Here is a 250,286-nt window from a genome sequence, read left to right as displayed (position 1 = left end):
TAGTCTTATGGGAATCCCCCTGTAGATAAGTACTTTTCTCTTGCTGCTGTTTAGATCTTCTTTATCTTTATTTTTTTTTTCAGATTTTATTTATTTATTTTGAGACACAGGAGAAGGAAAGGAGAGATACAGACATGTTCCCTGAGTGGGAATTGAACCGGCGACCTTTTGGTTTGCAGGTCTGTGCTCAATCCACTGAGCTACAGCAGCCAGGGCCAAGATCTTCTTTATCTTTAACTGTTGGCATTTTAATTATGATATGTCTTGGAGTGGGCCTTTGGCATCCATCATAACTGGGATTCTCTGTGCTTGCTGGACTTGCATGTCTATTTTCTTCACAAAATTAAGGAAGTTCTCTTTCATTATTTTTTCAAATAGATTTCCAATTTCTTGCTCTTTCTCTTATTTTGGCTTCCCTAGGATGTGAATGTTGGACTTCTTGAAGTTGATTCAGAGGCTGCTTACATTATCCTCATTTTTTTGGATTCTTTTTCTCTCTTGTCCTTTTTTTTTTTTTTGTTAAGATTGTATTTGTTTTTGGAGAGGGGAAATGGAGGGAGAAAGAGAGGGAAAGAAATATCAATGTGTGGTTGCCTCTTGTGCCCTCCCACTGGGGAGCTGGCCCACAACCCAGGCATGTGCCCTGACTGGGAATTGACTGGTGACCCTTGGATTCACAGACCAGCACTCAATCCACTAAGCCACACCAGCTAAGGCCCCTCTTATTGTTTCAATTGGTTGTTTTTTTGGTTCCTTATATTCCAATTTATTTATTTGATTCTTGGCTTCATTCACTCTACTGTTGTTTCCCTGTAAATAGTTATTTCAATTAGTGTATCGGTTGTTTCTGACTGGGTCCTTTTTATGCTATTGAGGTCCTCACTAAGTTCCTTGAGCATCCTTATAAACAATGTTTTGAACTCTGTATCTAGTAGATTGCTTATCTCCATTTTGTTTAGCTCTTTTTCTAGAGTGTTGACCTGGTTTTTCATTTGGGCCATGTTTCTTTGTCTCCTCATTTTGGCAGACTCCTTGTATTTGTTTCTACATATCAGGTAGAGCTGCTATGACTTCCTGTCTTGGTAGCATAGCCTAATGCTACCAAGGGTCTAGCAGCACGTCCTCCCCTATCACCCAAGCTGGGTACTTGAGGTGCACCCTTCATGTGGGCTTAGTACACCCTCCTCTTGTAGTTGAGTCTTAGTTGCTGTTGGCAGATCAATGGGAGGGATTTACCCAGGCCAGTCAGCTGCAAGGATTGGCTATGACCACTTACCACCAACCTTCACTATCCGTGGAGGATCAGCTGTGCAGGAGCAGGGGGGTGGTGCTGCAATGTGGTCTGTAGCTGTCCAATAGTTGCATTGGCCCTGGGGTTTCCCAGGTGGTGCAGGCCAAGGTCAGCCCCGACCTGTGTTTTGCCTAGGACCACTCTGCCTGAGCCATAAAGCTATCTGAGATGACTGCTACTTGTGTGGGGCTTGGAATTTCCCAGGCAAAGCCAAGCTGCAAATCTAGACCAGCTGCTGCTACTGCTGGGCCTGGGGCGGGGGCTGGAGGGTGGGGGGGAACTGAAGCCAGCTGTTGCCTGTTTGAGAAAATTTAGGAAGTTGTGAAGCATGAGCCAAGATAAGCCATTCATATGGAAAAGCAGTTTAGGCAGGCCTGTAAATTGGGTGGTGCAGATTCTGTGGGGATTTCTAGGGCAATGAAAACAGTGTTAGCCAGATTGATGGAGTTTCTGATGTGGCACCAGCCTGCTGGCTCTGTAGCTCTGTGGGGAGAGGGTTTAAAAAAGAGACAATGGCTTCTGCTTGCCTTGCTGCCATACACTTTAGTTTCTCCTTGTGTACCACTGGTGCCTTTCAGCTGCTACCCTGGTGCTGGAGCTCAGAGGGAGCAAGTCTGAGTTGGTGCATGAATTCTTTTTTTAAAAAATATGTTTTATTGATTATGCCATTACAGTTGTCCCATTTTCCCCCCTTCATTCCTCTCCACCGTGCACACTCCTCCCCCACCATTTCCCCCTTTTGTTCATGTCCATGTGTCACAAGTTCTTCAGATTCTATATTTTCCATAGTATTCTTGCCCTCCCCCCTATTTTCTACCTAGTGTCTATGCTACTTATTCTCTGTACCTTCTCCCCTCTTCTCCTCCTCCCACTCCCCTGTTGCTAACCCTCCATGTGATCTCCATTTCTATGGTTCCACTCCTGATCTAGCTGTCCTCTTAGTTTGCTTTTGTTTTAGGTGTGGTTGTTAATAACGGTGAGTTTGCTGTCCTTTCACTGTTCATATTTTTTATCTTCTTTTTCTTAGATAAGTCCCTTTAACATTTCTTATAATAAGGACTTGGTGATGATGAACTCCTTGAATTTGACCTTATCTGAGAAGCACTTTATCTGTCCTTCCATTCTAAATGAAAGCTTTGCTGGATAGAGCAATCTTGGATGTAGGTAATTGGATTTCATGAGTTGGAATTCTTCTTTCCAGCACCTTCTTGCCTGTAAGGTCTCTTTTGAGAAATCAGCTGATAGTGTGATGGGAACTCCTTTGTAGGTGACTGTCTCCTTATCTCTTGCTGCTTCTGGGATTCTCTTCTTCATTTTAATCTTGGCTAATGAAATTATAATGTGCCTTGGTGTGTTCCTTCTTGGGTCCAACTTCTTTGGGACTCTCTGAGCTTCCTGGATTTCCTGGAAGTCTATTTCCTTTGTCATACTGGGGAAGTTCTCCTTTATTATTTGTTCAAATAAGTTTTCCACTTGTCGCATCCTCTTCCACTTCTGGTACCCCTATAATTAGGATGTTGGAATGTTTAAAGATATCCTGGAGGTTCCTAAGCTTCGCCTCAGTTTTTTGAATTCTTGTTTCTTCATTCTTTTCTGTTTGGTCATTTTTTTCTTCCTTTTGGTCCACTCAATTGATTTGAATCCCAGTTTCCTTCCCATCACCTTTGGTTTCCTGTGCATTTCCCTTCATTTCAACTAGTTTAGCCTTCATTTGTTCCTTTAATTTGCGACTAAAATCAACCAGTTCTGTGAGCATCCTGATCACCAGTATTTTGAAGTGTGCATCTGATAGGTAGGCTATTTCTTGGTTGCTTAGAATTATTGGCTCTGAGGCTTTGAGCTGTTCTTGAACCATAATGTTTTATGGTTCTCTGTTCAGACCTATTACCTATGAGGGGCAGAGCCCTAGGTGTTCACCAGGGAGGGGTGACCCAGTTGCTGGGCTGTGACAGTGTATGTGGGGCAGGGTCAGAGAGGGGTAATGGCGGTCCCCTCTGCTGCTTCCTGCAAGCCCCTGGGGCCTGTGCAGTCTCACTGCTCGCTCTTTCACTTGGTTTATCTGAGTGTGAATGTGTCACCACAGTCAGCCAGTCACCCCATAGCCTCACTGGGTCTGCCCATTGCCATCCCATGCCTGGGATCTGCCAACTGTCACCTGCATGTCTGGATTGGTCTGGCCGATTTTTCCTGCCCAGTCCCCACTCTGCAAGCCGCTGGCTTTGCCCCCCTACCAGTCTGGCTGAACGGTTCGTTGTTGTTGGACTTCTGTACAGTTCAATTTTTTCTGTGTTTTGGTTGCATTTTTGTTACTAAAACTCTGTTGTCTTTAAACTTAGGTGTGCGAGGAGGCACAGTGTTTCTACCTACAGCTCCATCTTGGCCGAAGTCTCTCCCGGTACATAAATTCTTTAAGAGGAACTGCATGGGGCTCCAGCAGGTTCTTCCACTAACTCAATTCCCGCTGGTTTTTGTAGCCAAAAATTATAGGGATTTATCTTTCTGACACTGGAACCCTGGGTTGGGGGGCTGGGACTCTTCACTCCCAAGTTATTCCTCCTGAATTTTTTCTACCACATGCAGCTGTAGGACCAGCCTGTTCCATGTCTGTGCTTCTCTTACTGGTCTGGATGAATGTGGTTTCTTTAATTCCGTAGTTGTCAGACTTCCATTCAACTCTATTTCTGCTGGTTCTGAGTGATGGCTGTTCTAGATTTTAGTTGTAATTTTGATGTGGTTGTGTGAGGAGGTGAGCCACATCTACCTATTCTGCCATCTTCACTGGTAGTCAATTTGACTATTTGAGGTATATGTTGTAAAAATATTTTGTAAATGTAGTTAACATCTACCATCAGCTGACTTTAAGAAAAGGACATCTTTAATAATCGAAGTGGGCCTCACCCAATGAGTTGAAAGGCCTTGAGCCAAACCAAGGTTTTCCTGTGGAAGAAATTCCATCTGTGTGTGGCAACTGGAGCCGGAGCCTGAGAGTTTATAGCCAGCTAAGCTGCTCTATGGATTTTGAATTTTCTACTTCCCACAATCATATAAGCCAATTCCTTGAAATAAATACCATATCTAAATGAATACATCTATATGTCTCTTACTGGTTCTGTTTTCGAGATAGAAACCTGACTCATTTAGCTGTTAGGTACATCACCAATAAATGAAAGAAAGAGTTAACACCTAGGCATTGACAGAGGCATTTGATTTATTTAGTTTGTTGAATTTGGCATTTGTTATTAACAAAGTTCTTATCATTTGGTTTTGTTAGTTTTTCTTGATCTTTAAAAACACATTAGCCCTGACTGGTGTGGTTCAGTTGGTGGGCATCCTTCTGCAAAGGGAAAGGTCATTAGTTTCATTCCCGGTCAGGACGGGTGCCCAGGTTGATGGTTCAGTCCCCAGTGTTTCTCTCTCACATTGATGATTCTCTGTTTCTCTTTCTCCCTTCCTGGCCCTTTCTCTAAAAATAAATAATAAAATCTTTTTTTTATATAGATTTTATTTATTTATCTTTAGAGAGGAAGGGAAGGAGAGAAGGAGAGAAATGTCAATGTATGGTTGCCTCTCGTGAGTCCCCTTTTGGGACCTGGCCTGCAACCCAGGCATGTGCCCTGACCGGGAATCGAACTGTGATCGTGTGGTTCGCAGGCCTGTGCTCAATCCACTGAGCTACACCAGCCAGGGCTAAATAATAAAATCTTAAAAAAATACATTAGAAACTTATTCATCTTTGATGTTATTTAATATTAGTAAATACTATTCTAGATCTATCTTATTTATTTATTTATTGGTAATTTAAAAAAATAACTGTTTTCAGAATAGTTTAAGATTTACAGAAAGTCCTGGCTGGTGTGGCTTGGTGGACTGATCGCTGGCCTGCAGACTGAAGGGTCGCCGGTGTGGTTCCTGGTCATGGCACATACCTGAGTTGTGGGCCAGGTCCCCACTGGGGCATGTGAGAGGCAACAAATCTATATGTCTCTCTCACACGTTTCTCTCCTCCTCTTTCTCCCTCCTTTTCCTTCTGTCTAAAAAAAAAAAATAAATAATTTTAAAAAGATTTACAGAAAAAATGAAAAGATAGTACACAGAGTCTCATATACTCCACACCTAGTTCCCCTTATTGTTAACATCTTACATTAGTATGGCACAACTGTCGCAATTAAAAACCGATATAGAGCCCTGGCTGGTGTAGCTCAGTGGATTGAGCTCGGGCTTATGAACCAGATAATCGTGGTTTGATTCCCAGTCAGGGCACATGCCTGGGTTGCAGGCCAGTTCCCAGCAGAGGACCCATGAGAGGCAACCATACATTGATATTTCTCTCCCTCTCTCCTCCCCTTTCCCTCTAAAGATAAATAAATAAAATCTTTAAAAAAACAAACAAACCAATATTGATACACTGTTACTAATAAAAATCCATACTTTATTCTTTTTTTAAGATTTTATTTATTTATTTATATTTAGAGGGGAAGGAGAGAGGGAGAGAAACATCAATGTATGGTTGCCTTTTGTGCATCCCCTGCTGGTAGTTGGCCTGCAAGGAACTGGCCTGCAACCCAGGCATGTGCCCTGACTGGGAATCGAACCACGATTGTCTGGTTCATAGGCCCGAGCTCAATCCACTGAGCTATGCCAGCCAGGGCTTCTATACTTTATTCATATTTTCTTTTTCTTTTTCTTCTTTTTATTTATTTTATTTATTTATTTATCTTTAGAAAGGAAGAGAAGGAGAAAGGGAGAGAAATATCAATGTATGGTTGCCTCTCGTGAGTCCCCTGCTGGGAACTGGCCTGCAACCCAGGCATGGGCCCTGACTGGGAATCGAACTGTGGTCATTTGGTTCTTAGGCCTGCACTCAATCCACTGAGCTACACCAGCCAGGGCCTTATTCATATTTTCTAAGTTTTTATCCATTTTTAAATGTTAAAACTTTTTATTATAAGAATAAGAGGACAAGTGTAATAGCATAATCAATCCAATATAATTAAATAAACAATAATATGAAGAAACACTGAAATATTGAAGAAAGACAAAGTCATCTGTTCACTGCCATGACAATGTCCCCCATGCCTCTCTTGCGATATTCTAGCAATGGCATAATAAGGATGGTGGTATATGAATGGGAAGGAAGGCCCAGTACTCTTGTAGGTAGCTCTTCTTCATTCCTTATTAATCTAGACATGTAAGTTTATGCTGTGGATGCGCATATGTTGTTTTGATTTAAAGTCAACCATAGAGAGATGTAACAACAATTGCAGCATGAAAACCAATGGAAAGAAAACCTTTACTTTTTACTGGGGATGAAATACCAGTTGATTCTCCAGATGTCAAGGTATACAGTATACCATTCCAGGCCAGCTCTGGTGGCCAAAAGGCCTTGGAGGGTTGGGTAAGGGAAAGAGATGGTGGTCTCGACAATGAGCTAACAGTGGCAGCAATGAACAAAGAGGCAGCGCATGTGTGTTGACAGAAGACAAACACGCATTCCACCCCTTTACACACACCTAGGGTGGGTGGGTGCCCATCCTAGCATCCTTGGGGCCCAGAAGCAGGCGCTGTAGTCACGTAGCCTCAAATGTGGCCTTCAGGCCATTGCAGCCCAGGTTGGCTCAGGGGCTGGACAGTCCCCCCTCTCAGTATGCCCCCCACCCCCGTGGGCAGGACCCGCTGGGCAGGGCACCTCTGAGGGTGTGCTGAGACCTGTACCCGGTGGCCCGAAAGCAGGGGCAAGTGAGTGTCTGAGTTCCACTTGCCTGCTGCCTGCTGCCTCTGGTTAGGAAGGCTCACAGCTCTAGTTTCCCCTTTCTGTTCCAGAATCCCATTGAGGATGCCACCATGTGTTTTAGTCATCGAGTCTCCTAAAGCCCTGGCCCCTGGCTGGGGTACCACATGTCTTCATCTGTTCTAGCATTCTATCTCCCTTTCCCCACCACTTTTTCCTTGACTTGTATCTATTGCCTACTCCATTTATTTTTATTTTTTTAATTTTATTTGTTTATCTTTAGAAGGGAAGGGAAGGACAGAGGGAGAGAAACATCAATGTATGATTGCCTCTTGTGTGTCCCCTGCTGGGAACTGGCCTGCAACCCAGGCATGTGCCCTGACTGGGAATCGAACTATGGTTGTTTGGTTCATAGGCCACGCTCAATCCACTGAGCTATGCCAGCCAGGGCTTTATTTTATTTTTTAAAAGATTTTATTTATTTATTTTTAGAGAGAGAGGAAGGGAAGGAGAAAAAGAGGGAAAGAAAGGGAAGAAGAGAGAGAGGGAGAGAAACATCAATGTGTGGTTGCTGGTTGACTCTGGTGTGCCCCCTGCTGAGGACCTGGCCCGAAACTCAGGCATGTGCCCTGACAGGAAATCAAACCTGTGACCCTAGCCCTGGCTGGTGTAGCTCAGGGGATTGAGCACGGGCCTGCGAACCAGAGGATCGCGGTTCGATTCCCAGTCAGGGCACATGCCTAGGTTGCAGGCCAGTTCCTGGCAGGGGACACAGGATACATTGTGTGTCCTCGGCAGAGGCAACCATACATTGATATTTCTCTCCCTCTCTCCTTCCCTTCCCCTCTAAAGATAAATAAATAAAATATTTTTTAAAAAAGTTAAAAAAATATAAAAAAAAACAAGCCTGTGACCCTTTGGTTCTCAGCCCACAGTAAATCCACTGAGCTACACCAGTGAAGGCCTCACTATTTTTAAAGAAATTATTCTTTTCTTAAGATCTTTACCTCTCTTTTGGTTGGTGACTGCCCTCCAAAATGTCAAAGATTATAGATAAAACGTATCCTGTGGTCACAGTAGACATCTCGATTTTTTAGGATTCTGTGTTCCTCTTACAATTTCTTTAGATTAATCCCATTCTTTCACCCTCATTCCTACAAATTTAGGTAGTGTCATATGGTTTTGCGTTACCTGGAAAGGCATGTATTAGCTTTGAGGTTACTCAGACCTGAGTTTGAATTTGAGATCTACTGTTATTTTAGTTATTAGGTGGAAGATCTTTCAAGAAGCTCACCTAATATTGTCAATGATTACTAAAATTATAGTACAATTTGCTCTGGCTGGTGTAGCTCAGTGGATTGAGTGCGGGCCTGTGAACTAAGGGATAGCAGTTCAATTCCCAGTCAGGGCACATGCCTGGGTTGCAGGCTAGTTCCCAGCAGTGGGCGCACGAGAGGCAACCATACATTGATATTTCTCTCCCTCTCTCCTTCCCTTTCCCTTTAAAGATAAATGAATAAAATCTTTAAAGAAAATTGTAGTACAACTTAAAAAAATCCTGAGTTTATACATTGCTAGTTAGAGAATAAACTTTTAAATACTTTCCATAGAACTATATGAAAAATAATTTCAAAAATGTTATGCTAATCAGTACTCTTACATCTAGAGCTTTAAATTGATAAGTGTAAAAATTATACCTTTACAGATGATATATTCTGCAGTCATTAAAGTGTTTTTTTAAGCGCTACATGATTTGAAATGTCCTACATTTATAATTTATTTTAAAGGAAAGAAACAGGGGTGCTCTTCCTTTCGGGATTTCGCTCGTACCTTTTTCCCCTCTCAGGCTACCAGGTGTACATCTCCTAAACTCTGAGGGACCCCACACACTTGCAACCCGGGGAACAGTAGGCAGTGGCGGCTCATCCCAGGATGACCCCGGAACCTGCCTCCAAGTCCCCCTTTCTCTGACTTCCCAGTGAGCTGACAGCAGCCCTTCCCCACTCATTTGTTTTCCATGACGTTTCTCCAGAGCCAAAGCAGCCCCACCCAGGCTCTCTTCCGTAGCTTCTTCTATCCTAAGCCCTTCCCTCTTTCACTATCCCCAGCTTTTTTTAAAAAATATTTTATTTATTTATTTTTAGAGAGAGGGGACGGGAAGGAGATAGAGAGGGAGAGAAACATCGATGTATGGTTGCCCCGACGTGTCCCCCACCGGGGACCTGGTCTGCAACCCAGGCATGTGCCCTGACTGGGAATCGAACCAGTGACCCTTTGCTTCACAGGCCCGAGCTCAATCCACTGAGCTACACCAGCCAGGGCCCCAGCTTTAATAAATGTACTCTCAAAAGGAAAAAAAAAGAAGAAAAGAGAAACAAATGATTCAGATAGTATTAATCTAATTTGTTCTAAATCTGCCCTAAAAGTAGCCTAGAAGGAATGCAACCAAACTAATAGGATCGTCCCTTGGTGATAAACTAATAGGTGGGTTTTATTGACTTTCAGGATTTTTAATTCCCCGAAGGACAGTGTCTTCCTTTTATATTTAGGAAACAAAAAGATAAAAAGGAAAAGATTATATGAGAATGGAAGAAGTTAGAGTTGGAGAAACTCATTGAGAGGACCCTCGAGCTGGACCTGGGGAATCAGAGGTTCCTCACGTCCTCCCCTGTCCAGGGAATGTACCACTGTTCCCAGAGGGGGGGCCATTTTCAAGGATGCAACCTTGAAACGGCAATGCATTACTGAGACCATTTTACAGTATATGTGACTGAACCCAGTTAAAGTTTCTATATAAACTTTTAAGATTCTGGCAGATGAATATAGAGATCTACGTATCTTGTTGCCACTTAAGACAAGGCTTGTATGTAAATTCCCTTGCTTATTAAAGCTGCCACCTACCAATCTGGAGTGGTATGCCTCTTTCTTGGGTTTTTTTTTTAACCTCCATGGATGGGGGCCAGTTTCAGATTTATTGGGGGAAATTACCAAATTTGAGTAGTAACAGTTGGCTAGCTGGCCAAGAGATCAAAAAAATGAGTCTTGGACTTATCTAAGAAAAAGAAGATAAAAAATATGAACAGGGAAAGGACAGCAAACTCACAGTTATTAACAACCACACCTAAAACAAGAGCAAACTAAGAGGACAGCTAGATCAGGAGTGGAACTATAGAAATGGAGATCACATGGAGGGTTAGCAACAGGGGAGTGGGAGGAGGAGAAGGGGGGAGAAGGTACAGAGAATAAGTAGCATAGATGGTGGGTAGAAAATAGATGGGAGAGTAAGAATAGTATGGGAAATGTAGAAGCTAAAGAACTTAGGACACATGGGCATGAACTAAAGGGGGGGGATGTGGGTGGGAGAGGGTGTGCAGGGTGGAGGGGAGTGAAGGGGGGAAAATGGGACAACTGTAATAGTATAATCAATGAAATATATTTTTAAAAGTGAGTCTTGGGAAGGAGGTTAAGTGGGGTAAATCCAAACCTGGTCACGGACCTCTCTGTGGGAAGGAGTGGCCCCCGTGCTACACGCTATGGGCTGCCTCCCGACTAAGGGAGTGCGCTGAAAAGGCTGGCTGGTCTACTACGCTTGCTTGAAGAACAGCGCACAGTGCACTGGGACTGAAAGGGAGAGGAATGGCTGCTGCAGTGGGCTGGCCACTGTGGCGATCAGTTCAGTTGTCCACTGACGCTCTACTAGATGCTGAAGCTTGAATTAGAAAGTTGGAAAATGCCCCGGCTGGTGTGGCTCAGTGAACTGAGCACGGGCCAGTGAACCAAAGGGTCGCTGGTTTGATTCCCAGTCAGGGCACATGCCTGGGTTGCAGACAAGGCCACCAGTGGGGGGGCATGTGAGAGGCAACCACACATTGATGTTTCTCTCCCTTTCTTCATCCCTTACCCTCTCTCTAAAAACAAATAAATAAAATATTTAGGGAAAAAAAGAAAGTTGGAAGAAGAGCTGAGGTTAGAGAAGGATATGCGGTTGCCCATTATGCAGCTCCAGTTCGCTTTGGGTCTGGCAGACAAGATTGGAGAACAAGGAAATAAGTGGGAGACCTTAGTGTCCCATTTTACAAAGCGAGGAGGGCACAGTATGCTTTGAATTAAGTTCTGAGCTTGCAAAAAAGCCTAATTTGGGCTCTAAGAGGAAGATTTCTTGGGAAAGTGAGGAAAGCAAAGCAAAGGATATTATGGTGATTGACAGTGAAACAGAGGAGATGCCCCCTGACCTTTGACGCTAACACAAAGAAAAGCAAAAGCACAGTAACAATGACCCCAGCCAGTCGGGCAGCAACCCAGTCCAGGTAACATTCATGATGAGAGAATACACTCCTACTAAGCTAATCGATATAGCCTCCAAATTCCGGCAAAAGACCAGGGCAAGTATCCAGGCATGGTTAGTGCAGTGATGGGATTTGGGGGAAAGGATGTCAATAGCATTTCTTTGACTGGGCAGGAGGCAAAGAAAATGAGCAACATTGCTACGCAGATTGCCCTCTGGCAGTAACTGCATGGGGCTCTGGGGCTCAAGGTACTCCCTTCTTATAGATTGGATTATTCTAGCCTGTAGGAAGGCTTGGCCCAGTGCAGGTGCTCCCTCTGGACAAGTGGGATGCTGGGAATCTATAGAGGATGAGACAGGTCATCTACACCTCTGTCTCTGAAGGCCCTTATTAAACCACGTTCACTGCAGGAATAAGAGCCAAGATATAGCTCTGGCTGGTGTGGCTCAGTGGACTGAGTGCCAGTCTGCAAAACACAAGGGTCACTGGTTCAATTCCCAGTCAGGGCACATGCCTGGGTTGCAGGCCTGGTCCCCAGTTGGGGACGTGCTAGAGGCAATCCATGTATCTCTCACACATTGATGTTTTTCTCCCTTTCCTTTTCCCTCTCTTCCCCTCTATCTAAAAATAAAGAAATAAAATCTTCTTTAAAAAAAGGCAAGATATTCAAATCTGCCCCCAGCATCTATGGGACACCAATATCTATATGAGTCCAGCTATGGGATAAGACATTTGTGAGTTGGCCCTACCATCACTGATGCCCTGCCTGCTCCAGCAGAGGCCTCAGGGATACAGTCCTATTTGGGTTGGGTGCCTTCCACACCCCAGGTGTAAGACGCAGGCCAAAAATACCTCCAGGTGAGGGCCACTGGAGGTGATCAGAGGCCTCACGTTGAGAGCACTGCTCGATGGTCTCCCAGAAATGAAAGGTGATACTCTAGTGAGGCTGGAGCCAAATGCTCTCTAACGCTTGATTACCCTGAGAAGTTTTCTGGTCCCCTGAGTGCCGTTGCTGGTTACAGAGTGCAGAAGTTATAATCAGGAAGGTTCCTTTAACACTGAAATTTGGGCATTCACTCCTGCTCTCTGAGAGTATGAGGTTCTGAGCTCTCCAGAACCAGAGAACATATTGGGCATTAACATCCTATGAAGTCAAACTCTGCAAACCTCTAACAGTGAATTCCACCTATGAGTTAGAATAATCAAATCAGTGCTAAGGGGAAACACCAACTGAGAACCAGTAAGTCTACTGCCCCCAAAACAGTGGTTTGTCAAATTATATAAATTGCCTGGGGGGAAGTAAGTGGAAATCAAAATAAAAAAAAACGAAATGAAACAAAACAGGGAAAATTAAAAAAAATAAATAAATCAGCAAACAGGTAAATAAAAATATTGCCGGCGGGGGNAGCAGAGGCCTCAGGGATACAGTCCTATTTGGGTTGGGTGCCTTCCACACCCCAGGTGTAAGATGCAGGCCAAAAATACCTCCAGGTGAGGGCCACTGGAGGTGATCAGAGGCCTCACGTTGAGAGCACTGCTCGCTGGTCTCCCAGAAATGAAAGGTGATACTCTCTAGTGAGGCTGGAGCCAAATGCTCTCTAACGCTTGATTATCCTGAGAAGTTTTCTGGTCCCCTGAGTGCCGTTGCTGGTTACAGAGTGCAGAAGTTATAATCAGGAAGGTTCCTTTAACACTGAAATTTGGGCATTCACTCCTGCTCTCTGAGAGTATGAGGTTCTGAGCTCTCCAGAACCAGAGAACATATTGGGCATTAACATCCTATGAAGTCAAACTCTGCAAACCTCTAACAGTGAATTCCACCTATGAGTTAGAATAATCAAATCAGTGCTAAGGGGAAACACCAACTGAGAACCAGGAAGTCTACTGCCCCCAAAACAGTGGTTTGTCAAATTATATAAATTGCCTGGGGGGACGTAAGTGGAAAACAAAATAAAAAAAAACGAAATGAAACAAAACAGGGAAAATTTAAAAAAATAAATAAATCAGCAAACAGATAAATAAAAATATAAAAATATTGCCGGTGGGGGGGGGGTATGCATAAGGAAATGTGAGAAACTATCCAAGAACTACATTGAATGGGTACTGTACACCCTGCCGACAGTGCTTCCAACAACGCAGTATGCCTAGAAAAAATGCAGATAGCTCATGGCAGGTGACCACAGACTACCGAGAACTGAACAAGGTGGCACTCCCATCCGTATGGCTGCGTCTGACATTGCCACCATTTTAGATAGCTTGGCCATGGTCCTAAAGTGTACCATATTGTACTAGACTTAGCAAATGCTTATTTTAGTATACTCCTGGCCACTGAGTCACAAGACCGATTTGGCTTCGCATGAGAGGGGCATAAGGCAATAATGAATTTTCCGAGTCCTCCTGCGAGGCTACCTACACAGCTCTACAATACGTCACGAAACGCCAACCTGAGACCTGTTTCTGCTGTCCTTCCCCGCATCAGTAAAACAGGCCATTGCATCGATGACCTGATGTTAACATGTGAAGACTCGCTTCCACAGCAGGATACTCTGTAGACTATGCTGGAACATCTGCGAAGGATACAATGAGAGATGAACCCACAGAAAATTTAAGGCCCGGGCACTGTCATAAAGTTTTTAGGAGTCCTATGGTCAGATAAGGCGCATGCTGTCCCGGAAGCCGTGATTGATCAAGTGCAAGCCTAAACAACCCCTAAGAACATGGAAGTGGTGTGAGCCATTATAGGGACTTGGGGATTTGGGAGGAGTTCTGTTCCCCACCTGGCACAGTACCTCTGTCCCGTATGCCTCCTCGTTGAAAAAAAGGTTGGGGGGGGGAGGGGCACAGTGGGACTGGGGAGCAGAGCAGCAAGCTGCCTCTGAGAAGACGAAAGTACCAGTGGAGCAGGTTAAAGCTCTGGGCATCTCCCAAGCAGGGCTGCCATTTGAGTTAGCTGTGTTTGTGACTCCGGAAGGTATGAGTCAGGCACTGTGGCAGAGACAACAAATGGGGAGACTGCCCCTAGGACTTTTGTCCCAGCTCTGGAAGGGGACAGAAACCCCAATATACCTGCACAGAGTAACAGCTCCTAGCAGTGTACACAGGACTCCTCCAGGTAGACACTCTCCCGAAGGAACAGCATATCATGGTAAAGAATTGCCCTTCCTATCAAGGGGTGGGCTTGGAATGTTTTCCTGGACCCACCTCTGCCATGGCTTGAACTCCCACTTTGACCAAATGGCATGACTATTTGCGGCAGAGGATCACCTTGTCTGCCAACCACTGCCTCTAAAGATGTGACTGCCCCTGCTCGCTGCGGAGTATCCGCTGGCAGCCCCTCCAGTCTGTGGAATGAGGAGGAAAATCCCCACTGATGCTTGGTGTACAGATGGGTCTAGTTGCTGCAATCCATCCACTAGGACTGCAGTCACTATTCAGCCCAACACTGACACCATCTGGATGGAAACAGTAATACGCCACAGCTGAACTCAGAGTGATTTGGCTAGTGATCACTCCTGAGCTGGGTCTATTAAATTTTGCGCTCACCGTTGGGTGGATTTAAAGGGATTAATTCAATTGCTTAGACAACGGGAAGCCCAGGAGTGGAGGATCCCGAGTGAGCCCTTGTGTGATCAGGATGTGTGGAGGGGTATTTGGGGTTACCTGCAAGAGCCTGAGGTGCTCCTCACCGGTCTCCACATTCCAGCACTGACACCGCCTGGCAAGCAGAAAGCTATGCGGCTGACAACACTGGGCCCCATCGCCTGGGAAAGATGTTGTCTACTGGGATTTGCAATGGGACATCGCCCAAAATGGGTGGGTTACTTTGCAGGTCTGGGATTCCATGGTCCATTGCCCTGCGGTAAGCTGGACCTGTGGAACCGAACTATACCTGGAGCGGAACACGTGTCATTGAAAAAGGGTGCTCTCACTCCGTCACAGACACAGACAAAAATCACCTTTCAGGAGCCCAGTCATTTTGTAGACAAAAGGCAGAGGGGCAGTTAGAGATGTACCGACAGACGGAAGGATGCGCTAAACCCATTATATTCTACAGTAGATTTCCCTTTTATTCTCTAACATTTCCACAGAGGTTAGTAACTTCTTCACTGATTTTTTAATTAAATGAAATTGATGCACTTACATTATAAAGCTTCAAATATACAGTAGTGTAAAAATAGAATGTTTAGAAACTTTTTTGTACTCCCCTCACCCAGTTCTCTGCAGAATTAAAAATTACTAATATTTTCTTGTTTAGCTTTGACTGGTACGGCTCAGTCGGTTGGCGAGGTCACGCAAAGCAAAAAGTCGCCAGTTCAATTCCTGGTCGGGATACACGCCTGGGTTTCAGGTTCCCGGGTGGATCACATGGGGCAGGCAACTGACTGATGTTTCCCTCTCACGCTGATGTTTCTCTTCCTCGCTTTCGCTCATGCCCCTCTCTCTAAAAATAAATAAATAAAATCTTTAAAAACACACATTTTCTTGTTTATCCTCCCAGAACTTCACTTATACATAAGAATGGTGTCATACGAAATGTTCCACAGAACAGTTCATATACTTAACATGCAAAAAATGTTAAATTTGGAAAACCATTCCCACTAAAAAACAAGGGGAATCTTCCAAAAACACATTTAAAATTTTCAAATTTTCAGAGTCAAAGAAGTTATAAAAGTGGAAAGGTAAAAGAAATTGGAAATATGGTCACATGAGAATTCTAAGGGAGAAAATCAGGAATATATATATATATATATAAACATTACATGAGAATTTTAATAGAGAAAATAGGAATATATAAACATTACAGATAAGATAGGAATTGACATAACCTAGAATGAAAACACCTGAGAGATAAAAGTACAGATTCAAGCTTAGACATTTAGGAGCTTGTACTTGTTGGTGAAAGCACATTATTTCCCAGCAATTCAGTTTCTTTTTTACGGTTTAGAGTGATGACCAAGTGAGGTAATAAAGAAGTATATGTATATGAAGATATATAAATAATATGTAGAAATTTTATATACAGCCTAGTGCTATTAAAAATGCTGATGTTTGCCCTGGCTGGTGTGGCTCAGTGGATTGAGTGCTGGCCTGTTGACCAAAAAGTCACTGGTTCAGTGACTTCTCCCAGTCAGGGCGCATGCCTGGGTTGCAGGCCAGGTTCCCAGTAGGGGGCACATGAGAGGCAACCACACATGGATATTCCTCTCCCTCTTTCTCCCTCCCTTCCCTTCTCTCTACAAATAAATAAATACAATCTTTTAAAAAACATTGATGTTCTTTTCTTAACATCTTTCAATCATGTGAGTTTCTGCCAACAGAAAGAAAAGGCAAGCCTCAAACATATTTAATATCTAAATAAACAAAATAAAATTATTCATTCTATACTGTGATGGGATGGCTGTCGTTGCGTATGTGGTAATATGACAGCATGGTAAATGGCGGCATGCCGATGTTCACACACACACTTCTGTGTGTTGGGACAAGTAAAAGAGAGGACAGGAAATCGTTCTTTGCCACTGGCTAGACACATGAAAGTGTTTCTGGGCTACCCGATGACTATGTGAATACAAAGTGTCCCAAAGGTCAGTATGGAGGGTGGGGCAAGAGCAGGTTTACAGTTGTTCACATGGAAGACAATGCAATAATTAATAAATAATAATACCATAATAAGCTCTGCTTTACAGACTCATTACTATAAACCTACTTTTGCTCCATCCCATATTCCTTTTCTACTTCCTTACAACTTAACGTTCTGCATATAAAACATTCTTACCTCTTGAGCTGTCTCTTACGTTTCCACTTATATATTTCTTTATGGAATTCTTCCCTTTTTTTAAAAAACCACTGATTTACCTGCAAAAAAATGGGGTGGGGAGGTGATTAGTCCAAGAATGAAAGTGTTGGTCTGCATGGGTGATACTACTGTACAAGTGACTCTGTCAGGAAAGAAACACGCTGTTCTACCTGTTTTTCTGTCATGTTAAATTCAAACGCAAGCAGCAGACTCTGTCCTTTGCTGGGGCGTTGGTTTAGCTTAAACTTCGCCCAGAGAGTGTCCATGAGGGGTTTCCCGACTAGTTTTTTCTCCAGGGGTCCTTCCTCCTTTTCCGTTTTTCCTTCTTTTTTCACTTCCTCCTGTTCCTCTCCCAGTTTGTCTTTTGTATCCTTTTCTTCTTCATCTGCTTCTCTCCACTCATCATTTCTCCTTATTTCATCCTCACTGTGATTCGTATTTGATTGCTCTGGACTTTGACCAGGAAGCAAAGCTGATTGTTTCTGTGCGACAAGATCTGTGGGAGGAAAAACAAATGGCAGCTAAATTGAACTTTCAGAACTTACCATATTCTTCAGGTGTGAGGATATATGTGATTTTCATTAAGTAGCAATGTTGCGCCCTGGTGGAAAGCAGAGGAGAAAGAATAAGTACTGTCGGCCAAAATCCATGAAGATTTTCATGAAAAGAACAATTTAAAAATAATTTATGTTTGGATTTAAATACATACTAAAGAAACGGGCTATGTATTAAATCAATACATCCTTGTAACGTTAATTAGTAAAAAGAAGTTAGTGTGAAATGATTAAGTTATAAGTGACTAGTTAAAGGATTTTTTAGACTTTCTATTTGTTCTTGAGAGTTTTAGTAAAATATACAGTTTTTAGAAATTTGTTAACGTGTTTCAGTTTTCCCAGGATCAAACATATTTAATATCTAAATAAACATAAGATATGTGCCCCTGTCCCGGCATAACCAGTAATATAAATACCACCGTCTTTTACTCTGAAGCGCTCTGGTGCTATCCTCCCCCTTTTCAAGATTTTAGTGCTTAAAACTGATGTTCCTTCGTAGATATATGCATTTTCCTTATATAGATAATAGGAGGACAAGTTTCTTCCCTTCATAATTGATGTAATTATGCCATGATTTCAGGCATGTCCTAGAGGTGACTTTATTGCCTAATTGAGATTGGCTTGTTTATAATAATCATATAGTAAATTTATATCAGATTTGAAAAATGTATTGTTATTTTAAAAAGGAAGTCACAGAAAAACTTTTTCTTCAGAAAATGAGTATATTCTCTCAATGTGTCCTTTTAACTTGAGCAGTCAGGAGACCTAAATCAGTAATTCTGAATCAAATTTTGACCCCAAATTAGTAACTAAAGTAAGAAACTTGCATTTTCTTTCCTTGGTTTTATATATTTTCTTTATTATATGTATTTATTAATTTAACTATCATTTGAGCAGATACATTTGCCAGGAAATTCTCTATGCAGTTAAAAAATTTGGTCTTTTAACTAAGGACAATGGTAAGTAAGTCTTTGCAAGGTTTTAAGCAGAGGAAGTAACAAATAAATTTGTATTTTAAGGAGATTCTGGCTGCCAAGAGAGAGAATAGCTGAGACGGGAGCGACAGTGGATCAAGGGGGCGTTGGTTGGAAGGGTGATGGACTTAGGCTTAAGGGAGAAGATGGAGGGTGATAGAGAAAATGGGAAAGTAAGTGGCACCGAGAGATCATGAGTTTACGCCTGAAAATTGGGGGACAGTTGTGAGGGGCAGGGAAGTGTAACTAATGACTGCCAGGCTTCTGACTCTGTCCACGGGAAAGAAGAGCAGAGCCTGACAAAGGCAGTGAACACTAGATTTACTGAGTCTGATTGTGGGTGGAAAACACTGACTCCACCTTTGGAGGCCGTATAGGCCAGGAGAGGTGGCAAAATGGTAGCCGTGGGTGGAATGCAACAACACACGTGTTTTCTTTATATTGTGAAGTTTTCTACAGCAACAATTCATATGTATGGCCAATATTTAAGAATCAAGGTGGAGGAGGGTTTATAAGGGCACTAAATAGTAATGGAAAAAATACAATAAAGATTAAATAAAAAAAGAATCAAGAGAGTCAACACGAAAATTCAAATTTTCAAATAAAAAAGCTCATGACATTTTGGTGATCCAAAAATCCCACGTAATCAACAGTTGGCTGCCTCTGTCTTCTTTGTATGGAATCTGCTTTCTCTAATTATTTAAGTCTGCGTACACAGTCTGCTTAATTTCTCTGGTAGGCAGAAAAAAAATGAACACATACCCACTTTCATTCTCCACTTCTGACTCAGAAGATTACATATTTTTGTACAATAAACCCTTCTTCTCATTTAGCTGTTTAATCTGCTGTGGCTAAACCTATACTGCTATCACTGAAAGCTCTTAACTGTTAGCACAAAAAACCCCTAATTTTTATTGGATCTAGGACTACAAATGATTGCAATAAGGCAGAATGTGGTCAGACTACTAAAATCATGGAGATTCGTGTTTCGTTTTGTGTGTTTCCTTTTTCAACACAATTTTAAAGATAAAGGTTTATCTAAGGGGGGCAGAACAAAGAAAGCAAAACCTGTCAGACTCGAAAACGTTCAGGGGGATACAGACGGGCTGTTGGTGAGCAGGGAGCACCAGAGAAAAGGGCATAGCCCAGAAATCGTAGGTTTTATCCGCAGTACTATTCAAGTCCCTCAGACAGAGAAACAAGCAGACAAACTAGCCCAAACTCCCAAACCTCCACTGCTAGTGAGATCTGTAGCTGGGATTTAAGCTGAGAGCAGCCACACACATACACACAAAGCTCGCATTATACTATGGAATACAATGCAGCAATTTTTTAAAATAAAAGTATAAAATAGGTCAATAAACACAAACACAAAAAGATATCCCAGATATATTTGAGATAGAAGAACTTCAAATTAACCCTGGCTAGTGTGGCTCAGTGAATAGAGCACTGGACTGAGAACTAAAGGGTCGCCGGATCAATTCCCAGTTACTGCACATGCCTGGGTTGTGGGCCAGTTCCCTGGTTGGGGGTGTGTGAGAGGCAACCTGTTGATATCTCTCATACATCAGTGTTTTTCTCCCTCTCTTTCTCCCTCCCTTCCCATCTCTCTCGAATTAAAAAAAAAATGTTGTGGCACATTTACACAATGGAATGCTATGCAGCTGTAAAAAAAGAAGGAACTCACCTTTTGCAATGCATGGGTGGACCTGGAGATTATTATACCAAGTGAAATAAGCCAATCAGAGAAAGATAAATACCACATGATTTCATTTATATGTGGGATCTAATGAACAAAATTAAATGAGGAACAGATGATAGCTCTGAGAGGGGAGGGGGATGGAAGGGACTGGATGAAAGAAAGATTATCCAAAGAACATATATTCATAACCCACAGACACAGACAACAGTGTAGTGATGGCCAGAGGGAAAGCCGGTGTGAGCTGGGTAGAGGTGGACAAAAGAGGGGGAAAAGGGAACATCTGTAATAGTTTCAACAACAGAAATACAGTTAAAAATAAATAACTAGCAATTAAACCCTTCAGAAAGTGTTCCAAAAAACAGAGAGAAGGGAACATTTCCTAGTTTTGTAAGGCCAGTATTAACTACCCTATGTTATATGTTAGAGTTCAGCTAGAAAAACAGAACCAGCAAGTGATACATATTGAGAGACTTACTGCTAAGAATTGTCTTACACGATTGTGGAAATTGGCTAGACGAGTCCGAAATCCTCGAAATCTTTAAGGTAGCCATTGGGAGGAAGGCTGGAACTCCTCCTCATGGGTTCAAGTTGCTCTCTAAGGCAGAATCTGTCCTCTTCAGGGAAGCCTCAGCTCACCTCTTAAAGCCTTGAGTGATTAGATTAGGTTTACTCCAGCTATCTAGGATAATCTCTTTTACCATGCATTAAAACTGAAGCGGATTTAAAGTACATCTGAAAAATACCTTTAAAATACCAATGGCATCTACATTAGTGTTTGATTGAATAACGGGGGGTCTATATAGCCAAGTTGCACACAAAACTGACCATCACACCCTGACACCCAAACCAGACAGAGATACTCCAGGAAAACTATGGATTAATATCTTTTGTGGATATAGAGGCAAAAATCTTCAAGTAGTACCAATCCAGATATAGCAACATATAAAGAGGAGTATATACCATGATCATGTGAGGTTTATCCCAGGAAGAAAGTTAGTTAAATATATGAAACTCAATTAATGTAATATATCAATTGAATTGAAGGACAGTCCCTGGCCAGTGTGGCTCAGTTGGATGGACATCATTCAGCCGACTGAAAGGTTGCCAGTTCGATTCTCCGTCAGGGCACTTGCCTGGGTTGTGGGTTTAGTTCCCAGTTGGGGTTCGTATGGAAGGTAGCCAGTTGTTTTTCTCTCACATAGATGTTTCTCTCCCTCCCTTTCCTGCTCTCTAAAAACTAAAAAAATATAAAATTTTAAAATAAGGGACAAAACCATGTGATCATCTCAACAGAGGCAGAAAATATTACTTCTTAAAAAGTTAAACACAGAGTTAATTGCTTTTGTAGGTACTATGTACGAGAGACGTCTACACAAACATATGTCTACACAAAAACTTATTTTGTAAACGTTCATAGCAACATTACTGATACCAAAGAGTGAAAACAACCCAAACATTTATCAGTTGACTAATGTATAAAAGCATGACTAATGACTAAAGCATAGTATATTCACACAATGAAATATTATCTAGCTTCAGAAAGGGAATAAAGTCCTAATTCATGTTCAACATAAACCTAGAAAACATGCTACGAGAAAAAAGCCAGACACAAAAGTTCATACACTGAATGATTCCATTTATGAAATGTCCCGTCTTTGTAAAGCTGTAGCAACAGAAAATAGTGGGTGTCAGGGACAGGGGCAGGGCAGAATGGGCAGTGTCTGCTAATAGCTTTCTTCTTAGGGTGATGAAAATGTTCCAGAATTAGCCCTGGCTGGTGTAGCTCAGTGGATTGAGCTCGGGCCTGCGAACCACACGATCGCAGTTCAATTCCCAGTCAGGGCACATGCCTGGGTTGCAGGCCAGTTCCCAGCAGGGGACACATGAGAAGCAACCATACATTGATATTTCTCTCCTTCTCTCCTTCCCTTCCCTTCTAAAGATAAATAAATAAAATTTTAAAAAATGTTCCAGAATTAAACAGTGCTAATGGTTGTACAGCATTGTGAATACGAAAAAAAAAAAGAGAAAATTTACACTTGAAAAGAGTGAACTTTTTATGGTTTCTACATTATATCTCAATTTTAAAAAGTGCTCACGGGCCCCAGGGTTATATACCACAGTACTTAAATTGCTTAGGCACATTAGAAAACTATTCACTTAAATTCAAGTTTACTAAACTCTACTGTAAAACTCTTTTGAATTCTAATCCCTCGACTGTTACCACCCCATGTCTTCATTTTCTTTCATAGCAAAATTCTTTTAAAGCATTCTCTATATTTGCTATTTGCATACTGATGATTCTTTTTCTGCTCATTCTTTCTTGAATTTACTTCAACTCAGCTTTCACAGACAAACTCTGTGGACACTTGTCTTATCCAAGTCACTTAATTAACTTCACATTGTAAAACCTAACATTCGATACCCAATTCCCCTCCTACTTGAAGTATCAAGAGCTCTCTTCATCTTGAACAAGTTTCTCTTTTTTTCCAATTTTTTTATTTAATTATTTTTCAAGTACAGTTTTCTGTCTATTACTCCCATCCCATCCCACCCCCCATTGAACAAGTTTCTTCTCACGGCTTCCCAGACGTGAGTTTCCTTTCCTGCGTTTCCATCTACACCAATGGCTGCACCAATGTGCTTCTTTCTTCTTCTCCTTCCCTCTCCCCAACCTCGCTTCTACTGAGTCACTCAAGACTAAATCCCTAGATTTCTTCTTCTATATATACCACTTCTACGTAGTCCTGGCCTCAGTAATTCAGTCTCAAGGTTTTTCATACCACTCAAGTGGTGATTAGTCCCAGAATTATATCTCTACCTTTGTATATCAGTTCCTACTTCAGTATCTCTGCTTGGATGTCTAATGGGTAATTTAAGCCAAAAGTAAAATTCCCAGACAGAGTCATGATCCCCTTCAGTAACTGGCCCACTCTCTGTTCTCCCCTAGAAGCCAGCTTCATTAGTGCAGTTCATTGAGTCAAAAACCTTGGCAGCATCTTGGACCCCTCTCCTTGTCTCATAGTCCAAACTCAATTTGTCAGAAAATCTTGTTTGTTTTGTCTTCAGAATAAACCCAGAATACTACCCCTTCATACCACCATCATCTTTAAATTACATAGGTTTAATAAATCTCTCTGCTTTTGCCTTTGTCTTTCCTACCCCAGTCTCTTTCCAGCATAGTGACAGAGCAGTCCTGCTAAAACGTAAATTAGTTAATATCACCTCATAGCTCAAAACTTGACAGTGGCTTTTCATTTCTTTCAAAGGGCAAGACTTTACAATGGCTTACAAAGTTCTACAGGACAGGGTCCCTTGGTACCTTTCCAATTGCTACTAATACTTCCCTTCACTCATTCTGCTCCAGACCTCCTGGTCACCTTGTATTTTAGCAAACAGGCTGAACATGGTCCCATTTTAGGTGTTTTTTAAAACTATTTTCCTTCTTTTTTTTATTTTTAGAGAGAGGGGAAGGGAAGGAAAAAGAGAGGGAGAGAAACATCAATGTGTGGGTGCCTCTCACATGGCCCCCACTGGGGACCTGGCCTGCAACTCAGGCATGTGCCCTGACGGGGAATCGAACTGCGACCCTTGGTTCACAGTCTGTGCTCAATCCACTGAGCTACACCAGCCAGGGCCCATTTTAGGTCTTTACACTTCCTATTTGCTTTTTCCCAGAAAGTTATTTCTCCAGCTAAAAGCACAACTTATCTTACCTTGAGGCTACACTACAAATGTATGTATTGGTTGGGCGGTGACCAGAAATGAGACCCGAGTCAGTATTTGAGATGATTAGGGTTTGGGGGTTAAAGTCTGAGGGTAAATAGAAGCTACAGGGGAGTTTTAACCTGGGTTGTTATCTGGTAAGATTTAAATGGGAGAATTGATGAGAGCTGTTCTAACCTGGAAGTCTTTTCCAACCCAGGCGAAGGGTTTGGTCCTAAATATTTAAGACTCTTAGACTCCACTGAAGGGTTTTAAGTGATGAGATAAACTGTAGGATAAGAAATAAATTGGATTAAAGACATTTAGAGACAGACCAGTTATTCCCTGGTAGAGGTTACCAAGATGGTGGTGACAAAAATTAAGGTGGGTACCGTCTGTCTTGGCTGTCAGTGAGCCACAAAAGTGAGCACCCAGAGGTAGGGTGGACAAAGGAAACACATAATAACTTCACAGAAAGAACACAGTTCCAAAAGTTATCTGAAAAATGTTCAATTGGATTAAAAGGCAGGGAAACTAAATCTTTTTTTGGGGGGGGTGGGGGTTGTTCATTTCCTTTTTAAAAAAAAATATGTTTTATTGATTATACCATTACAGTTTTGTTCTATTAGGAAACTAAATCTTAAATATCTATGATATTTAAGTAATTTTATGATTTACAATGAGAAATAGGTAATTGGTCTGTGTGCCCTTCCTGGCCCAGAGCTCCTAAAATTCTTGGAATTTCCCAAGTAAGGAGAGCGTTAAGTATATCTTTTGTTATATTAATGAGGTGACTGGAATGTTCCTAGGCAATCTGAAGGTGGGCTGGTTGCCAGGGAAACCAACCCCAAGATTAGAAGGTTGGAATTTTCAGTCCCACCTTCTCACTGACTTCCCGGAGGGGAGAGGGGTTGAAGATTGAGTTCAATCACCAATAACCAATGATCAAATCCAGGGGCCCCCAACCCCCCTTACCTGTCTAGGCCTGTGAGGAACTGAGCTGCTCAGCAGGAGGTGAGCTTGAATGTAATGTGCTTGAATCATCCTGAAACCATCCTCCTCCCCGCCTACCCGTGGAAAAATGATCTTCCATGAAACAGGCCCCTGGTTCCCAAGAAGGTTGGGGACCGCTGATACAATCAAATATGCCTACGTGACTGATGCCTCCATAGAAACCAAAGGCTGACTTTCAGAGAGCTTCCAGGTTAGGGAACCAGAAGTATCCACGCCACACGGGGCCCTAAACTCCACAGGGACAGAAGCCTGTTTGATCTGGAGCTCTTCCTAAGCATCTGTTCATCTGCTTGTAATAAACTAGCAATCCGGTAAGTAAACTGATATCCCGAGTCCTCTGAGCCACTCTAGCAAACCAATCGAACCCAAGGAGGGGGTCACAGAAACCTCTGGTTTGTTGCTGGTTCATGAGAAGCACAGCTCATTACCTGGATTTATGATTGACATCAGAATTTGTGGTCAGTCTTATAGGAGTGAGGCCTTAACCTATGGAGTCTGATGCTATTTCTGGGTTGACAGTGTCAGAATTGAGTTGAACTGTATGTAGGACGCCTGGCAGGTGTCAGAGAACTGCTTGATGGGAAAAAAAGCCAGGCATCGGAATTGGTGTCACATTGCACTATGTGTGCGTTTTTAGTGTTGATGGTTAATTCTATCTACTCATTTACACATGTGTAATTAGAGGGAAATCAAACTTGTGGAATGTGAAGCAGAGTTTGGGAGTACATTTTCAGGTGGTAAGTTTAATGTACCTTGTAAAAATACATACAATGTATTTTGGCATAACCCCAAATACATTGTAATCAAATGCAGGTTTAACCTATATATTTGTTTTGGAGTTTTATTGGAAGCCCCCAAAACACTGAACAGAATGGTATAGATGCTCTATGTAAGTTGTATTAGGAGATTATAAAGCAGGTTTTGTTGTTATTAGCTTACCACCCACCTGAAGTGTTTACCAGCGGCAAAGAGAGTAATCAAGAAGGGAAAGAGATTTTCTTTAAATGAGGCCGTCTGTGGGCTCTGCTTTCTTCCCCTGTCATAGCCACTAGCTTCACTCTGGTGGGAGGAAGAGTTGCCACACTGTCAATGTCAGCCAAGGGCAGAGTTTCCCAGTCACTCATAGAGTTTGACTTTTGTGTTTAGGGAGATGCAGGGACCGGCACAGGGCTCAAGCTTGACAACGGTTAACCTGGGAGACAGTTGGGAGCTGTCCATGGTAGTTGACTGTGGACGGAAGGTCTTCCTGGTTGTGGCCCACTAGCAAGCTGATCCGGGTAGGTAAATCAGTTGGAAGGCCATTGAACAGGGGCTGGATTTGGTCTAACATGTCAGCATGCTACTTATGGCCCAGATTATCCATCCTAACAGCTTTTCTTGAAAGGGACACTGACTACCAGAAGACTGGTACCAAGGAAGGAGTCCCACAGGGCAGGTGTAAGAGGTATAGATCTCATATAAAAAAGGCACTCATAGGGGACAGATCTTAACAACCAACAGAAAATGCCCCGGGAAAACAATCCAGAGTCACAGTCTCCGCCTTGCCCAGAAGGCATTCTTGGCAGTTACAATAATACAAGAAAAATAGTACTTTGTCCTGTTTTTTGTTTGTTTTAAAGATTTAATTTACTTATTTTCAAGGAAAGGGGAAGAAAAGGAGAAAGAGAGGGACAGAAATATTTGATGTGTTTGTTTCTCTCCCTCCTAAGAGACGTACAAGAGAAATATCTAACAGCTGCCTCCTGCACACGCCCCCACCAGGGACCTGGCCTGCAACCAGGCATGTGCCCTGACTGGGAATTGAACCAGGGACCCCTTGTTTCACAGACAGGCACTCAATCCACTGAAGCACACCAGCCAGGGCTGTCCTTCTTCTTTTTAAAAATATTTTATTTATTTATTTTTAGAGAGAGGAAAAGGGAAGGAGAAAGAGTGGGAGAGAAACATCAATGTGTGGTTGCCTCTCATGTGTCCCCCACTGAGGAGCTGGCCCGAAACCCAGGCATGTGCCCTGACTGGGAATTGAACCAGTGACCCTTTGCTTCACAGGCCCATGCTCAATCCACTGAGCTACACCAGCCAGGGCAGAGCTGTCCTTCTTTAATCTGCTTATCATCTCCCTGAATCAGACCTTGTCAGGATGGGAGATACCAGTGCTCTCATAATTATTAATGCATTTTCTGTGATATTTTTGAAATTGCTGATTAGAAAAGGAATTTCCATGGCTGACTCTTATATGAAGAATATGTTATACCTTAGACAAAGAACTCTCTGACAATCTTAACAAGCCACAGATTTAAGTGGAAAATTACACGAAAGTCCAAACTTTTGCCCTGGCTGGTGTAGCTCAGTGGATTGAGCTACAGGCCTGCAAACCAAAGGATTGAGGTTTGATTCCCAGTCAGGGCACATGCCTGGGTTGCAGGCCAGTTTCCAGCAGGGCATGCATGAGAGGCAACCATACATTGATATTTGTCTCCCTCTCTCCTCTAAAGATATATAAATAAAATCTTGTTTTAAAAAAAGCCCAAACTTTGAAGTCCAACATCCTTGGGAACACAAGCAGACAGCATATTCAGGCCCCTGCCCACACCAGAGGAAAATGCCAACTTCTCTGTTCATCTAAAACCAGGAGACAAATCTCCATCTGACAGGTGCTCCTCCTAGGGGCTGAGAGACAACCTTATCACCAGAATGAAAAGAATCCAAAGACAAAGCATATGTAAAGACGCCTTGTGAACCTTCGCTAGTTTATCACCCGAGCCCAAACTTGGCTTAGATTCCTGTTAAAGAGCACTGCTTTTGCTGTTGGTCTGGGGTTGCTTGGTGGTCTGTAAATTTCACAAAAATGTATTGTTTCTTTGTCTAAAAAGCATAAAAAGTGCCTGGTTTGATCATTTCTTTAAGCCTCATTTTGGAATCTATCATTGTGGTTCTCCTGTGCACACATATTAAATTCCTTTTTCTCCTGTTAATCGAGTCTTGTGTCAATTTTATCATGTTATTACTAACCCAGCCTTAAGAGTGAAAGAAGGGTGTGGGGGCTGAATTTTTCTCCTTATTCAAAGGGCCAATTTACATGAGTTAATATGTATTTTAACGCCTTTTGTTCTTCTCAAATATGACTGCATATCAAATATAAATGATAGTGCAAAAGTGACTGTACAGTAAACTCCACAGAGCTATTACTCTGAGACATTTTCTTCTGCCCCAGGCATGAAAACAGTCAGCCCCCAGCAAGAAATTACGAGGCTATTTCTCTTTAACTACAGTTATCAGCTCCCCCATATCGGCTGTCTTGTTTTCTGTGGTTTCAGTTATCTGAGGTCAACCACAGCCTGAAAATATTCAAGGGAAATTCCAGAAATAGACAATAGATCAGTTAAATTGTGCACATTCTGTGTAGCATGATGAACTCTCTTTTTTAAAATATTATTTTAAGATTTCATTTATTTATCTTTAGAGGGGAAGGGAAGGAGACAGGGAGAGAGATATCAATGCATGGTTGCTTCTCATGTGTCCTCAGCTGGGAACTGGCCTGCAACCCAGGCATGTGCCCTGACTGGGAATCGAACCGGGATCGTCTGGTTCATAGGCTCGCACTCAATCCACTGAGCTTCACCAGCCAGGGAACATGACAAACTCTCTTGCTGTCTGACAAACTCTCTTGCTGTCCCTAGACGTCCTGCCCTGGGGTGGATCGTTTCTTTCATCCCGCACATCCACTGCTGTATAGGGTCCCCGCCCGTTAGTCACATGCAAGTGTTGGTTTACTGTCCAACTGTGCCTTTATTAGTTAAATAGAAAATTATCCCTACTTTTAAAAGCCAATTAAGGACATAAAAAACTGTAATAAATTTAGGCTTGTATCAATTTTATTATTTTATTACTAAAAAAATAATAAAGAAAAACAAGGGCAAATGGAGGGAACACCTAAAAAAAATCTTAGTATTCAAAATTAATGCACTAACCAGTGTCACTCCAATAAATTCAAGGCTTGTTTAAGCCTTAAGAACAAAAGAAGGGTGTTGGGGTTGAATTTGCCTTACCCAAAGGACCAATTTACATGTGTTAATACATATTTTAGCTATTTGGCTTTTTATTTTTTTTAAAGATTTTATTTGTTCATTTTTAGATAGAGGGGAAGGGAGCAAGAAAGACAGGGAGAGATATCAATGCGTGGTTGTCTCTCGCGGGCCCCCTAGTGGGGCCTAGTCTGCAACGCAGGCGTTGCCCTGATTGGGAAGCAAACCAGTGACCCTTTACTTCGCAGGCTGTTGCTCAATCCACTGAGCACTCCATCCAGGGCCAATTATTTTCAATTGACTACCAGATAGTGTGTATAAAAACTTAAGATAAAAACACACAACCCCCTCCCAAAAACCTTTAGGTGGTGCAGAACCCTGCTCTTTAAATGTGGGCTGTGCATAGTGACTTCCCTCCAAAGAGAACAGTGTGAACAAGGAAAAAAGAGTAACTTGACGGTGGAGAAACCTGACAGATCTTCGCTCAGCAAGAGGATCAAGGTCGACATTTACAGCAGTGAGCACGTTGACTGTATGCACTCTAATATCACGTGATGAAAATGGCACTTTATCTTGTTTTCCTCCCCAAAATCCATAATCAGATTTATCATGAGAAAAAAAAATCAAACAAAATTTCAATAGAGGGACATTCTATTTACTCCTCAACATTTAACTTTATTTACAAATGTAATGAATTAAACTTCTTTAAATAAAGACGGGATCAGTATTTCTGATGTTTTCCTTTTGCCTCAGTTCCCAACGTGGCTCTGGTCAGCATTGTTATTGATCGTCTCTTTAATTAAATTGTAAAATTTTGTCTGTCATAAATTTTTTGCATTAATTTAAAAATACTTCTTAATTGGGGGTGGCGGCGGGCCTGGTCCTCGGGGCCGGCGCCTGCTATTGCATTTACAGGCTGGTGCGGGGCCAGCGGCCTGGAGGCCAGAGGCTTCGGCTGCGTTCCTCCCGGTCCGAAGAAGACTTAACCAACAGTTCATATGATGATGTCCTAAATGCTGAACAACTTCAGAAACTCCTTTATCTGCTTGAGTCAACTGAGGATCCTGTAATTATTGAAAAAGCTTTGGTCACTCTGGGTAACAATGCAGCCTTTTCAACTAACCAGGTCATTATTCGTGAATTGGGTGGTATTCCAATTGTTGGAAGCAAAATCAATGATCCCAACTACAGTATTAAAGAGGCTTTAAATGCACTGAGTAACCTGAGTGTAAATGTTGAAAACCAAATCAAGATAAAGGTATACGTCAGTCAAGTCTGTGAGGATGTCCTCTCTGGTCCCCTGAACTCCCCCGTGCAGCTGGCAGGACTGAGATTGTTAACAAACATGACAGTTACCAATGACCACCAGCACCTGCTTAGCCATTACATCACAGACCTGTTCCAAGTGTTGCTTGCAGGAAATGGAAGCACCAAGGTTCAAGTTTTGAAACTGCTGTTGAATTTGTCTGAAAATCCAGCCATGACAGAAGGACTACTTGGTGCCCAAGTGGATTCATCATTCCTGTCCCTTTATGATGGCCACGTGGCAAAGGAGATTCTTCTTCGAGTTCTTACACTATTTCAGAATATAAATAACTGCCTCAAAAAGGAAGGCCATTTAGCTAAGCCTGCTTTCACTAAAGGTTCATTGTTTTTCCATTTATATGGAGAAGAATGTGCCCAGAAAATGCAAGCATTAGTTAATCACCCTGATGCGGATGTGAAAGAAAAGGTAACAATAATCCCCAAGTTCTAACTCTTATGTCATACTTCTCCGAAGAGTAATGCAGTCTGGAAGTAATGCATGTAAAACTCCCTTCTCATCTTCTTTACAAAGGGATTCTTTCAGCCACTGAATTTAAACAAAGTATCAGAATTCACCATTTACACAGTGTAACAGATTGTTCTAAAACATTTTTTATTTTGCTATTTGCTGAGCTACTTCATTTCCTTGACATGAAGTAACGGTGACCTTTTTATGTGTAAGCTACTCTTCTGTGTTTGCTGTGATTTATAGTCACTCATTTGAGACAGCATTATTAGTACATGTATGTATGTGATTGTTTCAGAACAAATGACCTTGTTCTTCTAGTAGCAATGAGATCCTAAGCTCAAGTCCACCTGCCATCCTAACCATACTGCTTTCAAAATTCTATTCCAATCATTAGACTCTATTCTAGTCCATGAATATTGTAAACTTTTAGGAGAAATGTTTCCTAGCACCCACTCCCATTCAATACGCCAGTACATAAAGATGCTGTGTATAAAATACTGGGAACAATCAAAATGTCCGCCTATATAGGCAACTGGTTAAGTCAGTTATCTAGTCTTAAAGGAACTAAGCAGGTCTAAATGTGCTGATGTGGAACCACACCCATGAAATACAGACGTGTTTTTTAAATGAAAAGTGCATGTACATATGGACAGCGCACACACTTCTTAGATGATGCTCAGACTCCTGGGAGTGGGATTTTGGAGTGCGGAAATGACTTTTCTATGTACATCTTCTACTGTATGAGTTTTTTTTACTATGGCATAACTTATGCAATAATTTTTAAATAAAAAGAAAAAATAACTCAAAAAAAACTTCTTAATTGAATTTATTGGAGTGACACTGGTTAGTGCATTCATGTTGAATACTAAGATTTTTTTTAGGTGTTCCCTCCATTTGCCCTTGTTTTTCTTGCCCCACCCTAGTCCCTGTCCTTTCTCTACCTGCCAGTAACACCCCCCCCCAAACAGGAAATGTCCCCAGACATTGCCAAATGTCCCCAGGGGCAAAACTACTCCTGGCTGAGAGTCCCAGCTCTAATGGTTTTAACATTACTTTCCTGGCTCCTGCTGTACTGGCCCCTGTGTGGAATTTTGATTCCCTCACTGTTTCCTCTGCTTCCTTTCAATCCAGATCAATTAGGTTTTTAACGTTTATAAGCTGCTTCTGTTTGGTACCAGTTAGAAAAGGTGGAGACTTTTTTTTTTCCAGCTGGTGGAAGGTGGCAGCTGAAGAACAGGAAACCCTTTTAATCTCTACAAGGGAGGGTTCTTCCACATCCTGATCTTCGTAGGACCCACTGAGATGCAATCTTGTGGTATCAGCACATGTGTCCTCTAGAAAAGATAGCGGCCACGGCCACACACCCTGCCTCCTGACTTTGAAACACGCACTTCAGAAGCTGGCACAATGTTTTAACGGATCTGGTTTTAGTTTTCTCACTTCCTAGGTATGTGACTCAAATATTTTTGTTTTTCTAAGACTTCAATTCCACATCTGTGTGACGGACATGACAATATTTAATGCACAGAGTGTTACTCGTGAAAAGCTCATCTACTTAGAAAACAAACAAACAAAACTTCCTTGGAATCACCAGTAGACAATGCTCAATAGCAAGTGACTCCTCTACTTAAAAAACAAAATGCTATGGATTTGGATGCTGTTCTTTCAGACAGGCAGAGAGTCATGGCTACTGTGCTCATCACTTTGATTAGTGTGTGTGTGTGTGTGTGTGTGTGTGAGTGAGGGTGTTCCTGAAATCAGATCACACACCACTCTTCTGTTAGTAATGAAGTGGCAAAATGGTACACGAAAAGAAAACAAAAAACAACAAAGCCAAAACAAACCTGAATATTTCCTTTAGACACACATACTGGGGTAGGCAAAAGTAGCTTTATAGTTGTAATACAGATAAGTAACACAATCATTTATAAATAATAATACAATAATGAACTGTTTCTCATACTCACAATTGTAAACCTACTTTTGCCAGCCCTGTATCTGAATCCTTACTCCGCTCAGACGCAGGTGTATTGATCAGAAGCTTATTTTCCTTTTCTGGAAGCAAATATTTCCATTCTCTTCTGCACGGCTTAGCCCTCATCCCCTGAGTGGTTTGCAGCACTGGTGGAGGCAGTCGTGGGAACCTTTCTCTTTAAAAACTGTATTTTCATCTTGAGCCTCTCGTCTTTCCCTTTATGTTACTCCTCGATAGGAGTGAAAGATGGTCTCTGATCACAGATGTCACAGGAATGAAGGAAGCTCCACTTTTGAGTTTTTTCTGGGTTTGGATCCTGAAATCTACATGAAATTCCTGCTTCTCCCCAGTGTGTACAAGGTCCCCCTAAGCTTTCGTTTCCCTGGGAGCTCCACTTACCAGGGCTTCTATCAGGTTAGATTCACTGCAGTCAGGAACGCCGCCAGTTTCTATCGGGAAGGACCCCTTGCATTGTCTTTCAAATTAATCATAGCCCTGACCGGCCTGGCTCACTTGACCTAGGGTCCCGCACACTGAAGGGTGGTTAGTTCAATTCTGGGTCAGGACACATGCCTGGATTGCAGTTCATCATCTCTGCTCCCCTCCCGGTCCCCACGACTTTGGGGCTTGCGAGAGACAACCGATGGATGCTTCTCTCACACATCTGCTTCTCTTACACGCTGATGTTTGCCTCCCTTTTTCCCTTCCTTCCCCGTCTCCAAAAATAAATACAATTAAAAAACCAAATCGATCAAAGGAGCTCAAGACGCATTCTTCCTCTGGTAAGTTGCGTGTGCCAATGGCACCATCTGCCGTCTGGAAGAGGAACAGCACTCCCCCTCCCTGTTTCAGTAAGAGCAGCGGTAACGGCGGCCCTTCTGCTGCTGCTTTTTAATCGGCATCCTCCTCTTTTGAGGTTTATAGTTTAAGCCTGCAGCTGCTACTATACTAATAATATCCCAAACTGTTTTTCCTTTGAGGCAACATTTTACTTAGAGTCATTTAAAAATACTATGTAACTCACTTTTTCCTTCTTCAGTCAGTATTGGTATGTTCTGCTTTCCTAGGAATTTTGTTTTTGAAGTTATCGAGGTAAGGATTTACATGCTCTTTTTTTCAGCTTTATTGAGCTATAACTGACTTACAACATTGTGTAAGTTATAGAATGATTTGATACATGTATATGCCACAAAATGTTTACCACAGTAAGGTCAGTTACATCCTTTACTTCACATAATTACCATTTTGTTGCTGTTACAGAGAGAATAAAGTTCTCCTCTTAGTAACTTTGAAAGGATTGTTATTTTTAGAGAGGGGGGGAAAGAGGGAGAGAAACCATCAATCAATTGCCTCTCAGACACCCTTAAGTGGGGACCTGGCCCTCACCCCAGGTGTGTGCCCTGACTGGGAGTCTGACCTTCGACCTTTGGGTCTGTGGGATGACGCCCAACCCACTGAACCACACCAGTCAGGGCTCTTAGCAACTTCTAAATGACAAGACAGCATTGTCAACTGTAGTCAGTGTGTTGTACATTTCTCCTACCTCCCAACTGCCTGGCAACAACCACTCTTCTGTTTCTATTGGTTCTGTGTTGTTAGATTCCACCTAGAAGTGAGATCATACAGCATTTGTTCTCTTTTTCTACTTAACATCATGCCCTCAAGCTCTATCCGGAACCTAACTGGTTCTTTTTGATAGCTGAACACTCTATATAACATTTTCCTTATCCATCTATTAATGGACAAGTTGTTTTCATGTCTTGGTTATTGCAAATAATGCTGCATTTATTATGGAGTGCAGTTATCTTTCAGAGGTAGTGATTTCATTTCCTTTGGATATATACCCAGAAGTGGGACTTCTGGATCACATAGTTGGTTTTTTTTTCTTTTTTATGTATTTAGAGGGGAAGGGAGGTTAAAGAGGAGAAACATTCCAAGTAAAAAACATTGATGGGTTGTGACCTTTGGATTCTCAGACCAGTGCTCAGTCCACGGAGCCAAAACCAGCCAGGGCACCAGCTTGATTAAGTATTCAGCTCAGTTCAGTAGCATTAAGTACTTCCACATTATTGTGACTCCAGCTTAATTTTATGGCTTTGAAACATTAGGCAGGCTCCCTGTGGCTCCCTGAGGGGAGCTGACGGTCAGCTCTCCTAAGTAGAGCCTTCCAAACAAAGCATGACCCGCTCTCCCGAGACAATCAGCCCAACCATTAGTAACTCTTACTGGCCATGCAAAGTGAAGAAGGGCTGGAAAAGCGGATTACCAGGGGGCATGTTAGCATGTTCTCATACATGCTAACAGAAGTGAAGGAACATATTCCTAAAAAGCCCGTCTTTCTACCCATTAACCTGACACGCTTGCTGGATTGGTACTGAGCACTTTAGTTTTCTGAATCAATGTGCTTCTGAGAAAATTTAGAAAATCGGGTATTAGCATTTTTTGCAATATTTTCCTTTGATGTTAAAGAGGTTCAGATACCTCTTCTTCGTATTACTCATAAGTCTTTTTAAAATTTATGTTTACTGCTTCTAAGACTCTCAGCCAAACCCCAAATCTATTTCTCTTTCACATGTAAATAGCTGTCATCTGTAAATATTCGACTGGTGTGCCTAAGTGGATTGAGTGCTGGCCTGTCAACCAAAGGGTCACCAGTTTGATTCCCAGTCAGGGCACATGCCTGGGTTGTGGGCCAGGTCCCCAGCTGGGGGCGCACCAGAGGCAACCACACACTGATGCTTCTCTCCCTTTCTCCCTCCCCTCTAAAAATGAATAAGTAAATAAATGCGCACTTGCACAGATGAGCACTTTAGGAGTCCTGGCACCCCAGGGCTGAACTCCTGAATTGAGCCACCTCCAAATTCACGTTGAGTGAACCTTAGCTGTCACCCACAATCTCATACATTCTTTATTTCCTTATCACCTTTTGTCCCAGCCTCTCTTTCCTTAACTGGTCTGGATCCCAGAGTTGAACAGCAGCTGAACATTTTACCGGTAGAATCTGCTTCTCCATCTCACCTGCTGAGCAAACCTCACACCCTGGACACACGAATGCTACAATCTACAGTGTCTGCTACTATTCTTGGTTAGAACTGATAGAGAAAATCATGTCACATTGAAGAATTATTTTACTATTAATTCATGGCTTTCGACTAGATTCTGCCCCTCTAGTCCAACTCTGTCCAATATGATAGCTGTTAGCCACATGTGGCTCCTGAGCACTTGAGATGTGACTCACCCAAGGTATACAGTAAGGACTTCTGGCCAAGATAGAATAACAGGGACCAGATTTAGCCTCTTACCTGAAACAATAAGACAGCACAAAATGTATGCAATAATGTATCTGAACACACTAGGTATCAGGCAATGAAAGACAGAGATTCCTGACATGTGGGAAACAAATGAGGCAAGCCCTGCAATTGTCCCAGCCTGTGATCTGAGTGGTTTCCAAGCCACAACACAGAGAAGAGAAACCCAGCAAAGCCTAGCAGTCTCTGAGATGGGAGATGTTGCTGGGAGTCCAGGGAGACCAAGATAGGTAGAATTTTCAGGGCAGAATGCTAGAGCAGATGGAGCCAGAGAGAAGAGCTCTGGAAACCTGCAGAGGGTCCTCCTGGAGTCTTCAGCTGCGCAATCAGTTCGTGTCGGGGACTGGAGAAAGGACTCCTACCAAGGACTGGAGAAAGGACCTCCCTGGCTTAGCATGAGAGGGAACAGTACACAGTTCCCGCGAGGCCAGAAATAGGGCCTGTTTCCACCAGCCAGAATGGAAAACCATATAATAATTCATGGGTGGAGTACTCAGAAGGGCTTTGTCTGTTGTTGGGGAAAAATTAGCCTGACTAGAAGCTGCTCTGACCCTACCTAAAAAGCCTTCAGAATCAAACTGTTTGCAGGTAACTGCGTCCTCTAAGCTCAAAAATCTTTATAGGAATATGAAAGCAGATTATCTGAGAAGGAAAGTGATTTGCCCAAGGTCACACAACTAGTAAACAGAGCCCAGGTGTGCACATTCTTAGCTAACACCAAATGCACCAATGACAATGTTTAAGTAAGGGAAGAATGAATAACACTAAAAAAAGTGTCATAAAAAATTGTACAAAACTATGAAGGACCCCTAAGTCTAAAGAAATCAAATGCAGGAACCAGGAGGAGAGACTACAAGACCACAGGAGCTAAGAGATGTGAGCTGGCCAAACTCAGTCAAAATGGCAAAAATGGGAGGGACAGGGAGAAAGTATGGAAAACTCAATAGGAGACAGGAAGTAGAACGAGGAAAATTAAGGGAAAACAATGAAAGGATTAGAAAAGAAATACAAAGACAGCCCTGGCTGGTGTGTGACCCAAAGGGTCTGTGGTGGGACTCCCAGTTGGGGCATGTGCCTGGGTTTGGGGGCCAGGTCCCCAGTAGGGGGCACACATGACACAAACACACATGGATGTTCCTCTTTCTCCCTCCTTTCCCCTCTGTCTAAAAATAAAATTTTTTAGAAAGTGTTCAAGTGAATGTGGCTAATATTAACAATCGGTTCATCTAGCTGAGGTGTGTACAGCTCATTGGGCCTAATCTTAAAAATTACATGGCCCTGGTCACCGCAGTTGGTTCGGGTTGTCTCCATGCACCACAGGTGTGCACTCGCTCCCTGGTCAGGGCACATACAAGAACCAACCAGTGAAACAAACAAAAACAAAAACAAAAACACAAAAAAAACCCACCAATGACTTTTAGAAAGAAAACACTTAAAAATTATATGCAGTTTAAAATTTTCCAAAAAACCCCCACAAAAATAGAAACTAATACCTTTCACACATTGCAACCTGTTCAAAAAAATAATAGGAATACCTTAAAACACCTAAAGAACTAAAGATATGAATTATGAAGTGGACAGTGTGGGCTTTAAGTACTGACTTAACTCAGCTTCCATTCACATGCGCCGCTTACTATGCAGCCTTGCACACACGATCTTCTGCTTGATTTCTGTAAAATGGGCATACTGAAAGAAGCATGCTGGCCCTGGCTGGCATGGCTCAGTGGATTGAATGTTGGTCTGTGAACTAAAGGGTTGCGGGCCAGGTCCCTGGTGAGGGGGGCGCATGAGAAGCAATCCCACGTTGATGTTTCTTTCCTTCTCTCTCCCTGTCTAAAAATAAAATCTTAAAAAAATAAAAAATAAAAAAATAAAAATAAAATCTTAAAAAAAAAATAAAAGCATGCTTCATAAATTTGAAGATTTGAGTGAGGTAATGCATGTAAAAATCCTAGCATTGCATAAAGAAAAAAAATTTTAAATACATCTGGAAGGCCAGGTAGTGTGTTTTGTTCAGCCACATTCTAAGATTATTAAGTCCCATTAGTTTATGAATTTAACATTACTGCATATAAACAAGTCGGCTTTTTACAAAAACTAGTGATTTTAATTCACACAGAAAAGTAGTCAAGATGGCTGTCCTACTAGAGATTTGTTTAGTGGAACCAAACCTCAAGACTGTCACATTTATCCATGCTGGTAGAATCATGGTTTGAGTAGTTTTTAAGGAGAATAAATAACTTCTGAAGACCTAACGTGGCAGGACATGTTACTATTTAACATCCCTTTAAATCCCACTCTTTCACTTGCTATTTTGGTTGTACCCGGGCTTGCAGGTTGGTTCAGTTTGTTTCCACTCCATTCTGAATACCAGCGAGCTATTGTTCTTACCTATCGGGCATTACCAATAGAGCATGTATTTCTTCTATTTCCCCAGTTGTTTTTCTCTTTAAGAAAAAAAAAAAAAAGCCCTGGCTGGTGTGGCTCAGTGGATTGAGCACGGGCCTGAGAACCAGACAATTGTGGTTTGATTCCCAGTCAGGGCACATGCCTGGGTTGTGGGCTGGTTCCCTGTGGGGGCCGCATGAGAGGCAACCATGCATTGATGTTTCTCTCCCTCTCCTTCCCCTCTAAAGATAAATATTAAAACAAAAAAACAAAAAAAACAATAACCAAAGAACTGGGTCTGTAAATGAACAAAACACACCACTGTGGTACCTCGGTACTCATTTTGTAACATTCTGAGTTCCAAAACTGACCAGTCAGTACTGAGGAAGTGATGAAGCATTTTCTCGTGTGGGGCAGCACTTAATTCAAATCCTAGCAAATGTGATGAGTCCCAAAGCAAGTACCAAGCGCTAAAAAATTTTTTCTTGTCAAAATGTGACAAGTTCTGAAACTGACGAGTACTGAGGTATGAATGTCTACCTTTTCTATCCCAAAGAAATTTAGGCCTGTGTAGGTAAGGGGTCATGAGAAAAAGAAAGTAACCCAAGTAAAATACAAAATACCATCAGATGGCATCTTCCCTTAATCCATGTCACTACCGTATGTATTCCTTTTTCAACAAAACCTTCTACTTCCCCATTTTTTACATCTCTTCTAGGAACCTGACATGTGCCAATATCTGTGCCCTTGTTTTCTAACCTCACCCAAGTGTCAAGTTCCTTCCCCAGAGGAAAAAGTCCCAAAATATTAGAATTCCAGAGATTTATACCATAGGAATGTGATGAAGAGAATGACTTCAGTAAAAAGTATTAAATAAGAACCAAGAACACGAATAAAAAGGGTCTCAAATATGCCTCAAATTTTAATAAGATGCCTTATGTGCACATTTGTTTGCCACTAAATTGAAACAGCACACAGAAACACTTGTTCCAATTCAAATTTTTGAAAACAAGAGAAATCTACTTAATACGCCCCACACCAATCATGCTGGAGCTAAACCACCCTTATTTATTTTTTTTAGCATTTCTTCTGCAGAAGTTAACTTGCTTGTAATTCTTGGTGTTGGGTTTCATCTCACCAACTTCAGGCTTCTAAAACACAATCACACGCAAGACCTATTAGTACTTTCTTGAGTCAAATAAAAAAGGAACCGAAGTGTATTGAAGCCATTCAAATGCAAACTACCCATACATAGATTCCCCTCAAGTTAGTGGCATCAAGGTGGACACGAAAAGGACATCACAGAACTTCTATCGTAGGCTATCAAAATATTGGTCTACAGTCTACCCTAGCACAGAGTAACTTTCTTAAGCTGCTACCTAATGACCTTAAAATTACCGGCCAAAAACCCCAAATTACAATAAGGTTTGTGGCTACATCGACTCCATGTCAAAATTATTCTCCAAGTAAATGTCATCAGAAGGATCTCCGTGATCCAGGCAGTAGCGGCAGGAACATCTAAATTTTCTGGTTCTTTCTTCAATCTGAAAAATAGAAATGCATTAACTGGAGTAATAAAAACGGACACATATTAATTGGCACCCTCAAATTTAATATCATTAGAATAGCCTTTGGAATATGGTAAACTTAAAAAATCCAACCATATTAATTTCCCCTTCCCTCGTTATAACAAAACAAAACAAAAAACAAGCAAGCAAACAAAAACATCAAAAGCCATGTAACCATGTATAGTAAGAAAATTTCTATTTACCTCAAGTTTCCTCTCCTCTGGGCTTTTTTTAAGCTTCATGGGAAAGAAAAAAAATACATGTATTAAAAACTATCAAGAAAAGGCTGGATTATCAATGTTAAATATCTTCCATAGCAGAGAAGCTGGGGAAAGAGGCTATTCACACCCTGCACTCCTGAGTAGTTTGATGAGTGATTGGTAATCATATTTACATCTTCATGTATGAGCGTGTCCCCCCACCTCACCCCCCGTTGGGTCGAGCTGTCTGCCCAGATCACAGAAACTCACCAGAGACATGGTGCGTAATCTAACCTCTTGTAACATCCTCCGCATCCTTAACTTCCGAACACTCGCCACTGTCCTCACTCCACGCCTTCTTAGGATGAGCCTGCTTGGACCCGGACCCACGCTCAGTCCAAGGCCCTGTGAGCCTCTCTCCTGCTTTTTGGGTGAACTTTCTGGTGGCAGGGGAGACAGTTTGATGCCAGGGTTGAGAGTCAAGTTACGAAGGTTCTTTGCTAGTACTTCCGAGACAACTTGAGTGTCACCTGAAATAAAAGAGAAATTTAAGACCCGTTAGGGTAAACTGTATTATCCCAAAACCTCTGGTCTCAGGCTCAAACTGGGTCTGCTCTTAAACAGGTGGACATGGATGTGGGGGGGCCGGTTCCTCGGGGTGGAGGATCCTGTGGACCCCTGCTGGTCTAGCAGGCCGTACAGTTCAAACCCTACATTGAGAAGATGCTTATAAGAATCCACTACAGGAAACATTTTGTCCTCAAAACTTTTCTCACTTTCCTGTTATTGGTAGTTCTGAATGTCTTTTTTTCCCCCAGGAGGTAAAAAATCACCAAGTATTATGTATGTATGATTCCAAGTGGAAAAATATGGGACAGAAACCAGGTACTGGCAGTTATTCCATTTTCTGTGTGAATTTTTAGTATAAACAAGGGACATAAAGTATTAATACATGTCAAAATGTTTCAGTGAATAAGTTTTGGCAATTCAACTTTATAAGAATTTCTGGAAAAAGAACCACACCGGTGAAATAGCCAAAGAAATCCCAATTAAAAGGTCTCTCCCATCCTCTCAAGCTGAGTGAGGAAGTTGAAACAGCTGTACCCCTTCCCGTTACACCCGCTTTTTCACGGTAGTTAAGTCTACTCAAGTCCAATATTACGAAAAAGCAAGCACGGAGCTCTTGCCTCTTTCACCCAAACCAGTATGTATACTCATGCCACCCAATGAGGCAGCTAGTGAATGTACTGTATAATATAAATCAGGACTTTCTGAGAAGCAGTGCTCCAGGGATATTGCTAATCAGGTCCCCACCCTCCCGCCTTCTTTCTTGGTGAGATTTTTCTCGGAGCCACACCCAATCCCAGCCAACCACTCCTTAGAAATCTCATTATTCGGACTAACAGGGTTGAGCGTTTTAGGTCGCAGTGGATGACCTGGAGCACATCCACTGGCTTTTATAAAACTGTTCCTTTCTTCTTTCCCGAAAAGCTATTTCCCTGTTGTTAATATTCCTAAAGGATAGACTTAGCTAGAAAGCCAATCCCTAAAATGTTGGTAAAATTAAGAAAACCTTGAGGTTAAATTGAAGTTTAGGTTGCATGTCTTGTGTTTCTCTTTTACCACTCTTGAACCTGTATTGCTGATGGAAAGACTGATTTCAAGATGTTATGAGAGCCAGGTTCTAGCAGAATTCCAGTTGCTGTTCCCCAGAAACTGGACTTAAAAAGATTCGAGTATTCCTGCCCTGGCTGGTGTAGCTCAGTGGATTGAGCGTGGGCCTGGGAACCACACGATCGCGGTTCGATTCCCAGTCAGGGCACATGCCTGGGTTGCAGGCCAGGTCCCCAGTAGGGGACACATGAGAGGCAACCACACACTGATGTTTCTCTCCCATTCTTTCTCCTTCCCTTCCCCTCTCTCTAAAAGTAAATAAAATATAACAAGCAAACAAAAAAGAAAATGAAGGCAGCCTCTTAACTTCCCCAACTCGCTGTAGTCAAGAAAGGCATCACCTTGCTTACCTGAATAGCCTTCATCAGGCACCTGAGGAGACTCCAGGGTCCAGGTTGGGTTAAACTTCGGTGAGTCCATTAGATATCTAGTCACAGCCTGACGCTCCTAAGATATCCCCAAAGAGCTGAGTAGCTGGTGATACTCAAAACTCTCGAACTGCTACAAAGTAGCTTGGAGAGAACCCTATCGCGTAGACAGAGTGAGAGAAAGCCCAGACTCCAACACAAGGTGCAAGAGCCCGCTGAAAGTTTGACTCCAGTTTCCTTTTAAAACATGGGTAAGCCAATCAGCCCGCCTAGTTTTATGTAAATGATGCTGGTTAAAGGGATTTCAGTGGGTGGGAGTAGGCCTGTGGGACTGATAGATAATTCTTTATCCACCCCCCTTTTAGTTATCATAATCACGCCATCTATCAAATAGGGTGGAAAATTTATCTAGTGCCTCTGGGGTTGTGTCTCCCTCACGTTGCCTTAAAATGGAGTTTAGTTTTGGTTTTTCAAAATTTAGTTCTGGAGATGTCTACTGGTTTGTGAACTGTGCTTTAAATATTGTAGAGCAGAGAAGAACAGGGCAGTTTTCTCCCAGTTTTGGATTAACTCCCAATTAAGTTAACCGAGGAAGTTTCTTTTAAATTTTTCTTGCCTGCCTCATCTTAAATCATTGGATGCTTATAAGGGGAAGTCTGCTGGTGAGGGAAAAGTAGGAGAGAAACAGGTGCCTATGATAAACAGCTTATTAGCTTGATGTTTGATGGATGTGTATTTTAGATTTGTAATTTTAGTTTGTTTTACAAACTATGCATATAAAAGCATTCAACATTTGTAAGCCACTAAAATGAATCAATTCATAAATCTCTCTCTCCCACCCTGCCTAAGTCTCCTGTTGAATTCTAACAAAAAGCTCCCACATTAACTGCTGCTTTTCTACAGGGGATAGAACAAGTCCCCACCTGTCCCAATCTTCTTTGTCCCATCTCCTATTCACTGTGCAACCTCCCTCACTCCCAGTTTAGCTAGAAACTAGGAGAAAATACGCATTAGCAATCTTGTCCATTTATAGTAAAAAGCAAGAGTTGAAATTATGGTCAAGAAATATTTTCGTAGGGGATGAGGAGTAGCCATAAACATGTTGTGTTGCAACAAAAAATAAAGAATAAAAATGAAAAGAATAACATAAAACATTGTGACTTCATTCAAAGTGATTCTCAAAAGTGTGGCCTCCAGGCCGGCAGCATCCGCGGCAGCTGGTGGCTTGTTAGATGTGATTATAAAGTATCAAACTCCAACCCACACCTACTGAATCAAAGACTCAGGCTGCTAAGCAATCAATCAATCGTCATTTTAACGTTCTCTGGTGATTTCAATGTGTTCCCTGGTGATTCCAATGTGTCTCAAAGTTTAAGAAGCAAGATTTTATGGTGCTCTTAACTTTCTACTCCTGTTGTTCATCTCTCAGCTGTTCTCCCCTTTGCCCTGGGACCCTCTCTTACAACCATCTCAGAGACGTCCATTGGAGAAGTGAGGGCAAAACTCTCATTGCAGGAGATGGAAGACTGAGAGGGGAGACAGTGAAAAGGACTGACATAAAGACTCTCGCTGAAGAAACCAGATTTAAGAAAAAGGTGAGGGAAACAGCGACAGGAAGGTGTGGGATGTAGACGGCGGAGTTTGGGCTCACTTACACATGGCAGAAGCCGAGCAAAAAGGAAATACTGAGAGGATTGCTCAGAAACACAATCCCTAAATATGCTTCAAGAGCGTATTTAACAATTTTAAAAACGTACACCTTTCTGGTTAACATGTGTTTTCCCTTCTAGTTTGTAAGATGAGATAAAAAAGGCAAACAGCCCGGACTGGTGTGGCTCAGTGGATTGGGCATCGCCCCACAAACCTAAGGGTCTCTGGTTTGATTACCTGTCAGGGTACACGCCTGCCTGGGTTGCAGGCCGGGTCCCTGGTTGGGAGCATTGGAGAGGCAGCTAATCTTTCTCTTCCCCTTCCCCCTCGCTCTACAAAGAAATAAATAAAATCTTTTTAAAAAGAATCAAACAGAATGGGGAGGAAGTGGGTAAAATGGATGAAAAAATGGTAAAAGGATTAACCAAAGAACACTTTGCATGGCCCAAGGACATAGACAAAATATGGGGATTAACTGAGGGAGGGGAAAGGGTGAGGCTGGGCGGAGGCAGGAAAAGGGAAAAAAAGTAGGAACAGATGTAATGGTATAAATAATAAATGAACAAAAGAAGCCAAATAGAATAAAGCAACTTGAAAAAAAAAAGACTATAGAGAACATGTCAATAAAACTATTTCTCAAAAAATTAAAAACATAATATTTTTGAAATAAACAGGATATTCTTTTTCCCCTCTTTGTATTGATTTTATTGGGGTAATACTGGTTAACAAAATTATATAGGTTTCAGGTGCACATTTCTACAGTCCATCATCTGTACACGGTATTGTGTGTTCGCCACCCCACAGGATGCTCTTTTTAAAAAATTAAAAAAATTGCCCTGGCTAGTGTGGCTCAGTGGATTGGGTACCAGCCTGTAAACCGAAAGGTCACCGGTTCAGTTCCAAGTCAGGGCACATGCCTGGGTTGCAGGCCAGGTCCCCAGCTAAGGGTGTGCAAGAGGCAACCAATCTATGTATCTCCCACACACCGGTGTTTCTCTCCCTCTCTTTCTCCTTCCCTGACTTTGTCTCTAAAAATAAACAAATAAAATCTTTTTTAAAAAAAGGAAAAAACCCAAAGGCATTCCCTTAATAAGTAAAGCAAAACCATAAAAAAATGTAAAATAGGAGAAAAAATATAAGAAAATGAGAATCTAAGATCGGGAAATATAATGGCTTCCAATGCCCTAGCAACAACACTGGGTACTAGAAGATAATGGAGAAATAAACACCTTCCAATTTCTGAAAGGAAATTATTTCTAACCTAGAATTCTGGGCTCAGACAAACAGTTGAGCAAGCATGGAACATTTTTAGACATTGTTTCGAAAAAATGCCACCGCCTACATTAGACCTTTGTCTTGAGAGAAATTAACTTGCTACAAAACACTACCGGCTAAGCCATTCCGAAGGTCACGCAACAGAAGGGCTCACAGACCATATTAAAAGGTGGTTTCTTCAGGGGCACGGCTGGAAAAGGGGCCGTCCCCTTGCCTGACACGCACCGCAGGCTCGTGCTAAACCATTTGTGAAAGACCTGCCTCTGGGTCGGGGGTTTCCTCCACATTAGAGCAGCTTCCTCACTGCGATCAATTGAATGTCAGCCCTGGACAGAAAGGTTTGAAAAAAGAAAAAAGACAAACAAAACAAAACAAAACAAACAAACAAAAGGTTGCTTTTGTTTTTTAAAAGTTTCCTAAGAGTTGATTTGAGCCAAACTGATGAGATAGGCTGGGGAGCAAGATCTCAAATGATCTTCACGTAAAAAAGTTTTTAATGTCAATGTAAAACAGCATATAAAGCAAGGTGAAAGGAATGAGGTAAGCAAACAGATTTAGAATGCTAAAAACAAAACAACAGGCCCCAAACAGAGTAGTTTATGCTGAGCCCCATATCACCAAACTTAGACTACTGACAGTTAAAGCTTGCTCAGAAATAGAATTTGTATTTTATTTTATTAAAAAATATTTATTGAAGAAAATTTATTGATTGATTTGAGAGAGGAAAAACACCCACTTATTTATGCATTCATTTGGTTGATCCTCGTAAGTGCCCTGACTGGGGATCAAACCTACAACTTGGTGTAGTGGGACAATGCTCTAACCAACGGACCTATCTGGTCAGGGTTCAGAAGTGCAATTTTAAACCAGTTAATTAGGAATGTTGTGATGAGCTCTAGTTAGGTAACCTGCCCTGCAGACCCGAGCCATGCCATAAAGTAACTTTGGAATAAACAATCTACTTTTTGGGTCTAGTACAACTTCCTTATATCTACTCCCATCTGCCTATAAAATCTCTTTCCTTTATAGCGCTTTGCAATTCCTTTCTATCTGCTATATTGGATGCTGCCCAATTCATGAATCATTGAATAAAACCAATAAAGTTTTTTTTAATTTAGTCAGTCAAAATTTTTATTTTACTCTAACAATTTTATTGATTGATTTTAGAGAGAGGAAGAGAGATGGAAGGAGAGAGATATCAATTTGTTGTTCTCCTATTTATGCATTCATTGGTTGATTCTTTTTCTTTCTTTTTTAAAGATTTTATTTATTATTTATTTTTTAGAGAGAGGAAGGGAAGGAGAAAGAGAGGGAGATAAACATTGATGCACATGCATGAGAGATACATTGATTGTTTGTCTCTCGCCCTGACTGGGGACCTGGCCCACAACCCAGGCATGTGCTCTGACCAAGAATGGAACCAGCCCCCTTTTGGCACTCAATCCACTGAGCCACACCAGCCAAGGCCGTTGGTTGATTCTTGTATGAGTCATGACTGGTGATCAAACCTACAACCTTGGTGAATTGGACAAAGCTCTAACCAACTGAGCTACCCAGCTAGGGCCTTAATTTTGTTTTTAAGAATAGGAAAGAAGCTAAGGGGAAGGGTTTTACTTTCCAAGTTAAGGGATAGATTGATATGGTTCCAGACCTGCCAGCCTAAAATATAATACATGGCACAATTGAATATTTTAAGCTGAAGGAGTTTGAGAAAACAGCTGAAATAGGAAAGTCTCTCTCATCTTCCTCTCACCTCCTCTCCTGAGGCAGGTCATAAGATCCTCCTGTGAGAGAGGCCTGCTCCATACCTGAAGGGCAGAAACACCCCTACCTTCACCATAGGGGCTACTGAGAAGATGCCGGACGAACAGGACTTGCTCGGTTTCCTAGCTTTCTATACTCTTTGTTCTATCACATTTTCCCATGACTTCCCAGTCATCACACCTGGCATACAAACACTCAGGTTAACCATTTTTTTTTCAGGTCTTCATTCCTTAAGAAGACTCCTGTGCCATGTAAAACTTACATTAAATAAATGTATATGTTTTTCTCCTGCTAACCTGCCTCTGTCTGTTTAATTTTCAGACCCTGCCAGGAAGGAAACTTAACAGTGTCAAGAAAAATGTTTTCCTTACCTACACAGTCTTCATATGTCCTGTCTCTCCATTTTCCCATCAATGGGGTAGTTACAGAACCAAAACTGAAGTTTGAGGAAGGGGCCCCCAGACAGAAAGCACAGGTACCAATGACTGATTCTGCCAGGGAAATGGGCTTGGTTTTAGCTGCAGCTTGTCAGTTGGCCTGGAGAACGGCATAAATTTTATTTGCATTTCTGAGGGAGAGCATGCGGGACCAGAATGGGATAATAGTGAGTGCCACGCATAGGTGACTGATTTAGGAGTCAAGGAGTTGTCATTCTACAAAGTGATAGGATTATGGCTTGTTCTTTCCATTTTCTTTCTGTACCTAATAACTGTTTTTTTCCTATCTTACAGGTGACTGTTTTATTTACTGTCTGTTTAGACACATGTTATGAATCTTGCGTGTCTCACTTGCTACTTGTTTACTCAACAACCACAATTCTGTGAGTTTCACCTCTGTCTCATAAGCTACGAGTTTATGTCTATGCTTAACACTGAAGACTTTCACCCACCCAACTTCTTTTTTCCCTCTGCTACAGAATTGAATACGCCTCCCCCCCCCCCCAAACTGCAAATGCACATTAAACCCATTACCAGGAACGCGGATGTACCTAAAATGAAAATAACAAAGTCACAACAGAAGAATGAGGGGATGGGGGATACACGGGTATGTGTTAGGGGAGAGAGGAAAAGACCAAATTTCTTCCTTGGAAGTCAATCATAAGGCCTAAAACAAACAAACAAACAAAAAACCCAACAAGTATCATTATAAACTTGCTATTTTGAAATGCAGTGACAAACACACCGATGCAGAGGCAAATATTGCTTCTGGGAAAAAGAAAATGGGGTAGGCAGCAGAAGACAGCAGCGGTCCTACCCAATCAGAACTGCACAATTTCGATAACTCATTTACATAAAACAGACCTAATTGGGGCCTTGGGCAGGAATTTAACTGTAAAAGGCAATCTTCCCCCTTTTCTTGGTGGAACGTAATTTAGGTTGTTACCTGAATCTGCATCTCCCAGCCTGCAGCTTTTAATCAAATGAATACTTTTATTCTTTATTACAGGCTAAAATTAATTTTGGCTTAGAAAAGAGGGCAGCTGGGAAACAGTCCCAATTCATTTAAGGATCTGAATTCTCTCAGATGTTGGGGTTCTGTTCCAGACACCAAGACTGTTCACGTGTCAAAGGAGTAGTTTAATTCATTAAAGGCAAGAAAAGGCGAAACCAACCTGGCTGGTGTAGCTCAGTGGATTGAGCACGGGCCTGCGAACCACACGATCGCGGTTCGATTCCCAGTTAGGGCACATGCCTGGGTTGCAGGCCGGTTCCCTGCAGGCCAACTCCCAGCAGGGGATGCACAAAGGGCAACCATACATTGATGTTTCTCTCCTTCTCTCCTTCCCTTCCCCTCTAAAGATAAATAAATAAAATATTAAAAAAAAAAAAAAGAAAAGGCGAAACCAATTTATCAAACTTGATTTGCACAGAAGGAGAGAGAGAAATGTCACTGTTAGCGAGAAGCATCGATTGGTTGCCTCTTATAAGTGCCCTGAGCGGGGACTGAACCTGTAACTTTTTGCTTTGCGGGGACATGCCTAACCAACTGAGCCGCACTGACCAGGGCAGTATTAATTTCTTGAACTCTGCATGACTTAACTCTTTTGGAGGGAGGATGTTAATGATATGAATTTAAATTTTTAGATATACAATTGACAAAATCTTGTGTGAGTTTAATATATGCAACATGTGGATTTGATATGTTTATGTATTGCAATATGATTACTTCCATAGTGTTAGCTAATACATCTGTCACATCATATAACTTATGTTGTGTTAGAGAACAATTAAGACCCAGAGGGTGTGGGGGATTCAGAATAAGCCATTACAAAATGTGTCTTGGTGATACACTGATTACTTTGAGCTAAAGGCAATTTTAACTTCAGGCTCGAGTGAAACTTTTGCCTCTCCCCTTAACTACTGGGAGAACTGGAATCAGAGGCCTTGCCCATACTAAGAAATCATTGGAAATAACCTCTTTTGACCTATTTATAGGGCAGGACAAACTTCTATCTACTAAAGGTCTGCTCTTCTTTTCTGCAATGATCGTTTGAGGCCCCCCAAATGTATTACCTCAACGTTGGCTCAAAATGTCTTACATACCTTGATCTCCCTTCCCACCCCTGAACCTCTCCTGCATGTGGGTCTTTGACTCTCTTAATCTATACAAGGTTCCCATACGTACATAAGTATGTATGTGTTAGATTTGGTTATTTTCTTCTGCTAGTCTGTCTTATGTTTATTTGATTTATTAGACCAGCTAGAAGAGCCTTGAAAGTAGAGAAAAGTCGATCCCTCCTCCACAAGGGTATTATGCTAAGTGAAATCAGTCAAAGACAAATACCATGTGATTTCACGTATACACAGGATCTAAAGCACAAAATTAATGAGCAAACAAAACAGAAAACAGTGATAGATACAGAGAACAAATTGGGGGTTGCCACATGGGAGTAGGTTTGGGGGTTGGGTGAAAAAGGTGAAGGGATTAAGAAGTACAAATTAGTAGTACAGAATAGTCACAGGGATGTAAAGTACAGCATAGGAGACATGCTCAATAGTATTGTAGTAACTACCCTGGCTGGTTGAGCACAGCCCTGTGAACCAAAAGGTTACAAGTCAAGGCACAGGAGAGAGGCAACTGTTCAACATTTCCTATACACGTTTCTCTCCATCTTTCTCCCTCCCTTTCCCTCTCTATAAACCAGAGATAAAATCTTAAAAAATATTTTCAGCCCTGGCTGGTGTAGCTCAGTGGATTGAGCACGGGCCTGCGAACCAGACGATCGCGGTTCGATTCCCAGTCAGGGCACATGCCTAGGTTGCAGGCCAGTTCCCAGCAGGGGACTCATGAGAGGCAACCATACATTGATATTTCTCTCCCTCTCTCCTTCCCTTCCCCTCTAAAGATAAATAAATAAAATCTTAAAAAAATATTTTCATAACTATGTACGGTACAAGGTGGGTACTAGAGTTCTCAGGGGTTCACTTTGTAAATGATATGTCTGTCTAACCACTGTGCTGTAAAAGGGTGAAACCAGAGCCATTTGCTATTTTGGCACCATTTGCTGAGCAGGCCTGTTAAACCTTGTTAAACACAACTCCCATTTTACTCTTCTGAACTCCTCCACGAGATGAGAAGTTACTGGAAAAAAAGAACTAACCACTCCCTACAGCCACAGGCAGAAGATAACATTGGAACAAACTACAGCCTCCAGTTACAACGCCCTAGCAGCCCAGGGGCCTCAAATAGCAACCCCACCTGTTTGGGATCTAATTACAATCTAATAGAAGCTCAAAGCCCCCCCCCCCCCCAGGCTGGTGTATCTCTCCCTGTCCTGTTTCCCCCCTTTCTTGCAGAGGGAATAAACATTTTAGTCTCTACACTTTCTTCCCTTTGTGAATTCTTTCACAGCTCAGGTCACTGACCATCCTAACATGCTGTATACCTAAAATTAATATAAAATCACATCAAATGGCAACTGTAACTGAAAAAAAAAAACCCCAACAACCTGGTCTGTTAACAACTTTAAAGTTAACATACAGTGTTGTTGGCTATAACAGGGATATTTGGTGCATAAGACCTTCAAAATTTATCTGCTAGTTGCACATGACTTAATTGTTAGTGCTGCAATGCTCTGCACCCTGTTCCTTTGTACGTTCTGTACTCCCCTCAGCAGAAGACAAAGTGGGACAGGTGCAAGAGGCTGAAGAACTTTGGCGAGAAAAAGTTGAAGGAAACCAGCTCAGTAAATTTTAATTTTTTGTGTGTTGGGGTACATTGCCAGTATTCTTTCTTTTGCCCTAGAACACCCAGGCTCACTTTGCAAATCAGGGAGGTTTTAGGCAACCACAGAGAGATACAACTAGAAAACATAGGCTTTTTAAATTTTTCAATAGAATTGTAGAAGGTATAGTGTTAGTTAGAAAATTGAATTGGAACGGTGTCACTTCTAATTCAATCTCAATACCCAACCACCTAATTCTTCCAGTTAATTGTTCCTTGTTTTTAAATGGACTGGCAGATAGATTTATTTGATAGGATAATAGGATGTAGAAATTTAATTTCTAGGACAGTTCCACCTACCACTCATTGGAAGTCTGCTCTAATGGAGCTAAAGTTGTTTTTAGGTGTACCTGAAACAATTTGCAAGTCCAGCATGGCACCTTTCTGTCCAGATACAAATATTTATGAAGGGCTTCAAGCTGTGACCAGACCTCCATGGACCCACTACAGTTTACCCAACCTTGAACCCGAGGATTCCCTGATGACTATGGAAGAAAATTTCTAGGAAGATACAAATAAGCCACATAACCCCCTTCTTAGCAACAAAGGGAATTATTTGGACTAATTTCTAGCCCTTGAAGGAGGAATATAATTAAGGAAACCTCCTCAAACAAGAAGAGAAAGGACCGTATGTCCCTCCAGTGACACCACAGGAAGGCAAAGGAAATATCTGTAAGTGTGAAAACTGTCAACTATGCACAGAACCGCGCAGTCCTCAGACTTATTTCTGGAGCAGAGCAGAACGCACTGGGGGCAGACTGGACTCGGGGCCCGCACTGGTTTTCTAACAGCTTTTTTCCCCATCAAAAAAATATCCTAATGATGGGAGAAAAGAACAAAATACAAGGAAGTTTTAAAACTTCAGTTGGAGCTAGACGCCTTAACTTTTCATCAATCTCCCTGAGATTGCTTTTCTAAATTTATCCATTCCAAATTTACCCTTTAGGAATGTTAAACAGTGAAATGGCTTAATCTGCCTGAGGCCTGAAGGAGGGGTAAAGAGGGGTAAATTTCTCTAACATCCCGAGAATGCACTTGTAAAACTCTAAACCTGCCTCAGAGATTGCAACCTGGTGACTTCACGAGTCTGGTCTCCACCTTCTCTCTTATCTGCTGCCCCACCTTGTCTCCCCAGGTGTCTTTTCTAGATCAGAAATCTTTTCCTCCCACGAGGCCTGGCTGGCTTCAGGTCACACGGATAGAGCCACAGGCAAAACCCAAAGTTTTGATCTCAAGGAGCCCCCGTTCTGCTGGGGACAGACGGTAACAAACCCTGGATACGAAATGTGGAGTCGAGGAGTGAAACGTATTCCAGAGAGAAGGAAAGCCTGGTCAAGCAGACAAGAGGGCTGCTGTTTCGAAACCTCGTCCCAGACGCTACGTTAATGAGTCACTCGAGTGCCCTCCGCTGGTCCTAGACCGCGTCTGGCAGGGCGGTCCTCCCGGGGTGGGGGTGCCGAGTCCAGCCGCCCCTGCGGTGCACCCCCCTCCAGGGTGTCCTTGGTTCTGGAGGCCTGCCCCCCCTTCCAGCAGGGCGTTTCCCCCAGGCTTTGGGGCCGTCCACCCCGAATGCGGGCTGGTGAAGCCCGATGGGCAGGGTGGGGCGAGCCGCCCAGCCGGAACCCGAGCGCGCGGCGAGGCCGGAGCCACCGCTGACCCCGAGCCTCCCCCCTCCCTCATTCCCACTCCCTCTCGCACAGTTTCATCCCTTTTCTGGGAACCCACCCCAGTTCTTGAAGTTCCACAACCAAGACTCTATACTCCCAGGGGTGTAATCTTCCCTCTATTACAAAGTATTTAATAGTACAGTGGAAAGCATTTATTGACGTCTTTGGCATAGGACAGCCGATTAGAGAGCAGCGCGCCGGTCAGACTTCTGATGGGAAGAGGGCGGGGTGCTGACATTTCCCCGTTTGCGGCCCGGCCCACTGCAGCCGTGAAGGGACCAGCTAAGCAGCCAGTTCAGTTTATGGGACAGTGCCTCAAGTGTTGTCCACATTCCCAGGTTGGTTTAAGGATGAGATTCCAGGAAAGACTTGTTTCTTCATCTACTGCTAGGGCTCCACAGTGACTCGGGATCCAGTCCAGAGATCAAAGCAATGGCTTCGTGACTCCCCGCCTGTTGTTTTTTCCCACTGCCCTCGCTTAGCTTTTAGAGAAGAACCTGCAGTTCAGCCTGTGGATGAAAAAGGGGGTTCTGTGGGAAGCAATGTCATGGCATGATCATAAATTCCTAACTAGGCAAGTCATAGTCGGTAGTCATGCACCCCACATATAATTTTTTTGTGAAAGGTTTTTAGGAAGCTCTGCCCATTATTCTTGAGTGGGAAAGTTGACACACCTTTTTTTCTCCCAGATTTTAATATGATTTAATCTAATGTAATTTAAAACATTCACTAGTCTTGTCCAGTATTTTTGTAGAATTCGAAATTGGAAAAGGTATAGAGATGAGCCTTCATTTTATTGAAGGTTTTCCTTCCCCACTACCTCGTTAGACAGGATAAGCTGAAGGGCAATACCAATTCTTTTCAATATAACTTAGTCAACAAAACTTAAGAGCACTTAACAACTCAAGGGAGTTTTGGATTTGGGAGCTTAGAGATTAAATGAAGGGTTTGAACCCAGCACTTACCTGTACTCCCATTCCCCCTAAGATATATTATTGAAAATAAAATGAACAGTACAAATTTCCTAAGACACTTAGAAGGCTGACTACTCCACTACCTTCTACATTTTATGAATTGGTTGTCGACAGAGCACCTCAGTTAATGAGCTTTCTGATAATAAACACACATTCTCATGTCTCCTATAAGAGGAAAAGTCTCCCATGTTGCCTATACAGGAGACGAAAGAACTACAGAAGCTAACTGATTAAAAATATTTAAAGGCTAGCCCTAGCTGGTGTAGCTCAGTGGATTGAGCACAGGCCCCCGAACCAGAGGATCGTGGTTCAATTCCCAGTCAGGGCACATGCCTGGGTTGCAGGCCAGTTCCCTGCAGGCCAGTTCCCAGCAGGGGACGCATGAAAGGCAACCATACATTGAGGTTTCTCTCCCTCTCTCCTTCCCCTCTAAAGATAAATAAATAAATAAAATCTTTAAAAAAATATTTAAAGGTTATTTTAGTATCAAGATAAAATGATCAGGAAAAAGTCTTCCATATTCTTTAGGAATATTAGGATCTGAAAACAAAACTGCCCTAACCAAGGCAACCTTGACATTCTACTTTAAAGCTTTAAAACAGCCCTGGCTGGTGTAGCTCAGTGGATTGAGCGCGGACCTGTGAACCACACGATCGCGGTTCGATTCCCAGTCAGGGCACATGCCTGGGTTGCAGGCCAGTTCCCGGTTCCCGGCGGGGGATGCATGAGATGCAACCATACATTGATATTTGTCTCTCTCTCTCTCTCCTTCCCTAGGATAGATAAATAAAATCTTAAAAAAAAAAAGCTTTAAAACAGAAGTCTCTTCATTCATGTGAGACAGTCAACTGACACAGTGCATCTACAGAAGTTCTTCACGTGTGGAGTCTTACTGTACTGAGAAGCTACAGTAACATGTGTGACAATCACCTTCTTGCAGCTGTTAAACTGTGCCATTTGACCGAAAGGCCTTCTGCAGGGAGGAAAAGTGTATTATACAGAACACTTAGGACCAAGACTCAGATCTTAGTGGAACTTTTTAAAAAGTTCTCTGCCCCGTAATGAGGCATTCCTTTAAAAAATATAGTCTGAATTGAGGCATAAGTTTTACATTGAAACCGCAATTGTAGAATGCCAAAAGTTGACACACCTTTGAAATACCAAAAGTAACTCTCCTGAACAGGGGTACTAGCTCTCAAGAAAACACATAATCTTGTTAAGAATCCTATAATCCATTTCCCTCCTTGCTTTTCCCCACTTCCATGTAATCTTCCCTATGTTCCCTGCCTAATGTTTTTTTCAAAGATTTTATTTACTTATGTTTAAAGAGAGGGGAATGGAGGGAAGAAGAGAGGGAGAGAAACATCAGTGTGTGGTTGTCTTTCCCATGCCCCCTACTGGGGACCTGACAACACACCCCAGTCCAGTGAGCCGCACCAGCCGGGGCTCCCTCCCTACTCTGAAATGCATAAAAGAAGCTGCAAAACTGTTATTCTCTGGAGCATTTGAGATCTTGCTCCCCAGCATACATTGTTAGGTTGGCTCAAATAAACCTTTTTTTTTTTAGCCACTTAAAATTAGTTTATTACAAAATGTTCAATTTTACTTTCAATATTATTTTGTTTTAGGTGTACAACATGATAATGAGACAGTCATATGCTTTACACAGTGTAGGACACTGTTCTGTATGGCGTGGGCCCAGCTCCACTTAGAGATGCACGAGACCCACGCGCATGGATAGGTTCTCCCGTGGGGAATCAGGCCTGCATTGTACCTATGTAGGAGGGTGCAGCCAGAGGGCCCCCAAAAGAAGGATTTGTAATGGAGTCCAGAACTCAGGGTGTCCAGGAAATATTAAAAATATGGGATTTCCTCACCCCCACAAGTCCGAACTGGAGGGATGGAATACACGGAGCAGGGCCATTGAGTTGTTTTGCATAGCAACAGTTTCGCAGATAACCTGTAGAATGGTCATTTAACTTATCTATAACCTTTAACTGGTTTCATAGGTTATAGCTGGTTTAACTGGTTAGATAGCTGTGGCCATGCTTCGAGCCAGGGAGAAGGGAGTGACTTCCACCCAAGATGTAACTGGGAGGCAACTCCCCAGCCCCTATTACAGTGCTTGCGTGAGAGCTTGGAGATGATTGGCTCCATGCCAGGGGGCCACACCTGCCCAGACTCACTATGGCAGTCCAGTAAAGCTGGGAGGAGTCAAGAAATGGGACTGCAGAGGAAGATTGGCATGGGGATTTAAACGCAGAGGTGGCAGCCATTGAGAAGAGAACCACATGCTTTTGGCCAGAATAGGGCCTCCTGCAGCCATGTGGGAGAGAATCACCATGTAGCGTTAGCAAAGAGAACCATGTGGTTTTGGCCAGAGTTGGGGGACGCCCCCCTGCAGCCATGAGAAGAATCATCATGCAGCTTTAGCGGAGACCATCATGGGGCTTTAGCAAAGAACTGACACATGGCTTTCTATTTCTTTTCCTGAGATACGGTACCTTGGACTGGGCAAAGGGGGAAAGAAAGACTGCGTGTATTTGTGGGTATTTTAAGGGACTTTGGGGTTTTGATGAAGACATTAAGTCATTACTCTCAAGTCCGTGTAACTTGAATAAATAATCCTTTCCTTTTCACCAATCTCTAACATGAAGAGCTGTAATTCTCTGGCGAAGGGAAAGGCAAACCTAGTACAGGGGGACCCCAGGAGAAGGGGGGGTCAGCTAGGTAACATTGTGGGACCCCCTCTCCTGGTGGCCAATCCAGGGAAACCATGGGAGACCACACGTGCAGTAGCTTTAAAGTAATGTAACTACTTGTACATGCGCAATAAAAGGCTGCCAAAATCAGCCAGGAAGGATCTGCCCTGTAAGAATAGAGTCCCTCCAGCTCATGAGGTCAATCTCTGTTTGGAATGGCCTGCTCCCGTGTTCTCTGCTATAAACTCTGGGTGTTCGGTTCAATTCTTTGTCCCGATCACAGGGGGTTACCTGTACCCACCTGTGACACCTAGACTGCTATGAGATTTGCTTTTGCTAAAACCCCGTCACCCTAAATTGAGGCAGTGAGTGCTTACTGTAATTTCCTAAAGTCCACGCTAAACCTCCCCAGCATGGAGTGTAACCAGTTCAACCACTTTTCCCCTTGGTCTGCAACATCCTTCTCCTTGAAGTAATTAGCAGCATCTTCTTCTTTATTTTCTCTGAAAGGTAACTGCCTAAGGCAAACCTGTGCATAGTAAATGAGGACCATCATGTAATGTGCCCAGAAAAGCAATGAAAGCTTGTCAAGACAGGGATCGAGGAGCTCTCTTCTTGAGAGAGTGGCTGAGGTGCTCTCCTCTTGAGGGTGAATCCACGCTGTCCCTTTTCCTCCACAGGACTCGGTAGTTGGTATGAATTTGTTGTGTCTCATCTATAACGCCATGGACACCATGAGCCAGTGTTCCTGTCAACAGAACGATCTTCCTGATATTTCCAAGACCCACCTAGAACCCTACATAGTTACAGTATTATTTGTCATATTCCCTATGCTGTACTCGACAGCAAACAAACTAAAAAAAATTCTTTTGGTTTGGACATTTCTTTTTTTTTTTCTGATTTTTTAAAATATATTTCATTGATTATACCATTACAGTTGTTCTATTCCTCCCCCTTCATTCCCCTCCACCCCCACACACCCTCCCCCACCATTCTCCCCCCCTTAGTTTATAACCACGTGTCTCAAGTTCTTTAGATTCCATATTTCCCCCACTATTCTTGCCCTCCCCCTTTATCTATTTTCTTCCTACCATCTATGCTATTTTCTGTACCTTCTCCCTCCTTCTCCTCCTCCCACCCCCCTATTGCTAACCCTCCATGCATTCTTCATTTCTATGGTTCCACTCCTGATCTAGCTGTCCTCTAGGTTTGCTTTTGTTTTAGGTGTGGTTGTTAATAACTGTGAGATTACTGTCCTTTCACTATTAATATTTTTCATCTTCTTTTTCTTAGATAAGTCCCTTTAACATTTCATATAATAAGGGCTTGGTGATGATGAACTCCTTGAATTTGATCTTGTCTGAGAAGCACTTTATCTGCCCTTCCATTCTAAATGAAAGCTTTGCTGGGTAGAGCAATCTTGGATGTAGGTCTTTGAATTTCATGACTTGGAATACTTCTTTCCAGACCCTTCTTGCCTGTAAGGTCTCTTTTGAGAAATCCGCAAAAGAGATTTCTTTTTTTCTTGACAGTCTGATGGGCACTCCTTTTTAAGTGACTGTTCCCTTATCTCTTGCTGCTTCTAGGATTCTCTCCTTCATTTTAGTCTTGGCTAATGTAATTCTGATGTGCCTTGGTGTGTTCCTTCTGGGGTCCAACTTCTTTGGGACTCTCTGAGCTTCCTGGATTTCCTGGAAGTCTATTTCCTTTGCCAGACTGGGGAAGTTCTCCTTTATTATTTGTTCAAATACGTTTTCCACTCGTGGCTGTTTCTTTCCCCCTTCTGGTTCCCCTATAATTCGGATGTTGGAACGTTTAAAGATGTCCTGGAGGTTCCTAAGCCTCTCCTCATTTTTTTGAATTCTCATTTCTTCATTCCTTTCTGGTCGGATGTTTTGTTCTTCCTTCTGGTCCATTCCATTGATTTGAGTCCCCGTTTCCTTTCCATCGCTATTGGTTTCCTGTGTATTTCCCTTCAATTAGTTTAGCCTTCATATGTTCCTCTAATTTGTAACTATAATCAACCAGTTCTGTGAGCATCCTGATAAACAGTGTCTTGAACTGTGCTTCTGAGAGGCTGGCAATCTCTTGGTTGCTTAGAGTTATCAGCTCTGGGACTTTGAGTTCTTCTTGCACTATCTTTTGGGCTGTTCTTGCCTGTTCTGTAGCAGGATTGGAGCCCTAGGTCTTCACCTGAGCAGGGCAACTCAGTTGCTGGGTTGTGACGCTGTGTGTGGGGGTGGGGTCAAAGAGGAGCAATGGTGTCCCTTCTGCCATCTCCTGCCATGGCCCCCACAGGTGTGGCAGCTGCCACCGTCACTGGGCCCACGCGTTTCATCCCACTGCACGTGAGTGTGCCACCGCTGTCAGCCCTCGCCCCCTGGGGCCTGTGTGGTCCATCTCACTGTGCGTGAATGTGCGACCGCAGTCAGTCTGCCCCAAACCCTGGTTCCGGGCTACTTGCGCGCCCAGGTCTGGGGATCTTTCCTGCCCGACCCTGCTCCACTGCTGGCTCCGCCCCTCTTACCGTCCCCGTGGAACGATTAGTTGTAGTCGGACTTCCGTATAATTCAATTTTCTGGGTTTTTTTTTGGCTGTGTCTTTGTTCTCCAAACCTTTGTTGTATTCAAACTTGGTTGTGGGAGGAGGTGCAGTGTTTCCACCTATGCCTCCATCTTGGCGGAAGTCTCTGGTTTGGACATTTCTTACATTGACAAGGCTTACTTGTTAGAGAGGGTGTCCAATTTGAGAGGGGCAGGTGTTCACATGGTGCCATTCGCTCTTAATAGTTCTTCATTTACCATATTTTGCTGTGTGTAATGCACATCCATGTTTTGGCCCAAACTTTCATAGAAAAAAAAACCATCTTTGTTTTAATTTTTTATATTTGAATGCTTAGTTTTTTGTATTATAGAGGAACTTGAACATTTATTTTTTAACATATTATGGTATAAGAAATTTTATGTAACAGATAGTGAAAAACTAAAAGAACAGATTCAAGGTAGAAGAAATTTTATGTGCACATCACAAATTTACTATATCTACCCATCAGAGAAGGCAGGAACACCTTGTCACTGTCGATATCAGAAGTATCACCTTCAATTTCTACATTACCATTGTCTTCTTAAGAGTCACCCTCTTCATTCTGGTCAACTCCACCATCCTCAGTGCCATCCATGGTCAGGTTTTTTGGGGGGCAAGTGTCATTTGTGTCCTCATGCTCAAACCTCTTTTCATAGAGTCAAAGCACCATTTAAGTGTCCCTGAGAAATTCTCAATGTCTTTCTCACGCAATCTTTTACCTTCTCTTGTCTTGGTCAAAACAGAGGTCCCAATTTGACGCTGCTCCAGAATCCAGGTCCTCACCACCTGCTGCACCTCCACTCACTTTGGAGGTTTCCCTGCATTGCCTCCTCCTGTCCTGGCAGCTAAGAACCTTTTCTTTTTGTCGCCTTCACAATCTGATGACACTGTCTGTGGAAGGAGGTCCACAGTGTCCCTCAGCAGCTCTGTTGCCATGCTTTTTAGTGTATTTAATGACTTTTAGCTTAAAGCTTGCAGTGTACAAAAAACTGTTTTCACATTTTCCAAGGGATTTTCCAATATTTTCTCCCACTTAAAGTGTATGGAGAGAGATATCACACTGTTCACTCTATGGTAATAAAGTCGGCATCACCTATCAATTGGATAACAATCAGCAGCATCTGTGTCTCACTCTGTGGATAACAATATGTGCTCTTCATTTCAGTATGTTGGATCATTGGCCAAAGTCGCTTTCATTGCAAGTTTGTAGTAAGTTCAACAAAACCTATTATCATATACCAGGGTATTATTTTGCATGCAGATATCATTATTGCTTTCTAGAGATACACTTTTAATGCATAAGCATAAATAAAGGAATTAAAAACATGTATATATAGAATTCAGACTACCCATGTATAATGTGCATCCTTATTTTTCCCTCAAAAATTTGGGCAAAAAGTGCATGTTATACATGGCAAAATAAGGTGCTTTGTCCTCCTTCAGCAGCCTCCTGTGCTCCTCAGAAATGCTGACATAGGACCTCAGCCGTGGTACCAATGTCCCAATTTCCTCTACCAGAGGAACAGGGCAGGATAATACTTTTTAACTTCCCCAGACTATGGTTTCCATGATCACAGCTGTTTTTTTTTTCTCTCCAGATCAGTTTTCCTCTGTCATTATTGTTGCTTTATAACCTAGCTACATAACTTGAATGTCTTTCTGATTTCAATGAGCTGTTATTCCATTTTATTTATTGGATCCAAGAAAAAGCACTCAGTCTCTTGGAATGCAAGTGTTGTAGAATTCTAATGTCAAGTACAACTTGGAGGTATAGGACATTGCATAATAACAGAGTGCATTAGCTCATGAAGACTCTTGGTCAGATCCAAAAACCTGGCTATTGTTGAGAGCTGTGCTATGTTCCTCTGCGCAAATTGTTCATTTGACATTCTGCCTCGGCCTGTGTCTTAGACAGGGGATCAGGAGCCAGACTTTGTGTTTGCTCTGATCTACTCCCCACCCATCTAGCTCACCCCCCAAAATTTCCTATGGTCACAAGTCAAGAATAAAAAGACACATAGTACCATATTGGGCCATGTATAATGTGCACTCATGGTTTTGTGTGCATTGTATATAAATTATTATACTTATAGTGTGTAATTCTTATACCCATGTATGATTCATATCCTTATTTTCCCCCCAAGAATTTGAGGAAAATGTGTGTATTATACATGGCAAAGATATGGTAACCCAATTAAAAAAATTACATAGTGCGGTGATTGAATGGGTGGGTTGGGGAGGGGGATATGTAGGGACTACCAGGACTCTGGCAAAGATGGAGGCGTAGGTGGAAACACTGTGCCTCCTTGCACAACCAAGTTTAAAGACAACAAAGTATTAGTAACAAAAACCCAACCCAAACACAGAAAATTGAACTGTACGGAAGTCCAACAATAATGAACCATTCAGACAGACTGGTAAAAGAGGTGGAGTCAGCGGCTGGCAGAGCAAGGTCACGCAGGAAAAAGCTCCGGACCTGACCAACCCAGGCGCACAGGCGGTGGTTGGCAGATCCCAGGCGTGGGGTGGCAACGGGCGGACCCATTAGGGGCCCAGGGCAGCTGGCTGACCATGGTCACACATTCACACTCAGATAAACCAGGCCAAGGAGCGAGCAGTGAGATAGCCCGTGTGGGCTAGGGCCCCAGTGATGGGAATTAAAACCTAAAAGGACCAATTGGGAAAACTTTCTGGGTCGAGGTGCCGGGGGAAGCTCCCAAGCTTAGAGCTCATTGGAGAGATCCACAGGATCCTGGAGGGTGCACAAACCTGCACACCTGGAAGCCGGCACCAGGGGGGCCCAGTTTGCTTGCAGGAAGCAGCAGAGGGGACAGAAATCTAAGAGAGAGTGGAACAAATGCCATTGCCCCTCTCTGACCCTGCCCCGACATACACTGTCACAACCCAGCAAGTGGGTCACCCCTCCCTGGTGAACACCTAAGGCTCTGCCCCTCATATGTAATAGGTGCGAACAGACCAAAACAATATCGTTTAAGAAGAACAGCTCAAAGCCCCAGAGCCAATACTTCTAAGTGACCAAGAGATAGCCAACCTTTCAGATGCATAATTCAAAACACTGGTGATCAGGATGCTCACAGAACTGGTTGATTTTAGTCACAAATTAAAGGAACAAATAAAGGCTAAACTAATTGAAATGAAGGGAAATGCACAGGAAACCAATAGTGATGGAAAGGAAACTGGGACTCAAATCAAGGGAATGGACCAGAAGGAAGAAAGAAACAACCAAACAGAAAAGAAGAAACAAGAATTCAAAAGAAAATGAGGAGAGGCTTAGGAACCTCCAGGACATCTTTAAACGCTCTAACATCCGAATTATAGGGGTACCAGAAGGGGAAGACGAGAGAAACTAGTGGAAAACTTATTTGAACAAATAATAAAAAAGAACTTCCCCAGTCTGGCAAAGGAAATAGACTTCTAGGAAATCCAGGAAGCTCAGAGAGTCCCAAAGAAGTTGGACTCAAGGAGGAACACACCAAGGCACATCATCATTACATTAGCCAAGACTAAAATGAAGGAGAGAATCCTAGAAGCATCAAGGAAAAAGGGGACAGTCACCTACAAAGGAGTGCCCATCAGACTGTCAGCGGATTTCTCAAAAGAGACCTTCCAGGCAAGAAGGGGCTGGAAAGAAGTATTCCAAGTCATGAAATTCAAAGACCTACATCCAAGATTGCTCTACGCAGCAAAGCTTTCATTTAGAATGGAAGGGCAGATAAAGTGCTTCTCAGACAAGATCAAATTCAAGGAGTTCATCATCACCAAGCCCTTATTATATGAAATGTTAAAGGGACTTATCTAAGAAAAAGAAGATAAAAAATATGAACAGGGAAAGGACAGCAAACTCACAGTTATTAACAATCACACCTAAAACAAAAGCAAACTAAGAGGACAGCTAGATCAGGAGTGAAACCATAGAAATGGAGATCACATGGAGGGTTAGCAACAGGGGAGTGGGAGGAGGAGAAGGGGGAGAAGGTACAGAGAATAAGTAGCATAGACAGTAGGTAGAAAATAGACAGGGGGGAGGGCAAGAATTGTATGGGAAATATACAATCTAAAGATCTTGAGATACATGGACATAAACTAAAGGGGAGGGAATGGTGGGGGAGGGGTGTGCAGGGTGGAGGGGAATGAAGGGAGGAATGGGACAACTGTAATGGCATAATCAATGAAATATATTTTTAAAAAGGGACTACCTAATTTTTACTAAACAGTAAAATTTTTATTTTATTATATATATATATATTTTAAGATTTTAAAAATTTGTTTCTCTATTGAGGGGAAGGGAAGGAGAGAAGGAGAGAAATATCAATGTATGGTTGCCTCTCATGGGTCCCCTGCTGGGAAGTGGCCTGCAGCCCAGGCATGTGCCCTGACTGGGAATGGAACTGAGATCCTTTGATTTGCAGGCTTGCGCTCAATCCACTGAGTTGCACCAGCCAAGGCAACAGTAAAAATTTTTTTAAAAATGTATATATACAAGTATTAGCATGAACACATATTTTTTGCTCTTTCAGCTGGAAGGGCCAAAAAATGACATCTTGGTAGCAATGAGCATGCCTCATGGATCCTGTTGGGTGCAGCTGCATAGGTTTTGACTGTTTTTTTGCCTGTTAGCCATATATTCCCCATGACTATGTGCATGTTCATGTGTGATTTAGCAGAACAGGAGGTTTTTCAGAAGTCATATGTGGTGGGCTGAGTAATGGCCCTCTATGGACATCCACATAATCATCCCTGGATGATTATGACTGTTATCTTGCATGGCCAATGAGAGTGCAGATTTGTGGATGAAAAGGGGGTTCTAGGGAAGGTGACCTCATAGGATAATCTGGTCATAAATTCCTAACTAGACAGGTCATGATTAAGGGTAGTCACACCCCAGGCACATGACTTCTGTAGTAAGAGGTTTATCTTTGCCCTAAGCAAGCCCTGTCTATTGTTTCTGTGCATCTAGATCAACACATTTTTGAAATGTTTCTTTCTCAAAGAAACCACCCTCAATAGAGCTCATAATCTTGTTAACTATTCCTGCCTTGCTTTCTACAACCTTCTTATAACTTCCTTACAATCTCTTCTTAATTCCAAATGCATACAAGAAGCTGCAAAGTACCATTCTCAGTAGCATTTTCTTCAGTCCATTGAGATCTTGCTTCCAGGCATATTTTCTTTATAAAAATTGTCTATAGTTTTGGATGTTTTACGTCAACAGACTTTTTAAATTTTTTTCTTTATTGATTTTACAGAGACAGAGAGGGAGAGAGAGAGAGAGAAATGTTGATTTTTTGTTCCACTTATTTGTGCATTCACTGTTGCTCCTTGCATGTGCCTGCACCATGGATGCAAGGGAATGAAGACAACTTTTAGAGGGTGGAAAAGGGAAGGAAACAGATTCCCCTGTAGAAGCTCCCCAGGGAACACTGTCGCGCCTTGATTCTAGGCCAGTGAGAACCGTTTTAGATTTCTGATCTCCAGAGTTGTAAGGTAATAAAACACCAAGTTTGTGGTACTTTGTTACAATAGCAATATGAAACTAATACATCTTATATCCTGTTATGTCAGAAACATTTTAGAGAAAATATTGATCTGAGATCTTATTGGGAAATCATGTTAATGGTACAGACACGTTATGAGTTCGGTTTAAGTGGGTTAAGGGACCATTTAACAACACTTACAGGAGTATGTGATGATACCATGCAAGTCAAGTCTCCTTTCAGGGAGATAATTTAGGTGTTCTCTAATAATGAAGGTTGAGTACTGCTCTANTGTGGTACTTTGTTACAATAGCAATATGAAACTAATACATCTTATATCCTGTTATGTCAGAAACATTTTAGAGAAAATATTGATCTGAGATCTTATTGGGAAATCATGTTAATGGTACAGACACGTTATGAGTTCGGTTTAAGTGGGTTAAGGGACCATTTAACAACACTTTCAGGAGTATGTGATGATACCATGCAAGTCAAGTCTCCTTTCAGGGAGATAATTTAGGTGTTCTCTAATAATGAAGGTCGAGTACTGCTCTAGGCTGACTTTTAAAAAATGTATTTATTTATTTGTTTATTTATTTACTTATATTTTAGAGTGAAGGGAAGAGAGGGAGAAGGAGAGGGAGAAAAACATTAATGCCAGAGAGAAACAATGATCGGTTGCCTCTTATATGTGCCCTGACTGGCGACCAAACTTGCAACCGAGGCATGTGCCCTGACCAGGAATAAAACTGGTGACCTTTCATTTTGCGGGATGATGCCCAACCAACTGAGCCACACGGGTCAGAGCTAGGCTGGCTTTTTAAGAAGCCAAATGCTATGGATCATAGAAGACTAATATGAGAAAATAGATAGGAACTCCTATGGTAGTTCCTTTTCCTGAAGAGAGGCTCTCCCATTCAGCACATGTGGTTTGCTCGTCTTTGGTACCTTACTATATAATACGACTTAGAATACCCCGGGATAGTTATTATAGCTTTCATCTTTTATTCAGCCAGCAGAAGTTTACTAATGAATGAAGTTGTGTACTATAAAGATTTTGCTAGAATGTGGATAAATTTCAGGTTGGAAAAAATGCCAATATTGAACTTATAACTTTGGGTACAATTGGTTAAAATATACAGATTGAAGTAAAGTGTTAGGTTCCATGTCACTAGCTATAAAATACCTTGGGGTACATACGAACCATAAGAGAATAAGCAATCAATGAATAAAAGAGGATTCTGTTGCTACCTGGGCATGTATATTTTATACTCTAATATGTAAGTCACAAGTATTTAGAAAGAATGGTATATGTGTTTTCAAGATTGTTTTAGTTTTTGTTTTCCCCCCTCAATAATATATATATATATAATTTATTTATTTATCTCTGGAGGGGAAGAGAAGGGGAGAGGGAGAGAATATCATTGTACAGTTGCCTCTTGTGGGTCCCCTGCTGAGAACTGGCCTGCAACCCAGGCATGTGCCCTGACTAGGAATCAAACTGTGATCGTCTGGTTTGCAGGCCCGCGCTCAATCCACTGATTTAGCCACTACACCAGCCAGGACACTGAGCTACACCAGTCAGGGCTAATTTTTATGTTTTTAATTGATTTTAGAGAGAGACGGAGAAAGAGAGAGAGAAAAAAAATCATTGATATGTTGTTCCACTTATTTATACGTTCATTTGTTTCTTCTTATATGTGCCCTGACTGGAGATTGAACTGCACCCTTGGCAGGTATGACATTCTAACCAACTGAGCTACCAGCCAGGGCTTGCCACTATTTTTGAAACAGCAAAAAAATTTAGAGATCCTAAATCTGAAGAGGTCAAAGAGGTTAATCCTAAAACTAAAGGTCATGAGCAACATCTTTTGTCTTCTGGGTGCTTAAACAAGAACACTTTAAAAAATTTGTTATCTAAGATTGAAAGACTTAACAAAACATTGTTATCCAAGGCAATAAACCTGACCTTATCAACTGCAAATTTGTTATCTTTGCTCTAGGCCCAAACATTAAGGGTAGTCTTACATATAAGATGGACAACTTAGAGATTTAAGCATTAATATTTTACTATTCTTGCCTCTGGAGATAAAAAAGATTTAAAAAATTCATTATTCAGAAGAGAAATTGCTTACATTTATTTAAAATTTAATTTGCTGTTGAAGAAACTGTTTTTNATCTTTTGTCTTCTGGGTGCTTAAACAAGAACACTTTAAAAAATTTGTTATCTAAGATTGAAAGACTTAACAAAACATTGTTATCCAAGGCAATAAACCTGACCTTATCAACTGCAAATTTGTTATCTTTGCTCTAGGCCCAAACATTAAGGGTAGTCTTACATATAAGATGGACAACTTAGAGATTTAAGCATTAATATTTTACTATCCTTGCCTCTGGAGATAAAAAAGATTTAAAAAATGTATTATTCAGAAGAGAAATTGCTTACATTTATTTAAAATTTAATTTGCTGTTGAAGAAACTGTTTTTTGTTTTTTTTCTTAAGATTTTATTAATTTATTTTTAGAGAGACGGGAAGAGAAGGAGAAAGAGAGGGAGAGCAATATCAACGTGTGGTTGCCTCTCATGCGCTTTGTATTGGGGATCTGGCCTGAAACCCAGGCATGTGCTCTGAGTCGGAATCAAACAGACAACCCTTTGGTTGGCAGCTTGCACTCAATCCACTCAGCTACACCAGCCAGGTGTTTCTTGTTTAATCTCTCCCTCTCCTTTTCGTTTGTTTTATTTTTGGAGAAGAGCCTCATTTGTAATCACAATTTATAAAATATTAAATAAAAAGTTTTATAATGCAATATTATTTTATCTTTCACCTAATTTTAATTTATAGTCATTCTACTGTGTTAAACTTTTTAAAATTCATTGGTTTGAGAGAGAGAGAGAAACATTATTTTTCATTCATTTATTCATTCATTGGTTGAATCTTGTATGTGCCCTGGAGATTGAACCTGCAACCTTGGCATATTGGGATGATGCTCTAACCAACTGATTTACCTGGCCAGGGCTTAAATATTTTTTATTTTATAACTTTAATTACTATATCTAGAGTATATAATATTCTATGTCTATACGCTTATACTTATTTTTATTCCTGGATTAGTATTTACATTAGTCTAAAGTATTAGTCTAATACTTTGAGGTATGCTACTCTGATTATAAAAATATTCTGAGGATGTAGAAAACTAAAAATGGAACTGCCTTTTGACCCATCAATTCCACTACTAGGATTATATCCTAAGAATCCTGAAATACCAATCCAAAAGAACCTATGCATCCCAATGTTCATAGCAGCACGGTTTATAATAGCCAAGTGCCAGAAGCAACCTAAGTGCCCATAAGTAAATGAATGGATCAAAAAACTATGGCACATCTACACAATGGAATTCTATGTAGCAGAAAGAAAGAAGGAGCTCCTATCCTTTGCAACAGCATGGATGGAACTGGAGAGCATTATGCCAAGTGAAATAAGCCAGGTGGTAAAAGACAAATACCATATGATCTCACTTTTAACAAGAATCTAATCAACAAACTGAACAAGCAAGCAAAGTATAGCCAAAGACATTGAAATTGAGAACAGTCTAACAGTGATCCAAGGGGAGAGGGGATAAAGGGGGGAAAGGGTGAAGAGTTTACAGGAACAATTATAAAGGACATATGAACAAAAACAAGGGAGAGAGTGCAAATGGGGGAGGGAGATAGGGAAGGTTGGAGTGGTGGGGAGAAGTGGGGGGGAAAAGGCAGAAAACTGTACTTGAACAATTTTTAAAAAATTAAAAAATGGCTTAAAAATATTCTAAGGATATACATTTATAAGTAAAAAGTGTTAGGGTGGTTGGTGAAATGATTCACAAAGAGAAGAAAGGGTAGAGAATAAAGTTTTTTTCCCTCTCCAAGAAAGGCAGGAGACAGGGTAGAGAGAGATACACCAGCCTTGAGGGGTGGGGCCTTTGACCTTGTCTACTGAATTGTAATTGAATTAAAAATGGGTGGGGTTGCTATTGTGAGGCCCCTGGGCTGCTAGGGCGTTGTAACTGGAGGCTGTAGTTTGTTCTAATGTTATCTTCTGCCTGTGGTTGTAGGGAGTGGTTAGTTCTTGTTTTCCAGTAACTTCCAGTCCTGTGGACGAGTTCAGAAGAGTAAAATGGGAGTTGTGTTTAACAAGGTAACAGGCCTGCTCAGCAAATGGTGCCACAATAGCAAATGGCTCTGGCTTCACCCTTTCAAAAGGTAGCAATTTCTTTGATAAGATTAGTCTTAATTTTAAAAATTTATTCTAATTATGTAAAAGCAACACGAGATAATACCAAGTTGTCTAAATGAGTGGTTCTCATACAATATCATTTTCATTTCCCTCCATTAAAAAATCACATATTTTTTCCCCAGTAAGAACTTTAATGAAGAAATGCCACCACTTACTTTCACTATCACTTCCTTAAATATAGAACAAAGAGCTCGGAGAGGAGAAAGTAAGGACTTGCCTTTTATGCAGAAATTGCCCAACTCTTGTCTCTCTCTCATCACCCATACCTTCTACTCCAACAAGAAAATTTTCCATCTGGAGATGGAAAATCTCCATCAGTAATGCTTCTGACGCCTTGGACAAGATATGCCATGGGAGCTTGTCTGACCCTCCTGGGCTCAATGGACGGTGGTAAATTGCTGAATATTGACATCATCCCCGACCCTCAGGAATGCACCCTGACTATGGGGGACACAGGCAGCGGCATGACCAAGCTGATCTCATAAATAACTTAAGAACCATTGCCAAGTCTGGGACAAAAGCATTTATGTAGGCTCTTCAGTCTGGTACAGACAGCTTCATGATTGGACAATTTGGCGCTGGCTTTTATTCTGCCCTCTTGGTGGCAGAGAAAGTGGTTGTGACCACAAAGCACAGAGGTGATAAGCAGTATATGCCTGGGAGTCTTCTGCTGGGGGTCCCTTCAGTGTGCAAGCTGACCATGGTGAACCCACTGACCAGAACACTAAAGTTGTCCTTCACGTTAAAGAAGACCAGACTGGAGTACTTAGAGGAGGGAAAGAAGTCATGGAGAAACACTCACAGTTCATAGGTCATCCCATCACCTTTTATTTGGAGAAGGAATGAGAGAAAGAAATCAGTGATGAAGAAGCAGAGGAATAGAAAGAGGAGAAAGAAGAGGAAGACAAAGATGGTGAAGAGAAACACAGACTGAGAAGGTGGGCTCAGGTGGGGAGGGTGGTAGTAATAAGAATAAAACAGAAAACAAAGAAGAGTGAGGAGAAATACATTGATCATGAAAAACTGAGCAAGACCAAGCCCATTTGGACCAGAAGCCCTGATGATATCACCAAAGGAGGAATATGGAGAGTTCTATAAGGGCCTTACCAATGATTGGTAAGTCCTCTTGGCAGTCAAGCCTCTCTCTGTAAAAGGTCAGTTGAAATCCAGGACGTTGCTACTCATCCCCCATTGGGTTCCCTTTGACCTCTTTATGAGCAAGAACAACAATATCAAACTCTATGTCTGCTGTGCGTACATCATGGACAGTTGTGATGAGTTGATACTAGAATATCTCAACTTCATCTATAGTGTGGTTTACTCTGAGGACCTGCCCCTGAACACCTCCCGAGAAATCAGTGATGCCTTTCTGAGCTTCTGTGCTGTCATACCTCCCAGCCTGGAGATGGAATGGCTTCTCTTTCAGAACATGTCCCTCTCAGGAAGGAGACCCAGAAGGCTATTTATTACATCAGTGGTGACAGGCAGCAAAGAGCAAGTTGCCAATCCTACTTTTGGGGAGGGAGAGTGGAAGTGGGAGGTAACATATATTTCAAGGTAGTATATATGATGGGCCTACTGATGAGCACTGTGTGCAGCAGCTCAAAGATTTTGATGGGAAGAACTTTGTCTTGGTTACCAAGGAGATCCTGAAGCTCCCTGAGGAAGAAGAGGAAAAGAAGAAAATAGACAACAGCAAGGCCAAATTTGAGAACGTCTGCAAACTCATAAAAGAAATCTTGGATAAAAAGATTGAGAAGGTGACAATCTCTAATAGGCTTGTGTCTTCCCTTTGTTGTATTGTGAGTAGCACCTACAGCTAACATGGAGTGTATCATGAAAGCTCAGGCACTTGGGGATAACTCTACAGGGGGCTACATGAGAGCCAAAAAGCACCGGGGAATTAACCCCAACTACCTCACCGTGCAGACTGCAGCAGAAGGTGGAGGCGGACAAGAATGATAAGGCTGTCAAGGCTCTGTGGTGCTGATGATTGAGACTGCGCTACTCTCTTCTGGCTTTACACTTGTGGCTCCCCAGATCCACTTCAACAGCATCTACTGCATGATCAAGCTAGGCCTAGGCATTGATGAAGATGAAATGACAGCAGAAGAACCCAATGCTGCTATTCCTGATGACATCCCACCCCCTCCCACCTTGAGGGTGATGAGGATGTCTCTGGCATGGAAGAAGTAGATTAGGAGTTTCTACCTGCAGACTTCCGCCAAGATGGAGGCATAGGTGGAAACACTGTGCCTTCTCCCACAACCAAGTTTGAATACAACAAAGGTTTGAAGAACTAGGACACACCCAAAGACCAGAAAACGGAATTATACGGAAGTCCGACAACTACGAACCATTCAAAGGGGACGGTAAGAGAGGCGGAGCCAGCAGCGGAGCTGGGTCGGGCAGGACAGATCCCCTGACCTAAGCGTGCAGGTAGCCCGGAACCAGTCGGGGTGCGGGGCAGACTGACTGCGGTCGCACATTCGCGCACAGTGAGACGGACCACGCAGGCCCCAGGGGGCGAACCCAGTGGTGGAGGCCTGATGGCGGTGGCACACTCACGTGCAGTGGAACGAAACGCGTGGGCCTGGTGACGGTGGTGGCTGCAGTGCTGGTGGGGGCCACGGCGGCAGGCGGCAGAGGGAAGCCATCTAATAGCATAGATGGTAGGCAGATAATGGATAGGGGGGAGGGCGAGAATAGTGGGGGAAATATAGAATCTAAAGAACTTGAGACACGTGGTTATAAACTAAGGGGGGAGAATGGTGGGGGAGGGAGTGTGCGGGTGGAGGGGAATGAAGGGGAGGAATAGAACAACTGTAATGGTATAATCAATAAAATATATTAAAAATAAATAAATAAAAATAAAGAAAAACAAACAAACAAACAAACAAAAAAGGAGTTTCTACCTGCAGACCTTATGTCCTCTGTGCAGTGTCTTCATGGCTCCTGTAGCAGCTCTGAGTGGCTCTAGCCCCCCTGGTTTCATCTGCTGATGTTTAGCGGTTTAGTTCTCTCCTTTAAAAAAAATATTTTATTGATTATGCCATTACAGTTGTTCTATTTCCCCCCTTCATTCCCCTTCACCCTGCATACCCCCTCCCCCACCATTCCCCCCCTTTAGTTCATGTGCATGTATTGTAAATTCTTTAGTTTCTACATTTCCCATACTATTCTTGCCCTTCCCCATATCTATTTTCTACCTACTGTCTATGCTACTTATTCTCTGTACCTTCTCCCCCCTCCTCCTCCTCCCACTCCCCTGTTGCTAACCCTCCATGTGTTCTTCATTTCTATAGTTCCACTCCTGATCTAGCTGTCCTCTTAGTTTGCTTTTGTTTTAGGTGTGGTTGTTAATAACTGTGAGTTTGCTGTCCTTTCCCTGTTCATATTTTTATCTTCTTTTTCTTAGATAAGTTCCTTTAACATTTCATATAATAAGGGCTTGGTGATGATGAACTCCTTGAATTTGATCTTGTCTGAGAAGCACTTTATCTGCCCTTCCATTCTAAATGAAAGCTTTGCTGGGTAGAGCAATCTTGGATGTAGGTCTTTGAATTTCATGACTTGGAATACTTCTTTCCAGCCCCTTCTTGCCTGGAAGGTCTCTTTTGAGAAATCCGCTGACAGTCTGATGGGCACTCCTTTGTAGGTGACTGTCCCCTTTTTCCTTGATGCTTCTAGGATTCTCTCCTTCATTTTAGTCTTGGCTAATGTAATGATGATGTGCCTTGGTGTGTTCCTCCTTGGGTCCAACTTCTTTGGGACTCTCTGAGCTTCCTGGATTTTCCTAGAAGTCTATTTCCTTTGCCAGACTGGGGAAGTTCTTTTTTATTATTTGTTCAAATAAGTTTTCCACTAGTTTCTCTCGTCTTCCCTTTCTGGTACGCCTATAGTTCGGATGTTAGAGCATTTTAAAGATGTCCTGGAGGTTCCTAAGCCTCTCCTCATTTTCTTTTGAATTCTTGTTTCTTCTTTTCTGTTTGGTTGTTTCTTTCTTCCTTCTGGTCCATTCCCTTGATTTGAGTCCCAGTTTCCTTTCCATCACTATTGGTTTCCTGTGCATTTCCCTTCATTTCTATTAGTTTAGCCTTCATATGTTCCTCTAATTTGTGGCTAAAATCAACCAATTCTGTGGTTGATCTCACCTTTAAAAGGAAGTGGTGAGCATTGTCTGAGAAGCACTTGTCTGAGCAGAGGAGTGGGAGGAGGAGAAGGGGGAAGAAGCTACGGCGACTAAGTACCATAGACAGTAGGTAGAAAACAGTGCTCAGAGCACTGTCTTGATCATTGAGTGATGCTGAATGCTGTGAGGATCCTGACCACCAGTATTTTGAACTGTGTCACTGAAAGGCTGGCTATTTCTTGCTCACTTAGAATTAGAGGCTCTGGAGCTTTGAGCTGTTTTTGAGTCATAAAGTTTGGTCTGTTGACACCTGTTATGTATGAGGGGCAGAGCCTTAGGTGTTCACCAGGGCGGGGCCACCCACGTTGCTGGGTTGGTCCGCTGTTTTTAAGGGCAGGGTCAGAGAGGGAAAAAAAATGGTGCTTTGCTCGGCTCCACTCTGATTTCTGTACCCTCTGCAAGCAAATTGGGCCCCTCTGGTGCTGGCTCCCAGGTGTGTGGGCTGTGTACTCTCCAGAACCCTGTGGGTCTCTCCAACAAACTCTCTGTGAGCCTGGGAGCCTCTCCTGGCCCCTCGACCCTGACAAAGTCTTTCCAGTTGGTGCTTTCAGGCTCTAATTCCCATCGCTGGGGCCCTAGCCTGAGCAGTCTGTCTCACTATTCACTCCTTCGCTCAGTTTATCTGCGCGTGAATGTGTGACCGCAGGCAACCAGCCACCCTGCGCCCTCACTGGGTCCGCCCGTTGCCACCCCAAGCCTGGGATCCCCCCACTACCTCTGCCTCCGCTCCTGGGTCTCTCAACCGAATGATTTTTCCAGCCCGACCCACTCCGCTGCTGACTCCACCCCTCTTACCCATTTGGCTGCGTGGATTGTTGTTGTTGGACTTCTGTACAGTTCAATTTTCACTTTTTTGGCTGCGTCTTTTTTTCTCAAACTTAGCTGTCTTTAAATTTAGTTGTGGGAAGGGGCACAGTGTTTCCACTTACGCCTCCATCTTGGCTGGAAGCTGAGCTGTTCTTGAGTCATAAAGTTTGGTCTGTTCTCACCTGTTATGTATGAGGGGTGGAGCCTAAGGTGTCCCCAGGGCCTGGTGACCCAGTCACTGGGTTGTGACACTGTATGTGGGGGCGGGGTCAGAGAGGGTAAAAAAATGGCGCTTTGCTCCGCTCCACTCTGTCTCCGATTTCTGTGTCCTCTGCTGCTTCCCACAAGCAAATTGGGCCCCTCTGGTTCTGGCTCCCAGGTGTGTGGGCCGTGTACTCTCCAGGACCCTGTGGGTCTCTCCAACAAACTCTCTGTGAGGCTGGGAGCCTCTCCTGGCCCCTCGACCCTGAGAAAGTCTTTCCAGTTGGTGCTTTCAGGCTCTAATTCCCATGGCTGGGGCCCTAGCCTGAGCGGTCTGTCTCACTGTTCACTCCTTCCCTTGGTTCATCTGTGTGCGACTGTGTGACCGCAGTCAGCCGGCTGCCCTGCACCCTCACTGGGTCTGCCCTTTGCCACCCCACACCTGGGACCCACCAACCACCTCCACTCCTGGGTCGGTCCACCGAATGATCTTTCCAGCCTGACCCGCTCTGCTGCTGGCTCTGCCCCTCTTACCGGTCTGCCTGAATGGTTTGCTGTTGTCGGACTTCTGTATAGTTCAATTTTCTGTGTTTTGGCTGCATTTTTGTTACTAAAACTCTGTTGTCTTTAAACTTGGTTGTGGGAGAAGGCACAGTGTTTCCACTTACGCCTCCATCTTGGCGGAAGTCCTAGTTCTGTTTTTGCTTAAGGCAGGCTGGCTACCAGGTACTTGAGCCTTCCCTTCTTATCTTTGAAGTTGGGTTTCAATGGTGTATTGTAGTTTTTTCTAATTATGTTCTGAAATTAAAGTATGCAAAATTAAGAAAAAAACATAAAAGAAAGACATGTTCTCATATTGAGTTACAGGCCAGGCCCAGAAAAGATAGCTGGTATTCATATGATAATTACTTATGAATAAATATATGCAAATATGTGTCTGTACATAAGTTTGCTAGACCAATTTTTTCCTTTTGGTTGTTGATTAGCAATTTGGTTATATTTTACAAAACTCAAAAAATACATATTCTTTTACCCAACAATTTCAATTCTAGAAATTTATTTTATAAAAGTGCTTTGATAAGTGCCTAAAGATATAGCCACTTATTTATTCAATAAATAATATTTACTTATTTATTATGTTTATTGTGTCCTGACTGCTTGTAAATAACTTACTTACTTATAACGTAAGTTACTTGAGTCATGGATCTTTTAGCTATTTAGTTCACTTGTACATCCCAGATTCTTAAAATAATGCTTGGCACAAATATTTGTTGAACAAATGAATAAATTTATTAGTATGTTAGAAGATACATACTATGAACAAAATGGAAAGGGGGGAAGGAGATTGCAAACTGTGGGAGAGGGGCACAAGTTGGCGGTTAGAATGGTAAGGACAAGTTGAAGTCAAGGGTAAGGACCGTGGAAAAGGCTCGAAGGAGGTGAGGAAGTCAGACATGGGGACGTCTAGCAACAGTCTTTGCAGCAGAGGGAACAGCAAGATTGAATTGATTGTTAGACTTGTAAATTAATAAGAACATAATATGAAATGCAGATAAAATTTAGTTGGCAGGTCATGAAATGAAGCTAAAGACATTGTTTAGTGACTAAAAATTAAAATTCCTAAATGAGTAAAATATGGTACATTAATACAAAATGGTATTTTTATATAGTCATTAATGTGAGTCTAATGGATTTTATTCATCATTGTTATATTTTTATTTTTGACAATATGATAAAATGCTCAAACTATTAAATGGCAAGAACAAAGTCTAGTGGGATGTAACTATATTACAAATTTTAATCCTGTGTACCTCCTGTGGTTTTTCTTCTCAGAGTCGTATTACTACTCTTACTCAGGCTATGTAGTTTTTGCCATTCAGCTACACGCTATACATAACTATAAATAAATAACATACTTGATAGTAAAATACATCTAAGGAAGTAAAATTTTTTTATTTGTTTTAGATATCTGCCTCAATTTTTAAAATTTTCTTTCTGAAAATCTATTCTTAGCACATTGGTTTTGCAGGTGCTCTCAGCAAATTCTTACTCTGCCAATCTGGGTACTTTCTCATTCCTCTCTTCTCCAAAAACTAGTAAGAGCTGTGTGAATGGGCCCCAGGGTGTGAGCTATAGTCAGTATGAGAAATCTCAGTGAGTATTCTTTAATTCCTAGATGCTTCTCAACTTTTGTTTTTATGTCCCCACTAATGCTAGGGCTTACTAATTGTGTTCAGAGATGTGGAAGATGGGTTCATAATTCATTTGAAAAAAGGTTAAAAAACAGAAAAAAATTTGTGGTCTTTTTTTTATATATATATATTTTATTGATTATACCATTACAGTTGTTCTATTCCCCCCCTTCATTCCCCTCCACCCGCACACTCCCTCCCCCATCATTCTCCCCCCCCTTAGTTTATAACCACGTGTCTCAAGTTCTTTGGATTCTATATTTCCCCCACTATTCTCGCCCTCCCCCCTATCTATTTTCTACCTACCATCTATGCTATTTTCTGTGCCTTCTCCCCCCTTCTCCCCCTCCCACCCCCCTGTTTCTAACCCTCCATGTGTTCTTCATTTCTATGGTTCCACTCCTGATCTAGCTGTCCTCTTGGTTTGCTTTTGTTTTAGGTGTGGTTGTTAATAACTGTGTGTTTGCTGTCCTTTCACTGTTCATATTTTTCATCTTCTTTTTCTTATATAAGTCCCTTTAGCATTTCATATAATAAGGGCTTGGTGATGATGAACTCCTTGAACTTGACCTTATCTGAGAAGCACTTTATCTGTCCTTCCATTCTAAATGAAAGTTTTGCTGGATAAAGCAATCTTGGCTGTAGGTCTTTGGATTTCATGACTTGGAATACTTCTTTCCAGCCCCTTCTTGCCTGTAAGGTCTCTTTTGAGAAATCCGCTGACAGTCTGATGGGTACTCCTTTGTAGGTGACTGTCCCCTTATCCCTTGCTGCTTCTAGGATTCTCTCCTTCATTTTGGTCTTGGCTAATGTAATTATGATGTGCCTTGGTGTGTTCCTTCTTGGGTCCAACTTCTTTGGCACTCTCTGAGCTTCCTGGATTTCCTGGAAGTCTATTTCCTTTGCCAGACTGGGGAAGTTCTCCTTTATTATTTGTTCAAATACGTTTTCCACTCGTGGCTGTTTCTTTCCCCCTTCTGGTACCCCTATAATTCGGATGTTGGAACGTTTAAAGATGTCCTGGAGGTTCCTAAGCCTCTCCTCATTTTTTTGAATTCTCATTTCTTCATTCCTTTCTGGTGGGATGTTTTGTTCTTCCTTCTGGTCCATTCCATTGATTTGAGTCCCAGTTTCCTTTCCATCACTATTGGTTTCCTGTGCATCTCCCTTCATTTCAATTAGTTTAGCCTTCATATGTTCCTCTAATTTGTAACTTTGTTCCTCTAATTTGTGACTATAATCTACCAGTTCTGTGAGCATCCTGATAAATAGTGTCCTGAATTGTGCTTCTGAGAGGCTGGCAATTTCTTGGTCGCTTAGAGTTATTGGCTCTGGGAGTTTGAGTTCTTCTCGCGCCATCTTTCGGGTTGTTCGTGCCTGTTCCATAGCAGGATCAGAGCCCTAAAGTGTTCACTAGAACAGGGCAACTCAGTCGCTGGGTTGTGACGCTGCATGTGGGGGCGGGGTCAAAGAGGGACTATGGCGTCCTGTCCGCCGCCTGCCCCCACGGCCCTCACCGGTGCCGCAGTTGCTGCTGTCACCGGGCCCACGCGTTTCGTCCCACTGCACGCGAGTGTGCCACCGCCGTCAGCCCTCGCCCCCTGGGGCCTGCGTGGTCTGTCTCACTGTGCGCGAATATGCGCCCACGGTCTGCCCCGCACCCTAACTGGTTCCCGTCTGCCTGCGCGCCTGGGTCGGGGGCCCTGTCCTTCCCCACCCTGCTCGCTGCTGGCTCCGCCCCTCTTACCGTCCCCGTTGAACGGTTAGATGAGTCGGACTTCCGTATAATTCAATTTTCTGTCCTTTGGTTGTGTCTTTGTTTCTCCAAATCTTTGTTGTATTCAAACTTGGTTGTTGGAGAAGGCACAGTGTTTCCACCTATGCCTCCATCTTGGCGGAAGTAATTTGTGGTCTTTTTATTACCGGAAAAGTGGCTCAGTAGAAGAAAGAGAGTGAGATCAGAGTGTCAGGGTTGGAGAAGCTTCATATATTTCAAGTTCCTCATATTCTGACCATATGTATGGGTCCTGGATAAATGTTCTTTGGTTAATTTCTTCACCATTTTCATCCAGCCCCTTCCCCACCATCCCCATTCTGACGTTTTTTATTTTTTAAGATTTTATTTATTTTTAGAGAGAGGACAAAGGAGGGAGAAAGGAAGAGAAACATTGATGTGAGAGAGAAATGCCAATCACTGTACACCCCAACCAGGGACCGAACCTGCAACCCAGGCATGTGTCCTGACTGGGAGTCAAACAAGCTTTTGCTTTGCAGGACAGTGCCCAACCAACTGAGCCACACTGTTCAGGGCTCCCCTTAGTTCTTAATGTAAGTTTACCCAATTCTTTACCTGTGGTACTTTGTTTTGCCACTTGTATATCCCTAGTACAGTTTTCTAGACACTCAGTAAATATTGGTTCACTCTCTAGCAGAAGCATCCAAATCATTCTGTACTTCAGTGGTCATGAGTATGTTGTTTTATTTGTTCAAGTAACCTTTTTATGATAATCAAAAAATAAGTAATTATAAAAATTTTTTAAATATAAGCATTTTACCAAAAAAAAACCAAACTAAAAAATACAGCCATTGTTAATGTTTTGGTATCAATCTTTCCAAATTTTTGTCCATGTAAATTTTCAAGAATTTTTTTCAAAATGTGCTTTTTTTTGTTTAATATTATTCATGGATAAGTTTCTATGTCATTAAGTTTTTTTTTTACAACATAACTTATGGCCAAGTAATAATCTAACTTATGGATGTTCTATAATGTATTATTGTACAATGAGGTTGTTTTCAAGTTTGCTCTAATAAATAATGCTAAAATGAATTAATGTGTAATACTTTGTTCAGTCCCATCACTTAAATCACTCAAGAAACATTTACCAAGTATCCATCATTTGCCCTTTCCCTTTTGTAGCTTATATTCTACTGCCTTAAAACAATATTTAGAAATGGAATTTTTATTTAAAAGACATGAGTAATATTTAAATTTATTTTTAAAATTGTAGGAAAATGCACATAACATGCATTTTATTGTTTTCATCCTTTGTTCAGTGGCATTACGTATATTCACCTCGTGTTGCCATCACCACCCTCGATATCCAGGACTGTTTTCATCTTGCAGACCAGACACTCTGTATCTGTAAAAGAGTAACCCCCCATCCCCCAACCCCTAACAATAATCATTTCACTTTCTGTCCCTATGAATTTGACTACTCCAGTTACTTCATATAGGAAGAACGTGAATAGTTTAAAAACTTTTAATATATATTGGAAAGTTTTCTCCCCCTTAGTTATATTAATATATACCCCAGAGCTGAGTGTAGTAATGCTCTTTTCCTTGTTTCCTCATCTATATCTTTTTTCATTTTGCTGGTTGGATACACAAATAATTTTTGTAAACTATTAAAGTTGAATATTTCTCATGCTAATGATCACAGTAACTCACCTGGTGTGGTATAGTTCTCATTTTATTGATCAGAAAACCAAAGCTAGAAAAACAATTTGTCCAGGACCACATAGCCAGTAAATGACAGAGTTAGGGCTCTAATATAAGCCCATGGCTTCAGAGTGGGTCCTATAGTAGCCATTTTGCCTTGTTTTGATTTTCTAACTTGGGCTAAGAGTCCAGAATTACTATGTTTTTGTTTGTAGAATCCTAAAAGAAAATCTAATTCAACACTGTGGTTTTAGGTAAAGAAAAGAAGGCCCAAATAGGTTAGCTTTTGGTGACACCTGGGATCTTTCATACCCTTTCATTAAAAAAATTTTTTCCAGCCCTGGCTGGTGTAGCTCAGTGGATTGAGTGCAGGCCTGTGAACCAAAGGATCGCGGTTTGATTCCCAGTCAGGGCACATACCTGGGTTGCAGGCCAGTTCCCAGCAAGGGACAAATGAGAGGCAACTATACATTGATGTTTCTCTCCTTCTCTCCTTCCCTTCCCTTCTCCTCTAAAATCTTAAAAAAATTTTTTTTCAGCCCTGGCTGGGTTCCTCAGTGGGTTAGAGCATCATCTAGATGTGCCAAGATTGAAGGTTTGATCCCTGGTCGTGGCATGTACAAGAATCAACCAATGAATGTGTAAATAAGTGGAACAACAGATCAATTTCTTTTTTCTCTCTCCCTAAAATCAATCAATAATTTTTTTTAAAAAGGACTGAGTGAATACCTCAAGATTACACGGCTGTTGGAGGAGCCTTAACTAACTCACATCCCCTGACTCCTGATTTGGTGCTTTTTCTGCTTATATTAGGTGACTGCACACTCTCAATTATTGCTTTCTTTCCCCTGATCAGATCCCACTTTAATAAATAATAATTATAATAATAATTAATGTCAGCTAACTGCTATCAAGCGCTTACTATTTGGCAAACACTGTCCTGGGTCTTGCATGTGCTTTGTCGCATCAGACCCCCTGGCACCTCAGCAGAGAAAGTTTTATTCTCGCTTTACAATTGCATGACTTGTCTGTGATCACACAGCTACTAAGTGGTGGAACCAGAGTTTAAACAAACTAGGCCGATATCCGACTTTAAGACAGGACAATTAAATAAAATGCAACCCACCCTTATTGTTGAAGACAGGTGGAAATTATAAATTAAAAGTACCAACTAGGATTCAAGTAGAGATAGGAGAAATGGGAATGGAGAAAACGTGCCTATGTGGAAGAGCAAAACCTCTGGAAGTAGCACCAATTCATTCATTCACTTAGTTATTGCACACATATGTATTGAATGTCTACTACCTCTCAGACACTTTCCTTGATGTTAATGTCAGTTAGAGGAAAATACTTCAGTATTTCAAGGAAACAACATGATTCCAGTCCCCGGTGACCATACTGTCTGGGAGGGAAATGGGCAAAGCAAGTGAAATGCACGGTTAAGTTCTATAATGGATGCTACTCAAGGCTCAGTGGAGAAAGAAGAAGCATTGCAATCTATTTTAGAAGTCAAGTAAGTCTTTGCAGTGGAAGTGACCTTCGAACTTGGTCTGTGCAAAGGCAAAGGCTCTGAGGTGAAACGAGCTCATAGGAGACTACAAATATGTCATCATGGTTACAGCATTAACACTGATGGTGGTGGAAGATAGGAAATGAGGCTGGCTAGGAACATAGTTGCCAAACCAAAAAAGTGCTGAAATGACAAGCTAAGGAGTTTTGATTTATCCTGTAGATGATGGGAAATGATTAATTATCAGGTAAAGCATTTTCCTTCAGGAGAAACAAGTTTTTTAATAGATTATATAAAATAATGCAAAATTATAATAAAGTCCTTGCTCTCAAAAAGCTTAAAAATGATTTTGGCAACAGACTAGCTAATGGGAAATAGCACCAATTAATTCGTTCACTCATTTATCACACATATATTTATTGAACACCAGATAGTTTCCTTGGCAGCAGTGTCAGTTAGAGAAAAGGATCCAGTATTTGAAAAATCTCCCAGTACTTTGTCAAAACAAAACACAACAGAACCAAAAATTGATGTATGCTGCCCTACCCAATAACCTCTGTGTCTTTTCACATGCGGTTCCTTCAGCCCTGAATGCTTGACTGTTTTACTGAAAAATCTCTACTTAAACTTTGAAGCTGTCTCCTCTGAGAACACCTTGCATGTCCTTATCATGTGGCAGGCATTGTGCTGAGCACTTTAAACACATCATCTTATTAGATTTCTATGGCAAATTAGAAGGTCAGTTTTTTAAAAAAATATTTTATCTTTAGAGGGGGAGGGAAGGAGGGAAATATCAATGTATGGTTGCCTCTCGTGAGTCCCCTGCTGGGAACTGGCCTGCAACCCAGGCATGTGCCCTGACTGGGAATCAAACTGCAATCGTGTGGTTTGCAGGCCTGCGCTCAATCCACGGAGCTACACCAGCCAGGGCTGTCAGTGTTTATTCCAGTTGGGAAAACACAAATTTAGGAATGTTAAGAAACATGCCCAATGTCACATAGCGAATAAGTAATGGAATCAGAATGAACCCAGTCAATCTGATTCGTGACTTCAATCGGGAAGGGCAAAGTTAGATGAACAGAATCCAGCCCTTCAGTGCTGACAACTGACAGAATATAGATCAACTTCCTTGGGAGGATTTCTTACTCCCCGATTTAATTTCCCACATCACTATAGATATAGCCGAATAAAAATCTACCTAGGTATTTGGATAATTATACTAAGAATGACAAGACTTTGAATTACTTGGTACTCTGTTCTTAGCACCTGTCTGAACACCTTGCACATAATAGATGCTTAATAAATGTTTGTGAAATGAATAAATGCATTTCTCCTTTCCACTCTTTCTACTGCTGACAAACTTCAGACTGTTGTAGAGTTAGGCCTACGCAATGGTAATCTTTGCTTTGTGTACTTACTTTCTGGAACAGTAGACCTAGAGAGGAAGAAAAAAAAAATCTGTCTTTTCCCATCCAATTGCCTTTGAGGAGCCGGGAAGAGAGCAATTCACACTTGATTATCCTACGGCAGATAAATTAGCAGCGCCTGAATTGCTGGCAAGTCGGGAGCTAGACCTCTCTTCAGCCTGACTAGCCTGCTTTGTCTCAGCTCAGAGGCCATGCTTCCTCCCCTGCCAATCTTGGCTCTCAGCCTCTTGTTAACTCTGGCCTTGGGCCAGACATTGCAATTTCAGGAACATGACTTTCTCCAACTCCTAGGCTTAGACAAGGTGCCTTCACCCCAGAAATTCCAACCTGTGCCTCATATCTTGAAGAAAATTTTCCGCAATCGAGAGGCAGCAGTCACCTTAGGGGTCTCGCGAGATTTATGCTACGTGAAGGAGCTGGGAGTCCGGGGGAATGTACTTCGACTTCTGCCAGATCAAGGTAAGGGTATTGGAATATTTCCTACCGAAAAATTGGACATTAGAGGGTGTGAACAAAGGAAAGAAGAAGTAACAGTGACTGCGGGTTCATAGAAGGCTTTGTGCTGGTATTTTATGTACTTTATCTGATTTAATCCCAGCAACAACCCTGAGAGATAGGCTGAGACAGTAGGTAACCTGTAATGTATTTGAGATCAAACAGCTAGTGTGTGAACAAAGTCAGGATTCAAAACAAGCTGGGTTTGGTTTTGTGTTTTCCTGAATCAATAGCTCTACGCTGCAGTTTATGTAGGATGGGTGGGGGTAGAATAAGGACTCATTCTACTCATGTCTACTCTGTAGCCCACAATGGACGCATCCTGGTGCCTTTGGGATGGCAAGCAGTGGGTAAAAATTTTGAATTCAGCTTGCCCATGGGCCCAGCTTCTTTTTGCCATATCTCCTTTCCACCTTTGTTGGGTGGAAAAGGCTATTCTTGATGTACAAATACAGAGTAATAACATATGCCATTGTCATACTCTATATAAGGGTCTGAGAGAGTTGCATTTAATGATTTGCCAAACTAATCACCCACCAAAATGACCCAGATCAACTGTGGAAAGTTTACTATTCTCTTGCCTTGTTCCTGCCCTTCACCCTCCCACCTGATTCTTATTCAGAGTCAGAGATTAGCGTTGTAATCTGCATTTCCATTGGCCTCCCAAGTAGTTCAGAGGCAGTATTGAGAGCCCTCATAGGTTAGTTTTACAGCAACTGGAGATTGAGATTTGAATATTTATTTAAGAAGCATTTGTTGGATACCTACTGTGTGCTGGGAACAGTGTATGACCCTAAGAATACAGAGATTAAAGATAAAAATCTGCCCTGTGAGTTTATAGAAGGGAGGAAAAAACAAATGACTTCTATATATGCACTGTACTAAGTATTACATTTAGAAGCTTAGGGCCTTGGGGTGTGGGTTCAGGGAAACGTTCTGGAGGCTTAAGAGGTAATGGGGGGGGGTTTCTTGGAGAGAGTAGAAAACTGCTAAGGTTACTTCATCCTTCCCCAATGCAAAAAAATCTTCAATTTTTGTGATAGTAATTTTATCAAATAATGGTGGGAACAGAATATAATCTCACTGTCATCCCTCCTTAACCCTTCCTCTAGAGAAAATCACCATTAGAAGTTGTAGCCCTGGCTGGTATAGCTCAGTGGATTGAGCACAGGCCTGCGAACCAGAGGATCTCGGTTCAATTCCCAGTCAGGGCACATGCATGGATTGCAGGCCGGTTCCCTGCAGGCCAACTCCCAGCAGGGGATGCACAAAAGGCAACCATACATTGATGTTTCTCTCCCTCTCCCCTTCCCTTCTAAAGGTAAATAAATAAATAAAAATCTTTAAAAAAAAAAAAAAGAAGTTGTATATTCTTCCAGGCTTTTCTTTTTTGCATATATAATATAAACCTGCAATTTTTAAAAATGGGGCATACTATATATACAGTCCTTTAGTATTATGAACATCTCATAAAAGCCAACACAGTCAACTTTTTCATTTTAATGGTTACATGATATTCCATTGTATTGATATGTTGCAATTTATGTAATTAATGCCCTGTTGATGGGCATAGACATATATTAATGGTGCAGCTTTACGTCCACTTTTTTGTGTGTGTGTGGACATTTTCTATGATTTCCCTAAGATAAATTCTTGGAAGGAGATTGTTGGATAAAAGAGTAGGCACATTCATACTTAATTTTTAAAAATTATATTTTATTGATTATGCTATTAAAGTTGTCCTGATTTTTCCCTCTTTGCCTTCTCTCCATCCAGCACCCCCACTCCCTAAGGCAACACTCTTCACCATAGTTCATGTCCATGGGTCATAAATATAAGTTCTTTGACTACTTCATTTCCTATACTGTACTTTACATCCCCATGGCTATTCTGTAACTACCTATTTGTACTTCTTAATCCCCTCACCTCCTCACCTGTTCCCTCACACCCCCCTCATATCTGGCAACCATCAAAATGCTCTCCATATCTGTGATTCTGTCTCTGTTCTTGTTTGCTTAGTTTTTTAGATTCAATTGTTGATAGATATGTATTTATTGCCATTTTATTCATAGTTTTGACCTTCTTCTTTTTCTTAAATAAGTCCTTTTAACATTTCAGATAATAATGGTTTGGTGATGATGAAGTCCTTTAGTTTTTTCTCATCCGGAAAGCTATTCATCTGCCCTTCCATTCTAAATGATAGCTTTGCTGGGTAGCTGGCTGTAGGTCTCTGCTTCTCATGACTTTGAATATTTCTTGCCAATCCCTTCTACCCTGCAAAGTTTCTTTTGAGAAATTAGCTTACAGGCTTATGGGAACTCCCCTGCGGTAACTTCTTTTCTCTTGCTGCTTTTAAGATTCTCTCTTTATCTTTAACATTTGGCATTTTGATTACGAGGTTTCTTGGAGAGGGCCTCTTTGCATCTATCTTGTTTGGAACTTTCTGTGCTGCCTGGACTTGCATGTCTATTTCCTTCACCAAATTAGACAATTTTTTATTATTATTTCAAATAAAATTTTCTAATTTTTTGCTTTTCTCTTCTTCTTCTTATACCCCTATGATGCAAATGTTGGACCTCTTGAAGTCCCAGAGGCTGCTTACTCTGTACTTATTTTTTGGATTCTTTTTCCCTCTTGTGTTCTGATTGGTTGCTTTATGTTTCTTATGTTTCAAATCATTGATTTGATTCTTGGCTTCATCCACACTACTGTTATTTTCCTGTAAATTGTTCTTTATTTCAATTAGCATATTCTTTTTTTCTGACTGAATTTCTTTTATGCTGTTGAGGTTCTTATTAAGTTTCTTTTTAAAAAAAGATTTTATTTATTTATCTTTAGAGGGAAAGGGAAGAATAAAGGGAGAGAAATATCAATTTATGGTTGCCTCTTGTGCATCCCCTGCTGGGAACTGGCCTGCAACCCAGGCATGTGCCCTGACTGGGAATCGAACCATGATCCTTTGGTTCGCAGGCCCGCGCTCAATCCACTGACCTACACCAGCCAGGACTATTAAGTTTCTTGAGCATCCTTATAAACAGTGTTTTAAACTCTGCATCTGATATATTACTTATAGCCACTTCATTTATTGCTTTTTCTGGAGTTTTGCTGTTTTTCGTACGGGTCATGTCTCTTTGTCGCTTCATTTTGGTAGCTTCCCTGTGTTTGTTTCTATGCATTAGTTAGAGCTGCTTTGACTTATATCTTGGTAGTATGGCCTTATGTAGTAGGTGTCCTGCAGGGTCCAGTGGCACAGCCTCCCCTATCACCCAAACTGGGTACTTGAGGTTCACCCTTCATGTGGGCTGAGTATACCCCTCCTCTGTTAGTTGAGTCTTGGTTGCTGTTGACAGATCAATAGGAGGGGTTTACTTAGGCTAGCTGTGCAGGGGCAGAGTGGTGCTGCTCCAACATGGTCTGTAGCTGTCCACTGGGTGTGCTGGCCCTGTGAGTTCCTGGGTGGTGCAGGCTAAGGTCAGCCTGTGTTTGCCTGGAGCCACCCTGCCTGAGCCATAAGCAATCTGAGATGGCTGCTACTTGTGCTAGGTTTGGAGATTCCCAGGCAAAGCCAAGCTGTGAATCCAGGCGGGCTGCTGCTAGTGCCAAGCCTAGGGCTCACTGAAGGCAGCTGTTTCCTGTTGGAGAGAATATAGGGAGTTGTGAAGCATAAGCCAAGACCAGCCATTCATATGGAAAAGCAGTTTAGGTAGGCCTGTACGTTGGGTGGAGCAGAATTTCTGGGGATTTCCAGGGCAGGGCTAAACAGTGTTAGCCAGGTTGATGGAGTCTCAGATATGGCATTAGCCTACTGGCTCCATGGGGGGCAGGGTTTTGAAAAGGGACAATGGCTTCTGCTTGCCTCGGTGCCAGACACTTTAGTTTCTCCCATAGGGCACTTTCAAGCTGCTATCCTGGTGTTGGAGGTCAGAGGGAATCTGAGTAGGGAAGTCTGTGTGTGTATTGTTTAAGAAGAACTTCTTGGGGCTCCAGAAATTTCTTCCACCAACTCGATCCCTGCTGGTTTTTGCAGCCAAAGTTGTGGGGACTTATCTTCCTGGCATTGGAACCCTGGGCTGGGGGGCTGTTGTGGGTCTGGGAATCCTGGCTCCTGAGATGTCTCTCCCAAATTGTTATCCACCACAGGTGAGTGTAAGACCAGCCTGTTCTGCTTCTGCACCCCTCCTACCAGTCTGGATGGGTGTGGTTTCTTTAATTCCACAGTTGTCAGACTTGCATTCAACTCTATCTGCTGGTTCCGAGTGATGGTTTTTCTATATTTTAGGTGTAATTTTGATGTGTGAAGAGGCGAGCCATGTCTGCCTATGCTGTCATCTTATATATTTTTGATATATAGCAAATGTTCTCCAAAATTTATACCCCACCACGAGTGTCAGAATTCTCACTTCCCTGCCATTAACAGCAATCTTTTTAAAAATAAGAACTTGCCCTGGCTGGTGTGGCTCAGTGTGGTGGATTGAGTGACTGCCTGTGAACTGAAAGGTTACTGGTTTGATTCCTGGTCAGGACCAGGTCCCCAGATGGGGGCATGTGAGAGGTAACGGATCAATGTATCTCTCACACACTGATGTTTCTTTCTCTCTGTTTCTCCCTCCCTTTCCCTGTCTTTGAAAATAAAATAAATAAATAAAAATCTTTTTTAAAAAGAACTTAATGAAATATCAGTATAACACCCACCCAGAAAAGGGCTTACACCACAGCGAACAGCTCAATGAATTTTCACAGAAAACCAGCACCCAGATCAAGAAACAGGGTGTGACCAGCACCCCCAAGATCCTTCATGCCCCCTTCTGGGTAATCACCACACCTCTGCAAGGGTCACTTCTGTCCTGGTATCTAACATTACATCTGAGTTTTGCCTGTTTTTGAACTTCATGTAAATAGAAATGTGAAATGTGTTCTTTCTTGTGTCTGGCTTCTTTCACTCAACATCGTATTTGTGAGATGTACCCATGCTGTGTGTATCTGTGGTTCATTGTCATTGTTGTATAGTGTTCATTCTAGTAATATACCACAGTGTACTTACCCATGCTACACTGAATGCTCACTAGGGGACATCTTTAGCTTTTAATTTTTGTTAGCCTGGAAGGAAAAACATAATCTCATTTTAATTTTAATTTTTAATAAGATGGAATAATGTCTTTTCAAATGAATAATGAACCATTCATTTTTATTTTTCAGGCAGTTGCTTTAAAGCTTATATATGTCCCCTTTCCTATCAAGGATTCTTCATTGGTATTAATGATTTGTAAGGCCCCTTAATCATTCAAAAAGCTCTTTATGGCCATGAATTTTAACTTGTTTTGTACATTACGAGCATTCTTGTTTTTGTTATTAATAATGTCTTTTGAATATAGAAGTTTTTAATTTTCATCTGTCCATCTTTTTCATTTTGGGTTTTGGGCTTCTTTTTTCTTAAGCCTAAGGGATGTGATTTAGTGATATGAGTAAAAGGGGAGACCAATATATTAGAATTAGAACCATAAACAGGAGAGATTAACTGTTCAGAGAGGGATAAGTCCATGAAAACACCCCTGAACCTGACAGTTAACAACTTTTAAGAGTGATGTTTCACTGGAGTGGTAAAGGTATTGGAAAATAACAGAAGGGTATGAGTAAGAAGTAGAGACAGCCAATGTAGACAATTCTTGTCTTTTTTTTTTTTAAAGATTTTGTTTATTTTTAGCGAGAAGGGAAAGGGGAGAAAGAGAGGGAGAGAAATATCAGTGTGTGAGAGATACATTGATCAGCTGCCTCTTGCACACCCCCAGCTGGGAACCTGGCCGCCCAGCATGTGCCCTGACTGGGCATTGAATTGGGAACCTTTGGGTTTGCAGGTCGTCACTCAGTCCACTGAGCCACACTAGTCAAAGCTAGACTGATCTTTTTAAAAGATGGTCAATGAAAGGAAAGGGAGAGATAATACATTGAGCTTGAAGAGAAAACTGGTAATTTTAAATTTTTTAATTTTCTTCTTTTTTAAAAAAGATTTTATTTATTTATCTTTAGAGGGGGAAGGCAAGGAGGGAGGGAGAGAAATATCAATGTGTGGTTGTCTCTCATGCATCCTCTGCTGGGAACTGGCCTGCAACCCAGACATCTACCCCAACTGGGAATCAAACTGCGATCCTTTGGTTTGCAGGCCTGCGCTCTGAGCTCAATCCACTGAGTTACACCAGCCAGGGCAAGTTTCTCTCTCTCACTTTTTTTTTAAAAGATTTTATTTATTTATTTATCTTTAGAGGGGAAGGAGAGAGGAAGAGAAACAATGTATGGTTGCCCTTCATGCGTCCCCTGCTGGTAGTTGGCCTGCAAGGAACCGGCCTACAACCCAGGCATGTGCCCTGATTGGGAATCGAACCGCAATCCTCTGGTTCGCAGGCCTGCGCTCAATCCACTGAGTTACACCAGCCAGGGCACAAGTTCCTTATTTTTAAAATGAGACTGCAGCCCTGGCTGGTGTGGCTCAGTGGACTGAGGGCCAGCCTGCGAATCAAAGTGTCGCTGGTTCAATTCCCAGCCAAGGCATATACCTGGGTTTTGGGCCAGGTCTGCGGTTGGGGGTGGGTGAGAGGCAACCCATCAACATGTCTGTGTCTGTCACACATCAATATTTCAATCCCTCTCTTTCTCCCTCCCTCTCCTTCTCTCTAATAAATAAATAAAACCTTTAAAAAAAGAAAAGGTAAAAATATACTCTATTGAACTTTTCCTCAAGTAATAGGTGAGGTTCGAAAATCCAGGCAGAGAAGTTGACTTTGAAAATATGGAAACATACAACTACAACTTCAAAAGGTGGAGAGAAGCAAGGGGCATGTGGAGAAACTGAAGGATCACATTGCCCCTCAGTATCTAGCGAGGTGGGAGAAGACGTCTTCAGAGATACAGGACTAGACATTGCTGATATTGACAACTGTGGGCTTTACATCCTTATGAATTACCTAAAGATAAATCATAAGAGATTTCTGGAGGGTCAGTCTTTGCTGGATGACAGGAGTTTGTTCTGAAGTCAATCTAAGTGGTTAGATCTTGACTGGCAGCCCTTGAGCCTAGGATGTTCTTAAACATTTTTGTGTGGGAGTCCCTTAGGCAGTTCTGTTGAAGCCACCGGACACCTTTTCAGGATAATGGTTTACATGCCTCCAATAAAATATTTAGAATTTCAAAAGAAATCAATTAAATATTAAAATATATTTAGAAAAAATATGTTTAAAAACAAATGTGTATATAATAGCATATAGGATGCATTATTGCTGTAACAAATACAAGTAACAATATCTACAGAATTTATCTAACTACCATGAATCCAAAGTAGTGTGAGCATATTATTTTAAAATATTTGCCTTGGCTGGTGTGACTCAGTGGATTGAGCATGGGCTGCAAATCAGAGTTGCCAGTTTGATTCCCAGTTGGGGCACATGCCTGGGTTGTGGGCCAGGTCCCCAGTGGGGGCCATGTGAGAGGCAACCACACTTGATATTTCTCTCACTCTCTTTCTCCCTCCCTTCTGCTCACTCTAAAAATAAATAAATAAAAATTAAAAAACTAAAATATTTGCAACAACTTAATGCATGAGCAAAGCTATGTTTTTTGTTTTTTTGGTAACAGTGTCTTAGCCCCTGATAATGTTATTGGGATTTGTTGACTATTTTCATGAGTGAAAGAAATGCCAGATTTCATTTAGAGTTTAGTAAAAAAAAGATGTCATTCTTTTTCCCATCTACCATCATGGACCTTGTTAGTTGTACACAGGACCCCTTGGGCACTTGCACACGTGGGGTGAGAACCTCTGGCCTTGTGCTTGCTTTGTTAGCACACATACTGAAAGTTGGAACGATACAGAGAGGGTTAGCAGGGCCCCCATGCAAGGATGACGTGCAAATCTGTGAAGTGTTCCACCTTTTTAAGAGGGTTAAGAAGTACAAACTGCCAGTTATAAAATTAGTCATGGGAATGTAATGTACAGCATAGGGTATATAGTCAGTAATATTGTAACCGCTATGTATGGTGCCAGATGGGTCTACGCTTACCTTGGTGATCACTTCATAAGGTATATAAATGTGTAATCTCTACATTGTGCACCTGAAACTAATATAATATTGCATGCCAACTATAGTTTAAAAAGTAAATAAAAAATGAGGAGAAATAAACCCTCCCAAATGATAGAATTTGAGTGTAACTGATTATTTCCTGCCCTTACTTTGCGTATGTGATATACATGTAACATTTCACATTTACATCATAGGCGGATATAAAGTAAGATATATTAATGTTATGGTGACACTCACATGTCTCTGTTCCTGTCTAGGTTTCTTTCTTTACTCCAAGAGAATTCCCCAGGCTTCCTCTTGCCTACAGAAGCTCCTCTACTTCAACCTGTCTGCAGTTAAAGACAAGGAGCAGTTAACAACGGCCCAGCTGGGCCTGGACTTGGGGCCCAACACTTACTATCACCTGGGGCCACAACTGGAACTGGCTCTCTCCCTGGTTCAGGAGCCTCATGTGTGGGGCCAGGCCACCCCCAAGCCAGGGAAAGTGTTTTTATTGCAGTCAGTACCGTGGCCTCAAGGTGTCCTTCGCTTCAACCTACTGGATGTGGCTAAGGACTGGAATGATAACCCTCAGAAAAACGTAGGCTTGTTCTTGGAGATACTAGTGAAAGGGCACAGAGACTCTGGGGTGAATTATCAGCTTGAGGACACCTGTGCCAGACTGAGATGTTCTCTTCATGCTTCCCTGATGGTGGTGACCCTCGACCCTGAGCAGTGCCACCATTCTTCCCGGAAAAAAAGGGCAGTCCTCTCTGCCCCTAATGTTCCTTGCAAGAACCTCTGCCATCGTCACCAGCTGTTCATCAACTTCAGGGACCTGGGTTGGCACAAGTGGATCATCGCCCCCAAGGGGTTCATGGCAAATTACTGCCACGGAGATTGTCCTTTCTCATTGACCACTTCCCTCAACAGCTCCAACTATGCATTCATGCAAGCACTGATGCATGCTGTTGACCCAGCGATTCCCCAGGCTGTCTGTATTCCCACCAAGCTGTCCCCCATCTCCATGCTTTACCAGGACAACAATGACAATGTTATTCTACGACACTATGATAACATGGTAGTTGATGAATGTGGATGTGGGTAGGCTGTCTGAAAAAGGAATTGTAGGAGTCTTCTGAGGGTAGAGCTTTTAATAAAACTCCCTATCTGGTTTATGACCTCTTGGATCTGAAATATCAATATGTTTACGTTTACAATTTGTCCTCCTGAAAATCCGTCATGATTGATGATGTCCCAGATTACACACTCACACACAGCCTTAATGATGATTGGGATTTTTAAAAAATCACCAATATCTAATAGTTAATTTAATGGCTGAATTATATATGATTATTTAGATACATGTTTTACTTAAGAAAACCAAAAATAATTAAATAAATTTTAAAAGGAGTAAAAAAAAAAATGCCAAGTCCTAGCATTAATAAAAAAAAGAAAGAGAGAAAAGGGTTATCATTGGGCACTGTTTGCCATTTTTTCATGGTGGAATAGTGGTATGAATTTGTTCATGTATTATGTTCATATCTTAGAAAAATTTCAAGCATAGAATTACAAAGTTAAAAGTATAAGTTGACTCTTCTATAATTAATATAAAATATATCAATATTTAGCACAAACATGCATGTATTCTGGGGTAAAATGCAAAATTCGCATGGACTTCAAATATAGAATTCTACACAGTAGTATACTTTGGATTACATCAGGAAGTAGGAAGTTATTTACTTCAAGTTCGGAGAACAAAAGTGGAAAAGTTTGGGAATCGCCATGTTATTTAATCCCTTCTGTAGCTGCGCTTGCCACTACCTCAAGTTAACCTCACCATTCACCTTGGGTTATTGCTACAACTTTTGACCTGATCTTTCTGTTTTTATTTGTGGATTTTTTAAAAATGTAGATTATTATAATTGAAATAGATCACAAATACACGTGAAGGGGCCTGCACAACCACTCCAGTCACGTTTCCCATCCTCCTAATAAAATTACCATCCTGAAGTCAGTGTCCATCTTTCCCATTCATTTCTTTATAATTTTATTACATACACTTGGATCCATAAACAGTATAAAACATTGTTCCACAAATATATAAACTTCATAGAAACAATATTGGAGTTTATTTTTTCTATCATTTTTCCTCCCAATTTATTATTTCAGAGGTCAGTAGATGTATGGATATCATTTTTTTCACTGCTGAGTAGTAATCTATTACAAGCATATTACACAATTGACTTATCCCTTATGCTATTGGGCACTGGGGACATTCAAACAAACTGCTAGAATCGTTGCTATAGAATGGACACAAAATCTCTTACAATCTGTCTGTCCAGCTGGGACTCCGTGCAGGGCAGCAGTGAGTTTGGGCAACTTATAAGGAGAACGAAGAGGCTGCAGAGATTAGAGCACATATCCTCGAACACAAAGAAAACTGATCTTTAAAAAGCACTCGCAAGACTATTTTCAGGGGTCATTTCTGTAGTTTGTTAACAAGCACTTGCCTTGACAAAAGCATCATTTGAATGGGAAACTTTGTTCTCTGACAGCAGTGGGAGGCTCACTTTGAACAAATCATCTAGAACAAGTTTGTGGAACAATCAGGATGGTGCCAACAATAGTCACCTATACCAATGTGTTTACAGAGAACTTGCAGATCGTATTTGTTAAAGAGCTGAGAAATTAGCATAACAGAAGACAGATGGTCGCTTTGGTAAAGGCGGTGGTGCTTTGGTGGGGCTCCTGCAGGCCCAGCTCTGGCCTCTTTGTGGGCCCAGGATTCTTGGTGGTGCACCTCGGACTTGAACAAGGGAGTTTTATTAGCATGAGCAAAATTCATAAAACTTCACCTGTGAACTATTGATCAACATACGAGTTTACAGGAAGATGCCAAGGGAAGAGGGCCAGCCAGCACAATTTTTGATAGAAAAGTATGCAGGGAAATCTAGTAATCATCTGGATGTGTACTGGGAAGTCGGAGGAAGGGAATTAATTACATGATCTAAGTGACAATATTTGTTAACCTCCAGGTCCAGATACTAGAGGAATTCTAGTCATTTCAGACCCACTGCTCCTATTCTTCAAGTAGGCTATATAACATGCTTGACTGATTTCTGGCTTTCTTATTTATAATATTACATGCTAAGCTTGCTTTCTGTTCACACTGATTGGGGAGCAGGGCACACATCCCGTATCGAGGTGACCAAACATTACAAATTGTCTTGCAGGGTAGATTATTTTATTTAATTGTTAAATTGTTTATTTGTTAATAGAAACTATTCCTTAGACAAAATATTCATGTTCTATAGTTCAAGAACACAGGCCAGTGACAAACTTCCACGGAAATCAACACCCAACACCCCAAAATTCTTTTTTAAGAAAAAGATTTTAGTTAAAGGAGGAAGGGAGATCAATGAACACACTTCCAGCCGGGAACCTGGCCCACAACCCAGCTATATACCCTGACTGGGATTTGAACCAGTGACCTTTTGGTTTACAGGCTGATGCTCAACCCACCGAGCCCACCAGCTAGGGCCCCAAAATTCTTTACATTCCAAAATCACTTTGCCCTCTGAAAGATACCAGTCTTCCTCATATCCTCAAATTCTTTCATGGAATCATAATTTCTGTAGAAATCTGCATATACCTTCTTTCTTGGTACAGCTACAGCAAACTTATGAAATCTTGCAGGCCCCAGGGATACTGTGCTGGCTCCAACATATAAAATCACAGATGCTTGGCCAGAAGGCCACACATTTGCGGTTTCGTCAAAGCACTGGAAGCTGTGGCAGTCACACTCTCCTCAACACCAATGTCTTTCCCGATGGAGGAGAAATGGACCTAGGGCAGATTATTTCCGAACTAATTTATCTCCATAGTTTCACTTTTATTTCATGCGACTGACTTTTACTGTGTCTTTCATATGCCAATTTTGTACCAGGTCCAGAAAATTAAGGTAGTCACTTTTATCATGGAGCTTAACATGTAGCACATCTGCTTAAAAATTATGTGAATATGTACAAGTGAAAAAAACAGCATATGCCCCAATATATGAATATTAATTTATTCAAATCATATGTTAATTATTATATTACTATATTGTACATATTTTGGAAATGTTCCTATTGAGTTTTCCTTTTAGATAAAATAGAAGTTCTAATCATTTCTTCTCACCTCAGTGTTTCAGGAATAGATGTTCTAGTATTTTCTTTCCCCCATACCAGGGTGTTTCCAGGCTGCAGGGCACCTCCCTTTGGAGATTACTGCTTTGATTACTGTTGCGACTTTGCTCCTGTTTCCTGAGCACAAAACTGATTTTAATAATCCTGGTCTCCTGACATACCTGGTGATGATCTGTCTACCTGTCCTTCATGGTCTTTCTTACCTTAAGCCTTGAGTTGTCTGGGCCCGTTTCTGAAATTGCAAATGTGTATCCAAAGCCCAACTGATCACAGTTCCCGAGGCTGCGTTTTTACATTTATTTCTGACTTGAACTGAATGGGTACTGATGTATTTCCTTAGTCTTTTCATTTGGGGTCTGTGTTTAATACATTCACTTCATTTTTAAAAAGTTATGAAAAGGATAATGGCTATTTCCTTCTGCTGACAGTTCTATTTTGGGCAGGTTTGTCCACTCCTGAGTTCATCGTGTTATCTCCTGAGGCCATTGTCATGCCTTAGAGAGGAACAGGCCCAGTGGCCTTGGCCCTAGATCGTCCTATATCCCTATTAAAATCTTAAATCTGTTCGATCAGTCGGTAAACAGGCACGAGCTCTGTAAGTCAAGATATGTGCTGTGATTTGGGCAGGATAGGACTCCTTACTCCAAAATATAAATACAAATACAAATACAAATATAAATATGAATAATGTACACTTGTACTGCACAACACTTCGAGACTTGTAAGCTTATTTAACAGCAGGCCCACTCACTCAGAGGCCTTGAAGTGGGTGAGGGAATCAGATAATCATCCCAATAGATGCAAAAGAAAATGTGGCAAAATTCACCACAATTCATGATAAAAATGCTCCACAAAATAGAAATGGAGAGAAATTTTTTTAGCCTGATGAAGGACTTCTGTAAAAAACCTGCAGCTAACATTATACTCAAGGGTGAATAACTGATGCTTTCCCCCTCAGACTGAGAACAACACAGAGATATTCACTCTCATCTTCTCTGTTGAACTTTTTTTTGAAGTACTTTGTCATCACACCAAGGCAACAAGAAGAAATAAATAGCATACATGTTGGACAGGAAGAAGTAACAATATGATCAGCTGCCTGGAAAACAGTAAGGAATCTGTAAAAAAAAAATTGGAAATAAGTGCTGGCCTGATTGGAGGTGCTCAGCTTGGGCTGAGCGCCAGCTTGTGAACCCAAGGGTCACTGGTTTGATTCCCGGTCAGGGCACATGTGTGGGTTGTGGGCCAGGTCCCTGGTTGGGGGCGTGCAAGAGGCAACTGACTGATGTTTCTCTCTCACATGGATGTTTCTCTCCCTGTCTTTCTCCCTCCACTCCCCTCTCTCTAAGAATAAATAAATAAAATCTTTTTAAAAATCACTGTTAGATACTAAAGTCATGTAAATGTGCAACTAAAAAGGTTGACATTACAAATGTTGCTGAAGATGTTAAGCTACTGAAACTCACATGCTCCTGGTGAGGCCATAATTTAGTATGACAGTTGGGCATTTCCTTTTTAAAAAGATTTTATTTATTTGTTTTTAGAGAGAGGGGAAAGGAGGGAGAGAAATATCTCATATGGGATTGGTTGCCATTCGCACACCCCCAACTTGGGACCTGGCCCACAAGCCAGGCATGTGCCCTGACTGGGAATAAAACTGGTGACCTTTCAGTTCATAGGCTGGCACTCCATCCACTGAGCCACACCAGCCAGGGCACACAGTTGGGCATTTCCTTAAAAGTTAAATATACACTTATCTGTTTGATTCAGCAATTCTACTCCCAGGTTCTGTACGCAAGAGAAGGAAAAAGAAACATGTTTATATAAGGAAGTAAACACAATGTTAATATCATCCTTATATGTAATAGCTTAAAACTGGAAATAACCAAAAGTCCATCAGTGGGTGAATGACTAAAAAATTGTGTCATACCAAGATAAAGAAATTTACCGGCCAAGAGAAAGCAATGGTTCTCTGACACACCTAATCACATAGATCAGTTTCTCAGAGAAACTGAGCAAAAACATTGTATGATCCCATTTGTATAAAATTATAGAGCAGTACAAACTAATCTATAGTGACAGAAATATCAGCAGTTGTCTGATATTTGTTGTCTGAATTTTGGGGGTGATGAGAATTTTAAATATCTTGATTGTGGAATGGTCACATTAAGTATATGTATATATTTTTAAAAACTCATAAATTTCCAGGAACAGGACACTGACCTATCTTCAATCTCTTTGAAAACAAAACAGAAGATGGATCCAGCATTCTAGCTGGATTCTAGCAGAAACAAATTCAAATTATATACCACCTTAACTATTGCATATGTGCCGCCTGTGTGTGTGTCTTACTGTATGAGTTTCCAAACAGCTACTGTAACAAATCTCCACAAACTTAGTGGTGGAAAACAACATAAATTTTCTGACAGCTTTGGTGGTCAGAAGTATGAAATAGAACCTTGCTAAAATCAAGACGTTATCAGGGTAACATTGCTTCACAAAGCTCAAGGGAAGAATCTCCTTCCTTGCTTTTTCCAGCTCCGAGAGGTTGTCCTCATGCCTTGAATCATGGCCCCTTTTCAGCCAGTAATCACATCACACACATCTCTGCTCCCATCCTCCTGTGTCCTTCTCCGACTGGCTGTTTTGCCTCCTTCTTTTAAGGGTCTCTGTCATTGGATTGGGGCCACCCTACCTCAAGATCCTTACGCTAATCACCTCTTCAAAGTTACTTTTGCATTTATAAGGTAACGTACTTATAGGTTTCAGGGATTAGGAGGGGGGTCATTATTCTCCCTACCACACGTGAAATTCTCAAGGACCTTCTTCTACGATGCAGCACTCTGCTCCTTCTTCAATTCTCACCTGCCCCTCCAAACAACTGCTTCATCTTGTGAGGGGTCCAACTTGACTTTCACCATTAAGGAAAGTCTTATATTTAGGACTCAGGTGTTGGTTTCATAAGGTTTGAGATTCAAAGTTCAGGGGCTCTACATTTGAGAGCTCAATTCTTGGAATGTGTGCTAACACTCCGAGGAGCTGACCCAGATATTGGGCAACAGGAAGCAGTGGAGACAGGGACTCTGTATAGCAGGGGTGTCAAACTCATTTTCATTGGGGGCCACATCAGCCTCATCGTTGCCTTCAAAGGGCCGAATATAATTTTAGGACTGTATAAATGTAACTACTCCTTAACTAGGGGCGAGGAGCTTGGAGCTGCTGCCGGGTAGAAACAAGGCGAGGGCTGGATAGAACAAGGTAGAGGGCCGTATTTGGCCCACGGGCCTTGTGTTTGCCACCTGTGATGTATAGTACTCACTTCTTAGCAGAGGATATAAAAACATGAGTGGACTTGGCCTTCCCTGACTCAGAAGCCAAAGTCCTTCTGGTTTTGCATCTATCAGTGCCCCTCCCCTTTCCAGCAGGAGCTGGGCCAAAGAGCAAAATAAGAGGAAGTTATAAATAAATGAAAAGTAGCTAAAGAACAAGGCCAGTTCACCAAGAAAGAATGATGTGTCGGTCTTGCCTTAGCCTTAACTTAAAGGGAACTTTTTAAAACTTAGATATTATTAGGGAAGAACTTTGTAATTCAGATACCCTCAGGGATTTACTCTACAGAATTAATTATTTGTATCATAAACTGTTTTGAAACCCCCCACCAAATTCTCTCTTAATCTGCTACCTGCAAGCCTAGATACCCAGTAAGTGCCCGAGACTCAGGAATGAGTCATCGTCTGCTCAAGCAGGTGGCAGTCACCACACCAGAAAAGAATGTTCAGGCGTCGCCAGACGGAGCAATCAGCACAATCTGTAGCTCCAGGGAAGAAGTCTAGTCACAGGACTCCATGGCTTCTGACAAAGGAGAAATGGATCGAGGTCCTGGTGAGCTTTGCATTCTTGAAGAGAGCAGAAATTCTCTGTGTGTGTGTCTTGCTTGTGTCCTTGGGCATTTTCCAACTTTCCTATTTATCATTATATTAATACTATTCTCTTAAAAATATAATTTTATTTACTTTATTAAAAATTATCTGCCTCCCTGTAGGTATTATTATTTGTTTTGGGTTTTTTTGTTCTTTTTTGGTATTATTTTTTTGAAGGGAATTAATCTGAAGTTTTGCCAGAATGGGGACTGGATGTATGTGGTTAAATAAGATTTATTATTATTATTAATTGTAACTATTCCTTATCCACAAGTGGTTTTGATCTAATGACACTAAATCAAGGCTTGTTTCACCACAATAAAAAATTTAGGAAAATGTACAACATTTAAATAACTATTTAAGATAACAACACAAGTGATAGCACAGGGACATGTTAGTTATTTAAGGTTTAGTTAGTTAATTTTAAAACATTCATGAGAGAGAGAGAGAACACACCGGGCTCTGGAAGGAAATAATTCTCAGATCCGGTGGGATTTGAGCTGGATTCTAAAAGGGTAGAATTTAGGTTAGCGAACAGAGGGTGATTCCAGGTTGGTTGACGCAAGATTTTGGGAGGACTGTGTTTGGAACATACAGAGTAAACTGGTTAGGCTAGAGAAGAGTTTTGTGGAAGTAATCTACAGTGAAATTAAGGCAAATCTGATGTGTTGTTATGGAGGGTCCTGAATGCCAGGCTAAGGAAATTGAGGTCAATCTTTTTGGTAAGAGAACACCTCTGGAGAACTTGGAAATAGCCTGGAGATGACTGAAATACTGCTTTCGACACACGTACCTGGCGTCTGATGCCTTTTGGCCTGGAAGCAGAAAAGACTGGAAGCAGGAAGACAAGTTAGAAGACAATTGCAAGAGTGCAGGCATGACGTGATTGGGATAATACAGCTATCAGTCTTGGGTTTTAGAAAACAGTATTTTTTTCTCCATCACATTTTCTCCCTTTTAAAACTGTCTTGTGAGTGTCACGTTGGGGGAAGAACTAAAGACATTATTTAGTTGAAGTACGAGGTTAATTTCCCTGGACTTTGCTAAAAAAGTGGTGTGTTTTATCCCTCAAACCTTCCTGACTCACGTGGCAGGTATCTTTGCTTCACATCCCAAGGGTAGATACTGAGAATATCTCTCACCCTCTCTCTTTCTGAAGTTCTCACTGCTGCTTCACCTCCTTCAAAGCAAGTGCCCTGCCATCATTGATATGACCTTCTTCTGTAGGTCTGGCCTCTCTGTTTCTGTAAGGCCTGCTCTGGAGTAGATCAGCTGGTTGCAGGCCCTGATTTGGACTAAGGTCTGAGCAGTGCCTATTCCAAGGTCTCAACCATCCCTTTTCTCTTCCTTCTGAGCGCTCAAATTCCCTGTTCCTTCTTTTAAGGGCGAGGTTTATTCTTCAGGCCACACTTAGGCTAGTGTTTCTTGACTCTGTTCTGTATCCGGACCCGTGATGTAGCTGGGAGGCAGCTTCCTGCACCCGCCACCTGTTACAGAGCCTGTGTGAGAGTCTGAAGATAGTTCACTTCACCCCACGGTGCCACACCTGCCTGAACTATCTATGGTAGCCAGGAAAGGCAGAAAATACGAGAGTGCTAGCAGGTATAGCCGATTGTGGGAGGAGTCAGAGTTGGAATTACAGAGGAAGTTTCAGGCTGGGATTTAAACAAAAAGATATGTAGGATGAGAGATAATGCGGGACCATGTGGGGGAAAAAAGGGACGGAAAGACTCTCAATGGCCCACCATGAGGAGGTGCAGAGTGGTTTGGGATTGAGAACTGGAGACTAAGGGGACACAGCTGATGGTGCTGGGAGCCATGGGAGACCTGCCCAGCAGAGCACAGGTGACTGGGAGGAACTGGGAGAAGTGAGCTGTGGACTGTTTTTTTCCTTCAGGAAGGCAGTACTTCTGACTGGTGTGCTCTGAGACTGGCCTGACTGGGCAAAGGGGCGACGGTAGGACTGTGTGTTTGGGGTGTATCTTCGTTTCTAAAGGGAGTGAGATTTAACGGCAGAAGCCCGCCATTATTCTAAAACTTGTATAACTTTTCATTAAATAGGTCCTTTCCTTTTTACCAAACTCTAGCATAAAGAGCCACAGTTCTTGACACAATGGTGATGGCCAGCATGAAGAATCTAGGGGAACAAAAGACTCCAGGGGCTGGGGGTTGTTTCTGTAATACACACATACACACACACACACACGCACGCACACACACAGCCCTGAGCAGAACACTGCCTATGTTGGAGGAAGTGTCACCCGGATGTGACTGTGGTTCAGAAATAGCACCTGAGAGTTAAGGTTTGGCCCAGAGGGTGGACTGAACCTGCCATCTGCAGGTCCACACGCGACTTCACTCTCAGAGTGGGAGGGCCTTTTGTGTCTCTCGGACCCACTGAGAAGGGGTATCATGTGGGAAAACCTTCGGTTCTGTGTCTAGCTTTACAGGCCTCTGCTTTCTTGGAAAAGAAACATTAGTGATGGTAATTGAGCCTTTTCATGCCTCCCCAGGCAAATTTTAGTTTCCAAATAACTAGAGGGGAAATCCTTAGCATGAGTTCTTGTTGCCAAAATAAATGGCCTGTGTTCTCCCAAGTAGAACACACGAGTTGTCTCTCTGCTCTCCAAGTTTTGGAATTCTGCCCCGTGACTAGACTGGATCCAGGCCAGATCAGTGCGCATTTCATCTCCAAAGTTCTGGGTCTTGAGAGGCACAGTCTTCTGAAATCTAGTACTTTTTTAGTTTGAATCATTCCCACACTCTGTAGAAGGCCCTATATGGTCAGGCTCATCTTCTCATTGTGTATCTTTTCATTTTTCATCCTTACCTGCCCACTGATTTAGAGAGAGGGGAAGGGAAGGTGAAAGAGGAAGAGAGAAATAATTGATGCAATCTGTTGCCTCTTGCACGTGCCCTTACCAGGGACAAACCTGCAGCCTAGGCATGTGCTCTGACCGCCAGTTGAACCTGCAATCTTTTGGTTAACGGACAATGCTCCAACCCACGGAGCCACACAGACCAAGGCCACCATTGTAGATCTTGATCACTCTGACCTAGCAAGGCTGCTCCTCATTCTTCCTCAAACATGTCAACCTCTTCTCACCTTAAGTTTTTGCTGTTTCCCCTGCTCAGAATTCTCTTCCTTGATGTCCACACACCTTGCTTCACTTTCCATTCAGGCCTCTTTAAAAAAGCCTTCCCTGACTAACCTCTGCAAGGTTGCCTCGTCCGGCCTTCACTTTTGTTCTCCTTACAATACTTCTCATAGCACTTGTCACTGTTAAATTAATATCTGTGTTTGTTTACATATACTCTCTCTCTCCCTTTGTAAGCTCTACTGACATGAAGACAAGGGTTTGTTTTGTTCCTTGTTTCTACTTAGAACAGTGACTAACATTTAATAGGCTCTCAGAATTTGTTGAAAGAATATATAAGTGAATGTCTCCCCACTCTGTATAAATTGTACTTTGCCGGGTTCCAGGGGTGACTTATCTGCTGGTCACTAATACCTTCTTCCTGGACGTGCTGGGTAATTTGCCCTTTGTGATAGCCAATTGAAGGGCACAGGACCAGCTGGGCTCCAGGCAATTCTAGGGAGTCTTCTGACTGAAGCAGGGACCAGCAGGACAGTCCTCCCTTATCCGTGGTTTCGCTTCCCATGGTTTCAGTTACCTACAGTCAATGGCAGTCTGAAAATAGTAACTAAAAATCCAGAAACAAACAATTCATAAGTTTTAAGTTGTGTGCCCTTCTGAGTAGTGTGATGGGTCTTGTGTCTTCCTGCTCTGTCCCACCCAGGATATGAAGCACCCCTTTGTCCACTGTATCCATGGTGTATGCGTTCCCAGCCTGCCCTTAGTCACACAGTAGTCCTCTAGGTTACTTCGTGGTATCACAGTGCTTGTGTTCAGGTGATCCTTATTCTCCTTTATAATGGCCCCGGAGCACAAGAGTCGTGACGCTGGCATTTCAGATTGGTCAAGGAGAAACTGTAAAGTGCTTTCTTTAAGTGAAAAGTTAAGGACAGCTCAGTAACACATTTTGAGAGATAGAGCATATTCACATAACTTTTATTACAATATGTTGTTATGCTTGTTCTATTTATTATTAGTTATTGTTGTTAATTTCTTACTGTGACTAATTTATAAATTAACTTTACCATAGGTACGTATATATAAGAAACAACATGGTATGTATAGGGTTCAATACCACTGTGGTTTCAGGCATGCACTGAGGGGTCTCAGGACGCATCCCTTGCAGGCAAAGGGGGGACAGCTGTATCCCGTTCTCTGATACCTTGTGCATCGGGAACGGGTGACCTACCACATCAACTTTTACTTCCTAGCTCCCAGTTCTGCTGCTGGCCCCACTGTTCTGTCCTTCTCCTAAGAGCAATGATTATTGCCTATTTCTCTTGCTCTTTCCAGGGTGATGTGATTGAAAGAGAGAAATTTGCCACCCTTGAGAGCTTCTCTGCAGCAGGACTTTGCTGTCAATGCCTTCAGTAACCACTGGGCTCCAACTGAAGTCTGGTTCTCTTTCACTGGTTCAATGACATCTCCCTGTATGCCTTTTGCAAATGCTTTTTTCTTACTCATCACTTATGCAGATGTTTTTTCTCCTTCCTCTTGATTTAAGCCATTGATTTCCCAGCTTCTCTCCATACTACCAAATATCGTTTCTGTAAATTGCACTTTTAATTGAGATAATCATAGCTTAAAACATGAAGCCTTAAGAAATACTACAGCCCTGATCGGTGTGGTGGTGCGGGTTGGGTGTCATCCTGCAAACTGAAAGGTCACTGGTTCAATTCCCAGTGAAGGCACATGCCTGAGTTGTGGGCCAGGTTCCTGGTTGGGGGGTGTGCGGGAAGCAAACGATAGATATTTCTCTCACACACCAGTGTTTCTCTCTCTCTCTTTTTCCCTTCCTTTCCCTCTCTCTAAAAATAAGTTTAAAAAATCTTCTTTAAAAAAGTTTATAAAAAAAAGAAATAATACAGACAGACTACCTGTACATTTTTCTCAGTTTCCCGCAATAGTTACATTTTGTAAAACTATAGAACAATATCACAACCAGGATATTAACATTGACACATCTACCAATTTTATTCAGATTTCTCCAGTTTTACTTGTACTCTTTTGTGTGGGTGTGTTCAGCTATATGCAATTTTGTCACCTGTATAGGTTTGTGTATTTACCCCCACGAGCAAATCTGAACAGTTCCAGTGGTACAGGTACCTTTTGTGATCAGACCCTCCTCCCTCCTGCTTCACCCCGTTCCTAACCCTCGATAACAACTGTTGATCTGTCTTTACCTCTAGAATTTTCTCATTTTAAAATGCCATATCAATGAAATCATACAGTATGCAATTATTAGAGACTAATTTCTTCCCCCACTCAGCATAATTCCTTGGAGATTCATCCAAGTTGTTGCATAGATCAACAGTTTGTTACTTTTTACTGCAGAGTAGTATTCCATGGTACAGATGTCCCACAAATTGTTTAACCATTCACCTGGTGGATGTATGGGCTGATTCAAATGTTTAAATATTACAAATAAAGCTAATATAAACATTTGTGTACAGACTTTTGTGTGAACATAAGTTCTCCTGTCTCTAAGAAAAATGTCCAGGAGTGAAATTGCTAGGTTATTTGGTACTTATATTTTTAGTTTACTTTTTCTAAGAAATTACCAGTTTCCCAGGGTGACTGTACAATTTCCATTCCCAGCAGCAATGTATGAGAAATCTAGTTTCTTGCTCTCTGCATAGGTATAGATATATAGAAATATGTATCTAGATAGGTAGAGAGATAGATAGCTATTCTATGGTGGACTAGATATATAGTGAAATTCATTTAGTCATTTACTCAGTAAATTAGAGTCTGGAACAGAATATATGTAATCCAAATCTCATAACTTACAATCCAGTGTAAATATTATAGGCATGCAAATAGGTAGTCATCATGTAGCATGATAACCATTCTGATGAAGGAAGTACAGGGTGCGGTGGGGGCGCGTGGGAATGACACCTAGGATGCCCTGAGAAGTGATGCCTTCATTGCTCTTAATCCTTCTGTGGGGGCCGTAAGGAAGATTACCTAGTTTGGGCAAATAGATTTCAGCAGAGCCCTTAAAAATCTTGCTTTTCTTGATGCAATGAGCTAGTCTACTCCAATTAATCCAGGAGAGAATCTTCTAACTCTGTTTTCTTATATTGTTGGCAGTTTTAGAAGAATAGAGCATTTTTTTCCCTTAACTCAATTTGAATATGGGTGTTATTGACATATTCATCTCTTGGTCAACAGGTCTTTCAGCTGGCGATCCCACTGTGAGGTAAGAATAATGCTATCACATTTTGCACTTAATTCAACCTAGAATAAATACCAACTTTGGTATTTAAAAGTCAGAGGACTACCCTGGCCAGGTAGCTCAGTTGGTTGGAGTGTTGTCCCAATATGCTAAGGTTGTGGGTTTGATCTCTGGTCAGAGCATCTCTGCAGGAGTCAACCAATGAATGCATAAATGAGTGAAAAAACAAGCCAATGTTACTCTCGCTTAAAAAATAAAAATAAAAAAGAGTTGGAGGACTACAGCTTTTTAAATAACTTTTTTCCTCTTTTACCACGCTCCCATTCTTTTTTCCCCTTTTCCAACTTCATTCTCTATGTTGATTGCTTTCTATGTCTTTTATTTTCTGCTTAAATAAATTACCTTCCAGCTTTGTTCTGTTATAATCACACTATTCTCTTCTCTCTTTAAATCATACGGTTTTTATAGCCATTCGTGAAAAGTCTAAGGAACTGATTTGTCACCTTGATTTCATCTTCTTGTTTTGTATTATATGCCCATTTTCTAGACAAATCATTATAACAGGGGGACTTTCGTCAAGGAATATACAAGTTTTATCTCATGATGGTTAGAAGGACTCATGTATGTGATGAATGTGATACTTTAGGGGTGAGTGAGAAGCACTAGAATGTAATAAGCTATGACTCAACCATGGAAAGGAAAGTCCGCAGCGCAATCCTGAGTTTCTCCAGTCACAGCTGAGACACACTGAGAGTAAGATTTAAAGGTGCCATTTACAGCAGGTTGAATTTCTTTCATATGAAGTATTAGTATACAGAATTTAATGTGGAAGAATTTTGAGGCTTAAATTACTCTCTTCATAGGCTTGGCAATAGAATTCTGTTGGTAATTTAAGGCTTCTGTACCTGAGGAGTAGTAAATATTAACAATTGGGCCATGGCACCTTTAAGAGTAAAACAGAAGGATTAGAATATAATGAAAAAATTGACATATTTATACTTGAATTCAAGACAAACAAGCAGTGCTATGGGGAGTGGTAGCCAAACAACATGAGTTGGGAAAAATTTGTTCACTGTGTTTGTGAAAGAAACGCTGCTAATTCAAGTGGACATCCCCAAATAATTTTAAGACAGAAAAAAAAAGTTTTCTGATATGTTGTGTTTTAGATTTATCTTATAGGAGAGGGGAGTATTAAGTGATTTTTAAAGTTCCTCTAAAAATTGCATGACGATGTGCATTTTTACACGTTAGGAGAAGAATCGAACCTTGGGAATTTGAAGCGTTCTTTGACCCCAGAGAGCTCCGGAAAGAGACCTGTCTGCTCTATGAAATCAAGTGGGGCACGAGTCACAAGATCTGGCGAAACTCAGGCAAAAACACCACCAAGCATGTTGAAGTTAATTTCATAGAAAAATTTGCTTCAGAAAGACATTTGTGCTCATCCATCAGCTGCTCGATTACCTGGTTCATGTCCTGGAGTCCCTGTTGGGAATGCTGCAAAGCTATTAGAGAATTTTTGCGTCAACAACCTAGTGTGACTTTAGTCATTTATGTAGCACGGCTTTATCACCACATGGATCAACAAAACCGACAAGGACTCAGGGACCTCGTTAGCAGTGGGGTGATTATCCAGATCATGAGAGCCCCAGGTAAAAGCAATTAACCAAGAATCTTAATATTTTAGGATTGTATACATGAACATGAAACCTAGACAATTTTATTAACCAATCTCACCCTAATGAATTTAATTAAAAAAGAAAATAAACAAGAATCTTAAGTATTTATGAGAGATTATAGTGGTGATATGTTTCCAGGGCAGGAGATTAATTATCCCAGAGTGGCAGTCTCAGAAGTAAAAGTTCAAAGTATTATAAGAAAGGATCAGCTCTGAAATTCATTGTAAAAAAAGTATAAAAATTATGACTCATTTTTTTACCTTGCTACTATGGCCTTTCAGCCATCTCTCTCTCTTTTTTAAAAAGACTTTATTTATTTATTTTTAGAGAGAGGGGAAGGAAAGGAGAAAGAAAGGGAGAAATATTGATGTATGAGAGATACATCAATAGGTTGCCTCTTGCACGCCCCCAACTAGGGACTGGCCTGCAATTCAGGCATGTGCCCTGACTGGGAATTGAGCAGGCGACCTTTTGGTTCACAGGTCAGCACTGAATCCACTGAACCACACCAGACAGAACTCAGCCATCTTGAAATGAACTGCTTTGAACTTTTTGGGGATTCTGGGGGAGTTTAGTCCATCAGCAGTATCAAATAGGACAGAGGGCTTTATATACGGTATATATTTAAGTTCAGCTTTCTTTCAGTAGCTTTCTGTTGTATTTGTTGAATGAACTGAATTTTCTATTCCCTTAGAGCATGATCACTGCTGGAGGAATTTTGTCAACTACCCACCTGGGAAAGATGTTCACTGGCCAAGATACCTGCCTCTGTGGATGGAGCTGTATGCACTGGAACTCCACTGCATAATTTTGGTAAGTTATTTTAAGAGACAAAGATTCCAATGCAAAAAAAAAAAAAAAAAGAAAATAGCATCCTTCTTCAAAATCTTCCCTGATAATTTTTTTTAATCCTCACTCAAGGACATTTTTTCATTGCTTTTAGAGAAAGAGGAAGGGAGGAAGAGAGAAAGAGAAACATCGATCAGTTGCTTTCTTGTACCTGCCCCTACCAGGGATTGAACCTGCAACCCTTTGGTTTATGGGACAGTGCTCCAACTCACTAAGCCACACTGGCCAGGGCCTAATAATCTTGACATGTACTCTCTTCACCATTTGTCACTTATATTGAGCCTTAGTTATTTAACTACTTGACCTACCTTAAGAAAACGTAAGAGAATCTCTTTCTGGAAAGTAAGTGGGAAAAGTGAATGGATGAACTGCCTAAGATATATGTGGTCTCCCTACTAATTAGATATCATGATTACTATAACACATATTGGCTCTACAGAATTACAGATATTCTCCTTTCCTATATTGGTGTTTATCATTCTATTGAAGAAATGTAGGTATCCCATTTGTGTTCTCTTGAGAGTAGTTCAGTGGTCTTCCAAATGATATTATAAAATGTGTAATAACAGGATGAAGAAAAATATTATCCTAACTTCTTTTTTTATTTCAGAGTCTCCCTCCCTGTTTAATGATTTCAAGAAGATGTCAGAAACAGCTTACATGGTTCCATCTTAATCTTCAAAATTGCCATTACCAAATGATTCCACCCCATATCCTTTTAGCTACAGGAGCGATACAACTTCCTGTCCCTTGGAGGTAATAAAATGATTCTTTGAAGGCAATGATGATTCACTAGAGATCCAGTGTCATTAGAATCTAGAAATTCTCAGTTTCTGCATCTCAAGTTCACAAACTATAAATTATCTAAAAATAAAGAAGACCATTCCATTCACAATAGTATCAAAAACAAAAAATACACCTTGTTTTCAGCCAGAACTGCCATCTTTCAGTAAGTCACCAAATGACTAACGCAAAGGGAAAGAAGAGAATCACCCACAGTCTGTTCTCTAGGCCTTTTAGAGAAATACCTTACCCTGGCTGGGTGGCTCAGTTGGTTGGAGTGTCATCCCAAACACCAAAAATTTGCAGGTTAGATTGCTGGTTAAGGCACATACCTAGGTTGTTTGATCCCTGGACAGGGCATGTATGGGAAGCAATCCTTCAATATTTCTCTCACATCAATGTTTCTCTGTGTTTCTCATTCTCTCTCTGTCTCTTTCTCTATCCCTCTCCCTAAAATCAATAAACATATTTTTGGGTGAGGATTTTCAAAAAATACTAATTGCAAGAAATTGAATTACTCCTCCTGCTATTTAAAAAAATACAACTCTGACTGGTATGGCTCAGTTGATTGGTCATTGTCCCCCAAACCAAAAAGCCCCCAGGCAGAACCCATGCCTGGGTTGCAGGTTCAGCCCCTGGTCCAGGCACGTATGAGAGGCAACCAATAGATGTTTGTCTCTCACATGAGTGTTTCTCTCTTTTCCTCCTTTTTTCACTCCCTAAAAACAAATAAATAAAGTTTAAAAAAAGAGAGAGAGAAGAAAAGAAATGCCCCACAAATGTTACCATGGTAAAACTGGAAAAGTCTACAGTGTCACCTAGCAAGTGGTGGGCACTCTTGTAAACAAACAAGTTAAGGGCAAGATTCTTGCCAAGAGAATTAATATATATATATTGAGCATATTAAGTACTCTAAGAGCCAAGATAACTCTCTAGAATGTGTGAAGGAAAATCATCAGAAAAAGAAGGAAGCCGAAGAGAAAAGTGCTTGGGCCCAGCTGAAACACCAGTCCACTCCACCCAGAGAAGCACATTTCATGAGAACCAATGGAAAGGAGCCTGAGCTGCTGGAACTCATTCCCTTTAAATTCATGGCCTGAAAAGTGTGCAAGAAATAAAAGACCCGTGTACTGATTTTTAAAAAATACATAGAAATACATTTAAACAAGGAGGTGAGAGCTTAAAGCTATAAGCTATTGAAAAAAATTGAAGAAGATACAAATAAATGGAAGGGTACCCCATATTCGTAAACTAGAAAAATTATTATTGGTAAAGTGTCCATACCACCTAAAGTCATCTATTGATTCAATGCAATCTCTATGAAGATTTCAATGGAACTTTTCACAGAAAAAATACAATTCTAAAATTCACATGGAACCACAAAAGACTTGAATAGCCAAAGCAATCCTGGGAAAGAAGAACAAAGCTGGAGGAATTATAATTCCTGATTTCAAACAATGTTACAAAGCTATAGTAATCAAAAGAGTATGGTATTAATATAAAAACATAGACCAGTAGAATAGAATGGAGAGTCCAGAAATAAATGTATACATATGTGGTCAACTAACATTTGGTGAGGAAAGTAAATTCCCCATTGAGGAATATACTCAATGGGGAAAGGGTAGTTCCTTCAACAGATTGTGCTAGAAAAATTTATATTCACATGCACCACTCAGAGAAATTATTTCAAAATGGTCTAAAGACTTAAATGTAAGACTTGAAACCATAAAACTCCTAGAGGAAAACATGGGGAAAACTCCTTGATCTTAGTCTTGGCAATAATTTTACACCAAAAGTACAAGCAACAAAAACAAAAATAAACAAGTGAGACTACAGCAAATTGAAGGCTTCTCCACAGCAAGAGAAATAATCAATGGAATGAAAAGGTAACCTATAAAATGGGAGAAAATATTTGCAAACCATGTATATGATAAAGGGGAAAATAGCTAAAATATGTAATGAATTCATACAACTCAATAGCTAAAAAATAAAAATGAAAAAGAAACAGAAAAAAATTACAAAAAGGAAAAAAACCTTATGAAATCTGATTTAAAATGGGCAAAAGACCTGTATACACATTATTTCCAAAGATATTTAAGTTGCCAACAGCTACTAATGAAAAGTTGATCAACATTACTACTCATCAGAAAAATGCAAATCAAGACTATAATGAGATAGTACCTTACATGTTAGAATTTTTTTTTAAAAAGTCTTTTAAATTTATTTTTAGAGAGAGGGGCAGGGAGGGAGAGAAACGATGTGTGGTTACCTTTCACATGCCCCCTACCAGGGACCTGGCCCACAACCCAGGCATGTGCCCTGACTGGGAATTGATCCAGCAACCTTTCAGTTCTCAGGCTGGCCCTCAATCCACTGAGCCACACCAGGCAAGGATACAGTTTCTATCATCAAAAAGACAAGACCATACATGTTAGCAAGGCTATGGCCATGTACCCTTGTACATGGTTGATGGAAATGTAAATTGGTATAGTCGGTATGGAATATAGTATGGAGGTTCCTCAAAAGATTAAAAATAGGCCCTGGCCAGTGTTACTCAATCAGTTGGGCATCATCCTGCAAACTGAAAGGTCATGGGTTCAATTCCCAGTCAGGGCACATGCCTGGGTTGTGGGTTCAGTCCCTGGTTGGGGTGCATGCAGGAGCCAACTGATCAATATTTCCTTCTTACGTCGATGTTTATCTCCCTCCTTCCCCACCACCTCTTTCTTTTATGTTGCTGATCAGTTCCTTTGCCTTTGATTCCTTCTAGTGTATTTTTCATTTCACTTATTGTATTCTTCAGTTTTGATTTAATAAGAATATTTTCTGTCTCTCTGCTGAGCTTCTCACTGTGTTCATCCATAAGTCTCTTGAGTTTAATAAGTATCCTTATGCCCATGACTTTGAAATCTATCTGGTAGACTGTTTATTTCCATTTTATTTAGTTCTTTTACTAGGTTTTTGCTTCATTCTTTTATTTGGAACATAATTTTATATCTGCTCATTTTGCCTACGACTCTGTTTGTTTTTATGTATTAGGTAGATCAGCTACATCTAAAAGTATTGAAAGAGTGGTTTTATGTAGGTGTCCAGTGGGGCCCAGTAGCACAAACTTCAGCGGTCACCAAGGACAAGTGTTCTATGGGTGTCTCCAGTGTGGGCTGCGTATGGCCTCCCACAGCCACTGGGTTGAGACTGTTGAGACTGTTGGCTGGCCCCTGGCCTACCTGGCTATAAGGCGTGGTTGCCACTGTGGCAGATGTATTAAGGGGGGAGGAGGCTAGCCGCTCAATCCCACTTTGGGGGTACACTTGTGCCACCTGCTGGGTGCTGGGGGGCATGTTACCGCTTTGCAAGCCTGCTAGAGTACCCAGGGAGTACTGGGAGGTGGGCTGCCAATTTGGAGGACCAACAGGGTGTCTGCTGGTTGGTTGGAGATGGAGAGCAGCTTTGTTGTGTAAACACTGGACTGGGTGAGGAATTGGGCTGGGAAGGCCTTCAGGGGAACATTAAGCAGGTGGATAAACTAGCAGGTTAATGGAGAGTGTCAGACCTGGTGCCTGCCAGTTTGGGCCTTCTGGATAGGAGCAGGACAAATAAAGCAAACAATGAAAAATCGGTGCCTGCAAGTGCCTACTTCCTGGAGAAAGCCTCCACAGATCCTTCTGGCACACAGTCTAAAACTAGTCCATACATTTTCCTCACGTATGACTCAGGCACCTTTCACCCTGCTGCTGCATGCTGGGCCTCAGAGTGAGTGAGTTTGTGCATGGGCCCTTTAAGGGAGGATTCTTGGTTTTCCATAGTCCCATCAGCTCTTTGGGATGTAAGCCTCCCTGCTGTTCATGGCCATGTGTTATGGGGGCTCCTCTTCCTGATGCAGGTCTCCCAGGCAGGGAAACCTGAGTTGGGTCTCCAAGAGCTTGGTCTCTAGGGCGGGGGTCTCCCTGCACTTCTGATATCCCTCCCATTTATGGGATGCCACACCTCTGCCCCTCTCACTGTCTCAATATGGCTTTTTCTTTATATCCGTAGTTGTAGAGAATCTGTTCTGCTAGTCTTCTGGTCTTTCTCAGACAGAGCTGCTTTATATTTGGTTGTAGTTTCGGTATATTTGAGGGAAGAGGTGAATGCAGGTTTTCTCTACTTTACCACTTTGATCTGCCTGCAATTTTTGGAATGTCTGTAGGTCATCTAAGAGTAGGAGCTTGTTGTGAGGGGAACCCAAACTATGACTGGAGAATCGGAACTTTGAGTCTCACACTTCAACCTTCTGGGAGAGGAGATGGGCTGGAGGCTGAACCAGTTGCCAACGGCCGATGATTTACTCACTTATACCTATGTATTGAAGTCTCCATAAGAACCCCCAAATGACAGGGTTTAGAGAGCCTCTGGGTTGGTGAGCATACGGAGATGGGGGGGTCGGTGCACTTGGAGAGAGCATACATAGAAGCGTCATGCTCTTTCTCCATACATTTCCCTGTGCGTCTCTCCCATCTGTTTGAACTGTGTTATATCTTTATATAATAAACCAGTGATCTAGTAAGTAAAACCTTTTTTTTAGTTCTGTGAGCTACTCTAGTAAATTATTTGATCCTTAGGAGGTAGTCACAGGGACCTCTGATTTATAGCCACTTAGTCAGAAGTGCAGTTGACAATATAAACTTGCATTTGGCATTTGAAGTTGGAGAGTGTTGTCGAAACCTCCATTTGTAGCTGGTCAGTCAGAAGCATAGGTAATGATCTGGGCTTGCAATTGGCCTCTGAGGGTGGGGTGGGGAGACCGTCTTGTAGGACCAGACCCTGAACCTGTGGAATTGTATGCTGTCTTCAGGTGGATAGTGTCAGAATTGCACTGAATTGTGAGATACCCAGCTGGTGTCCTGAGCATTGCTTGGTGTTGTGGGAGAAAAACCTTCCTCTCCACCTCATTGAGTAGAACTGGGTTCAAAAACGAATTCAGGGACCCACACACGAGAGGCCAGAAAAACCTAAGTCATCCTGTACTTGTGGGAAATGTCTCACTGTCAAAAAATCTAACACACACCAATCGGAATCCTCCCACTTAGCCTTAGCTCACCTTGAAAATAGGACCTGCTAGCACAGCCCGTTGTGCCCTGTTTTCATGGTGCTGCTTCTAATGTTGTACTAAATGTCCCCCGGGAAAAGCACCCCAGTGATTGTAAGGCATTGTCCTCCCCAATCCACAAATTGTTTTCCCTTGAATAAAGAACACCGAACTTGTTACTAAATTGTCTTACTTTTGTTATTTGACAATGCTTAGAAAGACGTTTCTCTGGATCAGAGTATGAATATATTCACCCATCTCCATCTGCTCCCACCAAAGTAAGGAGAGTGGGGTGACGAGAAGAGTTGGGTAGACTCCTTATAGTGTAGGGTTGTGAGGACTTACTTGCAATGATGGTTGGACTGTAAATTTATACTGGTCATAGAGTTATAGTCTTTACCTTGCCTTTTGTGTGGTGTTCTTTAGTTGTGCTGAGGTGGAGAATGAAGGCAAGGAGAATGCTGATGGTTAAACAGGTTAGGCAGGTTTAGGATTTTGGCAGATGAGAGCGACAAAAAGAATGAGACCTACTAACCCGAACCCTTTCGGATTAGTTGTCTTTGAACTGGATAAAAAAAGAAAAGGAAAAAAGGAGAGTGCTGGTGGGTTGGGAAAAGTCAGAAAGGCAATGAACTGAAAATCTTGATAAGATCGTTAAACAGGCATAGTGGGTATATTTAAACAATCAAGCTTGAAGAACAGTATGTTGTGGTCAGAAACAGAATGGATTAACTATTTTGAAAGCAAAATAGCAGTAATTATTGACATCACCGAGGATGTGACCAAGGGAGCCTCTGGCTGAGTTAGAGCAGAGAAGTAGAGAGGAAGAGGTCAAGGGACTAGAGGTAAGCCCCATCACTGGTCTTCCTTTTCATAATTTTCTTTTTCTTTTTTTTAAAAAAGATTTTATTTATTTATCTTTAGAGGGGAAGGGAAGGAGAGAGGGAGAGAAATATCAATGTATGGTTACCTCTGCCAGGGACACACAATGTATCGTGTGTCCCCTGCCAGGACCTGGCCTGCAACCCAAGCATGTGCCCTAACTGGGAATTGAACTGCGATCCTCTGGTTCGCAGGCCCACGCTCAATCCCCTGAGCTACACCAGCCAGGGCTCTTGGTTTTCTTTTTCACAATTTTCTTGGTGTTCTTGCGTGTTTCTTCTACTAGATAAATTTTAGAATAATTTTGTGGAGTTTCTAAAGATCTATCAGAACTTTCAAAATGATAATGAAACTCTATATGCTGGAAGAGAAGGGTAACCCTCCCTTTACTTTCCAATTGTCTGTTACTCTTGTGTGTCCATTTCTTCCCAGCCAGGTTCTTGAAATAATAATGTGTACTCATTCTATTTCCTTATCTTTTGCTCCTCAACTCTTTGGAAAACTGTTTTATTTTTTTTTTAATTTATTGATTTTAGAAAAAGAGAGAGAGACTTTGATTTGTTGTTCCACTTATTTATGCATTTATTTGTTGTTTCTTATATGTGCTCTTACTGGGGATTGAACCTGCAACCTTGGCATATCCAGATGATGCTCTAAAGAATTGAACTCCCTGGCCAGGGCAAGGAAAACTTTTGCTAAGGACAGTGATGAGCTTTCTTCCATCTTTATCTTCTATTATCTACTTGCCATATTCATGTGTTTCACCACATTATTCCTGGATCCCTTCTTCTCAGTTTTCTTCATAGGCTTTTCTTACTCTACCCACCCCTAAAATATCAGTGTTTTACAAGATTATCACCTCCCAGTCATTCGTTCATTCATTCAATAGATTGGGTATAAACGAATCTGGGGAAATAGCAGTGAATAAAACAGACCCCATTTTTTGCTTTCACAATGCTCAAATACCAGCTTTCTCCTACTGTATAAACACATTTCCCAGGAGAGCTCATCTATGCCATGACTTCAACTACCAGTTATAATCAGGAGTGATAGTCATATCAACAACTGGTATCACAACAAAATCAGAACAGGGAATCAACCAGTCAGACAACCAATCTGTTTTATAACCAAGAATAGTCACTGTCAAGAGAATCCTGAACGAAAACACCAAGCACTGGGCCAAATTTCACAGTGCTTGAATAAATTAAAATTATGGGATAGCTGGGCCACCCTGGGACACAGGATGAAATTCTGAGCTCAAGTTTCAATTGCTATATAAATTATTGTCATCTTTTCTTTGTAGTATATACTTGTGAAATCTCATCTTTGTGTAAACCAACAGGAAGACATTTCATCACGCCTTGGCCAGGTAGCTCAGTTGGTTATCATCCTGATATGCCAGGATTGCAGGTTTGATCTCTGGTCAGGACATATATGAGAATCAATTACTGAGTGCATACATATTTGGAAACAACAAATTGATGTTTCTCCCTCTCTTCCTCTCTCTAGCTAAAATAAATCTATAAAAAATAAAAACGAAACAAAAAGATTTCATTGGGAATACATAGTCATTGAAAACATCTTAGGACAAAAAAATGTGTAAGTTTGAAACCCAAGTAAATGATCACTACAGGTTCCTTCTAATTTTATCATTCTATCATGTACTGATTTTGTTTATAAGGCTAGTCCAGCTTCACTAATCTTTATGAAGACCTTTTCAAACTTGATCTCTCTTGGCTCAATTTTGAATTTGGATCTTATCTACAATAAACAATAAGTGACCCCCTTCCCCATAGAATGTACATAAGAAGGAAAAAACCCCAAATTGTATTAACCACGTCAGCTTTAAAACCTTAAAGGCAGATTTTATTTGATTAACACTCACAGGCAGTTGTTTGTGCTGTGCAGATTTCATGGTTCAAAAATTAGCACAGCTTGCTATGCATCAAGCTAACCAGGCTTTGCGCCTACCTCTCCGATGATGTGTGACTTCAGACAAGTTCTACCCTGATCTCTTTCAGATCCTGGAAGCCACACCTGCCCCTGGCTTCTTGGCCAAGAGATGGGACAGCTTCTGAGCTATCACTAACCTCAGGACATGTCACTGTCTCTCTTTGGTACTTTAAGTCCTTGTGGATAGTTAAATTGCACCATCCGTTCTGGCCAGGATTCTAAATGTTTTTATGAGATCAATAGGAAATACATTCTGGCTCTTCCCAGATTTTTGAGTCACTGGCAGTATTTGGTGACTGTCTTTGTGTACTAGTGTGTGGATGCATGTATTAGTGAGTTGTTACAGCCTATAGAGCGAGGAAAAAGCAGACACCCCTCAGCTTGGACACTTGTATAGAATGGAACCTGGGTACGACTCTTGCGTCCCCAACTATGGGGTGGAAGTTCCCAGAACTTGTCTTTGGGTCACATGCTCTTCCGTATTAGATGGCCAAGGAATCAGAGGAAGGCCTGTGCTCCCTCCAGCACTGGCTTTTTTTCCATTTTTACTGGGGCTGGATACTGGTTTGTGACCTAAAAGATCCAGGGAGGGCGTATCTGTACGGAGAGGGGTAGTTGAAGATGAGGATTAAAGAATTTATAAATTCTATCACCTTAAGTCGCTTAAAAAAGAAAAGAGAAAAGAAAAGAAGAAACACAGATGTGAAAGGGAGGGGATAATGGAGGGAGAAGGCTGAAGGGTTTTCAGGAACAACTATCAAGGACACAAGGACAAAAACAAGGAAGGTGGAAACAGGGGAGGGAGATGGGAAGGGCTGAGGTGGTGGGGAAGGGTGTGGGGAAAGGCAGAAAACTGTACTCAAACAACAGCAAAATTCAAAAGTGTTTAATAAAACATAAATAAACAAATAAAGAAAAAACAAAAGAAAAAAATGAAAGAAAAGAGACAGTGTTCCAGTTTGGGCTGGAGGCAGGAGAGACGTGTCAAGAAGCCAACCAGTCAGTCTTTAGCTTGAGTTTTTTTTTCTTGATACGTGATGCATTCATTTTATGCCAAAATGTATTAAGTGTCTTCGAAAAGCTGGCTGATGGTCTACAGCTCTTCCTGGGCTTGTGAGAGTGCATGTGAGCAAGTTGTTAGAACAGCCATAGCTGCTGCGGCGGTATGGTATTCTCTTGGAAGAGGAGGAAATGATTCTACGGGATTTCTGTGAAGGCAAGGTTGCTGGGTCAGCCATATTCACTGACAGAGAAATGCCGGAAATATTTACCCAGGCTCTGACTGGTTATCAGGAAGGGTACTTCAACAGTGTTTTCTACAATGATGGTATAAAATGAGGGCTGTATGAGAGATTATATATCCAGACAAGCAGTAGAGGTAAAATAGTGTAAGTCTTTTTTAAAAAAATTCTTTAAAAGATTTTATTTATTTATTTTTAGAGAGAGGGGAAGGGAGGGAGAAAGAGAGGGAGAGAAACATCGATAACGTGAGAGATACATTGATCTGTTGCCTCTGGCATACACCCAACTGGGAACCTGGCCCACAACCCAGGCATGTGCCCTGACTGGGAATCGAACAGGCGACCTTTTGGTTCCCAGGTTGATACCCAGTCCACTAAGCCACACCAACCAGAGCTCTAAGTCTTAAAATTAAAAAAAAAACAAAACTCTATATCTTCCTGAATAGCTAAGTCCCTGAATATGAAAATGTTGGTGTGGTTTCCTAGCTGTGCCCTAATCACGTTGCTTTGGAAAGTCGTGTTTCCTATGAACATTTTCATACTGCAAGGTAATAAACTTTCCAGCCTGCAGTAAAGTTTTATATATCATTCAAGACTTGTTTCCCCACAAAGAAATAGAAGTTACCTCCTATATGATAAATAGAGAACAATAAAGTCATACTAAAATACAGATTCTGGGCTGTCAGCTTTCTTTTCACCAACCTAAAACTTTATGCACAAACAAAATTTAAAAAATATTGTGTATCATAGAAATGTAGTCTTCTAAGGAAATAATAAAACCATGTAGGAAGTGAAAACATTTTCCTCTTCTTCCCTTTTAGGTTCTATGGCTAGTCTAATAATTCATTGGACATAAGACAGATTAACAGGAGAAAAACAAATTTCATAAGTATGGGAGCTTCATAAAAATATGTGACTCAGAGAAGTGACCTACGCAGGAAACTTTAAACCTTTGGACAAAGGAACAATACATTTGTGACTAGTCAACAAAACAAATGGGGTTTGAGTTGGGGAGTAAATTGGTGAAGTAACAAGGCTTGTGTATACTCCTTCTGGGCTTTAACCCCCCTGCCTCTGGTGATAAGGACGCCTTCTACCCTCCAGTACAGAGAGAATACCTTCCACTTGGGAGACTTGTCTCCCACATTCAGGGAGACAAAGAAGGGCCAGAGTATCCTTTTTGTACTGACTGTTTCTGAAGTATCTTTAACTCAAAATAACCAATATGCCGAAGTATGCCCTGGCTGGTATGGCTCAGTGGATTGAGTGCCAGCGTACAAACCAAAGGGTCAGTGGTTCGATTCCCAGTCAGGGCACATGTCTGGGTTGCAGGCCAGGTCCCCAGTAGGGGGCATGCGAGAGGCAAGCACACATTGATGTTTCTCTCCCTCTCTTTCTCCCTCCCTTCCCTCTCTCTAAAAATAAGATCTTTCAAAAAAATATGCCAAACTGGCATATTTGGGGTGGCATATTCTGCTTCACTTCAACCAGAAAATGTTCAATCTGAGAATGACAAGAGTTCTCATCTATTTTTGCTAAAACAAGAGATCCTAACAGGGGTTAAAAGAAATACCCAGTGCAGTGTGTAACCCACGTGACAAGTGAAGGCAGTGAGTACGAGGTTCACCAACTAGATGCATTCATGGCCTTGACAAAGAGGTGTGCATAAGACAAAATGAGTGAGGAATCAAGGAGATAGCTATGGTCTATTTGGAGACCAATAGGGCTGAGGCATTTCTTCCCTGGGGAATGTTTTATATTATTTTATAAGACAACCAGGCAAATGTAGCCAAAAGAGGAAACAGAGACTCAGGAAAAGTTTACTATACCCATAGGTCCTAGAGGCAGAAGGCACAGCAAGCTACACAGGGCCACATGGAGGACTGGTCATGAGGCAGGAGGCAGGAGGGAGAAGTTTAGGCCAGAGCTTTTACTACAGTTTCCAGGGAGAAAGGCAAGGCAGGGCAGGGTAAATAGTTAAGATTAGATAGTTTAAATAATTTCACTAGGCTCTATCTAACTGATAGGGAGGGTCTTGGTACCTAGACTCGGGATGACAAAGAAAGAAAAATATTGTTTTCTGGGGGCGTACAAGCCAAACAGAGGAGGGATGGCCTTGGGCTGGTTAGTTTGCATATTAAAGGAAAGTGGAGTTCTTGCTATCTCTAAGAATTGACTAGCCCTAGGAGGGTCAGTCTCTGTCCTTCTAGAAAGATTTTTTAAGTTGTCAAAACATAATAATGTGCCCCAAAATTAAATATAGACAATACAAGCAACCCTCTACACATCACATGAAGTCTGTACATAAATTGAATTACAACTGGCTAATTGTCATGTTATATTTTGCTGACATTTAAGTAAACATTCATTTACTTTGATTTTGTAGGAATTTAGCAATTGGGAGTTGGGTACTTTGGAAGTGTTTGGTTGCTTTTAGGTCTCATACACCCATTTAGACCCTTGAAAAACTCCTAAGCCCTAGGATAGCTCAGACACCAGGCAATAGCCTGGCCTATCAAATTGCCTGATGTCCCTAATCTACCTTCACATTTTTCAGAAGTGGTGGATTGTGGTAACCATTAACTTCTGATGAGTATCTTACCACCCCTCCATTCAGTAAGACCAGGCAAATTCGCCCTTGACTAATGGGCTGCGTAATTCCTTGGCATCAACTGACCTGATCTACCGCAGAACAGATGCAGCTGCCCTGCCCTTCATGGAACCAGCAAGAACTTACTATGTGTGGCCTCCCAAGCAAGAGAAATTATAGACTGGTTACAAGCAATCTCAGTAGAATTAAAGGCCTGTGAATGAGCTTGACCTGTAGCCCAGCTTAAGGTGCTTCATCAATCAGAACAGCATATGTATCAAGGCTCATTACATTCAGCTGTACAAATCCTTTTGTTCTCTCTCATACACAGTCAAACTTCATGAAAGAATAATTTCTGATTGCTGCTAGCCATTCCCCATTTTTTGCTGCCTATTTGTTCTTTAACCAGTGTGTCCACCATTCCCCTGAAGCCCTTGTTATCTTGTTTCCCTCTAGCTGCTCCCTCTTTCTGACAGCCCCCTACTTCGTTGTCTTCATTTATGCTGCTCCTTTGATTTCCCTTTTTTCTTTGATGTCTCTTTTGAGACGTATTTGATAGATTGTTCTTTCCCTCCCTTCATTTCACATGTCTGTTTCTCAGCTCCCTGTCATGCTCACTCAATACTCTCCCCACCTTTGGGACCTCAAATCCATGCATGGACTCATTTAATAAGTAGAGTTGATGACTACCAAATCTATTTTTTTCAACCCAGACCTCTATATCCAGGGGTGGGCAAAATAGGTTTACAGTTGTGAGTACACAAATATTCTCATATTATTAATTAATTATTGTATTATTTATTTGTATTACAACTGTAAACTAACTTTTGCCCACTCCCTATATGAGCATTTACCTGCTTTAACATGTCCCAGGATTAACTCATTGTCTTTACTGTCTTTCTTTTCCTCCTCTATTTTCCCTCTCGGTAATGGGATTACCATCAAGTCATTCTTCAAAGTGGGAACCTAGGAGTTATCCTCAGCTACAATCTCTTTCACGATTTATTAGCCAAAGGTGGATGGGTATCCACCTTTGTATTCACTAGTTCCTCCTAAGTATTCACTAGCTCTTCCCTTATCTGTGACTCCACCCCCTTTTCCCTGGGCTAACTGTGCTAGTGTGAGAAACATTCCAGTCTCCGGCTGATTCCCTACCTCATCCTCCACACTGTGGCCAGAATGTTTCTAAATGGCAAATTGGATGAAGTTATCACCCTTTAAAAAAAAAAATCCTTTCAGATATTCCCTACTGCCTTCAGTTTAAACATTAAACTCCTCCACTTAATACAGGGTTTTCGTGATCAGGCGTCTGCTGCTGCAGGAGGTCAGTTTGATCTCCTGAGGCCCTTTTCTCCCACTTTAGGGAGCTGCTCCTCCAGAAACCTTCTGCACTATTTTAAATCTCTCAGTCTTCAGACATGCCGTCCTCTCTGCCAAGTGTATCCTCACCACTTTGTGTGTGTGTGTGTTTTATTTCCTTACCACGTTCCACTACTAACTTCTTTTAGTTTAAGCAAGAGGACTCGGAGGAGGCAAGAGAAGAGTATCTGGAATGCTAGTAATTTTCTTGATCTTAGTGTTTATCATGCACTTACAAAAATTCTCAAGCTGTAAGATGATTTATGCACTTCTCTCTATGTCATAGCAGTTTAATTAAAGTTATTTAAAACGTAAAACGATTAAGCTCCTGGCCATCCTGCTCTAGAAAGACTTCTTGAACCTTGAAGCTAATTAAAATGACCTGTTCCATGTGTATGTCTGTATACTTGTGTCAAATTCTGTGTCATCGTGGATTATTGGTCTCTCCCTCCTCTAGGAACTTTCGAGGGGGAAAGAGTATTTCTCATTAACTTTGCAGGACCAGCACCTACCAAGCTGCTCCACAAAACGGAAGGTGCTCCAAAGTTACAAGCTGCGGACACAAATGGCTCCTCTCCCTCTGCTTCAGGGAGATGTAGGCAACCTGACTCATCATAGCCACGACAAAAAGGAATTAGAATCCACAGAGTTTTGACACAGAGGTCTGTTCTTACTAAAATCAACAGCTGTTACCAGACACTGAAGGGCTCAGCTCAGCCGAAGCAGAGAAGAACCAAGAAGCAAATTTCAGGGGTAGACATATAGACTGAGAGCTGGATGTGGTACTTCAGTGAGACTAAAGTTTAGAGGGCAGACAGGACAGAAATAAATCAAAGGGGTTCTTGGGTAATGGTGGGAACACAAGGTCATGTTTGGGCTTTCGGTTTAGAGTCTAAATGCTGTTAGGGACCTGTGTTCAAGTCACACCAGCTGTGGGACCGAGGAGACAGCCAGTTGGGAAAGGGTCTTAGGTAAGAGCTGGGCACCTCAGACTCAATATATTTTTCTCAAGTACAACTATTATCAAGGAGCAAAGCTCTAGTCAGTGCAGAAGCCAGTGGTTTGTTTTTCATTAGTTTTCCCTTTGCAACCTTCACATCTAGTCATTCACCACTTCATATTAAACCTCTATTTCATGCCTCTCATCTCTACCAATTTCCTTTGATACCACCTTAGTAGTAATGTATTTTGAGTGGCCCAAAAGATTAGTTGGGTCAGTTAAATTGTTCTCTTTGGGGAATTCGAAAAAAATGGCTAATTATCCATAAGGATCAAGAATAAAAATAGAGCCCTGGCCAAATAGCTCAGTTGGTTAGAGCCTTGTCCTAATAGGCCAAGGTTGTGGGTTTCATCCCTGGACAGGGCACCTACAAGAATCAACCAATGAATGCATAAATATGAGTAAGTAGTACAACAAATTGATGTTTCTCTCTCTCCCCCCTCCTTCCTCTCTCTCTAAAATTAATAAAATAAAAAATTAAATAAAAAATAAAAAAGAGGCAATGGGAGCATCCACAATGAATTATTTTTAAAAAATAAAATCTTCTTTATTTATTTTTAGAGAGAGAGGAAGGGAGGGAGAGAGGGACACACACACGTGCCCTGCTGGAGAATCAAACCAGGGGCCTTTTGGTTTGCAGGCCAGCTCTCAATCACTGAGCCACATCAGCTAGGGATCTGATAGATTACTGTATGCAAGTTAAGGTACATTGGAATAGAAATTTGAGTAAGCAGAGTCAGTGAGCTAATATGAAAGATGAGCAGAGGGAACCCTTAGGGACAAAAGGAGACACTAATGGGGAGAGAGGCCATGTGGTCCCCCAAAAGGAAACAGAAAAAGTAGCTAGTCAATATGACTGCAAAATAAATCCTCTCTTTGTGAGTAAGTGGAGTTGGTCTGTTATCTGCAACTCAATGAGCTGCACTAAGACAATAACAGACTTCAGAGTCTGAGGTACAGAAGTTTTGATCCATTTCGAGGTTAAATTGTAAAGGCTGGGTGAGGTAAAGTACAGAAAGGAACATAGTTCCTCTTTGTAAGGAACTAGCATAAACATACAGCATGCACTCAAAAATGTTAATGTTCTTTGATAGGTATTTTCTGTGTCATCTTGGATAGGCCCTAGTTATTTAATTAATTGGTTAATCTAGGTGTTGCTCTGAGGTATTTTGTGATTCTGTCTAAAGTCCAATTAACTGTAAGCATTCTACATAACGTGGGTGGGACTGATTCAATCACCGTATTTTCGGATCATAAGACACACTTAGGTTTTGGAGGACGAAAATAGAAAAAGCAATTCTGAAGCAAAAAAATGTGGTAAAATATTCAATAACATAAATAACATAACATTTCACCAATGTAAATGTAAACATACCTCAACAGCAGCATTAACCACCATTATTATCGACTTTAAGCTTTCTGGTCTAGTGCGTTTACAGTCTGAAAAATACGGTAGTTTAAAGGATTTAAGAACAGACAGAGGCTGTTCTTCAGAGAAGTTTCACCTAAGGACTCCTGCCCTGGAGGTCCAGCCTGCTCGTCCCAACACCCGCACTGCAGAGTTGGACTTGCTCTGCTAGCTCCTGCAGTCAAGTAAGCCAGTTCCTTGAAATATACCTCTTCCTAGTTCTTCTGTCTCTGGTGGAACCCTGACTGATACACTCTTCCCTGCAGATTGCCCAACCCTTACAGTGTTTCATGAATCACTGGTCGTAGGAAGAAAGATTTTAGGCCCTCAGAAAGACCAGTGCCATCCCCTTTGCTAGACTTATTTAACTTACATTTGCTCAGCTCCTGAAGCTGTGGAATGTTCTATATGTTAGTAAACTCTAGAAAATGTAAAATAATGAATTTCTATTAAGTTCTATGGTTTTAAATGATATTTTATTTAATTATTAAAAATTTACAGGTTATACTTTTAAAAAGAGGTATTATAAAGTCAAAATGAAAGTTCCCTTTTCTTCACTTTCCTTCTCTAATTCAATTTCTCTTTCTGGAGATGACAACTGCTAGTAATTTGAATTTTATCCCTTTAGCTCTTTTGCTAAGCAAACGTGTATATGAATGTTTATGTTTTAAAAGGTCTATCTACAGACACGCATGCATATACATTAAAGCATAAATAAGATCAAGCTATGAAAAGTTTTAAAACTATTTTTTAAATATATTTTATCGATTATACCATTATAGTTGTTCTATTCCCCCCTTCATTCCCCTCCACCCTGCATACCCCCTCCCCCACTGTTCTCCCACTTTAGTTTATGACCATGTGTCTCAAGTTCTTTAGATTCTATATTTCCCCTACTATTCTTGCCCTCCCCCATATCTATTTTCTACCTACTGTCTATGCTACTTATTCTCTGTACCTTCTCCCCACTTCTCCTCCTCCCACTCCCCTGTTGCTAACCCTCCATGTGTTCTTCATTTCTATAGTTCCACTCCTGATCTAGCTGTCCTCTTAGTTTGCTCTTGTTTTAGGTGTGGTTGTTAATAACTGTGAGTTTGCCGTCCTTTCCCTGTTCATATTTTTATCTTCTTTTTCTTAGATAAGTCCCTTTAACATTTCATATAATAAGGGCTTGGTGATGATGAACTCCTTGAATTTGATCTTGTCTGAGAAGCACTTTATCTGTCCTTCCATTCTAAATGAAAGCTTTGCTGGGTAGAGCAATCTTGGATGTAGGTCTTTGAATTTCATGACTTGGAATACTTCTTTCCAGCCCCTTCTTGCCTGTAAGGTCTCTTTTGAGAAATCCGCTGACAGTCTGATGGGCACTCCTTTTTAAGTGACTGTTCTCTTATCTCTTGCTGCTTCTAGGATTCTCTCCTTCATTTTAATCTTGGCTAATGTAATGATGATGTGCCTTGGTGTGTTCCTCCTTGGGTCCAACTTCTTTGGGACTCTCTGAGCTTCCTGGATTTTCCTAGAAGTCTATTTCCTTTGCCAGACTGGGGAAGTTCTTTTTTATTATTTGTTCAAATAAGTTTTCCACTAGTTTCTCTCGCCTTCCCTTTCTGGTACCCCTATAGTTCGGATGTTAGAGCGTTTAAAGATGTCCTGGAGGTTCCTAAGCCTCTCCTCATTTTTTTGAATTCTTGTCTCTTCATTCTTTTCTGTTTGGTCATTTTTCCTTCCTTCTGGTCCACCCCCTTGATTTGAGTCCCAGTTTCCTTTCCATCACTATTGGTTTCCTGTGCATTTCTTTTCATTTCAATTAGTTTAGCCTTCATATGTTCCTCTAATTTGTGACTATAATCAACCAGTTCTGTGAGCATCCTGATCACCAGTATTTTGAACTGTGCATCTGAGAGGTTCGCTATTTCTTTTTACCTTAGAGTTATCAGCTCTGGGGCTTTGAGTTCTTCTTGAGCCATATTTTGGACTGTTTGTGCCTGTTACATATGAGGAGCGGCGTCCTAGGTGTTCACCAGGGTGGGGCAATTCAGTCGCTGTGTTGTGACGCTGTATGTGGGGGCGGGGTCAAAGGAAAGCAATGGCGGTCCCCTCAGCGGCCTCCCGCCACTGGGGCTGCGGGTCCTTTTCACTGCGTGCGAATGTGTGACCATGGTCAGCCCGCCACCTTGCGCACTCACTGGGTTAGTCCACTGGGGCCTGCGCGGTCCGTCTCACTGCTCAGTCCTCTGCTGGTTTATCTGCGCACGAATGTGTGAGGGGGTCAGCCTGCCCCTCACCCTCACTGGGTCCGCGCTGCTACCCCAGCTGCCTGTGCACCTGGGTTGGGGGATCTTTCCTGCCCCACCCTGCTCCACTGCTGGCTCTGCCCCTCTTACCGGTCCGGGTTGAACGGTTCATTGTTGTTGGACTTCCATATAGTTCAATTTTCTGTTTTTTGGCTGTGTCTTTGTTTACTAAACCTTTGTTGTATTCAAACTTGGTGGTGGGAGAAGGCGTAGTGATTCCACCTACGCCTCCATCTTGGTGGAAGTCTAAAACTATTTTATTCTCTTAGAAATATGTTTTAGAAAATTTTCTATGTCCCTTTGTATATTCATAGATATAACTTTACATTATCCCTCTTTAAGTTGCTATCTACACTTACTGAGTTTTACTGTTTTATATGTTAACCATTCAGCCACCGACTTTCAGTTTTTCCCTACTGCAATGTTAGAATGAATATCCTTGTATATGTAAATTGGATACATATATAGGAGATATTTCTTCAGAATATATTCCTAATTGTTGGGTTAAAGATTACCTGTATTTAAAAAGTATAATATTTAACTCTCCCACCAGAAGTATATGGAATTGCTATTTAATCGCAGCGGTATCATCAATCCTGAAAATACTTTTACTTTTTCATAAAGGTCACAATTGAGCCATTTATCCTTCTGCCCACAGGAGTATTGGAAACATATTAGCGTATTTCTTTAACATTTTGTCCCAAGTCCAGGTTAATTGCAACCTCCTCTATCAATACTTTCTTGATTTTTTTTAACTCACAATAATTCATTCCTTCTAGAAATCCAAAGCATTACTATTAACACGTATTTGTTATTGAGTCATATAGCAACTTCTCAAACGGCACTGTAATTGCATCGCTGTTCAACTTTGAGACTAGAATGACCGCTCTATTCTGTTCTAGTGGAGACTACAGACAGAGTCCACAGCCAGGTCAGTCAGTGAGCCAATGAGTTGAATCCAATCAACGAGTTAGCTGCAACATGTTAGGGAGTGCCAAATTTCATCTCTCCAAATCTGGTAACTAAAGTTTTATTGTTGGCAAATCAACCTTATAAAAGGGCCCAGGGGTCCATTCTTACTCTAACAGAATAAACCAGGAACTGTGAAGTACTCAGATTCCTTGTTCCGGTCTGGAATTTCTGATGCATGAGCAATTACATTACTGTTCTGAATTCCCAGTCCCTCTTAGATATTAAATTCTATTATCTTAAGTAAGTGGCTAACAGAGCTACCCAGCATCATGAGTATCATAATGTACATTGCTAGCCTGGAAAAAGAAAATTCAGCATTTAATGATGGTTTCTATTGAAAGTGTATCACTTTTGCACCACTGTAAAGTCAAAAAAATCACAAGTCGAACCATTGTAACTTGGGGACCATCTGTATATGAAAAGTTAATATTTTGTCATGCCCATTTTTATCATTATTTTTTAAACAGATTTTATTTATTCATTTTTAGAGAGAGGGGAAAGTATAGAGAAGGAGAAAGAGAGAGACATCGATGTGTGACAAAAACATTGTACCCCCAACCAGGGGCCTGGCCCACAACCTGGGAAGGCATGTACCCTGACTGGGAATCAAATCAGCAACCTTTTAGTTTGCTGGCTGGCACTCAATCCACTGAGCCACACCAGCCAGGGTTCATAATGACTTTGTAAAAAATTGAGTGGAGGGTTTTTTTTTCAGTATAGTTACTACTATTGAATTCCTGACCATTTTTATCATCCCAAAAGGAAACCCCATACTCATTAAGCATTTACTCCATCCCTTCTCACATTAGCCCTGGCAATCACTAATCTCTCTCTCTATGGGTTTACCTATTTGGACATTTTACATAAAAGGAATCACATAATCTGTGGCATTGTTTTCTGGCTTCCTTCCTTAGCACACTGATTTCAAGTTTATACATGTTGTAGCATGTATCAACACATCATGCCTTTCCATAACTGAATAAAGTACCATTACACATTTGTTTTATCAATTCATCAGTTGATGGACATTTGAGTGTTCCCACTTTTTTGCTGTTACGAATGATATCGCAGTGACTATTCATGTACAAGTTTTTGTTAGGACATATGTCTTTAATTCTCTTGGATATATACCTAGAAGTGGAATTGCTGGGTCATACAGTATTTCTATGTTTAACTTTTGAGGAATGACCAAATTATTTTTATAATGATTACATAACTGTATATTTTTACCAGCCAATATATGAAAGTTCCGATTTTTCCACATTCTCACTGACAATTGTTATTATTGATTTTTTGTTTGTTTATAACCATCCTAGTAGATTTGAAAGGTATTTTATTGTGGTTTGATTTGCATTTCCCTAATGACTAAGGAGATTGGGCATCTTTTTATGTGCTTATTAGCCATCAGCAAATCTTCCTTGAAGAAATGTCTATTAAAGTCTTTTGGCCATTCTTTTTCTTTTAAGATTTTTATTTATTTATTTTAGAGAGATGAGGAAGGGAGGGAGAAAGAGAGGGAGTGAAACTCAATGTATGGTTGCCTCTAGCACGCCCCATTCTGGGGATATGGCCTGAAACCCAGGCATATGCCCTGACTGGGAATCGAACTGGTGATGCTTTGGTTTGCAGGCCTGTACTCAATCCACTGAGCTACAACAGCCAGGGCTTTTGGCCATTCTTAAGTGAGGTTGTCCTTTGTTATGAGATGTAAGAGCTCTTTTATATAGTCTGGATACTAGACTTCTTTCAGATATATTATTTGTAAATATTGTAACTCATTCTGTGAGTTGTCTTTTCACTTCCTTACTACTGCCTTTGGATGCACAAATATTTTTGATGAAGTTTGATTCCTCTTGTTGCTTGTGCTTTTGTGGTCAGACTGTTATCATTCCAAAGTCACTATATTTCCTTCTAAGGCTTTTATTGTTTTAGTTCTGACATTTTGATATTTGATACATTTTGAGTTAATTTTGTATATGGTATGTAGTAGAGGCCCAAATTCATTCTTTTGTGTATGAATGTCCAGTTGTCCCGGCCCCATTTGTCGGAAAGACTATTCGTTCTCCCATTAAATGGTCCTGGCACCCTGGTCAGAAGTCAGTTGAACATAGACAAATGGGATAATTTATGGACTCGCAAGTCTATTTCATCACACTGACTTTTTAATTTAACTTTATAAAGAAATCATTTTTAGAATTATTTTATTCAGCCTTTTAGCTCTAAAACTCCCAAAATTGTTTATCATTTATTCAGTTGATTGAAATGAGCCAGAATCAAGATGCTGTAGGAAAAATTTACTGAAAATCAAAAGAATGATTTTGTAGCAATATTATGACATGTTACACTATGTGACAATCACATACTTTGTTATTAGAATTATTTCTAAAAGCATAAATTTATGGGACATTAAGGAATCCATTTCAATATCTTAAAATAAAACTATAATAACTAAAATATTAGACACTATATAGCATAATATAAAATATGAATGATACATGAAATAAGGATTTTTAGTATTTAACTCTTTCACAAACTTATGTACAATAAGAATAAAACAATACAGTTGTGCATTTTATGTTCTCTGCCCTCCCAAATACTATTCTGTTCTATTACATTCTCTTATATAGTGAACATGTCTTTGAGACATCATATATGTACAAAAAAATAGAAAACCACAGCCTGGTTGACATTGCTGAGATTAAAAGACCCATAGCAAAAAATAAATAGTTTTTTTCTCAATATTCAAGCCACTCCCTTCCAAGCATTCAATAACTATCAAGTGTGAAGTTTCGGGTATGTTTTCTAAACTATGGACTACTTTAAAAGGATGCGTTTTCCAGTTTTCTCACTAGAAGCATCAATGCATTTTGGGCATCATTTTCAAGTTCCTCATACTCATTTTAAGGCCTTTTATTATAAAATAGTCTGAAGGTGACGAGGCATATTCTATATCTCCCCAAATGTTCTTATGTACAAACATAAAAAGGCATTATATTTGAGGCATTATATGCCTCAGATAATTAAAACATACAGCACATGCTTGGATACCAGTGCTTTGAAGAGATGTCTTGCAGTTTTGATCACCCAGAGTTTCTCATTAAGAGGTTCTACACATGACCTGATGGAAATCTGTTCACTTCTGGCTCATTTGAAAGTGAACCTTAAAGGAAAAGACTGTAAAAATCTATCACGGCTATTGAAAACTCAGAATGAGTCAAATAAAAAAGGATACTGACTATGAAAACATTTTATCCTTTCACCATGCTTGCAAGGATTTATCTTCTGCTTCCCTGCCTAAACAGTCCTAGAAGAACGTTAACACTTTAGGCGCTCCCAGACTCTGCAGTTCTGTCATTTCCCAGTAGGGGCCGCTGTTGCATTAAAAGGTGCACCAGCTGCAGTGTTTCTCTACTGGGCCTGTATTCCTTCTCCATGTTCAAGATACATTTTTAAAGTTGTATACATATGAATATTATTTCTCTAAACTCTAAGATATTGAGAGTTGAAGAAAAACAGAATTCTTGAAGGATGATTCTTTTACCCACTATCTTCAGGGATATTTCATTGTATGTGACATTCTGGGAGGCTGGTGTCAAAGTCCCAAAGTACGAAATGCATCTCGTAAATCGTCAACTTCATAAAGGGGCTGTAGAGAAGGAGATAAATGAACTCAGTGGATGACTTTGTAACATTTTGGGAGAAAGTAAATTGGGAGGGAGGAGGAAGAGGTGATAAGAAGAGGAGAGGAAAGAAATAAATCCTGAGGAGGTCTAACAGATCAGACATGTGAATGAGGAAACAGACGGGAAGAGAAAGGGGTCTTAGCAGAGGGTTCTGAACTGTGAAACAATAGAAGAGCAGACTCAATTGCAGGAGAAATCACAACGAGAAAATAAGGTTTTCGTCGGGGGAAAAATCAGGAGAGAGTGATAAATGTGTGAAACACCCATGTGAAAGGCACACATACGTACTGCAAATGTAAGAAATGTAAGTAGCTCCAGGGGAAGATGACTCAGAGAGGAAGAAAACGAGAAGCAAAGGACCCCCCTTACCAAGAGGATGCGTCGGAGCTGTCTGGATAGACGAACTGAGTTTTCATGCAGCCCCTCCCAGGCTCTGAAAGTTTTTTCACGATTTTCCACGAAAGTATTCCAGCAATAAAAATAATCTTTAAAAGAGGGGGGAGGCAACAGAATACAGCTCAAATCTCAAATCAAGAGGAAAGAAGAATCCCCAACCCCTTTTAAATTCTCATTTTCCCCCAAAGCCTGTGTCCAAGTCATGAATTCTTTTCCTCCAATTCTAGTTGACTTTTTTTTTTTAATTTAAATTCTATGAGTTTATTTGAGCCCAAACTGACAACCACCAGGAAGCAGGATCTCAAATGCTCTTCTAGCTGATAATTTTTGGCTCCAATGGTCAACCAGATTCCTGGTACAATGTTGCCCCCTGTATCTTCTCAGTCTGAACTGCAATCCAGAATGACAGCTGCTTCCCTGAGCTGGAACAGCAAGCAAGGTCTCTCTCCTACCTTTGAAGGTCATGATGGCTATTTGGACGCCTGCGCGGTGCAGCCGCCGCAGCCCCTCGGGCTCAGCCTTGCGGTCCTCGCAGAAGTAGAGGCGCGCGGTGAAGATTCTCAGACTGAGGTTGGGGTTCCCTCTCAGAAAGTCAGCCACGTGCCGGGCACAGTCGTAGCAGGGACTCCAAGAGGTGAACCAGGTGACCCTGTAGCACCGGCCGGGGTCCAGGTCCCAGTCGGAGATGTAGCGCAGGAAGAGCAGTTCCACGTGGCAACCCGACTGGGGAGAGAGCAGAGGACGAGGTTCACGTTTACTGGCCTGCACTGTGGTGCCCGTCGCTTTGCAGTCATTAATTCATCTCCCTTCCATAGTGATCTGTTGGGGGCAGCTACAGTTCTGTGCTTAGGTTACTGAAAGGTTAAGCAACTGCCCCAAAAGGCACAGCGGTGAGCCCGAACCCTTTGCACCCTTGGCCCCGCAGAGTGGAGGAAGGCTGTGAGTTTTCTGCCGCGTGAGGAGGACCAAATGAGTTGATTTGGGATGGAGTAGCATGGCGCTATCTTAGTGGAGATTTAGTATGTGTTTGTGAAGTTACCGTAGTTTTTGTGCCTTTGAGGAGGAGGAAGATGGCTTGGAAGTGCCTAGTGAGGTAACATTGTGGGAATACACAGTACTACTAGGTGGGAAGCTTATGGTTGGGAGGGCTGGAAAACGTAAAATAGATTATGGCGAGGCAGACCAGTGTTGTAAAAGCAATTAAATAATGTGTTTTAAATAATGTGTTTGCTCGCTGTATGATCCCTGTGACTGTAATAATAACCGCAATAGTGAGATATAGCCAAGTCCGTTTAGCATTTCAGACAAGACCCAGAATCTGAAAACCGGTGGTTCCATCACCCCTCATGTGACTTAAACAGGTGTTGGGTAACCTGTTTACCCAACACTTAGATCTTCTAATCTTATCAGTAAAATGGGCTGGGGTGGTGTTATGAGGATCACATGAGGGGCGGTAAAGGGTTGGTACCAAATAGGAAAGAGATTAGAATGTAAGATAATTGTAGCGAAGTAATTTACATAACACACAGAAGGCAAAGAGAACTGGATAGTGAAATAAGCACCCAATAACGAGCCAGCTGACGTCATTCCACCCACGGGTTCGCGCCTGGGTTGCCACCAAGACCAGACGTCTCTGCATGTTGTGAGAGAGGAAATATTCATCAGCAGATTATGTACACCCATCCAGATTTTGGTGAAAAAGTTATTTGGAAATGTAATCCTCTGATCTTCTAGATGCTGAGACATTGATTTCATTAATCAACCAATTGAAGCTTCCCTGAGTTTTCTGGGGCTGGCCACGCCAAACGTGTTCACTGGCCTCCGCTCTAGGCGAGCAGGAGGGACTAGAAATCATTTGGAAAACAGAACTGGTCATCATTAATTCTTCCCTAAAATTTTCTTCCTTAATTTTCAAACATTCTAAAGACACAATTTGTTTTTCACACTTAAAAAGAGGATTTTATTTATTTAGTTTTAGAGAGAAGGGAAGGGGGGGAGAAAGTAGGAGAGAGAGAAACGCCTATCAGTCGCCTCTTGCACGCCCTCTTGTACGCCTCTACCCAGGGACCCGGCCCACACCCCAGGCACGGGCCCTGACTGGGAGTGGAACCAGTTCCCTTTCCATTTGCAGGACAACACCCAGTTCACTGAGCCATACCAGTCAGGGCTGTTTTTCACCTTTAAAATTTAGCTTGAATGAATTGATAATATCCCCCCAAATCAAAAGGTTTTTCCTTAATCTCAAAGGCAATTTGGATGTCAGAGAAAGGGGAGGAAAGTTTAGGGGCAGTTATTCTTGGCAATGAAGCAAGGTCTGGCATTAATGTGTCTGGCATGATGGAGAGGACATTCAGTAACATCTTTTGGGGCATATTGTATCTATTATGCTTGCATGGACATGTAAAAAGAAAACAAAACATTGCAGGAATCTAGTGGGGACAGCAGCAAAGCATTCTAAAAGTAGCACCATCGGCAGGTAGGCAGCTCTAAGAGTGCCCATAGTACAGCTTTTAATTGCCTGGGGAGCAAATATTACTTGATACCTTGTTTCGAAGGTGACCGAAGTCCAGTGAAAAGGAGGTGGCACTGTCTCGCCGCTTCACCACATAGCACAAGTAGGTCTCATGGCGACCCTTAGCCCAACGGACGTTTTTGAAATGGTAGAGAAACTTCCTCTGCTTCATCAGGAGGCTGTGGGTGAAAGGAGGGAGGAAAGTGCAGGGGTACAGCTCATTCTCCGGCTACTCATGGCTTTCCTACGGCTGTTTGTAAATCCGCAATCACTTGGTCCAAACCAGGCAAGATGCTCTTGCTTCCTTTGCTGGAAGCCTGACACCTACTGTGCTTGGAATCCATTATAAACTTTTCATGCTTATACGTAAGACCAATGGACAGATAGCAGGAACCCAAAGCCATACAAGCTCACAGCACAGTCCCCTCCCACAGTTCTTTTGTTGGTGACAATAAATTGGAATGGCAAACTCGTCCCTCAGTTCCATGATTGTATTTTCAGGTTTCCCTTTCAATCTCTACCTAAGTGCTCAATCTGTACTTCAAAGTCAACACGGCCCAAACCATATTCCTCAGCTGCCCTCTGCCCTGATTGTCCTGCTTCTCCTCCTGCATGTTCCACCTCAGGTAGCCAGGCTAAAATCTGGGGGATCCTCTTTGATTCTTCTTGCTCTTCCCTCCTCGTATTTGATTAATGATGAATAATTATTCATTTGAACCCCCAGCTATTTCTTGAATTTGTACCTGCTGTATTCTCTGCATCAGTCCAAGCCCTCATCTTCTTTCACTTTACCTGTTGTCCTGGCCTTTTAACTGGTTTCTCTGCCTCCAAGTCCCTCCAAGAGAACATTTTCCATGCCACACCAAAGTGATCTCACCAAACCCCAGGTGTGGCCCTGTCATTCCATGCCGAAAAACCCCCAAGGATTCTGTTTGGCTCATAGGATAAACTCCAAACTCTTTAATGTGTTAGTTAGGCCAGTGTTTACTCTGGACATCAATCTACAGTTCTGGCTTCCTTTCCTGGTACTTCCCCTTCCCCACCACTTCAGGCCCCTCTCACAGCGGGGTCCCCTGGCACTAGTCTCCTTTCCTCTTTCTGTCTAGACTTCTTGCTGCTGGAGCTTCCTCTGACTAAGAGCTTCCCTACCTTTTTCTATCGGGCAAAACCCACACATTCCTTCAAAGCCTGATCACAGTGACAGTTTCGACTGTTCTACAAAGACCTTTCTCACCACCACTGTCCCAAAATTACTAGGCAAAAATTGACTGATAGCAACAAAAAACCCTTCTGTAGTTTCCCATCGAGCTTATCTCTATTGAAGAATTCCTCCTTTGTTGTCAACTGATTGCTGGTATCTGCCTCCTCAATTAGACCTTGTGTTCTGAAAGACTCACTTTATGAGTAATATATATAGTTAAAAGTATAAGAGCAATACCTGAGTCTTGTTAACTTCAATAGTACAAAAAAGTAGAGAGCTATAAAATTTAAAATATGAAAGAATTTTAAAATTTGGAATATCTGTCAGTGTCTATTGATAACTAGGCGTAGTGTCTAATGACAATTACTGTTATGTTTTTCCTTCTCTCTTTTACAAGCATATATTTGCATGATTTTGATTATGCTCATTTCTGTACTTTGATATTCTGCTGCTCTTTTCACTCGGCAATGTAATCTCAATACTATGCTACATTCACACAGAAGGACTGGTCTTTCCCTCTGTGTTACCTACTGGAACAGCGTCTTGCATATCATAAGCGCTAAATTGAACTTGTGGACATACTCTCTGCTAACTCAAGTTCCTTTGCAGTTGTGAACATAACACAAGCTATACAGCGTGGTCAATCCCAAAGCACTAATAGTGTCTCTGGTTTTTGTCCTCATCTTTCCCAGAAATGCATTTATCCGATTTGTGGAAATAATGCTGCCACCTAATGGCATTGGACAAAAGTGCAAGAGTTTGTAAAAATAAATACTTGGTCGGGGATTTGAATACCGTTTGCTGGCAGGAGAATTGAAACTTTTTTTTTCACTTTTTTTTACATTAATGTATAATTTACATACTTCACTCATTTGAAATGTGCAACTCCATGAATACAGGCAGATGTAAATACCCCAAGCTACCAGAGTCAAGAAACAGAACCCTGCCAGGACACCCTGTCCCCAGTTTCTTCATCCACCGTTTCAGCCACTTCCTCCCTTTTCCGCCAGGCAACCACCAATCTGCTTTCTGTTACTATAAATTACATTTTGTTTTCCAGAACTTCATATAAAGTGTACGTGACCTCTCCCTTTGTGTCTGACTTCTTTCACTTAGTACAATGGCTTTGGGATTTGTTCCTGACGTTGCACGCGCCAGGAGTTTGTCTCTTCTGCTGGACAGTACATTCCATTGCAGGGATGCAGCACGTTTTGTTGAGTTGTGCGCTTGTTGCCGGGCTTTTGGATTGTTTCCACTTTGGGGCTAGTGTGAATAAAGCCTCTGCGAACTTTCATTTACCAGTCTGTGTGTGGGCATGTGTTCAGAATAATTATTTTGATAATGTGATCCATGAGATAGACCCTGAACTTAAAAGAGAAGTACCCAAATGTCAACCTTATTAAGTAGGTAAACAAGAACAAGAGGTTTTTTATTGCTGCCACAATTTCAATGTCTCAATTCACACATGCAGCTTATTGGAATACGCTTTTAAACCTGAGGCAGAGAACTAAATTTATCACCAATATACACATTATGCATGCCAAACAATAGAAAATTAGTCAATTATATTATTTTAGAATTAGAAATGCACATTTGGCAGGAATCTAAAATGGATGCTAATGAAAATCTGATAGTAACTGGCTTTATTTTAAAATAAAAGTAACTTGTTAGGATAATCACCGTGGCACTGCCATTATCGTCATTACTATTGTTACATACTTAGCATATAATAACCCACAGCAAAGATAAGTTGAATACATAATAAGTGCTTAATATGTACTGAAGAAGAGTGCTTAATAAATACTGAAAGGAAAAAAATTCTCTCTTTGGAGCCCAATCAGTTTAAAATAGAGTAAGCCTCATCCCATGCCAATGAATTCCTTTTACATTTAAACCACCCTTCTGGGCTGTATGGATGAGAAGGCTGGGGTGGGGGCACCCTTCTGGGGTGTCAGGTAATGACAACCAGATCACGCACTAAAGGCAGAGTGGCAGGGATCAGACCTGCTACCCTGACGAGGACTGAGTGTTCTGAAAGTTACAGAGAATGACACGAAGTAGGTAAAGGAATCAGATGGACTTTTACTTCCCATTCCACGTGAAAATGCAGCCATTCACTGTCTCCTCCAGAAGTTCTCTGTCACAACGAAGTGACCTGCATGACTGTGACCTGGTAGCTTTCTTGATCCACCAGCTAGCTCCCTTCAGCTGTAGCTAGCTGCCTGTTTCCAGCGCCCCGTCTTCTCTTGGTTTCTCTTCTGAGCACAAAGGACTTTGCAGAGGCAGTTTTTAGGCCTACAGGTTGACAGCTGTCTGAACAGCTGTGCTCCCCGAGGCAGAACCCTGGCTGCATCCCCAGCAACGCGAACCTGAGACGACTGGGCGAAACACGGTCACGCCTGAGTCGTCCTCTCCTGCCCTGTTCCATCGCTAACGTGCGCGGCAGGTACTCTTTTCCTTCACGGTAACTGTGTGTTTCCCTCTCCCTCCTGTTGATCCGCATCTTTCCTCCTTTTGTATTTGTCTTTCTCTGAATTTCAGCTACTGATTTTACCCCTGTTTTGCATTTCGTGATACACAAATATCTCCACTGAGCCCTTTACTTCTGACTTATACCTCACATTAGTTTTCAAAACTTCATGGATACTGAGCAGACATTCAACATTTTTTCCCCTCAAGAAATTTTTCTAAAGAAACACTTACTCTGCCATTAAAAACCTTAACTCTGTTGTGTAAATTCTTTGTAAAAGAAGTAAATTGAGATTATTCTGATACATTTGGAGGAATAAATAAAAGTAGGAGTAGAATAAGTTCTGTGATAGTAACTCAACTGACATAAACTGCATGTGAAGACATTGTTAAAAATCTCGCAGAATACACATTTAAGAAGTTCAGCCATGTCTAAAGAAATTAAAAGACTAAAGAGTAAAAACGCCACAAGCTGCCTCACAATTGGATCTGTAACATTAAATAATTTGCTTGACTGAATTTTTCTCCTTATCATAGACACAGTCATAGTGATTTTCAAGCTATTAAGTTTGGTTCACAGGCTGGTGCTCACTCCACTGAGTCACACCAGCCAGGGCTCTGCAGTCTATTAAGTCTGAGCATTGGCATTTAAAAAAATAATTTCCTCCTTATGTAACTAAATTATTCAGTAGAATCTCCCTAGGAAAGTTTATCTTCAAGTGGTTTTTATGGTTGAATATATACAAATTATTATTTCAATGCCCACTACTGTTTTAGTATAAGTATTGCTTTTTTTTTTTTTCATGATTTGAGTCTCTGAACATTGGCTGTGTTGATATTATCACCACAAACTAGTTCTAACTACAGCAGAAATCTCAGGACAGGTCAATACATAGTCATACAAGTTCTTTCAAATACGAAAGAGAGAAAGTTAGGCAGACAACATGTAAGATCTGAACAGAGGATGAGACAAATCCAGAGACATAAATCTGCATATTGACCAAGCAGATCTTGTGAATCAGATAGTGGTAGGAGAGAAAGGGATAGATACCAATCTCATCACTCAGGTTTGCTGGGAGAGCAAAGCCAAAGCAGACACCCATGAGGAGGCTGTCTTTTTACCTGTCCATAGTGGGTTCCAGAGTGTCTTTGATGGCTCCCCGAAAGTCTTAGGCCAGGGAGAGCTTGTCTCAAGCACAGCTGCTGCACTGACTGACAATGCATTGGCCCAATACATTTAAATTTGAGCTTGCCCTTTTGGGCTCCTCCCCCCAGAGCATCATCACCACCCGGTCCCCCAAAGGCCTTCCTCCTGTTTGGGCTCAGTGAAGAGGGGTGGGTTGTCATAGGCAGAGTCACGTGGGTAACATGGTTTAAAGGCCACTCTGCTTAATGTATAGGTTCCTTTCTGGCTGCCTCTCTGAGACTTCAGTCCATGCTTCACGGGTAACAGATCAGGAGACAGTAGCATAGACACTTTGTAAATTGCAATTATGGTCACTTTAAAAGCATGATAATAATAATGCTAATTTAAATAGCATCTTGTGTTCTGTGAGCTGAAAACATCTATTTCCTCATTTGATTAGACAGTATCTCTGAATCCCAGTAGAGACCAATGCTAACAGTTCCTACTTTGTGGCTGAGCAAGTAAACTCGGTCAGTTATGTAGGACTTAGGACATAGAAATTTTGCCTCCCAAACCACTAATTTTTTTCTGATTATATTATAAGAATTGCCAGAAGACTGGATGACTCCACCAAAGAGTAATTTCTGCATAAGCCATCTTTCCATGAAAGCCACATATTAATTTGAAGTCAGAAGCAGAAGCATCCCAGACAATAAAAAAAAAGTTTATAGCATCAGGCAGAACCAGGATCTAAATGACTACATTGAACTTGGAAAATGGGTTAGGCTTTTCAAATAAGAGGCCTTAAGTTCTTGCCCGTATTCAAAGTGGTCTGTTACGGATTTTGCTTTGCTCTCCTACTTCAGTCCATATGCATTCTATTTACTCATTCAACAGAAACTCAACACCTCCTACACGATGGAGTTGTGTCCACTGTCCTCTCTCCCAACACGTAACCTGCTCCTCTTGCCGCCTCCTCTCCCTCAGTGGCATTGTCGTTCTTCCCATTGCTCAGACCAACATGGCTGGCTTCCTTGACCGCTCTCTTCCCTTTAAGCCCCATGCCCGATCCATTAGCAAATCCTGTTAACTCTGCTTACACAGTAAATTCCGGAACTGGACCACTCCTCACCACCTCCAGGGCCAGGCAACTTGAATGAGTGCCGTTAGCCTCCCCATTGCGCCCCGCCCCCGCCCTTCTTCAGCGGCAGTCTGTTCTCCACACGGCGTCTGTCAGGCAAGCTGAACCAATGGCATATGCGAGATCGAACTTTTCTGCCATGTAACAAATTTAGACAGTTGGCCTAGCTAGTAATTAAATCTAAATCTAATTGAAACGTGGACTCTGAGCTCTTCATTTTGTCAAAAGAGTACCCGTTGGCCACCTTTTCAGCTGGAATGTTTTCTCCTTCTTTCAGTGTGATGATGAGTTTGTGAGCCAGGCAGTATGGGAGACAAGGTAGAAAGGTAGCTGTGGAGTCGATTTCTCAAACTGGTTTCTGAAGCAGGATTGATCTGTGGATATTTATTTATGCCATTGTATGAAGTAGAGTAGATGGGGTGTTGGGAAAAGCTAAAAACAACATGAAATACTCAACATACAGTCTTGTATAGTAGCTCCTTGTTTTTTTAAAATCTTACCTTTTAGTGTATGACAACATAAAGAAGATTCTCTCCAATTCAGTTTGAAAATGAAGATTCTGGAAAGCAAAAAATTCTGTTGTATTTATTTTGATGTTCTGCTCCCTCAGGAGCAATTCAAAAAGTGCTTTTTGAAGTAATTTATGAGCACCACTTTGTTTTTCTTTGTTGAAGATAACTTTTTACTAACTGAATTATGTTTTTTAAAAGATTTTATTTATTTCTTTTTAGAGGAGAAGGGAAGGAGAGAGGAAGAGAAACATCAATGTATGGTTGCCTCTTGTGCGTCCTCTGCTGGGAACTGGCCTGCAACCCAGGCATGTGCCCTGACTGGGAATTGAACCTCGATTCTTCGGTTTGTAGGCCTGCACTCAATCCACTGAGCTACACCAGCTAGGGCTGAATTATGTTTTTTTCATGGATCAAAATTTTTTTGTATTGTCCCCTTATTGATGTCCCCCAGTTTTAATAAGAGAATCTTTTGAGCCCTGGCTGGTGTAGCTCAGTGGGTTGAGTGCAGGCCTGTGAACCAGACGATCGTGGTTCGATACCCAGTCAGGGCACATGCCTGGGTTGCAGGCCAATTCCCAGCAGGGGATGAACAAGAGGCAACCATACACTGATGTTTCTCTCCTTCTCTCCTTCCCTTCCCCTCTAAAGATACATAATAAAATAAATTTTTTAAAAAAGAGAATCTTTTGAAGTATGGGTTCCCAGCCTACTGAGGGAGAGCTCTTACCTGAGCTCGCTTTCCCCAGTGCCAGTGCCATTAGCCATACTTCTGGTGTTTATTCATTTTATTTGAGAACTATTTATAGAGCACCTGTTATGTGTCAGCTATGGTGCTGGTTGCTGGGGCTACGGTGGAAAACAAAGTTTCTACCCTGCGGACCTCGGGTCTTCACCTTAGAGCTCACTGTCAGCCCCCAGTGGTCCCAGCAGACTAGAGCCTGGTGGGATCACTGGGTTTCATCCCTGCTCCCAGCTCCCTCTTGGGAAGGTACTAACAAGACAGTGGCACTGCGATCCTCCTCCTTGTCCTTTTGAGCTCCCAGGGCTTGAATGTGCTGGCTCAAGTGCACTGTCCTCAGGAGCCTGTGATCCCTCAGGCTTGATGAACCTGAGCTTCTTCTAAGGGAGTTCCATTTCTTAGGGCTCCTATCTAGGTCTGAGCCAGGGTCTGCACAGCTAAAACCGTTTTTGTTCTCTGTGCCTGCCACTCTCATGGTTCCACTTTCACGGCCCTGAGTAAGATTTCAGTTCTTAAGACCAGCGTGGAAGCGCTTGCTGTGTTGCCATCCTCACCTTCTAGACAATCAACCCCTCACTGGAAGAGGCAGGAGGATTTTGCGCAGGATTGGTACTCCCATCAGCAGAGCAGTTCCCATCATAAAGTGCTTGTCTCCCATCTTGTGACTTATTACTTTCCTCTTCTGTGCTGTTACCTAGCTTGGTTCTACCCAAGAAGGGGGTTTAGAACATAGAATGAGTATGAGCACCATCCTTGAAAACTGAAATTCATTCCTTTATTGAAGGTCTACTATGAGAAAGCATAAGGCTAAGCTTTGAAGGGGAACAATGATGTACATTATAGTTCTTCAAGGAGTTTATAATTTTGTTAAAAGCTTTAAAAATAGACAATACTGTCCTGGCTGCTGTGGCTCAGTGGATTGAGTGCTGGTCTGTGAACCAAAAGGTCTCTGGTTGGATTCCCAGTCAGGGCACGTGCCTGGGTTGTGGGCCAGGTCTCTGGTAGGAGGCACGCGAGAGGCAGCCAATTGATGTATCTCTTGTACAATGATGTTTTCCTCCCTCTCTTTCTCCTTCCCTTCTTCAATCTCTGAAAATAGAATCTTTTTAAAAAAGATAATACTTAAACGACATATGAAATAATTAAATGTTAACAAAAGAGAAACCTGAAAATTACAGAATCATAGTATTTCAAAGTGGAAGGAACCTTAGTATTCATCTAGCTCTATTCTTCTTTAAATAGGATATACATGTCTGGAGAGAGGCCCAAACCAAAGTGCATAGCAATAGACTAGGGAGAGGTCAGAACCAGGATACGCATACACTACCCTAGAACATAAAAGTTAAACAAACATTAGGAAAAACCAATATTTTTTATTTAAAAAATATTTAGAGTAGCCCTGGCCAGGTAGCTCATTTGGTTAGAGCATTGTCCTGATAAGCTCCGAGTTGCAAGTTGGATCCCCAATTAGGGTACATACAAAAATCAACCAGAGAATGCATAAATAAGTGGAAAAACAAATCATTGTTTCTCTCTCTCTCCTTTTCTCTCTCCAGTATCAGCAAAAAGTAATTTTAAACATAAAATATTTAGAATAGAAGAAAATATGCACATTAGTTTTCCTTAAACTTATGGCCTTTCTCCATTTTCCTCTCCCACCTCCATGTAGAAGATAAAATGCCTCACAACACGCAACATCTCAACAATTTGAACTCCCCGCTGTATGTAGAGTAAGCCCATACCTGGCAGGCCCACAAGTGTGGTAGCTAATGTTGCACGTGTAAATGTTGGTAAAATGTGGATTCCAGGGTGATTTCAGTCTAACATGGGTTGTTTGGGATTATATCCTCAGATACTCAAGCATTTCTTTTCTTTTCTAAAGACTTTATTTATTTATTTTTAGAGAAGGGAAGGGAAGGAGACAGATAGGGAGATAATCATCAATGTGTGATTGCCTCTCATGTGCCCCCCACTGGGGACCTGGGTTGCAATGGAGGCATGAGCCCTGACTGGGAATCAAATCAGGGACCTCTTGGTCTACAATCCGGCACTCAGTCCACTGAGCCACACCAGCTAGGGCATGCATTTCTTATTTTCCAGTCCGACAAGGCAAAAATTGGGAATGATGACACTGTAATTCTCTATAGAAAGCGTGAGTCCTTGCTAAAGCATCCTGAACAGCGGTCTCCTCCTGTCTGCTCTGATCCTGGTAACAGGACATAACCTCTCAGGGTCATGAGTTCAGAGGAAGAAGAGAATCACTGCTTCATTGAGACCTGGAAAAGTGGACACAATTTTAATAAGCAGAAGTACTGAGTAGAGCATTCCTGGAGGACAGGCTTTGAAGGTACACAGACTCGGGCCCTTAAACTTCGGCAACTGAGACGTGGGGAAAGAGTTCTTTCCTCATGGGGTCATTCCCAGAATCTGCTTAGCTGCTGCGTGTGACTGTGAAAGTGAGGTAACTGGGATGTTTGGGATGTGCTTGCTAACAGTTTTCACCTTTTCTCCGGGTGACGGGAACAACAGGAGCTAGGGCAGGACTGTCTGGACGCATGTTTTATGTTTCGCAGCCATGAGTAGCACAGTCGGGCTTGAGTGAGGGCTCATATGAAAACAATGGGGACTATAGAATTGAGGTGTTATTCATATTCCATGCAAGCTTCTTAAGGAAAACTTTCTAACAAAATTGAGTTGAGTAGCTTGCATAATGGCTGTAAAAAATGTTATTAAAGAGGTATGATCTCTCCAGCATAAGAAAATACCTTCATTTCTCTAAAAGCTGGATTCCCTGTCCACCGTCCTTCTTTTAAAGGATGGAAAAGTACATTTTTTAATAATTACAATAGCATTTTTTATTCCTAGAGTTAGTGACATTAAAAAAACAATTTTGTGGGGTTTCATTCAGCTATTTTTAAAAGTTATTTTTCTCGGTAACTGCCTTCTCCCTTTACCAACTTCTCTTGAAAAACCCCAGGACAACCTGGTTAGTTTATTTTTGACGAAAACAACATGACTTGGAAATTCTGCCTCTAGTGGCTGAGGTAAGTCTTGGACACCTGGACCTCACCACTGCTAATCTTTACCAGGAGCAGCGCAGGTGAGGTTTCGGTGTGGCCAGCGTGCGGGTCCAGAAGGCCCCCTGGGGCTCCTCCATGGTCTGCATTCCTGAGTCTGAAGGCTGAGTTGCTCAGACATTGGCTCCCCAAGCACTATTTTTGGAGACCAGGTAGATTGTTCAATGTGATACTTTGTTGTTTTTGAAAGAGCCCCCAAAAGGGGTCTTTGTGGGTAAAAGTGTGATTTTTGGAGTGCTTCAACTTCTGCTTTTCCTTATTTTTGTTTTTCTCAATTCACTGCCAGGCATATTACTTTATTTCTCTGGGGTATGAAGAAGTTGAGGGACAGGCCTTTAAACCTATACAGGAATTACTCACTGAACTTCTGCTATGCAGCTGCTGGGGCTTATTGAGGTTGAGAGAGCAGCTAAGCAAGCATTCATCAAAAGCCTAGGGATGGGGAAGGGCTAAAGAAAGAACGTTATTTTTGATGGGAAAATTAACTAAAGAAGCTTCATTGATCATGCACATACAAGATATAGTAGAGGGCGGTGGGAAAAGTGCAGTTTTGTAATCAGGCACATAAAGGCTTGAGTTCTATCTCCACCAGAGTGTCTCTGAGTGTTGGCTGAGACCTTATGTTTTCTTTTTCCCATGTGTAAAATCTGAACAAATAATGGTAACGACAGCTAACCTTTATTGTGCACTTAATTAATGCCAGGTTCTGTGCTAAGCATGTTCCATATATTATCTCATTGAAGCCCAACAGGTATGGATTAGTATGCTAATTTTCAGGCACTGAGGTTCAGAGAGTTGAAACAACTATTTTGCAAAACTGTTGACAGTAATGCAAACAAGTGACTCTACATGTTGCTTAGTGCATGGAAGGGTATCTATAAAGAACAACTATTGTATAAAATATTATGTTAACAGCCCTAGCCAGGTGGCCAAAAGGCTGGGGGATTGATTCTTGGTCAGGGCGCATACCTAGGTTGTGGGTTCAATCCCTGGTCCAGGTGCAAATGGAAGGCAATGAATTGTTTCTCACATTGGTGTTTCTTTCTCTCTCCCCCTCTCCATCCCTCCCTTTCTCTCTCTCTTAAAATCATAAACATATTCTTGAGTGAGGATTAAAAATATATATGTATATTCTTTATATATATATATACATACATATATATATATATATATATATATATATGGGTAGTAAAGAGAAGGTAAAATGTAAGTAACAATAGCTAATTTATTTAGAAAACCAGATATTTCCAAAACACAAATTGTGATCACCAAGCTATCTGTTCCCATGGTTCAAAGTTTTCTGATTAATAATAAAATGTAAGTGAGTAGTTTTGAGGTTCTCACACTGTATTTCTGCCTAAACAATCCCTAACTCACCACCCCCTGCTGGAGGAAGTCCTGGCATCATATTGGCAAATTCTTCCTCCTTGGTTCTCTTGACAATGGTAAACAACTATGTTGCTGGTTTATGTATTTGCTATGCTACATTTTTAATCATTATTTTAGAGTGTACTTTTTCTACGTATAAAAAAGTTTGCTGTAAACCGTAGGCTATATTATGGCAGCTACCTCATGCAATCCCGTGTTTACCGAGTTTCTTGAGTGCATGATTTTTCTCTTGTGCCTGATTTAATCTCACATGTTTTGTATAGATAGCAACATGCTGTGCAGGCTACAAAATCACCTAACAGCCCATTTCTTAGAAGGAATCTCCATTGTTTAGAAGTGCCTGACTGTATCAGCAGCTCCAAATTCTGTAGTACGTGATTCAGCGGGGTTTCTTCCGCCTTGATGTCCACATCTTTCCCCCTCCCCCTATCCACCCACACATTGGCTAAAAGTACCATTGGGGGGTCTCTTCACTTTGTTACTGGAGGCGAACCAGAAGAGTCAACTACCTCAGCACAATTAGTCAAAAACACCACAGACTCATTCAGTACACTCAGCACTTTGGATAACTTATGCAACATGGCCCTGCCTCCCATACATCCTTGGTTACTTTAGACCTTCATCCCCAGGCTTCTTAAAGGAAGCATGCCTACAGTGTAAGAGAAGTAAAATCAAAGCTATCCCTACTGCGACAATTGTCTTGGACATGCTCTGCAATTAGTAATGTATGCCCCATACAGATAATCTTAAAAATGTTGATTATGGCAGACAATAGGTCATATATATGATTGCATTTATATGAAATATCCAGAATAGTAAATCCAGAGATGCAGAAAGCAGATTGATGATTGCTCAGAAACGGGGGGGAAGGGGAGGAATAAAGACTGATAGGGGTTTTCTTTTCGGGTGGTAACATTTTGGAAGTAAATAGAGGTGGTTGTTATACTACAATGGAGGTTCAAAGGTCACTGAATTGTACACTCTAAAATGATTAATTTATCTTATGTGAATTTCACTTCAATAAAAATAAAAGAATTCCTGGTTAATCCAGAGACTTCAAGGGACTAAACCCTATCTGCCATCCAAATCTCTCAAGTTCAACTACACCAGAGGTCGACAGGCCAGCCTCACCTACAAAAACTAAACCTGGATCTTGCTCTATTGTTAAAAAAGATTTTGGATGCTGCAAAAAATTAAACTTAAATCAGAAAGCTTGAACTGTAGTGAAACTAGTATTCATGGTTTGGCCCACCCGTTGCATGGTACTGCCTACTCACTATGAGCCACCCAGTCAAACAGTTAGGGAAAGCCCTGGCCAGGTGACTCAGTTGGCTGGAGCATCATCCCACACACCAAAAGAGGTGTGGGTTCAATTCCCAGTCAGAGCACCTATCTAGGTTTAGTTTGGGGTTTGATCCCTGGTCAGGGTGCATACGGGAGACAACCAGTTGATTTTTCTCTCCCTCAGTCTCTCTCTCAAAAAAAAACCCCAAACAATAAAAACATATCCTTGGGCAAGGATGGGAAAAAAACCAGGGAGAAATCAATCAGCTTAAGTAGAAAAAATGTCCTATTGTTTTATTAAATATAATATTGTTTAGGTGCAAAACCTCTGAAAACATGATCTTGTTAATTCTCAGGACCACAGACGTATTGACAGTTTATAGTTGTGAAGTTACTCACTTAATATCACATAATTAGCAAGTGTCATGATAGGACTGGCCCTGAAACAAACCCCCGCTCTTTTATATTAAGATAAATAGGATCACATAAATATACATTTTATTATACCCAAAACAATGGTGATTTGAGATCTAGGAGTTGTGTGCATAAATGATATATTTTTAATTTTATGTGGCAAGAGAGAAACTATTCCTGCTCTATGTTATTAGAACATATAGTAATTCTTATGAATTGTATTTTAATTATAAATTAAATTCATAGTTAATGAATTACTGTACCTTCATCAATTGTTACCCTATGTCAGATCTTTCAATCTTAGTTTCTCTAAGATAATAGCAACATAAAAGAGCATATTTGTTTCACTTTATGAAGTTAGAGATTATTTTGCAGCAAATAAACTGGTTTCTCTTAACCAACTAAGCAGCTGTCATTCATGATTTTATACAAACATTTTTGTAGTAATTTTTGTTTTCAACACCTATTAATTTTGATGTTAATATTATGTATTTCATAAACTTATTTGTATCAAATTAATGATACAAATAAGCTTAACCCCAAGAGTCATCCATTTTCGTGAACAGGTAGATACATATGCGGGTGTAATTTTATACAAATGGTAGCAATGTTTTTCTGTGCAGTTCTAATTTATCTTTTTTGTAACTCTTGGGTTTGACCATTTAGGACAGAACAACATGTCAGTAAACAGTATATAATGATGCAGCTGATACCTCAATGGCCATTAGTCCCTTAGATATAATTTAGGTTATTTTCCATTATAACATTTCTGCACACTTGCTCAAATCTCATCTATTACTTTTCATTAGGGATTCAGGGGAGGAGGTGAATCTCACACAAATTTATGACATCATTCTGAATTCAATCTTTATAGATCGTTTCACAAATTTAATAAAGTACTCCATAAAGCTACACAGTATAGATGTATGGCTAAGTAAACATACAAAACAAAGGAAAAGAAAAGAAAAAAACCCCACTAGAGATAGAAAAAAAAATGCAGGACACCTGGGTAAGGAAAATACTATTGAAAGTGATTGGACAAATTGAAAAAAGCCATTATCAACTTTTTTTTAATTTGAGGGTTTGAAGTGAAATGAAGCTTGATTTGTCAACAGGAAGATATGGGCTTTGCACCTCTATTTATATAAATCTTGCTTTTTCCAACTTAGGTTCTGCCCAGAAGTTGTCATTTGACTGATGCTTCTGACTTTGCTTGAGTAGCTTTAAAAAAAAAAAAAAAAAGAACCTGTGGCCACCTGTTTCTCCACCACAGAGAAACTCAACAAGGCACTTTCGCTGATGTTTGGTTGGTGAAAACACTAAAAGATATAAGAATTTCAATTTTTTAAAAGAGATTTCAATTTATGTTTAGAGGGAGGGAAAGGCAGGGAGAAAGAGAGGGAGAGAAACATTAACCGGTTGTCTCTTGCACACCCTCGGCTGGGGACGCCTGCAACCCAGGCATGTGCCCTGACTGGGAATTGAGCCAGCGATGTTCTGGTTTGAGAGAGACTGCCCAATCCCCTGGGTCACGCCAGTCAGGGTGAGGACTTCAGTTTTCATGGGAATGTTGTATTTTCAACCAAATCTTCACTTCCCTGAGTTTGTAGGACTGTAAGGTCAATCCGGCCTCTCTTCCACTGAGCTTCTGATGTCCTCCCATCCTACCCTGTAAAGTCCCAGATCTCTTGGCATCTCTTCCCCACACTTTCCAAATTCCCTCCTTCCACCCGGGTTTGTGAATTCCCATCTTCTAGCCTCCTGGGTTGCCTGCCCTGATATCAACCTGTCATTACTCTCCCATCTCCTTATCCCTCTTGTCTGTAGCTTGTCGGTGAGCTTGTAGCTTCTTTTCTGTTTCTTCTCAGGTTTCTTTCTTCACTGTGTTGTAGCTGCTTCAGTACAAAAGCAAAGGGGGAAAGCTTAGAGGTTATAAGTTGCTTGCACCTTCTGACCAGGTGTAAAGTATTTGGTTAAACATTCAACTTTTGCCACAGCACTAGGAAGCAGAGGAGGGCGGGACTTGTGGCTGGCAATATATACTGCTTGATGTTATCAAAAGTAAGGCCCAGAAGTGAGACCAGCTGGGGGTTTGCACCTTCCACCTGCGAGTCAAAAGAATACTCAGAGAAAGTGTGCATGGAACTATATTTAGAAAGCACAGTGCACACTTAAGTTTCCAGAACTTGTTCATTCAAGGAGAAGAGTTTTATTCAATCATGAGTGTGAAATATGGAAAAAGTAAGGCTCAGAGGAGGATCTGCTCAATTTTGGAAGGGAAGGGTAAACCTTATGGGTGGGCAGGTGTGCCTGATATCTCATCAAGGTGCCAGGAAGGCATTTGCTCCCCCCAAGGGCCTAACTTTTAACCAAATCTCTTCATTTCAACATTAAAGATTCATAGCTTTGATTCAAGTAATTCTTTCTCATCAAAATATAAGTTCCTTACTTGAGAATGCTGTCATTTGCATTTAGCAGGAAAAGGATAGTAATAATACCTTAAAGAGTAAAAGGTTTTCGTATCTTTTCATGTTTTTGTGGGAGGAACAAGGAAAGAAAACTAGAACATCAGGGACCTGAAATGGGTCAGGGGTAAAAAAAAAAAATGAAATGGAGGTGAACAGAATTCTGCCAATGGGGAAGAGAATACAGAGGGAAAGAACTAGGACCAAAAACAACCCCTTAGAAACCTTAACCTTAGGGGAAAGCTATAAGGGAAAATAGGACTTTATAAGGATGAGGAAAGAAAGGCTGGGAAGTGAGTTAGAAATGTTGGTTTACATGTCAAGAAGAGTAAAACAGGTAGCGAACACAAGGACATTGAGAAATGGCAGAATACAGGGATTTGATCATGCAAAAGAGAAGCGAAAATAGGCATGAAACTTCACCTTGCAAGACAATTGGTTCCGAAGGGGGCAGAAAAGAAAAAGGATCTTTTGGTGAACTGAGGAAGGGCCATATCTGGAGGAGGGTAAACAAATTTGGAAAGCTGGAGTGAAGAAGGATACAATAGAGAATAGTGGAATAGAGAAATTTCAACAATGTTGGTATTTAGTTTTCAGAGTGGGACAAAAGCATGAATTCAGGGGTTCTTTCCAAACACAGAATAGAAAAAGAAATAACCAGACACAACACTTCTCTCTTCTGAGAAGGGAATTACAAAAAAATTATTTTAAACTGTTTAATTTGCAATATACATAATACTGGGATTGAGGAGCTTTCTGGTGGGAATGCTACCTCTCGTTCAATATGCAATAGGAGGGTCAAGTTCATGAAGATATTCTGACATGATTCTTGGAAACTCTGTGTCTTTGAGATTTCTCTACAGTGGCTATAATGTGCATTTACTATATCTGTCTATATATGAGTACATTTACTTTTAGAGGCTGTGGAGCAGGGATTACATGCTTTGGGGCTTTTTCTAACATTCTTAAAAACCAGCTGTGCAAATCCCATTAAGCTAAATTGCTTCTTAACAGCAAGAATCCAATCCTCAATTGTGTAGTTTTCCCAGCCGTGGGAAAAAAATTCACTCCCTACCAAATGGCATTCTGTCCTATGTAACTGGTTGTCTCAAAGTCCCCTAGTTTCTACTTGAGTTCCATTGGCTTTTTAAGACAGCTACTGAGTTATTCAGATAGAAGGTTCATACTACACGGTTTGCCACATATACTGGCATCTTGTCCTATTATACTGTGGACCACCATCCATTTAATTTAGGGTATTTTCCCCCTTGTAAAGTAGACGTGTCTGTTGTGAATTAGACTGCGTCTCTGGGTTTCAAGAAATATGAATGATGCATTTAAATCTTGAGAATCATAGAATTAAGAGAAACCTTAGAACTAGTGTAAATTAAACTTTCTCATGTTGAAGACGGGGAAATTAAACCAGGGCCTAGTGAGGGAACATGACTAATCTGAGGCTACCTGGTTACAGCTAGACCCAGGATAAGACCATGCGTTGTCTAAATACTGCTTCATTTACTCTTTTTTTTTTACAAACCATTAGGTAAACTTTATGCCTGTGTCTTAAAGTTCAAGTCTGAATGGCTTTCTTAGGCCCCAAATCAGGCTATTTCAGAATTTGTTTGCATAATAATCTCTAAGTAGTTTGGTTAAGCGGAGAGAATGGAAGAAGGAGGAATAACTCAGATACTTCGACCAGTAATATGGTCTGACATTAGTTGTCTAATTAACTGTGGAGGTGGACTAACCCCAATACTACAACAAATGAGTAAGAAAATGAGACTTACTTCCCAGCCTGACTTGCCGATTAGACAATTGCATAAAAAACTGAATAAGAATCACGAGTCCATGTTCTTTATCTGGCCTATTCCTCTCTGTTTAGCTTCAGCCTCTGAGCGTAGCAGAAGACAACATTTTGAATCTTTATATATTGTTAGTAGGATTATATAACTCATGGCTCTGGAGAATTTTTTAGAACTACACCAGTTATCATGACGTTTTTCATAAAGAGGACTTGTCAGGCAAATATTATGACAATCAGCAAAAATAGTTAAAAGGACTGTAATATTAGAGACAAATGGGGAGTTAATTTTGGTGACTCTTAAGAGGAAAGTTCATGAAGTTCTATGGTCAAAAGAGACAGTAACAATTCCTTCCACCCTAAGATCTAGCTCAGATAGATTCAATAGTAAATATTATCAACCTGAAGTTTCTTTTTCCTGGAAATTGTACATAGAATGTTTATATATAAGCCACCTGGTCATCATTTATCTGCTATGTCTATGATATTGGGAAGCAGTAAAACCATGCAGTAATATAGACTTTGTGTTGTGAGTACTGGAAATGAAATAAATGTTTCTTTTATCTCATTTAAAAATTGGTGAAAAATCAGGGAGTAGGGGCAAAAGCGAAATACTGGGTTAGCTGACAATGGTTAGACAGGGAGTTCCCTTTTCCTAGAGCATTCTCTTCCCACCCACACATTTTTTCTTTTTTCCACTTCCTTGATGATTACAGACCACTGGGTCTCTGCAGATTCACATTCTCACAAGGAGGAAGTCGGAAGTAGTTGGAGCGCCGGAGTCGCCGTGGGGGCAGACCAGCCATCTGCCGGCAAAGCTCATCTAAAAAAGAAGCAGAGGGTGATGGGGTGAGAATGCAGGAAGATCCAGAGGGCTCATATTTTAAGAGAAAGAGAAGACTCCAGTCTTATGAAGTGAAAATGTTGGAGAGAAATAGACCTGAGTTAGAATTTCACCCCTGCCACCTACGAGTTATTTACCACTTACTAGAAAGTTTCTTAACTTTTCTGAACGTCACTATCCTTTCCTGTAAAATAAGTATTAAAATACCTGCCTCATCAGTTTAGTTGTAGTAAAATGAATCAATGTATGCAAAGTCCCTAGCACAGGTGGTCAGTCAATGTTACTTTCTTTTATACATTTAGCTCACACTTTTTCTATTCAGTGACTTATTGAATAGCAAAAAATGAGGTCCAATCACTATATATTTAAGTGTTTACTTTGTGCAAATAGCTAACTTGACTAAGTCCCTGGAGACACTTGAAAGTGCTTAGAGTCCCTAATACTCATCCTCAATCTCAAGGTGCTTCCCTTGCAGGTGTCTTGCACAGAGCCATTGGGGACAAGCAGCAAATTTCCTTCTGCGAAGTTAAGTACAGCTCTCACTCAGCAACTCAGTGCAAGGCGGGCTGCTGAGTCAGAAGTGGCCTGTCTGTGGTGCCCTCTCCAACCACAGCCACCTTTGGGGGCAGGCAATGGGGAAGGTGAGAAGTATTTTTGTTCCCACAATACATAGTCACACAGTTTTGATCCTTTTGTTTTTATAAAGTCTCTCTACCTCCCTCTACCTTGAGAATTTCACAATGAGCAATGTAAAGGGTACTTTGGAAGTGGTGGGTTGTTTATAATATAGCCGGCTTCTAAATGCTCAGTCTATTTCTATTTGAATGATGCGTTTTTTCTTGTTTGTTTGTTCTTTCAAGTCACAAACATGGCTGCAGACTAGTAGAATCTGTTGTTTGTCATGGCTGCCTTGCCGTTTTTACCTGGAACCCCAGTGAATGATCTTCAAAGCAACCAGAGCTCCAGAAACCTCTCTCTAGGTCCAGGAGAGACTGGGAGTTACCGTCTAATTGGAAAAAGATCTGGGAGTACTTTTCGTAGGGTTATGTTTCTATATTAATGTGCTGCTTTACTTGGAGTACTTATTGGTGGTAACTTGGTGGAGCAGGGACTGGTGGAAGTTAGACGGGTGGACAAAAGCCCTCCTCTAAAGCCAGATTTGGGATCCATTAACATTGTGTTCTTATTTAACTCTCTCCTAACTGTCCCTTCCTCCCCCCAAAACACAGCTTTCATAGCTTACCTTTCATAGCTTCATGTTCTTTACAGACAAGACGGGAGCATATCTCATTGTTGATGATGTACATGCGTCGTAAACTGCCATAGGCCCAATGTCATGGTTAAGGAAGGAGACAGAAAACAGGATTGAGGAGAAGAAATAGCCTAGGCCTAGGGTGCCTCTTCAGTTCCTGTATCCCCATTCTTCTTTATCTGAATGTCCTAATTATTTCAGGAAATGGTATTACTCTTCTTAGTGACACCTTGCACAAGCTGAATACTTTCTCTTCCCCACTATTTTCTACCTTCAGACTTGGATCTTTCATTTCAGCCTTTCTTTCTATGAGGTAACAAATTCCACGTATTTGTGTTTCTCTCATGACCGTCCTTCTTCCAGCCCTTTTTTATTTGCCCTCTAGCACCTGGACTTGTTAGTCAGCCTGTTCTCTGTATACCTCCACCCAGGCTTCAGGTTCCATCTGGTGCCTTCAGGAATAGCTAGGAGGGTTGTGCTAAAATCTTCTGCCCCTCTATACTGAGTAGTCACTGTGGAAGACTAAAATTCTGTAGTGGCTACTCATCGAATAATTGCCAATATGAAAACATTATCGTGGAAGATGCTGTCTTGGTATTCCGGGGTCTCTTACCTGGTAAAGCATAACTGATGAACGCATTGCTTGACTGGCCGATGCACAGAGTAGAGTCTCGTGCAAGCAAATTTCTCATCCCGGCACTCTGAAGGAGCTCAGCACGCGAAAAAAAATAGGGAGAGGCATAACAAACGAGAAAAATGCAAACAAAGGATTAAAGGGATGGAGGACGGATAAAGTGGGAAAAACATACAGAGTACCATATTTTTTGGTCTATAACACACATTCCCCCCAATCTGGGAGAAAAGGGGTGTGTCTTATAGTCTGAATGTAGTTTACCTGGCTCACTGGTGGGGGGGGAAGCAGGGTGGCAGTGGAGTGGGGTAACAGGTTATTAAATATTTTACCACATTTTCTGCTTCAAATTTTTTTTCTGTTTTCCTCCTCTAAAGCCTAGGTATGTCTTATAGTCCTAAAAATACAGTAGTCTCTACAGAGAATCGTAAGTTGGGGCACTTCCTTCCTGGTCACCAAAGCAGAGTAATAGGAAATTTATTAAAATGAAATTTAGGTGCTTCCCTACCTGTAAGTAGAAGTGCCTAAAATAATCTCTGAGGGCTCTTCTAGGTAAAAGTCCTTCTAGGTTATCCAGGTGAAATATCAAACCAAAATGCTAACAATAATCCTTTTCTGAAGAGGGAGAGTTCTAAGACAGATAACTATTTTTCAACCCTAGCTGCACATCAGAATTAGAGTACATTAGAGAGAGCAACTTTAGCCTTGATGTCTACAGTAATATTGAGTCTTTGCAGTCAGTTCCCAATGCCCTAACCAAATAAAGTCCAAAGTTTTGGGATCACGCCAACAGTGGTCTAATCTTTTGACCATGACTTTTAGGACAGGACCTCATATCAAAATGCAAAGGCAGAGGTAGAGGAGAAGAATAAAGGATACTAAAAGTATTCTCTGAGGAAAACGGAAGTAAACTAGATGATATACCCTCCAAAGAACAGGAAGGTAAGGAATCCTGAGGGAGAAAAAAGACATTTAGAAAAAAGACATGCAAAAGACAGTCATACCTGTGATGTTAATTTTATCATTGGGTGAGGCTGGAAGGGAAAAATTTCATTCAGTTATTAGTTCTAGAAGTTACTACTCTGTAGCTGGGACCAATATGGGCCAGATAAGAAAAGAAAGATAAGTTAACATGCAGATAAGAAAACAGATGAGTTAATAACTCTTTAGCAACTTCTAAAAGAAAACCCATAACGGTTTATTTTGATTCACACAGTTGAAGAGATTTAGAAGTTAGGATGGGAAACATGATTCTACCTTTCTCTCCTAGACAGTTGACAAAGGTATCATATTGAGAGTATCTTTGTGTTGTTGACAATAAACAAATTCAGTAGGGACTCAGGCAAAGAGCCTTATGCTCAGAAGAGCCTTGTTCTGGAGCTAGAAAGACAAAAGGGTTTTGTCCTATAAAAGCTCTTCTTCAAAAAAGAAATTCCCTTTTTCTGTAAATCAGATACACATTTGTGTGCTCTTTGGTGAAATTTATTCAGTAAAGAATAGCAAGGGCCACAGCCATAGCTAAACCTAACCTAGGGGCTGGTTAGATGTGGGCCTAGTTTGTAGAATGGAGAACACATCAAAGAACAAGAGGAATCTGGAGGGAATGGACTAACTATGGGAGTTACCGGTGAAAACGTGACGGGAAGAGTTTCTAATAGGATACTACAGGAAGTGGGCTAGGCGATCCCATCTGTCCCGTGGTTTCAGTTGCAAGTTTATGTGCAGAGAATTCTCAGATTTATACTTCTAGCCCAAATCTCTCTTCTAAGCTCCAAACCTACAGATCCAGCTGCCATGTTATAAAAGAGTTCATGGATTTCTTTCTTTCCACTCGTGGAGAAGAATGGGCGGGGGGGCGGGGAATAGAACAACAACTGTATTGGTATAATCAATAAAATATATTTAAGGAAAAAAAGAATTCATGGATTTTTCAAAGATCCTTCAAATCAAACATATCTCAAACTGACTTAATTATTTTTCCCTTTACCAATTCAAATTGTTCTTTGTGAATGGTACTATCATCCACCCAATAGCCACCACTTACTTAATAGAAATCTGAATATTATCTCAACAGTCTCTTCTCTTTTAAAGATTTTATTTACTTATTTTCAGAGAGGCGGGGAGAGAAACAGTGATGTGTGAGAGAAACAACAATCTGTTGCCTCTCACACCAATGGGCCTGCAACTCAGGCATCTGCCCTGACAGGGAACTGAACCGGCAACCTTTCGGTTCACAGGTTGGCCCTCAATCCACTGAACCACACCAGCCAGGGCAGTCTCTTTTTTTCTTACAGCTCACATTCCATTCTCACTACTTCTATCTTCTTTCAGGCCGCCATCTTTTACTGGGACTAGTGCAATGTCATCCTCATCAGTTTTCCAATTCACAAACCTGGTTGAAAACTTCCTTTGCATATATTATACTCTGGTTTTCAACCTATGCCTTTGCCCACATTATTTTCTTCACTGAAAAGCTCTGCTCTTCCCCCACCCCCCCCATATTCACTTGATTCACTTCTACCTGTCTTTCAAGAAGCAATTTAGTCAAATTGCCCCCTAGAAAAGTCTTGCATAACTTCCAGCATGGAATGTAGTTAAGGAGTCTTTTATATTTGTTTGCTTGTTTATTGTATTTGTTCATTTGTTTATCTTGTCTATTTCACTAAAAATACCTAGTAGAAGAAAACTAATTTATTCACTCATATCCCTGGCACCTAAGTAGTGAAACCCTCATGTCCTACCACTTGTTCCTCATGGTTTTGACCCTAACCATTCAAAATACTCAGTTTCCCTGATATACCAACCTCTGTTTTGCTTTCATGTGTTTGAGCAGCTATTACCTTTGGTTGGAATGCAAATCCCCTCCATGGTTGTCTGCCTTGCTCCAGTTTTTCTTTCAAAATTCAGTTCAACCATTACTTCTAGAAAGTTTTTCTTTGTCTCCCATGTATTTCTTTGTTTATCTGTCTTGCCTTTACTAGTCTTAGAAACTATAAAAGGTCACATGTTGGGGTTTTGTATATCAAACACTTAGCACAGTGTCTGCTTGTTAGGGCATCAGAAATGTAATTAATTTAAATTGAGCTGTTGGAAGGAAGTGCTACAGAAACTGTAACCCTGTCTATTTAGGATCCTTCACCAGCTGTGCTGCCTTCCATAATGAGCTCTGGGGAAAGCCCAGAATGGCCCTGATGGCCCTGGGATCGCAGCTCTGAACTCACCCAGGTCATCTGTGGGAGGCGTGATATCAGCCAGAACTGAAAAGGCACAAAACAGCAGGTGTAAGAAGGGTTTTGAATTGTCAAGGGGGAAAGGCAGAACAGAAAAAAAGGAGAATGGAGATATTAGGGCAAGGTCAAGGCTATAACTGGCTTTGTGTATTCTACCCAATTAGGTAATTGAAGAAATTGTGAATATTTTTTGCAGAATATTTGTTTTATTGACATTATACTAATTTGGGGGAGCTTATATCATTCATGCCATATTTTAGCTATTAATCCACTTTGTTTCCTCCTTTTAGAAGACTAGGGTCCCCTTTTCCTTTTACCCCACTGTCGCTCAGCAACATGCCCATCGTCTCTCTATGCCTTTGCCAGAGATAAAAATATTGGATTATGGTTCATTCCTGGGTTTCGGCCCAAAAAAAAATAGGATTCATTCAAGTGCTGGAGTAAATATTGTGAATATTGAGAATCATGCCATTTTCAAAGAACTAGTAAAACTTACCTGTTTCATCTGTAGGCGGTTCATTTACCAGATCTGCAAAGATACAACACAGAGAATAAAAAAATGCAGGTAGAAAAGGTAGCAAGGGAAACAGGATAAGGGATGATGATCTAAGCATGCAAAAAAGTTTGAGGTGAAAGAATGTGGATTGTGGGGGCAAATATGAAGGACTCACAGAGAGAAAAAGGAGGAGAGAAAAAGATTGGACATGTTTACAGCATCAGTGGCATCTAAGATAAACAATAAGCCCTGCATGGCTCAGGGTGCCCACCAACCTCTTTTCTAGTCTTCATTATTCTTTGTATAGACATCACCATCATTCCTCCTATCCCCAGTAAGAAAGCCAAGAAATTAAAGGGGTAGCTTACTTGGATCTTCTGTGAATGTTTCTTGAGTCACTTGAGTCACTAAATAAAAAAAATCAGAAAACATTTTCTGAGCACTGTCTCCACCCCGCCCAGCCTCGCACTCCCAGTGAGTGAAATTGTCTCGCGCAGTGGCCAACACAAAGTGTCCCACAATTGTTTCTCTTTGTTTGTTTCCCAGCCCAAGTCCTTTCCTCTGTAACTCAAACAAATGCCATAGTTTCCTACTGCCATGAATATACCCATGCAGTCCTTGGCTTAGAATAACTTTTTTCCTTTGTCTTTTTAGAGGAATGAGTAAACTAAACTACATGCCCATCAGATAATACTTCACAGGCACCCCTTTCTCAGTTAGACTTTGGTTCAGCATTAGAAGGCAGGAAAAACTTACATTATTTTAATGTCCTAACAGATGATAATATATTTGGCTAATCTGAGTTAACCGTGTGCCAGGCACTGTTTAAATCCCTGTTTTTTACAGATGATAAAACTGAGCACCAGAAGAATAAATAATTTACCCAAGGTCATAGAACTTGTTAATAAGTACAATGGATTGATAACCTTTTGCTATGCTTAATCAAAATGAAAATTATCTTTACCTAAGACATTGATTTTGATCTTTATAATTCTGATGTAGTTGGATATCGGTCTAATGATATGCTCATGTACAAGAGTGTTCATAAAAGGTGATGTTGGTAATGTTATGATGCTCAGTGAGGAGCAAGGTGAAGAGAGGGGAGGGAAAATGCATGTGTTAGTAGACAAGGCCTTGCAGTTAATTGATCTTGGAAATCAAAGGCAGGAGGAGAAGGAGTAAAAATAGTCCAGGACTTAAGGTGGAATATATTGGGATAAACTAAGAAAATGGTATCTAAAACTGTAAATAATAGCACTTCCTAGAGCAACTTCATTTGAATTAAAAAAGCAAAATAACAAAGTAGAGTTAACATTGAAATAGCAAATATGGGCTTCTGGCCAAGATGGAGGCGTAGGTAGGTATGCTTTGCTTCCTCATACAACCAAAAGAAGGATAACAACCAATAAAAAACCCCCAAACAGCAAAAACTGCCAGAAAACCAAACTGTATGGAAGTCTGACAACCACGGATTTAAAGAAGAAACACTTATCCAGACTGGTAGGAGGGGTGGAGATGGGCAGCTGAGACGGAGAGGACACAGGGCGAGGCAACAATTGGCAGACTGGGCGGGCAAGGCAGCGGCTGGTGGACCAGGTATGTCTCACATTCATGTGCCAATAAACCAGAAGGAGCAACTGAGGAGTGAGACATACTGCATGGCCCAGGGTTCCAGCACAGGGAAATAAAACCTCAAAACCTTTGGCTGTAAAAATCCACAAGAGCGTTGCAGTGGTGGAAGAAACTGTCAGTCTCACAGGAGAGTCCACTGGAGGGGCCTATGGGGTATTATAATGTACACAAGCCCACCTACCTGGAAATAAACACCAGGGCTGCTCCTGAAAGGACACAATTTGCTTGTGGGAAGCAGGGGAAGTGACTGAAAGCAGGGCAAGAGCCCAGTAAACAGCATTGTGTTCTCTGACCCCTCCCCCACATACAGCACCACGATGCAGCAAATTGGGTTGCCCCAACCTGCCAAATCCTAAGGCTCTGCCCCTTAAAACATAACAAGTGTGCTGAGACAAAGAAATATGGCCCAAGTGAAAGAACAGACCAAAACTCCAGGAAAAAACTAAGTGGCGAGGAGATAGCCAACCTATCAGATACAGAATTCAAAACAATGGTAATTAGGATACTTACAGAAATGATTGAGTATGGATGCAAAATAAAGGGAGATGTGAAGACTGTACAAAATTAAATAAAGAAAAACATACAGGGAACCAACAGTGAAGAGAAGGAAGCCGGGACTCAAATCAATGGTCTGGTGCAAAAGGAAGAAATAAACATTCAACCAGAACAGAATAAAAAAACAAGAATTCAAAAAAAAAAAAACAAGGAGAGGCTTAAGAACCTCTAGGACAACTTTAAATGTTCAAACATCTGAATCATAGGGGTGCCAGAATAAGAAGAGGAAGAGCAAGAAGTTGTAAACTTATTTGAAAACATAATAAAGGAGAACTTCCCCAACCTGGCAAAGGAAATAGACTTCCAGGAAGTCCAGGAAGCTCAGAGAGTCCAAAAAAAGTTGGATTCAAAGAAGAACACACCAAGACACATAACAATTAAATTACCCAAGATTAAAGATGAGGAGAAAATCTTAAAAGCAGCAAGAGAAAAGAAGAGAGTTACCTACAAAGGAGTTCCCATAAGACTGTCAGCTGATTTCTCAAAAGAAACATTACAGGCAAGAGGGGCTGGAAAGAAGTATTCAAAGTCATGAAAAGCAAGAACCTACATCCAAGATTGCTCTATCCAGCAAAGCTTTCATTTAGAATGGAAGGGCAGATAAAGTGCTTCCCAGGTATGATTAAGTTAAAGGAGGTCATCACCACCAAGCCCTTACTGAAATGTTGGAGGGACTATCTAAGAAAAAGAAGATGATCAAAACTCTTAACAGTAAAATGACAACAAACTCACAACTATCAACAACTGAAGCTAAAAATCAACCAAAAACAAACAGCAAACAGCTAGAACAGGAACGGATTCACAGAAAGAGATTACATGGAATGTTATCACTGGGGTCTGGGAGGTGGAGAATGGAGGAAAAAGTACAGGGAATAAGAAGCATAAATGGTAGGTACAAAATAGACAGGGGGAGGTTAAGAACAGTATGGGAAATGGAGAAGCCAAAGAACTTGTATGTATTACCCATGGACATGAACTAAGGGCAGGGAGAGAGGTGATACTGGAGAAAATGAAGGTACCAGGCAGAGGGGGATAAAGGGAAGGAAAAAATAAATGGGACAACTGTTTTAGCGTAATCAATATAATATACTAAAAAAAAAAACAAAACCCCAAATAGCAAATATTCCATCTATAATGATCCTTCACTGTAGGAAGCTTATAGTCATAACTATCTTACCCACTAGAGGTCAGCAAATTCACAGTTTGGTTTGCCCTCTTTTTTAACCTCAGTCTAAGTGGCAGATTTAAATTGGATGAGAAGAGCATTTTCATAAAGCACGTCAGAGTGGTTGATCATTGTGGCAGAGGCAAAATACAAAACATTATGAAGAAACTCGCCTCCCTCACCCCTCTTTCTTGCTAACTGCTTACTTCATCCTTTTTAAAAGAAATTCCAGACAGAAAAATCATTTGATCTGACAATAGAGCATTTTTGTCTTTAACACTCAGTATAAACTTTGTTTCTTCAGGGTGACTTTTGATGAAAGGAATCCAGGTCTCTTTCAATCCCACAGGATATTTAAAAAACCACTGACCTGAATCATTCCAGAGACTAAGAGGGGAGTGGAGCCTCTCGGGATGTGGTCCGGTCTGGCCCTGGCTCCCTTTTTCCCTAGCCACATTCCAGCCCAGTCACTCACGGAAACAGCAGGGAGAGTAAAGGGGTTGAGCGTGTGTCCCAGCTGCCTCGGGATTTCAGGACCCAGTACTGCTTTTCTGAATATCTTTTAGCTTGCCCACCTCCCCCATATTCCTCGTTTACCCACCTATTCCCCATGAGCTTCTACTATATAAATAACTTGTCTAGAATTTATGTCCTCTGAAAAGAAAACTTAAGGAGACATTTTCATCTTACATTATAAAATTTCTGATAGAAAAGCATCACCAAGTCATAAAATAGGACTGGACCTTACCCAGCCCAGAGAAATGAATTCAGATGTTTGGTTTTGCTGGCGCTGAAATCTGATGACCTGGGTTCAGAAATTTAGGGATTCAGACCTATTCACTCACAACAGAGAATAAACATTTTTATTTCTATATTTTTATCTTCTGTTCCAGAACTCACATGGTGTAAAAAATTATGTCATGCTCCAGTGCATACAGAAAACTGAAACAAGTTTAAAGATAATACTTTACTCTTGCGATGGACTTGCATGTATTCTTTTTTTTATTTTAATCTATTCTATATCTTTTAAAAAATACCAGTTGGGGTTCACTAATTTGATTTTATGACCTATTAATGGGTTGCATACTGTTGTGCTCACAAGGATTGGGAAAAGTAAGAGATAAATTATAATCACTGTAGGGTGTGCATTATACATGGGTAGAGTGATTACAAACCATGGGTATAATAATGGGCACAATAATTCCCATGTATAACGTGCAAAAAAACATGGGTGCATGTTATACATGGGACACATTATACACGGCAACATGCAGTATGTTGAGTGTCCGGAGGCAGAGTGGAGATGCTGATTGGAGTTCCCTTGGTCAAGTTGATGGAAGCGATCCTTTGGAAGCCAAAACTTTGGGGTTCTGTCCAATTGTGCCACAATTTCACAGTAGTATTAAGATGACTTCTCATCCTGCCTTTGCATTTTAGTTTCTCCACTGTTACATGGATAGGTAAATGCTTTCTGTTAGGATTGGTGGACCTTTTTTGAGCAAGATAAGTGTTGTATAGAGGAAAGCAGGAGCAAGAGGTGGGCATAGAGGAGGTCTTGGGAAATGTATTTCAGTAGATTAAAAAAAGTTAAGGTTTTATTAATGGGATAATAGGATTGTGGAGACTAGTGAATTAGATCCTATTTCCCACACCTTGACAAATATCTCTGTTTGTATTACTGACCATGCATTTATATAACCCTAATAAGCCCAAGGGTTCACCTACCTTCTTGACCACTGACCCCTAGAGGTGTCCAGCCTGTACCAAATGAGGGAGAAAAGAGATATGAGTGATTCCAGCTCTATACCCCAAAAAGCTTTTATGAGATAAACCAGAAAATGATGGGGAAATGGTTGTGCTTTATCTTTAAAAAAATTTATTTAATTATTGTTCAAGTACAGTTTTCTGTCTCTTACTCCCATCCTGCTTTATCTTTTTATGTGGTTCAATAAAAAATCATTCTGGTAGTTAGTGCTTCACACAAACGTGGAAAAACTCAAGAAAGATAATGAATTCGTGAGAATCCCTGCTCTGTTGTACCCTTACTCAGCATGCCTTCTTGCTCTCATTCCCACAAGGAGGAATGGGGTCCTCTTCGACAGAGAGGGTCTGCAGGCTTTCTCATGTGTCCTGTCCTTCTGTCCCCACAGCCATTCCACTAGCTGTACTACTGAGCAAGGCAAAAAAAAAAATTGCTTTCTCACAGTCTCTATCTGGGAGAATAAGAGAGTCAAATAGAGTAGAATTTTTTTTTTTAAATCCAATGTTCATTTTCTATGGCTGATCTTTTAACTAACTTCTTTGAAGTCTGTGAAGATAATTTTCCTTTTGTGTATAGATTTGGCACATATTTCTGGTGTGCGTGTGAATATATGTATGTGTACACTGGTGGCAGTGTGTATTACGTGTTACTGTTTTTCTACAGGATTTAAATTTGGTCTAGTTTCTTATCAGATCGTCTCCATATGTGTGTGCGTGCATTTGTGTTATTAGCCTCTTTTTCCTTTGGTTTTGTTTACTTGGGTATTTATGTGTGTGATCTTCTTTTGGTTAACATGCATTTGTGAGTATCTTCATTTCACTTTAGTTTCGTAACTTTCAGGATATCTTTTCCCAAGTCTGAGGTCATCTTTTGCCCTATCTCTGCCCTTTTTTTAAAACACAAAATCGATTCCTTTCTCCCCTTTCACAGCAATTCTGGGACTCAAGAGCAAACATCTCTCTCCCAGTTCCCCTCAACCTCCTTTCATTCCACTCTCTAGCACATGCCTCCAGACAGAGGTATAGCTGAGGAGCTAGCATTTCATGAAGAAAAGAATAAAGGTAGGGACTCACCCGAGGGAGTGATGAGTGCAGTGAGAAACAGCAGCACCTTGGGTCCCAAGAGCGCCATATCTAACAGGACGGTGGGAAGAGTAGACACTGTAATGCTCAGAGACACATCAGCATCTTAGTTCTAGGGAAGGATGTCTGTGGCCCCTGTCTCTTTATCCTCTCAGGAGCTTTCCTGGTCCCCCATATGATTCAAACTGTTTCTCTGTAATCTTTCCCCCAACATTTAGTTCTCAATTTAAACCCCATTCTTTGATCACTTACCATTCTCTCTCCCATTACTCTTTTCTATCAAGTCAGGAGAAATTTTATGTTCTAAGTGGTCCATACTTGCCCCTACCCTAGGGTCTGATCTTATCTTTTGATATCTATGACTTGTATATATCATCTGCTCATCTCCGTGGCTTCTTTCTTTTGAATTTCATGAATAATTGGGGCATCAGTTCAATTGTAAATTCAGTGACATTCCCCATCACCCCCCTCCAACCCTTCAATGCATACACACATACACATACACATACATGCACACACACAAATACACACACTCTGTTTATTCAGAGTTTTATACAATCAAACAACTCACTGTCTATGGTCCTCTGCTCTTTCCACCGAGTCCTTTGGCTGCTGACTGTGTCTCTCCCCTTCTCACGCTATTCCTACTTTGGCTGGAGAATAAGATGAACAGGGCCACTCCCTGGGAAGGACTTCAATTTTGGCCTCCTGGAACAATGAGATGAGGGAGAGTGAGAGAGAGAGAGAGCAAGAGAGGGAGAGAACGAGAGAGGGAGAGAGAGCCAGCTACAGGAGTGCAATGAGGCTGAAATGAGAAGGGGGATGGGACTTTGCAGTCACTCACACCCTCATTCCAAAGGTTATTATGACCACATTGGTGAGAGATACTGCTGTTCCTTAGTTGGCCCAAGTTCGTGTATGCCTTTCTTCCATGAGCTTATTTTCCCTCTCGCAGTCTGGGCCCCCCCACCCCCTTCCCTGGGGTTTCTTCTTACCTAATTGGTTCTATCTCATCCTTGGAATATTTTATTGCACATTACTAGAATCTGTTCCTATCTATGACCATCTTCCCTGTTCGAATCATTTTTGCATCCTCCTTTCTTGCTTTGTTCTTTTTGGACATTCCTCTATTCAATACCAACAAATTTCTTTGTATCCCTGTATTTATCTTCTTTCTTTGCCTCTTTCTTGACCTATGCATTCAGATTCTTGTTTTTTTTCTTCCCCTAGAAATCCGATTTATTCCCACATCCAACCCCAAACAGACACCATGTGAGTTCTGTCCAAGAAGAAGGTGGGCTGTCTTAGGGTTGGAAAAAGTTGAGGAGCACAGTACCCTCTGTGTCATTTTGAAATGTGGAGGAGCTCTGTGAGAGGAGGTGGCAGCTGTATTCTGTCTTTTGGCTTTGTTTAAGCTTATGCTGAGAATCTTGATTTCTGGAGTCTTAAGTACAAAAATACCAACAGAAGCCCAAAGAAAACTAAGAGCCAAGTTTGTGTTGATTTGCTTGACTTACTTTCCACCAGCACTTTTCCTCATATCATGTAATATGTAGACAATACTTTCTCAGATCCAGGAGTTTTAAAGACTTTGTATTTGCTCTTATTCATGGAAACTTCATGGTTAGACCATTAAAGTATCTCCACTTTGTCCCTAGCATTGTGGCTCACTTGGTTGAGTGTCATTCTGTACAGTGAAAAGTCACCTGGTGTGATTCCTAGTCAGGGCACATGCCTGGGTGTGGATTTGGTCCCCTAGCTGGGGCTCCTACATGAGGCAACCAACCAATGTTTTTCTCTCTCTCTTTCATTTTTCCTTCCCCTCTCTAAAAATAAATAAAATCTTCTTAAAAATAAAATAAAATCTCTACTTTGAAGAGAAGTAACTTGAATTATAGAAACTCCTATATGAGGAGTGGTTAACCTTATGTGCACCTGAAGTGTATAAGTGTCAAGGTGTCCGTTCAGTCCTATGGCCTGTGCCGTGTATCTCCCTGATGAGCTAACTTAGAGAAGAGCACAGATGGACACAGAGAGCAGATAGTTTTAATCAATTAAAGACCAGAAGAAAGGAAGGTAAATGATGAAGGAAGGAGGGGTGGAAGGGAGGGAGGGAGGAAAGACAAAAGCTAAATTTTACCTGTTCTTTTAGCTGTTTAGTGGAAGAGAGAGCAACAGATATAATGGGATGTAAGTGGGTAGCATCTCTGGTTCCTTTGGGGGAAATGTTAGTGTTCTGTTTTTGAGATACATGGATTTTGCCGAGTCCCTAGAACAAATTGGAGTGCAAACCCAGCTCTTTACTGATCTGCTTGGCCCAGAACTTGCACTTCTTCCATCTGCTCTGCAGTGAGAGTACAGAGGCTGGAAAACAGATGTGACTGTAGTCTGGGGAGAGTCAGAGAAAGAAAAGGCAGGGGTGGGGGTGGGGGAAAAACCAAAAGAGCAGATGCAAAGCAGACCTAAGCAGGACATATAATAAAGAGCCTAGAGCAACAATCATGTTTTCCATGAAGTTCAGACAGATGGAGAAACTGAACTAAGGCCAATCATTTGGCAGGGACAGCAATGACCTCAATGTGCTGGCCTGGCTAGAGACTGTGGTGCAGGAAAGCCTCCCCAGGCAGTGGGAGGGGGCACTCTCCTGGGGTCCTGGGAGGGAGTCTGAAGTTAGGGCAGTGAAAATGGAACAGAATGTTTACAACCAGGCAGAGAGAGAAGGCAGGCGGGGAGCGAAGGAAAGGAGAGAAGCGAGGTGAGAACTGGTGGAAGAGCAGAAACCACCATTTATTCCTGGGCTTCAACAGCATGCAGGAATGCAGTGTGTTTCAAAGTACTTTGGTTATTTTTTTTCCTTCGTGGTAGCTTTGGCAGCTCCCCATTTGTTTTAGAGCCCAGGCTTGGATCCCTAGGTTTGGAGAACCTCAGATTTACTTTGCCAAGGTGATTTGGTCAAACTCTGTCCTATTATGTTATCAGTCTATCATTGAACTACATGAAGTCAGAGTTAGCATCACTGGTCAAAAATGAGCGACTGTCAACCATACATGGGAGCCTATACTTTTCTGAGGTGCTCACTGACGCTGGGGAAGAGCTCCCTGGGCAGCAGAACTCCCGTTAGACTCCGGCCGGGTCTCTCCTGGGTAAGGAGCACGTTCTCCAGCAACAGGAAAGTCCTCCACGGAAATGATGGGCAGGTGCAGAACAGCCTTTAACAAAGGCAGCCTAATGTTTGAGTTACTTAGGGAAATTCTAGTTTTCAAAAAAGGTCTCCAAGCAATGGAAGATGGGCAAAGTGCAAAGGAAGAGAAGGGAGACATAGCTACAAGACAGCACACTGGATTTATTCATCTGTTTATTGGCCTGTGAAGAATACACCCATTAGCTGAAGGCCTCTGGGCAAATGTACAGAAATGTTATTACTACGTCCAATCCAACTAAATTAAACCCAGGGCCTAAACACACACACAAATTTCCATCAAAGGAAGGAAAGGAGGGAGGAGGGTTATATGAGGTGGGGGTTGGGGGAGAGAGGGAAGAGAGAGCAGTGTGGGTGGAGGAATGAAGCAATAAAGTCGAGACAGCCAAATCCAAAAGATGGACTCAGCACAGAAGTTAGGAGGCAGCCAACATATGTCCTCAGAAAACTCGGGCTTGGGAGGACTCCCTGCTTCTTAGTACTCCATACCTGTGATAACACACTGTTGTTCACGCCTCTGTATGTCACACTTACTGTTCCTTTCTTTCTGTGGTATCCTTTTCCTGAGTCTAGTAGCTAAAGGCTTCTATGTACATGAAAGCCCGGCTTAGATGCTGCCTCTTCCCTTTGCTTCTTGGCCCCCTTTGCTTCTGAGGAATTAACCATTCCTTTTACTGAGCCACCTCTTTGTTTTTAATAATTGTACCATTAACTTTATTATATTCTTTTGCATATTCATAGTTTCGGTTTGACTGAGTGTTCTTTGAGAGCAGAGGCTAAATTTTCCTTACCTGTACCTCACAACTCAAAATTTTGCCATTTGAATTGAATTGAGATGAAGACTTGAAATAGTAATTTTCTATTTCAAGATAGGAACATTCAATATCTTGGTCAAATGCAAAGAAGTAGAGGAAAAGGTTTGAAAGAAGAAAGTAGTTTGAGAGGACAGCAAGTGGAAGAACTAGACAATGCGTTGAAGGGATTGGAGGGTAGCAGAACAAGAAGAAACAGGCAGAGCGAGTGAGCAACAGTTATCCCAGAAACAAAGAAATTTTAGCATGAAGGCTGTCATTAAAATCAGTGTGCATGTAAAATGTATGTAACTTAATGTCCACAGTGACTAGCGCTTTTGTCCCATTCTGCTTTGTGTGCATTTTCTGATGGTGCTGGTTGTCTTGCATTGTTACACCCACACTCCCTAGACCGTGAAAACAGAAAATGCTTGATCCAAGTTCAGGATTCTGCTACGGTTCCTGAAACAGAACCCACAACAACAGTTTTGAATAAATGACAAAACTGGCTACACACAAACAAAATAGGACAAATACTAGAAAGTCATTAACAGGAAGGAAATCTCCATCTTCCCTTTCTACCATACAAAACCCCCCCAAACAAGAACAGAGAGAGCCTCGAGTTTGTAAATACCGAAAAAACCCGGGAAAGTCCGTATTTCCATAATTATTAACAAATGTATATAATTATTCAGTTTCTTACAACTGTATTATGAATATATATTTATATTTTTATAGATTATATGTGCTGGGCAGCCTGCACGGTGGCTGCCAATGATCCCTACCTCCTATTCTCTGTGCCCTTGTGCACTCCTCAGCCCTTGAACGTGGGCAAATTTAGGAGCTACCAGCAAATAGAATGCAGCCAAGACAATGGGACTTGGGCTTCTAGTTCTGGGCTTCTCTCCAGATCTTTTGCTTGTATGTTTGCTCTGAACAAAGCCAGCTGCCATGATGCAAACTACTCTATAGAAATGCCTGTGTGGCAAGAATGAATGTCTCTAGACAACAGCCAGCAACCTAAGGCCTGCCAAAAGCCATGCGAATGAACTTGGAAGTGTATTCTCTGTCAGGGCTTGAGAAGAAGATGGGGGTGCTGGGTGAAAAAGGTGAGGGGATTAAGCAAAAAGAAACAAAATTAAAAAGTACAGTATATAGATGATGTATTGTAGAATCATATACCTGAAACCTATATAATTTCATTAATCAATGTCACACCAATAAATTCAATAAGAAAAGAAGAAGACTGTGGCCCCAGCCAACACCTTGACTATACAGCCTTGTGAGTTGCCCTGAGCCAGGGGCACACGGCTAAATTGTCCTTGAACTCTTAATCAACAGAAACTTCGGGAACATAAATGTTTGCTGTCTTAAGCTGCTAAATAGATAACTAATATGTCCTATAACTATGATTCTATACATAATTATTTTATCTATTATATAAATATAATGTGTGTATTTATAACTATATAGTATATGTTATAATGATATAATTATTAATATAAAGGATTATAAATTAGCTGTTATTGTATGTTAGCTATAATATATTAGTTAATTACAATAACTAATGTTTATGGAACACTTACAATATGCTAGGTCCTGGGCTAAAAAGTATGATTATGCTCCTTTTGAAATTAGTACATTCAGAGGAAATCAGAGAGGAAAGGAAAAAGAGAGATTAAAGAAATCTATATGAATCCTAATTCACTATGATTCTCATGTGAATCATAATTCACTATGAATCAAATGTTTTATTAATTTAACTTACTTGCAATGTACAAAATCTGATGAGAGACTATAGAACTAAATAATTACAAAATTTAGTTTGGAAGAAAGAATGAAAGGAATTTAGTTACTTTGTCTGGAGAAGAAAATCTGAAGGAAAAATTTAATAATTTTTTAATGTACATTATTTTGAAGATTTTGGTAACTTCATATTTACTGCTTCCACAAAAATTAGGGAAGAATAAAAATAAATTTAATAAAGGATAGCATAGGGAATATAGTCAATATTCCTAGTAATGGTGTCAGATGGAGATGAGATTTATTGGGATGATCACTTAGTTATATGGCATCTAATCACTGGGTGTCCATCTGAAATTATATAATATTGTGTGTCAAGTATAATTGAAAAATAAAAAATTACTTAAAAATTAAAAGGAATTCTTTCTCAAGCTTGGTGTTAAAAAATTTATTGATTGATTTTAGAGAGAGAGAAAGCGACATCCATCTGTTGTTCCACGTGCTTGTTGTATGTGACAGGAGACTGAACCCACAATCTTGGTGTATCAGAGACGCTCTAACCAACCCCTCTACCTGACCAGGGCTCACTCTAGCCTTTCTATCGGAGACATTTGGTATATGGCAGAAATAAAACACAACATTTTGCCTTTCTATCACTTACATTTTCTAAGGAAAGTCACAGCAATTAGTTCTTTGGAGATAGACTTCCTCTCCAGTAACTTGGCATTGAGACATTTCTAGAAAAAGAATGATGTACTGGACAATTAATAAAAGTTAGAAGTGAATTTTGTCACAGAGAAGTTGGAATCTGCTTGTTGTTCAGCGGGGTCACCTGTATCTTTTAAATTCCCGGTGTAAGAGTGAAGTAGGCTACTAGAGCTGTCCTGAGAATGGTGACAGGCAGAAGTACAGAGCTACTTTTCCAAACGCTATGTACCTTTTGGTTGTCACGAACCTTTGAGAGCTTCCCACTTGAAGATCCTCCTCCCCAGTTCCCTTAATAGGGAACCACACCAAAACTTAGTGACTTAACAGAATAATTAATTATTTTCCATGATTTTCTATGTCGATCCAGTAGTAACGATGTTGGCTGCAAGATCCAAAATGGCCACATTCAGATGGCTAGCTGGTGCCACCCTCCATCAGGAATCTCTGGTGGGATTACTGGCAAAGAGTTCTCTTCCATATTGTGTCTAGACCTGACCCACTTGGGCTTCAGAGAGCATGGCTGTGGGCTGAGAGAGGGAGCATGACAAGGAGCAAGGGAAAAACTGCAAGTCTCTTAAGTTTCAGCCTCAGAAGTTTCCCAGCATTACTTCCACCATGTTCTGTTGGTCAAAATAAGTTAACAGAGTCAGTTTCCATTTAAGGGCAGGACAAATGGATTCTACCTCTTGATGGGAGGAATGGCAAGAAATGTATAGCCATCTTACGTGTGTGTGTGTGTGTGTGTGTAGTCATCTTTAATCCATCTCCATGACTCTGAAGTTAAACTGAATCTTTCTTTTTAAAAAAATATATTTTATTGATTATGCTATTACAGTTGTCCCATTTCCCCCCCCTTCATTCCCCTCTACCCTGCACACCCTCTCCTACCCACATTCCCCCCTTTAGTTCATGTCGATGTGTCATAAGTTCTTTAGCTTCTACATTTCGCATACTATTCTCGCCTTCGTCCTGTCTATTTTCTACCTACTATTTATGCTACTTTTTCTCTGTACCTTTGCCCCCTCACTCCTCCTCCCACTCTCCTGTTGCTAACCCTCCACGTGATCTCCATTTTTGTGGTTCTGTTCCTGTTCTAGTTGTTTGGTTAGTTTGCTCTTTTTAAAATTTTAGGTGTGGTTGTTAATAATTGTGAGTTTGCTGTCATTTTACTATATGTGTTTTTTTATCTTCTTTTTCTTAGATAAGTCCCTTTAACATTTCATATAATAAGGGCTTGGTGATGATGAACTCCTTGAACTTGACCTTATCTGAGAAGCACTTTTTCTGCCCTTCCATTCTAAATGAAAGCTTTGCTGGGTAGAGAAATCTTGGCTGTAGGTCTTTGGATTTCATGACTTGGAATACTTCTTTCCAGCCCCTTCTTGCCTGTAAAGTCTCTTTTGAGAAATCAGTTGACAGTCTGATGGGAACTCCTTTGTAGGTGACTGTCCCCTTATCTCTCGCTGTTTCTAGAATTCTTTCCTTCATTTTAATCTTGGCTAATGTAATTCTGATGTGCCTTGGTGTGTTCCTTCTTGGGTTCAACTTCTTTGGGATTCTCTGAGCTTCCTGGAATTCTTGGAAGTCTATATTTCCTTTGCCACATTGGGGAAGTTCTCCTTTATTATTTGTTCAAGTAAGTTTTCCACTTGTTGCTCTTCCTATCCCCCTTCTGGTTCCCCTATGATTCGGATGTTGGAACATTTAAAGATGTCCTGGAGGTTCCTAAGCCTCTCCTCATTTTTTAAATTCTTGTTTCTTCCTTCTTTTCTGTTTGGTTGTTTCTTTCTTCCTTCTGGTCCACTCCCTTGATTTGAGTTCCAGTTTTCTTCCCATCACTGTTGGTTCCCTGTGCATTTTCCTTCACTTCACTTAGTGTAGCCTTCATTTTTTAAATCTAATTTGCGACCAAATTCAACCAATTCTGTGAGTATCCTGATCACCAGTGCTTTGAACTGTGCATCTGATAGGTTAGCTATCTCTTTGTCACTTAGTTGTATTTGCTCCAGAGCTTCGATTTGTTCTTCCATTTGGGCCATTTTTTTTTTTTTTTGGTCTTGTGAAGCCTCTTATGTATGAGGGCTGGAGCCTTCGGTGTCAAGTGGAGGGGGGGAACCCAGTCACTGGGTTGTGACCTGTATGTGGGGGAGGGGTCAGAGAGGGACAGTGGTGCTTGCTCTGCTCTCTCTTGGATTTCAGTCCCTTCCCTTGCTTCCCCCAAGTAAATTGGGCTTTTCTGGTACTGATTCCCATGTGGGTGGGCTTGTGTACATTCTAGGATCCTGTGGGTCTCTCCAACAAACTCTCCTGTGAGGCTGGGAGTCTCTCCTGCTGCCTCAACCTCCACCGGTGTTTTCAATTGGTATTTTGAGGCTCTGTTTCCTGGCATTGGGACTGTCAGTTGCACAGTCTGTCTGGCTCCCCAATTTCCCCTGGTTTATTTGCATGTGAATGTGGGACCGCCCAGTCAGCCAGCCGTCTTGCATGCTGTGCCCGACTTCACAATCTGTGCCCGACTTCACCAGACCACCTCCCTGGGTCTGCTGGTTGCCACTCCGAGCCCGGGGTCTGTCAGCCGCCACCTGCGTGCCCAGGGTCCGCCTGCTGCCTGGTGTTACTGCTTTTTTTTGCCTCCACCCTTCTCAGCTAGGTTGTCCCACTCTGACCCGCCTACTGGTCTGAATGAATGGGTCTATTTTAACTCCTTGGTTGTTTTACTGCCATACAGTTCAATTTTCTGTCAGTCCTGGTTGTTATTTTGTTTCTAAATTGTTGTTATTCTTATTTTGGTTGTGTGAGGAGGCACAGTGTATCTACCTACACCTCCATCTTGGCTGGAAGTCTAAACTGAATCTTTCAATGGACTAGATAAGCACCAAGCAAGGGACATTGGTTGCTTGCCCTTTCTCCAAAGCCACTTCTCTTGACAGTTCTAAGCAAAGTTGTCACACAAAGAGCTCTTTGGGGCTCAATAGTAGAGATAAATCTTAGCCTTATTTTCCTGTTTTTTTCATTAGGAAGCAATATTAATCTATCCCTCTTTTGTGAAATTTTCTTTTCCTTTGAGATCTACGATATCACATCCCCTGTTTTCCTCTTAGTTCTACTCAGTGTTCTTTTACATTTCCTTTCTACTGTTTACACTTAACTGTGGGTACTTCCCAAGGTTCAGGTTCCAGCCACCTCTCTTTTGACTATACTCTCTTTCTTATTAATCACACCCACTTTCATGTATTTATTTACCATCTATCGGCATCTACTGATTTATACTCCCAGGTCTATACCACAGTCTTATCCACATCTATCTCTGGAGCTCTCCTTTGGAATGTACAAGAGCACATTTCTATGTGCGTGTCCCATCGGCATCTTGAAGTCAGTCAGCCCTTACTTGTAAGGAAGCAGAATCCTTTAGCCGATGGGAAAAGCTAAAGGACAGGCTCTAGGCTGAGCTTCTGGGAGTGACTACGAGAGACCCTATTGCTCCTCCTGCCACCTTCCAAATCAAGATGCTGCCATTCAGGCACTAGAACCCCTCTGGCTCTGCCATACCAGCAGGATGGATCTGCACTTCCTGCCTCTCTTCTCGCTTCATTTGGTTTTGAATTAAGTCTTGTGCTAATGCTCATGGCTGCTGGAAAGTAAATCACATTAAAACTCTAGGCAGAGTAGAGTCTAGGGTATGTAGTTTTTAGTTTTCTACTCTCTGTAATGCAGGAAGATGCACAAGAAGGAAGCTGAATAAAGGTTGAGAAAGCTAAATCACAATATCCTAGCATGTCTAAAACTGAGCCGTCACTTTCTCTGCACAGCCCACCCTCACTAGGGCTGCCCAGTTACCCAACTGAAATATGTGATTCATCTTCGGTTTCCTCAATTTCTCTTTTTCCCTCACCTTGGGCTCCAATATGCACACACGTACTCTTTGTCATCAAAATCCTATTGATTTTACCTCCTTATATTTCAAATCCATCCATTCTCTTCATTATTTCCATCACCACTTTAGTTCAGTCTAATTGTTGCTGTAACAATCATCCTAACTAGTGTCCCAGTTCCAGTGTCACCCGTCCTACTCATAATACACAGCATCAAGAGCAAGTGTTCTGGAATTAATCTGATTAAGTCAGCCTCTTGCTTATAAACCCCAAAGACTCCTTATTTTTAGTATATGGGTGGAATGTGCACACATGGCTGTTAATAATATTTTTGTCTCATCATTGGTGCTCCAACACCACCCCCCCCCCAATACATTTGCACCTTGACTTCCAGCCATACTGAATTACTTGCAGTTCTGCAAAAGCTCCAAGCTCTTTCACGCTTCTAAGCCTTTGGACATGCTGCATTTTATTTGTGAAACCTCCACCATAATTCTTATTTCTCTATAATCCTTATGGTTCAGTTGCCTGATTTTTACTCATAATTTACAAGCCAGCTTGGGCAGTATCCCCTTTGGATACTGAGGGTCACCACTACAATTAGTGACTGACTGTGGACAGACGCTTTGTTGTTTACCGTTGTTTGTCCGAAGCCAGGGCAGGGGCTCACACACTGCAGCCTATCAGAGAGACCTGTGGTGTGTGGAGGGGAGAGGCTGTATTTCCTGAAAATGGGCACAAGAGGGCAACAAATAACTTCTAGACCAGTTTTGCAGTTTCAGGTTTTAGGTTTTTTTAGTTTTTTTTTTTTTAATTTATTTTTAGAGAGAGAAGAAAGGAGGGAGAAAGACAGGGAGAGAAACATTGATCGGTTACCTCTCATACATACATACCTGACCTTACCCCAACTGGGGCCAAACCCACAATTCGGGCCTGTGCTCAGACTGGGAATCAAGGTGGGGACCTTTTGCTTTGGGGGACAGGAGCCACCCGATCAGGGCTATACTTGTTTTTTTGTAAATCCCATTTACTCTTCCAACTGACTTGTTGACATAGTTCATGTAGTAGGACTCTCAACATACACCTGAGAGGAGGGAAGATTCCTAATGACTCAGAACTGTATTTCATTCGTATTCTGGTTGTCTTCTCAACGCCAGGCACTTCACTAACTATTGGTAATTTTAAAAAGATCAAACAGTTTTTACACACAAGGAATCAAAAAATTAATGGGAAAAAGAAGTGATTCTGAATTTTCTTTATTTCCTGACACATAAAGAAACAAGTGACTTAACCCATTTTCATCGGTAGCAATGGCTGCTTAAGACAATAGAAGGGCTAGCTAGTGGGCATGCATAAGATGAAACTCAGGATCTCCTAAATGATTGACATGTTTGAAAAGCACAGCCACCACCAAGCCAGCAAATTCCTTGCCATGTAATTCTAGGATGGCTGGGGAAGCATGCTCCTTCTTAAGCCCATTGCTTTTTTCCCCCTTTTATCATAAAAAGACTATTTTTTAGCACCATTTTATGTTCATAGCAAAATTGAAAAGTGGAAAGTACAGAGAATTTCCACATACGCTCCGCCCCACATGCCCGTATTCTCCTCCATACAATGTTCAACAGGAAAGTGACCCCTCATGTAAACTCTGGGCTTTGGGTGATAATGATATGTCACTGTACATNGGGGAAGCATGCTCCTTCTTAAGCCCATTGCTTTTTCCCCCCTTTTATCATAAAAAGACTATTTTTTAGCACCATTTTATGTTCATAGCAAAATTGAAAAGTGGAAAGTACAGAGAATTTCCACATACGCTCCACCCCACATGCCCGTATTCTCCTCCATACAATGTTCAACAGGAAAGTGACCCCTCATGTAAACCCACATGCCCGTATTCTCCTCCATACAATGTTCAACAGGAAAGTGACCCCTCATGTAAACTCTGGGCTTTGGGTGATAATGATATGTCACTGTACATTCATCAGTTACAATAAATGCACCTTTCTGTACACCCTGTTGTACATTCTATGGACTTTGACAAATTTATAATGACATGTATCCACCATGATAGTAACATATTAGTTTCACTGTCTTAAGAAATACTCTATGCTCTGTCCTACCCTCTGAGCCCCAACAATGACTGCCTCACAGTTAGGTCTTTTCCTGGAATACATACTGTCGGGATAAAACCGTATGTATTGGACTGTTCCATGTCTTGCCCTATGCATCTGTTCCATTTGGCTGCTCCTGAGTTGTAGCCTTTCTAGTAAATGTGTAATAATAAGTAAAGCACTCTCCTGAGTTCTGTGAGCTATTCTACCAAACTACTGAACTCAAGGAGGGGGTTATAAGAACACCAGATTTATAGCCAGCTGGTCCAACGTATGGGAAGCAGAGCTTGCAATTGACATATGAGATGGGAACAGTCTTGTGGGATTGAGCCCTTACTTGCAGCAACTGACACTAACTCACTCCAGGTAGACAGTGTTGCTGAGCTGGTGTTTGAAAATTGGTCATTGTGGGGGGAAAACATACAGTTTGTTCAGTGTACTAATATGCGTTTTTGACATACAGAATTTTTAGCTTAGGATAGGTTTATGGGGCTGTAACCCCCATCACAAGTTGAGGAGCATCTGTACTTAACTAAGTTTCTGAATTCTGGAGGGATCAGGTGGCAACAAATGTAAATGTTTCAATTCTGCTTACAAAAATAGATATTAAAAAAATTCATGTAAGTCATAGAGAGCCTAAAAGAAAAAAAAAGAATTTCCTTAAATTTGGAAAACAAATATTAAGGAACTAGCAACATTTCCAAGAAAAAATTGTGAGAATAATCATCCCCATTAGTTCATTCAATCCTATGCTATTAATTCAGATTCTTCTTGAACACTTATTTTCCATTTGTTCTAGAAATTCTTACCCAGTTTAGTGGTATGATCTTAAGTTATCAGAAATCTGTATTCTGGATACTTGCCAGAGTCCTTTCCATGAATCTCTGAAAATGAAGCTATGTTTGCAAAGGCGTCACTGGAAACATAACTGTCCGGAAGGGACAAAAAGGCTAACACAACAAAAGGCCCTGGTTAAAGGTCTGCTGAGAGCTCATTTGGTAAGGAAATGTAGTTATTTCTATGGCATCTAACTATTTGAGATAATGATTGGACAGGGAGTATTGACAAGTTTTTATAAATTTCAAACCATTTCTGGAGTACCTATATCAGTAAGGTGTACCCATACATGTGTAAACTAAGAAGGTTCACCGTCACACATCTGATAATACTTACCTTAATTTACATACCAAGTAAGCCTGATTAGTTTAACACGTCTCTTGTACAAGTGAGAGACAAATCCTTTGAGATATCCCAGGTGGATTTTGTATTATTTCTAGAACTGCATTTCTGTTCATATAAAAATTGGATCTGTAAGGCAAGTATAATTGTTTTTGATCCCTCCAAGAAGTGGTTGCAACCTAAATGATGTTGAGAGGCTGACTCGCCCATCCAACTACATTATTTTCAATTTGCTTGCTTGTATCAGGGACATTTCCAACTAAGATAGAAGTCAAGATTTTTATGTCCTAGATTTAGAGCTGTGTATCTTTGGAATGTTTTTATAAATGCTTCCACAATGGCTTCAGAATGTTTTTCTTTCCCTCCGGGTACATGGTTTCATGTTTAGCTTATGTAGGGGAGAAGGCCTAAAAGTAGTTTCTATTAGGCTCTGAATATCAGCTTCCAGTGGGGACAATTTCTGATGGAGCTACCTTAAAAACTTTTTTTCCAAATATCTTGTTAGTTTTCAGCTAGTACAAACAGTAAATCTTCATTGGCAATATTGAACAATTCTGTGGATGCAAGAGGAATTTCCCAGAGGGTAGAAAAGAAACTGTGGTAAGCAGTTAGGCAGGCAGGAGCAGAGTAAGGCCTATGGGCTAGGTACAGAAGGTCACCCAGGCAGAGAGCCTAGCAACAAGCAAATCTGGGGAAACAAGGATCTTGCCCTCAGGTGACTTCTCCTCCCCTAACATATGGCTGGTCTTGCAGTTTAACCCCCCTGACATTTCATGTTGCTGGTTGTACAGTTTGGATCCTCTCCCGACCTTTCAAATTGCTGGTCATGTGGCTTGGACCCTCTCCTGAGCTTTCTTCTCCTGGCAATACTCTAGTCATGTGGTAGACCCCCTTGGAGGAGAAAAAGGGGCCAAAGAGTGGCCTCATGTGATTATTTGGGCCCTTGTACTACCACTCCCTTAAGAATTAATCCCTAGGGGTAACGTCTAGGTCTCAGTGTATATCAGCTGCAAGCCAAGCAAAAAAGCAAAACCAAGTAAGCAATACCATGGCTGACATTAGGACCAGCTGCACTGACTGATGATCTCTGCTCTGGGGCCAACCAATCAATGGAGACCATGACCCTGAAATGATACACATGGAAATCTGATGAATATATTCTATTGAGATTCTCCCCTGGGACCTGTCCTAGAATCCCCACCCCTAAAACCCCTTAGCACAGAGGACCCAGGGCAGCTTTCTGTCCCTAGCATGCCTACACCTTTCCCTACCCGCTTCCTCCAGGCATGTTTTTCTTGCCTTTCTTTCTCCTAAGCTCCAAGGACCCTTCTTTTGCTTCTTTAGCTTGTTTCCTAAGCCAATTTCTTCTGCAGTTCACTTCTTCCACTTCTGTGACTTTCTAAATAAACTTTGTCTTATAGTCTGAGTCTTGGCTCTGAATTCTTTCTTAGCCAGAAATTTGGTTTTGGAGTACCCTTTGATTACTGATTCTTTCTCTCCCAGGGGCAGCTATTGCCTTCTTATTTTTCTTGTTTTGTGTCCTGAGAACTTGGCTTGGCTTTCTGCCTGCTTGGGGAATGCAAGTTATTAATTCTTATGCGTACAAGCAACTCAACTATCAGGTTGGTTGCCCCCCAAATATGACCAGACAGAGATTTGGGAGGAGGAAACTTTTCTCTATCATTTCAGGTTCTTTTAGCTGACCTAATAATTAAATCTTCATGAGACAAATTAACAGGGATATAACCATCTCTAGCCATACAACCCTGAATACACCCAATCTTGTCTTATCTCAGAAGCTAAGCAGGGTTGTGCCTGGTTAGTACTTGGATAGGAATATAACAAAATTTAATTATATAGATATGTATGAAAACCTCACAGAGAGAGTCACCCCCCCCCCCCCCGCAATACATGAGGGATTTGGGGACAGAAAGTTAAAATGACGTATACAGGAATAAAGGCTGAGGTGAGATCTTGGGGCTTCAGAGAGGAGGAAGGTCATTGCAGAAACAGCACCTATTCATTTTCCCCGCCCTATAGGTGTCAAAGAAGTTATCTCTGATAATTTCTTACGTATAAGGCTTCTCATTTACATATTTTTAGGTACTTGGGGGTGGGAGGAGGATGGAGGATGGAAGTTTCTCTTCAGCCAACACACCACAGAGGCACACCTTGTAACTTGTTATGAACATGTAACTTGTTATGAACTTGTTATGAACATGCAATTTTACCTTTCTCCACAAGGCACCCCAGGTAAAGATCTGAGAGAGGCGACTTTGGTAAGAATTGTCACCGTTTGCTGGCTTCTGCCAATTTTCTCAGGCACCTATCTATAGAATCTGGAGAAAATGGGGTGACCCAGCAGATCTCATTCTGGTCACAGAACTGTAGAGAAGGAAAAATAATGTCCCCTTTACTTTTCATAGTGCGTGCTTAACTGAGACCCCATTTTCTTTAGGGCACCTCAAAAACGGATCCAGGTTAAAAGTTTCCCTTTGTGACAACTGTAATTCAAGATTATCTTTTGTAAAGTTAACCTACTTGTTCAGCCTTAAAACAAAATTTTATTCAGCTGAGGCCTCACTCTGGACCCAATCCAGTTTAAGTCAGACTCAGTCTGACCCCCAGGCCTCGTTGGGTTTCTGAGCTGGATGCTGTCCAACTCTGGCTGGTTTCTGGACCCAGTCTTAAAAAATGCTCAAGTAAAATTAGACAGCTCGTCACACAAAAGCTAGGGAGCTAGGATCTGAGAGAGACTTACCCACGACTGCCGAAGAGCAAGAAAGCGGGGAGCTCAGCAGACTCAGTGGGTGGCTACACCTGGTTGCTCATTGCTCCTGGGGGTCATTGGGGGTCTCCTTCCCTTACTTCTGATACCAGAACTGTTAAAAGATAAACCGAGGCCTGTCAACGTTTTTAAGAGTTTATTTGAACAAAAATAAATGTGAATTGAGCAACCTGGAAGTGGTTAGGAGCACCCCACAAGTGGCAGCTCTGAGAGGCTTTTTACAGAGAAAAGGTGAAAGCAAGGAGACTATTGATTCCCTATAGCTTCAGCCAAGTTGGCTGTTTGTAACTGTTTGTCCTTAGCTTTTGGTGTCCTAACCTCGAGGCATTTATAGGCTTAGATTTTGACTTGCTACTTGAGCTGCCCTGGCATTAGAGCCACCTCAGTCTAAGGCTCCCTGTTTAATTAATTTAACGTTGTTTAACAAACAGGTTTAGGGGGGGTTTCATGGAAGAATTGTGAGGAAGTCAGTGGTCCTCATGTTACCAGATGGGGGCCAGGCCCAAAGCGTGTTTGCCTCAGGCTGGCCTGCAGTATGTCTGTTCTTGACTTAGTGTAGGAAAGATGCCACAGTACTGGCCCAGGTGATTTTGAGAGTACGATTATTAAAGCCACAGACAGTGAAACGAAGGAAGGATTTAGGGTAGAAGAAGCAACAGGAGACAGTCTAGATGGTGCTGTGCTTTGGCTCCCTAGAAACATGATAGAAAAGAATTGAGCCACGGCAGGGCTGCTTTTAGCTTACTGGATAGTCAGAGAAAAGGGGGCCTTGGAGACAGGTTTAGGGGGCAAGCCCAAGACAAGCTGCTATGCTGCCCACTCCTCCCCTTGTTGTAAGTCTTGGTGGGGACCCTTAGAGTTTAGGAGAAAGGAAGCAAAAAGTTCATGCCAAAGAAGGACATAGGCATGCTCCCGAGAAACCCCATGCTGGGTCTTTGTTTTGAGGCTACTTATCTTTCTTCCGTGGGCAAGAATTTTAGGAGAGGGTTTCAGTAGAATATTTGTCAGCTTTTCAGGTATATTTTAAACATGCTGATGTATCAAAATGAGTGTGTAGGAGAGTTTGGCATTACTCTTTGGTCAGTTTTACTGCTTTACATTTATCCTGGGTCTGTCTGGCTCTGATCAGGTTTTTGTCATTTGTTCCCTTGACTTTATCTGTCCTTGGGTTTGGCTGCACATATGCATTAGTTGGGTCTCTGGCCTCTATCTCCCTGATGAGGGTGATTTAAGCTATGTGTTCTCTAGTTAAGGAGAAGAAGTATTAAATCATTTGCTCTCGAGTGTCCTTGGTTAAGGAAGATAAGGTCTTGAGATTCACTAGCTGGTGGCTGTAAGTTATTCAAATCATTTGGCCTTGTTTAATTACTGTGTGTTTTCCCATTCCACTTGCCTAGGAATTTTCCTAGCTTCGTACTATGCTGCCTCAATCAAGACCATCCAGTGTTTTCAGGTGAAAATTCTTGAGCTCTTTCTTTGGGGTTTCAATTTGGTATGTCTGTGGTGGAATTAAGAATCTCTATATTGTGATTACCTCCAAGTGGTTTTACTAAATGTGGGCTTTCTCACTCACTATTGGTATCTCTCAAACTTAATCTTATATTAGAATCCCCCGAGGACATGATTGCCAGATAAAATACAGAATAGCCAAATAACTTCAAATTTTAGGTAAATAACAGGTAATTTGTTAGTATAGGTATATTTCAAATACTACAATATTTGAGACAAATCACCTGCCACTCTAACTGAAAGTCAGATGTAGTATTTCTCCAAGCATCATAAAATACAAATTAGTAGTTTAAATCTTCCTTGTAGAAAAAAAAACCCAACGAAATAAAAAAAAACTTATTTGTGGCAGATACTTGAGATAGTTGTCTATTTTATCTTTTTAGGGAATTTCAAAGTATGCAATCTATCAGAAGAATGTTCTCTTTATCACTGATTCTCCTATTAATCTTCTCTAAGGTTCTGTCCTGAATACAGTCAAGGTCACCTCAGTAACTTATTGGGTAACAAAAGCTCAAGAACCTGTTTTGACTGACTTTTCATACTTTTGTTTCTTTGTTGCTCCTTTTACTTTAACTCCCAACTGCTTTATTTTCTCTCTCCTCTTCTGTTCTCCACTATTTCCTTCTGAAGTCTGTTTCTCTGCTTTTGATCAATATGTCTTCTTTGAAATTTTTCAGCAGGGTTTTCTCTCTTCCCCTTTCTTCTCCTCCCCCCCTTCCTTTCTCCTACACCCCTGCCTTCTCCCCAAGCTTTACATGTCAAAATTACAGTCTGTAGAATCAAGTTAGGGTACTAGGGAACAGCCTACTAAAGAATCTCCTTGTGTTCCAGAAGGAGACTCTGTTCTGACAGTCCTTTGGCTAGAGCAAGTTGCCAGTCGGGGTGGGGGGGGGGGAAGAGCTTCAAAAAACAATTGCTTTGCTTGAGGATCTGTTGGGAGGGTGATGGATGGCACTGCAGTTGCTTGAGAACTGCAGGAAAAGGAGGGGAGTCACTGCCAGGCAGCATGAGGGGTGGAGGTCCCTGGGAGAAAGAGCCAGTCAGGAAGAGTTTATGAAATGGGTGGAGAGTACAGTCTGTGTACACTGCTTGCAAGATCTTTCTGCAGATAGTGTGTCTTTGTGAGCTGACTGCAGGGGCCACGTGCATGCAGAAAGTACGCAAATGTGTGTGTTGCTGATTTCAGATCATAGGTCAGTGTGAACCGCTGACTGCAAGAAACGGGAATGTATTGTTGAAAGGATTTTGCAGTCAGAGTTCTTGTTTGTGGTTGTGTGGTATGTGCGACTGACTTTTTGCCAAACGTGCCGTTCCCATTCCAGCTCTAAAAGTTTAGTGGAGGTCTGGCTGCCTAAGTCAAGACACAACAAAGTCAGGGAAAAAAAAGAGAAGCTGTTGAAGCAAAAGAAAGGAAAAAAGGGCAGTATGAGAAAACAGAAGATAAACAATATAAATTCCTTCCTTAGAAAAGGGACACATTTGAGAGAAGGAACAGAAACAAAATAAAACAAACAAAAAAACTCCACCTTCTTCCAGGGATAGGCACAACATGACCTAATTCTTCCTGATAGCTTGAGATAAGATAGTTCTTAGCTTTTCCCTCTTATTTCCTTATAGGCGTGGTTTGTCTTGATACATACACTACAAGTATATTTTGGTTACATCAGAATATTTTAAAACTTAACAATTATCCAGAAAGGAGCATTAATAGTACTTATATGAGAAAAAAAGATTTTCTTGTTGCTGTTGTTAGACAAGAGAGCTATTGAATGTAATGGAAAGACATTCAGTTTGGATCAGAGATTAATTGAACAGCATTTCAGAATTCTTTTCTGGTGATTAAAATATTATGTGAAGTACATGGTATATTTCAAAAGCAGGGGTGTTGAAATACACTCTATTTTCATCCACACTCCAAGGATGGTTATTGTTATTACTATGATTATTAACAAAATTTAACAGGTACCATCCATACCTGGAACAAAAATTTAACTTAGTGGGACTTCTGGTCAAGATGGCAGTATAGGTAAATGTGGTACTTGCCTCCTCCCACAACCACATCAAAATTAATTACAACTAAACTACAGAACAACCATTAATTCAGAACCACCTGAAACCTGGCTGAATGGAAGTCTACAACCAGGGAATTAAAGAAGCCACATGGAGACTAGTAGGATGGGCAGCAATGTAGAATGGGCTGGTCCCATACCCACATTTGACAGATATAAATTGGGGGGGATATTTTGGCTGCAGAGGTACATCCTGAGGAACAAGAGGTGCCAGCCCCACACCAGGTCCCCCAGCTCAGGGTTTCAGTGCCAGGAAGAGAAGCCTCATAACTTCTGGCCGTAAGAATCAACAGGAATTGAGGCTGAGGGAGACAGAAAGCGGTTGAAGTCCCAAGCAGTTCCTCTTAAAGGGCCTGTGAGCAGACTTACTTAGACTTACTCTCTCTGAGCCCTTGCACTGAGGCAGCAGCTTGACAGGGATCAGAGACATATGGTGAGGAACTGAACTGTCTGATATTAGGGCAAGAGCTGAAGGGGCAACTTATTCTAGACAGAAAAGCTGATAGAGGCCATTGTTTCTTTTCTGAGCCCTCCTCCCCCACAGAGCCTGCAGATGGGCACCATATCAGAGACTCTATCAACTTGACTTACACTGTTTACCTAACCCTGGTGATTCCCTGAGGCTCCACTTCACCTAACTTGTAGGCTTGTCTTGACTTGTGCTTTTGATTTTCCTAAAACTGGCCTCGGTGTGCCCCATACCTCTTGCTAAGTGGCAACAGGCCTGGCACGAGCAGCAGCCAGCCTTGGTTTGCAGCTTGGCCTTGCCTGGGCACCTCCAAGCCCAGCACAAGTAGCAGCCATCTGCAGACCACTTTGTAGCTCATGCTGAGTGGTCCTGGACAGAGCATAGGTGGTGACTGACCTTGGCCTACACCTCTCAAGAGGCCCCAGAGTCAGCAAACCCAGCTGACAGCTTCAGACGACACTGAAACACTACCACCCAACCATCTCCACAAGTGACACACTCAAAGGGTGGACTCAATGGGCAGCAGAGTCTCCCTGAAGCAAGTCCTGCTCTGTGGGGTGGGCCCCTGCACAGCTGGTCCTCCACAGTTGTCAGCAGTGAGTCACTGCAGCTGATCAGCCTGGGGGCAAACCCCTCCTAGTGCTGTGCCAACAGCAATCAAGGTTCAACCACAAGTGGAAGGTATATATAGTCCACTCACAGTACACACTTTGGGTGCCTAGCTTGTGTAATCGGGGAAGCTGTGCCACTGGACCCTACAGAATACCTATTACATTAGGCCACTCTACCAAGCCTGAGGGAAGGCAGCTCTACCTAATACAGAGGGAAAAATACAAGGGGGTTGGCAAAATGAGGAGACAAAAGACCATGTTCCAAATGAAAAAACAGAACAAACCTCTAGAGAAAGAACTAAACAAAATGAAGACAAACAATCTACTAGGTGCAGAGTTCAAAATACTAGCTATACGGCTGTTCAATGAAATTAGTGAGCACTTCAATAGTATAAAAAAAGACCAGTCAGAAATGAAGTGAGCACAAACTGAAATGAAGAATAATGTATAAGGAATCAACAGTAGAGTAGATAAAAACTACTCTACTTTTTTTTGTTAGAGTAGATAAAGTTAAAACTCAAGTCAGTGATTTTGCTTTGATAAGGCGGCAAAAAACAATCAGAATAGCAAAAAAGAAAAAGAATTTAAAAAAAAGACAGTGTAAGGAGCCTCTGGTACAACTTCAAGTATACCAACATTTGCATCATGGGGCTGCTAAAAGCAAAAGAGAGAAAGCAAGAAATTAAAAACCTATTCGGAAGAAAAAAAAGACAGACAAGATCCCTAACTTGGTGGAGGAAATAACATACAAGTCCAGGAGATGCAGAGTCCCAAACAAGATAAACCCAACGAGGCCAACACCAAAACACACCACAATAAAAATGCCAAAGGTTAAGGATAAAGAGAGAATCTTAAAAGCAGTGAGAGAAAGGCAGTTAGTTACCCACAAGGGAGGTCCCCTAAGACTATCAGCTGATTTCTGAACGGAAGATTTACAGGCTAAAAGAGATTGGCAAGAAATATTCAAAGTAATGAAAAGCAAAAACCTACAACCAAGATTTCTCTACCCAGCAAGGCTACCATTTAGAACTGAAGAATAGATAAAGAGCTTCCCAGACAAGAAAAACCTAAAACAAGTTCATCACCACCAAACCAGTATTTTATAAAGTTAAAGGGTCTTCTTTAAGAAGAAGAAAGAAAAAAGAAAGATTAAAACATGAACAATAAAATGGTAATACATATATATCTATAATAATTAAATCTAAAAGATAAAGTAAATTAACAAGCAGAATAGAACCATAGAAACAGACTCATAGATACAGAGAACATTTTGATGGATGCCAGATGGAAGGAGGGTTTGAGAGATGGGTGAAAAAGACGAAGGGATTAATAAGTACAAATTGGTTGTTACAGAATAGTCATGGGGATGTAAAGTACAGCGTAGGAAAAATCGTCAACAATATTTTTAATCATGTAGGGTGTCCCATGAGTGGGAGGTTTATTGGGATGATCACTTAGTAAGTCTTGTAATGTCTACTCACTGGGGTGTGCACCTGAAAGTGATATAATAATGTATGCCAAATATAATAAAATTAAAAAATGATTTAAAAGAAAAAAAAGAGGAGCAATATGTTAGAAAGAGGAGCAGCATTCCTATTCCAAATTCCAGCAAGCATTCCATTCAAAGGCCACACGGCGCTGTAGAACCTCACCTCACCCAGCTTTAGAATTCCAGCTGTCCTCTGATACTACCTTGAATACTTTATGTCTTTGTTAGGATGAGCCCGTCAGGCTGTTGGCTGTTGTTGGTAGTTCTGTTGGCTGTTGTTGGTAGTTCAAATAGAGTTTGTTGTAGATCTTGGAATACCTGTCATACTTAGTACAAGAAAATCTGCATGAGTAGTATGTTCGTATTGACAAATGTTCATTTGGTACTTTTCAGTTTATTAAGCACTTTAGTCTCATTTTGATCCTCATTTAGGGTACCTCAGGGCATAAGGCAAGACAGTATTCTTAAGCACTGGTTTTTTTTTTTTTCAAATTGTGTTGTTTCCTTGGCCATTTATCCATCCCCCTATGCCTCTCTTCCCACCACAGTCACCACACTGTTGTCCATGGCCAAAGCACTGTCTTTAAGCAGAGTGGAAAGTGAGGCTCAGAGGGATAGAGGTCCCAAAATACAGGTGAAGTCACATCTGGAATGCAGATCTCCTGATTCCAGGGCTCCATTTTTTGCCCCACACCAACTTTGTAGAGCTAGACAAATATTTTGTAAACTGCCTGGGAAGAGCTGTCTCTGTATTTACCTCCTTGTGCTACTCTCTCATTCTTTAAAAAATGAACATCCTGCCTCCTTCCAGATACAAGTTGAAAAGGATACTGAAAGCATGAGAGGGGCTGACACTGTTAGTGCCATGGACTTACCCTGGTTGCCTAAATATTGAAACCTGAAAGGATATGGACTTTGACAAATGTAATATTGTCAACAGCTCTCTTGGGAAGTGATACCAATCACTGCGTCCTTAAAGTAAACCCAGCACGACAGGCCTGGAGCTAAATCACTTTAATCCCTGTGTGATTAAAACAGAATTTTAAAGCGAGAAAGAGAAAGAGAGAGTTTTAACTTAGTCATGGGAACTTCTTCTAGAGCTAGATAGATAAACACAGAGGCAGAGTAATTTTGACCTTGGTTGTGGGCTGGAAAGGGAAGTCTTAGTTGGGAGCATCCCAGTTTTGCCTTGTTGCCACAACATTACATATTTTTGATTATTTCAAATTACAACCCTTAAAATGTCTTTCTCAACTCTCTTCTCACTTCATTTTCTAAAATCTAAGAAATTGGGAATTACTATACTTATGTTTCCAGTACTACGTTTGCTCCATTCATGAATGTCTTTTGTTTTATTTAGCCATCCTTTCCTCCTTTTCTTTCTTCTGGTTTAAAAAAAATATTGGAATGACACTGTTTAATAAAATGATAGGTTTCAGGTGTAAAATTTTATATTACATCATCTGTAAAGGTATTGTGGTTTCACCATCCCAAGTGTTTTCTCTTTTTTAAAAAATTTTATTTGTTTTAGAGAGAGGAAGGGTGAGAGAGACATATGTATTAGTTGTTCCACTTATTTACACATTTCTTGGTTGATTCCTGTATGTACCCTGATCTGAGTGGGATCAAACCCTCAACCCTGGCATGTTGGGAGGACTCTCCACCCAACGGGGCTACTGGCCCGGGGCTAAGTTCTTCCTCCTGTTTTTTGTTTGTTTGTTTGTTTGTTTTGGTGGTGTGCCTTCCTTGTTTGTTATTTCTTCTCTGTCATGTTTCCCTGGATTTGATTAAAATTCTCTTGCACTTCTTTCTTCACAACTCTTTCATTGTCAAACTAATTCTATTTCAGTCTTGTTTTTCTCCTCATTCCTTTCTCGGGTGTCTTTGTCTCCAGCAGAGGGGGTCTCATGGTGATACAGAGGTACTGGAGGAAGCCTGGGAGAAAGCAGGCGGGGAGTGGGGAGGATAAAGTGGTGGTTCAGCTGTTTCTGTAATCAATAAAAGGCTGACTTAAGTCCGCCTCTGTAAATTCCTCCTCTTTTTTTCTCTCTGGTTACCCACCTTAAATTCCACTTCCCCTGCCTCCCACCCCATTTCTCAATGACATCACTCTGTACCAGCTGTGACTGCCAAGGGACACTGACCTACTTTTGCCCTCTCTACTAGGCGCCCAACCTTGTTTTCTCTGCTAAACCCTTTTTGTCCAGCATGTCAGTGGATCCCTTTTTAAACCTCAATACATTTCACAGTCCCCCACAAGGTAGTAGTTATATTGCTCGTATCTGAAGTGTGAGGAAAAGCAAAATGATTTTAAAAAAGTTTGTATGACTTTAGCAAATTCATTTATGGTTTAACTGGATTTGTTGTTTGTTAATTAAAATAGGATTTGTGTATATTTGAAGAACATATACATTAGTAATTTTTTTTTGTTAAATCTTTATGGGCCTGCTTGGTTAATGAGCTCTTAGACCCTTTGTGACAAATTCTAATATGTATGTACTATTATTTTTCAAATGTTTGTATATGATACTGGAGACATAAGTGAAAATAGCAGGCATTGATATCTAAACAGAACACACTAAGAAGTGGAGGAAAACTGCAAATGAGATCAATTTTACAGTCTTTAGGGGAATTGTACGAAGTGGATAAGAACATGTACTTTGATGTTTGGATTCAAATCATGGTTTTGCATTTGCTAGCTTGAGTTTGGACAAGCTCCTCAGTCTCTCTGTGCCTCAGTTTGTTCATTGGTAGATAGAAGACACTCAAATCCAGAAGGGTTATTACGAGCATTAAACTAATTAATATATGTAAAAGCTCTGAGAACATTTCACATTAAGACTGGGAACAGATATGTAACTATATATGTTTTTATATGTTTCAAATATTTCTGAGGCAATTTCCTCTTTTCACCATTGATTTACTAAGCATGCCAGTATTACAGATCCTCTATTTTAGTCTAAGTCGTCCAGAAAAGTTCTAGGAAACAACTAAGATGGATTGAAACAAATATATTAGAGACTTGCCCAGTAATTCTATTGTGTCACTGAACATAGATTTACTTTTTCATTTTTTTCTTTCTCTTTATTGTCTCCTTTGATTTTATATCATGCTGTTAGGATCAAACCCAGACTGAAAGGCAGCATACCGAGGGAGAGAAGGAAAACCAAGTGATTCAGGTAGAGCAGATAGAGGAAAGGTTAAATAGGAAAACCAAGGAAGACTAAAAAAGCATTTCTAGCTCAAAGACTAATATGGGTTTGAAGACCCACAGAGCAAATATGATTTGATAGCAAAATAAAATAGGAGGGAATATAAGAATTGGACAGAACAGATATCAGTTACATTGTTGGCTTTTTTTTTTTTTTTTGCACCGAAGATACCTAATTGAACTTGGACTAATGAACAGGGCTCCCTACTCTAACTTCTCAACATGCACAAGACAGCAAAGAGAACTAGGACAATCATAGTGGTGAGAGTCATTAGGATGCTTCCAGAATTCTTCCATTCATTGAGTCTGTAAATGTTATTAATCATTCAGGGTGCTACTGGTGACATAGTTGTGTGACAGATCTGCAAAGCTCTTCTTGTGTGGCTTAAATATCGTGTCTCTGGTTGAAATGTCTACCAATTCAGTTATATTTCCCTGCACTGAGTAGGGCAGTGCCCCCGTTATTAGTTGATAATCCCTCTGATCGTTAGAGAGAACACACTGCCTTTCCACATTTACTTATTCCATTCTCTCTTTTTCAGGTCTCCCCAGATTGATATATTTTTAAGGTATTGTAGTGGACCAGGAATCAGGAAACTAAAAAATCACCACCAATGATTTTATCTCATAGCCCCCGTTTTCTCTTCTGTTAGAGGGGGGCTAACAATATTTGCTCAACCTTACAAGGTTGCTTAAGGCTAAAATGAGTTTGTAAATTGAGTGCTTTAAATCAAGAACATTTTACAAATAGTTGTCTCTTTAAGACACTATTCTTTTTTTTCCTAAGATTTTATTTAGAGAGGGGGAAGGGAAGGAGAGAGGGAGAGAAACATTGATGTGTGGTTGCCTCTCATGCACCCATACCGGGGACCTGGCCTGCAACCCAGGCATGTGCCCAGACTCGGAATTGAACTGGCAACCCTTTGTTTCTCAGGCTGGCGCTCAATCCAGTGAGCCACACACCAGTCAGGGGCTAAGACACTATTTTTCACAGCATAGGGGATATAGTCAATAACATTGCAATAAGTATATACGGTGCTAGGTGGGCACTGGACTTACTGGTGGATCACTTTGTTCATTATGTAAATGTCTAACCGTCATGCTGTATACCTGAAAGTAATATAATATTGAATGTCAACTGTAATTGAAGAATCAAAAAATTTAAAAAGATACCTTAAACTTTCATGTATTAAGAATCACTTGGTATGTTTATTAAAAATGCAGACTTATGGCTGATTCTATAGACTTTGAGTTTGACTCAAAAATGCAAATACACAAGGCTGATTCATAAGATCGGGAAGGAGGGCCAAGAAATCTGGAATTTTCAAGAAGCATCCCAGTTTATTTCTATGTAGTAGGGAAAAAGAAATACTACTAACAACCAAGCACAATTAAAGAAGGGGGAGGAAAACTTACATCACTCCTCTTTCTTATTCTTTTTTTTTTCTTTTATATGCTTTTCTTCTCTTATTCAGCCAATATACAGTCTTTCTTCCCTTTCCCCACTTCAGTCTCCTTTGTGTCTGGCATTGGCATTTTCTTAGTACAGTTAAAGAGGCACTCAGTTTAATGTGCAGAAACGGAGTGGAGGAAAAGGAGGAGGGGTGTGGGTGGAGAAAGGCTAGATCAGTGTTTAGCTATTCTGTGAAGACCGTTGTTGTCGGCTGGTTCTAGCCGGCTGGCTCCAGGAGAGGAAGCAGTGGAGTGAGCTAGATCTACTGCAGCTGCCCAAACTGTCTTCTATTAGCTAGTGTAGGATCTGATGTGGGACACCCATTGCATTTTCTCCAGCCACATGATTTTTACGTTAATCACAAATGAACACTATTTTAGGTACTGATAACAATCCTGGATTCATTCTTGTTTAGAATTCTTTTCTTCACTACTTTTAGTTTTGATCAATTCTCAGCTTGTTTTCTTGTCTTTAAATCTAGGAGAAAAAGACTTGCACCAGATGGTGTCTATGGGGTACTTAGAGATTTTTGCTTGACATGCAATCTAGATAATAGTAAGTTATGCTTTTCTGGCTGATGTAGATGTACACCAATGCGGCACACCTATAATCAGAGACACAGGGTTGGTTGGACCTGGGCAATTTATTAGGGGACATTTTGTTTTCATCAAACCTTTGCCTTTCCCCTCGTATACTCATATTGCCTACCAATAAGTTTAAAAATGCTTCTTGCTGCGAATCAAGCTATCATAGTCTATCTAACGAGGTAATCTGATTGGCTAAGTGAAATGTTTAAATTATAATATGTTTCAATACAGTCATATATAGTTAATTCTATTATCTCTTGTCTAAACCTTGGTTTTCATTAGAATTCTTTGGAGTGCTTTAAAAAAGATTGGTGCCTGGATACCAATTGCAGATATTCTGATTCAATCAGTTTTAAAAGCTCTCCCTTGATTCTAATGTATCTAGGCATAAGAGCGAAAATCTGGAAGTGTTCTGGTTTAGGCAAAGAATCCACTTCAGTTTCATCTCAGATACTATTCACCAGAGGACTAGTCTCACACGCATAGGGACATGCAGTAAGTATTTATACCTCTGTAAATTTTACCACGCATATCGAAACATTGATGTTTGACTATTTTGGTATAAAGTCTTGTATTATAATAGCCAATATTTATTGAGCACTGACTATGTAGTAAATTATATGTGAGTTACCTCATTAATCCTTATAATGAAATACTTATTCTCCATGTCGTTGGTGAGAACACTGAGGCCTATAGAGGTTAAGCAATGATCCCAAGCTACTGGAAATGAAAGCTGTGGTTTCAAATCAGATTCATCTGACTCCAGAGATGCTAGGTTACTTATGTTCTCTCAGGGTGTTCAACTTATCCTAAAGGCTCCTGAAAAATTTTAATTTGCTGGGTAAAAATGATTAAAACGATACAAGCTCCTTAAAATACTTTTGAATATACATTTCTGTCCAAAGGAGATGTGTGCCCATTCCTGTCTAAACATATGAAAGCACAAAGATTATGATTAAATCTAAGAAACTGTACATTTTGAACCTTGCTTTCCCATTATGGAAGTGCTAAAAATAATTTCTGCTTCCTCATTACTTCATATGAAAATATAAAGTATAAATTTGATCACTATTCATGTGTTATATCATCTGTTTAAGCTATTGCATTGGCTTTGTTTTTTAAAATACAACTTTTTTTCCCTGAAAAGCAGTGTTGTTTATGCATTATGTTTCTTTAAGAATGTCTGGGACATAGTGCTGAAACATTGAATGGAATGACAATATTTTTTAAAAGACAAATGGCCAGTGAATTAATAGTTTAACATTTTCAATCCACAGTTTCACCAATGTAACCTGCTTTTTCTGATGCATGGTTACCATGAATTGGGCTCCAATTCATATAAGTGAGTGGAACTGAAGGATAGGTTAGGTGATATTATTGATCCTCTGCTGGGTGGGCTCATATAACCTTTCCCTGTGTCAATTTCTCTATGTATCTTTTGTCAGATTATCATAGTATCTCTGTGAGCAAGGTTCCCTTGATCATAAAATGCTTGTCTGTTTGTCTTTAGTCTGGATATACTGTACTTTATGTTCCAGGAGACTGAATATCAGAGTGGAAGTAAATAGCAACATTTTAGTTGTCTATACTTCTCCCTCTTTCCTCTGAAGATAGTATATTCTATACCACCTTTATGTGTTCCTCTAAATGTGTCCTTTGTGAAAATAATTCATTATTCCAGGTTACTCATTGTGACAGAACATAATAGCGGTGAACACGTAATAGTACTTGCTTTGTGCCAGGTGTAAAGTCTTACATACTCTTAACTCGTTTGCCCCTTGTAACTACTCAATGAAGTAAGTAGCCATTTTTATAGTTTTTGTAAAATATTTTTATAGTTAACTTTTATAGCTGAGTAGATTAAGATACAGAGAAATTTACTTCAGAAGATCACATAGGTTATGTGAAACTTGACATCCGATCCAGTCCAGAAGCTTTACTCTAGGTTCCCTGAAGGAAATCGGCAGAAAAAGCAGACCCAAAAGACTTCGAAAGGAGCGCTGCGAAGAAATTTATTGGTCAAGGTGACTGAGAAGGGAGATGTGGCCTGCAAGAAGGCAAACTGGCTAGGGCATTATTTGATCATATCTGGGACCTCTGGCAGTAAAAAGTGACAGGATATTTAGAAATGAATTTTCCCATATGAAGTAGCACAGTCCTCTGTTGCCGTCAGTTTTATTCTTTATGATCTAGAAAAATTTGTCAACGGGGCAGTAATGTAGTTGAACATATTCACATTCTTTGCCGCCTTTTATCTTTATATAGTTAAGAGAATTAGAAATGCTCTTAAATATATAATCTCATTTTTATTCTCACAGCAACCTAGGAATATACTCACATCTTGTCAAGGCTCTGAGGAAGTTAAATAACTGATTTGCCCAAGGCTTCTCCTGGGTTCTAAGCTGGCTGTACCACACTACCCTGCCTTTATCTTTAAAACGTGTGTCTTGAAAGCTCCGAGAATATAGAATGTAGTTTAAAAATCTGCCTCACGATATACCGAGGTATTGTTTTTACTCAGTACACGGAAAAGGACCTTAGGGATATCAATGATCTTTGTCACCAAATCTTTGCCTCGCGGATTCCAGGCGGAGGCCGTCGGAATGGTGCGCGGGAGGCAGAAGCGTGGACGCTGCGTCCAAGAGGCTTGGTGAGCTCGCGTCAGGGCTCAAAGTGAGGATGGATGCGGTCGGAGAAGGGAATGTGAAGGCCGGGAGAGTGTACAACGGAAGGGATTAATCTCGCGGTTTCGAGTCGGGAAGGAACCACGCTCCCTCAGCCGTTTCCCTTCCTTAGCGAGGACGGTTTAGGGGCGGGTGGGGAAAGCGCGCCCTCGACAGGCTCTCGCGCTCCCGTTTCCCTCTCAGTGCGCGCGCTCCATCGCCGGTCTGCAATCCGAGAGGCCGGCGATGGCCGCCGGTGGGGGCCGGGAGCCTGGACGCCTAGTCTCACTCAGCACAGGTGTGAGACCCGCGGGGCCGGATTCATTCCGCAGGTCCGGCCCCTCGCCCTGCAGGCCACCGCCCCCTGCCTGCGCACGCGCGCGCGCACCTGGAGGGCGGAGCCGAGGTGCGCGCGCACGGGGGGGAGCTCTGCACGAAGCTCTTAGGTCCGGGGCAGCGCAGGGCAGTCTCCGCCAGCGTCGTGCGCGCTGTGTAAGCGGGGACGCGCGCGCGTACGCCCCGCGAGTGAGGGAGCGAGGAGTGGCCGGGTGTGAGTGTGTGAGTGTGTGAGGGAACGAGTGTGTGTGGGAACGAGTGTGTGTGTGTGAGTTGGGGTGAGGGCGACCCAGAGCGACTGCGAGGCAGTGAGAAAGTGGGCGAGTGTGCGAGGGCCCTGGCCTGGCTGCGGGAGCCGAGGTGGCGGAGGAAAGAGGCGGCTCCCGGCATCCCGACCCCATCCCCCTTCTCGGACCTTCAGCCCAGCTGCCCGCGCTTCCCTCCGAGGCCCCAACGCGGCTCCCTTGCCGAGATCGGGGGAGTGGCCATCAGCCAGGTGAGCGGTCCCTGGTGCGCGGGATGGGGCGGAGGCGCGCCCCCCCCCCATACCCCGCACCGTCCTTCCCTCTGCGGGCAAGTTGTGCCGAAAAGGACTTGGCGACGAGTCGGGGGCAGGGGCCGGGGGGCGGGGGTGCTTGGCCCAGGGAGGGAACCGGGCTGTGCGCGCCCTCCCAGGGCCCGGGGTTGGTGAAGGCCGGGGGGTCGCTTCAGAGCCTGAGGCAGTGGGGAGCGAGGCAGAACCTGGGCTTGGGTGTGCTGGGAGGGGGTCCGTGATGCCGCGTGCGTGTGACTGGGACGACCGCGTCGGGAGACAGCGACCTCGGCGTGAAGTATGGTTTCCCTGCCGTGAGGGGGTGTGGTAACTGGGAATGCGCTCTGCTAACCTGTCCCCCGTGTGGTTGGTAATCTCTGCTGCCCCTGCTCCCGTCTGACAAATTCCTGTGGTGTGACCGAAGGGAGGGGAGGAGGATGTGGTGTTCCTCCTGCAGTCCTGATGTTTTTAATTCCATGTTTTCTTCCTTTCGCGTAAATTTTAGAGAGTGTGGCAGTCATTCTTCTTTTCCTTTGATGGCCCTCTAAATAAGAATGGGGTCAAAATAATTGCTTGTAGTGGTTGATTTTTTTAAAGCATTTGACCATTATGCAATCCTTATCTCCCCCTGCTCCCCCTTAAAAATCTAAACTAATTAGGGGATAATTTCAGATTTACATTCCTTTACCTGACAGCAGATTTGTAAGCCCAGTATTTTATCCCATTTGTGTTTATGAATAGGGATAGGGCATTAATCATATTCTATGGTTAGTATCATATACTAACCGTTGAAAGTAACTTCGATGTCAATTCATTCAGCGTATTGTTATTTTCCCATTAATTACGAAATTGTTTACATATTGTTGTGGAGTTGGGTTAAACTCTAAATCTGTATGGAAAGTATATGGACATCTTAGTAATGAAGACATTCCTTTTTTGTGGGCTCGACATGGTTATTATATTTAGGGATATTATTTTAATGGATGTAACTGTTAAAATTTAAATGTTATTTAATCTCATTTTAATTCTTTCACAACATTGGGTAGTTGAAAGGTCTTCTCCCCCACCCTGCCTTTTAAAGAACAGTTCATTGTCAAAATAAAGGTAAGCTAAGATACTCACTTGGAATAAAACACTCTCTGAAATTCCAGCCATGGAGATTTAAGATTTATTTCCCAACTTTTAGAATGAAAACATCTAATTAAAAAAATGAACAGTCATGGTTACTGTTATTTGGTTAGTGTGTCGAAGGGGAGGATGCCTATTTTGTTTTGAGATAATCTTTTGTTTATTGCTTTCTGTCTTGGTTTTTCCTATTTAGTTGTTTGGCAACATGGCTGTTGATGTTTTTATCTTTTTCTGTCTCCCTTTTTTTTCTCTCTTGTCTTCTCTTACCCCCACCAGGTGCTGGAGTCTGCTTGTCAGGGAGGGGGGCAGTCTGTGATTCTGAGAACAGAGAGCCAAGAAGGGGAACAGCAAATTCAGTCACATTACCATCCTCCACTCAGTCGGGAGCCACTTTTTCTTCCTGCCTTCCCCCCTGCAGGGGGTCAGGAGCTGCATATCTGTCTAACCTGTAGACTTTTGACTATCAGATAAAATTCCACTTATCTTAGTTTCTGTGGGGGTAGCTTTTAAAAATTTTCTCATGTTTTCTTAGAGTCCCGATTGATAGCATCTAGAGGTATAGGGGAGAGTGAAATCAAGACTATCCTTTTTTTCCTTTTCCCTTCTCATTCAGTTCCTTTTTCCTCTCCAGAGGGAAATTACCAGCAACATCTTACAGTAAATCCTCTTATCCCTTCTCAGCAGTATTGTGAAGAAACACACTAAAGTGGACATTCTTTTTTCCTCTGACCAATGAACACCAACCAAGCTTCAGGCATTAGTTTGTTGGGGCACAGGATGAACCAAATCGTTTAAAGTATCTCCCAGTTCTTCCTTTGCCCAATTTGTATCCACCTGGGATTTGCTACTGGGGTAAGTCACTAGACTGGTTTTTCAAAACTTCTCCCTCCTTGTGAGCTGAAAGACTGAGCACCATGAACCCTGGAAGGGATTGGGGAAAGGGACCCACCAGAGTGAGTTGTTCTACACTTTGGGAAGTAGCTTTTATTATCTTGCCTCGGGGAGCAGGCATTAGAGGCCTAAACTGAGTGAAAATGGGTGGAGGAAGAACTTCTATACCCACGAACAACATGTGAAGAGTGAGAGAAAACCAAACATAAAGTAAGGAGGGTGAGTTTTATTGAATGTTGCTTGCTGACAACTGTTTTGGGGGGATACTTGAGTGATAGGTTATGTAGAGAACTTATGGCAGGTTAGTTTAAAAAGTATTCTCTGCAAGTGGTATTAAGTTATAGGCATATGGGAAAATGGCCTTTAGAAGTTGTGATACTTATTTTAAAATTTGAGGTAGTAGACTGATAGGAACAATGAAAAAAGTATTATTTTTAAGTGTGAGCTTTACTGGCATGTGCAGTTGCTTTAGCAGAGGTTGAATAGGGGAGATTAGGTACAGCTGATGGGGAAATAGTCTTTCATTACTTGGGAATTGTCCTGCTTGTCATATTAAGGATTGTTGAGAAATAATATACTACCTCCAAAAATATCTGTACATAATGTATTTTAGATTTATGTGCCATATATATCTGTGTTCATGTTAAGTTTGCAAAAAAAAAAAAGGATTGGCTTTGGCTTCATAGTAACTAATGCCATGGTGTTATTTTCAGTGTTTTCTTTTCCATTTATTTTTTCCTTTTAAAATTGGCTTGGAGGACAAAAGCCACAGAACTCTCCAGCTCTACTCCCTTAGATTCTGGGTCTGTATGAAGCCCATCTGCTTATATCTTTTTTTCCTGTTACTGAAACTGGTCCCCTCCCTCCCCAACTTTAATTGTTAACAAAGCCAATTAATTCAGGATCAGTTGTGTGATGATAATGGAAAGTAGCATTAGGAATGGATTGTTTTGTTTTGAGAAATACCAACTTTTGGCAGCTGTGTTTAGATAGTATGGGGTACACATTTGCCTGGTATTTGATATTGAAAATACCTACGGTTTTTTAATACCCTTTTATGATTCAGTATAGCATACTCCTTTAAAATAACTCCTAACCTTTGACTTTTGTCTGTCATATGAGGTTTTGTGTTGTCTACTGGGGATAACAGCAGAGAATAAAACAGGGATCCTGTCTTTATGGAGTTTACAGTTGAACTTCATCTCTGTACTTCCATCTGTCATTCAGTTCCCCCGCAATGTCTGGAGGAGTCTACTGCATGCCCGTATAAAATGTGTACCAATTTGTGAATTGATGAATTAGCAAAACAGATTTGTATAAACATGGATATGTCCCATTTTACTACCTTTCTTTTGAAAATTGCAACTATTACCAAGTTGTGACAAAAAAAATTCAAATCTACCCTTCACTTAAATGGTTTAATCTGTTCAGTTCCTTATGTATGCCATTTTTCTCCCTCTTTCCCCTTCCCATACTAGCTCTTGACTTCATGTTCTTAGTAATAAGCTCTCCAGAATAGAATATGAATTTGTTTTATAAGATGAGACCAGTTCTCTGTCACTGTTGTGCTGTTCCATGCCTGATAGCATTTTAAACTTTTATACAATACATCTTGAAAATTCATGCAGGTTTGCCCAAATAGTGATTTTTGGAATTTCCTGATGCTTTTTCAAAGTAATGTCCAAATGTTCAAAGAAAAATTGCCCCATCGTCTAATATATGAAATGTAATGTACTTGGAGCTATACTGTGCATTGTATCTCAGGGACAATTTTCAAATCTTGTGCTGTGTTCCAGAGATACTTTGATACAACATTTCTTTGTTCAGTGAAATCACTAGAAAGTTTATTTGCATTCCAGAGAGAACTTTTTAAAAAAAATTTAATAGGTTTTATATACCACAGACTATTTTGGAAATTTCAGTAACTAAGCTACAGGTAATTTAAGTAACATTTTTCTCACCCTTTACTTGAAAATGTGTAAAAATTTGCTTGTTAATTTGCTCATCATGACATTTTTATTCCCTTTTCCAATTTTCCTTTTATTATGGTAAAATACACATGATAAAATTTACTATCCTAATCATTTTTAAGCACACTGGTTAGTGGTTAAGTACATCTATATTGTGTAACCATCACCAAACCCATCTCTGGGACTCTTTCATCTTGCGAAACTGAAACTATACTCCAGAAATATTAACTTCCCATCACCTCAACACCCCTGGCCCCTGGCCACCACCATTCTACTTTTTGTGTTTGACCTTGACTACTTTAGATATCAGAGCACAATGTCTTCAGGGTTCATCATGTTGTAGTATGTATCAGAATTTAATTTCTTTTTTTAAAGATTTTATTTATTTTTATAAAGAGGAAGAGGGAGGAAGAAAGGGAGAGAAACATCGATGTGTGACTGCCTCTCATGTGCCCCCTACTGGGGACCTGGCCCACAACCCAGGCATGTGCCCTGTCTGAGAATTAAACTGGCGACCCTTTGGTTTGCAGGCCAGCGCTCCATCCACTGAGCCACACCAGAATTTAATTTCTTTTTAAGGCATAGTATGCGTATACTGCATTTTGCCGGTTTATTTATCTGATGATGGACACTTGGGTTGATTCCCACTTTCAGCTGTTGTGAATAATGCTGCCGTGAATGTGTGTGTACACATACCTCTTTGAGACTCTGTCTTCAATTCTTTTAGGTATATATCTGAAAGTGGACTTGCTGGGTCATATGGTAATTCCATTTTTAATTTTTTGAGAACCATACTGCTTTCTGTAGCCAGCTGTACCATATTACTACATTCTCACCGACAGTTTTCATGGCCTCCAGTTTCTCCACATTCCTTCTCAACACTTACTTTATATTTTTTTGTAGTAGTCATCCTACTATTGTGAAGTAGTTTCATGGTTTTGATTTGCATTTTCCTCATTTTTAGTGATGTTGAGCATCTTGTTTTACTCAAGATGTTTTAACATCAAATCATTTTTTGCTCTTTGGGAGCTGGGACTATGTCTTTTGTTTACCATGGTATTTTTAGGTAGAGTGCATTGTAGGCAATCACATTAATTGAATGTATTATTTATTGAATGCTTAGTTTTCTATGCTTACAACTACTTTTTGACTTTGATCATTTTGTTTTTTGGTGGGGGAAGTATACAGGGATGTTGTGAAAGAAAATATAAAAGTAAAATGATCAAATGTAAAATGATTTTGTTAGTGTAAAAAGAAAAGTCCCACTTACAGATACTACCATTGCTTGCTGACATACACAGACCTTGATGTCAAGGGAATAATTTTAACTTTTGAGCAAGGTATGATAGAGTATGCTTTTGAAGGTAAGGTTCAGTGACTTATAATAAAGAATCACTGACATAATAAATATCACTGACATAATCAGGATAGCAGTTAATTTCTTTCTTATGTAAAAGAGGAAGTAGGCAGTCGAGGCCATGACACTGCACAGTTGTTGGGCATTCAGGTTCTAACAAGTGGTTGTGCTTTTCCTAGGCTTGACTCCTGTCCTCATAGTTTATATAGTTGTTAGAGCTGTAGCCATAATATCTACATTCCAGGTCTGGTTGTTTTTTTGTTTTTAAATTGGTTGTTTTCCTCTTTTGGTTGTGTGAGAAGGTGAAATCTATCTACCTACACCTCCATGTTATTTATAATAAGTATCATCTCAGCTAAAGGATGTGACTGTGTAGGAAGTACCTAGTTTCAGAGGGACATTAACTATTATTAGTGGGTAATGTGATAAGTGGACTCACACTATTGGGTGTTTCTGAGATTCTACTGAGCTTTTTATATTATCATTTTTTTATATTCTGTACCTGATATTTACAAAAGTAAGCCCTGGCCAGTGTTGGTTGGAGCATTGTCCTGTAGACCAAAAGATTATGCGTTCAGTTCCTAGTCATGGTGCACATATCCAGATTGTGGGTTCAATCTCTGGTTGGGGCACATATGAGAAAGCAACCAGTCAGTGTTTCTCTTTCAAGTTGATGTTTTTCTTTCTCTCCCCCTTCCTCTGTCTCTAGAGGGAGTGAGATATCCCAAATTGTGTATTATTTTGTTTTGGGTAGATTGAAAAGAATTGGAGAATTCATTGAGAGTAAAATCCTTGGTTAAAACCTGAGTCGTCACAAAGTTGTAATAAAATTGTGCCTTTTCATGCCACAAAATTGTGCCTTTTCACACACACAAACACAGAGAAGGAGAGGGAAATTAATTTTAAGGGATTGGTAATTGGCTCCTGTGATTGTGGTGGTGGCAAAATCACAACCTGTGAGGCTGGCCAGTGGGCTGGAAACCCAGGAGTTCTGTCTTATAGTCTTAATGCAGAGCTTCTCTGGAAATCTGTTTTACTCTTCAGTCCTTCAATTGATTGGATAAGGCCTATCCACATTATAGAGGGTAATCTCCTTTACCTAAAGTCAATTGATGATATGCTCGTACCAGCCTGTTTCAATTGCTATTGCCTTGTTGTATAGTTTGATATTAGGTATCATGATTCCTCCAGCTTCGTTCTTCTTTCTCAGGATTGATTTTGCTGTGCAGGACCATTTGTGGTTCCATATAAATTTTTGAAATATTTGTTCTAGTTCTGTGAAATACATTCTTGGAATCCTGATGGGAATTGCATTGAATCTGTAGATTGCTTTGGGTAGTATGGATACTATAATGTTGTTACTTCTTCCTATCCATGGAAACACAGGATGTGCTTCCATTTATTTGTATCTTCTTCAATTTCTTCAGTGTCTTGTAATTTTCTGTATACAGGTCTTTTACATCCTTGGTTAGGTTTATTTCTAGATATTTTATTCTTTTTGAAGCAATTGTGAATGGGATTGTTTTCCTTATTTCCCTTTGTGTTAGCTTGTTATTAGCATATAAAAACACATCTGATTTCTGGATAATAAACTCACATCTTTATAGTCAATTAATATTCAGCAGAGGAAGCAAGCACATACAATGGGCTAAAGATAGTTTATTCAATAAATGGTGTTGGGAATATTGGACAGATATGTGCAGAAAAATGAAACTAGCCCACCTTCCTACACCACACACAAGAATAAATTCAAAATGGATCAAAGACTTAAATTTTGGACCTGAGACTTCCGCCAAGATGGAGGCGTAGGTGGGAACACTGTGCCTTCTCCCACAACCAAGTTTGAATACAACAAAGGTTTAGTAAACAAAGGCGCAGCCAAAGAATAGAAAAATTGAAGTATACGGAAGTCCAACAACAATGAACCACTCAACCCGGACCGGTAAGAGGGGCGGAGCCAGCAGTGGAGCAGGGTTGGGCAGGAAAGATCGCTGAACCCAGGTACACAGGCAGCCAGGGTAGCAGCACGGACCCAGTGACGGTGAGGGGCAGGCTGACCAGTCACACATTGGTGCGCAGACAAACCAGCAGAGGAGTGAGCAGTGAGACGGACCGTGCAGGCCCCAGTGGACTAACCCAGTGAGTGCGCAAGATGGCGGGCTGACCGTGATCGAACATTCGCACGTAGTGAAAAGGACCTGCAGCCCCAGTGGCGGGAGGCCGCTGAGGGGACCGCCATTGCTTCCCTTTGACCCCGCCCCCACATACAGCGTCACAACACAGCGACTGAATTGCCCCACCCTGGTGAACACCTAGGACGCCGCTCCTCATATGTAACAGGCACAAACAGTCCAAAACATGGCTCAAGAAGAACTCAAAGCCCCAGAGCTGATAACTCTAAGCTAAAAAGAAATAGCGAACCTCTCAGATGCACAGTTCAAAATACTGGTGATCAGGATGCTCACAGAACTGGTTGATTATAGTCACAAATTAGAGGAACATATGAAGGCTAAACTAATTGAAATGAAAAGAAATGCACAGGAAACCAATAGTGATGGAAAGGAAACTGGGACTCAAATCAAGGGGGTGGACCAGAAGGAAGAACAAAACATCCAACCAGAAAAGAATGAAGAAACAATTCAAAAAAATGAGGAGAGGCTTAGGAACCTCCAGGACATCTTTAAATGCTCTAACATCCGAACTATAGGGGTACCAGAAGGGGAAAAGAAACAGCCACGAGTGGAAAACTTATTTGAACAAATAATAAAGGAGAACTTCCCCAGTCTGGCAAAGGAAATAGACTTCCAGGAAATCCAGGAAGCTCAGAGAATCTCAAAGAAGTTGGACCCAAGAAGGAACACACCAAGGCACACCATATTTACATTACCCAAGATTAAAATGAAGGAGAGAATCCTAGAAGCAGCAAGAGATAAGGGGACAGTCACCTACAAAGGAGTTCCCATCAGATTGTCAACTGATTTCTCAAAAGAGACCTTACAGGCAAGAAGGGGCTGGAAAGAAGTATTCCAAGTCATGAAATCCAAAGACCTACATTCAAGATTGCTCTATCCAGCAAAACTTTCATTTAGAATGGAAGGGCAGATAAAGTGCTTCTCAGATAAGGTCAAGTTCAAGGAGTTCATCATCACCAAGCCCTTATTATATGAAATGTTAAAGGGACTTATCTAAGAAAAAGAAGATGAAATATATGAACAGTGAAAGGACAGCAAACTCACAGTTATTAACAACCACACCTAAAACAAAAGCAAACCAAGAGGACAGCTAGATCAGGAGTGGAACCATAGAAATGAAGAACACATGGAGGGTTAGAAACAGGGGGGTGGAAGGAGGAGAAGGGGGGAGAAGGTACAGAAAATAGCGTAGACAGTAGGTAGAAAATAGAGGGGAGGGCAAGAATTGTAGGGGAAATATATAAAGAAGTTGAGACAGGTGGTCATAAACTAAAGGGGGGAATGGTGGGGGAGGGGTGTGCAGGGTGGAGGGGAATGAAGGGGGGGAATAGAACAACTGTAATGGTATAATCAATAAAATATATTAAAAATTTAAAAAATTTTATGTTAGACCTGAAGCCATAAAAATCCTAGAAGAAAATATAAGCAGCAAAATCTTGGATATTGCTCACAGAATTTTTTTATCAGATATATCTCCCCAGGCAAGGCAAACAAAAGAGAAAATAAATGCGACTGCATCAAACTAAAAAGCTTTTGCACAGCAAAGGAAAATGTCAACAAAATAAAAAGACAAGCCACAGAATAGGAGAACATATATGCCAGTACATCTAATAAGGGGTTAGTATCCAAAATTCATAAAATACTTATAAAACTCAGCACCAAAAAACCAAAAGCCCAATTAAAAATGGGCAAAGGACCTGAATAGACTCTTTTCCAAAGAGGACATACAGATGGTCAATAGATATATGAAAAGATGCTCAATGCCACTAATCATCAAAGAAATGCAAATTTAGAATACCGTGACATAACATGTCTCACCTGTTAGCATGGCTATCATCAGTAGATCAACAGACAACAAGTGCTGGCAAGGATGTGGAGAAAGGGGAACTCTTGTACCGTTGGAGGGAATGTAGACTGGTGTACCACTGTGGAAAGCAGTATGGGGTTACCTCAGAAAACTAAAAGTGGATCTGCCTTTTGATCTAGGGATCCCACTTCTGGGAATATATCCAGAAGAACCCAAAACACTAATTCAAAAGAATGTAAGAACCCCTATGTTCATTGCAGCATTATTTACAATTGCCAAGATATGGAAGCAGCCCAAGTCTCCATCAGTAGATGAGTGGATAAAACAACTATGGGACATTTACATAATGGAATTCTACTCAGCAGTAAAAAAGAAGAAAATTTTACCTTTTGTGACAGTATGGCTGGACCTGAAGAACATTATGCTAAGTGAAATAAGCCAGTGAGAGAAAGACAAATACCATCTGATTTCACTCATGTGCCATCTAATGAACAAACTCAACTAACAAGCAAAACAGACAGTCATAGATGGAGAGCAGATGACAATTAGTGGGGAAGTGGTTAGGGGGTGAAGGGATGGAGTGAAAAAGAAAAAGGACTCATGGATATGGACAATAGTTTGATTGCTGTGGGGAGGGGGACATAAGAGGACTAAATAGTAGTGGAAAAAATACAATAAAGTTTAAATTTAACGACGACAAAGTCGTTATAGTTGATTATAGATGCTAGTCACATTTACAGTATAAAATACCTCTACAGCAACGTGTAGACGAGCGTTTGACCAAAGAGTTGGGCACCATTGCGTGATTGGAGAGAGAGATTTAGTAGGTCCATGATATATTCAGGATTTAATGGTAATAGTTGAAACCTGGCTGAGTATGACATTTCTAGAGAAAGGAGAGAAGAGTTTAAGAATGAAGCCTGAATGTTATACATAGAAGGAGAATTATTAGGAAAAAAGAGTCTCAGAAAAGGAGACTATGAAAGAGTGCCTATAACTCAAGATACACGTTTGTTATTTTTATCTACAAACCTGATCCAATTTCACATCCAAGACAAAATGATGTCATTGAAAGCACATCTGGAGAAATTGCCAAATTGGAGTAAATTTTAGTTTCTGTATTAGTATTCATTTTTTTCTCCTAATTTTATTCTGTGTTAGTCTTTTGATTCTGGGTTCATGTGCTGTGTCTTATCTAGAATAAAGAATTTTCCTGGTAGTAAGAGGTGCCTTACTACCAGTGTCTTCATGGTAGGATATGATTTTGCTTTTTTCCTACCAAGATAATTACCATTTGGGGAGGGGCCTCACAAGAAAAATGAATGAATTGCTTTATTTATGGTTCCCATTTAATTAGCTTTGCCTAGGCTGTTTGAAGATAACAATGATTTTTTATTCATTTTTTAAATTTTATTTTTAAAAAGATTTTATTTATTTTTAGAAGGGAAGGGAAGGAGAGAGAGAGAGGGAGAGGTACATCAACTGGTTGCTTCTCTCATGCCCTCAACCAGGTACTTGGCCTGCAACCCAGGCATGTGCCCTGACCAGCGGTTGAACTGGTGACCTTTGGTTCACGGGCCAATACCCAATCCCTGAGCCACATAGCCAGGGTGACAGTGATTTTTTAAAAATGGTGTGCCTATCCAGAAGTTTTCATGGGAAAACTATTTCTAATGTAAAAGCAAATTCTTCCTGAATTTCTTTTTATTTCAAAACTACTTTTATCAGTTAATCAGTAGCATTTATTTGATATCTGATATTTACATGTATGTTTTTCTTGATACTCTGGGGGAAAATTAAAGACATAGAGGGTAGAAATTAGTTGATCTGCATTAATATTCTAAGAGGAGAGAGATTTTTGCATACATATAGACAGCATTTGCAATTGCTGTATTTATTTTACATGGTTGAGAGTAAACTGTTATCTCACAGAAACTTTATTGGGTAACCAAACCAACCTTTTTAAATGTCAAAGGGGAAAGAACACTATTTTATGGACTTTTTTCCTGTATTTTAAAAATGAATATAAAATTTGAACTTTAAGCCCTGGCTGGTGTAGCTCAGTGGATTGAGCACGGGCCTGCGAAACCACACGATCGCAGTTCAGTTCCCAGTTGGGGCACATGCCTGGGTTGCAGGCCAGTTCCCACGTTCCCGGCAGGGGATGAATGAGAGACAACCATACATTGATATTTCTCTCTCTTTCTCCTTCCCTATCCTCTAAGATAAATAAATAAAATCTTTAAAAAAATTTGAACTTTAAGACTTGGGACTATCTTTTTTTGTGTGTGTAGTTTTGGACTCCACGACTGTGTCAATTTACTGTTTATGCTTTTGATTTCTTACTTTTTTTTTTTTGTTGATATTAATGGGTGGGAAAAATGGAAAAACATGTTTTTAAATAATAGAGGAGGAGGCCATCAGAGGGCGGTATCAGCTTGCTGGTCCCTTTCTGGCCCACAGGAAGGCATTGGTAGCTAGGCCACAAGGGTTGGGGTGGGGATGGTGATGGGGGTGATGTGCCTTTGTGGGTGGAGAGTCTTCACCTGACCATTTCTTGGGTATGGTTAGATGTGAATCGCAGTGGAGCAGCCTTAAAAAATCAAGGAGCCTCTGCTGCAGCTGCTGTGGGCACCGAGAATGGCTAGCCACTCATCCTGGGGAAATAGGAGTGGGCCATTGGGCAGAGGGGAGGTTGTGCCTTTTTATTCCCTGGCCATAAGCTGATCTCTGGAGATCAGCTAAAATTATAGTGGAGAAGATGTCTGGGCAGGTGTCACTTGAAGATGCTAGCAGCAATGGCACCTTAATTACAAGCCGAAGGTTGCTAAGAAGTAGATGTGCCCTTTACAAACTGGAGGTGTCATCTGCTGGGGTTACAGGAATGATGAGTAGGCATGATGGCATGCCTTTATGAATATTTACATGAGAAGCAAGGTATAACAGGAATCTTTTGAAGCTGATAAAGAAAATGTATTCCATATGACCAAAGATACCTCAGTTCCAAGTGAGGTGATGATTCTGCCATTGCCTGTCTTTGAGAAACCACAGCCATTGAAACTGATGTTGGACCTCTTCAACACAGCCTCTGCCTCTTTTATAGTCATCTTTTGTAGGGCAAGAGCATTCTTTCAGTTCCACATTCGGGTGCAGACATCCCTTCTAAAAGGATGTGGTCCAGTTGTGGCAAATGATATCTTTAGTTTTGCTTCAGCTCTCCCAGAGAGGGAACATTATGTTCTTTGGTAGAACCCCAGGATTAAGAGAATTTGAGCCCATTAGAAAGAAAATAAAAGGAGTTGGGGAGCCTAATCTGAACCTGCAGTTGTTTGTTGCATGCCGGTATAGAAACGCTTAAAATTTATGATGCCATGAAGCCAGACAAGATGGGATGTTCTTGTGCTTCTTCATCTGTATGGAGTTGCTGCAGAACTGTGTGAGATTGCAGTCCTGGATTGCTTTTTGTTATCTGACTATAGAATCTCTGAAAACACCATGTTGCAGCCTAGGCATTTTTTGAGAGATGACGTGTCGGTATTGGAAGAATATTCCTGCTTTCCAGTTGCTCGTGGTTGTAATATCTCGTTCTGATTTCTCTTGGGGCCACGACTGCTGTGTAGTTTTACACAATGAAATTCAATCATATTGGTGAACAGACAGTGTTCAAGAACTAAATGTCAGGGGAGGCACAGAGATGGCTTTGGAGTTTTGGAGGTCAAGGACAAGGTGTTTCAAAAATTACCCAATATAAACACGTGAGGGCATTTTTACAGTTAGCCTCTCAAGTGAAACTGGATCTCTATACTAGGTACTCTGGTTTGACTCTTCTTTCGTGGAGCCTTTCTTTGTGAGTCAGATCCTTCCTAGTGACCTGGGAGGCTCTATAAGGCCACATCCTATCTTCTAATGTGTAAGTTAAGTTATTATCATATCTTACCTATGGTTTGAGTGTGTTCTTGATTATAGCTGTGGAACAATGGCACAGAGAGCCAGGAGGCTTTGGGCATGAGGCATCCCCTTTGCAGGTTACATGAGTCTTAGTCTGATGTTTCACTATGGCTGAGAGCTCAACCCTTCCTTGCTTCTTCACAGCTCTGAGCCCCTCTCTGCATATATACCATGTTGTTTTATTTCTTCCCTGCTTTCCATTGAGTGGTATCTTTGAGGTCATGGGGCAGACATGGCAGGCCAAGGTTTGTGTGTGTGTGTAGTGCATCTGTCCTATGTTGTGCATCTGTGGAGCAGGCCCTTCTGGCTGAAATCCTGGAGAGCACATGAAGCACCAGTTCTAGCTGCTGGCATGCTGGAAGCCATCTATCTCTATGGTCATTGCTTTCTCTTGTCCTTGCCCTTATTCTTTCCTTCTCTGTTAGGTTTGCCATGTCATCTGGAATAATAGTAGAAATTTTATTTTTGAAAAAAGTTTTCTTGTGTTGAAATCACCTGTTACATTTTTTAGTAAAACTTACAACTTTTTATTTCTCAAGAAAATGATTTTCAACTGTTGTCTTGCTCATGATGTAAACTCAGAGAAGCAAAACTGTTTATAGAAGAATGTACTTTTTCCCATGCTAGTAAACAAGCTGTGTTTATTTTTAAAAATTNTGCTTTCCATTGAGTGGTATCTTTGAGGTCATGGGGCAGACATGGCAGGCCAAGGTTTGTGTGTGTGTGTAGTGCATCTGTCCTATGTTGTGCATCTGTGGAGCAGGCCCTTCTGGCTGAAATCCTGGAGAGCACATGAAGCACCAGTTCTAGCTGCTGGCATGCTGGAAGCCATCTATCTGTATGGTCATTGCTTTCTCTTGTCCTTGCCCTTATTCTTTCCTTCTCTGTTAGGTTTGCCATGTCATCTGGAATAATAGTAGAAATTTTATTTTTGGAAAAAGTTTTCTTGTGTTGAAATCACCTGTTACATTTTTTAGTAAAACTTACAACTTTTTATTTCTCAAGAAAATGATTTTCAACTGTTGCCTTGCTCATGATGTAAACTCAGAGAAGCAAAACTGTTTATAGAAGAATGTACTTTTTCCCATGTTAGTAAACAAGCTGTGTTTATTTTTAAAAATTCTATTTAAAGAAAATAAAAACAGTAAGCATGCTGTTCTGATTGGAATAAACAAAGTTTTGTGAATGGACAGGAGTTTGTAGTTACGGGAGAGCTTTGGGAATATGTTATTCATGATTGCAGTCTCTGTTTTGTATCAAGATGGGGTTTGCATTTTGCCAGAGGGGATAAATCAGTAGGTAATCAGATTAAAGCATATCCTAGACAATATATAATATAGGGACTAGCATTGAAAGCATGTGATAAATGACCTGCTGTAATTATAAAACTATAGTAGCGCCAGCTTCCCCAGTGAAAAGTGGAGACATCGTATTTCAGGGCAGGTTGTCAGTTTCCATATTTCTAATGGCATAAAAATTTTAAATTTGAACAAAAGGGGAAAAGTCATAATATTATCCTGTTACCCTATTTGTATAGTTAGTATGTAATCATGGCATTTATTTGTGTGAAAACCAGAAATTAAGTAGATTTCTTGATGTGTATTTTCTCTTCCATCCAGAAAAAGTATACATTCAGGAGGGAATAATCAGGAAAAGGAAGAATAAGAAGATCAAGATGTGTAGCTCTGTGGCTGCCAAATTGTGGTTTTTGACAGATCGTCGAATCAGGGAAGACTATCCCCAAAAAGAGATCTTACGAGCTTTAAAGGCCAAGTGTTGTGAGGAGGAACTGGACTTTAGGGCTGTGGTGATGGATGAAGTGGTGCTGACAATTGAGCAAGGAAACTTGGGTAAGTCTGTACGAAGTAATTTTTTTGTTTTTTCTTAGTATATGGTGACTCGGCATGTTTCAGGAATAATTAGGACAAAGGCATCAATAATAGCCTTAGCATAGTAAGTATTAGCTAATCTTAAAATCTAGTATATTTTCTGAAAGAAATGAAAGCATTGTTATTTATTAAACTCCTTATTATTTAGGAAATAATTGGGAGGGGAATTAAAGATAACCTACTAGTTGTCTTCTATTATTACAATCTTATAGTTTTAAAGTACTTTGTTATTTAAAGGGGGTAGTCCTTGTAATAAATGAATCAAAATTCATGTGTGATGCTTTTTTTTAGATCGTATTTATTTATTTTTTGAGAGAGGGGAGGGGAGGGAGAAAAAGAGGGAGAGAAACATCAATTGGTTGCTTCTCATACAACATGACCCACAACCCAGACATGTGCCCTGGTGGGGAGTTGTACTAGTGACCTAGTTGACAGGCCCATGCTCAATCCACTGAGCCACACCAGCCAGGGCTATTTATTTGTTTTAGAGAGAAGGGATGGAAGGGAGAAAGAGAGTGAGATAAACATCTATTGGTTGCCTCTGGTACATACCCCAGGTGGGGACTAAACCTGAAACCCAGGCATGTGCCCTGACGAAGAATTGAATCAGCAACCATTCAGGTATTAGCTCTTTAAGTATTTGGTGGATTTAACCAGTGAAGCTGTTAGGTCTTCTGGACTTAATTCATTGGGCTAATTCTGGCTCTTTGGCATTTTTTCCTTGTTGCATCAGTAGATAAGCCTATTCCTGAATAACAGTTATTTTATATAATGAAAACATTTTAATTTATTCTGGACATTTTTTCTTTTCTTTTTTAAAGATTTTATTTACTTATCTTTAGAGGCAAAGGGAAGGAGAGAGGGAGAGAAATATCAATGTATGGTTACTCTCGTGGATCCTCCTCCAGGAAGTGGCCTGCAACCCAGGCATATGCCCTGACTGGGAATCGAACCACGATCCTCTGGTTCACAGGCCCATGTTCAATCCACTGAGCTACACCAGCCAGGGCTGGACATTTTTTCTTAAATATTCCCCTGGACGTTTGCTCTTAGTTAACAATTTGAGAGAGCTACTAGATATAAAGCATAGCACTAGATACCTTAGGTTTATGTATTTTTTTCTTTTACAAAATACTAATGGCTTTATATATGTTTAATTATATAAATGACACAAAAATACCAGATGTAAAGATTAAATCAAATACCGTCTATTTTGCCATTCATATATTGATCACACATATACATATAGATTTATAACATATATACTGTTCTTTAAATGTTTTTCACGTGTCAAGTGAATGTCGTCTGTATGCCAAGATTATTGTACCTAGGCACTGAGAGATGTAGAGTTTAGCAAGATATAATAGTCCATTGGTTGTTGTCTATTTTAAGCTGAATGGAAGACCTAGACATTATGCAAAAGTCAAAGAAATAGTTACACACAAGCGTTATAAAAGGACAGTACAGTGTGATATGAGAGAGTACACCAATAAATCTCATTAGATTGGAGGTCAGAGAAAGCCTCATTAAGGAAGTGACACTAAAACCTGAAGGATGAGTAGCTGTTATTTCAAGGATAGAGTGAGAGGAGCAGTATATACATTGCCTTTAAGTAGGATTCCTTTGCCATAAATTCCTAGAGGAGGAATTACTGTTCATTGCTAAACTGTTCTAGAAAGGTAGTAGTAATGTAGTGCCCTTTTCAAATAGTCTCTCCAGTGTGATTGTTTTTGTTTTAGACAGTTTAGGGATAGGGTTAGGGTTAATTAGAAAAGGAATGGACAGGTTGAGTAGCTTTCTGCCTAATCTTTTGGGAATTTGGGACTCATTCCCAACCCATCTGGACAGTGGGTATATAGTTGGGTATTTCCTTAAGTTAGAAAATAAACTGTTCAACATTAAAAGAAAAACATTTAGTATCTTCAGTCATCAGGAAGAAATATCTTTTCTCCTAGGAATTTATGTCTTTCTCCCCATTAAAGTAGTAGGTAGCTTTGATTATATTTAATCTAAATGCTAAATCCATCGATATTTTCATTATTCTTCAGTGAGGTACTTGAATGAAATTTTAGCTTCTCTACCAGCACCAAGTGATTATACCTGTGTTATCAGAGAGATTGCCTATCCCTTTCCAGAGTAGTTCAGGAAAGTGAAGAAATTGGATTAGTTGTGCCTCTAATACTTTAAAGTCATTCACATTAAAGGTCATATTGCTTTTGGAAGTGGCTACAGTTTTATACCTGATGTTGAGTAATATAAATTAGAACATAGCTGTATGAATAAAAGTTACTATGATCAATTCTAGACAGTTGAAGTGAGGTAAACTAGACAACATGACATTCTTGCAGATACAGTTTGGGGAAAAGTAGGTTTACAGTTCATATGGAACATAATACAATAATTAATAATAATACAAAAAACACACTGTTTTCTCGTACTCACAACAGTAAACCTACCATACTTTTGCCCCACCCTGTAAGTAAGCAGGTCCTTATTTATAAATTGCATGTCAAAATAATTCCCTTGGTTATGGTGTGTGGTGAGATAGTGGTGGTTACAAGTATCCCTGGCCTCTCTGCCCCCTGCATGCTATTACCAAAATTGTCCCACAAAACATTATTAAATTGTAAAGACTAAATGCCCTGTAGATAATGTTGCTTGTTCATTTCTTGGCCTGTGGTACATTCTTCCTTACCCCCCTAGTTTCTTTGCTAACATTACATGGATTTCCATTTGAGAAATTCCGTCTTCCATATTGTGCAGTCATGTGTATTGGTGTGTACTTGAAATGCCTCTACATTTGTGGAGTCTCCCTCTAGCCCCTTTTTCATAGAGGGAACACTTAAGAAATGTCTTTGAATGTCTGTGTTTTAGATTGTATTGGGCCCCAATCAATCCATATATACAAAGCTATAGTATATAGTTGTATGCCATTATCCAAATAATCCCCGAGGCTTTCCATCTAAGAAATAAGTAAATTACCCCTGACTGACTGCTGTGGCTCTGTTGGTTGGGTGTCATCCTGCAAAGTGAAAGGATGTGGGTTGATTCTTGGTCAGGGCACATGCCTTGGTTGTAGGTTCGGTCCCTGGTTGGGGTGCTGTGAAAGGCAACCTATTGATGTTACCCTCTCTTTCTTCCTCCATTCCTTTGTCTCTAAAAATAAAGTTTAAAAAAGAAATAGGTAAATTAAACAGTTGTTATTAAAATAAAAAATTTGCAAAGGAAAATATACAAAGCAAAGCAACTAGGCTGAAAATTGGTAAAAGTAAGGGGTGGGTCTCTTGAGCATGATGTGCTGCCCCATTATGGTCAAGCTAGGCCAAAGCTGGAAGTCTGTCCTGAATTTGAGTAGTTTGACTTAAGGGTAGAAGGAGAAAGTTTGGAATTTAATGATTTTGGTGTGATGACTTGATGAGACTGCAGGTGGCTTTTTGCTTCCTGAACTTCTGGAATTGCTCTGTTTTGTGTGTGTGTGTTTTCCTGAGCCTGGTTTTATATCATAAACCCTGAACTAATACAGAGATACAGTTTTTTGGCAAAGAGAGGGCAGAAATCAATTAGGATCCTTTTCTTATTCTAGAACAGAGATGTCTAATAACCCATGTACACAGTGATGAAACTGGTAATTAAGTAATTACCTTTATTCACTTGGAACCATGATCTTGTTGAGAGTAAAGCTTGGGGGAATCTGGTATGTGTTGCCACAGAAAACTTCAAAAGAGGATGAGGGATAAGGAAGCAGGGGGCTAGAATGACCTCCTGAAGGCATTGGGGAACTTAAAGCAAACAAACAGATGAGGAGCTCAGACCTCTAAAATTTTTTTTCAAGGGAAGTAATTAATTCCAGAGTTTGTGTGTATTTGGTACTATAGGTCCAACCTAACCATCAGAGTATATTCCTGCTGAAAGGAGTCTTCAGCTGTTACAATGCTTAGGAAATTAGCAAAGCTAAGGATCTGGAGGGAAGTCATGTGACATAATGAAAAGAATTTGGGATTTAGAACTAGTTTGCTCTAGCTGTCCTGGCTGATCTCTTTTTTGTTTGTTTAATCTCTGTATTAAACCACACCTTTTGCAGTTGGTCAGACTAATTGTCTTGTTTTATTTAATTATGACTAGATGAAATCTTTTGGTAAGTTCTCTGATAATAGGGAATAATTTTTTTCATTTTTATTTTATTGATTATGCTATTACAGTTTTCCCAATTTTTTCTCCCCTTTATCCCCTCCCCCCCAGCATTCTCCCTACCCCTCCTTAGTTCATGTCCATGGGTCATACATGTAAGTTCTTTGGCTTCTCCATTTCCGATAGTATTCTTAACCTCCCCCTGCCTATTTTGTACCTACCATTTATGCTTCTTATTCTCTGTACCTTTTCCCCTGCTCTACCTCCCTGCTGATGACTCTCCATGTGATCTCCATTTCTGATTCTGTTCCTGTTCTAGTTGTTTGCTTTGTTTGTTTTGTTTTGTTTTTTAGGTTCAGTCGTTGATAGTTGTGAGTTTGTTTTCATTTTACTGTTCATATTTTTTATCTTCTTTTTCTTAGATAAGTCTCTTTAACATTTCATATAATAAGGGCTTGGTGATGATGAACTCCTTTAATTTGACCTTATCTGGGAAGCACTTTATCTGCCCTTCCATTCTAAATGCTAGCTTTCTTGGATAGAGTAGTCTTGGAAGTAGGTCCTTGCCTTTCATGACTTTGGGTACTTCTTTTCAGCCTCTTTTTGCCTGCAAGGTCTCTTTTGAGAAATCAGCTGATAGGCTTATGGGAACTACTTTGTAGGTAATTGTCTGCTTTTCTCTTGCTGCTTTTAAGATTCTCTGATCTTTAATCTTGGGAAATGTCATTGTGATGTGCCTTGGTGTGTGCTTCCTTGGAAGCTCTATGGGACTCTGAGCTTCCTGGACTTCCTGGAAGTCTGTTTCCTTTGACAAATTGGGGGAATTGTTATTCATTATTTTCATCAAGTAAGTTTTCAATTTCTTGCTCTCCTCTTCTTCTGGCACTCCTATGATTCAGATTTTGGAACATTTAAGGTTATCCCAGAGCTTACTAAGCCTCTCTTCATTTTTTGAATTACTTTTTTGTTCTGTTCCAATTGGATATTTATTTATTCCTTCCATTGCAAATTGTTGATTTGCGACCCATTTTCCTTCCCTTGGTTTCCTGTATATTTTTTCTCTATTTCACTTTGCATAGCCTTCACTTCTTCCTGTTTTATGTCCATACTTAATCATTTCTGTGAGCATCCTGATTACCAGTGTTTTGAACTCTGCACCTGATAGGTTGGTTGTATCCTCATTGCTTAGTTCTTCTTCTGAAGTTTTGATCTGTTCTTTCGTTTGGTCCGTATTTCTTAGTCTTGGTGTACCTATTATGTTGTAAGGGTCAGAGCCTTAGGTATTTGCCAGGGCGGGGCAACCCACAGCTATGTTGTGGTGCTGCATGTGGTGGGAGGGGTCGGAGAGAACATAATGCTGTTTGCTGGGCTCCTGGCCAGCTTTCAGTCACTTTTTCCCCTACCCACAAGCAAATTGGGCTATTCTGGTGCTGATTACCGGGTAGGTGGGTTTGTGTGCCTTCTAGGACTCTGTGGTTCTCTCTAATGAATTCTCCTGTGAGACTGGGAGTTTCTCCCACCATCTCAACCCCCACAGATTTTTGTAGCCAGAGGTTTTGAGGCTTCAGTTTCCTGGGCTGGAACCCTGGCTTGTGTGGTCTGTCTCCCTAGTTGTTCTTCCTGGCTTATCTGCATGTGAATGTGGGACCCCCAATCCACCATCCACTGCTTTGCCTTGCCTCTCCACTGCAGTTGTCCATCTTTGTCCCTCTTACTGGTCTGAATGAATGTATCTCCTTAACTCCCTGGTTGTCAGACTTCCATAGATTTTGATTTTCTGGCAGTTTTGGGGTTTTTTTTTTTGCTTGTTTGTTTTTAATTTGTTGTTGTCCTTCTTTTGGTAATGAGAAAAGGAAAACATGTCTACCTATGCCTCCATCTTGGCTGGTAGTTCTTGGAATAAAAATTAAAAGGTCTACTTTATCATGTGTTCAGGATTACTTGAGATGTGTGTAATTGCCCTGGTATGGTATCTGACACATAGTAAATATTCAGTAAATAGTAATTACTTATTGGTGGCAGAAAAACATAATATTCCTTTACTGTTTATGCGTAGTACTTCTTGACAGTTGTGAAATTGATTTTCTAATACTGTTCTCTGAGCTGTACACAAGTGACAAGCCATAAAAGAACTTAGACTGATGAGTATAAATACTAAGTTGAGCTAGGAAAGCCCAGGACAATTTGTCTTACTTCTTAGAATTCAAGTTTTAAATTATATTTCTCTTACAAACACAATAGCAGTATTCAAAGCTTTTTTTTTTTTTAACAAATAACCCACTTATTTCTGGTAATAATCCAATGAGGTAGTTACTATTATTGTCTTTATTTTACAAATGAGAAAATGAAATCCTAGGTTAAATGGTTTGCTCAAAATTGTAAAGCCAGTAAGTGCTGGAGCCAAGATTTAAAATCAGGTGGTCTATGTATAAGGTAGTATACTATAAGTACTTCACTGTCTCTTGCTGTTTTTTTTCACTGTATTCTGTAGGGTACTTGATGCAGATAATCACATATGAAAGTGACAGTTTTCTAGTTTCTATGTTTTAAATTTATTTTTCTTATTTTATTACATTAAATAGCACCTCCAGTATAATGTTGAATAAAAATGATGATAGTGAACATGCTTGTCTAATACGTGATCTTAAAGAGAGCTGCAGTTTTGTTCCAGTAAATAAACCTGATACTTAATGTTTGTTCTTTTTTTATGTTGAGAAATACCCTTTACCAGGGTAAATTTCCTTCTCTTTCTTGGTTTTTTTTTTAAGACCACATACTCATCAATAATGGTCAGTTTATTTTTAGCTATTCTAGTGGGTATGAAGTGTACCTAATTGTTTTCATATCCCTACTCACTAATGAAGTTGAGTATCTGCATATATTTGTTTAGGTATCATCGCTTGTAAAGTGCCTATTCAAGTCTCTTGTCCATTTTGTTACTGAACTGAGTATTTTATTGTACTTCTGTAAATGTTTCATTTGTGACTTGCCTTTTAACTTTTTTTGTAATTAACTGTCAAATTTTTTTGACTACAGTTTACATTTAGTATTATTTTGTATTAGTTTCAGGTGTACAGTATAGTTAGACACTCGTATACTTTACAAAGTGTTTTCCTGCTATATCTAGTACCCAACTGGCACCATGCATAGTTATTACAATATTATTGACTCTATTTTCTGTGTTGTGTTTTACACTCTCATAACTGTTTCATAACTACCAATCTGTACTTCTCAGTCCCTTCACCTTTTTCAACTAGCCCCAAACCCTGTCTCTGTCTCTCTGGCAACCATTAGTCGGTTCTCTCTAGGAGTCTGTTTCTGTTTTGTTTGTTCATTTGTATTCTTTAGATTCCACATATAAGTGAAAGCATATGGCATTTGTCTTTCTCTGACTGACTTATTTGACATAGCATAACACCTCCTGTTACAAATGGTAAGATTTTATTCTTTGTTATGGTTTCGTTATGTTATATTGTAAATGTATAGCAAAGTTTTTTTATCCACTGGTCTAATGATGGGTGCTTGGGTTGCTTTTCCCTATTAACATTTTTGTTTTTTAGATTTTATTTATTTTTCTGGGCCAAAGGGAGGGGAGGGAGAAAGGGCGAGAAACATCAATGTGTGGTTGCCTCTCACATGCCCCTCACTGGGGACCTGGCCCACAACCCAGGCCTGTGTCCTGATGGGGAATTGATTTGGCAACATTTTGGTTCGCAGGCTGGCACTCAATCCACTGAGCCACACCAGTGAGGACTGCCTTTTAACATTCTTAATGGTGTCTTGATAAATAGAAGAATTCACTTTTAATGTAATTTAACATCTTAGTGTTTACAGTTGATTCTTTTTGTGCCTTGTATTAAAAAATCTTTTCTCACTCGGAGGTCATGAAGCTACCCCCTTTGCCAGCTTTAAGAGAGTATATTGTTTTGGCACTTACATGCATATTTATAATCTACCTGAAATTCATTTTTGTGTATGATCATAGGTAATGGGAAACTTGATTAAAGTTTCATTTTCTTTGCATTTGAATATTTGGTCGTCTCAACACCTTTTACTAAGGAGACTGACATTTCTTTATTGTTCTTCCGTGTTGCCTTTGCAATAAGTCAAGTTATCTGTATACACGGTAGATGGGTTTATTCTTTTCCTTGTTCTAATTGTGCCTCTTTTCACCAGTACCACACTGACTTAATTACTATAGTTTATGACATCCAGTAAAGTGTTCTCTCACATCATTAAGAATGTATAGCTAGTCGTGTTCTACAAATGCATATAATGCGTTTATGCATTTTAGAGTCAGCTTGTCATGATCCACAAAATACCATGTGAAATTTTGATTAGAATTGTGTTGAATTCATAGATCAATTTGAGAAGAAATGACACATACTGTCGAACCTTCCAATACGTGAGTTTGTGCATGGTCAGTCTTGTCTCTGTGTCTTTCTCTCTACTCCAGTCCTCCGTCCTCATCTTTAATAATTGTAATGTTTTATAATTTTACCCCCAGAAGTCTTGTACGTCTTACTAAATGCATCTTGTTCCTGTGAATTTTATATTTTTTTCTGCTGTTGTAAATGACGCAATTAAAATTCTTTTATTTCTAACTCATTGTTGCTGGTTCTGTTTTATACAGTGTATTGACAGTAACTCACTTATTCCAGTAAATTGTGATAGGTTCTTTTGGATTGCGTGCTTTCAAAAAAAAGTGTCATCAGTAAGTAATCAGAGTTTTAGATTTCTTTTCTAGTCTTTACATCTCACTTTTCTTGATTAATTGCACCAAATAGGACCTTTGGAACAATGTTGGACAAAATAGTTACAGTGGGCATCCTACTCTCATTTCTGGGCCCAGAGGAAAACTTTTAACATTAGACCATTAAGCGTATGATGAGGATTTTAAAAATATCCTTTATCATATTAAGGAAATTTCTTTATACTCCAGGTATCCTAAAGGGTTTTGTATAATCCTGAATACTTGAATTTTATCAAATAGCGTCCATGCATCTATTGAATGGCCATGTTTCTTTTTACTGTATTGCAAATGACATGATTGGTATTTACAAGTTAAAGCAATTTAAAATTTTTGGAGTAAATTAAACTTGCTTAAGATTGTTGTTGTTACATAGCTGGATTTAATTTAATATTTTGTTGAAGATTTTGATATTTATGTTTGAATGAAATTGGCTTGTACCTTTCCTTTCTTGAAATGTCATTGTCAGTTTCTGCTAAGTTATGTTGTCCTGTTTTATAACAGGCTAGGGAGTGACTTTTATTGTTGTTCCTCTCCATTTTCTGGAAAAAGTGTGTACATTGGTTTTATTTCTTCCTTAAGTGAATGGTAGAATTTACTTTTAAAAGCCATTTTTGCCTGGACATTTTTTTGTGGAAAGATTTTAATTAATGGTTAATTTTCTTTAGCGATTACTGGATTATTCAGATTATGCATTTTTTAACATTTTTTAAATCCTCGCCCAAGGATTTTTTTTTTATTGATGTTAGAGAAAGAGGAAGGGTGAGGGAGGGAAGGAGGGAGAGATTAGAGAGAAACGTCGATGGGCTGCCTCCCTGTGCGCCCTAACCAGGATCCATCCTGCAACCTTTTGGTGTGTGGGATAATGGTCTAACCAAGTCACCCAGCCAGGGCCATATTCTGTTTTTCTTGTGGCCATTTTGATAAATCGTATTTTTCTAGGAACTTTTGTACATTTTGTCTAAGTTTATTTGTTGTTTTTTTTTTCCTAAATCAGTTTTATTAGAGATCTAACAAATTTATGTTTTCTAGGAACCAACTTTTGGCTTGTCTGGTATTTTCTGTTGATGCATGCTTTCTGTTCCATTAATTTATGCTGTTTTAAAATTTGCTTTCTTCTACTTTGGGTTTTTAGATATTAATGTGATTTGATTTTCCATTGGTGTTTTGAGTTTGAGTTAAGTAGTTTTTCTTCTTCAGCATTTATAGGGACAATCTTGTTTTAGAACATAGAGCTACAGATTGAGGCCAGGGTTTAAACACCTGCTCTGCTTCTTAAAAACTGTGAGACAAGTTCAGATTTCATAATTGAGCACCTACTATGTGCCAGATGGTGCTGAGGATATAGCAGTGAACAAGATGGTCAGATTCTTAATCTCATGGTACTGACTTTCTCGTTTCTCTATTTCTTTTCCATTTACAAAAGAGGATGATGGGTGGTATTGATGATTAAGAGTTATTATGTACTTATCTGCCAGGTACTTCTTCACTAAGATTAACTAAGTTAATCCATAAAGGAACTCCATAAAGGAACTACTGTTACTATACCCATTTTACAGATGAGGAACCTGAGGCACAGAGAGGTTAAGTAACCTGCCAGAGGTTATACAGGGGTAAGTGGCAGACCTAGGATTTGAATCAAATGTGGGATTATTGTGATTCCCAGGCCAGCAAGTAACTTGTAAAGATCTGCTCATATTTTGTTTTGGCCTTTGCTACCTCCTTATCATTATCCCTTGCTATTTGAGGTCTAAGTGAAACATTTGAGGGAAAAATCTGAATCTCCTATTTTCCGAGTAGTTTTCTTCATAATGTTCTGTATTTAAGGAGTTTAATGTAGTCCTCCTCCTTTGTTATTTATAACTCCATAGCTTTTAGTTTATGTTCATTAATATTTATAATACATTTATTTAAAATTATATGGTTATATAAATGTGCTTACATTTATATACTTTTATTCATATTTACTTAGAGCAGTATTCAGAAAGTTTTGATATCATGCAGTTGTGATTGCTAAAAGTTGGGTAGAACAGAATGATACAAATATTTGTCTTTACCCTGGAGCCACTGTTAAAAAGAAGTTTATCCTTTTTCAAAGCGGACAGAGGGGCTCAGCATTTAAAAGAAGCCTTTCCTGTATTACCGAGATGCTTCGTTTCCCTTCTTCCCTGTTCTACAGTAGTCTGTTGCCAGAAGACTACAATAAATGTTTATGTTTGGGTTCATTAACAGTGACTGTATAATTACATATTTCCCTACTTACCTTCTGTATAGCTTTCCTTTACCGTTTCAGTAAAAATTGCCAAGTTAGGGGTAAAGAAAACATAATAGGTTGGCTATAGTACTTCAGCTTTTAATTTTCAAATCATATCAGGATAATAATAAGGAAAAAAGTTAATAAAAACAAGTTTTTATGCTATGTTAGCAAAATAGAAGTAAACACTTAGGCATCAAATTAAATAAACCAGATGTGTTTGATTGGCGGTTGAGGACAAAAGGGTGTTCTCAAGTCATATTGCTAGAAACTAACAGTTACCATTTGCCAGCAACCTACCCCATTCACCATTGTAAACTTAGAGCAATGGAAAGCTGCTAATAATTATTAAGGTCTTAACATGTATCAATCATTTGTTATTAAGTACTTTACATGCATATCCCCCCTTCCATACTCTTCCTCAAAACCCCTCAAAATCCCTTGGGGCTGGGATTTTGTCCCAAGTTTCAGAGTATCTTGGGGCAGAGTGTCTTGGGGTAGCACCTATCTTTCAGGTAGGTGCTCAGCAAGTATATTTAAATGTATGGGTCCCTTGAGGGTATTTTGTCTTTTTATCGATTTCATGAAGTATTTCTCTTGAGCCAGTTTCTTTTTTTAGCATTTTAGAAGAGCCATAAAGAATGTACTCAAACACACAGAGCTTGAATGTCAGTCAGCATTTGTGAAATCTAAGGAGGTGAGTTATAGCTAGAGGCATTGACATTCTCTGAATTTGATGTATCTTAACCTCTTTTTGCTAATTATTGTGATAGAGTTGGTATCTTGACCTCAGATTTATATAATTATTATAATTATAATTATATTGTGTGAAGATATAGAAAAATGCTTTAAAAATGAGCAATGATGATTGCTTTGCTCGTTTGCTTTCTATTTCTCCCTCTTTCTCCTTTCTTTTCTATTTCTTAAGAAAGTTATATTCAGTTTATCTGAACTAAAAGCGCTATTCACTCATTTGTTCTCTTTTTTAGAACACACAACAGCTGCAGTGAGGCAGTCCTTGATGATAATGAGGCACGCAGTTACAGTAGTGGTCTTCCTTTTGTTTCTTTCTGTTCCACTGATGAGAGTCTGGGAAAGGAATTTTTTTGGTTCTTCATCATTCCCAAAAGAACTTAATTTTGAAGAAATAAATTCTATCTCTGCTTCAGATTAATAACTAGATAAGACTTGGAAACAAAATAGAGGAAAATAATAGAGGATGTTAAGGATATTTTGATGGGAAACAAAAAATATGTCTTGTTAGAAATCTAAGTAGATGGGAAAGGCATATGCTTATAAGAATGGATTCTTAAACAGTGGCATTTGCTAAGAATGCCCAAGAAATCAGTACAGTCAAAAGAGGTGCCACTTTGCTTGTTCTAGCTCACATTCTTCTTTCTATACCTGCTCTTCTTTCCAGCCTTGGATCACCTTCTGCTGGCCTAGAATAACAAAATGTGTGTTTCTGTTGCTGGAATCATTGGGTTTCTTTCCATCCTCAGTAGTATCTTAGTGTAGTGCAAAGTGCAGATCTGAGTGCACTTTGTATGAAGTACTCACATGTTCCCATTTCTTGGTGCAGCAGATAGGTGGTCCTCACTGATGGATGGTATGGCCCAAGCCTGGAATAGTTCCATTGCTTTCTTTTATCCCATTTCTTTAAAAAAGCAAGAGCTGTCTCCATTTTAGGAAAATGAGAAAATAATGTAATGCTTGAGTTTTTTTCTTGACAGTTGATAATATCTCTTTTCCCAATCATTCAAGCCTATCTTAAAACTCAGCCTTTTTGTTACCTCTGTTTTATTTAATGAGATTGATCATTCCCCCCTGATAATGCCGGCTTCTCTTATCTTTCCCAATAGTACTCAGCAGTAGATTTCCCTGTTGTTTTTTTTTTACTACTTTTTTCCTTAGGTTTTTGTTTTGTTAATGAGATTCACGAAATCTTGGTTCTAGATTTCTCTGTTAATTCCTTTCATTTTTTTGCCTATATATATCCTGATTTCTTTAGCTATTATATCTTGGGCTGATTCCCAGAACTAAATAAACACACTCAATACTACCAATATGAATTATATGTACACATATATGTAATAGTTCTACTTTGATGTCCTCGAGTTATCACCAGAGTCTTTTATATCTAGATCCAAAGTCAGCATCTTCTGTCCTAAACTGGCTTCCCCTCTCAACTTTCCCATTCTTTGTGTTAGTATCAGACTTTTCACACTTCCAATCTGGTCACTTGGATTTTTTCCTATTAAAAAAATACTCTTCAGATTTTTTTGGAGTGACTATTGAGGCAATTCAGTGCTCAGATTTGGCCTAAGAAATGAGAAGTGTAGGATTGCAGAAATCTGTTGCTGTTGACCTTAAGATGCCTGTAGTGGTGGCAGCACAGTGAATAATTGTGAGAAGCCTGAAGCCACTGGTAGAACCTTGCATCTACTCGTGACCATGTACCTACCCATAGCTGCCTCTGGAGAAAAAGGACTTCTACTCTCTTTCACCTCTAAAATGTTATGTAATTAGCTCTGGTTGATGGATTTTCAACATGGAATTCTGCTGGCAAGGGAGCATGGGAAATGTTCCTAGCCCCTGCCATAAGGGGGGGGGCAGGGACAGTGTAAAATATCAACAGAGTATTCGGTACACACCCTCAGTTATCTTAATCAGAACAGTATGTAAACTCTTCAGCTCAGAATTTGCAGAGCAACTCCACTTTGTGAGATCAGAGCGCAGAGGAACCATAAGAGCGAGTTAATAGCAAAGCAGGGGGTCCCTTGGGAGCAAGGGAGGGAAAGCATTTCAGCTGAGGCTGGTTCTCAGCTCAGACCAGTTTCCATAGGGTGGTTCTGTGCAGGGTTTTTTAAAGAAACACCCCACTCTGACCCCCTCGCACTATAGGGAAGTAGTCTTGAAATTGGTTACTTTGAACTCTTCTACTTTCTTCCTTCTCTTCTTGGGTGTTTCTATCCCACGGCTCTCTAGTTCCTGAGATTCTTCCCGTGGCTTTCTAGCTCTAGTTCCTGGAACTGTCCTATCCCTGGCTGATTACTTGGGTTCTGTCCCACTATGGTCTGTTTGTTCTGATATCCTATCTTGCTGGCTGGGTGCCTCTATGTAAGGTCAGACCAGACTGTCACACTTCTGAGTATTTACATGAAGGAAATTAAGTCACTACCTTGAAGATATGTCTGCACCCCCATTGCAGCATTATTTACAATAGCTAAGACATGGAAATAAACTGAGTTTAAATGGGTTGGTAGATAAAGAACATGTGGTGTGTATATATAATGGAATATTATCTAGCCATAGAAAAGAAGGAAATCCTGCCATTTGTGATACCATGGATGGACTTTTAGAGCGAGACAAAGACAAATATTGTATGATGTCACTAATACGCAGGTCCAAAGTCCATGATACAGAGAACAATTTGATGGTGGCCAGAGGCAGGTGATGGAGGGATGGGTTGGGATGGTGTGGGGGCAATGGGCGAACCTGGTCAAAAGATACAAACTTCTAGTTAGAAGATAAATAGGTCCTGTGGATGAAATGTATAGTATGGTGACTGTAGTTAACAGTAGTAGTGTATTATATATTTAAAAGTTGCCAAGAGAATAAATCTTTAAAGTTCTCATCAAAAGAAAAAAGTTGTTAACTATGTGAGGTGCCAGATGTCAACCAAATTTATTGTGTTGATAATTTCACAGTGTATACAAATATTGAATTATTATGTTGTACACCTAAAACCAATACATTGTATGTCAATTATATCTTAAAAGTTTGTGGCTTCACATATTTGACACCTTCACCTTAACCTGACAATCTTATCTTTTTACACATTACATGAATACAAGTTACAGTTTGAGGCAGCCATTGCTTTTATTGTTCTTTTTGCCCTCTGATTGCTGCTGTGCCCATACTTTTGAAGTGTCATTTCTCTTTGTTTTAAACAAACACTTTCTCAAGGCTTATGCTGTAACTCAGATGTTACCTTTCACCAATTTCTCCTGTATTAGAATTTCTACCATGTTTAAAAGCTAATACCATAAAAATCAATACTTGAGTCTCTCCCACTAGAATGAATGCTTCTTGAATACAACTGTCTGTTAACATAAAAGTTCCCAGAACCTAGCAACTGAAGAAAGAGGCTGACAACTGTAGTATTAACATTGAGTTTATTAAGGGAACTTACCTATATGAAGCATGTCATAGCAGGCACTATAGGGTTATATAGGACAGGGCAGGATGGATAGGGGTACTGGGGTGTGACCTGCCTCGGATAAGGGAAAATGCCTTATATACTTTACCTGGGGAGGGCAAGGGTCTGTTGTGGGAACCAGCATGCCTGGGGCACAGGGGAAGGGATGGGCAATTGGTGAGGGGGTTTATTGAGAAGCAGTCTTCGTTCTTGATTGGATGTAGCACAGGTTTCTGACAGATAGCTGTCATATTATAAAATAGTTTCTCCTCCACAGGACAGTAAGTACCTTGTCTGCATTAGTTATCAGTCTGTTCCCAATTTTTTAAAAGGTTTTTTATTTTAGAGATAGGGAGGGGAGAGATGAGAGAAATTCTCATCTATGTGTGAGAGATACATTGATTGGTTGCTTCTCTATCTCTTCTTTATCTCTCTTTAAACAGATTCAGCTGTTTTATTATTCAACATCTGAACATTTTTCTATTTCTGGTTGTTCTTCTGGTACCCGAAGAATTAAAAAAAATTAGGAGAGGCTTAGGAACTTCTGGGACATCTTTAAATGTTCCAACATCCAAATTATGGGGGTACCAGAAGAGGAAGAGCAGCAAGGGGAAAACTTATTTGAACAAATAATAAAGGAGAACTTCCCCAATCTGGCAAAGGAAATAGACTTTTAGGAATTCCAGGAAGTTCAGAGGGTCCCAAAGAAGTTGGACCCAAGGAGGAACACACCAAGGCACATCATAATTACATTACCCAAGATTAAAATGAAGGAGAGATCCTAGAAGCATTGCAAGAGATAAGGGGACAGTCACCTACAAAGGACTTCCCATCAGACTGTCAGTCAGCTGATTTCTCAAAAGAGACCTTACAGGCAAGAAGGGGCTGGAAAGAAGTATTCCAAGTCATGAAATCCAAAGACCTACATCCAAGATTGCTCTATCCAACAAAGCTTTCATTTAGAATGGAATGGCAGATAAAGTGCTTCTCAGATAAGGTCAAGTTAAAAAAGTTCATCATCCCCAAGCCCTTATTATATGAAATGTTAAAGGGACTTATCTAAGCAAAAGAAGAAAAAATATGAACAGTGAGAAGACAACAAACTCACAGTTATTAACAACCACACCTAAAACAAAAACTAAGCAAACAATGAGAACAGGAAGAGAACCACAGAAATGTAGATTACATGAAGGGTTAGCAACAGGGGAGTGAGAGGAGAGAGAGGAAAAGGTGCAGAGAATAAGTAGCATAGATGGTAGGTAGAAAATAGGGGGAGGGCAAGAATAGTATGGGAAAAGGAGAAGCTGAAGAACTTATGACACATGGACATGAACTAAAGGGGGGGAATGGGGGGAAGGGGGTGTGCAGGGTGGAGGGGAATGAAGGGGGGAAATGGGACAACTGTAATAGTATAATCAATAAAATATATTTTTAAAAATGAATATAAGTAATGTAGAGAATTACGTGGAGCACAGTGTTAAACTTCCATATTCTATCTTCTGCTTCCTGCTTTGCCATCCACTCATACTCAGAGAAAGACATGTTATTTATCCTTTCATATATTTTCTATGCATATGCAAATAGAATTATTCCCAGATTTAGCTGTTTTATTATTCAATATCTGAACATTTTTCCATTTCTGGTTATGACACTCGTTTTAATGGCTGTGTTGTATTTTTTATTGACATGTACAATTATTTATTTCACTAGTACAGAAGTTTTTCTCATTAAAAATTTTTTTTTTACAAAGAAATACAATTTAAGGAGGGATGTCTCTTTGTCTCAATGAAATGTCAATAACTCAGTATATTAATTTCGTGACTCAAGCCGTGGTGTATTTCTGTTCCTCTCTTTTATTATATATTTAATTTTAATGGTTTTGGTTTCGGTTTTGCATCTTTTAGGTCTTCGGGTCAATGGAGAACTAATTACTGCCTACCCCCAGGTGGTGGTAGTGAGAGTACCGACCCCTTGGGTACAAAGTGATAGCGACATCACTGTGTTGCGCCACCTAGAGAAGATGGGATGCCGGTTGATGAACCGACCTCAAGCCATCCTGAACTGTGTGAATAAGTTCTGGACGTTTCAAGAGTTGGCTGGTCATGGTGTTCCTCTGCCAGATACTTTCTCTTATGGTTTGTTCATTAATATGAATTTGTAGCCTAAGTGTTAGAAAAGTGATAATTTTGAGAGCCAACTAAGCTGATAGGGTTATGTGATATAAGGAATTTTGTGAACATGAAAGCATTTCTTATAGAAGTAACTTTGTGTATTAACAAACTGGGCAGAATTATGAGTCATGTCTTAAGATTGGTTCCATGCTATGTGTAGAATAAACTTAACAAACTTTTCCTGTAAAGGGTCAAATAGTAAATTTTTGGTTTTTCCAGGCTCTAATTATTTCTTGTGACTCTCAGTAATGCTATTGTAGTGTGAAAGCTGCTATAAAAAATGCTTGAACAAATGAGTATAGCTGTGTTTCAATAAAACTTTATTACAAAAAACGGCAGTGGGCCAAATCTGTCCCACAGATTTGAGACAGGCCCTAGTTTGCCAGCCCTTGTGGTAAAAGATAATAGAACTTGATGATTTAATTTCTGTTAATGTGTATTGCCATTTTCCTGATAATTCTTCATAAATATTTTTTATTAAGAAAATGACAGTATACTAGGTATGCTGTATCTGTGGTACAAGTTTTTTAAGACCAATCTGCTGTGTATCAATATTCTTATAAAGTACAATGAAAATATCACAGCAATGCCAAATTGCTGTAAAAGCTCCTAGTGCTTACTCTTGTTATATTTGTCTGTTCACCTATCAGAAGCAAAGAAGTCAGAAATGGGCACAGGTTACTAGACCACACTGAGTAGCACTGCTATAAACAGTCTTAATTTTCTGTCTTAGGTTTGCTAGTTTGGAAAGGATAAGATGTACTTCAAATCAGTGTAGTTTTTCATAAAGGTATTTCTCCAAATAAATGTTCAGTAGAATGCTTGGAGGGTTAACCAGGCTGTGAAAAGTAATCTCTGTCTTCTTTTTAAAAATATTTTAAAGGAGGAAGGGAAATCTTGAAGTTTGTATGACGTGTGAGATAGCTGCTGTTTTTAGGAATTGCACAAGAAGAGAATTCTGTCCTCCTGATGCTTATGTCATGGCTCTGTAATTCTGGTTTTAACAAAATGGAAAGGAGGAAGGGGTTAACCAAATTAAATATTACCTATGCTCTGATACTTAAGGTTCAAATTAAGATCATCTTAATTTTTGTAAGCTGCAAATTTATGATATTGTGGTTTATAAACTCTGCCCTGGTTTAGTTTTTCTGTATCATCGTGTTAATATTTTTTTACAATTGCAATCCATTTTTTGCACTAACCTTGCTGCTGTATCATGTATTCCTAGGCAGTAAAAACAGTAAGACGCAAGACTTAGCACACTAGTACTGAGTAGCTTGGTGTAGAAGGAACTGTGGTTAATTAATAGAAATAAGAAAAATTAATTTGTGTGTTTGAGAGAGAGAGAGAGTATGTATACATTCATGTAGCATCTTCAGCCTTGGATGAGCCTTCTCAATTGACTCATCATTTTGTTTCTTAATCCAAACAGGGAGTTGCATATACTAAAGTAGATCTTGAGGCTTCTATTAATTTTAGAGTGGAAAATAAGGTATAAAAGTATGAAAATGGTATAGAATTAGGAAACATTGGTTTAGCTGAAGTATACTTAATTTCTTTAGGTTGGATATTAGAATATTTATAGTTTAAGATTTTTTTTTTTTTTTTTTCATTTTAAAAGGCATGGTTGTCATTTAAACCAGGCTTGTCAAGCTCATTTTCATTGGGGGCCACACCAGCCTCACGGTTGCCTTTAAAGAGCCGAATGTAATCTCAATTCCTTTAACAGTTAGAGAGTATAGTTACATTTATACAGTTCTAAAATTATTTCGGTCCTTTGAAGGTAACCGCAAGGCTGATGTGGACCCTGGTGAAAATGAATTTGACATCCCTGTTTTAAACTGAGACTTAACTGTTTTTTCAACTTTTTTTATTACTCCAAGAAAAACAAAATTTAATCATCAGGTTCTTAACCTCCTACTGCTCTTTTGTTGCTGATATTAGTGTAGATAAAATCTGTCACAAACCACCTTTGTTGCTGATGTTTTTAAATTTCTTTTTTGCTTAAACCAGGTGGTCATGAAAATTTTTCTAAAATGATTGATGAGGCAGAAGTACTGGAGTTCCCAATGGTAGTGAAGAACACACGGGGTCATCGAGGTGTGTATGAGTTGTTGCTGTGGTATATAATTTTGAAATTTACTTTTGAGAATTAATATGGGTAATTATACAATACAGATTTTTTTCTTAATCAGATCAAAGCAATTACTGCTTTGTATTTCCTCATGGTTATTGATTAAACAGTAGTCTTGTCAATTGAAATTTACAGGTTTTGGAGCAGGGCTTTTAAAGAAAAAGCAGAGGGAAGTTGGTGCATAATATCTTAAACTTACAGAATGCTGCTTCAGTCGTCCAGAAGTTATTTCTTCCGTTTAGTGATTGTACTAGAAATTTTAAGGTGTATACTTAGTTTAGACAGAGTCCCAAGTTATTAAACACCTTTTCAGCAACGCCAAGAACCCTATATCATTGATTCCAATCATTCCCTCTCCCAATTTGTATAGTTCAAAAACTTAAGTATAAGGCAAAAATACACAGCTTTAGAAGACAGTGTATGAAAGTTTTTAAATGACTTCAGATTAAGGAAAGATTTCTTAAGGCATAAAATGCTCCATAAAATCCAAGTATTTCACAAGGTTTAGTGCTGTGACAGGGGTCTCAGGGTCAACTGGGACTCTCCACTGCATTGTTTATATTTGGCTTCACCAGAATGGGAGCCAGAAAGTGTCGGGGGTCCTGCAGTGAGTGCTCCGTTGACCAAAGAAGCAGCATAAGCTTTCTTGACCTAGCCTCAGAAGTCACATAGAATCACTTCTGTAATCTGTTAGTTGAAGTAATCACAAGCCTTTCTCGATTCAAAGGCATGGGACCTAGATTCCTCCTCTTCTTGATGGGAAGACTGTCAAGGATTTATAACTGTATTAAAAACAGCTACTTCTGATGGCATAAAGTTTTACAAATAGAGTAATGGAATAGACTAGAGAATTTAGAAATAAAGCTTAGGTATGTGATGACGTACTGCTGTTTTTACTATATAGGGCGGGCAAAATAGGTTTACAGTTGTAAGTACATGAAATATGAGTTAATAAAGCTCTTGTAATAATCATAACCTGAATGTCTTTTTCCATATGAACAACTGTATTGTTTAACAACTGGAGGCGTACAAATTTTAGATCCCTACCTCACAACAGAAATTAAAATTAATTCTATATTACTGTAAGAGTTGGAGATTGAGGGACTCAATGATGGCAACTTTAACTTTTTTACATACAGTCTTATCACAACTATATTACTTTGGTTAAAAAGTGATTGAATCTGAAAGAACAGATTGGGACACAAGAAGATGGAATTAGTAGATAGTAGCATACACACAGATTGATGACTTACACATATTTTTTATTCTCTTGATCACAGGCAAAGCTGTTTTCTTGGCTCGAGATAAGCACCATTTGGCTGATCTGAGCCATCTTATTCGCCATGAAGCTCCATATCTATTCCAGAAGTATGTGAAGGAGTCTCATGGACGGGACGTGCGTGTCATTGTTGTGGGAGGCCGTGTGGTTGGCACCATGTTACGTTGTTCAACAGATGGGAGGATGCAAAGCAACTGCTCACTAGGTAAAAAGGACGCAGGTGTCTTTCTAGTATATTAGGTAATATTGCAACTTGTCCAGTGAGTCTTTGTATATAGCTAGGTTTTTACTCAGTAAGTTGAAAAAAACACTGTCTTTCACATGTCGATATGATAGACTTATCGATATAATTAATATACTCTTGAGGGGTTTTTTTTAAGTAATGGAATTGGATTTCTTGGCATTATTAATTCACTTTCACCCAAGCTCAATTCACACGTGTATGAAATGTTTTACAAAAGATCCCCTCTTTGTTGATTTTTCATGTATAATTGGAGTTCATTTAAAGTAGCTGTATTGTAACTTACTTTATCCATTGGTCCAAAAAAGATTGCTGATTTGAGTTTATCTAAATGGGTATTTTTCTGAAATTGTTTATTGTTGCAGTGCCTCAGAGCTTAGTGTGGGTTTTTTCTTCTCTGTTATTTCACTTTCTTAGTAATTTTACCTAGCTCATGGCTTCAAATACCATCTATATGTTATTATTTTCAGATTTATCTCCAGTTTAGGTTTTCTCCATGAACTCCAAGCACATGTAAATAACTGCCTACTCAAGATGTCCATGTTGATGTCCAACAGACATTTTAGTTTAACATGTCCAAAAATAAACTGCTGATCTAATTCCCCCTCCCAGTGTGCTCCAACCCACAGTTTTGTCCTTCTCATTTAATGGCAATTCTACCTTTCTAGTTTAGACCAATATCCTTAGAGTTATCCTTGATCCCTCCCTGTTCTCTTTTTCTGTTTTCCAAATGAATATTTGGTTATTCCAGCAGTCTTTATTAAATAGTCTATTTATTACAGATTTGTAATGCCACCTTTTTTAAATGTCATTTCTCATTTTATTGTGAAGATCTCTTTTTAATGTATTGAGTTTCCATGTATGTGTTGGTTTATTTAAGGGCCCTCTTGTCTGTTGTATTTTTTCCCTGTGTGAATATCAATCTTAATTCCTCTGGTGTTATGCCTAGATATCTGATAGAGCAAGAGCCCTAGATCTTGTTCTCCAGAATTGAGTGCCCTCATTATTGCATCCCCAGAGAGGCTTTATTATGATGAATATTCTACCATATACAGTATTAACTGTTGTAGCAGTGTTTCATTATATAGCAGTGAACAAAACAGACAAAAATCCCTGCTTTCACAGGCTTTACATTCCAGAGCTTTGCTGAAATCATTTAGTAGTTTTAGTCCCAATCTATATTAGAATTTCTCTTATGTTTCAGGAATTCTTACATAGCACTCACATGATCTATTCCTAGGTAGTCTTTTTAACTCCATTTAGAGTTCATTATACCTGTATGGGAAGAATCATTACTCACCCTTGTTTACTCCTCATCTTCATCTTCCCACATATTGAGGTCCCTCTTCTTAAGTCATTTGCTGTTTTGTTAGTATTTTTTCTTAATCATTTCCCCACAATGGGGATGTGTGAGGGATAGATAGCCTCATATAATCTTTCTTTCTGAATGGAGAATAATGTATTGGCCAAGACTGGATTTTTACATTTTAAGACTCAAGCTTCAGTTCTGCTTTATAGGTTACATTGTTGCAGTTGAGTGTCCAAATCTACTTTTATTTATTTTTTGGTAGGTGATTTATTCTTTGTAAGTCTTGCCTTTTATTTATTTTTTAACTCAAATATTTTTCAGAATAATTTTAGATATGTGTCTTTTCTCAATCAGTCCAACCTGGATTTTAGTAAACTGTTTCTATCAGCCAGCTTGTTTTTTTTTTTTTTAGTTTCCAGCAAATCCCTATATTAATTAGTACCTCTCCTCTTTCATTTTGCTTCTGTCCTTCTGAAGTAGTTTTTTTTAAAGATTATTTATTTATTTATCTTTAGAGGGGAAGGAGAGAGGGAGAGAAACATCAATGTACGGTTGCCTTTTGTGTGTCCCCTGCTGGTAGTTAGCCTGCAGGGAACCGGCCTGCAACCCAGGCATGTGCCCTGACTGGGAATCGAACCACGATCATCTGGTTCGCAGGCCCACGCTCAATCCACTGAGCTACATCAGCCAGGGCCTGAAGTAGTTTTTTTGAAGTCAGTCCTTCATATTATCTTTTGTGATTTTACTTCAGGTGTTTTTGTATATGTTTTGAAATATTTCTTACACTTGTTTTTCAAGTTATGACTCCCAAAAGTGAATATACTTTTCTTCAGTTCTATTAAAAGTTTTCCATTGGGTAATTGCACTTCTGTTTTAGCTTTGGAAAGTCTTTTTGTGCTGAACTTGAACCTCCTTAAAATGCTGTTACTTCTTTCAAATGGTAGATGACTTGTTAATGTTTGTGCTCTTGTCACATCATGGCTCTGTTCTGGTTATTTGGAACATGCCAGATAGCATCAGTCTTACAGATGCTGAGAAGCAGTCATATAACTCATGGGCTAGTGTGCCAGACTCCTACTGAGTTACTTAAAAGAAGCCTTCCTGTTTCCTGGACTCCCCCTCTCTCCTCTTCTAGCTTCAGGGGTAGGGAGGACTCAGCTCACCTATGCAGTTCCTTTTTGGTCTCTTTGGAGTCAGAGACGTTAGGCGTATTCATATAATGCTGATGTCAGTTTTCTTCCTCTAGATACACAGAGCTGTTTAGACCAAGCTCTCCTCAAAATTCTTTGCTGTCCAGTTCTTATTTTAGAGCTTCCTGAAGCTAGTCTCCAAATGAGAAAGTCTAGTTCTAATTCCATTCCCTCACATACTAGCAAATATCAAGACTTCACCTATATTCAGTAAGCTCCCTTAAGCCCCAGAGTCCTTTTGCCTGAGGAACGGCAGGTAGATGGGAGTAGGGACCATAGAGGAAGAGAGCCATGCTCAGGTCTCCTTGTTCCCAGATTTTCTCATATCCTATCCTCTGTGCATATTTTGTGTTTCTATTATTTTTGTCATAATTGTATTTATGCAAAGTTCCTTCTACTTGGTTTATATTATTTCAAGTAAGGCAGGCTACAGTGAAAATTAAATGTCTTCTTCAGAATAAATAGCATATTGAAAAAAGTACAAGCTCATGAATTCTCTGAGAAGCTGTCTTGGAAGGTGATTTCCTAATGAAGGAAACTTATACTTCAAAGTCCCAAATTTAGCATGGGTGGTTCAGTGGTGGAAATCATGCCTGCCAAAGCCCAGTTTTACACTAGAATAGCACCTTTGTCTTCACTACTGATTTATAAGAAAGGGTTAGTTTTAGAGGCCAGCTTTAGTTTTATTCTAGAAATTTATCGTTTTGATAACTTCGTATTCATTTTTTTTTGCCAGGTGGTGTGGGGATGATGTGCTCATTGAGTGAACAAGGGAAGCAGCTAGCTATCCAGGTGTCTAATATCCTGGGGATGGATGTGTGTGGCATTGACCTGTTGATGAAAGATGACGGCTCCTTCTGTGTCTGCGAGGCCAATGCAAATGTAGGTTTCATCGCCTTTGATAAGGCTTGTAATCTAGATGTAGCTGGTATCATAGCGGACTATGCCGCCTCCCTTCTGCCCTCTGGCCGGCTCACCCGGCGTATGTCCCTGCTCTCTGTGGTGTCCACGGCCAGTGAGACTAGTGAGCCGGAGCTGGGTCCCCCAGCCAGCACTGCTGTTGACAACATGAGCGCAAGTTCCAGCTCTGTTGACAGCGACCCTGAAAGCAGCACCGAGCGAGAACTGCTCACCAAGCTCCCAGGGGGCCTATTCAACATGAACCAGCTGCTAGCCAATGAAATTGAACTCCTGGTGGAGTGACTCCACTGGTAAATAATTAACCAACAAAACCCTTGTAAAACTTTCTTTTTCTTTTTTTTCTTTATTATTTTTAACCAACTTGCAATGCTGTTCATGGAATATGCTCAGGAAGATGAGACAAAAATGAGTACGATTAGTTAGAAAAAAAGAAGAGGGAGATAGACAAGACTTCTGCTGTTAAGATGTTATTGACTTTCATTTAAAATTATACACAGAGGCTAGGCACAAGAGGTGAGCTACAGAGAAATGTCAGGTTCTCATAGTTACCCTTTACTTACTCAAAAATGTGTGTGCTCTCAGGCCATAATGAACATTCAGAATTTTTTCACGGTTCTTTTTGTTTTTGTCCAGTTGGTACAAATTTCAGAGTAGCATAACTACATTGTGCGGCAAAGGTTTATAATGGGGTGAGGAAAACATCTATCTAAATTACGAATTTTTTTATACACATCTGAAAATTCTGCCTTTAACGTATTAACTAGCAGCTTTATATACATAGTTTATGAAGTCTTGAGGGGCTCTTACTGGGATTTATTATTTCTGTTTTTAGTTTTTCCTTTAATTTGGGTGGGAGGGCATTGTGAATATGACCCAATAAAGGCTTTTTTTTTTAATGACAAAAGTGGCATGTTTGCATGATAAAAGGGAAATGAACAGTATTGCAATGTCTGGTACACAGAATAACATTTACTCCAATGTAGATAAAATTACACTAGTTTAAAAATATGTGCATTGACTTGTATTTGTTAGTGTTTTGGTCTTTTTTGAAAAATATATGCTCTGTTAATGTTGCATTTTTTAAAACATGCTAGTCTAACATTCCCTGATCTATGCCTGCCTCTTTAACAATGGCCAAAGTGAAGAAAATGCTACCCTTTTCTGTTAACAAGAAACTGACTTGAAATGTACAGTTAAAGCCTTTTTTTTCTTCCCCATTTTTCTTTTGGTGGTTGGGCATTTAGAGAATAAGGACAAGGGAAAATATTTTTCAGGGGCAAATCAATGGCCTTTTGAGTTCTTAAGCATAAACTGCAGTGACTTCTAATCCCAGCATTACATATTTGCATTTTTCACATTTTAAGAGGGAGTATATATGTGTATGTGTGCGTGTGCGTGTGCACGCAAGCATGTGTATGTGTTTTGCCTTTTGTTTACACCAACCGATCAAAAAGAATAGATTCTAGAAAATGGAGCATGATGGGAGACACACTTTTTTACTTTCACAAAACAGATTAGTTGCTTTCATAACTATTCTCCACTGGGGTAGAGGTATTCACCTGAAGACATAAGGAAAATAGATGCTTCTTAGGCCTTTTTGTGTGTGTATGTTGTTTGTTTGTTTTTTCTGTTTCTAGACTGTTCACTGTATGATTTATTCAAGCCCACATGCTTTTCTTCAGTGCTTCTGGCTGTGTGTTTCTGCTATTACACATAGGTTTTAGGGTGGGTTAGACTGGGCATTTTTGTTTGGGGACTTAGTGATATTGAGTCTCTTATAGCCCTACTCAGAAGCCTTCAATACTTTCCACCATTTATATTCCTTTACTTTCTGGATTTATAAAAGCCCCAAAACTGCATATAAGATGAGCCTTTACAGCATGGTTAATGATCCCAGTGATGGTTTAGAAGGTGTATTAAGAAATGGAGATGCTCCAGACCTCAACGTAATTTTTTTTAAACAGCAAGTTCCATCTCCCTACAATCCTCTGAAACTTTTACCCAAGTCCTTTCTAGCCTCTCCAGTGCTTTTTTTCCTTCAGATGGACCTTAAACTTAATTTCTCGGACGCTGCTAGAGAGACTTCGAGGCAATAATAAAAGCTCAGTATTAACCAACTCTAACAGAGGTTTGATCATGCTTACTTGTACAGTTTTTCCCCTGTTTTAAAGGAATGTAATAAAATTTGTTTTTTCCCCATAGAATTAAATAATATTAAATTGAGTGAAAGGTTGATTGTTGACAAATAGAATAGTACTTCTGTGCAGTGTTTCATTTCACCTGAGAAAAAGATACATAAGAGGAGTTTCTGATTTATTTTAGGATATTTTAATCTCATTTAAAAGAATTTGATTTGCACAGGGTTATTGTGGGATTTACATACATAAGTACCTGTGACTCATTAATAGAAAGACTTAGTACTTTTCTCATTGAATGACCATACTTTGGAGGATGTATATAATACTTGGGATAGAGAAATAAATGAGGGAGAAAGAACTGCTTAACTAAATCATCATTCATATGTTTCTGTAGGGACCATCTGTTTGCCCCCAAAATTATGTTACATATATTTTGAATAGTTACATATCACGTGTATATAGATAAATGAATTTAGAAACACAAATAGAAACTTCTGTATTTAATGAAGAACTCAAGGTTTGTGTTGGGTGGGAAAGGCACCAGGAAGAATGTAGGTAGCTTTTTAAAATTTTTAATCAAATTAACCAGTTATGTTATAAGAAATATCAGATTATTTCACCATTAGTTTTATTCACTATGCAACTTGTGTGCGTTCACATTATATAAAAACATAGCGTTACCAGACTATTTCTGGATCACACACTCAAGTGTTAGGATGAGAAGGGAAGATATGGTCATCTTAGACTAAAAACATGAATATCTGCTGGAACTCCTTCAAAAATTAAGGTAAACAGTATGAACAAATTATTCTGGAAGAACCCAAATAAAACAGCCCAGATATTTAAGTGAAAGTTAAATCTATTTTCATATTGTTTAATAACTTATGTTTAATCTTTATTGCTATTATGAGAGGTAAATGTGTTAAATATATAAGCATTATCATGCCAAAATCTGAATTATTGTAAAATTATTGTGTATTGTTAAAATTGTGATTCTGAATTGTATTTTAAAAATAATCCTTTCTGGTACTGTTTTTATGTCACCCATAATGAAAACTGAACTATATTTATACACACACACACACACAAATATGAACTGTTCCATTTAAAATTTTTAATAGTTTCCTTTTTTTTTTGGTGCCTATAATTGATTGGTCATTTCTGCTGGCTTTTACTCCGTTGAACTTTAAAATCTTTCTGTATATGTTATCAATAAGAAATATCTTGGAACATTGTAAAAATCCATGAAGAGACTTGCTTTCATCAAGCACTTTATCAGACTTCTGAGAAGTTATCGAAGGCATTGAAGATAATTGACTTGCAAAATCATCTCTTCTTTTTCTCAAGAAGAAAATGGAAAAACAAATTCTCTTCGTTCAGTGAATCCCCAGTTTGGGGCCTGGGGAGCCTAGAGACCTTGTGAAACCAAATCTTGTGTTATTTTCTCCTGGCTCACTCTTTTTGAGAAGGTTAATGGGCTATATGGCTGGTGAGACACGATCCCCTCCTAAGAAAATGTAGGTGCTCAGACAGGTAACCTCTGCTGCTACTGTTTTTATTTGTTTGTTTGTTTGTTTAATTTTATTTAAAATTTGTTTTTGTTGTACTAGGATATTTTAAATGTAATATTGCAGGATTTATAATCAGGTTTATTGCTTTTTTTTTTTCTTTAAAAAAACCAAAGTTCTGTTTAAGATACATTTAGGCGCCCTTGAAGCTTCGATTTTGGAATGTTTCAGTAGTGGACAGAAATCTGCTGTTGGAATCTTCTAGTCTTACAGGTTTAATTTGGAGTTTTTAAGTTTTGTTTTGAATTTTTGTGTGGTATTTTTATTTCATTTTATACCAGTGCCATTTTGCCATGATGTTTTGGGGTGGCTGCCTAACTCTAGTGAAAATTTCTTTCTATATTAATGAAAAGTTTGGTGTTTCAAATTCCTTAATGTTTTGCATTTTTAAAATTGTTTTTAAAGATATATTCTAACTGCTTTTACTGTTACTGTTCTTTGCCAGCCTTTTCAGGAGCCAAAAAAACAAAAACAAACAAACAAACAAATACCCAGAGAAAAAACTTTCCTTCTTCCCCCTTCCTGATGATGAGTGAGAAGTATTGAGAACTTTTGGGGTCAGTGCCCTTCTAAACTCCCCTTCCCCCAATAATGCAGCTGTATAATGAATGGTAAATGCAGCGGTTTGGATTCAGGCACAGCCCCAGCCTGTTTGCAGGTAATTTGACTCTTTATCCTTTCTTTCCATCACAAGGCTAACTTTATTTTCCTTTTTAAAAAATTTCTTTACATCATAAGGTAACCATTGGTTTGTAATAGCTCTCATTAAAAAAATAACTATATTGAGCAAATAATTTGATTAAAGAACATTGGGGGATAAAGTTTGAATTGGTTGGGATGAATTCAGGACTTTCATCGGGTATGTGCTTAAACCATGTAGATAACTCCATTCCTTGCATATATGTCTATAATTAAGTATTTCAGAGTGTGACTTTTTGGTTTTGTTTTTGTTTTGGGTTTGTTTGTTTCTTCCATTGTGCTACTCTGGCTTAAGCTTTTTCAGGGGTTGGTGTTCCGAGTACACAGTGAGCTCACAGTATAAAGACATCAATTAGGAGTTGACAGGTATGGAAAACTAGAGTTTTAAAAAGGTAAAATTAGGTTCTAGGTTATATATATATATATATATATATGGTAACTCATCATAGCATTTAGTTGACTTGAGTGTACATCTCTTTCTGTGACATCATAAAAGTGTAAGGGAATGATGAGACAGGAAAGCATTTTGGTTATTTTAAGAGCAGCATGATTTCAGAACTAATTATTTTAACATTTGAGACACGAGTACTAATAGAGATAGATGTAAATAGTTTGAGATTATCATGAAATAATAGTTCAGACATGAAAAAATTAGAGGTTTGAACAGATTAGAAGGCATTTCTGCAGCATAAAATTGTTAAGCAGACAAAGGCCATTAAGTTAGTAGCAGGAATAGGAATACAGCTTGTTTATTTTAATAGCCTTCTTGTTTCTTAATATACCATCCCCTCCTCTGTGTACTCCAGTCCAGTTACCCTTTTCTCCTTTTTCATGTCCTTCTAAAGTTTTAGCTCTGATATGAGTTACCATTTTGGAAGATAATCTTCTTTCTGGTAGGTAGAATTTTAATGACGGTGGTCAGGGCTGTTTCAGGATATACTTCTTCATAATTTTATCCTGTAGCTTTAGATGTCCTATCCAAAGAGACTGTAAGTCCAGTAAGTCACTAGTTAGTGAGTAGGAAATCCTGGCTTACAATGTTGTTTCTGTAGCCGAAGGCATAAAATAAACCATTAACCTGTTTTGTGCTTTATTTCATTCCTGTAAGATAGGAACAGAAACTTCCCTAAGCATTTTAAGACAAACATTTATCTGTTGAACAGAAATTTAATAACAAAGGAATCCCACCTCCATTCCTGTAGGAATTTAGGATGTATACTGAAAAAGGCTTGTACGGGAGAATCTTATTCCCCTGATAAGAATGGCCAGCTTTAGGATGTGTAGACTGCATGGGACACCGAGAATTTAGCACCCTCCATTCTCCTGCCCCCATGAAGAACACTGACTTGATAAGAATGGTCTTGATTGTAGGTTGTATCATAATCACTTAGTAGGTGGGCCTTACACAGCATATATACCTGGCTGCTATTGTGGGGTTTGGGAACATGAGGGGTGGGGTGAATTGTTGTTGTTTTAGGTTTCAGTCAGACAGACATCCCTGTGCCCCAGTTCCCAGAAGCACAGCAGGCCTCTAGGATCATCCGTGGGAACGGCGCAGTCCTGACATCACCAACTCGCCTGCTCAGGCTCATCCCATATACAGAGGTCAAAGGGTGGGGTTTGAGATGGGGGAAGGAATAAGAAAGTAGAAGCAATGTCACTGCAGTGCCACTGTTGACTGGCCTTTGGTGCTTATGTCAGTGTTTGATTTATTTTTTAAGTTGGCAAAACTGTACGTGTTTTTATTTTGGAGTAAAGGTAGTGGGAGGGTGGAACAAAAACAAGCCCTTACTAGTGTTACTAGTTCAATATTGGATACTGTTTTTTAGTAACTTATGCAGAATAAATTTGAAACCTAGACCTCCAATGACAAAGAGGATGGGAATAGAAATGAATTTCAGGATTTTAACAAACAGAACATTAATGTGGTATTAATTTCTAGTTCTACAACTGCTGTTACATTTGTCATTCTGTTATGCTTTTTTGCACTAATTCTTTTATGTATGTATATAGTTTGAGCAAATGTGCATTTGTGGTCAGTTCTTTTTAAAGGATTTAATGAATTTATTACTATTTTGCAAAAAGTATACCCAATGCTTGTATGGGCATACAAATGCTACCCTATTTTAAATGTAGGTGGCGTGTGTGTTCGTGTTTTAATGTATTCAGAGCCATTGGGCAATAAGCAGTCCAGAACATTGAAAACTCAAGCAGGTAAAGCACCTAACACCCTTAGTTTTTAGAATTATTTTTAAAAATTCCTTTATTGCTGCATCTTCCACAATTCTTTTGTTCACCTCTGAACATAAAATTTGCAGGAATTGTAGGACTACCTGGTTAAAATTTAAGTTGTGCATTTATTCATAAGACTATAGGGATAAGTGAGGAAGGAAAGTATAACGGCACAGAAACGACTCCTTGAGATAGCAACTGTTGAGTGTCTAAATCTTTGCGCCTTTTTTCTTTTCCCAGCTTAGCATGAACATTGTTCATACATTGTTTGATTTTCATTGATCGGGATTTTTGTTGTCTTGGATTTGGACAGGGTGGCCTTGGGGAAACAGTGGGGAAGTTTATGTACATGCGAAAAATAAAATGTTAAATAAAAGAATTATTCTGTTTAATCTGAGTAGTAAGCAAGAACTTTTTCTGTATGCCTTCTGCTGCAGCAGGGAGATAAACTGGTAGGTGGCAGCAGAAGAAGCAGTTCCTCAGAGTGGTGGCTACTGACTGAATCTGCATAAAAGAGGTAGAGCGTGCAGACCAAGTGAAGTAAAGGTGGCAAAAAGTGGGGAAAGGATGGAGGTTTCTAGATGTGACTTTAAATGGTAAGTTATTTTCAATTAAGAATGTGTTTTCAGTACCAGTGTTACATAAATCACTGTGACGTGTAATCATAAATGCTAATAGGTTGTCACCTTAGGATGAATTTCTTCTAACTACTGAACTTTGAAAAAAATTAGCTATTTGTAAAATTAGGGATTTATCTTCAGTGAATTGATATACATGAATATGTGAACTTTTTTTTCAGCTTTATTGAAAAAATAATTGACAGATTTCTTTTTTTAGAGGGAGAAGGAAGGGAAAAAGAGAGGGAGAGAAACATTGATGTGAGAGAAGCATTGATCAGTTGCCTCTTATATGCACCCTGACTGGGGATTGAACCTACACCCTAGTCACGTGCCTTGACCAGGAGTCAAACCCATGACTTTTCTGTTTATGGGACATTACTCCAACCAACTGAGCCACACTCGCCAGGGCAAGAAATTATTATTTAAATGAAAAAAAAGGAATCCTAAGTTTTATTTATGCCTGTAGTAACAGATTGAGCTACTGGTCTACAAAAGCCAGGAAAGTCTAGAATTTCAAAGCCAAAAAGCTCATACTTTATATATTACAATACTGAATTTGCTGTTAAGGAAACTGAAATTCAGAGAAGTTAGTAACTTACAGAGATTACAGACCAGGACTAGGAACCACGTCTCATAACTGCCAGTGCAGTTCTTTTTGCATTCTATCCTAAGCATCCTTCAAAATCTACTGTAGTCATTGAACAAGTGCTCTGCAATTAGATCTGTAATGTCACAAAGAAAGTTGCTACTGTTTTTGCTTGTGGTTATCTAATAGAGGGTGAGGAGGTTTCAAGTAAGTGATGTTAAGGAAAGCTTTGGGTAGCCATTTTAGAAATTGTTAAAAGCCCTGGCCAGGTAGCTCAGTTGGTTAGAGCATCCCAATATGCTAAGGTTGCAGGTTTGATTCCCAGTCAGGGTATATAACAAGAATCAACCAATGAATGCATAAATAAGTGGAACATTAAATCTCTCCCCCTCTGTCTGTGTCTGTCTCTCAAATCAATAAATAAAATTAAGCCTTGACCAGTGTGGTTCAGTTGGTTAGGCAGTATCCTGCAAAGCAAAAGGTTGCTGGTTCGATTTCCAGTCAGGACACATGCCTGGGTTGCCAGTTCAGTCCCAGTCAGGGAGTGTGTAAGAGGCAACTGATTGATGTTTCTTTCTTACATCAATGTCTCTATCCATCTCTTTCTCCCTCTCTCTGAAAATAAATAAATCTCTTAAAAGAGTAAAATTTAAAAAATCAAAAAAGAAGGAATTGTTAAAGGTTTTGCTTACCTTAGTTTAGTCATTAATTCAAAGCCAAGAAGTCAAGAGAAAGTTGAAACTTGGAAGAGTGGCAGTGGAAGAATTAGGAAAGATCACCAAAAGCAAAGATATGTTATTAGAGACCAAGGTTAAGATTGTGTACACTGTCATATCCCCAGTTACCATGTACAGATGGGAGCTGGACAGTGAAGGTGGATACAAAAAAAATTGATTCATCTAAATAAGATGTTGAAGTAGAGCTCAGCAGATATCCTGCCAGAGAGATGACTAGGTGGGTCTTAGAGCAAATTAATCCTGAAACATCATTGGAAGCAAAAATGACAAAACTGAAGCTATCCTACTTGAGGCACATCCTGAGGAGACAGGGTTCTTCAGAAAAGAAAATAATGCCCTGCCCAGTGTGGTTCAGTTGTTTGAGCATTGTCCTTCAAAGTGAAAGGTCGCTTGGTTCAGTTCCCAGTCGGCACAGGCCAAGGGCGCAGGTTAGGTCCCTGTTTAGGGTGCATATGAGGCAACCAATCGATATTTCTCTCTCTCATTGATGTCTCTGTCCTTCTCTTCCTCCCTCCCTTTTCCTCTCTCTATAAAAATAAATAGAATTGTTTTTTAAGGGAAAGGAAATAATGTTGGGAAAAATAGAAGGCAGCAGGAAAAGAGGAAGACCAAATATGAGATGGATTAACTCCACTAAAAAAGCTATAGGTGTTGAGTTTGAAGGAGGTGAGGAGGTCTGTTGAGGACAGGACAATGTGGACATCACTCATTCATAGGATCACCAAGAGTCAGAAGTGGCTCAATGGCACATGACACACATAGAGTTAATGAGTATACCATTTACAGGGTTTGATACTAAAACATGACCCTTGTTAAAACAATGTACGGGGAAGCATTTAGGTGTTCTTTGCAGTTTCTGGTCAAAGGGAGAAGGGCAATGGATTCCTCGGTCTAGAACAGCATTAATCCTCCATCTCTCCTCTTGCCTATCTTTTATTTTCCTGTTCTGGGAAATGAATCATTCTACAACAAAATAAAACTTTATAATGTTCTGACATTTCTATTATTCTTACAGATTTTTAGGCTAACAGTGAGGGAATTGGATAGTTAAGTGGGTTGATTGTGTATACTGAGAATGATAAGATGAAGAGTAACATGAAGCTAGAATAACATATCATAGTCTAAATATATGATGAATTTTGAATCTTTTTAAATCATGTAAAAAGTCACTTTCTATTTAAAAATTTTTTATCCTCATGCTAAGTGACATATTAGCTGAAACATAAGAATACACAGCCTCAGTTAATACAGTTAGAACTTCTGAATTTTTAACAGTTTTGTCTAAATCATGAATATTGGTTAGTACCTATAGATATGTCAGTGCTTTAGATCTAAAGGATAATCAGTATGAATCTTAATTTGAACCAAAATTTATTGTTTGCTGTATTATTAATTGAAAATGGAACCTAGAGCACTAGAGCATTTGTTATCATTGTGTTTGTTTTGGCATTTTGGTTCTATAATGCTATTTTATGGTTTGCTATTTTATGGTTCTATAATGCTATTTTATGTAATGTACAATAAATGTTCTTAACTCAGTTTTTTCCTCTTGGTACAGTTTTCCTGACTAAAACAAAACACAATTGTCTATAATGTGGGATTGTAAAGGAGTAATAGTACTGACATTTTTGTATGATTGTATTTTTTAATCCTTATCTGAGGATATGTTTATTGATTCTAGAAAGAGAGGAAGGGAAAGAGAGAGAGAGAGGGAGAGAAACATCAGTTGGTTGCTTCCTATACACGCCCTGACGGGGACTGAACCCTAACACCTGTGCCCCGACAGGGAATTGGATCCACATGGGACACTGCTCCAACCAACTTGGCAACTGGCCAGGGCTGGTTGTATTTTTATTTAGTAAAAAGCAACTCAATTTTATTTACTTTTTTATTTAGTAAAAAGGCATACTTTAGTATGCCTTTTCCAGCTGAGATCACCAAGGTATAAAGTGTGGTAATAAAAAAACTGCTTGTGATTTTTTTTGTGTGTGCGTGCAATCTAGACAATTTGTACTATTGTCACATTAGTTAATCTTTTATCTTTTTTTCCCTCATCCTAACTATAAAGACCGTTTAAAGTGGATTTAAGTGAGCTGTATGTTTTTCCTTTGTAGGTTCTTTTGAAGTAAGCAGTGGTCCTTTTTGCTTATGACTTCATCCACAGAATGGACGAAGATAGATTTTACTGTTTTTTTCAGAGGATATAAATACACAGAACAAAGAAGCAATAAACTCTAACCTGTTGATTCATTGTGTTTTCTAAAATAAAAACACCAGAACTGGAAATGAAAGAGCATGGAGTATGATTTGGTTTTTTGGCAGCTATTTCTCCTCACTTCATCTCATATGAATTTACTTCAGTCCATATGTCTACACTTGAAGTCTAACTCCACATGTATCTGGTTTTTATTCTTAACTTTTTGCAAGATGAAATGCCATTGGTTTTTTGATAGACTGATCTATATTCTAAAATGATTACCCCTTCTTTTGGCACATAGATATGTAGTACATGGATTTTATCTTGTCTCTTTCATCACACTTTTTCTGTTCATGCTGAATAATTGTTGCTCTTTTTTTTTTTTTTAATCTCTGAAGAAGTTCAGGCTTTTATCTGCTTCATTTTGATAAGGCTCTGGCACACTTGTCACAGCACCACACACTATATTTTAATCTTGTAACTAGAGACCATGTATGACTTAGTATATTTGAAATGTTAGGCAATTGGATTCATACATTTGTGTATACAGAAGTAGCCCTAGTACTTGGAATAAAGAATGGGCTTTATAATTAAATGCTTATATAATTCTAATTCCATCGTGTACTGGTTATATAGCCTTGGGATAAAATCACCCTCTTCAAGACATTTGTAACAAATGGAAATAATTGTACCTACTTTCCTAGATTGATGTGTAAGAATAACTGTGTTATAATACATGTACAGTGCTTAGCACATAACTGAGTATTTAATAAATACTAAGTTCCCTTTAATCCTGTTCATTTTGATTATTGATATTCTACTTAAGAGCTACAGAATCTTTTAATTTCAGAATTGGAGTCTATAAATCTTATTTCCTTCCAGTTTTCCAATTTAAGCTGCGTTCATGAGAGCTTGTGGTTGGAACATTGCATGTTTGGAGAGCCATTTCTCCGAATCCAGTCTGATTCTTTATCTCCACGCTTCCTTGGCTAAGAAATTTTATATAAGAAAAAATATGTATCTCATTTTTTCTCCAGATTATTTTCCCTGTCAGCTCATAACAAAAATATTTTTACTTGCTCCTAAATTAGAAGAATTAAGTAAGGAATGTGCATATAACGTACTATAAGGGATAATTTAGGATAAGATGACTTGTTTTCTGAAAAATGATTTGAGGTGATTTAACAGCTGTATTAAAACAAATGGAGAAGATCAGAATGAAGCCAAAATAGAGGGAGAAAAATAAGATAAAACAGGGTTTTTAACTTACGCAGATGCATACAATTGGGTTCTGTACATTAGCTTAGAGTGGGACAATACTGGCAAAGAGCAGAATAGTATAATTAGGAAAATTCATGGTAACCTTATAATTGAAGAAAGTTTATTGCACAGGAAAAGCAGTACTTGGCCCTGAGATGTCCTGCAATGCAGATCAGTATCATGATACGAAGATGCAGTCCAATAAAGGCAATTCAATAAGAAGTACTCTTTTTCTTTAAAGTGTAGTTTATTGATTACAATATTACAGTTGTCCCATTTTTTTCTCCCCTTTATCCCCTTCTGCCCTGCAGCCTCCTTTCTCTAGCATTCCCCCTTAGTTCATGTCCATGGTCGTATGTATAAGTTCTTTGGCTTCTCCATTTCCTACACTATTCTTTACCTCACCCTATTTTGTGCCTACCAATTATGTATCTTATTCCCTATACTTTTCCCCCACATTCTCTGCCCACTCTCTGCCGATAACCCTCCATGTGATCTCCATTTCTGTGATTCTGTTCCTATTCTAGTTGCTTAGTTTGTTTTTGTGTTTTTAGGTTCAGTTGTTGATAGTTGTGCATTTGTTGTCATTTTATGGTTCATAGCTTTGATCTTTTTCTTAGGCGAGTCCCTTTAACATTTCATATAATAAGGGGTGGGTGATGATGAATTCCTTTAGCTTTACCTTACCAGGGAAACACTTTATCTGCCCTTCCATTCTAAATGATAGCTTTGCTAGATAGAGTAATCTTGGATATAGATCCTTGCTTTTCATGACTTTGAATACTTCTTTCTAGACCCCTCTTGCCTGCAAGGTTTCTTTGGAGAAATCAGCTGACAGTCTTACAGGAACTTTTTTGGTCGGTAACTGTTTACTTTTGCTGCTTTTAAGGTTCTCTCCTTATGTTTAATTTTGGGTAACTTAATTGTTATGTGTCTTGGTGTGTTTCTCCTTGGGTCCAACTTGTTTGGGACTCTGAGCTTCCTGGATTTCCATGTCTAGTTCCTTTGCCTGACTGGGGAAGTTTTCCTTCATTATTTTTTCAAATAAGTTTTCAATTTCTTGCTCTTCCTCTTCTCCTTCTGGCACCCCTATGATTCAGGTGTTGGAAATTTAGAGTTGTCCCAGAGGTTCCTAAGCCTCTCCTCATTTTTTAAAATTCTTGTTTCTTCATTCGGTCCCAGTTGAATGTTTATTTCTTCCTTTTGTTCCAAATCATTGATTTGAGTCTCGGTTGCCTAACTTTCACTGCCATTCCCTGTATATTTTTATTTATTTCATTTTGTATGGCCTTCACTTCTTCCTTCATTTGCAGCTGCACTCAGTCACTTCTGTGAGCACCCTGATTACCATTGTTTCAAACTCTGCATCTGATAGGTTGGCTTTCTCCTTGCCACTTAGTTCTTTTTCTGGAGTTTTGGTCTGTTCTTAATTTGGACCGTATTTCTTTGTCTTGGCGCACCTGTTATGTTGTAAGGGGTGGAGGCTTAGGTATTTGCCAAGAGAGGGCAGCCCACTTCCATGCTTTGTGGCATCGTATGTGGGGAAGGGGTTAGAGGGGGAGCTATGCTGCTTGCTTAGCTTTCACCCCACTTTCAATCACTTCCCTTGCCTCCCATAAGTCATGGTGTAGCCTGTAGTTCTTTGGCTACAAACCTGTACCACTTGTTACTGTACTGAATATATAGGCAATTGTAACACAGTAGTATTTGTGTCTCGAAAACACATCTAAACATCGAAAAGGTAAAAATACAATATAAAAGATAAAAACCTTTATACTTATATGGGACACTTACCATGAATAGAGCTTGCAGGACTGAAAGTTGCTTTGGAATAGTCAGCGAGTGGTGGGTGAATGTGAAAGTCTAGGACATTACACTGCTGTGGGCTTTGTAAACATTATACACTTAAGCTACACTAAATTTATAAGAAAAATTTTCTCAATTAACCAGCTTACTATTACTTTTTTATTTTAGAAACTTATTTTTTCAACTTTGCCACTGATAGCTTAAAAAACATTGTATAGCTATACAAAAATATTTTCTTCATGTCCCATTTTGTAAAAGTTTTTCTGTTTTTTTTTTTATTTTTTTACCTTAAACTTTTTTGGTAGAAACAGAGACACCAACACATTAGCCTAGGTCTCCACAGGGTCAGGATCATCAATATCCCTGTCTTCCACGTCTTGTTTTACCAGGTCTTCAGGGGCAATAACATGCATGTGATAACAATGCCTTCGTCTGAATACCTCCTGAAGGGCCTGTGGAGGAGGTGTCACTCTTTTCAGAAGTGTGTCCATGGTGGTTTGCTTGATTTGTTGCTTTTTGCATCATAGATTTGCTTGTAAACAGATAATGCACCGTGAACATTTCCATCTAGTAACAGAAACCTTTTGGTGTTGGGGTCTGTATTTTCAAACTTTGTATGGAGCTCGTTGAGGTCTGTAAAGCTGCTAATCCTTTGCTGTGAATGTTTGAGATGGGGGGTGGTTCTGCAGTTTCCTTCTCTCTCCTCTTGAGCTATGCATTCCTGCTCTGGTTCCAACAACTTATTGCACAGTTTTTCAA

At 40.5% G+C, this 250,286-nt stretch overlaps 6 protein-coding genes, 1 non-coding gene and 1 pseudogene across 17 annotated transcripts; 6 read left to right on the top strand and 2 right to left on the bottom strand.

Moving 5' to 3' along the window:
* Positions 1-29,938: 29,938 nt before the first annotated feature.
* LOC119002424 (armadillo repeat-containing protein 10-like) lies at positions 29,939-31,352 on the top strand (the record flags this gene model as incomplete). Its single annotated transcript, XM_037068346.1, has 1 exon — positions 29,939-31,352. A coding segment is annotated over one exon (891 nt), but the record flags the coding sequence as incomplete, so codon positions are not given.
* Positions 31,353-42,575: 11,223 nt separating this feature from the next.
* LOC119002423 (heat shock protein HSP 90-beta-like) lies at positions 42,576-71,147 on the top strand (annotated as a pseudogene).
* An 11,568-nt stretch (positions 71,148-82,715) lies between these two features.
* Positions 82,716-92,431, top strand: GDF3 (growth differentiation factor 3). The gene is made up of 2 exons (XM_037068089.1): positions 82,716-83,165; positions 91,525-92,431. Exons 1-2 carry the CDS (start codon positions 82,898-82,900, stop codon positions 92,352-92,354), a joined length of 1,098 nt encoding a protein of 365 aa, XP_036923984.1. The 5' UTR covers positions 82,716-82,897; the 3' UTR covers positions 92,355-92,431.
* LOC119002572 (U6 spliceosomal RNA) lies at positions 91,014-91,121 on the top strand. The gene has a single exon (XR_005069768.1). It is a non-coding gene; the product is annotated as a U6 spliceosomal RNA (small nuclear RNA).
* A 6,513-nt stretch (positions 92,432-98,944) lies between the features above and the next one.
* APOBEC1 (apolipoprotein B mRNA editing enzyme catalytic subunit 1) lies at positions 98,945-108,978 on the top strand. Its single transcript, XM_037068178.1, has 5 exons — positions 98,945-99,318; positions 105,668-105,695; positions 106,923-107,320; positions 108,042-108,160; positions 108,807-108,978. Exons 1-5 carry the CDS (start codon positions 99,282-99,284, stop codon positions 108,954-108,956), a joined length of 732 nt encoding a protein of 243 aa, XP_036924073.1. The 5' UTR covers positions 98,945-99,281; the 3' UTR covers positions 108,957-108,978.
* Positions 108,979-114,749: 5,771 nt separating this feature from the next.
* Positions 114,750-247,252, top strand: RIMKLB (ribosomal modification protein rimK like family member B). 8 transcript variants are annotated; one of them, XM_037068514.1, is made up of 11 exons: positions 195,500-195,888; positions 197,329-197,473; positions 197,684-197,904; positions 210,837-211,067; positions 228,344-228,574; positions 230,624-230,710; positions 232,025-232,228; positions 235,500-240,048; positions 242,226-242,303; positions 242,759-242,917; positions 246,379-247,252. In XM_037068514.1, exons 4-8 carry the CDS (start codon positions 210,893-210,895, stop codon positions 235,964-235,966), a joined length of 1,164 nt encoding a protein of 387 aa, XP_036924409.1. In that variant the 5' UTR covers positions 195,500-195,888; positions 197,329-197,473; positions 197,684-197,904; positions 210,837-210,892; the 3' UTR covers positions 235,967-240,048; positions 242,226-242,303; positions 242,759-242,917; positions 246,379-247,252. The 8 variants fall into 8 exon arrangements, with proteins under 8 accessions (XP_036924412.1, XP_036924413.1, XP_036924409.1 ...); XM_037068516.1 differs by lacking the exon at positions 197,329-197,473; XM_037068517.1 differs by lacking the exons at positions 195,500-195,888; positions 197,329-197,473; positions 197,684-197,904 and adding an exon at positions 114,750-114,892.
* AICDA (activation induced cytidine deaminase) lies at positions 130,224-139,212 on the bottom strand. Its single transcript, XM_037068521.1, has 5 exons — positions 139,130-139,212; positions 134,369-134,516; positions 132,278-132,548; positions 131,799-131,914; positions 130,224-131,392 (listed from the first exon to the last, which is right to left on the bottom strand). The coding sequence occupies exons 1-5, from the start codon at positions 139,135-139,137 to the stop codon at positions 131,339-131,341; spliced, it is 597 nt and encodes a 198-aa protein (XP_036924416.1). The 5' UTR covers positions 139,138-139,212; the 3' UTR covers positions 130,224-131,338.
* MFAP5 (microfibril associated protein 5) lies at positions 151,669-165,397 on the bottom strand. 4 transcript variants are annotated; one of them, XM_037068523.1, is made up of 10 exons: positions 165,176-165,397; positions 164,596-164,655; positions 163,486-163,518; positions 158,777-158,815; positions 158,409-158,441; positions 157,904-157,939; positions 155,687-155,716; positions 154,665-154,752; positions 154,043-154,116; positions 151,669-152,778 (listed from the first exon to the last, which is right to left on the bottom strand). In XM_037068523.1, the coding sequence occupies exons 2-10, from the start codon at positions 164,651-164,653 to the stop codon at positions 152,666-152,668; spliced, it is 504 nt and encodes a 167-aa protein (XP_036924418.1). In that variant the 5' UTR covers positions 164,654-164,655; positions 165,176-165,397; the 3' UTR covers positions 151,669-152,665. The 4 variants fall into 4 exon arrangements, with proteins under 4 accessions (XP_036924418.1, XP_036924417.1, XP_036924420.1 ...); XM_037068522.1 differs by having other exon boundaries at positions 154,665-154,761; positions 165,176-165,396; XM_037068525.1 differs by lacking the exon at positions 157,904-157,939 and having other exon boundaries at positions 154,665-154,761.
* Positions 247,253-250,286: the final 3,034 nt, after the last annotated feature.

The sequence above is a fragment of the Sturnira hondurensis genome, unplaced genomic scaffold (genome assembly GCF_014824575.4).
Source record: "Sturnira hondurensis isolate 20B ecotype Veracruz unplaced genomic scaffold, ASM1482457v3 Scaffold0017436, whole genome shotgun sequence".
In the NCBI taxonomy this organism is placed as follows: Eukaryota; Metazoa; Chordata; class Mammalia; order Chiroptera; family Phyllostomidae; genus Sturnira; species Sturnira hondurensis.
The sequence above is the reverse complement of the archived record's forward strand: the minus strand, read 5'-3'. Positions and strand labels throughout refer to the sequence as shown.

Excerpts from the sequence above, each read along its gene's own strand:
- AICDA (XM_037068521.1), bottom strand. Across the intron at positions 132,549-134,368 it reads TCGGTCACCTTCGAAACAAG|TCGGGTTGCCACGTGGAACT; the intron begins GTATCAAGTAAT and ends CTCTCTCCCCAG. Across the intron at positions 131,393-131,798 it reads AGCTCCGACGCATCCTCTTG|CCCCTTTATGAAGTTGACGA; the intron begins GTAAGGGGGGTC and ends CCTTCTCTACAG.
- MFAP5 (XM_037068522.1), bottom strand. The coding sequence starts at position 164,653 with ATGGCGCTCTTGGGACCCAAGGTGCTGCTGTTTCTCACTGCACTCATC. Across the intron at positions 157,940-158,408 it reads ACCGCCTACAGATGAAACAG|TTCTGGCTGATATCACGCCT; the intron begins GTAAGTTTTACT and ends GTGCCTTTTCAG. Across the intron at positions 155,717-157,903 it reads GCCTCCCACAGATGACCTGG|CCTCACCCAATGATAAAATT; the intron begins GTGAGTTCAGAG and ends TTTCCCTTCCAG.
- RIMKLB (XM_037068517.1), top strand. The coding sequence starts at position 210,893 with ATGTGTAGCTCTGTGGCTGCCAAATTGTGGTTTTTGACAGATCGTCGA. Across the intron at positions 211,068-228,343 it reads AATTGAGCAAGGAAACTTGG|GTCTTCGGGTCAATGGAGAA; the intron begins GTAAGTCTGTAC and ends TGCATCTTTTAG. Across the intron at positions 228,575-230,623 it reads GCCAGATACTTTCTCTTATG|GTGGTCATGAAAATTTTTCT; the intron begins GTTTGTTCATTA and ends TGCTTAAACCAG.
- APOBEC1 (XM_037068178.1), top strand. The coding sequence starts at position 99,282 with ATGGCTTCTGACAAAGGAGAAATGGATCGAGGTCCTG. Across the intron at positions 107,321-108,041 it reads CCAGATCATGAGAGCCCCAG|AGCATGATCACTGCTGGAGG; the intron begins GTAAAAGCAATT and ends CTATTCCCTTAG. Across the intron at positions 108,161-108,806 it reads AACTCCACTGCATAATTTTG|AGTCTCCCTCCCTGTTTAAT; the intron begins GTAAGTTATTTT and ends TTTTTATTTCAG.
- GDF3 (XM_037068089.1), top strand. The coding sequence starts at position 82,898 with ATGCTTCCTCCCCTGCCAATCTTGGCTCTCAGCCTCTTGTTAACTCTG. Across the intron at positions 83,166-91,524 it reads TCGACTTCTGCCAGATCAAG|GTTTCTTTCTTTACTCCAAG; the intron begins GTAAGGGTATTG and ends GTTCCTGTCTAG.